At 40.1% G+C, this 246,818-nt stretch overlaps 3 protein-coding genes across 6 annotated transcripts; 1 reads left to right on the top strand and 2 right to left on the bottom strand.

Annotated features, from left to right (window-relative positions):
* Positions 1–55,987: 55,987 nt before the first annotated feature.
* Positions 55,988–91,701, top strand: LOC132817519 (nuclear envelope integral membrane protein 2-like). 2 transcript variants are annotated; one of them, XM_060828004.1, is made up of 9 exons: positions 55,988–56,158; positions 57,669–57,772; positions 65,787–66,024; positions 72,203–72,275; positions 72,820–72,910; positions 77,233–77,335; positions 78,284–78,509; positions 85,589–85,759; positions 89,943–91,701. In XM_060828004.1, the coding sequence occupies exons 1-9, from the start codon at positions 56,071–56,073 to the stop codon at positions 90,133–90,135; spliced, it is 1,287 nt and encodes a 428-aa protein (XP_060683987.1). In that variant the 5' UTR covers positions 55,988–56,070; the 3' UTR covers positions 90,136–91,701. The 2 variants fall into 2 exon arrangements, with proteins under 2 accessions (XP_060683987.1, XP_060683988.1); XM_060828005.1 differs by lacking the exon at positions 57,669–57,772 and having other exon boundaries at positions 56,073–56,158.
* An 874-nt stretch (positions 91,702–92,575) lies between these two features.
* On the bottom strand, positions 92,576–144,250 carry mfsd6b (major facilitator superfamily domain containing 6b). Of its 3 annotated transcripts, none has more exons than XM_060827375.1 (7): positions 144,183–144,250; positions 105,214–106,775; positions 100,516–100,613; positions 99,726–99,887; positions 98,017–98,115; positions 95,493–95,773; positions 92,576–94,842 (listed from the first exon to the last, which is right to left on the bottom strand). In XM_060827375.1, the coding sequence occupies exons 2-7, from the start codon at positions 106,737–106,739 to the stop codon at positions 94,555–94,557; spliced, it is 2,454 nt and encodes an 817-aa protein (XP_060683358.1). In that variant the 5' UTR covers positions 106,740–106,775; positions 144,183–144,250; the 3' UTR covers positions 92,576–94,554. The 3 variants fall into 3 exon arrangements, with proteins under 3 accessions (XP_060683358.1, XP_060683357.1, XP_060683356.1); XM_060827374.1 differs by lacking the exon at positions 144,183–144,250 and adding an exon at positions 143,982–144,175; XM_060827373.1 differs by lacking the exon at positions 144,183–144,250 and adding an exon at positions 144,045–144,175.
* A 15,639-nt stretch (positions 144,251–159,889) lies between these two features.
* Positions 159,890–236,450, bottom strand: LOC132817157 (inositol polyphosphate 1-phosphatase-like). The gene is made up of 6 exons (XM_060827372.1): positions 236,097–236,450; positions 206,853–207,088; positions 205,304–205,364; positions 192,741–192,941; positions 171,771–171,945; positions 159,890–164,098 (listed from the first exon to the last, which is right to left on the bottom strand). The coding sequence occupies exons 2-6, from the start codon at positions 207,054–207,056 to the stop codon at positions 163,549–163,551; spliced, it is 1,191 nt and encodes a 396-aa protein (XP_060683355.1). The 5' UTR covers positions 207,057–207,088; positions 236,097–236,450; the 3' UTR covers positions 159,890–163,548.
* Between the last annotated feature and the right edge of the window lie 10,368 nt (positions 236,451–246,818).

The following is a 246,818-nucleotide window of genomic DNA, read 5'->3' as shown; positions in this document are numbered from 1 at the left end:
TATTTGAATGGCAGAGCAGGCTTGAGGGGCCAAAAGGCCTACTCCTGTTCCTGTTTCTTAAGGTCTTATGGATTGATAGTGGTCTAAAGGTTAAAATAAAGTGTTATACTTGAAATTAATCTTTTTTTTAATCTGACCTGTTGATTGCAGTAAGGAATTACAAATCTTTTAAATACATACCATAATCACTAACCACACTCTTGGATGATAGATGAGGGTATACCACATGAGTAAGCATATATAAAAATGCTATGGCGTTGCATGGAAATTTTACAATGGAGTGATTACACCTCTGGACAAATCTAAGATTGTGTAGTGATTGGAAAAGGGCCAGATGGATTGCATTGAGTATGAGATCCCTGCTTAGAACTGTTCACCTGGGGCCAATCAGGAAGCCCTGGCTGACAGATATAAACAGGAGTGTCGGGGGTGGAGGGGGGGGGAAGAAATTAAAAAAAACATGAGTGTCAGAGATTCCACTCACTCTAGGGACTAACTCTGAGCTGGTTGGTCAGAGTCTATGTTCCGTGTATGTGTAAATAAAGGGTGACTTGCTGACGGGACAGGCCTCCATGAAGTTATTTCAGGTTGAATTCAGTGTTATGTTTTATCTTCTGCAGGCAGTAAAATCGGTTTCTTACAGATTTCCTTGAAATTTTAGTTTCAGTTGTAGAAAAAATTATTCCTATTAAAGATCTGAAAAAAATGATACCATTAGGTGCTTCATCTATCAATCCAGTAGAAATTCTGTCAAATTCTTGCAATACATTTACATCCTTCCTTAAATGAGATGACTATTACTTATACTGTACTACAGATGTGATCTTAACAATCAGATACATAATCCCCCTACTTTTGTTTCAATTCCCCTTAAATTAAACAAAAGCTTTCTATTAATTTTCTTATTACTTGATGTATCTGCATACTAGTCTTTTGTTATTCATTGACAGGAGCACACAGATCCCTCTGCAGCTCAGAGATCTGCAATTATACGTATTTTAGATAAAATGCTTTCTCATTTTTCCTGCCAAAATGGACAATTTCACATTTTGCCACATTTTTCTACATACTGATCTTTGGCCATTCAACTGACCTATCTATATCCTTTCGTAGGTCCTCTGTGTCTTCTTCAAAACTTACTTTTCTACCCATCTTTAGGTCATCAGCAAATTTAACAATTATACCATTGGCCACTTCATCCAAGTTATTTACTTAAATTGGAAAAGATTGAAGCCTCAGCACGATCCCTGTAGCACACTAGTCATTATGTCTTGCCAACCAGAAAATTAGCCTTTTATGCCTAATCCCTGTTTCCTGCAAGTTAAACAATCTTTCATGTACACCAATTTGCTACCTAAACACCATTAGCTTTTATTTTCTACAATAACCTTTGATGTGACATTTTATCAAATGCCTTCTGAAAATCTAAACAGTACATTTATCAGGACAAAGTGAGGACTTGCAGATCAGTGCCGAAGAGTGTGGTGCTAGATAAGCACAGCTGGTCAGGCAGCATCCAAGGAGCAGGAGAATTGACGTTTCAAGCATAAGCCTTTCAACTATTAAGATAAAGGGTTTATGCTTGAAACAACGAATGATTTGATGCAAGCATAAGAGGTACAGTTAGTAAGTTTGCAGATGACAATAAAATTGGAGGTGTAGTGGACAGCAAAGAAGGTTACCTCAGATTAGAATGGGATCTTGATCAGATGGGCCAATGGATCGAGAAGTGGCAGATGGAGTTTAATTCAGATAAATGCGAGGTGCTGCATTTTGGGAAAGCAAATCTTAGCAGGACTTAAACACGTAATGATAAGGTCCTAGGGAGTGTTGCTGAACAAAGAGACCATGGAGTGCAAGTTCATAGCTCCTTGAAAGTGGAGTCGCAGGTAGATAGGATAGTGAAAAAGGTGTTTGGCATGCTTTCTTTTATTGGTCAGAGTATTGAGTACAGGAGTTGGCACGTCATATTGTGGCTGTACAGGACATTGGTTAGGCCACTGTTGGAATATTGCATGCAATTCTGATCTCCTTCCTATCAGAAAGATGTTGTGAAACTTGAAAGGGTTCAGAAACGATTTACAAGGATGTTGCCAGGGTTGAAGGATTTCAGCTGTAGGGAGAGACTGAACAGGCTGGGGTTGTTTTGCCTGGAGCGTCGGAGGTTGAGGGATGACCTTATAGAAGTTTACAAAATTATGAGGGGCATGGATAGGGTAAATAGACAAAGTCTTTTCCCTGGAGTGGGGGTGTCCAGAACTAGAGGGCATAGGTTTAGGGTGAGAGGGGAAAGATATAAAAGGGACCTAAGGGGCAACGTTTTCACGCAGAGAGTGGTACGCATATGAAATGAGTTGCTAGAGGAAGTGATGGAGCCTGGTACAATTGCAGCATTTGAAAGGCATTTGGATGGGTAAATGAATAGGAAAGGTTTGGAGGGATATGGGTCAGATTCTGGCAGGTGAGACTAGATTGGGTTGGGATATCTGGTCAGCATGGATGGGTTGGACTGAAGAGTCTATTTCCATGCTGTACATCTCTATGACTCTATGACTCTTGCTACTCGGATGCTGCCTCACCGGCTGTGCGTTGCTCGCACCACACTATTCAACATAGTGCATCTATCCATTGCTTTTACTCACAGCATATGGTAATTCCTCAAAGAATTGGTTATATGTGATATTCCTTCCCAAAATCAATGTTCTAAAACTATGATTATTGCCATACCATTCTGATAAATTACTGTCATGCTGATCATCCAACTCTGTATCCTGTTCCTGCTTTTTCCCATAATCTTTTGCCCTAAGGACTCTATCTCCTTGTTAAAGAGATGTTGACAGATTAATGAATGGGCAAACTGTGGAAAATTGTTTTCAGTGTAGGCAAATGAAAGGAAATATACTTTGGACCTAAAATTGGGATAACAAAACACTTTGTAAATGCTAAAAAAATAAAGAAAGTAAAAGTCCAAAAAGACTTAGGGGATCTAAATGCATATCAAATTCAAATGCCTTGAAAATCATCTAAAAGCTATTAGGATAATGGCTTTTTTATCTAGAGGACAGGAATACTGATAAGTGTTATGCTTCAAATATTCAAATCCCCATGAATTGACCACAAATGATCTGTACTTGACACCACTCACTAGGAAGGGTATGTTGAGTACAGTGTAGATTCACCAGAGTAATACTTGAACTCGAATGGTTAAATTTCAAGAACAGATTATCTCAAATAGTATTGTATTCCTTGGGATTTAGAAGATTCAAAGCCAATTTGATGAACGTCTTCAAGATATTAAACAGATAGATAGAAATAAACTATTTCTGTGAGTTGTGGGGTCTAGACTGATGGGGCATAAAAATAAAGTCTAAAAATTAGGATTTTTTCTGGTGTGAAATTCAGAAATATTTCAATGAGCAAAGGATTAAAAGAACTTAGTAATTCTCTTCCACAAACCACAAATATAGTTTGCTCAAATTTTAACTGCATATTATACTTTTTTTATACTGAAATCAAAAATGATATAGATCAAAGACTCCATATATGAGTTAGATGCTGATTTCATTGTACAGTAGGAGGAGCAGGCCTGAAAGTTGAAATGACCTGTTCCTGTGTAATCATGCACTAATTTTGCTTCACCTAATTATAACCGTCCTGGAGGCATTCTGGACGTTATTGGATTTAAAATATTGAATCTGATTGGTTATCTGAGAAGACCTATTTATCATAGCAATATATCATAGTTCACTCAGGGAGTCCAAATTGTTATGGGAACTATACTTTTTCAATGTAAGTTGTAGCTTGCAGCTATGGATAATGAGGGTAGAGGCTCTAATGGCCTTTCCATCACAGGTTTGACCAAGAATCTCTCACTCTTATAAAGGACAAAGAACAAAGTACATTACAGCACAGGAACAGGCCCTTTGACTTTCTAAGTCTGCACTGATACATATCCTCTATCTAAATTTGCCATCTATTTTCTAAGGGTCTGTATCCCTTTGCTCCCTGCCCATTCATGTATATGTCTCGATACATCTTAAATGATGCTATCATTCCCACCCCTAACACCTCCGCTGGCAACGCATTCCAGGCACCCACCACCTGCTGCGTAAAGAACTTTCCATGTATATCTCCTTTAAACTTTTCCTCTCTCACTTGGTACTTCTGACATCTCGTAATTGAGTCCTCCACTCTGGGAAAAAGTTTCTTGCTATCCATCCTGTTTACACCTCTCATGATTTTGTAGGCCTCAATCAGGTCTGTCCTCAATTGCCTTCTTTCCTGTGAAAATAATCCTAATCTACTGAACCTCTCCCCATAGCTTTCACCTTCCATACCAGGCAACATTCTGTTGAACCTCCTTTGCACCCTCTCCAAAACATCCACAACCTTTTGGTAATGTGGTGATGAGAACTGTACACAGTATTCCAAATGTGGCCAAACCAAAATCTTATACAATTGCAATATGACCTGCCAACTCCTGTACTCAATACCCCATTCGATGAAGGAAAGCATGCCATATGCGTTCTTGACCACTCTACTGACCTGCATTGCTACTTTCAAGGAACAATGGACCTGAACCTCCAAATCTCTCTCGAAATCAATTTTCCCCAGGACTTTTTCATTTACTGTATAGTTTGCTCTGGAATTGCATCTTCCAAAATGCATCACCTTGCAGTTGTCTGGATTGAGCTCCATCTGCCATTTCTCAGCCCAACTCTCCAATCTATCTATATTCTGCTGTATTCTCTGACAGTCCCCTTCACTATCTGCTACTCCACCAATCTTAATGTCATCAGTAAACTTGCTAATCAGATTACCTATACCTTCCTCCAGATCATTTATGTATAACACAAACAACAATGATCCCAGCACAGTTCCCTGTGGAATACCACGGGTCATAAGTCTCCATTTTCAGAAGCTCCTTTCCACAACTACTCTCTGTCTCCTGTTGCCCAACCAGTTCTCTATACATTTAGCTAGAACACCCTGGTCCCCATGTAACTTCATCTTCTTCATTAGCGGAGCCTTAACAAACACCTTGCTAAAATCCATGTATATGACATCTACATTCCTTCCCTCATCAATCAACTTTGTCACCTCTTCAAAAATTCTATTAGGTTTGTAAGACATGACCTTCCCTGCACAAAACCATGCTGTCTATCACTGATGAGCCCATTTCCTTTCAAATGGGTATATATCCTATCCCTTAGTATCTTCTCCAGTAGCTTCCCTACCACTGATGTCAGGCTCACTGATCTGTAATTACCTGAATTATCCCTGCTACCCTTCTTAAACAAAGGGACAACATTAACAATTTTCAGTCCTCTGGGATCTCCTTTATTTTCAAGGATGCTGCAAAGTTATCTGTTAAGGCCCCAATTATTTCCTCTCTTGCTTCCCTCAGTAAACTTGGAATGGCTCCCACCTGGTCTGGGGACTTGTCCACTTTAATGCCTTTTAGAATACATGACACTTCCTCCCTCCTTATGCCGACTTGACCTAGAGTAATCAAAAATCTATCCTTAATCTCAACATCCACAATTTCCCTCTCCTCAGTGAACACCAATGCAAAGTATTAATTAAGAACCTCTGACTCCACACATATGTTTCCTCCTTTGTCCTTGAGTGGGCCAACCATTTCCCTCATTACCCTCTTGCTCCTTGTATTTGAATAAAAGGCTTTGCGGTTTTCCTTAACCCTCCTCACTAAGGAAATCTCATGATCCCTTTTAGCCCTTTTAATTTCTCAATTCAGATTTGTCCTACATTCCTGATATTCTTTTAAAGCTTCAACTGACTTCAGTCACTTAGACTTCATGTACACATCCTTTTTTCTGCACAACCACCTGATGAATGAGTGATGCTCTGAAAGCTAGTGTGCTTCCAATTAAACCTGTTGAACTACAACCTGGTGTTGTGTGATTTTTAACTTTGTACACCACAGTCCAACACCAGCATCTCCAAACCATGATCCTTTCTCCTCTCAGCTAATCTCACATATCCATGGTTCCCTAATCATGACATTACTATCACTCATTTTTACAGGAACATATCTCTCCTGTACTCTAATCAACCTCTCTTTAAAAGACTTCCACATATCAAATATGGATTTCCCTTCAAATAGCTGCTCTAAAACTACATTCCCCAGCTCCTGATGAAGTTTGGTAGAGTTGGTCTTCCCCCAATTTAGTACTCTTCCTTTAGGACCACTCTAGTCTTTCTCCATCAGTATCCTAATACCTAAGGAATTGTGATCACTATTCCCAAAGTAATCCCCCATTGAAACTTTAACCATCTGGCCAGGCTCATTTCCTAACACTAGAACTGGTCCACAATTCTTAAAGGGGAGGCTGTTATCTGATGCTGGAAATCATTGAAAAATTAGGCATAAGATTTTCCAATGCTGCTTTGGAGGCCTTGGAGCAGGTGGGGAGCAGGGGCTATGTCATCTATCACTGTGGGCTTGTCAGTCCTATGAGATGCTTTCAAAAGATAATGGAACCAGATTGCCAAGGAGGTCAGTATAAAAGTCTAGCTCCAAAGACTTGGATCTAGAGCCAGAAGAAGATCAATGAACTCATACAATATCAGTGAATGCACCTTCAATACATAATCTGCCAAATGTACCTCTAGGCTCATATTGTTCCAAACACCAGACCCATTTCATTCATCAATCAACAATCTCTACAAAGCACGACTCATACTTCTAGCATTAATAGCTTCAACTCAATGTCAAACAGCAATACCGCTGAAAACTTCACAACTGTATATCCCAACACACATGCATACATAGCAAGCTGTTCAAACTCATCATCTAAACTCATTGTACCAAACTCATTTACATTCCCTATCTGTGCAGGACAAAGTGGGACTGAACTAGAAGCATTTAAGCACAGGGAATAGGCATGTATTTACCTTCTTCATGATGTTCTGCTATCATTGCTGCAGCTTTGATTGAAGCTGTGATCAGCAGTCAGGCTGAAATCAACAACCATGACTGTATGCTGATATCTAATCCTCCTTTTCACCTCCCACTTCTTCCTCATTCCACATTCTCTTCTAACTTAGAAGCTACAGATGGTGTAAACATACACATCTTGCTTTTCTTTATTCCTGCAACTACAATCCCTTCAAATACCAAAGAACGGCAACCTGGTCAGGCAATGAAGGAAGAAGCCAATGATGAAGTAGAAGCACTATCACTAGCATTCAAATCAGATACCAGCTCAGATCATGACAATACTTGTACTTTCAGGCTAACTAAAGATAGGATCTGAATGTGTGAAGCATTGCACATAGATGGGTTGCAGTCAGAGGAGGGTCAAGGGAAGTACATATACTAGCTTGCAGAGGATTCAGATGATAATTTTGGCAACTGACTAACAAGTATGAGTGTACACACTGAAATTATTGGAGCATTTGTAGCACCACACGTGAGACACCAAGGATACATTTGGAGATGAGGAAAGAGACAGCTGAATTTTGTGACCAAACAGTTAACCATATGAAGATCAGCATTACTTATGGACAGTTTCCTTTCTCAATAAAAATAGCAAACCATTTGCACTTTCCCACAGTGTGCAGCATCATTCTCAGCAGATATTTTTGTTCATGCTGCTCCTCTTCCCATTTTGTTCCTTGTTTTCTTACATTTCTGTTGCTCAAATCTATAGTTTCTCACATACTACACAGGATTACAATCACCAAGAAATTAACATTATTGCAAATTGTCAGAATAATTCATTCCAATTCTACAACTTGCTTCAGTGTGATTTAAACTCAACATCTTTGTGCTTCCAGTTAATGCCATAACTATGACACAGCTGTAACCACATGTATCATGAAGGTGCCCGTCAATGGTCTTTTTATGGTGCAGAGGATTTCAAATCAGATACTAATTTCGGTGTACAGGTATGTGTAGAAACTGATGTCATGTTTTTAGATGGAGTCATCAAAGCTCACTATATTGATAAGAGGTAGGACATTGCAAAGAATAAATGTTTCGGTGTGGAAAGGGTAATAGCATCCTATTTCTGACTCCAAATCCTGGGTTTCACTTGTTGTTCATTTTCATATACCCTAATGATTGACATACTACTTGTCCCACATTGCAAATGTTGTAGGAATAATGAAACACTGACACATCCTTGTTTTGATAATATAATTGGTTTGCTACTCATCAACTATAATAGATTTTCAGTAAACTAGTCAAAAGCTGGATTTAGATTCCAATCATCGAAGGTAAATAACAATGTTATTCTTAGAAGAAGCCAAACTCATATGGGTACCATGGATGATAGATTTCAGTTATGTGAAGCAATTAGAGATGTAATCATAAGAAAAGAGAAGAGTAAGGAAAGGTTGCTTAAAGGCATCCATAATCATGAAAATATTTGATTGAATAAATATGGAGAAGCCATTTTGAATAGCCAGAGCTATGTGTCAATTTAATTGGAAAAAGTGCAACAAGTGAAACCCAGGACTTGGGGTCAGAAATAGGATGTGAGGAAGAAAGCTTGCACAGTGAGGTGGTGAGGTCTGTCTAAAAGGGAAGTGGAAGCAGATTAAGAAATAAGTTTGAAAATAAGTTGTTCATATACATGAAGTTGAAAATTTGCAGTGCTTTGGAAAAATAAGACAGTGACCTCAGTGGATAATCTTTTTGAAAGGTTAGCAGAGGCAAGACAGGTTGATTCGCTTCCCTTTATCTCACTAAAGCATCCAACTCTTTGTGCTTCTATTGATTTGAGTAATAGATTTATTGTTTTAGTTGTGCAATTACTGCTTAGAGCTCACGTGGATGAAGTGTGCTGATCTCATGACTATACATGGAGCAGTGGATTATGACCTCATTTTAATACAAACCTAATCACATAGGCTGCATTTTATTCTGAATGATCTTTGCATGAGAGCTAAGCAAGTTATTACATTTATAAAACATTTTTAATTGAAGGAAATTCATATTGTTCTTTTTGTAAAGTAATTCACTAATAATTTATGTTTGATTCAAACATGAAACCTATGCCACACATAAAGCTACATTTGTGATTGTGTATGTAACTCAAGTATGAGTCCAAATTAAATATTCTTCAAAAAATAAATGCATGTGAAGCATAGAAAAATAATTAACAGGTAGTAGTGTTTTAATTAGTGACTGCTTGGTCATGATGGAGCATGACTCACCCAATGCAACCAAAGCTTTTAACTCCCTCCTGCCTACCCGTTATTCTAATATACCCATATTAAAGTGATATAATATTAAGGAAATATTAATGAAATATTGCTAATTCTGAAGTGAAGTCAACAAAGCATAAATGAAATTTACCAAAATGAGCATGTGTTTATAGTAATCCTTCCTACCTTTTAGTTAGACAATCAAATGCAGTTATCACTTGAAATGTTTACAATCATACTTGAAGCTAAAACTTGAAGTTTCATAATATTTGCATGATACGTTATAGTTAAGTCCCACTATTAACTAGACCTTGCAATTTGCCTACTATCACATGCTATCTCCCTGGACCTTTACTCATCTCTGGAACATCTGGATAACAAATATACCAATATCAGGCTCCTACTTATTGACTACAGCCACACCTTCAAGACCATAATTCCAAACAAACTAATCTCCAAATTCCAAGACCTAGGTCTCTACCGTGTGGCCAAATTTTGTCCGACTCGCTGATGAAATCACCATTGAAGGCTGTATCCCAAACAATGACAAGACAGAATACAGGAAAGAGATTGTGCGCCTCATGGCAAGCTGTAAAGATAAAAATCTCTCCCTCGACATTAGCAAAATGAAAGAACTAGACATTGACCTCAGGAAGCAAGGCGTAGAGCACACCCCTGTCTACAACAATGATGCCGAGATGGAGAGGATAGAGAGTGTCAAGTTCCGAGGAGTGATGATCACCAACAATCTGTCCTGGTCCACCCATGTTGACTTTGACTCTCTGGTCAAAAAAGCACAGGAGGCTTCTCAGGAAGCTAAGGAAATTCAGCATGCCCATAAAGACTCTTACCAAATTTTATAGATGCATTATAGTAAACATTCTATCCAGATGCATCACAACTTGATATGACACCTGGTCTGCCCAGGACCATTAGAAACTACAAAGAGTTGTGAACACAGTATAGTGCATTACACAAGCCAACATTCTATCCATTGATACCATCTATACTTCCTGATGCCTTGAGAAGGCAGCTAGCATAATGAAAAACTCCTCTCATTCCAGTTATAATCTCTTCCAACTTCTTTGCAGTCATAACTCTGTTCTCATACTCTAATGCACTTCAAAAACTTAAACACAACTACCTACAGATTCAAGAACAGCTACTTTCTCGCTGTTATTTGGCTTCTGAATGGATCTCATATTTTTAATTTAATGTTGATCTTGCTCTTTGTGCACCTTCTTTGCAATTGTAACTCTGTTCTCACACCCTAATGCACTTCATATGGTCTGATCTGCCTGTAGTGCACACAAAAGGAGCGGCATGGTGGCACAGTGGTTAGCACTGCTGCCTCACAGCGCCTGAGACCCGGGTTCAATTCCCGACTCACTGACTGTGTGGAGTTTGCATGTTCTCCCCGTGTCTGCGTGGGTTTCTTCCCACAGTCCAAAGATGTGCGGGTCAGGTGAATTGGCCATGCTAAATTGCCTGTAGTGTTAGGTTAGGGGTAAATGTAGGGGTATGGGTGAGTGGCGGTTCGGTGTGGACTTGTTGGGCCGAAGGGCCTGTTTCCACACTGTAAGTAATCTAACCTAAAAAAAACAAAACTTTACCCAGTACCTACATTCATCCGACAATGATAAAATCAAATCAAATCTTAATATTTCTCATTGGTTTTAATTTCTGTTCAGTCTTACTATGACTGACAAGGACCAATTTCTGTTGAAGTGGGTTTTTTCCCTCTGCCACTGTTAAATTGCAATTGCTGTATAACCTAGGACAAATATTATGAAATTATGCAAACTTTCCAGTGTAAGATTAGTTAGGATGACAGACATCACTATCTTCCAAGCTACATCTAGTTCACACAAATGTGTCCTTTCTTTATCAAGTGTCATGCAAACTATGGTACTAATTGACGATAATAGACGTGTGACAGTATTATGTCATGGTTGGCTCAGGACAGGTCATAGAAGATTTAGAAATGAGTAATGAGTCACACTTAGTTAACCTAAGCAGTGATCTAAATATGATTGAATTCAATGTCAATGTTGAACAGGAGTAATGTAAGACAGTTACTAAGAGCTGAATTTTACCACAGGCTTCAGGAACTCCACTGTAGGGCCATATGCGGATCCCAAACCCACGCTTGGCAGCATTGGGACCAGCTCAACAATATTCCTGTGCTTGGTGTCAAATTAACGATAAGCCTGCTTGAAATTGAGATACTATTGGTGGGGGTAATTAATTTTAATAATTTTGAAGATCTAGTGGGAAGCCTTCATGGGAAGGTTGGAAACTCATAAGCATACAGTATTGGAGCCATGCTGTATTCTATCCTCCTCACTGACCCTCCATGGGATATGAAGTCTCAGACTCTGATGGCCTCCAGTGCTGGTGACCTCCCCATCTGGCAAGAGTTCACTATCACAGTGATATTGTCCCTTAATAGGAGACAGTAATTTAAATTGGCTACCTGTCTGTATGTGCAGACATATATTTGGCCTCTGAGCCCATAATTGGGTGAAGGTGGGAAGTATGTAGGGATTTCACCCTCTACACGAAATTCTAACTGGACAGTAAGGCTAATGGCAATAGATTAAAATTCAAAGGAAATGACCAGTAGTGTCTTTTAAAGATAACTGCTGGTTCTCAAGTACTTATTACATTAATTAATGACTTAGATGCTGATTGAGAGTAAATTGATGTGCCCGTAATTTGTTGGGTTCATTTGTCCTGTTATTTTGTGAACAGATTATATCTGGAAATTTTCACATTGTCGGTTGATGCCAGTGGGATAGCTGTACTGGAACAGCTTGTCTAGGGGTTGCAGCTAATTGTGGAGCACAAGCCTTCTATTGACCAAAAGCTGACAGGATCCATAACCTCTACAGTATCCAGTTCCTTCAACTGATTCTTGATATTACATGGAATGGTTCAAATTGAATGAGGGGCCGGCATCCACTTGGTGCCTGTGGCTGAAGATGCTTGTAAGTGTTTTGGCCTTGTCTTTGCATTGATGAGCTGGGTACCTCTGTTGTTGGGATGGGGATTAATTGTGAAGCCATCTTTTCCAGTAAGTTGTTTAACTGTCTAATATCATTCATGATTGGATGTGACAGAACTGTAGAGGTTAGATCTGACCTATTGATTGTGGGATTGCAAAGCTCTGTTAATTATGCGTTGCTTATGTTGATTAGCACGCACGTAATCCTGTGTTTTCACTTCACTAGGTAGACTTATTTTTTAGGCATGCCCTGATTTTGCACTAGACATGCCCTCCTCTAGTCTTTATTGAACTAGAGTTGATCCCATGACTTAGGAGTAATGGTATACTGAGGAGATATGATGTGCCAAGAAGTTACAAACAGTGGTTCTGCTGCTGTGGATGACCCACAATGCCTTACAGATAACCTGTCCTGAGTCACTACATCTGTTTAACATCTATCACATTCAGCATGGTGGTTTATCAGTCCTCGCAGCACATAGATACATCTGAATAGCTCCCATTTCAGAGTGCAGTTAAAAAGGCAACCTCAGTATTGCAATAAAGAAAACTGAAAATGTAATGTTCTCCCTGCCAGTAAATGGCCTCTTCATTTACAAACCCCATTCTCTCCAGGAGATTTACATAAACTAGGTATCCCCAGGTAGTATAAGTGGGATTCAGAGGAGGCCAGGTCTTGTGGTCTGCAGACCAACTGAGATGTGATTATAATCTGACACCCAAGGATCAAACCCTAACAAGGGTAGATGGATTCACAGTCTGCGACTGTCTTGGAAGAGAAGAGCACTAAAGAAAATCCCTGACAGGAAGTCCAGAGATGGTCCTGTAAGTAATTACTTGGTAATTATCAGACAATGACAGCAACAGAGACAGCACCAAGTAGTACTGGTTTTATCCTTTGTACAACACTAGCAGTGTTGGGTCCTGATGCCTGGGCAATTCAGGGCCTTCATGCCGTGGAAAGTACACTCCAATTTCATGGCTACACCTTCCTTCATGAGAAGCATCAATTACAGGTTAGGTCCAGCTTGATTGACATAGAGTGTGAATACTGGAGTTTAATTCTGATGGCGGGCAAGATCATATCATTTCATTGGATCACTACTCTCCTTCTTAAATTGGAAAACCCCCCAGTCAGCTAAGAAGTCTTCCTTATTTCAATGGATCCTTGGAGCTTAGAAAGTCATTTCTCAATAGACAGTTTGATCATCTATGAACCAAACAAACAAACCAAACTCTTCAAAGAAGGACTTTTCAAATTTCCAGCTGGATCATAAGGATCATATGTTCTAGTCTTACTCACAACCTTCTGCAAGTTAATGTTGAACACAAGACAGTTCTAACCAACAAAGAACAGGTGAGATTTAATGTAATATTACTTCACTGCTAAAATTAGGCTCACTCGAAGTGGATCTCTTAAAAAGAAATATTACATTTTATTCAAGCAGTGGAAAGCCCAAAATGCAACACATGAGCGTGGAGTTGAATTCACAGTATAATAAAAATAATTGAACCCTTCATTGATGCTCAACATTCTGGCTATTTCTTTCAACAAGCTTATGACCTGTAAATCTTATGTGCAACTGCAGCCAACACTCATCTCCACCCCAGATATCAAGGATCACACTATAAGATACTTGACAATATCAGCAACAGAATTGCTAGCAATGCAAGGGATGGTCCTAACTGCACAGCTGGGTCAGTATGCAAAGGGCAATAAGGAACTGACAAGGTGAATGAAAGTGAACAGAGGTTTCTGGAATTATGCAACCATAGACTTTATGGTGAACAGTTAATTCCAAGCTGTTGGCATGAGATAGAGCTTATCATCACCAGATATACCATCTTTGACAGTGTCCCCAACATTTCAGCTATCACAACACTGATCACTTTTTTGTGTGTAGCAAAGTGCCTTGATGCCAAAACTTTTTCCCATATTCTTCTCCATGGTGCTATTAGACAATTTGGTGCTATTTAGTGGGCGGAACGGTGGCACAGTGGTTAGCACTGCTGTCTCACAGCTCCTGAGACCTGGGTTCAATTCCTGACTCAGGCAACTGACTGTGTGGAGTTTGCACGTTCTCCCAGTGTCTGCGTGGGTTTCCTCCGGGTGCTCCGGTTTCCTCCCACAGTCCAAAGATGTGCGGGTCAGGTGAATTGGCCATGCTAAATTGCCCGTAGTGTTAGGTAAGGGGTAAATGTAGGGGTATGGGTGGGTTGCGCTTCGGCGGGTCGGTGTGGACTGGTTGGGCCGAAGGGCCTGTTTCCACACTGTAAGTAATCTAATCTAATCTAATTTTGGTGATTTACAAAGAGATGTCAGTTTGCATATCAAATCTACCAGCAAACTCATCAACTTGCAGGACTGTTTGCTAAACTTCATGCTGAAACCAATTGCATGAAGACCTAATCCATGAATTGCTGTACACTGATGACACTATGTTAACATCTCAGACTGAAATTTATTTGCAGCAAGCTGTGGGTCAATTCCCCTGGGCTTGCAAGGTGTTCAGATTAAATATCAATGTCAGCAAGACCATGTTTAGGCTAGGGCATAGAGACTCCACCTTCCATTTCAGCTGGTAGATAAGAGAGCATGGCAGAAGAGGTAAAAAATAACCAGTCAACCTAGAGCCATTGTTATTCATCTATGCTGATGTGGAAAAATTTGTAACTCATGAGTTGGCCTCTGTAGCCACAATGATGTTTAATCCAGAGGTGCCAGACACTCCAGGTTAATTCTGTTATCTCCTGAGATGGAAGGATCCTTTTTATTAAATTTATGTATGTCTGTGCCTCCTCAAAACTCAATGCAGTTGTATTCAACTTCAGGTAAAGATGATAACCCTTTTCTAAATTCCTATTTATTCACTTCAAAAATCTTAAAAAAAATGTTTGTACCATTTCTAATTGTGAAGTAATTTATCAGCCTCAGAACTGCAGTAGTATATCATTTATTCCAGTTTAAAGAAATGTGCTACCTCAGTAGGACTTTGCATTCAATCAGTTTCAAAAATCTTTATATTTACACTTCAAGTGCTGTCAAAAAACTTAAAAATCACACATCACTAGGTTATAGTCCAACAGGTATATTTGGAAGCACTGGCTTTTGATACACTGTTCCTTCTTCAGGTGGTCGAAAAACTTGCATTGGATCCAAACACATGCAAAAGTATTTCAAATTGTATTCTGCTATAGTCTGATATTATTATTGAACAAGTCAGATCTCAGACTGAGATCTGTTTTAATAGAATTCTAAAAAATTATTGTTGTAGTCTTTCACTTAAATATGAGCACACAATGCTCCAGATGTGTTTTAGCAATAAAATTAAATTTATTGTGCAAAGGAAATGAAGATAAAATAGGTAAAACAAGTTATTGACACACAATACAATATTTCATCAATTCCAACAGCACCCCTTTATAGTACTCAAACACAGATCATTTTCAACCCATTCACATCTGTAGTGTTTGACTTAATTGCGGCTTTGTGTTCCTGGTCTTGAGAATTTAATAAGCACTTCCTTGAGTATTTACACAAATGAGTTTAGACTGTCTGAGCTTTAAATAAACCTCTTCAGGGTTCTACCCAAACACTTTTGATGAGGAGATTTCAAATTAATATATCGGAGCAATCTATTTTCTATCATTTCTAAACTATCTCTTTTCTTTGCGAGAAACTGACTTACATATTTAACTTCCATCAGGATTTCTGTGAACTAAACCCAAAGGTTTTCCAAGCTATGAGTGTACACCCTAAGCAAACAAAAATGATTCTAAATCCTTCTGACTGGAAGTCTGATGCGCTTCACTCTTTCCTCATTAAAAAAAAATCTCCAAACGTTAACAAAATCCCAATAGTATTCCAAGATCTATACCTCACACACTGTCTTTTAAAAACATCCAAGGGCCCAGAAAGCCTTACAAGTTGATCATTAAACTATTTAATACACAGATCAAAATCGACATTCCAGTGGTTCAAAATCCAAACTTTAAAAAAATGTATATTAAAAACCTTACATCACAATTATCAAATTGAAGTTAGCCTTTCTTCAGAAATATAGACCTTTAGGCAAATATTCTTCAACCATCATGGTACATTAATTTCACTGAAACTGGAAGTGAAATGATAAATATTCATTCCCCTGTAGTAACCCCAGTGACACTTTTATTCTCTGTTTAATTATTTACACAATAATTTTGGTGAAAAATAATTTAGAATGTGTAAAAGTAAAGAGGCCAGGACAGTTCAAAAGCCACAAATTCATTCAAGAATAAAAATCTCATGTTCAACAAATTATGTAACACATATTCTGTGAATTATTTAATTACTGTGTAGCTACAATGTGCCTGAAATAAATGAAGTAGTGCCACACAAATGAATCAAACATCTTTCAAAATAAGTTAAACTGTTTTGCCTTCAAACGTATTAATCTTATGTGTATAGCTAAATTTGCTGAGGGTTTTTCCCATTGGTAGCAATATTGATTGGTTAAGTTGATCCTACTTACCCAGGAAAATAGTATGATTTGTTTTGGCAGCAATTTGAATTATGTTTGTAAGTTACAGTTTACTTAATATTATATCAGAATGATACAGAAATTGTGTCAGTGAATGACATTGAAATTATTCATAAGTACTGAGTCAGTACCTGAAAATTACTCTCTTTCGTTGACTTCAATAGGAAATGGATTAGTGGTGCTGGAAGAGCACATCAGTTCAGGCAACATCCAAGGAGCAGCGAAATCGACATTTCGGGCAAAAGCCCTTCATCAGGAATAAAGGTAGAGAGCCTGAAGCGTGGAGAGACTCCCTTAGCTTGTCTCTCCACACTTCAGGTTCTCTGTCTTTATTCCTGATAAAGGTCTTTTGCCCGAAACGTCGATTTCACTGCTCCTTGGATGCTGCCTGAACTGCTGTGCTCTTCCAGCACCACTAATCCAGAATCTGGTTTCCAGCATCTGCAGTCATTGTTTTTACCTTCAATAGGAAATATCAACTCAACTCCACCCAACCCCACCCACTCCCTCTAGCTGGTGACTATGTTACTGAGTTTGTAGTTCAAAGGAAGGAATGTGACAACACCCCATAAAATAGCTAACAGTTGTCGTTCAGTTTTTATTAGTTAAGTTTATTTAAAAGAAACATTGTGAATTATTCAATTTTTCTTGAATATCCAAGATTAAATTGATTTATTGCAAAGTGGAAATCATTAAAATTGTGTCAAAAATGAAAACTGGTACTTTCCAAACTATAATTGGAATCAAAATGATGTTTACGTACAACAGGCAGACTGATCAATCTGAGAAACATTTCATCTGCATCTTAGACTATTGTAATATAAAACTGTAATTAAAGTAAGCTAGCTGACAGAAAAAAAATACCTGCCATAAAATCTGCATCTGGTTAAATGTTCATTGCAGCAATGACTAATAGCTTACACCATGGATTAATTTAATACCTTAAGAGGCAATTTCTTCAAGGCCATCATATGATTTTAAAATTCCTTAGCTCCTTATCCAAAATGTGAATCACCTCATTATCTGTCATTCTTTTCATGCAATGAATTAGTAGGGTGTTACTGAGTGACAAAAATAGTGAAGAGAATTTTTGTTTGCTAACTATACAGAAATTGTCCATTGGCTCTTTCGAAATTGATTTAGGATTTTGCAACAACTGCCATAGGAAAAATGTTCTTAATGTATTTTAAAGTCAATATGATTGTACTCATTTAAAAAAAAAATTCTCAAGATGTAGGTAAAAGGAAGGCTGGAAAATGGGAAGCCTTCAAAAATGAGATAACGAGAGTCCAGAGACAGTATGCTCCTGTTGGGATGAAAGGCAAGGCTGGTAGGTGTGGGGAATGCTGGATGACTAGAGAAATTGAGGTTTTGGTCAAGAAAAAGAAGGAAGCATATGTCAGGTATAGATGGCAGAGATCAAGTGAATCCTTAGAAGAGTATAAAGGCAGTTGGAGTATACTTAAGAGGGAAATCCGGAGGGTAAAAAGGGGACATGAGATAGCTTTGGAAAATAGGGCTAAGGAGAATCCAAAGGGATTTTGTAAATACATTAAGGACAAAAGGGTAACTAAGGAGAGAAGAGGACCCCTCAAAGATCAGCAAGGTAGCTATGTGTGGAACCACAGGAGATGGCGGAGATATTAAATGAGTATTTTGCATCAGTGTTTACTGTGGAAAAGAACATGGAAGATATACAATGTGGAGAAACAGATGGTGACATCTAGAAAAATGTCCATATTACAGTGGGGGAGGTGTTGGACGTCTTAAAATGCTTAAAGGTGGATAAAGCCCCAGGATCTGATCAGGTGTACCCTAGAACTCTGTGGGAAGCCAGGGGAGTGATTGCTGGGACCCTTGGTGAGATATTTGTATCATCGATAGTCATGGGTGTGATGCTGGAAGACTGGAGTTTGGCTAACCTGGTGCTACTATTTAAGAAAGGTGGTAAGGACAAACCAGGAGACTATAGACTGATGAGGCTGATATCAGTGGGGGCAAGGTGTTGGAGGGAATCCTGAGAGACAGGATTTACATGCATTTGAATAAGCAAGGACTGATTAGGGATAGTCAACATGGCTTTGTGCATGGGAAATCATGTCTCATGAACTTAAGTTTTTTGAAGAAGTAATGAAGAGGATTGATGAGGACAGAGTGGTGGACATGATCTATATGGACTTGAGTAAGGCTTTTGACAAAGTCCCTTGTGGTAGACTGGTAAGCAAAGTTAGATCACATGGAATTCAGGGAGAACTAGCCGTTTGGTTACAGAACTGGCTCGATGATAGAAGACAAAGGGTGGTGGTGGAGGTTTGTTTTTCAGATTGGAGGCCTGTGACCAATGGAGTGCCACAGGTTTGGTGCTGGTCATCATTTTTGTCATTTATATAAATGATTTGGATGTGAGCTTAAGAAGTATAGTTAGTAAGTTTTCAGATGACACCAACATTGGACGTGTTGTGGACAACGAAAAAGGTTACCTGAGAGTACAATGGGATCTTGATCAGATGGGCCAATGGGCCTAGGAGTAGCAGTTGGAGTTTAATTTAGATAAATGTGAGATGCTGCATTTTGGTGAGGCAAATCAGGGCAAGATTTATACACTTCATGATTAGATCCTGGGGAGTGTTGTTGAACAAAGAGACCTTGGAGTACAGATTCATAATTCCTTGAAAGTGGAGTCTCAGGTAGATAGAATAGTGAAGAAGGCATTTAGTATGCTTTCCTTTATTGGTCAGAGCATTGAGTATAGGAGTTGGGAGGACATGTTACGGCTGTACAGGACATTGGTTAGGCAACTTTTGGAATACTGCGTGCAATTCTGGTCTCCCTCCTATAGGCAGGACGTTGGGGAACTTGAAAGGGTTCAGAAAAGATTTACATGGATGTTGCCAGGGATGGAGGGTTTCAGCTATAGGGAGAGGCTGAATAAACTGGGATGGTTTTCCCTGGAGCATCAGAGGCTGAAGGGTGACCTTATAGAGGTTTTTAAATCATGAGGAGCATGGATAGAGTAAATAGACAGAGTCTTTTCCCTGGGATGAGGACGTCCAGAACTAAAGGGCATAGGTTTAGGGTGAGAGGGGAAAGATTTAAAAGTCACCTAAGGGGCAACCTTTTCACACAAAGGGTGGTACATATATGGAATGAGCTGCCAGAGGAAGTGGTGGAGGATTTTACAATTACAATATTTAAAGTGCATCTGGATGGGTACCTGAATAGGAAGAGTTTAGAGGTATTTGGACCAAGTGCTGGCAAATGGAACTAGATTAATTTAATATATCTGGTCGGCATGAATGAGTTGGACCAAATAGTCTGTTTCCATGTTGTACATTTCTATGACTCTGTGTGGGCAGCATTGATAAAAGTTAACATATAATGAAAGCTGATAGTTGGTCTTCTATTAAACTGCTATTGTGGTTTGATAAAACTTGAGTTTTGTGTTTCAGATGGCAACAAAAATTCAAACTGTGGAGTCTGTTTCCATCAAATCAAAGACTGACAAACGGTTTCTTCCACTAAAACACATTTGTGCATCAGCTGGGTTTTTTGACAATCTGATGGCTTCATAATTATTTTTATTGAAGTTAGCTCTCTTCCCAGATATCTTTTAAAATTTAATGTAATTTCTCAAATATCATGGTGAGTTAGAATGTATTTATTTACTGGATTATCTGTCAATTTCTTTGGATTACTAGTTCTGAAGCATAAGGACTACATTGTACTCAGCTGTTTAATTAAATAGAGTGCCCATTTGTTGTCTCAAAGAAAAGCACATTTGTTTTAAATTACATTAATAAAATAAACCTGATGGCATAAAGTGAAGTGGCAATATAAAAACTCAACAATACATCTGAGCCTGCAATGTACCACTAATACATGTATTTTTAAACATAGCTAGAAGTGTATAGTAAGTACATGAACTTAAGTTTGTACAAGGCCATTAATGTAGTTAAATGTCCCAAGGGTACTTCACCAGAGTATTATCAAACAAAATTAGTCATCTAGTCACATAAGGAAACATTGTGCTGACGACCGAAAGTTTGATCAAAGAAGTAAGTTTTAACAGATATCTTAAAAGAGGAACAAGTAGTGGATAAGCAGAGAGATTTTGTGGGGAATTCCAGGATCTACACAAATGAAGGATTGACTGATAGTGGAGCCAGTATTATCAGGATGTGTAAGAACCCTTTGATTGGAAGAGAAAATATTAGTAAAATATATTGATTCTGTAAGAAGAGGTGGGATGGTAAAGTTCAGGTCATCAGATATGCTGATTATTTTCACAGTACAAGAAAAACATTGACAGCTTACTTCTAGTTTTATAAAATTGAGATGATGTAAATTACTATATAATTCAAAATTAATCTGTTGAATTAATTTGCATCGGAAAGACGAGTGACACGTTAGATATGGCTCTGAAATGAAAACATTGAATATGATAGAAGAATTTGCCTAAACTTTGAGGAGACAACTAATGTATGAACTTCTTGGATGATTTTCAGATCAAAAGGCTGAAGAATTGTTAGATATTTTTTGACCTTGGCTTAAACTTAAGTTACGAGTATGTCATTTTATATTTTAAAAGAAGAAAACAAAAGAACTACAAATTCTGCAAAACAGAAACAAATACACAAATTGCTGTAGAAGCTCAGCAAGTCTGCCAGCATCTGTGGACAGAGATCAGAGTTAACGTTTCAGGTCGAGTGGCCCTTCCTCAGAACTGTTTTTTGTGTGTGTATGTTATGTTTTAAACTATCTGTTTTAATTTGAGGTAAAATTGGGAATGAGATCTCCTAATAAACAAAAACAAAAATTGCTGGGAAAACTCAACAGATCTGGCAGCATCTGTGAAGACAATACAGTATTAATGTTTTGAGTCCAGTGGCACCTTTTCAGAATTGTGATCTTCTACTGGTTTTGCCTGATGACAAGTCTATGTGGCCTTATTCCTATGGGAAAGCACTCCACATCAATTCCTATTGAAATCCAGTTTTCATACATAAACATCACAAAGAAAGAACCAGCTGGCTTTGCTTTATAGAGACTGAAAGACTTGAAAGCAATCTGATTCAGGGATGCTAGAGAGACTGAGGGTTCTAACAAGAGAGAGAAAGAGACAGAGAAACAGTAGCTGCTGTGAGCAGTAAAGAGAAAGGGTCGTCTTTGTTAGCTATCGGGCAGAATGCAAGTGGAAACTCATTCAATGATTGATAAAACAGGATCTGAGAAGATTTAGGGACACTGGAAGATTCACCCTGGTGTGGCCAGGACAGGGAATGACTGGAGTGGACTTGACAGCCAGGGGTTTATAGATTCTCAAAATAGAGGTGGAAATGATACTGGGTGTTAAGAGAAGAAGGAAGCCTGTTGGAAGCTGATTATTGTAATGACTATAATTCAGTGAATAGAGAGAGATAAACTACAAATACGAAAGTAACTGAGTTGGGGTATATTTTCTGCAGTGCCTGATTGGGGAAGCTCATGGAAATCAAGCACCTGCTATTCCTGGAATTAACACAGAAGTTAAATCTTTTACCAAAGTACACATAAGTTCCCCAGTTTTCCATTCTGTTTAGACCCAGACAATCAGAAAACACAAACCAGGCTGCTGTACTTAAGAAGATTTACTATTTATTATTAATAAATTCCAGCAATAGATAAAGAACTATGAATAGCGACATATAGCTACTAATAAAAACTCTTACTCTATTTTTTAAAATTCCCTGTACACATGTACACACAAACACACACACAGATAGATAAGAAGAAAGTAGTGTTTGGGTGGAGGTGAAAATGCTGAGGAAGCATTTCAATGGCCTTGTCCACAGGGATCACTGAGATAATCATTTTGCTTGCCAGAACTTGCTCTCTTCCAATTCATCTTCTCCTAATTCCTTTCACCTCCTCACAGAAGGCACAGGTGATTGGCTCACAAATTATAAAGACTCTGACTTATTTGTTGAAACTATCATCTTACATAAACTGATGAAAAAATAATTGGCTTTCTTCAGGCTTCAGATATTCGCTACTATAGAGAGACGCACGTGTCCCCTTCAAGATATCTCTGAAGATTTCTGTCAGTATCATTCCCATCCACAAGCTGTTCAGCTATCCAGGAACTAATCCTATAATTGTTGGCAGATTGTTTTGTGGAATGGTGATCAGACAAACAATCAGCTACATGTTGCTGGCCAACTCTCACTTTGTACACATCCCTGGTACAAGCCAGTCTGTAGCCAGTTTCTCCACTGGTTGATCAAAGCAGCAACATAAACACCACTTACAAGTGTAGCAATCATTTCCACATATTTAGTTTTAAAGTCATCCTTTTCCTATTTAAGTCCACAGTCGAAAATAACAAAAAATAAAAGTATTCTGTCCTTACATGATATATAAGATATCTATGACTTAATGTTTAGTCAATGCTTATTTGAAGTTTATTGTTATAGTAAAAACATGAACTCTTTTCCTGTGATCCTTTTGATCAGTAACTGGGAATTCAAATTTATTTTTAAAAAGCTATTGGTTCTACTAGGATCATAACACTTGCTATTCAGCCATGATCTTAAGTGGTAGTGTAAGCTCTATTGGCTGAATGGACTATTCCAGTTCCTATTCCACTGCTTTACAATTGTGTTCATGTCAGACAGAAAACCATTGTTTTTCATGAATTTTGAAATGAGATAATCTCACACAGCTTTGCCCCAATATATTTTCAGTAGATAATCATGAAAGTGACACCAAGATTTTGGAATTTTCATCACAGCTGACTTCTTTTAATTTTATTTTTACTAATAAGTCCAATTAAAGAATGGAAGCACAAACATACACTTTAAATTTGTGTTAGCAACAAGCAGAAGCCAATTTTCCCCATTGTAATCTTAGGCCAGTGGCTTCTCAGAATTAAATTGAAGAGATTCCAATGAGGACAGTTAGAATCAGAGGAGATTTTATTCCTTCAGTCTGGGAATATTGGACCATAGGTCCAGGAGAGAAATATCAAAGACAAATCCAATACACCATTCAGTTCCTGTACAAATTTATTTTTATTTATTTTTCTGAGAGTTTGAAAACAATTATTTTAATAAGACCATAACATCTGAAGACATAGGAACAGAAATTAAACCATTCAGCCCATCGAGCCTGCTCTACCATTCAATCATGGCTGATAGCTTTTTCAACACCATTTTCCTGCTTTTTCCTGTAACCTTTAATCATTTTGGCAATCTAGAAATCATTGATCTCTGTTTGAAACATACTCAATGACCTGATCTCCACAGCCTTCCACGGCAATGAATTCCACAGATTCACCACTCTCTGGTTAAAGAGGTTTCTCTTTACCTATGTTCTAAAGGGTCCTCCCTTTACTCAAATGTTGTGCCCTCAGACCCTCATCACTCCTGTCAATGGAAACATTTTCCTAATGTTGACTCTGTTCAGTATTCTGTAAGTTGCAATCAGATCCCTATGTATTTTTCCAATAAGAAAGGGAAAATGAAACAAAATAAATAACAATTTGTCAAAGAATTATACGATTTTTCAGTTTTAGTTGGTTATACCTACCAAAAAGAAATTATTTGATTGTTGTATGGTGATGTCCAAAATGCTTGGAATAAAACTATGTTCATTTCACAAAATATAATAATCAGACCAATTTTGCTGCTGAGCTGCTTTAAGTAAACTTGAGGAATCCCATCAAGCTTGCTTGATTTAATATGATCATGGCTGATCAAACATTTCTGTACCTTTTATCTAACTATCCCATTAACCTGTTACATCATTGATAATCCAAAATGTATCAATCTCTAACTGTACTCGAAGACTGAGCTCCCACAATCCTCTGTGGTATAAAATTTCAAAGACTCAGCATTCTCTTCATAAAAACAACTCTCATCATCTTGATCCTAATTGACTCCCTTACTTTTAAATTTTGCCTCTCCTTCTATAATCCCCATTGATGCTAAATACTTTACCTGCATCTACTTAAATAAAACAAAATATCATGGATGTTGGAAATCGAAAATAAAAAAGTCTGGAGTTTTCTTCCTTAGAACAGAGAAGGCTGAGGTGGGATTTGATTGAAGTGTATAGAGTTACGAGGGGCATAAATAGGGAAGCTTAGGAGAAATATTTCCCTTTTGTAGAGGGATAATAAACCAGGGGTATAGTTTTAAATTAAGGAACAGGAAGTTTAAAGGGGATTTGAGGAAAATGTTTTCACCCAGAAGACTGTAAATATTTGGAACTATGGCTTAATAGGTGTATTTTCTCCTTTTTTTATGAAGTGAGGTTGAAACTGAGGTATTGAGCGATATGCCTCAAGTCAATGAAGTAAACAGCTTATGAGGTCTTGGGTTTTTATTTTAAGTTGGAACAATAAAAGCAGCCTGAATGGGTGTGGTCAAACTCCCAAAGAACCAGGATTATAGGTTCACTGCCAGTAGCTACTGGGGTTTGGAAGCTCTAATATATCTCTCCTTGTTACAACAAACACTTAAGTTCTCTCTCTCTCTCTTTTTCTTTTGATATTCTTTTCTCCTGGACTAGAGAATTGCATATGAGAAAATCAATTTTACTTAATTTACTTTTGGCAAGGGTGTATTTATATGATATTATTATTTTGGGGCAGTTGCTGTTTAGATTAGATTAGATTACTTACAGTGTGGAAACAGGCCCTTCGGCCCAACAGGTCCACACCGACCCGCCGAAGTGCAACCCACCCATACCCCTACATTTAGCCCCTTATCTAATACTACGGGCAATTTAGCATGGCCAATTCACCTGACCTGCACATCTTTGGACTGTGGGAGGAAACCGGAGCACCCGGAGGAAACCCACGCTGACACGGGGAGAACGTGCAAACTCCACACAGTTGGTCGCTTGAGGCGGGAATTGAACCCGGGTCTCTGGTGCTGTGAGGCAGCAGTGCTAGCCACTGTGCCACCGTGCCGCCCACAACATAATCTATAATTCTGTTGGGTTCTCCAAATGAATTAAATTTTTCCAATGCCTCTTTATTTTGTTTGTATTTTAGTGATATTGTTTTGCTTCAAGCCTGGTAGCTTGACCAATGGAATTGCATCCAGAACACAATGCCTGGCATTAGTGTTTAAAATTTAAAAAGCTAGAGTCTAGGCTATTTCCTTGCTATGTTTTGAGAGGGTTTGGTTTGGTCTATAACAGAACTTACAGCCTAAATGGGAAGTAGAGGCAGGAACCACCAAGACATTTAAGAAGTATTTAGATAAAGACTTAAAATTTCATGGCATTCAAGGCTATTAGGATTAGAACAAATAAATGCTTAATGACCAACACAGAGATGATGAGTTGAAGGGCCATTTTCCATGCTGTTAAAAACTCTATGACTCCAGAAAGAGAAAGTGCTCAAGGAACTTCAGCTTCTAAGACTCCTTTTCACACCTTCATGTACACCCATTTTGGATATTTGTCTCTCTTTTATCATAATTATCACTGCCTTGCTCTGGCACCCACACAATCTACTTGCACCCCTCCCACTCTGTCAACAACATAAAACCTATCATTTTTCAGTTCTTTCAGTACTGAAGATGACTCATACCAGACTCAAAATGTAAACTCTGTGTTTCTCTCTCTCCTGATGTTGCCAGACCTGTTGAGTTTCTCCAGTGCTTTCCGTTTTAATTGCCTGCAGTTAACCTGTCTATCCCTTTAAGTATTTTGTAGGTTTCAATGAGTTCACTTCTTATTCTTCTAAACTCTAAAGAGAATGTGTTGCCAGTGGTGGTGGTGGAAGTAGAATCAATAGGGATATGTAAATGACTACTGGACATGCATATGGACAGCAGTGAATTGAGGGGTGCATAGGCTAGTTTATTTTATTTTAGATTAGGAAAAATCCTCGGCACAACATTGTGGGCCGAAGGTCCTGTCTGTGCTGTGTTCTATGTTCTAATACAGGCCCCAGGTTGCCCATTTTCTATTGATAGCACTGTGCTGCCATCTTGGGAACAAGTCTGCTGAACCTTCCTTACACTCACTCTACGACAGTAACATCTTTCTTTAGATAAGGAAACCAAAGCGGCACACACTACTCCAGGTGCAGTATATCACACATTAAGCTTTCATTCTGTAAAAAAAATCATTTGTTTAGTGACATTTTTTGGATCGTTTGGATCCACCTGGTCCACCCAAACTGCAAACCATTTGCAGCTGAGAATGCAATGAAGTATCATTCTCTCAATACTCTATGAATAGCCACTAGTCGGCATGGAGGTTTCACTTTCCTTCATGTATGAAGGCTCAGTACCTTGATACAAGTTGGCTGGCACCAGGAACTGTGCAATGTAGAATGTCAGAACTGCACCAACTACATCAAGTCACAGTATTGTTCAAAGAAATTTCACTATATTCATGGGGGCTTTTCTACTGCAGGATATACTCAAATGCACACGCCTGCTGTTATGGTGTCAAATGAGATTTAAAATTCAGAAAACAAACAATCCAATCCTCCTCAGTATCAATTTTGTTCAGATCTGGAAAATAAATGATGAAAACTAAAGACAACATTGATACTTCAACTGTTACTGAAAAAATCTTTGGATTGGCAGATGATGTGCAGTACATAGAATTATTTCCTGGGAAACTGCAACCCTCTTGATGGGCAATTTAAACTGCAACTACTGAAAAGTTCAGATTAATCATTGGGCTAAGAACTATATAAACACGTTTGTCTTCCTTCCCCAGTAAAAGATTCAGAATCTCAGAAGTTTGCTGAAGAATCAGTTGTCACCTCCTAACCTCTTTTCTTACAACCTCTTGAACAGGTCAAATAATGGCAGATTGGAGTACAGAAGTTGACAAGCACCTTACATTGACACTGAATCCAATTGCCACATGTATTCCCTGTAAGGAGCACACAGTCATGCAGCCTGGAAACAGACCTTTTGATGTAGCTTGTTCTAAACTGACCTAGTCCTATTTACCAGCCTTTGGTCCATATCCCTCTAAATCCTTCCTATTCATGTACCCATCTAGATGCCTTTTAAATGTTGTAATTGTACCTGCCTTCACCATCTCGCAGCTCATTCCATACAGACACCACCCTCTGCCTGAAATATTTATCCCTCAGGTCCATTTTAACTACTCTCCCTTTCATCGACGCCCTCTAGTTTTGGACTCCTTGACCCTGAGGAAATGACCTTGGCTATTCATCCTATCCATGCCCCTAATGATTTTATAAACCTCTATAAGGTCAGCCCTCAGCCTCCTAAGCTCCAAGGGAAAAAGCCCCAGCCTATTCAGCCCCTTTCTGTAACTCAACCCTCCAGTACCGGCACATTTATTAACTCCATCTTTTGAATAGACAGCGGCAGTTTTGTCTGTTACTGGATCACAGTAAATGTTGCCAAACACACGTGGTGCAATACTGCATTAGTAATCTGTTCAGAACCAGTTTCCCCAGACAGGTGCAGGAAGCTGCGGGGGTGGGTGGGTGTGCTGAGAGGGCATGATCCGCCTCTGAGTTTCTTGAGTGTGTTTGATGAGGAAAGAGAGCCACCTCCACAATTTGATGGTTACACAACTCCGCGCCCGAAATTTTCAAGGTTACAGGTGTTTCAATCCAATCAGTTGCCACAACAAAGGGACCAGCCAAATAATACAATGCAATACAAAGGGATTTTAGGTCGAGGTCAACATTTAGTTTGGATCCTATGTTAATTTTTTTTGTTCAAAATAAGTATTTAGTTAGTGGTAATTTGCAGCGCTAACGAAAATAACTTGGTTGAAGAGATGCACACTTCACTTTTGCTTTGGGAATTTCTTTACCACTCAGGTTAGCATGTAGTAAATTGATCAAATTACCGATCAGAGTAAATAGATCGCTTAGAGATCAGAGATTAAATTAGGTGTAGTGAGTTTGAGGGTCGCAGTGCTGAACTCAATAAAAGCTCGATGAGTAATTATTCAGAATAAACTAGATGTGGAGGCTGCTTCACTTTATCTACAACACCCTCTGAATGAAAACAGCTCGAGGGTAATCCCAATCAATTGACTTGTCAAGGTCTAACAACAGCATTAGAATTCATATGGCGCCTGGATTGTTGTACAACGTCCTAAGGTGCCTTGCAGAGGTATTTTAGAACATTACATTAGGGCATAAAGGCAGATTTTAGGACAAATGAAAAGCTTTGTCAAAAATTTCGATTTTAAGCGATATCCTGAGGCTGATAAGCGATAGAGATTGGAGCGGTATTGCAATCAAAAAACAGAGTTCAGGACGCCCCCCGTCATTATACATTAGTAATAAAGTATTAGCCTTCCAGATTTTTAATTTCCACTTAGAGGGGGAGAGGGGAAACTCGAAACGAGCCACCAGCTGAGAGACTTCTGTCGGCGCTATTATTGTGTGTGGTACCTTATGAACTCAACAAGTCGAGATCCTTGACATAACCATAATCCTTCCAGTCCGATGACGTGAAGTGCTGGAAACTCATGTTTAATCAGAATTCAGAACAAGTCTTAGCCAATACTTGTTTGTAGTTAGACATCAAAGATCTTTGGGTCAAAATCCCGTCACTCCCTCTACTACAGCATTATATGTGTACCTTCACCAGATGGACTGTAGCGGTTCAAGAAGGCAACTCACCCACCACCTTCTCAAGGACAATTAGGGGCGGGAATCACTGCCGGCCCAGCCAATGACGCCCACATCCCTTGAATGAGTTAAAAGGCAGCGAAGCCCTATTTTTAAAGAATGATTAGTTCTGATTAATTTACGGTCAGTTTGATGTTGTTTACATATGATACAATAGTCATTAGATTTCTGTTAGAATTTGCCACTATGTAACTGTCAAAGTAGAGAGAAATAGGTACATTATTTATTCAATAACGTTGATTTTAACTTGGAACTTCTTGTAGCTTTGACATTTATCTCAAATACCAAGGGCGCAAGTGGAGATTTATCATTTCAGAGGGATAAGGGGAAGTTAAGCTGAACGGCACAGCAGACTCGAGAGGCCGAACGGCCTCCTTCTGTTTTAATTAAACTTCCTTGCGCGTGTGTGTACTTAAGGGAGGTGGAAGTTTTCAGCGACCGCGCCCAGATGCTTTATCATTCATTATTGATCATAACTCGACCTTGTTAGATCACGTTCACTTTGTGTCTGACAAGTATTGTACGGAACAGGAAAGGTCTTGGCATGTTTTGAAAAAAAAACGCTGGGTTATAGCATCGCTTAGAAAATAAATATACATTAACATATTTATAGGCAAAGATCGTGTAAGTTTAGTAACAACGTTTGGCTCTGTAAAACTGAAACATTAAAAATACGCTTGAAGGACAATCTCCCGGATTCTGCAGATGCAGTAGCAGCTTTCGGCAGGACCTGGAGTTGTATTACTGTCCAACGCGAACATGTTCATAACCATGATGGCACTGACATAATTGATAGCACATCTCAGATTGTTCCTATCCTTCAGACTTGATGCACGCGATCTATCCAATGCTACAAACATAAAGAACATTAATCATTAATTAATGACTAATCTGGTTGATTATACAATCCTTCAAATATTAGAATAATTCTTTGCCATATCCGTCTAAGGAATTCTGATATTAAAAAAGTCAGTTGCTGCAGCGATTCCTTCCAGTTTCCCGTTTTGCGTTCTGGTTTGAGGCCCAAAAATTTTAAACCTGACTTTCAAAAGCAAACGGGATATCTCCTGGCCGGTCCGACTTCCTTTGACGTTATACGCCAGCCGCAAATGCCTCGGAATCCAACGCTTGCCCGTTTCAGTCAGCTCTATAGTACAGCAGAGAGAGAAAGAGACAGCATTAGGCGCAGCCAGAAAGCTCACTACCAGCTCAGCGACACATTGTGGACTGCTGTGTAGCCAGACACCTCCACTCCCTTTCCAATGTGTACCTTCGGTTAGTGAATTCAGGAAACCCAGGATAGTGTTCCGGCTAACTCGCCCGATAAGTTTTCCAGCTGTTTTCTTCGGGCTTTGTCCAAGTTCTCAGCAATTCTACAGGGGACTGGAATCTCACTCATGCATGTGGAGGTGAGTGTGTATCATGGGGCACTTTCCCACACAGACACCCACACAGCGCCGCCCACATAGCAAAATAGAAGAAGATAACTGTAATAAAATGATCACTTTATGCTCATCCTGGCATTTTCCTTTGTGCACTCGCTTATGTAATGGGTCACAGTGGACTGCTCAGCCGTGCGACGTACAGATGTTGAAATACAAATGAATGTTATTTATCATATCTGCAAAGATTTTTAAATTCACTTGTACGCTCTGTAGTTATTCAACTTTGCAGGTAGCTGGGAGCCCTTAAGTAAGAATAATGTACACTCGAAGGATGCATCCATGCTTCAAACCTATGGGACCCCTGAATAAAGTGGGAGGTTTGTATGTATGAATTTGTAAGCACATAGCCTGATAGCATGATGTTGGAAGAAGGTCAATCCTGTAAATGCCTCGTTTAAAGCTGAGACGGTTGAATATTGTATCTCATCGAAATCAAAACAGTTGTTCCATTTTCCCAATATGTTATAGTTTTTATATTCAATAGTCAGCCATACAAATTAGAACCAGACCCTTTGTCCAACTAAGCCAAGTGGACCATGTTCCCAAACTAAATCAGTCCCACCTGCCTGCACTTGATCCATAACCCTCGAAATCTTTCTTATTCACGAACTTATCGAATCGTCTTTTAAACGTTGTAGCTATAACTGCATCCACCACTTTCTCTGGCAGGTCATTTCACACATGATCCACTCTGTGTAAAACGTTGCCCTCTTGTCCTTTACCTTAAAAATCTGTCCAGTTACTTTGCATTCCTCTACCTAGTTAAAGGACCCATGTCATTCACTTTATTTATGGCCCTCATGATTTTATAAACATCAACAAGGTCATCCCTCAACCTCCTACACTCCCAGTCCAGTCTTTCAAGTCCATTTTAATATCACAAAGCTTCCACTTCCAGCAACATGCTGGGAAACCCTTTCTGAACCATCTCCCCTGTGGTCATCTCCCTCCAAAACAGGTTTACCATTTTGGATGCTGTTGGGGAGGGCACCAGTTGTCAAGATCATGGCTCCGTGGTGGGCATTGCTGCTCAGAATGGAAAAAAGACTTGTAGGGCCATAGTCATAGGGCGTTCTACTGTGAGGAGAGTAGATAGGCAGTTCTGTGGCCAAACATGGGACTCTGGATGGTATGTTGCCTCCCAGCTGCTTGGATCAGGATGGTATGTTGCCTCCCAGCTGCTTGGATCAGGTATGTCACGATCGGCTGCAGAGCATTCTAAAGGGGGAGGGTGAACAGCCAGTTGTCTTACTACATATAGGAACAATGACATAAGTGGAAAACAAGATGAGGTCCTGAAAGAAGAATTCAGGGAGTGAGGAGAGAAGTTAAAGAGGAGGACCTCAAAGGTAGTGATCTTGGGATTACTGCCAGTGCCATGTGCTAGCCAGCGTAGAAATGGAAAAATAGGCAGGATGAACACATGCCTTGAGAGATGGTGTAGGAGGGAGGGGTTCAGATTTATTGGACATTGAGACCGGTTCTGGGGAAGGTGGGACTACTACAAAATGGATAGTCTACACCTGAACCAGACTGGAACCAATGTCCTTGGGGGAGGTTTTAAACTAATGTGGCAGGGGACTGGGAACCAGAAGAGAAAACAAGTAGGCAGTGAGATGGAGACTGGAGACTGTAAGAATTATGAAGATAGCATTAATAAAGGGAAGAGTGGGAAGAGAGCAGATGAGCGCAAAAAAAACTGGTGGCCTGAAATGCATCTACTTTAATGCAAGGAGTATAGTGTGTAAGGCAGATGAACTTAGGGCTTGGATTGGTGCCTAGGAGTATGATGTTATTGCAATCATAGAGACTTGTTTGCAGGAAGGGCATGATGATTGGCGACTAAATGTTCCAGGATATAGACACTTCAGACAGGACAGGGAGGGAAGTAAAAGGGGGGGGCAGAGTTGCATTGCTGGTCAGGGATGATATCACAGCTGTGCTAAAGGAGCAGACTATGGAGGTCTTGGGTAGTGAGGCATTACAGGTGGAGCTGAAAAATCAGAAGGGTGCAGTTACATTGTTGGGGAAGTATTTCAGGCCTCCCAACAGTGAGCATGAAGTAGAAGAACAAATAAGTAAACAGATTATGGAAAGAAGAGTTTAAAGAGTTTAAGGGTTACTACGGATTATATCTACCATAAATGCAATTGGTTGCCAATCTTATCAAATCGAGTGGATCGGTTGGAGAAACAGTTAGAAGCAATGAGGAACTTGCAACAGTAACAGTATGTGATGGATGGCAGTTGTAGGAAGGGGGGGGAGGAGTCTCAGATACAGTCACATAGATGGGTTAACTCCAGGAACGTTAAGAGAGGTAGGCAGCTAATACAGGAGTCTTTTGTGGCTATAATAAAAAGTGAGGTCTGCAGATGCTGGAGATCACAGCTGAAAATGTGTTGCTGGTTAAAGCACAGCAGGTTAGGCAGCATCCAAGGAACAGGAAATTCGACGTTTCGGGCCAGAGCCCTTCATCAGGAATGAGGGGAGGAAGAGAGCTTCTTCAAGGAAGGCATCCTTGCAAGAGGATTCGCAGTAGGTTAAAATCTTCGAGTAAAAAGTGAGGTCTGCAGATGCTGGAGATCACAGCTGAAAATGTGTTGCTGGTTAAAGCACAGCAGGTTAGGCAGCATCCAAGGAACAGGAAATTCGACGTTTCGGGCCAGAGCCCTTCATCAGGAATGAGGGGAGGAAGAGAGCTTCTTCAAGGAAGGCATCCTTGCAAGAGGATTCGCAGTAGGTTAAAATCTTCGAGTAAAAAGTGAGGTCTGCAGATGCTGGAGATCACAGCTGAAAATGTGTTGCTGGTTAAAGCACAGCAGGTTAGGCAGCATCCAAGGAACAGGAAATTCGACGTTTCAGGCCAGAGCCCTTCTTCAGTAATGAGGCCTCTTTTGTGGCTATACCCATTTCAAACAGGTATGCTGTTTTGGAAAATATAGGGGGTGATGGATTCTCAGGGAACTTGGAACAGCCATGTTTCTGGTGTTGAGACCGGTTCTAATGCAACGAGGGGTATGTTGGGTTCCAAGAGATCAATTGTCTTAGGGGATCCTCTAGTCTGAGGTACAGGCAGACGTTTCTGTGGCCAGCAGCGAAAAAACAGAATGGTATGTTGCTTCCCTGGTGCCAGGATCAAGGATGTCTCAGACAGGGTGCAGAATGTTCTCACGGAGGAGAGGGGCCAGCAGGAGGTCATTGGTTCCAATGTGGACAATGCCCGATGAAGGGCTTATGCTCGAAACGTTGAATTCTCTATTCCTGAGATGCTGCCTAACCTGCTGTGCTTTGACCAGCAACACATTTGCAGCTGTGATCTCCAGCATCTGCAGACCTCATTTTTTACTTAATGAAAAGGAAGGGAAAAGATTGAGATTCTGAAGGGAAAATACAGAAAGTTAGGCAGGAACTTAAAAAGGAGGTCCTCGAGAGTAGTAATATCTGGATTATTCTCGGTGCTACGAGCTAGTGAGGGCAGGAATAGGAGGATAGAGCAGATGAATGCATGGCTGAGGAGCTGATGTATGGGAGAAGGATTCACATTTTTGGATCTTTGGAATCTCTTTTGGGGTAGAAGTGACCTGTACAAGAAGGACGGATTGCACTAAATTGGTATTAGGCAAGAACTTTCAAAAGCTGACTGGGGCAAATGTTCGCAGGTAAAAGGATGGCTGGAAAATGGGAAGCCTTCAGAAATGAGATAACAAGAATCCAGAGAAAGCATATTCCTGTTAGGGTGAAAGGAAAGGCTGGTAGATATAGGGAATGCTGGATGACTAAAGAAATTGAGGGTTTGGTTAAGAAAAAGAAGGGAGCATATGTAAGGTATAGACAGGATAGATCGAGTGAATCCTTAGAGTATAAAGGAAGTAGGAGTATACTTAAGAGGAAAATCAGGAGCGCAAAAAGGCGACATGAGATAGCTTTGGCAAATAGGGTTAAGGAGAATCCAAAGGGTTTTTACAAATACATTAAGGACAAAAGGGTAATTAGGGAGAGAATAGGGCCCCTCAAAGATCAGCAACGCGGCCTTTGTGTGGAGCCACAGAAAATGGGAGAGATACTGAATGAGTATTTTGCACCAGTCTTTACTGTGGAAAAGGATATGGAAGATATAGACTGTAGGGAAATACATGGTGACACCTTGCAAAATGTCCATATTACAGAGGAGGAAGTGTTGGATGTCTTGGAACGCATGAGGGTGGATAAATCCCCAGGAGCTGATCAGGTGTACTGTAGAACTCTGTGGGAAGCTAGAAAAGTGATCACTGGCAAATGGAGTTTAATTCAGATAAATGCAAGGTGCTGCATTTTGGGAAAGCAAATCTTAGCAGGACTTCTACACTTAATGGTAAGGTCCTAGGGAGTGTTGCTGAACAAAGAGACCTTGGAGTGCAGGTTCATAGCTCCTGGAAAGTGGAGTCGCAGGCAGCTAGGATAGTGAAGAAGGCATTTGGTATGCTTTCTTTTATTGGTCAGAGTATTGAGTACAGGAATTGGGAGGTCATGTTGTGGCTTACAGGACATTGGTTAGGCCACTGTTGGAATATTGCATGCAATTCTGGTCTCCTTCCTGTCAGAAAGATGTTTGCCGGGGTTGGAGGATTTGAGCTATAGGGAGAGGTTGAACAGGCTGGGGCTGTTTTCCCTGGAGCATCAGAGGCTGAGGGGTAACCTTATAGAGGTTTACAAAATGATGAGGGGCATGGATAGGGTAAATAGACAAAGTCTTTTCCCTGGGATGGGGGGAGTCCAGAACTAGAGAGCATAGGTTTAGGGTGAGGGGGGAAAAGATATAAAAGGGACCTACGGGGCAACTTTTTTATACAGAGGGTGGTACGTGTATGGAATGAGCTGCCCAGAGGAAATGGTGGAGGCTGTATAATTGCAACATTTAAGAGGCATTTGGATGGGTATATGAATAGGAACAGTTTAGAGGGATATGGGCTAGGTGCTGGCAGGTGGGACTAGATTGTGTTCGGATATGTGGTTGGCATGGATGGGTTGGACCAAAGAATCTGTTTCCATGCTGTACATCTCTAGGACTCTGGAGGCAATAGGGTAATGGTGATGGGAGATTTTAATTTTCTAAACATTGACTGGGATACACTTAGCACCAGAGATCTGGATGGGGTAGAATTTGTAAGAAGCATCCAGGAGAGTTTTCTAGAGCAGTATGTCAATAGTCCGCCGAGGGAAGGGGCCATATTAGACCTGGTTCTGGGAACGAGCCAGGACAGGTGGTAGAAGTTGCAGTGGGGGTTTCTTTGGAAGAGTGACCACAATTCTGTAAGTTTTACAATACTCGTAGATAAAGAAGAGAGTGATCCTAAGGGAAGAGTGCTAAACTGGGCCAAGGCCAATTAGATCAAAATTAGGCAGGAGCTCAGAAATGTGGATTGGACACAGCTATTTGAAGGGAAGTCCGCATTTTATATGTGGGAGGCTTTCAAACATCGGTTAAAGATGGTGCAGGATAGGTATGTCCCGTTGAAGGCAAAGGATAAGAAGGGCAAGAATCGTGAACTGTGGATGACAGGAGAAATTGTAAGACTAGCCAAGAAGAAAAGGGAAGCATACGTAAGGTCTAGGCAGCTAAGAACAGAATGGGCCCTGGAGGAATATCGGTAGAATAGGACAAATCTTAAACAGGGAATCAAGCGTGCTAAAAGGGGTCATTAAATAGCTTTAGCGAGCAGAATTAAGGAGAATCCCAAAGCATTTTATTCTTACATAAGAAGCAAGTGGGTAACTAGAGAAAGGATTGGTCCACTAAAAGATAACGAAGGAAGGCTATGTGTCAAACCTGAACGAATGGATGAGATTCTGAATGATTACTTTGCATCAGTGTTCACTGAGGAGAGAAACATGATGAATCTTGAGATTAGAGATAGAAGTTTGATTAGTCTGGATCGCATTGACATAAATAGAGAAGTGTTGTGTGGACAAGAGGTTAAGGTGGACAAATCCCCAGGACCAGATAGGATCTATCCCAGGTTGCTGAGGGAGGTGAGAGAGGAAATAGTTGGGGCCCTGACAGATATCTTTGAGACAACCATAAATACAGGTGAGGTGCCGGAGGACTGGTTGGATGTTCATGTTGCCCCCCTGTACAAGAGTATGGATATTCTGGGTAACTACAGACCAGTGAGCCTGATGTAAGTGGTGGGAAAGTTGCTGGAGAAGGTACTGAGGGATAGGATCTATTTATATTTAGAAAAGAATGGGCTTATCATTGATAGGCAACAAGGTTTTGTGTGGGGGAGATCGTGCTTTACCAAGTTAATAGAGTTCTTCGAGGAAGTGACCAAGTTGATAGATGAAGGAAGGGCTGTTGATGTCATATACATGGATTTTAGTAAGGCATTTGATAAGGTTCCCCATGGTAGACTAATGGAGAAAGTGAAATCACTTGGTGTCCAGGATATTCTAGATAGGTGGATAAAGAACTGGTTGAGCAACAGGAGACGGAGTAGTAGTAGTTGAAGGGAGTTTCTCGAAATGGAGATAGGTGACCAGTGGTGTTCCATAGGGGTCAGTGTTGGGGCCACTGTTGTTTGTAATATACATAAATGATCTGGAAGAGGGCACTGTTGTTATGATCAGCAAGTTTGCAGATGACATGAAGATTGGTGGAGTAGCAGAAAGTATAAGGAACTATCAGAGAATACAGGAGAATATAGATAGACTGGAGAGTTGGGCGGCAAAGTGGCAGATGGATTTCAGTCCAGACAAATGTGAGGTGATGCATTTAGGCAAGACTAATTCTAGAGCGAATTATACAATGAACAGAAGAGCCTTGGAAAAAGTTGCTGGGCAGATAGATCTGGGAGTGCAGGTCCATTGTACCCTGAAGTTTGCTGCACAGGTGGATAGGGTGGTAAAGAAGGTATATAGTATGTTTGCCTTCATTGGAGGGGGTATTGAGTATAAGAGCTGGCAAGTCATGTTAAAATTGTACAAGACATTGGTGCGGCTGCATTTAGAATACTGTGTACAGTTCTGGTCGCCATATTATCAAAAGGATGTGGACGCTTTGGAGAGGATGCAGAGAAGGTTTACTAGGATGTTGCCTGGTATAGAAGGTGCTAGCTATGAAGAGAGGTTGAGTAGGTTAGGTTTGTTTTCATTAGGAAAAAGGAGATTGAGGGGACACCTGATTGAGGTTTACAAAATCATGAAGGATATAGACAGGATGGATAGAAACAAGCTTTTTCCCAAGGTGAAGGATTCAACAACGAGAGGTCACACTTTCAAGGTGAGAGGTGGAAAGTTTAAGGGGAATACACACGGCAACTACTTCACACAACGGGTGTTGGGCATTTGGAAGGCATTGCCAGCAGAGGTGGTGGAGGCAGGCACGGTAGATTCATTTAAGATGCGTCTGGACAGATGCATGAGTAGGTGGGGAGCAGAGGGATATAGATGCTTAGGAATTGACCGACAGGTTTAGACAGTAGATTTGGATCGGCTCAGGCTTGGAGGGTGGAAGGGCCTGTTCCTGGGCTGTAAATTTTTTCTTGCTCTTTATAATATCCTTTCTATAGCAAGGCAACCACTGCTGTTCTCCAGAAGGGGTCTCACCAACATCCTATACAACCTCAGCCTGACATCCCAACTCCTGTATTCAAAGTTTTGAGCAATGATGGAACCATGCTAATTGCCTTTTTAATTACCATGCCTACACGTGATGCGTATTTCAAAGAATTATGTACCTGAATCCCAAAGTCTTTCTGTTCTACAACACTATCCAAGGCCCTAATATTAATTGTAAAAGTCCTGTCATTATTTGTCATTACTAAAATGCTGTCCCTCACATTTATCCAAATTAAACTCCTCAGCCCATTGACCCAACTGATCAAGATTTCTTTGTAATCTTTGATAACCTGTTCACTGTCTAATATACCACCAATTTTGCTGTAATCTGCAAACTTACTCATCATGCGTCCAATACAATCATCCAAATCATTTATGTAAATGACAAAAGTGGACCCAGTACCAATCCCTGTGGAACACCCCTGGTCAGAGGCCTCCAATCTGAAAAACAATCCTTCACTACCACCACCCTCTATCTCACACCAAAAAGACAATTTTGTATCCCACTGGCACACTCACCCTGAATGCCATGTGAGCTAACTTTACTAATTAGTCTACCATGTGGAACCTTGTCAAAGGCTTTACTAAACTCCAAGTTAACATCTACTGCTCTGCCCTCATTTATCCTTTTGGTTATTTCATTTAAAAAGTTTTTGAGACACAATTTTCCTCACACAAAACCATACTGACTATCTCTAATCAATCCTTCTCCAAATGCATGTAAGTCCTATCTTTCAGAATCACCTCCAACAACTTACCCATTACCAATGTCAGACTCACAGGTTGATAGTTCCTAGGCTTCTCCTTGCAACCTTTCTTAAATAAAAGACATAATGTTAGCCACCCTCCAGTACTTGACCTGTGATGATATAGATGATACAAATATTTGTGCTAGAGCCCCTGCAATTTCCTCACGAACTTACCACAATGTCCTGGGATACACTTAGAATCATAGAATCTCCAGTGTGGGGAACCAGGCCATTTGGCCCATCAAGTCCACATCAACCCTCCTAAAAGCATCCTACCCAGACCCATCAACCTATCCTATCCCTGTAACCCTGCAATTACCATGGATAATCCACCTCGTCTACACATCCCTGAACACTGAGGCAATTTAACATGGCCAATCCACGTAACCTGCACATCTTTGGACTGCTGGAGGAAACTGGACACCCGCAGGAAACCTGAAAACCAATACAGACTTGGGAAGAAGATGCAAACTCCACACAGACAGTTGCCTGAGGGTGGATCGCCTGAGGGTGGATCGCCTGAGGGTTGCCCTTAGCATTGTAAGGCAGCAACACTAACCACTGAGCTGCAATTTTGCAGTACCTGGTCAGGCCTGAAGGTTTATCTACCTTATGTTTACTAAGACATCCAGCACTTCCTCTTCTGTAACTTGAATTGTTTTCAGAACTGCACACAGTACTCCAGAAGATGCCTCATCAATGTCCTGTACAAACTTAACATGATATCCCAACTCCTGTACTCAAAGATCTGAGCAATAAAGACAAGTGTCCTAAATGCCTTTTTAACCATCATGCCTACATATGATGCAAATTTCAAAGAATTATGTACCAGAACACCAAAATTCTCTCTATTCTCCAACATTATCTACTACCATTAATTGTATACGACCTGTCCTTATTTGTGATTACCAAAATGCCATACCTCACATTAGTATTTATTTAAGTTGTCTAGCCTCCATCTCTCTCTCAACAATTAAAACCAAACATTAATGTTACAGACAAATCTGGAGGATGAATACATTCCTCCCTTTTCACTCCTGAGGTGGGTATAACAGTAATAATGATATGAATTATTGGGATGTCTAAAAATGTGAATCTTTTCAATTCTATATTAAAGCTATGTAGAAATAGTCAAACCATGTGTAAGTCTACGAAGCAACAAATCGGAGAGATTGAATTAGCAGGTGAAAAGTTTGTTACCATTAGAAACTCACTTAGTTAAAAGTATAAACATTATTTAAAAAGGTAAGTCTCATCCTGAATTTTGTAATAGAGTGCAAGAAAACAGAATAAGTTTTATGGTGGGAGAGGTGGAATTTCAAAAAGAAAGTTAAAGACCATACGAAAATGTAATTCTTTTTTCTTATGTTGGTCTTGAAGTTCCAGTGGGGTTAGGACATAAGACATAGAAAAATACAGCGCAGTACAGGCCCTTCGGCCGTCGATGTTGCGCAGACCAAAGCCTGCCTACCTAACCTACACTAGCTCAATAACCTCCATATGCTTATCCAATGCCCGCTTAAATGACCATAAAGAGGGAGAGTCCACCACTGCTACTGGCAGGGCATTCCATGAACACTCAACCCGCTGAGTAAAGAATCTACCCCTAACATCTGTCCTATACCTACCACCCCTTAATTTAAAGCTGTGTCCCCTAGTAACAGCTGACTCCATTAGCGGAAAAAGGTTCTCACTGTCAACCCTATCTAAACCCCTAATCATCTTGTACACCTCTATCAAATCTCCCCTAAACCTTCTTTTCTCCAATGAGAACAGCCCCAAGTGCCTCAGCCTTTCCTCATACGATCTTCCTACCATGCCAGGCAACATCCTGGTAAACCTCCTCTGCACTCGTTCCAATGCCTCCACATCCTTCCTATAGTTTGGCGACCAAAACTGCACACAATACTCCAGATGAGGCTGCACCAGAGTCTTATACAACTGCAACATGACCTCAGGACTCCGGAATTCAATTCCTCTACCAATAAAGCCCAGTACACCATATGCCTTCTTCACAGCACTATTTATCTGGGTGGCAACTTTCAGAGATCTGTGTATATGGACACCAAGATCCCTCTGCTCATCTACACTACCAAGTAGCCTACCATTAGGGTTGTGGTGAAGAGTCTCTTCAAATTACAATCGGTGCTTTTCCAATATGGGTGCTGTGGCACTTGAAAGTTTCTTCTAAAATTCTCTATCTCTGATGCACCCCAACTTTTCGAAGCTTGAAAAAAAATGTGTTGAGAAAGAGCTGCTGTATTATTATTCCATCCTACATGCCTTTTTGAAGTTACTGCACTTCGGTAACAAACAGCTGATAGATCTTCAAGGTACAGATTCAGTTACGACTGTGGGCAATTGGTACTTGATATGGAGGCAATCCATGTTGAAGAAGAAGTTTTAATCTCCCACCATCAGAATGCTACTTAAATAGATTAGGAATTCCTTAGTGGCCTCTTTGCATAATTAGTTTGTTACATATCCTTTGTCTCTGGTCAATTCTTCAAATGAGAGGTCTGTTCTTATAGTCAGTTTCAAATATATTAATGCAAACTAATTCCTTGGCAATATTTTTTATGTATTTATTTTTGTAATTCCTTGTTGAATTTTGAAGGTCATTTTCTTTCAAACAGAAGTCCCAAATATGAATCAACAGTATTAAATGTTAACAGTCCATACATAACTTCATGACAATAACCAACTTAGTATACTATATAGTACAATTTTTATATACACACACACATAGATACATACACTGGCATCTTTCACCATGCACAATTAATTGGACATTTTTCTTTACCCTTCAAATCATGTTATTTTTGTGGCATATTGCTGGAAATGCAAGTTGCTATTGATGTCAATGGAGGAGCTGGAACCACCTGAACATGGCGTCAAATTGTTTATCTCATTCCATATTAAGCCATGTGAACCACTGTCATCTGCAATTTTCCTCCAGCCCACAATCTCTTTCCCACATTTCCATTAACACTGCAACCTCCCCAATCACTTCCCACCTTACACTGAATCCTGACACCAGTCAGTGATGCTTCCTTCCAAAACCCCATAGATACTCCTTGGTTGATGTGCATTGATTATCATGTCCTTGTTACATGTGTGCATTGCCTTTAAGAGAGTTCACCTGTATTGTGATACCTGTTTAAATAAGTGACTCAGAGGTAATCAATCCCTACTGAGGCAACTAATTATTAGATCATTACCACTAATTTGTCAGTAGAGTAAAAAGTGAGGTCTGCAGATGCTGGAGATCAGAGCTGAAAATGTGTTGCTGGTTAAAGCACAGCAGGTCAGGCAGCATCCAAGGAACAGGAAATTCGGGCCAGAGCCCTTCATCAGGAATTTCAGTCAACTTACTTCCTTTTCCCACAATCCCCTTTAATGACTTCAGCAATTGACATCACATTTTCTTCTGTGATCTGTTCAGCGTAGTCAGTAGGTGTCTGCAACTCCCTGGACCATTGATGATGAGGCCCAAGACCCAGTTTTACAAGTGCCTCAGACCCAACCATTCAGCTACAGGGACAGTTCTCCTTTGTGACCCAATCAAACTTTTAAACACTGATGATTGAAAGTTTAGAATTAACCAACACACTGGCTTCCTTAAATTATTACTAAGCACTAGTACTAAACAGTATGGAAAGAATTTTATAATATGCCACATTAGAAAAGTAGCTAGGATTATGGAGCATGGAACTATGCTCCATAATCCTAGCTGTCTGAATAGCAACATTTTTAGAGGGCTATTTTCACAACAATTTGTCATCTATCCCACAATTCCAATACTTATTAGAAAAGCTGGAGACACAGAACCAATGTAAAATCAGATTACTTCATATTCTACCAATTTGCTTTCCAAAGATGAAAGCATGAATTCTGCCAGATTTCACATTCCAAATTTGTTCTGTTAAATCTTTATCTCATCCAAAAAAATGTATCCCCTCTATTTTTTTTTCACCTAACTATGAAATTTGGCTTTTTGTTATTTTCTTCAATATTGTTCGGCACCAATCCCTAGGAAGTTATTCAGAATATCACCATTTTCTTTTCTTATCCTTGCAAAAGAAGGATAGTCACAGTTGAAGTTGCATCGTCAGCATTTCTTTTGTTCTGTGTTGACTCACCAGCTCTCAAGCAGTTCGGTTGTTCCCACCTACATAAATTCAAGTTAGCTGCTTTCAACATGTCTTCCCAGTATAGTTCATGCACCACAGATAAAAAGCACACTTGAATGAATACTAAAATGTCTTTGACTAAGTATTTTAATTCATTCCAGGTAAGATATGCTGGACGTCAAGTATTAGGCAAAATTAAAGAGCATAAAAGGTATGTTCGAACCAATGCTGGTAAACCTTTCATTGAGGACATGTTTCAAACACAATGTCCATGTGACAATTCCTAAACACATACATCATAAACTGAATTTCTATGAATGCTCATACAATCACATAGGGGTTAGTAGTAATAATTTTAAAAAATGTACATTGCATTTTCTTCTCTCAATCTCAGTACTATTGAGCAATGCATAGCCAATGAAGCAAGACAGTCAATCTGTACCCAAACATCTAAATGTTATTCATTTTTCCACATTTCCTGTGGGATTTTCCTAAGAGGAAGGAAAGTTAGTCACACTCTGAAATCATGGAGAAAAACAACACAGAAGGAGTGCATTCAGCCATTTGAGTTCATGCCAGCTCTCTATAGAGTAATTCTGTCAGTCCCATTATTTACTCTATTCCCATAGCCCAACAAGTTTATTCACTTAAGTGCTCTCCAATTTCCTTTAAAACCATTGACCAAATTTGTGTCTGTTACCCTGTTACGCAGAGAGTTCCAAGTAACTTCAACTCCCTGTGTAAACAATTTCTTCATCATACCTCCCTTGTAAAAATACCATCTCATTTCATTTTTCTGTATTTTTGATTGTCAACTAAATTGGGAAATGGATTGTTTTAAAACCCAAGGATTATGCAAAAAAACTGCATTTTTTTAAAAAGTAGATCATTGATATTCATTGTAAGTACTAATTACACTGCTGTTTTTAATCAAGCAGTGGAACAAGGTTACTTCAGACAAACAAACTAGACACTGCTTAGAAAAAGAAATAGATTCAGACAGCAACAAGTAGCTTCTTTAAAAAATTAGATTCCCTACAGTCGGCCCAACAAGTCACACCGACCTGCCAAAGAGTAACCCACCTAAACTCATTTTCCTTTGACTAATGCACCTCACACTATGGGCAATTTAGCACGGCCAATTCACCTGATCCGCACATCTTTGGATGGTGGAAGGAAGCTGGATCACCCAGAGGAAACCCACACAGACTCAGGGAGAATGTGCAAACTCCACACAGACAGTCACCAGAGGCTAGAATCAAACCTGGGTCCCTGGCACTGTAAGGCTGCAATGCTAACTACTGAGCCACCATGCTGCCCTAGCCAATTTGTCATCCTTGCACATATGATTGACTAAGGCCTTTTGCAACACTATATGATTGATTCCAGGTATCTGATCAGCTTGTGGAGGGTGAGTAAGATAGTCTGAAACCTTCAGGCCTTCAGAAAGGAAGCTGTCCCTGGAGTGAAAAAACACATACAGCACAAAAATAGCCAGTTTATTTTCCAATATCAGTTGCTGCTTTTCACTAATAAGTCAGAGACCTTATAAGTTGTGAACCAATTGCTCTATGCCTCCTGCAAGAAGTAAAAGTACTTGGAAAAGAGAGAGGCCACTAAATAGCAAGCTTTGACAAGCCAAAAGGATCATTTCACTGAACACCATTTAACTGCTTCCCAGTTCTTCCCAAACCCAAAATTACAATAAAGAGAATTGCTAACAGCTCTAGAGTTGTGGTTTAACCAGAACTTTGTAAAACAAACCAAAGCTCTTGGAAAACTCTGCCATTCAGATGAAAATTAACACAACTATCTTTAAGTATCAATTTTTCTGCCAGTATTGGATATCCTTAAACAGGGTTCCCTTTCTGCTAGGCTACTTGAATAATTTCAAAGAACAATGTTAAAGATATAGAACAGCAGCATTTTTTGGGGTGGGTGAGGGAACTTCAAATCCACCACAGGATCACCCTATCAGATGTCTAACCCTAGCAAATACGCTGAAGGAAGTGAAAATATTTTACAATTGATATGTCTATAGTCATTAGTTGACTATAGAACCAGAAAGTGGTGGTATAAAGAAATGGGATACTTACCAATTAGAGTCGAGGTTAGAACCCTTCAGGAAGGGCTTTTGCCTGAAACATCGATGATCCTGTTCCTCGGATGCTGCCTGACCTGCTGTGCCTTTCCAGCACCACTCTAATTTTGACTCTAATTTCCAGCATCTGCAGTACTCACTTCTGCCTACTTACCAATTAGTCCAAATGTGGTTTGCTTGTATCCTTTGTTATTTAATGCCTTCATAAATAATCTGTATACAGGAGTCAAGTACGTGGCTACATTTTCAGGCAAGAAAAGAATTAAGATTTAGAGCTGGAAAGATCATTTAGAACCTTGTGTCTGCTTTGTCATTTAATAAGATCATGACTGATCTTCCAGCTCAGCAACACCTCACTGCACAAATGCCCATATCCCATGATTCCTTTAATATTCAAACATTTGTTGAATTGTGACTAAAATATATCCAATCACTGAGCATTCACAGCTCTTGGTAGTAGAAAATTACTAGTGTTCAAAACTCTGAGTGAAGAAATTCTCATTGCAACTCTAAGATGGCCATTCCCCAATACTGAGCCTGTGACCTCTAGTTAAAAATCCCCACTGAGGGGAAACATTCTTCTGGTATTTACATAGTGTCAATCCCCGTTAAGAATATTTTATGTTTCAATGAGATCGTATTTTATTCTTAAAATTCTAGGAAATAAGAGCCAAATTTACTTGATCATCATGAGATAATTTCCCCATCCAATTACCCTATGTTAAAGGACCCTGCATTCTTTTTAAGACGGGTACATTTTTCCTTCAGAAAAGAGGCCAAAACTGTACCCATTTTTCCAGGTGTGATCTCACAAAGGCCTTACACAATTACAGTAAGAGTGCTTTAATCTTAAACTCAAATTCTTTTATTACAACAGTTGGCATACCATTTGCTTTCCTAATTGTTTGTAGTGCTGAAAATGTGTTGCAGGAAAAGCGCAGCAGGTCAGGCAGCATCCAAGGAACAGGAGATTCGATGTTTCGGGCATGAGCCCTTCTTCAGGAATTGTTTGTAGTACCTACAAATCTTCTTTTTCTGTTATTTTTATACAATGACATTCAGGTCCCTTTGAATACCAACATTTCTTAGTCTTGCACCATTTAAAAATATTCTTATTTTCTATTTTTTTCCTACCAAAGCGAACAATTCACATCATATTCCATGTACAACATGTTTGTCCACTCTTAACCCATGGAAATCCTCACAGTTTTTTTCCACCTGTGCAGTAAAGTTGGATGCAAAACACTGTCCTCCTTCAGCTATCTTACTAACTTAAATAGCTGATGCTCAAGCATTAATCTTTATAGTACCTCAAGTTACAGCCTGCTAACCTGAAAATTATCTATTGATTCTTACTGTGTTTTATGTCTATTAATTAATTGTAGCCCATACGAACAGTCCTACTTCCATCAGCCCTACTTTTGAGTAAATTATACAAAACAGGAAATCGTGGCTTTGAAAGCTGTATAGGATAAGCTACAAAAATTTTTATACTATTCTTGGGAAGTATAAAGTGCTAGGGACAAAAGAAAATCAATAAAGAACCGCTACTTAAGTGGTTACAAAATGTGCATGGAAAATAAAATAAATCTGGGACTCTGACAATAAATTGATGCTATTATAAGAATGGCTCAGTGACAGCAAGAAAAGCAAACCAGATTTTAGAAATTCATTTTAAAAGTTCAATATTGAGACAAGATGGAAAATTATCCTGTCACTTTATAAATCATTGGTATGACCATATTTAGAAATTTTTGCACTATTCCTATTGCCTCATTATAAAAAGGATATTGCAGCAACTAAATGATAAGAGAAGAGAGAAATCAGACTGATTCAGGGGTCAAAAAGGTTGGATATGTGGAACAATTCTGTAAACTGAACATGATTTCATTGGAAATGAGGAGATTAAGTAGTTATCCAGTTGAAATGTTTAAGATTCTAAAAGATTCCAGATGATTTTGACCACAAAATGTTATTTTAAATTTGTGGACGTGTGCATTGAGGTTAAGTTCAAAGCAAATCTATGGAATGCTTGGCCTTGATATTGACTCTTCAGGATGGGTACAAGATAATTGAAAACAGAATGCTAGTTAATGTGACAGACTGAAAACTAAAAATTGTGTAATATGCCACCAACCTACCGCATTTGCTCCTGTTATGACATTGGATTATATGTCATGCATATATGCCATATTGATGGGGCAAACTGCTTTGTTACAATATATAAATTTGGTTCCCAATGTGCAATAGGTTCTCAAGGCTTTCCAACAGTGACACCTTTTTTTTGTCTAGGATTGTTATCAACCAACTGATACAACCTAATTTTTATAATTGAATACGAATTTCATTATTCTTATATCACGTGATTATATGGATAATAGAAAGCAAAATGTATTGCTCTTTCTCCATATGCTACTTGTCCTTGTGTGAGACGCACAGATCATGGAAAATCTTGAAGGTTTTTAAACCAGCAAAAAACTGTTCTTTTAAAACAATCATACAAGTTCAAAATAGGTTCATCTTGTACAGGGGGAGTATATGCAGTAAAATCTACTCCCACTGGATTTGCTTTTTCCTTTAAGTTAAAACACCCACACCAGCCTGCACAGTAAGTCAATAATGAGGCCACACAATTTTAAATACCATATCCGTGGTTGAGTCACAGATGAATTAAACTATACCAATTCTTCACATCAGATGTAAAATGTGCTTCATTTGAAAGTTAAGTTGTTTGGCCTTAATTTAGTCCTTATTACAGTACATCCACAACAATTTGACTGTATTGACCTTCTACACCAGAGTGCACAATAATCAGTAGCCTTTCATCATGACTAATCCTCCTTACCTGTGGAGAAATTAGAATTGAATAAATATTTGCTGGGGGAAATGCAGGGTTTTGTGGAAGAGCAGAGAGAAGAAACTAATTGGATAGATCTGGCTTCCTTCTGTGCTGCATCATTGAATGATGCTGTGTCCAAAATGTGAGTAGGCCACATCAGTTTGGTCTACTGCCATTTCTCTCAATCCAAATTCTTTACCACTGGAAAAAAAATGAGAAATGTTTTCTTTTCTGTGCAACACCCAAGATGGAGATAATAAACTAAAGAACTGCGGATACTGGAGACCTGAAACAACAATAAAAAAATTCTGGAGATTAGAAGAAGAATGAAGAATCTTTACCGAACTGTGCAGGGCTGCATTTACTGGAAACAACAGGAATCTCAGTGATTGGCTGGAGACCCAGTAAAAGCCCCATGTCAGAAATATATTAACTGTTTATTTAACAGCCCTGACTGGCATTGGGACAAGATGATTGCCTATAAGCCTTGTCATCACAGACTTAATTGGGGTGGAGGTTGGGATTCACCCACCACCCTCCCGTGTAATTAAATGTACTCCCTGCTACCAACTCCCCACAGGGAATGGCATTTCATTCCATTCAATGTCTAAATCAGGAGGTGTAAGTTAGAGTATCTAATTCAATGTAAAATCACCTTTAGAAAGCAAAACAAACCATAGGAAAAATGATAGTTAAGAGAGACAGTTAGATAAAAGAGTCAGAAGAAAAAATAAAGAATCTCCAATAATAAAATACAAATAAATGGGATTGCACATTTATAAAATTATTTTCCTTCAGGACAGAAAGATTGTTCATTAGTAACTAAAACCTACCATACTTGGAACTCCTCCTGAACTGAGCACTCTTGACACACAATGTGGATAGTAATAGTGTAAGAAGGTGCCTCACCATTATCTTCACAAGACAATTTGGAGGGATCTACATATACTGATCTTGCCAATAATTTTCACATTACATGCATGAGTAAAAAAGCACAAAATTTCCTTGAAATTAAACGGGCAATCCCTTTTTCTCTGCCTGTTTCGTGACTTCCATAAATTCATGCCATTGTATGAGTATGAATGTAGATACTGGTTTCACAAAACCTGTGGAGGTAAAGCACAACTCAGACAGCAACACGCCACATTTAACTGCACAGGTATATGTTGTATATTCAGACTCTGATTAAGCTCCATACTATTTGACAACACCATAAGGACTTGGATGGTTGAAGGCAGATAGAGTCATAGAGTCATAGAGATGTACAGTATGGAAACAGACCCTTCAGTCCAACCCGTCCATGCTGACCAGATATCCCAACTTAATCTAGTTCCACCTGCCAGCACCCGGCCCCTATCCCTCCAAACCCTTCCGAATCATATATCCATCCAAATGCCTTTTGAATGTTGCAATTGTACCAGCCTCCACCACTTCCTCTGGCAGCTCATTCCATACACATACCACCCTTTGCATGAAAAAGTTGCCCCTTTGGTCTCTTTTATATCTTTCTCCTCTCACCCTAAACCTATGCCCTCTAATTCTGCACTCCCCCATCCCAGGGAAAAGACTGTCTATTTACCCTATCCATGCCCCTCATAATTTTGTAAACCTCTATAAGGTCACCCCTCAACCTCCAACACTCCTGGGAAAACAGCCGCAGCCTGTTCAGCCTCTCCCCATCGCTCAAATTCTCAAACCCTGGCAACATCCTTGTAAATCTTTTCTGAACATTTTCAAATTTCACAACATCTTTCCGAAAGGAAGGAGACCAGAATTGTACGCAATATTCCAACAGTGGACTAACCAATGTCCTGTACAGCTGCAACATGACCTCTCAACTCCTGTACTCAATACTCTGAAAAATAAAAGAAAGCATACCAAACGCCTTCCTCACTATCCTACCTACCTGCGACTCCACTTTCAAGAAGCTATGAATCTGCACTCCAAGGTCTCTTTGTTCATTAAGTGTATAAATCCTGCATTTTGGGAAAGGAAATCTTAGCAGCACTTCGCATTTATCTGAGTTAAACTGCATCTGCCACTTTTCGGCCCATTGGCCCATCTGATCAAGATCCTGTTGTAATCTGAGGTAACCTTCTTTGCTGTCCACTCCACCTCCAATTTTGGTGTCATCTGCAAACTTACTAACTGTACCTCTTCTGCTCGCATCTAAATCACTTATGTATATAACAAAAAGTAGAGGACCCAGCACCGATCCTTGTGGCACTCCACTGATCAGAGGCCTCCAGTTTGAAAAGCAACCCTCCACCACCACCCTCTGTCTTCTAGCTTTGAGCCAGTTCTGTATCCAAATGGATAGTTCTCCCTTTATTCCGTGACATCTAACCTTGCTAACCAGTCTCCCATGGGGAACCTTGTTGAATGCCTTACTGAAGTCCATGTAGATCACATTTACTGCTCTGACCTGATCAATCCTCTTTGTTACTTCTTCAAAAAAACTCAATCAAATTTGTGAGACATGATTTCCCACACATAAAGCCATGTTGACTATCCCTAATCAGTCCTTGCCTTTCCAAATACATGTACATCCTATCTCTTAGGATTCCCTCCAACAACTTGCCCAACGCTGAGGTCAGGCTCACCGGTCTATAGTTCCCTGGCTTGTCCTTACCACCCTTCTTAAACAGTGGCACTTTAGCCAACTTCCAGTCTTCCGGCACCTCACCTGTGACTATCGATGAAAGAAATATCTCAGCAAGAGGCCCAGCAATCATTTTGCTAGCTTCCCACAGAGTTCTACGGTACACCTGATCAGCTCCTGTGGATTGATCCACCTTTATGTGTTTGAAGACATCCAGCACTTCCTCCTCTATAATATGGACATTTCGCAAGTATCACCAATAATTTTGTTACTTTCTATACCTTCCATGTCCTTTTCCACAGTAAATACTGATGCAAAATACGCGTTTGGTATTCCTCCCATTTTCTGCGGATCTGCACAAAGGCAGCCTTGCTGATCTTTGAGTGGCCCTATTCTCTCCCTAGTTTTCCTTTTGTCCTTAATGTATTTGTAAAAACCCTTTGGATTCTCCTTAACTCTATTTGCTAAAGCTATTTCATGTCCTCTTTTTGCCCTCCTGATTTCCCTCTTAAGTATACTCCTACTGCTTTTATACTCTTCTCAGGATTCACTCGATCTATCCTGTCTATACCTTACATATGCTTCCTTCTTTATCTTAACCAAATCCTCAATTTCTTTAGTCATCCAGCATTCCCTATACCGACCAGCCTTTCCTTTCACCCTAACAGGAATATAATTTCTCTGGATTCTCGTTATCTCATTTCTAAAGGCTTCCCATTTCCAGCTGTCCCTTTATCTTAGGATCTTGAAGAAGTAAAAAATAAAAATCTACATTTGGAGGTCTCCCAATAGTCTCACCTAAACTTGTACCTGATTGCCATCATCCAATAAACTACACCTTGTTTAAGCGAGAAACACTTCTTATTAAGATTCGCTGATAGTTTTCTCCTACTATTGTAAACCAATGCCCTTAGATCCAATCAAGTAAAGGCAATGGTTGCAGCAGACTACTGTGCAGACACTGCAAATTACTGTCTTGCAACTTAGTAATGGTGAACATCTGTTATTCATAATATTGAATCTGGGCTATTATATGTTCAGATATTGACATAGGAATCAATAAGGAGAAAAAGATGACACAAATAGTGTGACAACACATATTGACTGAAAGTGGAGTGGCACACATGTGGTTCAGAAAGCTTTTTAATATAATTATATCTTTATAAAAGGTTCATTTATCTTATTTATGTTTTTATCTTCATACATTTCCATAAAAGGTTTTGAGTCAGCGTAGTTAAAGCTAGGAGACAGCAATCTCCAATTGTTTTGCTGCGTCAGTGAATTATAGAGACATAGGCATGTTGATGATGTGGAGATGAACTTTAATCAGGTGGGCTGAACAAGCTGATTGAAAACATTGTGAAGTGGTTACTATTCCATGACTGTCTGTCTGTCCGGCCTTGCACCGAAAATCAAATCTACAATTCTATGGACTCAAAGGAGAGATTTCAAAGTCATGGAAGGTTTAGAAATATTGGTACTAAACTGAGTTTAGGATGTGCTTTTTCAACTTCTTTGATTAACTTCTGTGACCTGCATAGCCAGTTTTGAAGCTTGAAATCCATATAAAAACTTGCTTTTACTAAAGGTCCCAGTACAGAGCTGACAGTTTTGCAAAGAATACATATGATTCGATTAGATTCCCTACAGTGTGGAAACAGGCCCTTCGGCCCAACCTGTCCACACCAACCCTCCGAAGAGTAACCCACCCAGACCCATTTCCCTCTCACTAATGCTCCTAACACTACGGGCAATTTAACATGGCCAATTCACCTGGCCTGCACATCTTTGGACTGTGGGAGGAAACTGGAGCACCCTGAGGAAACCCACGCAGACACGGGGAGAATGTGCAAACTCCACACAGACAGTCACCTGAGGCTGGAATTGAACCTGGGATACTGGTGCTGTGAGGCAGCAGTGCTAACCACTGTGCAACCCTATGTGTCCAAGGGAATATGAAGAGCAATGTAATGACATTTTCAGTTATTACATGACAGGTGCCGCGTAAGCAGACATTGTATGATTAAATGTCACATAATTAAATCTTGGGGAATGTCTCCAACCAGAATTGACAACACTATTAACAACAAAATAAACATCTCACCTCTGCACTGTTTGGGCTGAAGGCAGCAACTTCATTTTGAATAGGCCAAAGTTTCCAACTGGGCCAAATTAAAAACAAATTGCTGCAAATAATGTGAATATGAATGTAAGAAACCTACAGATTAGTGTCTGTGCAAATAACATTTGGTACACATTAGGGTTGTTCTCTACTTCAGCACACCAGAAATGTTTCAGTATGGAAATGCAGAAGGGTTGTCCAACAAATGAGCTAATAATGGTAAACAACCGTACAAACATAACAAATAAACCATTTGACTCCTTGAGCCTGCCCTTCCATTCAATACGATTGTGCCTTAACTTTTCTGCCTGGCTAAATAATAATTAATTTCCTTGAGAATCGAACATTTGTCTAACTCAGCCCTGAACATATTCAATGACCCAACATGCTGGGGCTTCTCATGATGTTATATTAGTGTCACTACCTCTGAGCCAGGAGATTTGGATTCAATTTTCACCTGCTGCAGTGATTGTCATAACATATCTGAACAGATTATCTGATGAAAAGTAACCAGTGCACGCTGGAGAAGATGATGATATAGACTAAAGACCTTCTGAGATAAGATATTCCTTGTCGGTTTTAAATGTTTTTAAAAATTGTGCTCCCTCGTTCTAGAATCCCCATGACCAGAAACATTGACTTTGCCCTATGTAGGCACAGTTTCTCAGTAGTTTGTCTGGTACAGTAAGACCACCTTTTGTATTCCAATGGTTAAATGCCAAACCTGCTCAATTTTCGTGCAAGGCAACTCCCCTGTCTCTGAATTTACTCTGGAAAAATTCTCACTGCTTGCAAAGCAAATATATTCCTCCTTAAGGAAAGTGACGAAAATTCTCCATATTACTCTGAGTCTGGTCTCACCAGTGTCCAGTACAGTTGTAGCAAGAGTTCTTCAGCTGTAAAGGAGGGTCACTGGACTTGAAACATTACCTGAGGAGGTGATAGCCTAATGGTATTATCACTAGACTATTAATCCAGAAACACAACTAATGTTCCTGGGACCCAGGTTTGAATCCAATCACAGCAGATGGTGGAACTGGAATTCCATTAAAAAAGGTCTGGAATTAAAAAATTTACTGATGACTATGAAATCATTGTCAAAATTTAAAAAAATCTAGGTCACTAATGTCCTTCAGGGAAGGAAACCTGTTATCTTCACCTGGTCAAGTCTACATGTGACTACATATCCACAGCAAGGTGATGGACTTTCACATGCCCTCCTTACTAACATCTGGGGGCTAGTGCCAAAGTTGGGACAGCTGTCTCACAGACTAGTCGAGCAACAGCCTAACACTGACTGTAAGGTAGATTCTGTGAGTTTGGCAATGTCCCAGATATCACTATCACCATTCCTGGATGTGTTCCATCCAACTGACAGGTCAGGCTCAGCAGTGGTGGAGGAACAGTGGCACACAGATGGAAGGGAATTGCCTTAGGAATCCTCAACTTTGATCTTGGACTCCAGGAAGTCCCATGGCATCAGGTTAAACACAGGCAAAGAAACCTCTTTGATGATCAGGTATCGTCCTTCTGCAGCTAATGTATCAGCACTCCTCCAAGTTGGCTAGGCAAAAGTGAGGACTGCAGATGCTGGGAATCAGAGTCTAGAATAGAGTGGTGCTGGAAAAGCACAGCAGGTCAGGTAATATTTATCTTTCTTCTTAAATAAAAGGCAGTATCCGAGGAATAGGAAAATTGACGTTTCGGGCAAAAGCCCTTCGATAAAATATTATGGACTGCAGCAGTTCAAGAGGCAGCTCACCACCATTTTCTCAAGGTCACTTCCTCATTTCCCCTTTCCCCACCCAGCTCCAACTTTCCAGCTCAGCACCACCCTCATGACCTGTCCTACCTGCCTATCTTCCTTCTCACCTATCCACTCCACCCTCCTCTCTGACCTATCACCTCCATCTCCACCCCCACTCACCTATTGTACTCTATGCTACTTTCCCCCCACCCCCACCCCCCTCCCCCTCTCATTTATCTCTCCACTCAGCAGGCACTCTGCCTCTATTCCTGATGAAGGACTTTTGCCAGAAACGTCGATTTTCCTACTCCTCGGATGCTGCCTGACCTGCTATGCTTTTCCAGCACCACTCTAAATCTAGACATACAGTAAATACTGGCCAGCCACTCGGATTTCATGAATGAATGAAAAATAAACTTTTCTCTCCACAGATACTGCCAGACCTTCTGAGTCTCAGGCCACTCTGTTTTTTGTTTATAGCAGGAGTTCCCTACTTTTATACTCCAAAACTTTTGTAATAAACTCCAATATTATGTTTGCCTTTCTAAATATTTGCTATATCTACTTGCCAACCTTTAATGATAAATATACAATGACACTAGGTGCTTCTGTACTGCAGAATTATATGGCCAATCCCCATTCAAATACAATTCTGCTTCACTTCAAATTGGAATAGCCACTCCATTTCCCATATTGTACACCGTCTGCCTTTGAATTTACCCACTCACTTAGCCTCAGACGTAGACGCTTTATAGCCTTCTCTCCACACCATTAATCCCTTTACCCATCTCGTTAATGCAGCTATGAATAGTTGATGCCTCAGCACTAGTCTTGTGACATTTCACTAGTTTGTCAATCAAAATGATAAAATAATTACACCTTCGAGTGATTGCCCTGCTTTTCAATGACCAATGGAAAGTTCAACTGCACCCCGCAACCAACAACAACTCGTCCTAACAAGTTAGCGACTGAACTTTCGGGGTGCCAATTTAGTTTTATATTCCGGAAGGTTTGATGACATGAGTGCAAGTTGCCGCTCACTCTGTGCGGACAAACTTTCCTTTCCAAATCTTCAGTCATTTTAATGATTAATAAAGATGATAAGACTTCTTAAAAAAAAAACTTCGAATGATTTATCTCAGCAAACTAATCCTGAACTTCAAAATTCTCCTGCAATGTTGGTAATTCCAACCAAACTGAAGCAGATCTCAACGCAGCACTTCGCTGCTGGGGATCACTGGGGCAGGTTTTTCCAACACACAAGGCGCATGCGGTTCCTGGCAGGCGGCGAGAAAACGAAAGTGAAGGGATTGTGCGAGCGGGAAGTGAGACGAAGAAAGAGGAGCGCTACTGTGGCCGACATTTCTGGGTGTAGCGGGGGGGGGGGGGGTCGGAATGTGGCAGTGGCAGCCCGGCAGCGCCCTGGCCATCTGGCTCTATCCGGCAGTCGCTCTGGTGATCGGGACACCGTCACTGCCCAGAGGTATCTTAGCGCGCCTTCAACTTAATCCCAAAATGCATTCTTCAAAATCCAAGGAAGCGAATCCTGGCCAAATTGTAGCATTCTGACACCAGGTGAAGCTGCAGACTTGGCGACAGGGGACAGCCGACAGCCACCCTTATTGTGGACTCGGCTATTCCCTGCTACACAGGTTTGAGAAGTGCAACAATTTGTATCCTCACCACACGCCGTCCCCTCTTCATAAGTAATGTTTATTTCATGGCCATGGAAATTCATTTGGCCACGACAGGAAGTGTTTTGATATGTCAGTGTGGCCGCGTTCAGTTTTGGTCTTCAGATAATTAAAAACCAATTAGCGAATCATATAGCTGCAGTGAAATGGAAAGTGGTCAGCTGTATGCACCCACCCACCCCCCAGTCTGGCAGCCTCCACTGACTAGCTATAAGGTATTTTTCAATCCACCCCGATCCCTAGGGTAATTTACACCCTAGATACTTTTCATTGTCTTGAGGATGGAGTGCAGAAGTACGTTTCAATATACCTTAACGTGGACATGTGGGAGACGAGTGAATTGCTTGAGTGAAAATTAGAGCTGAAAGCACCGTTTAGGATATTCAGCAACATTTTCCCTCTAAACCGTGTGGTTGTGCAGTATTTTGAAATGTATGATATAGTACAAGAAAGCTGTCTATAGCAAAGGTAAATTAGTGGCATCATTATTTAACATGCAATATTTCTAGGATGTAATCCAGAGTCAAAGAAGTAGGTTAATTGCAGACTGTAGAAGAGTATATCAGGAAAGGTGCAAAGTACATCTGAACAGTGAAATGCCATTCACATGAAAATAAAACTTTGGGTTCTGAGCATGCCAAACAGTGGAAGCAGAAAACTACAGTGAGAGTTCAACAATGCCAATAGAAACAAAACCAATGGTTCAGATCAAACCTCTCAGCATTCCCTCAGCACTACATTGGAGCATTGTTGTGCTTTTATCTTAGATGTGAACAGATAATCTTGTCACTCCTAGGGGAGAGCTATCAACTGAGCCATGACCGAACAACCAAACTGTTCCTAATTTCAAATGTGCAGAAAACCAGATCTTTGTTTTTCAGTGAACATTTATTAAGCTTAAGGAATGAAAAGATAACATGTTATATATTGCAAGAGTGTTCTGATTAATTTGTGTAATTGTCCTACAACTGGAAAATAATGTAAATAGGCCTACAAGATATAATATTAAACACTAGAGCAATAATTGTGAGACACTATTAAATGGTAGTATATTAGAAATCTGTTAGAGTTTACAATTTTTAAAACTTTATATATTAAATACAGAGTAAGTGATCTGGTCTGCTCCAAATTTGATCAGGGAAATTGTCTTCATGACTTTATTCTTTAGTATTATAGGCATTTTATTTTAGAAGAAAGATAAATATTGTGTTGCAGTACTTCAATCTTAAATTTTCAAAAAGGAATGATAAAATAATGTGAAGCTTCAAGTTATTGTACTATTTGTATTTTTTATTGTAGAAATGATATATGACGATGAAGTATACTACAAAAATGGAAAGAAGCTTTTTTGTTATGCATTTTCTCAAAAGCTTAACTTCGTGGATTATTGGTCAACAGTTGAGGTAATATACAAGTATATGGTTTTCATAAGCCTTGAATGACAAAATAACTTGGAACCCTTATAAATCCAGAGTCCAGTTCTCTGGATTATTCATTTAGTACCATAACCATTAGCCATTATTCCGCAATAATGGATAATTATACAGCAGCTCACAATTGTTCTTTGTAAGAATTTGTTTGCTGCAAATATTTTCATCTTTTATGTTTTCAAATACTTAAATTACATATTACATGATTTGTTTCTTATTAATGGCTGGTAAAACTTTCCAAATTGAAATAACCCATTTAAAATCTCCAAGGTCCTTCATTCTTTCATTAATAATCCTTCCCCTTTCCCCTTTGTTATTAACTTATCAAATAGTAGAGTTCTTCACAGTTTACTCAAAATCTTTGATAATTTTGTGGCACTCACAAATTAATCAAGGGGTTTCCCTTTGCTGAATGACCCTGGAGAGCCCATATTTTTGACTATGACAAGTTATAACAATTGTTGGATTCATTAATACAAATATTTCATTTATAGCATTATTATTTCTGAGGCAATTGCAATGCTCAGCATGCCGAGTTTTCACCATCCCCCCCAGACCTCCCCCTCCCCCTCAGCAAAGGACTCACCTTCATCCCCCTCCGTCCACGCATCAATGAATTTAATACACACCGTGACGTCGAACAATTCTTCCGTTGGCTCTGCCTCCGAGCTTACTTTCACAATCAGGACTCCCGCCCACCTTCCGAGGACCTCTTCATCCACCTCCAACACACTGCATCCACCTGGACACCCCGCGCTGGCCTGTTACCTGCCCTCGACCTCTTCATTTCCAACTGCCGCCGGGACATTAACCGCCTCAACCTGTCTACCCCCCTCCCCCACTCTAACCTCTCACCCTCACAACGCGCAGCCCTCCAATCCCTTTACTCCAATCCCAACCTCACCATTAAGCCAGCGGATAAAGGGGGCGCAGTGGTAGTCTGGCGCACTGACCTCTACATCACTGAAGCCAAACGCCACCTCGAGGACACCTCTTCCTACTGCCCCCTTGACCATGACCCCACTCCCCATCACCAAATCATCATCTCCCAGACCATACAGAACCTCATCACCTTAGGAGATCTCCCACCCACATCTTCCAACCTCATAGTCCGGGAACCCCGCACTGCCCAGTTCTACCTCCTTCCCAAGATCCACAAGCCTGACCACCCTGGCTAACCCATTGTCTCAGCATGCTCCTGCCCCACTGAACTCATCTCTACCTACCTTGACACTGTCCTATCCCCCCTAGTCCAGGAACTCCCCACATACGTTCGAGACACCACTCACGACCTTCACCTCCTCCAAGACTTCCGTTTCCCCGGCCCCCAACGCCTCATCTTCACCATGGATATCCAATCCCTCTACACCTCCATCCGCCATGACCAGGGCCTCCAAGCCCTCCATTTATTCCTCTCCAGACGTCCCCAACAGTACCCTTCCACCAACACTCTCGTTCGTTTGCCCGAACTGGTCCTCAGTTTCTCCTTAACAATTTCTCCTTTGAATCCTCCCACTTCCTCCAGACCAAAGGGGTAGCCATGGACACAGATATGGGCCCCAGCTATGCCTGTCTCTTTGTTGGCTACGTAGAACAGTTGATCTTCCGTAATTACACCGGCACCACTCCCCACCTCTTCCTCCGCTACATTGGCGCCACCTCGTGCTCCCGCGAGGAGGTTGAGCAATTCACCAACTTCACCAACATATTCCACCCTGACCTTAAATTTACGTGGACCATCTCTGACAACTCCCTCCCCTTTCTGGACCTCTCCATTTCCATTAATGACGACCGACTTGACACTGACATTTTTTTACAAACCCACCGACTCCAACAGCTACCTGGATTACACCTCTTCCAACCCTATCTCTTGCAAAAATGCCATCCCGTGTTCCCAATTCCTCCGCCTCTGCCGTATCTGCTCCCAGGAATACCAGTTCCACCATAGAACACACCAGATGGCCTCCTTCTTTAGAGACCACAATTTCCCTTCCCACGTGGTTAAAGATGCCCTCCAATGCATCTCATCCACATCCCACACCTCTGCCCTCAGACCCCACCCCTCCAACCGTAACAAGGACAGAACGCCCCTGGTGCTCACCTTCCACCCTACAAACCTTTGCATAAATCAAATCATCCGTCGACATTTCGGCCACCTCCAAAAAGACCCCACCACCAGGGATATATTTCCCTCCCCACCCCTTTCCGCCTTCCGCAAAGACCGTTCCCTCCGTGACTACCTGGTCAGGTCCACGCCCCCCTACGACCCACCCTCCCATCCTGGCACTTTCCCCTGCCACCGCAGGAATTGTAAAACCTGTGCCCACACCACCTCCCTCATCTCTATCCAAGGCCCTAAAGGAGCCTTCCACATCGATCAAAGTTTTACCTGCACATCCACTAATATCATTTATTGTATCCGTTGCTCCCGATGCGGTCTCCTCTACATTGGGGAGACTGGACGCCTCCTAGCAGAGCGCTTTAGGGGACATCTCCGTGACACCCGCACCAATCAACCACACCGCCACGTGGCCCAACATTTCAACTGCCCCTCCCACTCTGCATCCTTCACCGTCGCTCCCTCACCACCAGACGCCTGGAGGAAGAACGCCTCATCTTTCACCTCGGAACACTTCAACCCCAGGGCATCAATGTGGACTTCAACAACTTCAACATTTCCCTTCCCCCACCTCATCCTAGTTTCAAACTTCCAGCTCAGCACTGTCCCCATGACTTGTCCGGACTTGTCCGACCTGCCTAGCTCCTTTTCCACTTACCCACTCCACCCTCTGCTCCCTGACCTATCACCTTCATCCCCTCCCCCACTCACCCATTGTACTCTATGCTACTCTCTCCCCACCCCCACCCTCCCCAAGCTTATCTCTCCACGCTTCAGTCTCTCTGCCTTTATTCCTGATGAAGGGCTTTTGCCCGAAACGTTGATTTCGCTGCTCGTTGGATGCTGCCTGAACTGCTGTGCTCTTTCAGCACCACTGATCCAGAATCTGGTTTCCAGCATCTGCAGTCATTGTTTTTACCATATCATTCCTGAGTGTGATTGATTTACAGTTAGTCTTGTAACAAGACCTGAATGCTTCAAAACCCTTTAAGGTGTCTCATCAATCAAAAGAGCTTTGACTCAGCTTTTGTTTTTACAGTTTATAATGGAAAGGCAATGGCCTAGTGGCATTATCACTGGAGATAATCTGGAGACCCAGGTAATGTTCTGGCTTCAAATCCCTCCATGGTAGATGCTGGGATTTGAATCCAATAAAAATCTGGAAGTAAGAGTCTAAGGATGACCATGAATCCATTGCGAATCGTTGGAAACTTAAGAAAGGAAACTTCCATCCTTACGTGGTTTGGCCTACATGTGCCACCTGACCCACAGTACAATGTATTTGACTTTAACTGCCCTCTGGACAATAAATGCGGACCTAGCCAGCAGCAGTCTCATCCCATCAATGAATAAAAAGAAAAAACAAAGTGTTTAGAGCTATGGTATGTGTAGTCATAGAAAATAGAGTCAAGAAGATCAATTGTGTTTGAAAGGTACCTTTTTTTTCAGTCAAATAACTATGAATTTAGCATCATTTCTTTCCTTTCCTATGTGCTAACTTAGGGCAGCAAATTATTTGAGTAACTATGTACTCTGATTGCTGTGGTTCATGTATTTGTGTATAAAAGATTCTGATCCCCTTGAGATTGAGGGTAATTAGTTTCTACTCCAATTCGATAGATTTATCAGTTGTCTCAGAATCTAATGCCCAATCTGCAGATTCTGCCATGTGCATGGAAGTTGGTGCTTGAATGGTCAGGCCCATGACTTTTTGGAGGTTTGTGTGACTGCTCCAGCACCTCAACTTCACCTCTGTATGTTCTTGATGAGAACTCTTGATATGTTTGCTACATTCTCTATTTTGGTTGGTCATCCACCCATTAATTGGTAGATATTTTGATCCTACAAGAATACTTAAAGGTTCAGAAGTTTCTACAGATGATTTTTCCCTCAATAAGTGGTTATGATTTGAGTTGCAATGTCTAAGAGGGTGATGGGGGCAAGTTCAATCAATGCATTCAAAAGGGAGTTTAATTATTATTTTTAAGTCATGAATTTTCAAGGCTGTGGGGAGAAGAAGGGAGAATGGATTGAGGTGAATTGTTTATCCAGTGAGCCAGCACATACATAACAGGTTGACTGCACCTCTTTTGTTATAACCATTCTGTGCAATGACGTGTTTAATAATGTTCTCCTGGAACATTGGCTTAGCCTGATATTGTTATAATTGCTTAAATAATCATATGTATAGAATCCCTACAGCAAGGAAGCAGGCCATTTGACCACTGAGTCCACACCCTCCCTCAGAAGATCTTCCAACCTAATGAAGTTATGATTTGATTAGATTAGATTATTTAGAGTGTGGAAACAGGCCCTTTGGCCCAACAAGTCCACACTGACCTGACGAAGCGCAACACACCCAGACCTATTCCCCTACATTTACCCCTTCACAAAACACTATGGGCAATTTAACATGGCCAATTCACCTAACCTGCACATTTTTGGACTGTGGGAGGAAACCAGAGCACCCGGAGGAAACCCACGCAGACTCAGGGAGAATATGCAAATTCCACACAGTCAGTCGCCTGAGGCGGGAACCTAGACCCACCTTATTACTGTAACCCTGCATTCCACATGGCTAACCCATCTAGCCTGCTTATCCCTGGACATTGTGAGCAATTTAGCATGGCCAATTCACCCCATCTGCAGAAATTTGGATTGTGGGAGGAAACCCACACACATACAGAGAGAACATTCAAACTCCACACAGATATTCACCCGAGGGTGGAATCAAACCCAGAAACCTGGCACTGTTTGTGGAATGTAGCAACATTTCTTTTTCACCTTTTATTTGTTACTTATTGAGTCATAGAGATATACAGCATGGAAACAGACCCTTCGGTCCAAACCGTCCATGCTGACCAGATATCCCAACCCAATCTAGTCCCACCTGCCAGCACCCGGCCCATATCCCTCCAAACTCTTCCTATTCATATACACATCCAAATGCCTTTTAAATGTTGCAATTGTACTAGGCTCCACCACTTCCTCTGGCAGCTCATTCCATACATGTACCACCCTCTTTGTGAAAAAGTTTCCCCGTAGGTCTCTTATATCTTTCCCCTCTCACCCTAAACCTGTGCCATCTAGTTCTGGACTCGCCCTCCCCAGGGAAAAGACTTTGCCTATTTATCCTGTCCATGCCCCTCATAATTTTGAAAACCTCTATCAGGTCACCCCTCAGCCTCCGACGTTCCAGGGAAAACAGCCCCAGCCTGTTCATCCTCTTCCTATATGTCAAATCCTCCAACCCTGGCAACATCCTAGTAAATCTTTTGTGAACCCTTTCAATTTTCACAACATCTTTCCGATAGGAAGGAGACCAGAATTGCACGCAATATTCCAACAGTGGCCTAACCAATGTCCTGTACAGCTGCAACATGACGTCCCAACTCCTGTACTCAATACTCTGAACAATAAAAAAAAGCACACCAAACGCCTTCTTCACCTCCTATCTACCTGCGACTCCACTTTCAAAGAGCTATGAACCTGCACTCCAAGTTTTCTTTGTTCAGCATACATTAGCCACAGTAACTGATGAAATAATATCAAATCCATAAAAATAAGTACACTTAAAAGTATTCTTCAGAGTTGTTGATTGTGTCACATTGTGAGCTATACCACTTATGCACTAAGTAACAAATCTCGAAACTCCATAATGTCTTCAGTACTCCAGATATTATGATAAATTGTGGCAGTGATTGGGTCTCTATTGTCTATGGACAATCTACAACCAACAAACTACTCCGAAATAAAACAAAGAAATGTGATGCTGGTGATCTAAAACAAACACAAAAACTACTTGAGAATCCCAGGAGATCTGGCAGCATCTGTTGAAAGACAAACAAATTAATGTTTTAAGTCCAGGGACCCTTTGTCAGAACTGCCAATCTCCCTGATTCCCATTGATTCCAGTTTTACTAAGGCTGTTTGATGCCACACTCAGTGAAATGCAGCCTCGATGTCAAGGGTAATTACTCTTACCTCATCTCTGGAATTCAGCTTGCTTGTCATATTTTAACCAAGGCTACAATGAGGTCAGGACCTGAGAGGCCCTGGCAGAACAGTCAGTAAGGTTATTGCTAAGCAAGTGCTGCTTGATAGAACAATGCTATCACTTTATTGATGATTGAAGTAGACTGATGGGGCAGTAATTGCCTTGGTTGGATTTGAAACAAAAAAAACTGCAGATGCTGGAATCCAAAGTAAACAGGCATACACCCAAAACGTCACTTCTCTACCACCTGATGCTGCCTGGCTTGCTGTGTTCTTCCAGCCTGTTCCATGTTGTTCTGGTAAGGTACACCAATAACCATTAAACATTTACCCACCATGTGGAAAATTACCCAGAAACTTCCTATACAGAAAAAGCAGGACAAACCTAACCTAAGTAGACAAGCAGGAGGCTGAAATACACCCAAAACATCAACTCCTCCACCTCCTGATGCTGCCTGGCTTGCTATGTTTTTTGAGCCTCCTGCCTGTCTACTTAATTAGATTTGTCCTGCTTTTTCTGAATAGGAAATTCCTGGGAAATTTTCCACATGGTGGGTAGATATTTAATGGTGTAGCTTACCAGAACAACTTGGCTAGGGACATGGCAATTTCTGGAGCACAAGTCTTCAATACTATTACTGGAATGATGTCAGGGCCCCGCAGCCTTTGCAGTAAGAAGTGCCTGCAACCATTTCTTGAAATGATGTGGAGTGAATCAAACTGACTGAAGACTGGTATCTGAGATGCTGGGAACCTCTGGAGGAGGCCAGCATTGATCATTCACTGGGCATTTCTGGCTGAAGATTGTTGTGAATGCTTCAGCTTTATCTTTGTATAATATCTTTGTATGGAACAGTAAGTAATTAAGAGAACTAATGGAATATAAGCATTTATTTCAAGAGGAATTGAATACAAAAGTATGGAGGTTATGCATGATTTATACAGGGCACTGATAATACCATATCAAGAGTACTGTGTACAGTATTAGTCATCTTATTTAAGGAAGAATATAAATGCATTGGAGGTCGTTCAGAGATGTTTACTAGACTAATACCTGGAATGGATGGATTATCTTATGCAAAAAGTTAGACAGGCTAGGCTTGTATCCATTGGAGTTTAAAAGAGTAAGAGTTGACTTGATCAAAACATATAAAATCCTGAAGAGTCTTGATAGTGTAGATGTGGAGAGGATGTTTCCTGTTACGGTATAATTTGGAAATAGTAATCATTGTTTAGAAATCAGGGTTTGTCCATTTAAAACAGAAATGAGGCGAAAATGTTTTCCTCAGTGTCATGAGTCTTTGTAACTCTATTCTTGAAAAGGCTGGGGAAGCAGATTTCTTGAATATTGTTAAGGCAGAGGTAGATGGATTCTTGTTAAGTAAGAGGTTGAAAGGTTATCAGGGTAAGCAGGTATGTGGATTTGAGATTCCAATCAGATCAGGAATGATCTGATCAAATGACCGAAGAGAATTGAGGGGCTGAATGGCCTACTCCTGTTCCTGGTGCGTATGTTTGTACGTAATTAATGAAAACTGAAATCATGGCTGGAAGTAGCTAATCACTGGGTATTTTGTTTGTCCATCTTGGAAAACACAAATTACCCTTTATTTGATTATTTTAGATTAGACTTACAGTGTGGAAACAGGCCCTTCGGCCCAACAAGTCCACACCGACCCACCGAAGCGCAACCCACCCATACCCCTACATTAACCCCTTACCTAACACTATGGGCAATTTAGCATAGCCAATTCACCTCAATTTACTTCTGCACTATATTACAAGCACTAATTTGGAGAGTTTGTTCAGCCTATTGATGAAGTTTCAACAAAAGCATGGTCTAATTTTAAAGCTAATATCTTTTCTTCACAGGTGAATATAAAGAGTTCTGAGTTAATGGAACTTACCTACCCTGCAGAAGAAAGTAGTTTTCATGAACCAGAAACACTCAGAGACTTTATTAAATATTTTTACTATCAAGTTGTATCATCTTCAAATTCATCAGCTACTGAATTCATCATAAATATCGAACGCTGTAATTGTAAAACCTGTTTCAAAGTAGAACCAAAGGTGCTTCCTGCAAGATACACCATTACTGTAAAAAGGCAACGTAAGTTTTAAGGTTATTTGAGATTTAATCATTCTATTTTGATGTTGCAATATATGAGTTCCGAAATGTAATTTTGATTGAAGCTATATCCATAATTTAAGATTTCTTTAGTTTATCATCTTGCTCAACTGTCTTATTGAGTTTGATTGTGGCAACAACTCTGAACATGTTTTACTATTAACTCTACTTTTGTCCCTACCCCAGGGACAAAAGTCTTGTCTCCACGCTCCTTGTATCAACTATGAAAACATGTGAATTGGAAAAGGTGATTCCCATACAAGACAAAATAGTGCATATGTTTTCTACTATTTTTTAAATTCTCTCACAATACTGCCATGGCTCTTTTAATAAAACATACAAAAATATAGAGCTGAGCACATGTTCAAATGAGTTACATTATTTAAGATAGCACTGCACATATCATGCAAAATAGAGCAAAGACTAGCTGTGTTAGTATATTATGTTTAATGAAGTAAAGCATTCCAAGATGCTCCAAATGAGCTTTCTGTGACAAAATATGGCACTCAGCCGTATGAGATGTTAGGTTAGTTGATTAAATCTTTGTCAATCTTTCAATTCTAGTGGGAACAGGAGTAATATCAGAGGGGCGAAGGGTTGCTGCCATTATTATAAATAGTAGAGACAGCAAAACTCAGGGAACATAAAGTGAATCAGCCTAGTATCAATTTTGGGGAATTTATTTGAAAAATTTATGAGACCGAATTAGCTTCCAATTTGAAAAGTGAGGTTTAGTCAAGGTGCATGAGCAAGGGCTTACTAAAGGTAAGTTATGCTTGACAATGTTGATTGTATTATTTAAATTATTTGAGCTACTAAATGTTGTATATGTGAACGTTTGAAAGATATTTGCCGAAGTGCCACACAAGATGCTTATTAAGAAGCATGGAACCCTTGGAATGAAGCTCAAGAAGTTGTATAAATACAGAATTGACTCAGTGACAAAAAGTAGACACTGGTGAGGGGTGAATGTTTTTGAGACTGAGAAATGTTTTGCAGTCATGTTGTCGGAGGGTTATTTGTGGTTATGTTATAATTTTCAACGTATATGAACAACCTGGACCTGGGTGCAGTATTATAAAGTTTGCAGATGATACAAAACTTGACAAAGTCAATGATCATGATGAGTTTAGTTATATGTTTCTGGATAAAAGAAATCGGTTAGCAGATGATGTGAAGTGAAATACTTGGTGAGTAACTAATATAAATAGCATAATATTGAAAGTGTGGATGAGCAGAGACACCTGGCATTCACAAATCTTTAAAGATAGCATTTGATAAGGTGATTTGTTAATGCGTTAGTCACTTGGGTTTATAAACAGAGGAATATAAAATAAAACAAGATCATGGTAAACTTTATAAATCATTATTTGGGCATCAACTACCATGTTATAAATCATTCACACTTCAAGAAATATGCAATGGCCTCAGGAAAGGCTTATAGGATGTTTAACCAGAATCATTTCAAGGATAAGGAACAACAGGTATGAGAAGAAATGGGAAGAATTGGCTAAGAGGTGATGTTGTCAAGATGATGAGGTGTTTTCATAAGGAACATGGGGGATAAAAGTTTTTTCTTGAGTGAGCATTGATCCAAAGTTATGTATTCAAAATGCCTGGGTAAAGGTCTGGGGGAGAAGAAAAGGATATTTTTTTCCACAGTTACCAGTATCTGGATCAGTCTATATGGGATGATTTCAAAAGTAATTTTAAAAATGATTTAGATAGGTATTTGTGGAAATCACAGGGTTTAAAACAAAAAGACAATATGAGGTTAAGCATATCTGCTCTTTCCAACTACTCATTCTTCTTTGATCTCTTCCTGGTAAGCCTCCTCCAAACAATTCCTAGATTATTTGCATCTTTCCTGAGGTGTAAATTGCCCACAACACTCTAAACTTTGATTGATATAATCCTGGAATCGTTTTTGTTTTTACTTTATACTCCTTTACAAGCACTGTCACTAATATTCATTTCAAAGCCCACCTTGTCAACTCAGTATAGATGTGAGAGGCCAAATAGCTTCCTTCTATGCGCTCAGTTCATATGCCTGTATGCATAGTGTCAAAACTGCAAATTCACACTGAGAATATCTGCGAATTAATAAACACATCTGTGAGAATTTCAGGAAACTGTGAGGAAATATATTTTTAAACAGGCAAATTTACTGAATAGCAGCAATGCTGGATTTAAACTATGACCACACACCAACCAGTGTATCATGTGGAAGAAGAAGAGAATGCAAGTAACATTCAGTAGGTTAGGCCAAATCTCTGAGGAATGAAACAACTGATGAAAGGTCATTGATTTAAAATATTAGCTGTCATTTTCTCTTTGCAGAGGCTATCTGACCTGCATTTGTTCCAGTGCTTTGAGGGCTTTCTTTTTCAGATTTTCAGCATCTACAATACTCTATTTTGGTATACTTTACGGACTGGTTCCCAAAAGACAAATTGGGCTAAGTTTTACGGTTCCCTGCTGGTGTGTTAGAAAGTTAATGACAAAAAAAAACGACAGATGCTGGAATCCAAGGTAGACAAGCAGGAGGCTGGAAGAATACAGGAAGCCAGGCAGCATCAATAAAACATCAATAGACAATAGGTGCAGAAGTAGGCCATTCTGCCCTTCGAGCCAGCACCACCATTCATTATTATCATGGCTGATCATCCTCAATCAGTATCCTGTACCTGCCTTATCCCCATAACCCTTGATTCCACTATCTTTAAGAGCTCTATCCAACTCTTTCTTGAAAGTATCCAGAGACTTGGCCTCCACAGCCTTCTGGGTCAGAGCATTCCATAAACCCACCACTCTCTGGGTAAAGAAGTTTCTCCTCAACTCTGTTCTAAATGACCTACCCCTTATTTTTAAACTGTGTCCTCTGGTTCGGGACTCACCCATCAGCAGGAACATGCTTCCTGCCTCCAGAGTGTCCAATCCTTTCATAATCTTATACGTCTCAATCAGCTCCCCTCTCAGCCTTCTAAACTCAAGGGTATACAAGCCCAGTCGCTCCAGTCTTTCGACGTAAGACAGTCCCGCCATTCCGGGAATTGACCTTGTGATCATACGCTGCACTCCCTCAATAGCTAGAATGTCTTTCCTCAAATTTGGAGACCAAAACTGCACACAATATTCCAGGTGTGGTCTCACCAGGGCCCTGTACAGCTGCAGAAGAACCTCTTTGCTTTTATACTCAATTCCTCTTGTTATGAAGACCAGCATGAATTAGTTTTCTATTAACTTCTCCACCTCCTGACACTACCTAGGCTTGCACTGCTCTTCCTGTGTTTTACAAGGCATCTGCCTCTAAAATGCAGTGTTTGTTCTTCCTATCAGTTTCCCATCTACTCAAACATATGGGGCGGCACGGTGGCACAGTGGTTAGCACTGCTGCCTCACAGCGCCTGTAGACCCGGGTTCAATTCCCGACTCAGGCGACTGACTGTGTGGAGTTTGCACGTTCTCCCCGTGTCTGCGTGGGTTTCCTCCGGGTGCTCCGGTTTCCTCCCACAGTCACAAAGATGTGCAGGTCAGGTGAATTGGCCAAGCTAAATTGCCCGTAGTGTTAGGTAAGGGGTAAATGTAGGGGTATGGGTGGGTTGCGCTTCGGCGGGTCGGTGTGGACTTGTTGGGCCGAAGGGCCTGTTTCCACACTGTAAGTCTAATCTAATATCTCCCATTTTACTGAGGTTGGGGTGATATGAGCAGCCATTAAGCCCAATTAATGGCCTTTTGTATTCCTCATTCTGCTATTTTGCTTAGGATTGGTAAAGCACTCCCTAGGTCAGTAGCCCAACATCTTTTATTGTGCAATCTAATATCAGTCAAGCTCGGGGCTCATGTAGAGAGCAAATTTTTTTGGGTCCTCTTTGGCTATCAGAAACATCTCCATAGTGTCTTCACTGCAATGTCTGGCTTCTTTTTAATTGTCTCCCTGCAACCAATCCAATCACCCCTCATTGGGGTTTGCCAGTGTGGTCCACCAGTACCCTAAAATTTAGCTTTAAGTCAGACTGGATAATGTCTGCTTTGTGAATAGCCTGACGTCCCACAAAAGCGGCCCCCACCACTCAAACCTGGCACTGCAGGGGCAAAGCAGAGCTGCCAGACAATCAGATTGACCAGCAGTTCTCTAACACGGAACTTCCCTGAAGGGGGTGAAAATTCCCTTTTCTTTCAATTTCAAAAATGTATTTGTAAAAATATCTTTATATACATAGTTACTAAAGCAGTTAGTTCTGTACATGGCGTATGAAGAAACAAACAAATATTGGAGTTTGACTATCCAAACAAATAAACCCAAAGACATTTCTTTCTTATACACGACTATGTTTACATATTTCTGAGGCATCGGGAGGGTCCACATTTAACTTCAGCAAGAAAAGCTCACAGTGGTCTTTCCCACTGCATTTTGGCAGCAGCTGTCTCAAGCTTTCGTGTGCAGCACGTAGACCTGAACCTTGGAATGTGCTCATCTGCAACATTTAGTTGAGGTAAACCCCTTAGCCTGGATGACCAACAGGTTTTTGGCAGTCCAAAGACCGTCCTTCACTGAGCTGATGGTCCTCCAGGGATAGTTGATGTTTGTCTTGATGTGCGTCCCATCCCATAGAGTCCTGCATCATGGAGAATCTCAACTAGTACCGTCACATCTCTCTCCAGACTTCCTTTGCAAAGGCACATTCCAACAGGAGATGTGTGACAGTCTCCCTTCCCCCTCCCCCTTTTCGAGTGTGGTGGTGCAGAGAGTCTGGTCGTACCTGAAGGATTTGAAAAGTAGTCAGATAGTGCCCTTTTTACCACCAGCCAAGTGATGTTTTGGTACATGTCAGAAAATCTCATCACCAGAATTTCTGCCGAATGACTTTGTCAGTCTGCTCAGGGAACAACCCAACAGAATCCACCGTCGCCTTTTCTCGCAGGGTCTTGAGGATGCTTTGTGTTGACCACTTCCTGATGGACATGTTTCTCGTTGCAAATTTTTTCACGAAGGACAGACGATATAGAACTGTCAAACTACTTGGAGCGTTCCATGGCGATGAGGCCAGTCCCATCTTTCGCAACACTGGGGACAGATAGAACCTCAGTCATTGTGTCACTAAGTGACTATGTACCAAGTGTCTATGCAGCCACACACAAAGGTGACCATCAGGATGAGGGCAGCTTTGGGTACATTCTTCCCCTCAATCCGAGTTTTGTACATGGTGTCCCTGTGGACGTGGTCCATCTTACACCTCCAGCGGCATAGGTTTTGGGAATGGACTGTGTCTGTGCCATGTACACTAACTGAGAGAGTACCTTACACCTGATGACCAGGATTTTACTTCTAATGGAGAGGTAGCGGTACTCCCAAAAGCCCAGTTTCTGTCTCACCTTGACTTCTCCCAAGATTTTGTACGCACCCTGACCTCTCCAAACCATACTCCTAGCAGCTTTAGTTAATCTGTCCTGACAGGGAATTGAATAGAGCATCAGTTTGCTCAGTTCCCAAAGAATATGTTGTCTTGGTTTATCTTGGCTCTCAAGACTAGTTCACACTGGCCGTAGATGCTCAAGAGTCTAATGATCCAAGCAGAAAATGGTGACATCATCCATGTGCAGGGAGGCTTTGACCTACAGGCCTCCCCTGCCTGGAATAGTTCCCCCTCTCAGGCTCGCATCTTTCCTGATGAACACAGCAAAAGGCTACAAGACAGGAGCGAGAGAAAGGTGTGGAATTCCCACCCCGGACAGTTATCAGTGCTCCCAGTGTATAATGACTCCAGAACAGGCAGCTTGGGTAGGGTCGTGGAAAGATGAGAATGTGGCGACCTGTATAATCTAGTTTATAGTTTTCTTTCAATTCTTTCCATTTATATTTTGGCGTGCATTTTACAAATAACACCTCTGTGCTGCTGGTTCATCTGCAGTGTCCGATGTGTTTGTTCATTTGGCTCATTCGTCAATTCCCACCCAGCCATTTCAATTTTTTCTCATGCATTTCTGCAAAGAATTCAGACATTCCTCTTCAGGAAGAACAGCACAGTGCCGACTTTAAAGAAAACAACACTGTGTCTCCACAGAAGAAAGAGTGCTGGAGGAAGATGCGCTTATGTTTAAATAATCAAGTGTGAAAACCTAAACAATTGAGATTTAATATAATCTGTATTTCTTGCAGAATTTGAACTGAAGCTGATTTCTCTGTTTGTGGCTGGAATTATCCTGTTCGTTTATGCAAAATCCATTAGCAGGTACTTGCATCTAATCTTCTTGTAATACTAAAGTGTCCACAGTGTAATGGATTCATTAGCTTTAGTTACTGTAATGCAAGTGCTATCCTTATTATCAAACATCTAACACTAAACAAAAAAAGTAATTGATTTCCAATGTTCTTACTCTTTTGTAAATCATTAAAAAGAAGGAAACAGTAATTGGGAAGAAAGATATATTTTGGTGAAGTATTAAATTTGCCACATTGCTCACTATCTGCATCATATTAAATGGCGTGCATTTCCATGGCTGAAAATATTTAGTTATTTAGTGTTCTGAAATACTGAAGTAAATGCTTATGTGGTAGGGTGGGGCTAAATCAAAGAGTTTCCTGTGATAGATGTTTTTGATTGAGCTGTTCAGACATGTTGTGACACACTTCTGAAGCAGGTGAGACCTCCGGCCTAGAGGTAGGGACACTAACACTGTGTCACAGGGGCCCTAGTTTCCTGTAACATGGGTTATTTCACAAATTATTGCAACCGTAAATTATTATTTGTAAGTAATCTTTCTTTCCTCTTGCAGGAATGAATTATTTCATTATTGTGTAGGGTTTACTCTGGGAATCTTTGTGCCATTAGTTCTCCTTCTCCTCATGTGTAAAAGAATAATACAAGTAAGGAATTTTTAAACTCATATCATCTGTTTAATCTGTTGTTCTTTCACATACACTGTTTTCTCAGCAGCACGGATGATCTGGTCCAAATGAACATATGTAATAGAAGTAGGAATGATACATTTTTCCCTAAAGCCTATGCAGCCATTCAATAAGATCATAGCTAATCTCTTTGTATTTTGAATTCCACATTCCCATTTACCTCAAATAACCCTTGGTTTCTCTGCATAACAAGAATTTATCAACCTCTGTCTTAAAAATATTCAATGACCCTACCTCACTACCCTCTGAGGCAGAGAGTTTGATAGCTGCGCACACCCTTTGAGAGAAAATAATTCTTTGCATTTTTGCCCTGAAAGGGCAACCTCTAATTTTAAAATCGTGCTCCCTTGTTTTCACCTGATTCAGAAAAGGAAGCATCCTTTCTGTATCCACCTTGCCATGACTATTCAACATCTCCTATGCTTCAATCAAGTCACCCTTCACTCTTCTAAACTCCAACGGAAACAGATACAGCCAGTAGATAACCCGTTCATTCCAGGTATCAATCTGATAGGCTTCCTAACCATGACCAATGCATTTCTGTCCTTCCTTTAATGAAGAAAACAAAGCTCCACACAGTATTCAAGATGCGGCCTCACCAATGCCCTGTACAACTGAAGCATAACATCCTCACTCTTCTGTTCAATTCCTCTTGTTAATATCTCATTACACTTCATGATTACTTGCTGTACCTGCAGAGTAACTTTCATGATTAGTGTACTAGAATATCTAGATCCCTTCACATTATGGGATTCTTCAAACATTCTCCCTTTAAATAATACCCTGCTTTTGTGTTCTTACCATTAAAGTGTATAACTTCACATTTTCTCACATTCTAGTTCATCTACTGGATTTTTGCCCACTCACTCAACCTAGCTATATTTCACTTCAACAATTTCATCTTCACAAAGGACTTTCCTATTTATCTTAGTGATGTCTATTAATTTAGCGACCATGCCTTTGCTCCACTCACCTAAGTCCTTGATACCCAAGGTCAGACCCCTACCTCCTGTTTTCTGCTCCCCAGCCAATCATATATCTGTGCTAATATGTGCCTCCATGCCATGACCTTTTGTTTTCTACAATAACCATTGATGTGGCACCTTATCAAATGCTTCTAGATTTTGTACAGTATAATTACAGTTTAATTATCAATTCTGACAATTTCTCCATGACAAGCATGAAGCTAACCAGCCTAATGTTTCCTGCATTTTGCCTCCCTTCCATCTTGAATGGAGGAGTTATATTTGTTACTTTCCGTTCTGATGGAACCTTTCCTGAATTGAGAGAGTTTTAGAAAATTAACACCAATGCATCTATTAGTTCGTTAACTACCTCTTTTAAGAGCCCTGGATGAAGTTCTTCAACATATGGAGATGTATCAGCCAGAAGTTCCAACAGTTTGCAAGTACCATGTCCCATCGTGATTGTAACTTCACTAAGTTCTTTTCTCTCTCGCACCTGCTAATTAATGGCTATTACTGGAATGTTTTTGTATGTTTTTATGGTGAAGACTGAGGCAAAGTATTTGTTCATCCGTCATTTATTAGGTCACACTGCAAAGAGTCATAGAGCTGTACAGCATGGAAACAGACCCTTCGGTCCAACTTGTCCATGCTGACCATAGTATCGTATATTAATCTAATCCCATTTGCCCCTATCACTCTAACCCCTTCCTATTCATATATCCATCCAGATGCCTTTTGAATGTTGTAATTGTACTAGCCTCCATCACTTCCTCTGGCGGCTCATTCCATACACACATCACCCTCTGTGTGAAAAGTTTGCCCCTTAGGTCCCTTTTAAATTTTTCCTCTCTCACCTTAAGAAAAATCCTCTAGTTTTGGACTCCTTACCCTAGGGAAAAGACATGGGCCAGTCACCTATCTGTGCCCGCCATGATTTTATAGACATCTATAAAGCCATCCCTCAGCCTCTGATGCTCTAGGGAAAATAGTCCCAGCCAATTCCGCCTCTCCCTATAGCTCAAATTCTCCAATCCTGGCAATATCCTTGTAAATCTTCTCTGAATCCTCTCAGGTTTCACAACATCCTTCCTATAGGCAGGACACCAGAACTGCACACTGTCTTCCAAAATGACCTAACCAGTGTCCTGTAGCTGCAACATGACTTCCCAAGTCTAATACTCAAGCACAACAAATGCTGCCTTCAGGGTCCTGTCTCCCTACAACTCTACTGCACATTGTGGCCCTGGTTGAAGGGTGTGGTGATTCAGGAGAAACATGGACAATTCAGTCCCTTGAGACTGTTTGGTATTTAATTAGATCACAGGTGATATTTACCCACCTGTGTTCCAGAACTTGACTGCCAAAAATCTATCAATTGTTTTTATATTTTGCAATTGACCTATCATTAACAGCCTTTTGATTGAAAAGTGTCAATTTTTACTAGCCTCTTATGTAGAGAGCTGACCCAGATGTGAAAGTCCAAGTGGCCTCCTTTTGTTCAATAACTGTTCTATAATTCTATGAAGACGTGCTTACTGACACCACCCTTAACTTTAAAATCAGAAAGAGTCAATTTATGTCTCTAGTGAATACATATGCTATTTATTTTAAATTTAATAAAAGGAAGTATGATTATCAGAACCTTAAAGTGAGGTATATATTGTATGGCAGTGAGCTATGATGCATGTCCTCATGTGTGGAACTAAAACACATGCTATATAACTGCTACCAAAACACATGCATCTTAAGTGATCATAAAAATGACTATTTTCAGAGCATGTAGGAGGTGGAAACAAAAGATGTTTCTTATCCAGTTTTGTAACACGATGACATTTTCAGTGGATTAGAATGTTCCCTAAACTGCCCAATTTTATTGTTTCTGTAATTAGCTATGATCTAATGTTCGAATAAGTTAGAACTAATATTTTCCTCTTCAGATTTTAACTTAACTTTTACCTGAATTGTTCCTGACTTCAGTCTTCATTTTGTCTGTCTCAAATGGAGGGTTTGAGCTATAGGAGATTCTGAATAGGCTGGGGCTTTTTTCCAGGCATCGTCTGAGGCTGAGGGATGACTTTATAGAGGATTGTATAATCATGAGGGGTATGGTAAGAGTGAGTAGCTAAGGTATTTTTCCCTGGGTATGGAAGTCCAAAACTATGGGACATAGGTTTATGATGAGAGAGGAAAGGTTTAAAAGGGACCTGAGGGGTAATTTCTTCACACACAGGGTGGTGCATGTATGCCAGATGAGATAGTGAAGGTTGGTACAATCTGCATGGGTACATGAATATGAAGGGTTTAGAGGGATACGGGGCAAATGGGACTAGATCAATTTGGGATATCTGGTCAGTGCAGATGAATTGGACTGAAGGATCTGTTCCATGCTGTATAACTCTAGGACTGTTTCATAGTAGTGACTCCACCTGAAACCAGGAAAAGCAAGTTCAAGTGAATTAAAACCAACTTAAGTCAAAAGGGAACATACTGTGCAGTGCACCAATTAGTTTTGTCAGTCATCTGGAAAGCATCTTCATCTTGGGGTTTTGACTTTGAATATTTTGTATGCAAATATTTTCTTGTTAATCGTAATAACATTGGTGTTATTTTTTTGAAATGTTTTCTGCTTGATCAATCTGCAATTAAAATGTCATCAAGCTGTGTGGAGGGAAGAAGTAGTCTCACAGCTGGTTGAAGGAGATCAGCCACAGATTTCACCTGTACTTGGTTAATTTTACAAATAGGAGCGGATAGTCTTTAAGAAAAGTAATGGTATATTCAAGCAGGATGTACTTAATACATAACAGACATTAAATGTACACTCAAAGTACAGAACAACCTTAGTTATCCAAATGTCAATTATCCGAACAAGATTTCAAAGTCCCATAAGAACGTTATCCGAACAATTGATTATCAGAACAAAGTACTCCCCGCCTGTCTCATTAGGACAATCAAGGTTGTTCTGTAATCTGTAGTTCAGAATTGGATTGCAGTAACTCTGTTTTATGCAGCTTTAATATACATAAGTTTCTCCTGTTGTTTTCTATTTGTACCATATGTTTGTTTTTAATTTAAAATATTTACTAGTTTATTATTTTTCTTATAGGGATCTTGTAGTTAAGTTTTCTGGGACTCTGAGGAATGGTATTAAGCTTAAAGTGTATTGTTTAATTTTTCCAGAAATTGATTTGTTCTTTGTTATATATTGATAGTGGAGGGGAATGTATGTGATGGAAAAATACATAAATGGACCTAATGTTAATTCAGTTATTCTTTTCCATTTAATACTATTTATACAATTTTGTTTTATAGAGAAGAACTTTCTTGTTGCTGATGATTGCAAGTTTTCCAACCTCAGCGTTTCTGATTTATTCATGTGTTATAAATCAATCTCAATACAGGAAATATTTATATGGTAAGTAGAGTGATAATATTATTGGTTAATTAGTAAGACAGAATTTGAGTATTACTGAAAAAGCACTTTGTCAAACGTTTTGTTTTGCATTCGTCAGGGCAATTTTCGAGAACATCAATAAAGGGGAAAACCAGCAATTATACTATGAGAGTGCTGGTTGATTGGTAAGGTGGACTCTGGTAGAGATGTTGCCATGAGAATGCAGCAGTTAATGGTGATTGACAGGTAACTGCCAGGCTTTGTTTAGCTTTCAAACCTGGCAGGATGAGTCTGGTCAGGGCTTTGCCTTGAAATTTGAACCAGCAGGTGGCTACTGCCAATGATATTGTTTAAAAACAAGTGCAGCAAGTGTACATATTCTTTCTGTTCATGATAAACAAATCCCTGTGCATTAATGTATGCAACTTCCAGTGCTGGCAGCAGCATCCCATTAGTGGTGAACACCACTCATGTTGCTTCTGCATAGTAGCAGTGTGAAGCAGGTAGCTTCACCTGTAAGTTTTGCATTTATACTTAAAAGAAAGTTGATAATGAAATATGTTGCATTACTTAGTTCTGTAGAAATTAATAATTGCTGGTTTAAAAAACAGCATAGGGACCTGTCTTGCAAGACAAAGGGCTGTATTCTGTCTTTGTGCCTTTTTTGAATTTAAAGTAGGCCAATATTTATTTGGTTGAAATCTTGTCATGAAGAACGTACCAGTCAGTATCCTTTTCTTATGCAGAATAAATTATTGCTAACTTTGAAATTTGATATTCTCTCTCTGTCTTGATGACTGCAAGATGAAAATCATCAATAATATGCCATTTTTTTCAGCAAGATCTTCTAATAATTCCTTTGTTATGCTAACTTCTTAATGGGACTGTGTCAGTTAATCAGTCTAAAATTGATCAGATGGTCATCTAGTTCTAATCTTTTTTCTGTTTCTTCTACCTTGCCCTTAACAGGTTATCTTTTTGTGGTTAGTTGTCTTAGTTATGTTATTTTCAAAAGGCGTAAGCCGTTGTCAGATGAACATAGTATAACTCTGCTCACCTGGACCCTACAGTTGGTTGCATCGGTATTGATATACTGTGGTGTTACATGCAGTCAGTGTGCTTATACTGTCATTGTAATTCTCTTGTGTGGAAGCAACCTTCACCACCCAATTAATTTGATCCGCTACATTTACAGGTTAGTGTTTATTTTAATGTCTTGCTTTCAGTTGTTTGATATGATGCATGTGAAAATGTGTAAATAAATTCATTCAATGGGTAGAAGTGTCAACTGATTTCTACTGAGTATTGTAGTTTGAACATACATGCAGGAATAATTATATTTGTGTTAATTCTATGTATTGGTTGAATTCAAGAGATGCTTTCATGTAATTCACTTAATGTAAAATAAATAATTATTCCTTTTTTATGATGCATTTCCATCTGTATTGCCTGGAGGCATTGACACACTCAATAATGAATGATCTCACAGGTGTGGGTTCCATTCAGTATCTTGTGTAAGTGTGCACCTCACACTGTGTGTTAACTTGCAATTTGATCAAGCCTAAGGCTATCCTCACTAAGGATTGTTTGTCAGTTACTTTTGTTGCAATACTCTTTGTTCATATATTCATACAAACATCAAATGCATCTGTCAATAAAATGAACTTCATGGGATTTTTAACGCATGCACAAAGCTTCATAAAGTCACAGTTGAGTACATATAGATAAGTCTTCCAGTAGATGGTGCTCTGATACAAGTAAAACTGAAGTGAACAAAGTAAAACTAGTATCAATAAAACAATATTTTATTGCAAATAACCAGCTCTGAGGCATCCAAAAAAAATCATGAAGCACAATCTGCTTATTGAGATTTAAATTGATATTATCGTTACGGATTGGCATGTTGAAAAAAGGGAGTGTACCTATGACTCATGCAGTATAAACTGGATGTAATAGGCACTGCAGGCAGGCGCATTATATGCTTTCTGTGTTGAATTAGCTTTTTCATTTATTTGCCGTAATTATTTGACTTTATTGCTGTTTCAAACCCACCCACTAGGTCTACATTTCCGCCCATTGTCCTGCTACATTAAGAAAGTTTATTAATTGACACATTCTCCAGCTAATTGGATTAAATGTGTACGTTTTCAGCCCATTCCCCCTCCCCCCAGCAGGGATATTTGCCCCTCCCTGATTTGAAACAGAAAAAAGGTGTTCATTCCAAATTTCTGTCGAAGTTCTATACCGCATAGCCATGCAGCAATTTAAAAACTTATCATGCACTGAAATAAACAAGTTACTCTCAGCTCTGTGAAAGGTCAAACCACCAACCCCACCCTCAGCCCAAAGACCATTTGCAGGGAACATTGGTTCCATCACGATAGCAAATTCAAATGTTTTGTCAGGAAACGTTAAAAACAAAGCTCAGAACAAAAAATAAATTTGCTTTTCTCATATAGATGGCATATTTGCTGAAACCCAAGTTGTAAATATGCTGGTGATTTTACCGTTTTTCCTCATCTCACCAATACAGTCCATTTGTTTGACCCCCCTTGTGACCAATTGTATATTATAACTACAGTTATAACTATTTTTTACTCTTACGACCAAGAAGTGATTCTGTGATCTGAAGACAAATGGGGAAAATGGAAAAATTGATAGTTTTCCTGTCTCAATGTGCAAAACAACATTGTTGAAAAGTGTTTAACACAGAAATGAGGCTGGGAGTAGTCCTTGGTATCAGGCATAAGTGCCCAGTTGGGAAGATGGCATTGTTGCCAGTGTGCTGATCTGGTTGAACTTCCTACCTGTATACTTTTCAATACAATATATGAACACACAAATGCTGGAAATATTCAGCGGGTCAGGCAACATCTGTGGAGAGAGGTGCAGTTAGTTTCTCAGGTTGCTTAAAATTCTAACAACACAACTGAGATCTTCTTGGAAGAGAGCAGAGGATGCTGCAAAGTATTTTGGGAAAGGTCAAGTGTTAATCAGGAAGATTAAAGATCACTGAAAGGAGGGCACTGATCATCAAGTGAGGTTATGGATGAGATTGGGCAAGACCAAGGTCATTGGACGTGGGTGAGTGGAAGTGGGCTTGGTAGTCCTGGATCTTAATGACTGTCGAAGAACCCATTCACCCATAAGGCACAAGGTTTTTTTTTAGTTTCAAGATCAGATCATCATGAGAGGGTGCTTCTTTTCTGGGGTCATGGCCTCTGTTGCAGTTTTGAGTGTGCTGTACCATTGCTCCTGAAGCCTTGGTTGGAGAAGCAATAGTAAAGAGGACGGATAGGGCCAGCTAACTTAAACAGTGGGACCAGATTCTGACTATGGTCAGAAGAGAGCAGGCAAGGGACCAGTCTTGCACAGATTAGTGGCATTTCCCAGAGTCTGCTCCTGCCTTAAATGTCTGAAGATGTCAGAAAGGAAGAATCAGTGATTGCTGAGAATATCTACAGAGACAGTAGCTAGCATGTGTGTATGTCAATTTTTATTTAGTCTTACATGGGATATGAGATCTTCTGATTCAGTATGTGGATGTACCTACTAGAGAAGGTGCAAAACTTGACTATCTCTTGGGAAATAAGCCAGGGCAGGTGACTGAGGCGTCATTGGGGGAGCACTTTAGGGCCAGTGACCATAATTCCATTTGATTTAAAATAGTGATGGAAAAGGATAGACCAGATCTAAAAGTTGGAGTTCTAAATTGGCGAAAGGCCAATTTTGCAGGTATTAGGCAAGAACTTTCAAAAGCTGATTGGGGGAAGATGTTCGCAAGTAAAGGGACAGCTGGAAAATGGGAAGCCTTCAGAAATGACATATCCAGAGAAAGTATATTCCTGTTAGGGTGAAAGGAAAGGCTGGTAGGTATAGGGAATGCTGGATGACTAAAGAAATTGAGGGTTTGGTTAAGAAAAAAAAGGAAGCATATGTCAGGTATAGACAGGATAGATCGCGTGAATCCTTAGAAAAGTATAAAGGCAGTAGGAGTATACTTAAGAGGGAAATCAGAAGGGCAAAAAGAGGATATGAGATAGCTTTGACAAATAGAGTTAAGGAGAATCCAAAGGTTTTTTACAAATACATTAAGGACAAAAGGATAACTAGGGGGAGAATAGGGCACCTCAAAGATCAGCAAAACGGCCTTTGTGTGGAGCCGCAGAAAATGGGGGAGGTACTAAACGAGTATTTTACATTAGTATTTACTGCAGAAAAAGACATGGACGATATAGAATGTAGGGAAATAGATGGGGACATCTTGAAAAATGTCCATATCACAGATGAGGAAGTGCTGGATGTCTTGAAATGCATAAAGGTGGATAAATCCCCAGGGAATCCTGAGGGACAGGATATATGTGTATTTGGAAAGGCAAAGACAGATTATGGGTAGTCAACATGGCTTTGTGAGTGGGAAATCATGTCTCACAAACTTGAGTTTTTTGAAGAAGTAACAAAGAGGATTGGTGAGGGCAGAGCCGTAGGTGTGATCTACATGGACTTCAGTTAGGTGGTCGACAGGGTTCCCCATGGGAGACTGGTTAGCAAGGTTAGATCTCACTACAGGGAAAACTAGCCATTTGGATACAGAACTGGCTCGAAGGTAGAAGCGGTGGTGGAGGGTTGTTTTTCAGACTGGAGGCCAGTGACCAGTGGAGTGCCACAAGGATCGGTGCTGAGTCCTCTACTTTTCGTCATTTACATAAATGATTTGGATGCAAGTATAAAAGGTATAGTTAGTAAATTTGCAGATGACACCAAAATTGGAGGTGTCGTGGACAGGGAAGAAGGCTATCTCGGATTACAACAGGATCTTGATCAGATGGGCCAATGGGCTGAGAAGTGGCAGATGGAGTTTAATTCAGATAAATGCGAGGTGCTGCATTTTGGGAAAGCAAATCTTAACAGAACTTATGCACTTAATGATAAGATCCAAGAGAGTGTTTTTAACAAAGACACCTTGGAGTGCAGGTTCATAGCTCCTTGAAAGTGGAGTTGTAGATATGTAGGATAGTGAAGAAGACGTTTGGTATGCTTTCCTTTATTGGTCAGAGTATTGAGTACAGGAGTTGGGAGGTCACGTTGCGGCTGTACAGGTCATTGGTTAGGCCACTGTTGGAATATTGCATGCAATTCTGGTCTCTTTCCTAACGGAAAGATGTTGTGAAACTTGAAAGGGTTCAGAAAAGATTTACAAGGATGTTGCCAGGGTTGAAGAATTTGAGCTATGGGGAGAAGTTGAACAGGCTGGGCTGTTTTCCCTGGAGCTTCGGAGGTTGAGGGGTGACCTTATAGAGGTTTACAAAATTATGAGGGGCATGGATAGGGTAAATAGGCAAAGTCTTTTCCCTGGGGTCGGGTAGTCCAGAACTAGAGGGCTTAGGTTTAAGGTGAGAGGGGAAAAATATAAAGAGACCTAAGGGTCAACTTTTTCATGCAGAGGGTGGTACGTGTATGGAATGAGCTGCCAGAGGAAGTGGTGGAGGCTGGTACAATGCAACATTTAAAAGGGTGAGTATAGAGGGATATGGACCGGGTGCTGGCAGGTGGGACTAGATTGGGTAGGGATATCTGGCATGGACGTGTTGGACCAAAGAGTCTATTTCCATGCTGTACATCTCTATATCTCTATTTGTTGCCCAATTGCCCGTGATCTGAGTTGCTTCCAGGCCATAACAGTTCAGTGTCAACCATTTGCCTTGACATTTGAAGTTATATGTAGGCCAGAGCAGGTGAGAATGGCAGACATCCTTCCTGAAAGGACATCAGTGAACTAGATGGGTTCTTACAGCAAGCAACAATGGTTTCATTTTTTGCCATTGCTGAGACTAGCTTTCATTCCAGATTTACTAATTTAATTTTAAAACTTCCCAGTTGCCATGGTGGAATTCGAACCTAAGATCTCACAAGATAAGCCTGGCTTTTGCTAACATAATTGAGCTAATCCCAATATGCCACCACTTCCCCCAGGAAGACTTGAAGTCCTTTGGAATAGGGGTGGGCTGGAGAAGAGTGTTCAGTATCAATGGCTTTAAAAATCACTACAACCTTAAACTTCTCCATCAATTTCTCTTTCCAAGGCTCCAGTGTGAAATTCATAGACAGCCACACATCACTGCAACAAAGCTGTGAGAAATGTCCTCGTTAAGGGCTAGAGAGTTTGTAAAATTCAGAATGGATACAGAAAGCCAGGCCCAAAGGCATGTGCTGGGGAAGTTGTATTAGACAAATTAATGGGGCTAAAGGCAGATAAGTTTCCTGGCTCTCGGAGCTTGTATCCTAGGATCCTAAAAGAAGTCGCTACACAAATAGTGGATGCATTGGTTTTAATTTTCCAAAAATCGTTGGATTCTGCAGAAGCACCAGAGAGAGGGTTAGAAAACTGCTAATGTGACACTCTTATTCTAAAAGGGAGGGAGGCAAAAGTGGGTAACTATAGGCAGATTTGCCTAACATCTATTCTTGGAAAAGTATTGGAATCAGTTTATAAGGAAATAATAAAATATTTGGAAAATCAATCTAATCAAGTTAAAGTCAACATGCCTTCTAGAAAGGGACTAATGTGTCTGCCTAAAGCACAGCAGGTTAGGCAGCAACCAAGGAACAGGAAATTCGATGTTTCGGGCCAGAGCCCTTCATCAGGAAGGGCTCTGGCCCGAAACGTCGAATTTCCTGTTCCTTGGATGCTGCCTAACCCGCTGTGCTTTAACCAGCAACACATTTTCAGCTCTGATCTCCAGTATCTGCAGACCTCACTTTCTCCTAATGTGTCTGCCTAATCTATTACAGATTTTTGAGGAAGTTTCAACCAGAATGGATAGAGGGGAACTAGTAGATGAGTTATATTTGGACTTCCAGAAGGTGTTTGATAAGGTATTTCACAAAAGGTTAAGTCATAATATAGGACTCCATGATGTTGGAGGTAGTGTACTGTTATGGATAGAGAATTGGCTTATAAACAGGAAACTGAACGTGGATGTAAAGAAACCTCTTTTCCAGGTTGGTGACCCATGACCACTGGGTGCCATAAGGATCAGTGTTGGGACCACAACTGTTTACAGTATATATTAATGACTTGGAGGAAGGGAATGTAGTGCAGCCAAATTTTCAGATGACAGAAAAATAAGTAGACTGTGAGAGGGATGCACATTTGTTTACAGAGAGATATTGATAGGTTAAATTAGTGGGCAAAAAAAATTGGCAAATGGGATGTAATGTGGGAAAATGTGAACTTGTTCTTCCTTCCTGAATAAATAAAAGAACAGTATTACTGCAGAAAAATTGCAGAACGCTGCAACATAAAAAGGGATTGGGGGCACTGTGCATAAAACAAAGAAAGCTAGCACAAAAATACAGCAATTAATCAGGCTAATGGAATGTTAACCCTTATTTCAGGGGATTGGAATAAAAGAATAGAGAATTCTTACTGCAACTGTACAAGGTGCTGGTGGACAATGAGCAGCTTAAGTCCACTTATTTAAGGGAAGATATAATTTCATTGGAGGCAATTCAGAGTTGGCTCTCTAGGATGATCCCTGGTATGGAGGGATTGTCTTATAAGTAAAGGTTAAACAAATTGGGATTCTGCTCACCGGAGTTTAGAAGAACGAGAGCTGATCTCATTGAAACATACAGGACCCTAAGGGGCTTGAAGAGTAATTGCTGAGATCATGTTTCCCCTCATGGGAGAGTAGGATCAGAGGGCATGTCTCAGAATAAAGGGGTGCCAATTTAAAACTGAAATGAGGAAGAATTTCTTCTGTCACAATTGAGAGGAAAGTGGGCATGAGGAATGTCGAATCAGCCATGATCCTATTAGCTGACAGAGTAAGCTTGAGGGCTGTTTGGACTAATCCTGTTCCTTTTTTTTATTTGTGTTTTGTGGGCATTGTGAGCTTCCCATATATATTGTGATCCAAGCTTCAACCTTTATACATTGTAAAGGGTTGCAATTTATTGAGGTGAATTTTTTGTTTGAACACAGGAGACATAAGCTCCAGATGTGGATTTCTCTCTCTAATGGAGGTGTCCATAGTGCATAAGTTATTCAGCACTCCCAGGAGCCTACCCCCACTCCCCTTCCACTGTCATGGACCCTCAAAACATTTCAATAAAGTAGTCCAGACCCTAACTCTGTTAGTTGTTTTAAGCAGGTGTGATGCGGATTAACTTGCATCTTTCATGTTGCACTATGTAGCACAACAGAAGGGTTGCTAACCATGTTTAGTTGCAGCAGAAAGACAGCTTCTCAATTGTTCTTTGTAATTGCAGAAAAATGAAACAATTATTTAAAAAACAAGAAGTTCGCTTCCTCACTGAGGAAGAGTACAAGGAACAAAGTGAAGTGGCAACTATAAAGGCTCTTGAGGAACTCCGTAGACACTGCAAGAATCAGGATTTTCCGACATGGGAAGTCATATCTAAAGTCAGTTCTCCAAAAAGGTAAGTGGTATCATATCATTGTCCCTCTAAAAGAAGTTATTTGTCTTAATCATGGATTTTTATGTACAGCCAGGTGGGCATTCACTCGCACATAAGAAATACGAGCAGAAGTAGGGCATTCCTCCCTTTAAGCCTGCCTTCCCAACTGTTTTTGTATTGTCAACAATGTGACCCCTTCCAAATCATTAATGTTGGAGCACTGTATTAGTTACGTCTTTCCAACCTGAAAAAGACCAGCTAATTCTGACATTGTCATCTATGTGTTAAACAATGCTCAATGTGTTAAACCTTATCAAATGTCTTCTGGAAATCCAAACAGACTGTATCTACTAGTTTCCTTTGTCAACTCTGCTTATTATTTCCTCAAAGGACTCTAGACAACTGTCCATCAGTGATAAAATGCCTATTGACCTTTGCTTCCTGCCACTGAACTAATTTTTGATCTAATTTGCAATTTTCTCTGTATCCCATCAGTTTGTAATGTTGGGCCTTCTCAAAAACCTTGATAAAGCCCATGCACAATGCATCATGTCGCAGTTTTCAGCCCAATCTGCTGAATCATCTTTCAGCTGAGTAAAATTGGCCATTTTCCAATTTAGAACTTGTATTCAGTCAATCTTTTATTCCTTCCGATAACGACACTATCTAATTGAATTGTGATCACCACCAGTTTGAAAAAAGACCTTTCCCACTGAAACCACTTCCACCTATCTCCATCATTCCCTAAAAGTCTCGAACTGGCCGTTTTCTTGTTGAACTTGTTAAATTCAAACTACATTAGTTCTGTTGTTGCACTTTAAGAATTCTGTATTTCTGTACTTTTACACTGAATTACCAATTCAAGTTAAGGTATTTGAAGTTCCCTGCTATGACTGCACTTTTATCTGTATGCTTCTCAGCAATCTGTTGACATGTTTGCTCTTTTAAACTCACGTGTTTTTTTTAGAATCTACTGTCCAATGCCTAAGTGTGAATACCCTTCTTATTTTGCAGTTCAACTCATTTGGCTTCATTGGATGCTCCTTAGAGTCATAGAGGTGTACAGCATGGAAACAGACCCTTCGGTCCAACCCGTCCATGCCGACCAGATATCCCAACCCAATCTAGTCCCACCTTCCAGCACCTGGCCCATATCCCTCAAAACCCTTCCTATTCTTATACCCATCCAAATGCCTCTTAAATGTTGCAATTAAGCATATTATCCCTCAAGATTTTTAAAATCAATAACTTGACCTTATCTTTAATATTTTCTTTGGACCTATCAGAAGATCTTGTAACCAGGAATGTTCAGCTGCCATTCCTTCAGCCACATTTTAGACATTCATGGCATTGTTATCTAACTTCCAACCATCATATTTGTGTTCTTACCTCATCTGCCTCATTCATTGGGTTCTGCAGTGCACCATTGCACCATATACACCACTAAATGTCCTTTGATGTCTATTTCCAGCCTTTGGCTCCTTGATCATACATGTTCGGTTAATTTTCAGCTCACTGTTTCCCAGTTCTGTTTCTCTTTTTTTCTGAAACCATGTTCAGGTTCCCACCCCTCTGCCAAGCTAGTCTAAATCCTCACAAACAAATTGATCCCAGCCTTGTTAAGATGCTGCAAGAGTGGCTGTACAGATCCCACCTCTCCCAAAATTGGTCTGAATGCCTTGTACTTTCTGTCTAGCGATGCATTCAGCTAGACTTTCTTCCTACTTCTGTACTGAATTGAGTGTGAAGTTGGAAGTTACACAGATTATTATATTTGTTGTATCTATTGAGGACAGAGTTGAGCCTAATTGTAATGCCCCATGCCTTTCATTGGGCTGTCAGCTTTAATTGAGAGTCGCATACATGGAACATGGCTGAGTCACAGAAGGGTGTGTGGTGCGATTGAAATAGTCAACACTGCTGTCTCTCAGCGCCAGGAACCTGGATTCAGTTCTACCCTTGGGTGGCTGTGTGAAATTTGCACATTCTCCCGGTACCTACACTGGTTTCCTCCGTGTACTCTGGTTTCCTCTCACTATCCAAAGCTGTGCAGGTTAGATGAATTGGCCGTGCTAAAATACCCATGGTGTCTAGGGATGCATAAGTTAGGTGGATTAGCCATGGGAAATGCGGGGTTACAGGGATAGGGTGGGAGGGGGGGATATGGCGCGTCTGGATGGGATGTTCATCGGAAGGGTTGGTGTAGACTCAATGGGCCAAGTGGCCTGTTTCCACACTGTAGGGATTCTATGGGAATTGAACTCATCATGGCATCATATAGCAAAAGGGGGGACAAAATTAGCAAGATCAAAAATAATGTGGTATTCATGGGAGCGAGTGCCTTTGTGTCTTTTTTACTTTTGGATGTTTATTAAATTGAAATCCTGTCTGCTCAATCAAATGTTAAAAATCCCATATGTAAACAGAAATTGCTGTAGAAACTCAACAGGTCTGGTAGCACCAGAGAGAGACAGGCAGACAGACAGAGTTAACATTTTGAGGCCTGTGATCATTTGTCAGACATGCTGAATCCCTCAAGCGTTTTTTGTTTTTATTTCAGTTTGCCAGCATCCACAGTTGTTTGTTTTATTTTGGTGTTAAAAATCCCACAGTATTTTATTCAACGGAAACATTGCATTCTCCTATTTAGCATTTATTCCTCAATCAAAATGCAAAACCTGGCCAGTCATGTAACTGCAAATAATATTGCCACATTTATTTGGAAAACAATGTCCACGTTTCAAAACTAATTGTTGATCTGTGAAGTACTTTGGATTTACATTGACAAAAGGGTGAATTATCATACTTATTCATTATTTATTTTAATTTTGGTTCTGAGACAAAGATTATAAACTTAGAAATGTAATTTTCCGCAACTGGTTCTTCTAGTCCAGTAAGCATTACTCTTCAGATTACTTATTGTTAATTCTGCTGTATCAATAGTAATATTTGCAAAGTATTAACAAGCAGATGTTTGCTAAGGTATGCATGTTTACTCTGCCTTCCCCAACTCACTGACATCAGAGTCATTATGTCATAAATTTGAACGCAAGTCACAGTACATTCTACTACAGATCCATTTATTGGAAACTTATGAAGACAATTATCTGGCATGCCTTGCTATTTCTGGGTGAATAGAACATGTTTCCTATGACAAACATTTTAAAAATGCAAAACTATTTTGTGGATGATTCCAAAATTGGTACTAACAGCTACTAATATATAGCGTGCACAATACTGCATACCGTTTTTGTTCATGTAATTTCAAACTACCTTTTTCTTGCCTCCCACTTGCAAAATCAACAGTTTGGAGATTCCAATTCTGTCAAAAGTTCACCAGAGCAATCACTGTATAATTTATCAGGGATGTGGAAGAACAGGCTGGCAGTTACCTTTGCTAACTTTTCTTCAAAAAAAAAGTATAATTTACTGTTTCACTATATAGTAAATGCGAAGTTGAAATTCAGTTGTCTGATTCAAAAGTGGAGCAATCTGCTGTTACATCTGATCAATGAAGTTTGCGTCACATATAGACAGGGTGATTAAGAAGGCATTTAGCACACTCTCTGTCATTGTTCAGACCCTTGATTATAGAAGTTGGGGCATCATATTGAAGCTGTACAGGACATTGGTGAGGACTCTTCTGGAGTGAGTTCTTGTCCTGTTCCAGAAAGGATATTATTAAATTGGAGAGGGTTCAGAAAGATTTACCAAGATATTACCAGGAGTGGAGGCTTTGAGTTATAAGGAGAATCTAGATAGGATAGGACTTTTTTTCACTGGAGTGTAGGAGGTTGAGGGGTGACCTTAACGAGATTTATAAAATCACAAAGGGAATAAATAAGGTGAATGACAGGTGTTTTTTTTCCCTTGGGTGTGGGATTTCAAGACTAAGGGCCTTATTTTTAAGGTGAGAGGAGAAAGCATTAAAGACTGAGGGGCAATTTGTTTTACAGAGAGAATAGTTCATGTGTGGAAAGAATGTCTAGAGGAAGTGGTGGATGTGGATGCAGTTACAACATCTAAAAGACGTTTAGATAAGTACATGGATAGGAAGTATTTACAAAGATTTGGGTCAAGTGCAGGCAGGTGGGATTAGTTCAGTTTGGGATTGCGGTTGGCATGGACTGGTTAGACAGAGTATCTGTTTCTGTTCTGTATGACTCTATGCACATCCCTGTTCAGCTTTTCATTTAATTTGCAGACTTGCAGAATTCATCCTAGGATCTTATCATGTCACACCAGAGGAAATGCAGAACCATGAGCAACACTACGGAATTGGTGGTTCATTTTTGGAAGACCAACTCTTTGTCAAGGAAGAAAATAATCATCCAGTCTCAGAGAATAGGGAAATGGCAGCTGCAAATGGAAATGAAGCTGCTGTGATAACGAATTAATCTTGCTTCATTCACATTTAATTAATAACTTGAACTGTTGTTATGACTAGAAATTGACCAATATCAAAAGATTGATAGCTTGAAATTTGAGAGTACTATCATCACTGATTGATCACTTCGACAATTGAATGCGCAGACACTAAGAAACTTGTGAGTTGTGCTGATTAGTGCATACATAGAGCACATTATATTTATACTTCTTACAGGAAGGTTTACACGAAATGGGTATAGTTCGGTTTGAGGAATCTTTGACTACACCAACCAGTAGATCCTATCATTATTGAAAGGCTTTCAGTTGAAGCCGAGACAATGGGGCCCATCTATACCACAAACACCAAGAAGACATTATTTGAACTGGATGGCTCCGGCAGAATCTCCAGTGATTATGGTTTTTCTACAGTGACTATTGGGTTCTTTCCTCTTAATGAGAATTTCTGTCTTTGAAAATGGAAGACAAGGACATTTAGGCACCTCAGGGTCTTATTACTGACAGTCAGTCAGTTAATTGTAGGGTTTCATTGATGGTTTGGTTATAATCAGTACTTCAAACCATCTTGTCCTTAGTTTTTATAACAATCAGCTAGCTTGACTTGATAAATAAAGAAAACAGGTTGTGTGGAACTGATCTGCAAACTGGAGGTTAGGTTCATTGTGATATATGTTGTGTTCCCCTTAAATCATTGTAATATAAATATTGTTTCCTTGTCCAGGAATGGAAGTAGAGGCCATTAGATCAATATAAGATAATTATTGTATTCAAACAACAATATTAATCGTGCAACCGGCTTCGCTATTCACATTTTAATGAAACGGATTTCTGTTGAGCTGTACCATGTAATTTTGTTTAATTTTACATCCAACTCAGGTTTAAACAAAGGGCTGTTTTGTCTGAAGTTTATATGAAAATTGATTTGAGATGGGATTTGTTCTAAGTCACAATGATCTTGTAGCCATTTTATTCAGAGCAAAGTAACAAATCATATTGAATGACCTGTGAAAATTAAATTAGGATTATATTCTGTAAATGTACTTACTTCTGTGTCGGCCAGCAGAATTTGCTTTCCAAGTTTTATTCGTTGCCAGTGGACAAGCACTTTGCCTCATGATGACTGGAAGCCTGTAGTGGAGAATCGTGGATACAAAGCCATTTTGTAATAATGCAGATTTAAGCATGTTTAATTTTGTTTTGGTGTGAGACACAGAATAACAAAAAAAAATTAGAATTTTTTTTTCAATAAGGAATTCTTCATTCAAAAGAATGAAGATGTATGGAGAAAAAAGACTGGAATTTCAAGTATTCTTGAGACAATAATGCTGAAAATATCTACTTAACTCAATTATGAAGTTGTCTCTGAAACTACCGTCAGTTTGGCATAGGTTTTTTCTGCTGATAATTTGCCCAAACTTTCCTCTTTGGGAAGTTCAGCAGCTTTCACTTCAGAATTTTCATCCTGTAAAATAATAGCTTAAGATCCTGTTCCTGAATATTTTATACAAATATTAATTTTTAAATGACGTAATTCTTTTTGTGAGAGTTTATTTTTCTGGAAAATATTTTTTCTTATTGTTGAGCTCATTCAAACATATTTTAAGTTTAAATGTTCATCTACAAGTATCTGTCTTTCCTACAGTTTTTGTTAGAAGTGATATCTAAGTTAGAATTTAACTCTCAGTTGATAGTTTATTTATAAGTAAATAGGACTATGTTTCATCTGGCAAGTAAACTGAACAGAAAGCATTTTGTGCAGTACTCTTCATTAGTGTCTGACTTTGACAAATGTGGAGGAATGATTATTTGGGTTTAATCTATGCGAAGGTGTTGAGAATGATATTTGTTTAGAAGGAAAAAAAATTAATGATAAATCTGGCCCTCAAGGTTAATATCCTCTGGATTCCATGTATAAATTTATTATTGCTCTTCATTAAAATATTACATATTGATGAATATTGTTCTAAGATGTATCTCATGGTAAATGAAATGGTAGTTTTTGTTCGTCCAAACTAGCTAAACTGTCAGAGAGCACAAGAATGGCCACTCTTCTAAAAGAAGTTTGAGGTAAGAGCTCCCTCCTATGGAGGCACTCAAAATAGACACCTGTACTATTATTACAGCATTTTCCAATTATTTCAATAGTCTGGACAACTCGAGGGTTTTATTAATGCAGTCTTAGTACTTTCATTTTGAGTTAATACCAATCTTCTTGTGTGTCTTGGTTTAATTGTTTATAGCAGGATGAATCCAGTCTAAAATAATTGCATGATTGGACTAGGTTTTCACTTTTCATCAAGACTCTGGTGCTTTAACAGTCGAACATATGTTAGAGAAGTTTGTTTTCTAATTTTTTACATATGTATTATTTTATTAAACATTGCAATTTAAATAGCTTTGTAAAATGTGATCACAAAGTTGGTTTCGTATAGCATTTTATTAATAAAACAATGAATTTAATATATAAGCAGTTCTTTGAGCACTGGGATAATCAATGTATAATTCAACAACATAATTTATCTTGCCACATTGTTTAAAGACAATCTAAAAATTTCACCAGTCAAGAGCCCACAACAAAATCGATATATCTTATACATAGTGCTATTTGTAATACATTGAAGGCACTAACAATTGTACAGACAACACAATGAAGCACCCTACTTCGAGCAAAAATAGGTCAATCCTCAATATTGAAAATTAGTAATGACAATTTGCTATGCTTTTAGGTCTTTAATACCTAGGAGCAATTCAGAAGGGACCTGAATAAAATAGTAAAGTTTAAAAATAAACCTTATTTCTTTTTAAATGCCTGTGGCTTTCCCACAACTCTCTCAAATCGCACGCTGAAACATTCACTGGATCTCTTCTTGCCAATTGACAGAAAAAGAATAAGAGAAGCTGCAGTTCCCTTGTAGTCCATTGCCCCCCCCCCTCTCCTTTTTTTTCAATTTTGACCTGAATTCAGGATTCCTACCCCTGCCAAAACCATACTGTTTGTTTGGCCTTGATTTGTTGCTCAATTTAATAGTGGGCCTCTAATCTTTCATTTTTAAAACAAGGTGTAATTGTGTATTTCATTCTTGGATGAGTCATTTATTTCAAAGTAGAAACCTTCAAGAGAGCTCCTGCATTTCAAATTCTGTATTTCATTTACTCAGGCTGACTCAGCAATGTAACACTGTGAATAGCTGTCTTTTTAACTGATTCAAGAGTTTTGTATCCATAGATACATCTGAATTGGGTTTTTGCAGATTTACACAAAATAACGTGATCTTCAGTTGAGTTTTACTGTAAAGGTGTACATCAAGACGTTTGGTGACCAATTTAAAGTTGAAATTTAAGCAAATATTTGGAAGCATGGATTTGTGTGAGAATAGATAACCTGTAAACATTTTACAACCAGTTTTTTTTTCTTTTTCCTTGTCGAAACATAAGTGAGTCAGAAGTGCTAGATAACTTGTTAATTGCTCTATTTTGAGTTCTGGGGTGAGAATAGGAGTTGAGGTTTCATAGTTTAAAATCAGCCAGCTTGCTAAAATAAATTAAATTAAAAATATTCTACATTTCATGTACTCTACTGATAAAGTTAAAAAATAGAAATATCTCCATTAAAATACAGTGCAAGCTTTAATTGCCTGTGCAATGTTCATAGAGGAATTTGGAGCTGAAACTTAGATATACTAAATTACAAATTTTAAACGAAAACTAGGCTAGTTCTTGAATCCTGGTATAAATAGTGGCTACATGTCGAATTTAAAAAACTATTAACTCAAAGGTGAGCTTTATTATTCAGTTATTTCCTCCTTCGAAGCATCTATCCTACCAAAACATCATAGTGTAAGAAGATGGCTTCCTGCATGGAGACCGCTGGTGATTTCTTACTCAAAAGATGCTGCAAGCCAATTTTAACACACTCACTGTGACAGATGTCAGTAGTTATTTGACATGATAATCCTAATTCAACATAACAATTCATATAGATTCTAGAAATTCAGATCCTGAACTGACTACATTGCAATAAAATCACTTACACTCCGGCATTTGACTTTTTCTTAGTTGCAGTGTAATGCATTGTAACTTTACCTCTGTTTGATAGTTTAACCCCAATTGTTCAGCAATTTAGCTATATTTTTAATGCATGGTTTTAAGAATTCATGTGAATGTTTTGGGTGAAGAATGTTATGTCCTTCATACAGGCACTTAAATTCTGCAATAGATGCTCTAAATTCACTGAAATGTGCTGTAGAACCTTATAATTTCTGAAATTTACACTATTAGCTGTCAGTGTCTTACTGATAATCTGGGAATATTGTGGAGCTATTCTTCAGTAACTTTCCTGTGTTTGTTTTTAAAAAAACATTCATCACGGAAGATTATGAATTCATTTCTCTCAACGCTTTCAAGTGCTTTGTAATCTTTAAATTTGATCATCACGAGACATCTTTTTGACTTGGTTGGATAGTGCTTGTTTGCTGAGGCAATTCTGGATCAATGTTCTGGTTCTCATTTCCTGGCAGTGGCATTAAATTCCTAGGCAAATCTGACTGGTGTAATCCATTCTCAGTGCCTTGTGTGGAGCTGATGCTGATCTCATCAGGTTCAGAGGCAGTTACTGGGACTGCTACCTTTTCTTCCTTCTTGGAAGTGGGTGATGGTTTAAGATTTGGAGGGCTCCCAACTGGCCAAGTGTCTGCAGCTATTGGACAATCATTTTCCTCCTAAAGTGAACATAAAAATGAATTCAAAGTATAACTGATGATTGCTAGATCCAGATAAATTATGAGGCTTTAGCTGGAAGGATTACTTCCAAAATTAAAATTACTAGTTATTATCACTTTAAAAATACTGGAATCAGAGTAAGTGGAGCTGAGGGACAACAGTTTTCAGAGCCCAACACTAAGAAGTGTTAAGGGAGAGATCACAGTATGCAAGTCTTGAGAACACTAGAGGACACTCACAGGTTAAATTGAAGGGTAGAAGTCAACAGGAGTTAGCAAGATAGTCAGCCTGAGAACAATGCAGAAACCTCATGGTAAAATGTGATAGACAAATGAAATCAACAGGAATCAGCTTGTGAGCGAGCCCAAGAATACTGCCAGAGTTCCATAGTTAAAAGCAGCAGGATAAAAGTCAGAGGAGGTACAGAGGATGTAGCTTATGATGGCTTTGGCATTATATTTGAGGACAGGCACAATTAAAGTATTACTTACTACTACTAAATCTCAAAATGTTTTCTGACTAAAACTTTTAGTTTTGCAGAATATTTATTCATTTTTAATACAACTCTGCTTCGTACAACAGTAAACCAAAAATTGTAACATTAAAGTATAGGCAGGGTGAGATCAGAAATATGAAATTGTCAATTAACCTGTAGCACTTGATGCTCAATAGTTGCATTGGTCTTCGCTAATTTCACCATCTCCATAACCTGATAAAAAGCGAATGCAATAGTGACCCATGGTGATGAGCTGATGGCCCAGGCGGGTTTTGTAACATCTTCTTGTTCCTCTTGATATTTTGTCTTTTTTAGAGGACGCTTGGTTTCAAGATGGGGCATCATACTATCGGAGTGGTGTTGGATGAGATCAATGGTTGCTATGGGAACGGGACTAGATGGAACTGGAATCCGTTCTGCAAGCATCTTCTTTTCTAAATAGTCAAAATGAGACAAAATAAAAACGCTCCATTTGAACTTCCATTCAATAAATTACAAGATGCTACAGAAACTTAAATTTTCCACTTTTAAGCAACATAGTACTGGAGTAAGTACAATTAATGGAAAGGTTCAGGGTGTGTTGTTGAACGAAGAGACCTTGGAGTGCAGGTTCATAGTTCCTTGAATGTAGAATTGCAGGTAGAGAGGATAGTGAAGAAGGCATTAGGTATGCTTTCCTTTATTGGTCAGAGTATTGAGTATAGGAATTTGGAGGTCATGTTGCAGCTGTACAGGATATTAGTTAGACCACTTTTGGAATATTGTGTGCAATTCAGGTCTCCCTCCTATCAGAATTTGAAAGGGTGGAGAAAGAATTTACAAGGATGTTGCCAAAGTTTGAACTATAGGAAGAGGCTGAATAGGCTGGTGTTGTTTTCCCTGGAACGTCAGAGGCTGAGGGCTGATCTTAAACAGGTTTATAAAATCATGAGGGGCATGGATAGGGTAAACAAATAAAGTCTTTTCCCTAGAATGGGTGAGTCCAGAACTAGATGGCATAGATTTAAGGTGAGGCGGGAAAGTGGTGCGATGCATGTATGGAATGAGCTGCCAGAGAAAGTGGTGGAGGCAGGTATAATTACAACATTTAAAAGGCATCTGGATGGCTATATGAATAGGAAGGATTTAGAGGGATATGGTAAATGGGACTAGATTAAGATTTCTGGTTGGCAGTGACTAGATGGGCCGAAAGGTCTGTTTCCATGCTGTACATCTCTATGACTCTAAGTACATCAACTGTGAAGCACAATCATTCAATTTAAAACATTTATTACTTTAATTATTTTAATAAAACAAGATAAAACAATAACAGAACAAATTGAGAATTTGGGAGGAATTTTGTTAACATCGAGAATGATTAGAGCAGGTCCAAATTATGGGAAGATTTTATATGATTGCGAGGGAGAAGGAAGTGGAAGAACACATGGGCAGAGGGGTAAGAATTAATTCAAGTGGGAGAAGCATAAATAAATATTCAAGTTAGTTAAACATAAAGATTGGACCAAAGAGTCTGTCGTTTGCTATAGATTCTACATAATTTGCAATAGTTGAACTCTGCTTAAAAATCCTTACGCCTTGTCATATATTCAGGTTGACTGCTCTGGTTAAGTGGATGACCTTTTAAAACTAAGAATGAACCTGCTGGGTGATGTGCAGAAGAACACACTGTTAGTCGTTTGCAACCTAGCACACATTCAGCAGTAGGTTAACCACAGTTACACTTCTGCAAATATCATTGGCTAACTGTTGCCTTAATGAAAACAGAAAATGCTAGAAATAGCAAAAGCAGCAGCCATGAAGAGAGAAATAGTAAATGTTTCAGGTTGGTGTTAACTCTGCTTCTCTCCACCACAGATGTTCCCCAAACTGCTGCTGAACATTTCAATCATTTCTGTTTTTATTTCAAACTTACAGTATTTTGCTTTTCCCACAATAAGTTCACTGTAATGCTTCCCTTCAAATCTTTGACTTCTAAGTAATGTAAATGTACTACCGAACATGAAATAGACCTTCATACTATTGGACAGCATTTTTCATAGTTGGATGCTGTATGATCCAGCTATAGTTGATCTTGATACATTCTTCTTTTTCAGGACACCTGTCAGAATTTCCTGAAAAATTCCTTCCATTACACACCATAACACCTCAGTTCAGTGAAGTTCTCCAGAGTGCGAATATGAGTCCCTTTAAGACCATCTTCTGGACTCAAACATTTACTCGTTAAGGTGATTCATGCCAGTGAAGTTACTTATTTTATTCTAAATTTTTTTACAACTCATTTGTACATCTGCCTTACAAGGATGGTTTGGCTCAATGTATCTTTACAGGTATTGGCACTTCCATTCGAAGGGACTATTGTCTTGGCCTGAGATAGTAAAATGGATTATACTCCACTGCACACATGCTACAAGTTTGGAGCTTAGGAATTTGCAGGTCATTTCTTCTACCTCTACAAGGTGGAGGATTGGGAAGGATAGAAAAAGTGAGTAAACTATTTCCTGTAGCAACTGTCACCTGGCTGTTGCCAGAGGTCAAGAGAGAAGCCACTTATTCCACGGTTTTACTGTGGAAGGGAATTAAAGACTGTATATGCTTTGAACATATTATTAAGTAGCATTTCAATTAAATGCTAATCAGGATTGTCACGCTTCCTGTAACACACAATGTTAATAAATACCTTCATCTTCATCAGGCACTGCTAGCCATTGGATCAAGGCAAAAAGTAGGAGAATTACGAGAGAGGCCATACCAATTCCACGGAATGTTTCGGGAGCACCTGAAATCCACATCAAATGATATTGCTGTAGTTATATACAAATTACTGATGAATGTCTTTCATTTGTATTAGCAACTTGTGAGGTTATGAAAGGCTGCCCCAGCTAAAGACAATATCATTCTCCCTTGACATTTGTGTACATGCATGTTCCTGTTGGGGTTGTCTCATGACCTGAAATACACTATCTGAAATGGTAGTGGAAGCAGAGTTAATGTAACTTTCAAAAAGGAATCAGAGGTACACTAGACAACAAAAGAAATACAGGGCTATAGGGGAACAAAAAATGGAAGTCGATCTAAATGATAGGAATAATTAGTCCCTCAATACTGTTCTGCTTTTCAAAGAAATCATGGCTAAACTGTAACCAAACTTCACAAACCTGCCTTTGTTCTATATCACTTAATGCCTGTAGCTAATAGAATTTTCCATTTGATAACTCTGGTATGGGTAAGTAGCTTTCTATCCCAGTGTCTACATTGCTAATGAGTACTGAGTGGCTGAGGCCCCAGTTTGATTCCTTGCTGGATGGCATTGGTCACATCCTGTCAGTGAAGGTACCTATTCTCTACCCTCACACTCTGTCTCCTGCCAGCCAGCCAAATTCCCATCAAAGGAATTGTGTTTGATTCTACAAGCATCTGTTTTAGTTAGGGGTATCTTATAAAGGACTTTATCAAATATCTTCTGGGAGACTAAGTGAATTTCTATCTCCCTGAGCAATACTTTAATTACCTTTTCAAAACATTCAAATCAGATTCAAAATGAACGACCTACTCTTTGAAAATCTACCAATGAGCCACCACAATGTGATGGAACAAATAATTCTCTGAAACAATCTTCCCCAGTCCAGTGGGAATCATCACACCTTAAAAACTAATCAGACTGATATTTACCCATTGAGCACCAATTGGATACGTACAATGCCTGAGACTTTGCTTGTGCGTCTGTTCATTAATCAGTTCATTTACCCAGTGATCTTGACCACTTTTACTTCCCTTTTTAAAAAAGTAGATTCTGGTCCAGCAGTACGGAATATTCATAGTTTAGCAGCCTCATACTGGCTTTTAATCTCTCTGATCAGCTGAATAACTGTTAATGTGGTCCACTAATGTAGTCATGAAGAGGAACTGAAAAGGTGCATTCCTTTAACCACTGAAACATTAATAATCTACACAAATTGTTCTGCTAGCAATTTTTTTCTACAACATCCACATTTACATTCTCCAAAAGGCAAACCAACTTCATTTAGAAAACAGAAGAGAATTCTGAAAGATCAGGACAGACAGTTTAGCAGCACTTAATGGTCATACACTGCAATGAAGCATAATGTAAATAAAAAACTTTTTTTTCCAAGGTGACTCGATTGTCGTAAACACATTGAATACTATATTTATTAACTGTTCTATTTATGAATGTAACATTTTTATTAAAATAAATGACATGCCTACCTCTAAATTAGCTGAAGCACATCAAATGCTTCAACACAGCTTGAAGCAAGATAATGAGGATAAAAAGCTGCTGCTGATACATAAATAATAAGCTACTTACACCCAATTACTGATATACCAAGTCAGGAGATAGGGGAAAAAATTAATCACATCAGTACTTACCAAAGGCATTTACCATTACTCCCCCTACCATAGCACCACAGCCTCGGCCCAAACCCAGATGAAGCCCTTGTAAAATTCCTTGGGTAGAAGTCCTTAATGCAGGAGGTACAGCTGCACTGAGACAGGAGATGCATGCAGCCCATACAGATGCATGGGTAACACCTACATAAGAGAAAAATCTTATCAACATTTAATATATTTACATAATGACATACATAGTTTTAATGATCAGACATGGATTGCTTTACACAGTTGAAAGAAAATGCACGCTTTTATAAGGCAACAAGAAAACCAAAACAGAGGAAAAAAAGGTGTTTGGTTTTAACTGAATGAACTGCATCTCTCTTTTTTATGATGCGTGCAACTTGTATCCTTGACAAGATACAGCAGAGAAGGCAGCCCGCCACTTGTGCCTTTGGCAGCTCTTTGAAAGAACTACTTAGATAGCCTTAAGCTCCATAGCCACATACTATTTTCCCTTTGAAGCACTTTGTGGACATTATCACTTAATCTACTTCTGCCACCCTTTCTGGCAGTGAATTTAAGATCATAACAATGTGATGTGTCAACATCAGATAATCAGTCCATAACAGAAAAGAAAGGAGGATTTCTTCCCCACCAGAAGTGAAAATGATGGTTCAATTTACGTAATTCTGCTCATCTAATGGGTAGCAGGCAGAGGAACCATTTTACTTGATAGCTTTAGTACTGATATTTCAGGGAAAAACATAATAAATATTTTCTTTTTGCCATATGTTAAGGTTTCGAAAAGTTCTTACGTCGGCCTTACCTTGCAACACCTCCATGGGGAGCACATACCATGCATTTTCCAAATAGGATATATACAAAAAACGAGCTGTGTTACAGGCCAAGCCAATGTACAATACCCTGGGACACAAACAGAAGCATAGTTAAAGCAATAACCCCTATGGAAATAATCCAAGTATGTTAATCCCAGTTTCAGTGAAATCTAAAACACGAATGAGAGAGATGTAATGTGTCTTTGAGACCTGTGTTTTCCCTTCATGTATCTATCCTCTGAAAGCTGGTGGTGACAAGGTAAACAACAGCTACTAGCAGACAGATTTTGTCCACCAAACTGAGTCTGGTCACAAGTGGATTGATCTTTTCGCTGGCCTGTCCATATACCAATGGCATGATAAATAATTGATGCAAGAGAAAGTGTCTCATGTAGTAATAGACTACACAAAGGGATCACGTGCAGTAGTGGTATAAGCATTGCTTTTAGGTTTATTTCAAGCATCTAGTGTAAATTACTTTGGCCAATCCAATTTCAGTTACTAGTTGAAATAGGCCTAAAGCACAATACTGTCTGCAAACATGGCACAAATTGGAAATGCCAATCACAGAGAATACAAGGTAGTAGGTGTGGGAAAAGAGCTGTTACACTAGTACAGTAGAGATATGCTACTGATGTTGGAGCTCAGTGGAGGAAACTTTCTTCAGGATACAGCTGTACTTGATGGCTGACACTGAGCACTCCACTCCCCAGTATTAACATTCTTGATGAGTTGAGAACTATGGAGCAGAATGGGACATGGCTTAAAATGGACAGGATAAAATCAGCTGCCATTAAATGCAACAGCTGATACTGAATTCTACTGACTCGAATAGAATGAATATCAGGTGCTGTGTGTATCTATGAAAACTGTGTTAAGTCAGATGCAATAGAGGAATTTTGACGTAGAAAAATGGGCAGTTTTGTGTTACATGGGAGAGTTAAAGTCTAAAAAATAAATTTCCCAATGCAAATCTATCTTCAACCCATTAATCTGTCTGTCTTTATTTGAGGCTAACGCCCAAACGGGGGCCCAAACCACCCCAAAGAAAATTTTAAGTATGATAATGAAGCTGCTAACCTTTTTGTCATTTATATAGTTGATAATAATTGCAGTTTGCTCTGTTTTCCAACCCTTGGCCGAAAGCTTCCTCTGGCAAGCATGAGGTGATGGAAGTCAGGAGATAAATACCTTTTCACCTATCTCCTGGAAGAAAATGCTTACTTGAGGCATCTTCAAAAGCAGCCACCAAACCAATGCTCTCTGTAGCCTTCACCCACAGGTCTATTGTCCTGACAGATAGCATTTGACCTCTCTCCACCATAGGTTTCCAACATATAACACCCACCCCACCGCCGCCCCCCACGCCAACCCACACCTCCATGTAGACTTCTGATTCTTCTCCAAAGCAATTAATGATCCGCACGACTCCTAAAGGAAATGTGATCTTTGTCTGACACTTGCAATGCCTCAATCACACAGCCTCTGGCTTTACCACCTTCAGCACCTCCAGAATCAAGAGCCCACATGTTGAATGCCTCCTCCCCCACAATCAAACATCACTCACCCTGACTGAGGTCCCAGATAAAATCCTCCAATCTGACAGTGTCCCCCTTCCTCCAATGGAGTCTCCCCTCTTGGGCCCTTCCTTCAACTAGTAACTCATTTTCCTCAGGTAACTAGTAATTAGTGGCCTGAGGAAAACACTCCTGCTTCTCTTGGACAAGACAATAAAGGTCTTTGACTAATGCACACAGGATGAGAGTCTCTAGGGACCTCGAGAGCCTTCTGTCATCATTCATCAGCTGGAATTCCTCAGACCAGGGAAATCCGGCTGACTGTGGTTAGAATTAGACTTATTCTTAAAATGAGACCACACTATTTCATACATATACTTAAATGACCAATCAGCTCCTGACTAAAGGTTATTTACCAACCTTGTCCTGATTTCATCAAAACAGGATGCAAGCAATTCACATGTTTAGCTTTTTAATGACCTCTCTCCCCACCCAATGCAAACCAAACCGACCCATTTTGGCCATCAAAATATCCCCTACAATATTTTAAGAGAATATTAAAGGATCACGCAAATCAATCAGCAAAATGCATTTCAGAGCAGGCTACTGCAAGCTGAACAAAAACAAACTACAAGCCAATTGTTCTCTGTGATGTAAATTTTATAAGAAACAGAATGGCCAAGGGAAGCAGGCCATTCAGCCCATTGAGTTGACACTGACTTTCCAGAGTATCCCACCAAGACTCACCCCCCTACCCTAACCCTGTAGCCCTGCATTTCTCATGGTTAATCCACCTAGCCTGCACATCCCTGGACACTATCGGACAATTTAGCATGGCCAAATCACCTAACCTCAATATTTTTGGACTGTGGAAGGAAACCCACGCAGACACGGGGAGAATGTGCAAACTTCACACAGACGGTCGGCTGAGGGTGGAATCCAACCCAGGTCCCTAGTGCTGCGAGGCAACAGTGCTAACCACTGAGCCACTGTGCCACCCCTGTTCATTCTGATAAATCAAATGTTAACAACATTCAGATGCTTTCAATGTAGATAAACAAACATTGGCCTAGATTTTGATGTAGTTGTGAAGACTTCATAGCTTCTCCAAAATGGAGCTGGAAACCCAGATCACCAGAAGGTGAAGGGCTGTAGATGGTGGGAACTCTACCACCTTTAAACCACACACCATCCTGACTTCAAGCTATATTGCCATTCCTCGCTGTTGCTGGATAAAAATCCTGAAACGCTAATGCTAACAGCGCTGTTGGTGTCTCTACACCAAGGGATCTGCAGCAGTTCAAGAAGGCATCTCACCATCATCATCTCTATGGCAATTAGAAATGGATAATAAACTCTAGTTTAGCTAGCAATTCCTACATTCCATGAACAATTTGTTAAAAAAAGTATTTCCACCAGTAGAGATAAAAAAGCAAGACATTGCTGATACATAAGGGAAATTAATAAACACCATTACTGAGTTCAAGCAGACCTCATTTTTGCTGGACTGAAGATCCTACTAGGTAGAATCTTTTTGAATAGATATAAATGTTCGAATAGGGTGGAGAAGGTCTGTGGAGCTGTCAAGTTGAGAAGTTATTTAAATCCCTGTCCTTTAACTTCCTGGGAGAAGAAAACAACATGTGTCTACAAATTGAAAATATCTATCCTTGTCATTTCAATAGACATTTACGACTGCACCTTAAATACCATCCTAGTAGCATTATTTCTGCTTGACTTCTTTCCACAATCTAGCATTGTCACAATGGTTAGACTGTTAGGTCACAGTTTGAATAATAGCTCCAAGAATATTTTAAAGGATTAGTTGGCTTTTATGTGAATACACGTGGATGATAAGACATTTTTGTTTTTAGAAAGTATTAAGTATTTGAAAAGTTTCAAATGTATTTAGCTTTTACGAATGAGATTGGTTTTATATGGTGCAGACTAGAGTCATACAGCAGAGAAACAGCCCTTTCGGTCCAACCGGTCCGTGCCAAACATAATCCCAAACTAAACTAGTCCCACCTGCCTGCTCCTCACCCATATCCTTCCATCCTAGGGAAAAGATACCTACCGTTAACCCTATCTATTCCCCTCATGATTTTATAAACCTCCCTAAGGTCAATTCTCCATCTCCTGCACTCCAATAAAAAGGTGCCAGCCTATCCAGCCCTTCTATATAACTCAAACTTTCCATACACAGCAACATCCTGGTAAATTTTTTTTGAACCCTCTCCAGCTTAATAATATCCTTCCTATAGCAGAACTGCACACAGTACTCCAGAAGACGCCTCTTCATGACATCCCAACTCTTATATTCAATGGACAGAAAAATGAAGGCAAGCATGCTAATTGCCTTTTAACCACCCTGTCTGTATGTGATGCAAACTTCAAAGAATTATGTACCTGAACTCCTAGGTTCCTCTGTTCTACAACATCACCCAGGGCCCTACCATTAATTGTGCAAGTCCTGCACCATTGTAATAATGCTTAGTGTTTCACTTTGTCTCATTTTAGCCAGGGTGGATATTGGGTGAAATGGCATTGAAGATGTCAGAGCAAAGGATAGTGAGTAAGGCATGGTTTGGCATGAGTTAGCACTAACTTGGCACTGGTCCTACAAGAAGCTATAGGGATGAGTAGAGGGCATGGTTAAGTATGTTGGCATGAATTAAGCATGAATGAGTTTGAGAGGTGAGGGCTAATATTGAACAGACACAACTGGGACCAAGTTCTAGGTAACTGAGGCAGACCAGTTAACCACCCTGCCTTGTCTCTTGACAGTCCCTGTGGTTGCCTCCAATCTGCATCCAGCAGTGAGTCCAACTGTATCTGACATCTGTCCGCTCCCTAGAACAAAGATGTAACCGCTTGTGAAACTTTTCCTAAGATGGGTGCAGCAAGCCAGAAAAATTCCCTCCACTGCACATTACCTCAGGAGTGAAAATCCAGGACACGTTAATATTCTGTTAATGAAATTTGTTTATAATTATTATTTTGATTGAAAATCCATGCTGTTTCTGGGTTTCAGTTTTGCCTCAAACAAATGAATTTACTTGCCCTGAGCATAAATTTCCTTCCATACAAAACTACTGTCTTTAAGTCTCATTTGTAAGTCTTTTTTTAATTGTGTGCTGTACCAGACAACAAGTGAATATAACAGCTTACCTGATGTGACCGACCAGTTCAATCAATTTATGGCTGAAGAAGTAAGCAGTCAGTTCTGATACATGACTTAGGACTGAGCAGATTCCAAAAAGTGTAGTTGTCCCATTCAAGTCTTCCAGATGCCAGTAGAGGAATGTAAACACAAAGCCGTAACCAAAGCCCATGAACCAGGCCACAAATAGCACAGAACCATATTGCACACTGCAAATTATTCTCAGAAGCTGTCTAAATTCAAATTTTTTTGTTCCCGTACTCTTAGACTCTTCAGCATTACTTGTGACTCCAGAATCTTCTGCTGAAGGATTCTGAGCCACTCGCTGAATTTCAATAAATTCATCGCTTTTATTCTCCTCAGGTTTTAAATGACTGTAGTCAAATCTGAATTGGGTTGATACAATTAGTGCTATAGACATTAAAACTCCAAAAACAATAAAGGTTATCCTGTAATTCTTGTAATCAGGTATTTGACAGCCCTGACCCTGAACAGGAACCTCAATGTGCGTGTGGTCAATTGAGATGCCAACTGCCAGCATGGTAATACCCCATCCTAAGGACCCCCACATTCGCTGCAATCCATAGCGATCTCTGTGTTTGCCGAGGTACTGTAGGGTAACAGTGTCTACGATAGTGACCGCTGGTGCACTGAAAAACTCTCCGACGATAACAACCAACAATATTAGCAAGAAAATATTTTCAACTTCTGCCAAGTTGTAAGTGATCAATTTGTCGGGTTGCTCAATTGCGGCAGATGTACTGCTGACTGTGGTGGAATGTAATGTCCTACTGGAATTTATGGTTGCTGTTGAATTCTTAGCACTTGGAACAGCTCTTTCCTGTAAAGCATGACCTCCTTCTGTATTGACCAAGGAAAACGAAAAGCTAAGATTACCCATGTATCCAAAAGGTTGACTTGTGAAAATGTCCCTCTGCATCCGACTTTTATTTGACTCGGTTGAGAGAAAGTGGTTTGTGGATGCAGTAGTGGGTAATGCTGAGAGAGTAGAGTAATTTGAAGCTGATGTGGTAGGCATGGGATTCTTTGACTCACATTTCATGGAGGCAGGTTTCACGAAACCAATTCCCAAGTTGAAGACAATCCAACACATAACTGAAAAGAGAAGGACAATCTTGCCTTTTCTAAAACGATCTGCTATGACTCCCCAGAATGGTGCACTGCAGAATTCAATAAAATACCTTATTCCCACCAGAAGTCCACCTTGGCTGGCCAACATACCAAGTTGTTTATAGTATACAGGTAGCAATGGGTACAATGATCCATACCCAGAGTAAAAGAAGAAGTAGAACACTTTGGAAATAAGGAGATCATTACTAATTTTTATACAACGTCTCTCTAGCCAATCCTGTTCCTCTGTTTCTGTAGCTTCTGTTTCTGAATGGATAGGATTAGAAGGTGGTTCATTCCTTGCTTCTCTTGACATAGTGTTGAAAGATTCAGAGAGAATATATTTTCTTTTCTGTTCCTCTTCATCATCAGAAAGGATAGCAACTTTGTCATCACTCGCCATAGTTAACTGAAGTGGTGTTCAGATTCCTTCACTGACCTACAAAGGAGAAGAAAACATTTAGAAAAACCTTTACATGAATTTAAAACTAAAGTCTTAAATTCCATAGAATATTGCTAACAGGTTTCAGGAAAAACTGCCTTATTTGTAATTGTCAGGATCGCATTGGATAGCTATTCCATTTATTGAACGGAAGTCATTTATCTGTGTCTTTAATTTCTAAATCAAAAACACGTTTTAAATGTACTTAGACCAAGCTGAGAATCAAACATGGTATCTGTCTGGCAATGCATACCCTAGCTTCCCACTATTCCAGGCAGTTAAAAATCTCATTTTATACATTAAGTTCCCCAATTAAAGTTGACATTCCTCCTTTAATTATATCAGTACACATAAACAAAATCACAAACTTTTCCATTGGTTTTAGAGTTCAAACACAGTGCTTATAAACAATGTACTCTTTTGTTGTTATCTGCCACCCATTCATCTCAGTACACAGAATCTTTAAAAATGCCATGTGATAAAGCTGATTTGTGGTTGGGCAGTGCAGGAAGTTTGGGATTGCTCTGCAGCTTTGAGAGAATATTTCTTGCAGTCAGTCATCAGAACCAGAAAAATCAAATAATTCACCTTCAGACAGAGGGCTCGATGAAAATCCAATTTTTAAAATAAAGAGGACATTATCTGTTTCTCAATAATTAATGATAGACTCACAAAATTGCAGAATAAAACCTTCCAGTGAAAATAAAGATTGATTTGTGCCCTTGCGCTATTGATTATGGAGAAACCAGAATTCTCCTTTATTATCTTAAAGTTGCAATTTCAACCATGGTTGGGAAATTGAAAAATAATAAATGAATTTAATGCTATGGTTTAGCTTTTAAATGCAGTGAGTGGCTGTGTCATATAGTCAGTAAGGTCTTAGGCCATACCACCAGTCTGCCTGAGTGAACAGAACTTGTCAGTGAAGTTACAAATGGCCTTGGTCACTTGGGATAAGGCCAGGGAATTAAGATTTTCGATCTTGAAAAATATTCACCAATTCACATATATAGGACGTGAGGTTGAAATCAGAGTTGGACCTGTTTCCCACGGTGAAAGACCCAGCTGAAATCATCAAATGAATGACAGACGATGAATAACTACTGTGTTAAGCATTGAGTGTGCAGTGTCCACTTAGTTTTACATTGGCACAGGGTCATGTAAGGTGAAGAGGATGAGAGATGTTGGAGGAAGATGTCTATAAAAATAATCAATTCTAAGTGAACAGTCATAACCTGCTTCAACCAGGCAACAAGCAGCATCCATTGTTGGTTAGATTTGGCTTTGCCCTTTTCTCAGAATGATCTTGAGTACTTCAAGTTTGAGATGATAATGTAATTGCCAGGGAAGAGAACATCTGAATCCAATCAATAACGCAAATAACAGTATGCTCCAAAATCAATCAGATTGAATGACTGCAAAATTAAACAGTGCAGGAGGAGAAGGATGTATATGTTACAGTGGGTGAATATTATACTGCATCAGGTACATAAAAAGCAATGGGGGGGGTGCAAAATTGACATAAGGAAGAGAGAAAATGAAATTGAAAATTAAAACTGAACACTTTTGAAATCTCTAACAAAAATTCAAATCTGAAGAAAGATAATTCCATATTAGTCATTCTAAGTATCAAAGAGGTTTTTCCTTAAAATTCATTGATGGGATGAGGGCATCACTGGTAGCCAGCATTTATTACCCAGCTCAAATTGTCCAGAGGGCAATTTAAGAGTCAACTACATTACTGTGGGTTTGGAGACACATGTAACCCCGACAAGGTAAGGTTGGCAGTTTCCTTCTCAAAAGAAAATTAGTGAACCGGATGGGTTTTTCTGACAATGAACAATGGATCATGGTCACCATTAGACTCTTAACTACATTTTCTTTTGTTCAGTTATTTATATGAAGTGTAGGAAACAAAGTTGGTGTGCTGCAGGTGCAGATGGCCAAAGTGGAGGATGATGTTTTGACAACATAGGAGGCTTGGCTCAAAGAAAAAGTTGGACAGAGAACAAATATTCCCTGATACAGAAAAGATCGTGAAGCAAAGAAAGAAGGAGGCATATTATAGTACTGAGGAAGATAAGACAAAGCTGGAGAGATTGGATGTTCTGGAGAAGTCAAGGACAGAATCTGTTTGATTACTATTAATAAACAATAGAAGTAAATCACTCGACAGGCCAACAAATTGTGGAACAAATATAAAGCAGTAAGTTTGCTAGGAAATTAGGGAGATGTGGTAACTGTACACTAGTGATAATAGAGTACTTAATTGATCCAAATAGCCTAGCAGAATAATTCAAAAAGGAAGAGAGAAAGGGAGTTTCTGAAAAAAGGTACAGGATAATTTTCCTGAGCCAAATAAGAGCATGAGAAGTATCTGACAGTTAATATAAAAGCCTTTAAAGGCATATAATTAGTAAAAATATATCAAGGGGAAGACTAAGTCCATTATATATCAATAAAAGGGAATATACAAATGAAAGCAAAGGGTATACCTGAGGGATTAAATGTGTATTGCCTTTACCCGGAAGGGATCTTGCCATGCTGAAAGAGGAGGTAGTTGAAGTGCTGATGCTAAAAATTGATGAAGAGAAGCTAAGAGAAAGGTTGGTTATACTTGAAGTGGCTAAGTCACCAGAACCTAACAGAATGCAGTGTAAGGGCAAAGACTTAAGAGAGTAAGGGTTGACAGTAGAGATGTACTAACCATAATCTTTCAATACTGCTTAGATAATGAGAATTGGCAGAGGACCACAGAATGTGCAAATATTACATTCTTATTCAAAATAGATGTGTGCGTAAACATAGAAATTAACTTCAGCGCTAGAAACATTTAGAAACAATAATCCAGAACAAAATTAACAGTGTGGATAAGTGTGGATTAATTAAGAAAAGCTAACATGGATTTGCTAAAAGAAATTCATATTTAATTTATTTGAACTTTTTTTTAAGATGACAGATAACATTAAAGAGGGTAAGGTAGTTGATATGGTGTACATAGGCTGCCAAAAGACATTTTACAGATTTGCGAGTAAAAAGTTGGCTTAGTGACAGGAACCAGGATAGTGGTGGATAATTATAACTTGGTCTTGGATAATGTATGCAGAGGTGTACTCCGAATGTCGCTTCTAGGTCCACTACTTTTCTAGAAATATAAACTTATATGTGTTATGAACTGAAGGATTTCTGAAGGACCTACACTGATGGACTGGATGGACATATTGCAGATGACATTTAATGTAGCAAACTGCTAAGTGATACATTTCTGGTAAGAATGAGGAGGGGCAATATAAATTGAATGGAGAAACCTAGTGTATTTGTACACAATTCACTGAAGTCAGAAGGACAGATCGTGAAGGTGCTTGAAGAGGGATGTGGGATCCTGAGAATTATAAATCGAGACATACAGTACAAAAACAAACAAGTTTTTCAATGGATATTTGTTAATCTTTGGAACTCCCTTCTCTAGAAGGTTGTGGATGGTCCAACATTGAGTATATTCAATACTTGGATTGATAGATTTATAGAGTCATAGAGTCATAGAGGTGTACAGCATGGAAACAGACCCTTCGGTCCAACCCGTCCATGCCGACCAGATATCCCAACCCAATCTAGTCCCATCTGCCAGCACACGGCCCATATCCCTCCAAGCCCTTCCTATTCATATACCCATCCAAATGCCTCTTAAATGTTGCCATTGTACCAGCCTCCACCATATCCTCTGGCAGCTCATTCCATACACGTACCACCCTCTGCGTGAAAACATTGTCCCTTAGGTCTCTTTTATATCTTTCCCCCTCACCCTAAACCTATTCCCTCTAGTTCAGGACTCCCCGACCCCAGGGAAAAGACTTTGTCTACTTATCCTATCCATGCCCCTCATAATTTTGTAAACCTCTATAAGGTCACCCCTCAGCCTCCGACGCTCCAGGGAAAACAGCCCCAGCCTGTTCAGCATCTCCCTATAGCTCAAATCCTCCAACCCTGGCAACATCCTTGTAAATCTTTTGTGAACTCTTTCAACTTTCACAACATCTTCCGATAGGAAGGAGACCAGAATTGTACACAATATTCCAACAGCGGCCTAATCAATGTCCTGTACAGCCGCAACATGACCTCCCAACTCCTGTACTCAATACACTGACCAATAAAGGAAAGCATACCAAACGCCTTCTTCACTATCCTATCTACCTGCGACTCCACTTTCAAGGAGCTATGAACCTGCACTCCCAGGTCTCTTTGTTCAGCAACACTCCCGAGGACCTTACCATTAAGTGTTTAAGTCCTGCTAAGATTTGCTTTCCCAAAATGCAGCACCTCGCATTTATCTGAATTAAACTCCATCTGCCACTTCTTTGCCCATTGGCCCATCTGATCCAGATCCTGTTGTAATCTGAGGTAACCCTCTTCGCTGTCCATTTCTTTGGTCTCTCTCAGGAAATCAAGGAATGTAATGAACAGGGAAGGAGGGACAACTGGGATAGAAGATCAATCATGAATGCACTGAATAGCAGAGTAGGCTTTAAGGCTGAATAATTTGTTGCAGCTCCTATTGTCTTTGTTTTCGTTTCCAAAGAATGCTCAACCTTTATAAAATACTGGTTTGACCTCAGCTACGCTACTGTGTTCAATTCTGGACGCTACATTTAAGAAGGATGTGAAGGCGTTAGAGAAGCTACAAAAAACAATTTCACAACAGTTCCCAGGATGAAGACTTTAGATATATGGATGCATTGCAAAAACTGGGGTTGTTTTTCTTAGATGAAAAGATGAAGGGTAGTTTTGATAGAAATGTTCAATATCATGAAGCGTCTAAGCAGAGTAAATCACAAGAAACTGGTATCATTGGGTCAAGAACAAATAGATTTGCTTTAAGGAATTGCAAAAAAAAGTGTGATGAAATGAGGAAGGACCTTTAACATAGTGAGTTCTGAGGATCTAGAGTGAAAGGTTGTGTGGAAGGAGGTGCAACTGAACTTTCAAAAGTAAACTGGGCAAACACCTGAAGAGAAAAAAATTGGTGTTATGTTCAGCACAATATCATGGGCCAAAGGGCCCATTCCTGTGCTGTACTGTCCTATATTCTACCTTCTATTTCCAGGCTTATGAAGCAAAAATAAAGCAACAAACAGGACTACACAGCAATGGATTTCAGTCAGACTGAATTGAAGAAAGTAAAATCAGCCAGAGATCATGATTTCATCTGCAAAGTGAAGATGTGTGGGGAAAGAATCAGCTTTGGCTTTGATGGCTGCATGTTTATCAATACACTGATGTTCACCGTCTAGCCTCAAGCATTAAGGATTGCCAGTTGGATGAATTAGCTGTGAGCTGCTGACTCCCATGTAACTTTGGTCTAATATCAGTTGTCAGCATAAAATGAGGTGAGATAACTAGGGAAAATTCTTGACAATCAGATTAGAAAATCCTCATAACTGAATCAAAGCCCCTCTTTCGAAACCATCATTCTGTACTGCCTTCCCAAGTACAGTGAACCTGTCATTACCAAAGCATCTTCAAGGCTTCCCTCATTCAGCCTCCGCACCCAATGACTTCCCATTCTCAGTGACTGTAATATCCATTTCAGCTCATGTTCTCACTCTTCTGAGTTCACAATCACCCTCTATGTTAACATCACCACCACTATTCATAGCCACCCCCTTGACCTTGACATCTTATGTGATCTTACAAGTTCTTGTGTATCAATTACAAATAAGGCCATCACTGATCACTTCCTTTTGTCACTTTCCACCCACACCCCCCTTTCATGCTCCAAACCAATCTTCCATACCCATTCCTGGGGAAAACAAAAACCTAATTCAGTATCAAAATCCCCTCCATGCACCACAACATTTCTGTGGCTAATGGTTTCCTCAGCTGCACTTTCACCTTCTCCTTTGATGTATTAGTTTCTCACCCATCTCACTCTCAAGTCCAGTGGATACAGACTTGAAAGGACATGGTAGACAACTGACTTAGCTATTCAAAGGTAGCTTGTCTGTACCATTGAAAACCTGTTCTCATCTGGTAAACCTACTCACTATTCTGGAAACATTGTGAAGTACAAACGAAGTCCCGTCCCTTTGCTTTCTCCTAAATGTAAACCAACTTCTTAAACCTTCCTCCTATTCACTTTTGCTTCCAACAAGAGGCAAGGAGATAATGGACTTCTTTGTCATGAACACTGAGACAATCCAATCAGTTGCTTCTGCCACATCCCTCTTTTCCACAAGATGCATGGCCATATGACCAAAATAACATAAGGCATTACAAGACACGTTCTCCCCGTGTCTGCGTGGGTTTCCTCCGGGTGCTCCGGTTTCCTCCCACAGTCCAAAGATGTGCGGGTCAGGTGAATTGGCCGTGCTAAATTGCCCGTAGTGTTAGGTAAGGGGTAAATGTAGGGGTATGGGTGGGTTGCGCTTCGGCGGGTCGGTGTGGACTTGTTGGGCCGAAGGGCCTGTTTCCACACTGTAAGTCTAATCTAATCTAAGACATAGAACTGAATCTGGCCATTCAGCCCAATCTTCTCTGCCATTCGATCATGGCTATATGTTCCTCAACCCCATTCTCCTTCCTTTTCCCATTACCAATCAAGAACCTTTACATCTCTATCTTAATTAAACTCAATGACTTGGCCTCCAAAGCCCTCTGTGGCAATGAGTTCCAAAGATTCAATACCTTCTATTTGAAGTAATTCCCCTTATCACAGTTCTAAAGTTTCCTTCACTCATAGGCTGTCTCCTCAAGTCTGTCATACTGGTGAAAACATCTTCTCCATGTCCACTGTATTCACGCCTCTCCTTATTCTGTAAGTTTCAATCAAATTCTATCACCATCCTTCTAAATTCCATCGAGTTCAGACCCAAAGTCTTCAAGCGCTCCTCACATGACAGGTCCTTCATCCCTAGGATCATTCTGGTCACTGTCCTCTTATCCCTGTCCAATGTCAGCACATCCTTCCTTGGATACAGGGACCAAAGCTGCTCATAATATTCCAAATTTTGTCTGCGCAGTACATTTCTGCTCTTATATTCTAACTTTCTTGAAATTAATGCTAACATTGCATTTGCCTTCCTAACTGCCAACTGAACTTGCATGTTAACCTTCAGAGAACCATGAACTAGGACTGTCAAGTCCCATCAAAGTGTATAGCCTCACACTTTCCCACATTGTATTCTATCTCCACTTCTTTGCTCACTCTCCTAGCCTGTCTAAGGCCTTCTGTGGCCGGCCCACTTGCTCAACACCATCTATGTCTCCACATATATTTTTGTCATCTGCAAACCTAGCAACAATTCCCTCAGGTCCTTTGTCCAGATTAGTTGTGGTCCCAACAATAACCCCAGTGGAACTCCACTAGTCACTGACTGCCAACCTGATAAAGACACCTTTATCCCCACACTCTGACTTCTGCCAGGCAGCCAATCCTCTACCCATGCCAGTACCTTGCCCCTAAGACCATGGACTCTTATCTTATTTAGCAGCCTCCTTTGACAAGTGCGGCATCTGTCAAAGGTCTTTTGAAAATCCAAATAAACCATGTTCCTTGGTTCTCCTTTGTCTAACTTGCTTGTTACCTCTTCAAATGACTAAACTTTCTTAAATGATCCCCATTATCCTAGCCCTCGACTCAGCTCATTTTCTAGTTTTTCTCCGATCTTCCTTCATGCTCTCTGAGTTCATGACATCATGGTCACATCTCTGGTTCACTCAATTCTATTAAACCATAACCATAAAATATAGGAGCGGAGTATGCCAAATTAAGATATTGAGTATCCAACTTCCCTTCATGACCTCCATGTTAGTAAGTATTATGAATGGTTCTCTCTTCAGATGCTCTCCCTTTTCACCTTTAAAACTGCCATTGTCATCCTTCTCCTCAAAAAAACAACATTGACCCCCATCATCCTTACACTGTATCCGCCCATCTCCAAACTCCCTTTTCTCTCTGAAATCTTTGAACGCCTTCTTGCCTCACAAATCCATTCTTTTCTTCCTCCAACTTCATGCATAAATCCCTGCATTCAGGGGTCTGCCCATGCATTGGTAATAAATTAGGTATTTTCAAAGTCACAAATATGAGTGTGAGAAAATAAACTTATCCTCCATAATCTTCTTCACCTTTCTGAAAACTTTGGCATAGTTGGCCATATCATCTTCTGCCAACAACCAACCACTGTCATCTAGGATTGGTCTCAATTAGTTCTATTCTTATCTAATGTAGCCAGAGAATAACTTGGAATTACCATTCTACCCTTGCACACAGCATAACCCATGTGTTTCCCCTGGTTCATTCCATGGTGACTTCCAATTTTGCACTAACATGCTGTCCCTTAGAGATATCATCCAAAGGCACAGCATTAGTTTTCATGCTGATGATATCCAACTCCATTTCATACCTCACTATTTGAATTCTCTGTTGTAGCAAAATTGTCGCATTGCTCATCTAACTTCCAGTCATGGATGAGCAGAAATTCCATCCAATTCATTACTGGAAAGACTGAAGCCATTGTTTTCACAGCCAACTCCAAATCTGCTCCCTCGCTACCAATGCCAAAACTCTCCCTATCAATAATCTGAGAATTAACTAATCTTTTCCCTACTTTGATGCTATGTTTAAGCCCAAGATTAGTTTCTGTCTTCATATGCAGTCACTAAAATGTCTATTTTCACCTCCCTAACATTGCCTGTCTTTGCCTCTGGTCTCAACTTATCTGCTGCCAAGACCCTCATACATGCTTTTGTTATCTCTAAACTCAACTATTCCAATGCTATCTTGCTACTCACTCACATTTTATTCTCCATAAATTTGAGGTCATCCACCATACAGCAGTCCATGCCTTAACTTAGCAATAAGTCACATTAGTGGCCAAAACAGCTCAGTTGGGAGAACTTCAGACTGAAGATGAAAGGGTCCCAGACTCAATCCTGGGTTTCAGCACGATGAACAAGCCCCTTTCATTTCGGTGTTTATGGGGAGATGATGGCCTAGTTGTATTAATGCATCGCTATTAATGCAGCGACCCAGGCAATGCTCTGATGACCATGGCAGATGGTGCAATTCAGTTAACGTCTGGAAATAAAACCTAATAACGACGATGAAACCAATTTTGGAAAAACCCAATTGGTTCATTAATGTCCTTTTGGAAAGGAAACTGCTGTCCTTGCCTGGTCTGACCTACATGTGACTCCGGACCAACGTGCAATGTGGTTGACTCTTTACCGCCCTCTAAGTAATTAGGTATGGGTAATAAATTCTAGACTAGCCAGTGATACTCACCTCCCGTGAAAGGACTGAAAAGAATCTATGACTCTATAAAAGGGGCTCACTCATGGCCTTGCCCCTCTAGATCTCTATAATCTCCTACATCTCTACTACCAACTGCAAGAGAATCACTGACATTGAACATTTTTAGAAAAATAGCACAGGGGCACTATAGATGTTGGTTTCAGAAGCTAAAGTTAAGGCATGCTGTTGGAGTACAGTAGAAAGATAGTTTAACTTCTGAATCAATACTAGCTTCCAATGTGCTGGGATATTTCATTCTCAACATAAGCAAAATCCATTCTTATAAACACAAAAAAAATCAACAATAAACAATTTTTTAAAATCCTGGGAATGTGGGCTTCACTGGCAGAGCAAGCATTTATTGCCCATCACTATTTAGCCTTGTGAAGGTTGTGGTGAGCTGCCTTCTTGAACCACTACAGTCCATTTGATACAGGCTTGGCTGCAGTAAAGTTAGGGACAGAGTGCCAGGACCTTGATCAAGTAAACACAAGGAACAGTGATATTTTCATCTCCATCTTCATTAATGCACCCCCCTCTCCTTCCTGGACCTCTCCATCTCTATTAATGACAACCGACTTGACACTGACATTTTTTACAAACCCACCAACTCCCACAGCTATCTGAATGACATCTCTTCCCATCCTACCTCCTGCAAAAATGCCATCCCGCATTCCAAATTCCTCCGCTTCTGCCGTATCTGCTCTCAGGAGGACTAGTTCCACCACAGAGCACATCAGATGGCCTCCTTCTGAAGAGACCACAATTTCCCTCTCCACGTGGTTGAAGATGCCCTCCAACACATCTCATCCACATCCCGCACCTCCGCCCTCAGACCCCGCCCCTCCAACCGTAACAAGGACAGAACACCCCTGGACCTCACTTTCCACCCCGCCAACCTTCACATAAGCCGCATCATCTGCCGACATTTCCGCCACCTCCAAATGGACTCCACCACCAGAGATATATTTCTCTCCCCACCCCTTTCCACAAAGACCATTCCCTCCATGACTACCTGGTCAGGTCCACGCCCCCAAACAACCCACTCTCCCGTCCTGGCACCTTCCCCTGCAACCACAGGAATTGCAAAATCTGCGCCCACACTTCCTCCCTCACCACCATCCAAGGCCCCAAAAGAGCCTTCCACATCCATCAAAGTTTCACCTGCACACCCACCAATGTCATTTATTGTATCTCTTGCTCCCGATGCAGTCTCCTCTACATTGGGGAGATAGGACACCTTCTCACAGAGCGCTTTAAGGAACATCTCCGGGACACCCGTACTAATCAAGCCCATTGCCCTGTGACACAACATTTTAACTCCCCCTCCCACTCAGCCAAGGACATGCAGGTCATGTGCCTCCTCCACCGCCTCTCCCTCACCACTCGACGCCTGGAGGAAGAACGTCTCATCTTCCGCCTCGGAACACTTCAACTCTAGGGCATCAATGTGGACTTCACCAGTTTCCTCATTTCCCCTCCCCCCATCTTACCCTAGTTCCAACCTTCCAGCTCAGCACCTCCCTCAAGACCGGTCCTACCGTCAATCTCCCTTCCCACCTATCTGCTTCACCCTCCCCTCTGACCTATCACCTCCATATCCACCCCCATTCACCTATTGTACTCTTTGCTACCTTCACCCCAGCCCCACTTCTGCCGCCACCTCCACCCCCTCCTCAACTTATCTCTCCACCCTACAGGCTCACTGCCTCCATTCCTGAAAGAACTGTCCAAAACATTGATTTTCCTGCTCCTCAGATGCTGCCTGATCTGCTGTGCTTTTCCAGCATCACTCTGATCTAAACAGCGATATTTTACCAAGTCAGGATGCTGAATGGCTTGGAGAGGAACATGCACAAGGTGCAGTTCCCACATTTCTGCTAGATAGAAGTAGCAATGAATTTGGAAAGTGCTGTCAGAGAGTCTTGGCAAATTTTTGCAGTGCCTTTTGTAGATGTTACACCTACTGCAAGTGAGCGCCATTGGTGGAGAGGGTGAATGTTTGTGGATATGGTGTCAAATCAAGTGGGCTACTTTCTCCTGGATAGGTCAAGCTTTTGAATGCTGTTGAAGCTGAACCAACCTAAACAAGTGGGGAGTATTTCATCACACTCCTGACTTGTGCTTTGTAGATAGTGAACAGGGGGGAGAGGAGCTGAGTCACTTGCTGCAGGACTCCTAGCCTCTGACTTGCTCTTGCAACAACAATACCTAAATGGCAAGTCCAATTCAGTTTCTGATTAATAGTATTGACCAAGATGTTGGCAGTGAATAAGTCAGCAATGGTAGTACAGTCAAAATGTCCAAGGGGTGATGGTTTGGTTCTCTCTTGCTTTTGTCTGACACTTTTGATGGCGCAAATACTAATTGCCACTTGTCAGCCTAAGTCTAAATATGGTCCACGTTTTGCTCCATTCAGATATGGATTCCTTCAGTTTCCCAGGAGTCCCAAATGATGCTAAATATTATGTAAGCATCAGTGAACATCCTCCACTGCTGACTAGTTGAAGGAAGGAAGATCAGTAATTAATCAGCTGAAGAGGATTGGGCTAAGGATATTTCATGGAGAAACTCCTGCAGGAATGTTCTGGAGCTGAGATGACCGATGTCCAAAACCTTTGTGTGCCTCCAATCAGTGTTGAGTTGTCTGCACGATTTCTATTGATGATAGCTTTGCTAAAGCTCCTCTATTTCACGTTCAGTTAAATGCAACATTAACCTTAGGGACAGCTGCTCTCACCTCCTTTGTTCATATTTGAAATAAGACTGTAATGAGGTCAGACGCTAAGTAACCTGGTGGAACCCAAATTGAGGGTCAGTGAGCAGGTTATTGCTGAGCAAGTGCTGCTTGATAGCATTGGTAATAACCCGTTGCTTTATTGAAGATTATGAGTACATTGATGGGGGTGGTAATTGACCAGGTTGGGTTTGCCCTGTCTTGTTACACACAGGACTGATAATTTTCCACACTGTCGGGTAGATATCCGTTTTGTAGCAATAATAGAACAGTTCAATTAACAATGTGGCAAGTTCTAAAGCACGAGTATGAACATTTCCAAATGCTCCACAAACGTTAAAAATTCCTAAACTAAAGCATTAAAATAGCAATATTTTGATGCCCTCCTAATGTCATTGCTTGACTGTTAGCATGAATAATTAATTGCACATTCCCACGAGTCTGCCCTCATTTCCAAAGTAGATTTTGGCAGTTAACATTAAAAAAAAACTTGGTGCCTCTTAATTTGATACATATCAAAACTTTTTCTCTCTAGACAAAACGGCTGTAGATAAGGTACCATAATAAGCTTTGAAGTCATAATCTAGGCTAATAGTCCTGTAAACTGTTGAAGATTTCATATTAAACAAAGATCACATTTGTCTATTGTTATGAATATAGGACATTACAGGAGAATTATGTTTTAGAATGTCTCATTTAACTTAAGGTAAAATAAAATGTCCTGGATAGGGGGATGGCAATCACATTAACTCTGTCCCAGAGGCAGGTCCATGTGAATCATACCTTTTGAAAATTATGTATCAGGTTGTATACTTTGACATAGAAAAAGAAACACTTTTTTATATAGAGAAAGAGAGGGACAAAGTTTTTAATACTGTGGGGGAGAAGCAACAACTTCACTTGTGAAAGGTGCGGTAAACCTTTTTTGTGTTAGCAACAAGGCAAATTCCTTGTAAAAGGTTATTTTATACTTGAAAGGAAGGAACTGGACTAACAGGATTTTTCAAAGTTTCAAAACAGAGAGTTGCCAGGATGCATCTTCTTGGTGGAATTCTGTTTCAGAATGTTCAGTCTCAGTTAATTTTTTTTTAAATTAAGAGAAAAGGTTTGGCCTGTTGTGGTAGAAAGAAGTGGGCCTGCTTGAAAGTTGGGTTTATTTTGAGACTTCTCCTTGCTTTGCTACATATCTGCCATGTCTTGTACTGCAAATCTTGGTTGCATTAGTTACATAATATATATAAATCTCTTCTTTAGTTTGGAGTGTCCTTTTATTCATTAGTAAAAGTTTAATCTATGTTGATTTTAGTTTGCCATGGTAAAATGGTTAAAAAAAAACTTGTCCTGCAATTCTCTCAATCGCCAAGAATTCCATCCTCATTTAAAACTTATCAATCTGTATAGGGATTGTACTACTATGGTGTTAACAATCCATAACTCTATTCAAAGCAGAGGAATGGAAAACTCAGCAATTGGCTTAGTTAAAATTCAACCCTCTTTAATTGATCATTCATCTCATGGCTGTTTGTATAATGGTTGTGCAATTTATTGATATAAATGTAGTTAATGTATTTTAAAATTGATTATTTCAACATGACATGGTACAATATGAAGATAAGGTTTTTCTTGTAATTCTACTGATGGTAGCAATGTGGTAATGCCTTTTTTTAAAACAGTAAGTTAACATACAGTACTTCTGCTGTATGCCAAACATTTAAATTAAGGACACCATGCTCCTTGGACAACACCAGTGCCACTTTAACTACAGTCATTGCTGACTTCATGTGGGTGCAGAAGGTAATATCAAAGTTTATGCTTACCAAGGTGATCTAATAAAGTTTGAACACTTGTTATTATCAAGGTATGTCATTTGTTCATTTAACTATCTTTGCATTTCCACAGAGCCTTATTATTTACATATATCTTTATAGGTTGTGATGTCATTTCTAAGCAACAAGGGACATCCATTAATGCCCAAAATAACAATCTCAAATTGTTACAATAACGTTGTGTTACAATGAAACTTAACTTAGATTTGCAACATCTGTAAACAATTAAAACTCAAGAATAAATCTATTTTGTAGTAGAAATGCTATTAAACAACATGAAATAATAATTAGAGTGTAAAACGTATTCAATCTTCAGTTTACTGGCTGACTAAAAACACGATATACAAACTGAGAGTTATAACTGGAAATGCCACTATGGACTTTCTATTAATGAATGTGCTCTTTTATGAAAGCTGTTTTCTAATCAACTTGTTCAGGGATATTAATATACACCTCCGGAACTGGTGGGACTTGAATCCAGACTTCCTAGCTCAGAGATAGGAACATTACCACTACACCACTTTGGACTTTCTCAGATGATATGACCAGCTCTTCTCAACCAGCCTTTACCAGTAGTTCAATAGCTTGATAATTGCCAGGGGTCCATACAGCTGGATTTGCTTTGTCGAATATACAACTAATAATAATAATTTTCCTTCAAATAATTACTAGTTTTAAAATTGTTCAGGCTTTGGCCATGTCATGCTGTTTCCAGTTTCACTATTGAATAAAGAATAAGGGAATGAAGCTGCAAAGGAACTGTCAAACATTGCAAGTCATTATGTGGATAAAATGACATAATTATAAAATAAATAAAATTATAAAAATGTCTTCTACCAAGTAGTTACTTATCTTCCAAAGTGAAAGCTCTGATGTTCAGTACTTATTAACAGTATGATATGTTTTGATAAGCCATGAAACAGGAACAGATATATTTACATAAATCATGACCTCACTGTGGCAGTCACTGTCAGTTCACATCAAACTTGTTTGTTCATTAACACTGCCTGCATTACTAGTCATGACAACTAATGCCAGCTGCTATCCAGTTGCTCACTTGCAATAAAAATGACATCTGCCGCATCAGTACATTTACTAAGCATTGGATAGACATCAAAGTCAATTTTGTGTCATGTATATCAGGTCCTTCTGATACTGTGGCTGTCTCGTGACAAAGTGCTTATGCCCCAAAAAACAAAGAACATCTGTTACAAAGGTGACTTTCCAATATGTTTACAATAAATTATACAGAAACTAATAACTATTTTCAAAATGAAAGATTGTTTTCTGATTAATAGCATTATGAAATTGGGATTTAAGTATTTCAAGACAGATTAGAATCTCTTAAAGTTATTGGGCAGTGTTATCTCAATTGTCTCATCATCCTAAATGTAATGATTGAAAACATCATACTTACCGGTATTTCTAACAAACTATCAGTTTATGTGCTTTAAAGGTTGTGAAACTGGTTGCTCACAGACATCCTGAAAAAAGATACTTGTTTTAGAATGCTCCAGCCCCTTCACTGACATCATGGGATTCAACTCCAGTGACATCATGAATAGGCAGCGTAGGCCATAATTCTACTTCTAGAAGGAGTGATAACAGTATTTATATTTAAAGGGTAAGTCATAAAAGAAATCCCCACCCGCAAGTAAAATATGCACATTAGTTGCAAAATAATACCACAGAAGATTTTGATATAAAGGTTTGGACTAAAATCCCAAAAATAAAGATTAAGTCTTTTTTTCTCAATTTTCAGAAATTGTACTTGTCATAAGTAATGGATACCATGGTACAACAGCAAAGTATAGTTATTTCCACTGGACTGATGATCGCACCCTATACATGTCTTGGCCAACATGACATGGGGTTTTGCCAGAAGTTACTGCTGTAGATGTACATGCTAAGGGGTCTTTTTAAAATATGGTCACTCTCACCCATGATGTAGCCACACAAAAATAGCATGCCAATGTTCACTGCCAAAGGCTCATCAAGGGAATAAAAGTAGGTAGGACACTACAATTTTCTTTACCATTACAGTCTACTCTTGAGTTTCAAATCCATTCATGATGCAATAGAGTGTCAAATAATTTGAAACCAAAAGAGAAAATGCTGGAAAATCTCAGCAGGTCTGGCACCATCTGTAAGCAGAGAAAAGAGCTGATGTTTCGAGTCTAACTGACCCTTTGTCAAAGCTAAAAAAAAGGGAGAAATAGGGAGGTATTTATACTAGGCTGAAAGTAGGTGAGTCATGGCTGCAGAAGCAAAGGTGATAATGACGGTGCATAGAGAGGTTATAGGGAGATTAGGAGCTGTGAATGACCAAGGCTGAAGCTAGTGTTATGTGACAAAATATGTGGGGGATGGGGGGAATGGGTGAAGCAGAGGCAAAATGGAAAACAGGGGAGAAGGGTAGCAAAGGGGGAAGAGGAGAGGAAAAAAGTGATGAGAGAGTGAGGAGTGAGAGAAAGAGAGACAATTAAGAAATAAGAGGTACAGAACAGTGAAAAAAATATAAGAAAGGTAAATAAAATAAATGAAATATAATTATGGAGCAGAATGAAAACAGAGGGGTCGAGATGGGATAATCATCTGAAGTTGTTGAATTCAATGTTGAGACTGGCAGGCTGTAATGTGCCTAGTCGGAAGAGGAGATGTTGTTCCTCCAGTTTGCGTTGAGCTTCGCTGGAACATTGCAGCAGGCCAGGTAAGTTTGCAGATGACTCAAAGGTTGGTGGAGTGGCGGCTAGTGTGGAGGGCTGTTGTACATTGCAATGGAACATGACAGGATGCAGAAATGGGCCAATAGGTGGCAGATGGTGTTCAACCTGGAAAAGTGTGAAAAAATTCATTTTGGAAGGTCGAATTTGAATGCAGATTACAGGATTAAAGGCAGTATTCGTGACAGTGTGGAGGTACAGACGGATCTTGTTCCATGTCCAGAGATCCCTTAAAGTTGCCACCCAAGTTGATAGAGTTGTTAAGAAGGCAAATGGTGTGATGGCTTTCATTAGCGGGGGATTGTGTTTAAGAGCCGTGAGGTTATCCTGCAGCTCTGTAGAGCCCTGGTTAGACCACATTTGGAATATTATGTTCAGTTCTGGTCGCCTCATTATAGGAAGGATGTGGAAGCTTTAGAGAGGGTGCAGAGGAGATTTACCAGGATGCTGCCTGGGCTAGAGGGCATACCTTATGAAGAAAGGTTGAGAGAGCTAGGGCTTTTCTCATTGGAGTGAAGAAGAATGAGAGGTGACGATAGAGGTGTACAAGATGATGAGAACATAGACAGAGTGAATAGCCAGAGACATTTTCCCAGAGTGAAAATGGCTATTACAAGGGGGCATAATTTTAAGATGATTGGAGCAAGGTTTAGGGGAGATGTCAGAGAGTGGAGGATTATGGGAATTCACTGCCAGCGGTGGTAATAGAGTCAGATATATTAGGGACTCTTGGATAGGCACATGAAAGGCGGTACAATGAAGGGAATGTAAGTTAGTTTGACTTTAGAGGACGATAAGAGGTCAGCACAACATTGAGGCCTGATTCGCCTGTACTGTGTTGTACTCTTTTACGTTCTATGTTCTGTTAAAGAAGACTGCATTGGTCCCTTGGTGGATTCGTTTACTAAGGCAACGAATAGTCTGAACTATACTGGTAACATGGATCCCAGGTTAGATCCCTGGTTTGTGCTGTTAAGAAATCACAACCAGAAGTTATATAATTGACCACAGTCCTCCAAGTTAAGAAGAACTGAAGTAGCCAAAACTATTGCCAGCAATCTCCTGCTCAAAAGGTCCTTATGCGGGCAACAAGTGAGAATTAAATTTGTGGTTGTGACGCTATCAAGGTAGAAGAGCCTGCTGAAGCCAAACACCTGGATTGACTGATAAAGACTGGTTAATTGAATAATATATTAGGTGGAGTCTGAAGCCCATGTTATATTAATCAACCTGTTTAGGCAAGTTATGATACATTTCTGAGGCAGGTCGGACTTAAACTTGAACCTAGAGGCCCAGAGTTAGAGACATTACCACTGCATCACAAGAGCCCTTATCTTCTTTTGCATGCTCAATAATACTTCTTTTGTTTCTATGCCAGCTCTGTGTAGTTTGAGATATGGGGTTATTATCTTGTGACTGAAAATAGCTTTGTCCTTCACTATCTTTAAATAAACCTAATATGTCTATTTCATACTGCAGAAAAATGACAACAACATGGAAAATAAGAGTCATTGGAAATTTCTTCAGCTAATGGCACAGGAACGAGGTTAAAATTGAATGCAGCAAGTATACTGTTCAAACTAGAGCACATGCTGACTCCAAACACATTTTTCACCGACTCTTCACATTAATTAAAGTGAAAAATATGAGGAACATATTCATATTGTAAGTATATACTTATAGACCATAGAAATAAGAATTGCCTTTTTAAAAGAGATTTCCATTGCTTTATAGCGACTGGGGCTATCCTGACAGACCATTCACTGATATGTGCCAGTGCATGTTTACTAAATTATTTGGATATGCATGTTTATTGGATAAGATTCTTGTCACTAGGACTTTGCATTCATTGGTAGTCACAAAATTGAACAGAAACTTCAGAATCATTCTCATCAAACTAATGACCAGTACAAGATAGAGAATGACAGTGGCTTCTCCTAGTGTTTCCATAGCAACAAAGATATAGCCAATCACAAGGATAACACATCACTCATAACTATCCCTCTGGTTTTCTGGTGTTTACTATAGAGTCCTCTCCTGATAAATAAATCGCACCAATAGCAAGCATTGTCTTCAACAGAGAAGCTGCATTGTTCATGTGGCTAGCAAGTATTTAACAGCTTGATTATTTAAAAAAAGCTAAAATTCTAGAACAAAATCATTAATCTTTATGACCATCGCTGGTTATGCTCACAAAATAAACACTGGCAGGAATTTTTTTGATCAAATTCACTAAAGACACCATAGCCCCTCCACCCGCCTCCATTTCATCCATGCTTTTTCTCTGGTAGACTCACCCTCAAGAGTTAGTCTTTGTTTTTTGTTTGTTGTTAATTAGAGTTGTTAATTACACACCTCTGGAGCTGCTGGGACTTGAACCCAGATCTCCTGGCTCAGTGATAGGGGCACTACTACTGTTCATTATTACTATTATAAGCTACTAAATGCCAATGTTGCTAAATTATTTGCCTCATTTTAAATTCCTCAACTACTGTGGTAGGATTGCAAACTCAAATCTCCCAATCATTGGTCCATTGGGAAGTGATGGCCTCATGGCATTACTGCTAGACTATTAATCCAGAAATTCAACTAATGTTCTGTGGACCTGGGTTTGAATCTCACTCTGGCAGATCGTGAAATCGGAATTCAATTTTTAAAAGCTGGCATTAAGAATCTACTGTAATCGACTATGAAATCATTACTGATTGTCAGAAATACCCATCTGGTTCACTAATGTCTTACAGGGAAGGAAATCCACCATACTCACCTGGTCCAACCTACAGTTGGTTGGTTCTCAATTGCCCTCTGAAATGGCCTAGCAAGCCATTCAGTTGTACCAGTCACTACAAAATCTTAAAGAAATGGAACCAGACGGATCACCTAGCATCGACCAAGGAACTGAGAAAGATAATGACAGAAACAGCCCTGCCGACCCTGCAAAGTCCTCCTTACTGACATCTGGGGGCTAGAGGCAAGATTAGGAGAGCTGTCTGACAGACTAGTCAAGCAACAGCCTGACATAGTGATACTTATGGAACCATAACTTACTGTGTTCCAGACCCACCATCACTATCCTTGAATGTATCTTCTCCCATTGGCAGGATAGATCTGGAAGAGGAGGCAGCACAGTGGTATACAGTTGGGAGGCAGTTGCCTTGGGATTCCTCAACATTGACTCTGGACCCCATTTAGTCTCATGGCTTCTGCTTAAACATGGTCAAGGAAGCCTCCTGCTGATTACCACATACCGTCCTCCCTCAGTTGATGAATCAGTACTCCTCCATGTTGAACAGCACTTGGAGGAAGCAGTGAGGATGGGAAGGGCACAAAATGTACTCTGGATGGGGGATTTCAATTCCACCACTAAGAGTGGCTCAGTAACAGTACTACTGATCGAGTTCATTGGCCCTAAAGAACAAAGCTGCTAGACTGGGTCTGTGGCAGGTGGTGAGAGAACCAACAAGGGAGAAAAATATGTCTGACCTCATCCTTACCAATTTGCCAGATGCATTTGTCCATAACAGAAACTGACATCTCCCTGACAATATGGAAAATTCCCCAGATACGTCCTGTGCATAAGAAACACAACAAATCCAATTCCACAGTCCTTGTGGACTTGAAGTCCTACCTTCACCCTGAGAATAAGTCCATCATTCTGTGTGGCACTAGCACTGTGCTAAATGTGGCAGCTTTTGAACAAACCCAATAACTTAACAACTCAAAACTCAGCATCCATGAGGTACTATGGGACATTGATAGCAGCAGAATTGTATTCCAGCACAATCTGTAACCTCATGTCCAGCATTACAGATACCAGTCTTCAACCAATCGGATTTCCTCTACGTGATATCAAGAAACGGCTGGAGACAATAGATATTGCAAAGGCTATGGGCTCTGACAACATTCTGGCAATAGTACTGAAGACTTCTGCTCCAGAACTTGCCACTCCCCAAGCCATGCTGTTCCCGTACAGTTACAACACCGGATCTACCCGACAATGTGGTAAATTGACCAGATATATACTGTGCATAAAAAACAGGACAAATCCAACCCAGCCAATTCCTGCCCAATAACAGATTCTCAAACATCAGTCAAGTGATGGAAGGTGTCATCAACAGTGCTTTCAAGCAGTAACCTGCTCAGCAATAACCTGCTAAGTTATGCCCAGTTTGGATTCTACCAGGGTCACTCAGCTCCTGACCTCATTACAGCCTTGGTTCAAACATGGACAAAAAAGGTGAGAGTGACAGCCCTTGATATCAAAGCTGCATTCAACCTGAGTATGGTATCAAGGAGCCCTAGCAAAACTGGAATCAATGGGAATCTGAGGGCGAACTCTCCAGTGGTTAGAATAATACCTGATACATAGGCAGCTGGTCATGAATGTTGGAGGTCAATCATCTTAGGTCCAGGATATCTCTGCAGGAGTTTCTCAGGGTAGTGTCCTAGGCCCAACCATTTTCAGCTACTCCTTCAATGACCTTACCTTCATTATAAAGTCAGAATGATCGCACAAGGTTCAGCATTATTTCCGACTCCTCTGATACTGAAGCAGGCCATGTTCAAATGCAATAAGATCTGGACAATATCCAGGCTTGGGCTGACAAGTGGCAAGTAACATTTGCACTACACAAGTGCCAGGTTTTGACCATCACCAACAAGAGACAATTTAACCACCACATCTTGGCAATCAACAGTGTTACCATCACTGAAACCCCCACTATCAACACCCTGGGGTTATCATTGACCAGAAACTCAACTGGACTCACCACGTAAACACAGCGGCAGGTCAGAGGCAAGGAATACTGCTGCAAGTAACTCACCTCCTGACTCCCAAAAACCTGTTCGCTATCTACAGGGCACAAGTCAGGAGTGTGATGGAATACTCCCCACTTGCTTGGATGAGTGCAGCTCCAATAACACTCAAGAAACCTGACAGCATTCAGAACAAAGCAGCCCACTTGATTGGCACTACATACATAAACATCCACTCCCTCCACCACTGATGCTCGGTTGTGGCAGTGTATACTACCTACAAGATGCACTGCAGAAATTCATCAAAGATCCTCAGACAGGACCTTCCAAACCCACAACCACTTCCAACTAGAAAGACAAGGGCAGCAGATACATGGGAACAGCCCCACGTTCAGGTTCCCCTCCAAGCCACTCACCATCCTGACTTGGAAAAATATCATGATTCCTTCACTGTCACTGGGTCAAAATCGTGGAATTCCTTCCCTAATGGCATTGTGGATGAACTGCAGCGGTTCAAGAATGCAGCTCACTACCACCTTCTTAAGGGCAACTAGGGACAGGCAATAAATTCTTGGCAGCCAGCCATGCCCACATCCCAGAAATGATTTTAAAAGTCCCAATTGCTGGATCATTAACTAATCGCACTCTTATAGTCGTCAAATAACCTCTTGAAGAGTCATCTACCAATGAACAAACCAGCACTGAAATTAAAAGGGATTCATTCTTTAGGAGTTTTGACAAAAAATGTCTACAGATCATATTTTAATATTAAAAAACCTTTCACTAGTTTCTGTGGAGACTGCAGCTTGTTTGTGACTAATATTTATCACACTGGATCTCAGATATAATCAGACATTAAAATGCAGTTGACATATGGCACTGAAACAGGATATCCAAGTACAGTTTATTTCTACCCTAAAGCTTAAAATAAGAGTCTGCAATGTAAAAGGGAAATCATGTGATTTCCTCACTTGCGACTTCACCCAAATATCTCCAATTAAAAGAGATATAGTCTATTAAATAGAGGCATGTTCTCATAAGTCTAAACTAAAGGACAAATGTACTATTCTTTATCAAAAATCTACTTGTTTGTTTTTTTATAATGATGCTGTTAATTTTAGGTACCTCGCCAGACTAAGATATATGATTTTTCCCTCATATTAAAGCAATTTTACAAAGAAACCACTTACTACAGGAAACAGGCGTATAGGTTGACCAAGTGGCATGTTAAATATGTATAAACTATGCAAAGCCTCATTAATTTTTAGGAAACAAAATTAGGCTGTAATATTTTATAAAAGAAACATAAAAGGAGTTCACATGTTTGGATGAATTAAAGTTGCCTTGAACCTTTTCAGATCTGGATAAGAGTCTGAATTTCTGTTATAATTCTACGTTTAGTAACAGTAATCACTCGTGATGTCAGATCAATCATTTTATTACTGGAAGCAGGACTTGCAGCTAAAAGGACTTTATGCAAATTAAGAAAGAAAAGAGAATTCAAATGAATAAACAAAGATATGCGGAGCTAAAACATAAAGCGAAAGCCTACAGAAATGATTTTCAATTTTATATTTTGAAACTTGGAGAGTGAGGTACTACGTAATATGTAATTTTCAATCTCAGGAAGGTTGTTTGTCAGTAATTAACACCTATCCGTTCTGGCTCCAATGCAAAGTCTAAATGGCTTCCAGGCGAAAGTGAGGACTGCAGATGCTGGAGATTAGAGTCGAGAGTGTGGTGCTGGAAAAGCATGGCAGGTCAGGCAGCATCCGAGTAGCAGGAGAATTGACATTTCGAGCAAAAGCCCTTCATTCCCGATTAGGGGCTTTTGCCTGAAACGTCGATTCTCCTGCTCCTTGGATGCTGCCTGACCTGCTGTGCTTTTCCAGCACCACACTCTCGACTCTAAATGGCTTTCAGACAGTTGTATTAACTTTAGAAATTAAAAAGAAACAAAATGTAAATGTGATAGATCTGAAATAAAATGCTGAAAGTAAACAGTTGAAAAGGTTTGGTGAAACAAAATGTTCAGGCAACAACTGTGGGCACCCCCTTTAGTTTGCTGCTGCCATCCCCTTTAGCTTGGGATCTACTTTATCTAGTGTGGAAGAGAAAAACCTTGAAAAAAAACTTTTGTTAAACAAGATGTTGCTTATTATATGATGATCATCAGATATAAACTACACTGGTATGTCAGACATTGTTACAGAGACTCAAATGAGGCCTGGATGATAGGTTCTCTCCCTCAAAATCCAAAGGTGTCCTTTCTCCTCCCCAAAGAAGTCCTCAATGAGTAATTTGATTGGATGCAGCTTAATACAGTCTTCAGCATTCACCTTTTCAGAACCATTACCTTATACAACACACAGCGCTAGTAAGCAATTAGCTCAATGCTTCAGGCAATGTGCTTTATCAGAACACTACCTTTCACCCACGGTTACTCAATATAAAGTTCTTGACGTTTTAGAAACGGCACAGTTCAAGTTTCAAACATGCACACTCACTGGCAAATCAACATTTTCTAGCACTGCACCTTTTAATGCAACCTGTGAAACTGGATTTGGTGAAAAAAACCATGACACCATCCAAGCAAAGTGAAAAGATCAAAACTGACACACACTAATATCAAGTAAATTAATAAAAATTACCAGTGTTGAATGAAAACACATTAATTCTTTCAGTTTTCTGAAGCCATTGGACAGTTAACAAAGTGAGGATAATCAAACCTTTCAATGGGGGTTCAGAAACTGCAGCAGCCCATGTCCATATGCAATAAGACCTGGAAGCTTGGCTGATAGGGAAAAAAAAACTTACACCACACAAACATCAGTGACTAACCATCTTTATCATTAGGGAAAAAAAACATTTCACCTCATCCCTGACACTACAATTGTAATGGCCTGGTTACGAATTTGAAAACGAATAACTGTCCCTATTTCCCACTCTCTCTCTCTTTGTGGACTCTGACCTGTAAAGGCTGAATCAACACTGTTATAAAGTTAAACAGCAGTATGGCTTATTTCTCACACTGTTAGATATGGGGTGGGGCGGGCGATGATAATGTGCAAAACAGACATACTCAGGAACACACATAAGAAGAGATCAATTTGGAAAAGTTGAAAAGACTATTCAATTAGCAACAACTGAAGTACAAAATCCAGGATACCAGGTGATCCAAAAATCCAAACTGCAGTGAGCAGTCTGCAATTCTTTTGTAGGGAAGGGCATAATCCCCAAGTTTTAAGGACATGAAATAGTTAACTTCAACAGAGGGGTGAGTTAATTCAAGTTCTGGCTCATTATAGATTGAGGGAACAATTACACTGACAAGACAAAGTGTGAATAACTCCTTCCAGGAAATGAAGGAGTATTTGCACCCCAATCTGCTTTGAGCCAAGTGTCCCTCACTATGGGGAAATGATCATATTGTCATTTTGTTGTATAGACAAGTAGGAAAATTGTCTATGACCTTGCAGTGGCCAAAACACTGACAAGCCCAAGGTAAAGAGGTATAAAAAACCAGACAATCCAATGGAATGTTTACCAAATTTGCGCCTGAAACAGTGTCGAACAATAAGACTGAAATACTTTAATAAAGGCACAACATTGAAGCACGGTTTTTATAGTAAGGGCAAGGAGGATGGAGACCAGTTATCGCCAGGTCCAGGGCGACAATAAATCCTGGTGAAGACTAACAACATATCGACTCTTAAGTTTCAATTAATTGTGAAGAGGTTTGTACTAGGACTTTTTTGTGTGTTCAATAAACAAATAAGTCTAAGGTTGATCCAAAACCTGTTATTGAATGCAATTTGTTCTCTTAGTTCTGAGGCCCCAAAAAACATTTTATGAAGAAAGGGAATAGAATTTCTTTACAGTGATGGTTGGTTAAATGGCTAGCCAGCACTTTAGAAGCTGTAAACATTTTCTTCTCTATAATATTCCTTTGAAGGTCACCTGGGGAACACTGCTGAAAGTGTAATTTCTGCCTTACTGTTTTGACGAATGAAGGTTGATTATTTGCAAACAGCTCAAATAAAAGTTGTTGCCTGCTTTTCACAAGCCAGAGTCTTTTCCTTTATAGGGGTAAAAACAATGACTGCAGATGCTGGAAACCAGATTCTGGATTAGTGGTGCTGAAAGAGCACAGCAGTTCAGGCAGCATCCAAAGTGCAGTGAAATTGACGTTTCGGGCAAAAGCCCCGATGTAGGGCTTTTGCCCGAAACGTTGATTTCGCTGCACTTTGGATGCTGCCTGAACTGCTGTGCTCTTCCAGCACCACTGATCCAGAATCTTTTCCTTTATAGTCCAATATTAGGGGTTTTGAAATCATCAGGTGTTGTACGAAGCAGCGGTGACCCTTTAACTACTTGCTCTTTCAAAGTTGGATTGTTAAAAGGTAGTTGTGTTCAGCACTGTGGGAGTCATGCCATTAAATGTCCTTCAGAGGGATGGGGGTTCAGTTACCATTGAGACTAACACTTGCATCGTACATAAACAGCTGCCTATAGTCAACATCGGATTTTGAAGTAGAAATTCACTTATGTCAGACAAGGGTAACTTCCAATTCTTTTGTGTTGAGGCAGGTTATAATGCATTGCAGTCCCATAGAAAGTTCATTAGGTGCTGATGATCCAACTGTGACTTCTGCACATCTTCTGGAAGGACATGGCTATGCTCAGTCACATGATATTTGAATTCTTCATGAAATTCGCATAATTGACCTCGTGGGCATTACATTGGAGGCAACCAGTAGAATTGATGTTAATAACTGAACAGTAAATGTTACAATCCTTGGTTTCACTGATTGGTTGAGAATTTTTAATTCAGATTCCTTTCAACTGCAATGAAATTCCAGTGTTCTGGGTGTAATAACCCAGGAATCCTAACTGGAATGGAACATCATTTATTGTTGAACACCAAATCAGAGCCACTACACAGGCTAGACCCAGCCTCAGAAGAAAATTATTAGGTGAAGATATGGTCCATATAAAGAACATCAGTGTCAGCTTTCTAGGGATGCCAGGAGTTATTCTTAAAAAAATGGGACCTGTATTGTAAATGGCCAAAACCAGGGAGAAGAGTGCAAAAAAGAAAAGCAGCAGGAACCTTCCAAAGGGATGAGTGTTTCAAGAAACATGACATCACTAACAAAGCTTCTGCAGTGACTCTTTGATGGTCTTCACTTATCCCTGCGTCTGTTGTATGGATATTTTCTAATCAATCTGCACAGAGATATTATTACATGCCTCTGCAGCAGGTGGGACCTGAACATGGGGCTCCTGGTTCAAAGGTAGGGACACTACCACTGCACCACATGGGCCCTCTCTGCGTCTGCTTTACTTATTCATTTATTTTACATCAACTTGTTCAGGGATGTTTTACACATCTCTGGAACAAGTGGGACATTACCACAATGGCGCTCTAGGAGTGATCCAGCTGAGCAGCCTGTTGCCAAGGGAACTCATACTCAAAGAGCTCCACAAGGAGCTTAATTAGTGATTCCCCATGAACCTTGTCAGGGTTTGTTTGTTATTTCTTGTCCTTTTGTCTGGCTGCTAGCTAGCTGACTTCTAACATGGAGAGCATGGTCTTTACTTGCAAGACAAGGCAATAATGTGCAATTAAGATCATAGTCCAAGAACTAATGTTTGAATCTCAGGACACATAACAATATTCGGTCCCGCTGGCACACTCTAGTAGAGTTGAAACTGTCTTTTTAACTCGTGTCCTTGAGTACTCCTCAAAAAGAAAAACACAAATTGTGTGTGCAGTTTTAGACATAATCACCAGCTTGCCGTTGAGCAGCAGCCTGTCAGCCTCTGGTTATCTTTGTAGTCATATGAGAATACAGTTCAGTCTGTTTTGACTCACTTAGAACATAGAGAACATAGAACAGTACAGCACAGAACAGGCCCTTTAGCCCATGATGTTGTGCCGACCACTGATCCTCATGTAAGGTAAACCTAATGTACGAACCCTCAAATTTCTGTGACCATATGCATGTCCAGCAGTCTCTTAAATATCCCCAATGACCTCGCTTCCACAACTGCTGCTGGCAACGCATTCCACGCTCTCACAACTCTCTGCTTAAAGAACCCGCCTTTGACATCCCCTCTATACTTTCCGCCAAGCTGCTTAAAACTATGACCCCTCGTGTTAACAAATTCTGCTCTGGGAAAAAGTCTCTAGCTATCAACTCTATCTATGCCTCTCAGTATTAGATCCCCTCTCTTCCTTCATTTTTCCAATGAAAAAAATCTGAACTCAGTCAATCTCCCTTTGTAAGATAAGCCCTCCATTCCAGGCAGCATCCTGGTAAACCTCCTCTGAACCCTCTCCAAAGCATCCACATCTTTCGTATAATAGGGCAACCAGAACTGGACATAGTATTCCAAGTGCAGTCTAACCAAAGTTTTTTAGAGCTGCAAAAAGATCTCATGACTCTTAAACTCAATCCCCCTGTTAATGAAAGTCAAACCACCATATACTTTCTTAACAACCCTGTCCACTTGGGTGGCAATTTTAAGGGATCTATGTACCTGCACACCAAGATCCCGCTGTTCCTCCACACTGCCAAGAATCCTTTCTTTAATCCTGTACTCAACTTTCATGTTTGACCTTCCAAAATGCATCACTTTGCATTTATCTAGGTTGAACTCCATCTGCCACCTCTCAGCCCATCTCTGCATCCTGTCAATGTCACGCTGCAGCCTACAACAGTCCTCTATACTGTCAACGACACCTCCAACTTTTGTGTCGTCTGCAGACTTTCTAATCCATCCTTCAATCTCCTCAACCAAGTCATTAATAAAAATTACAAAGAGTAGAGGCCCAAGAATAGAGCCCTGTGGAACACCACTCACCACTGACTTCCAGGCAGAATACTTTCCTTCCACTATCACTTCTTGTCTCCCTTTGAATGTCTGTTGTTTGAAGTACCCTTTCCACCCATAGGTGTGACATTCCATGGGGGTCTCTTTCTCTCTCTCTCCTGACAGCCGCTTAATCTTTGGCTGTATGAATTCTCTTAAAATCACAACTGCAAGATCAACTATCTGCTTTCAACAAACAATTCAGAGACAGATCCATGTTTCTTTTTTAAACATTTACTAATTTGAGCTTACCTCATTTCTACACTGTGTGCTTGCATCTTGGGATACAAATTGTTCTCACATTTAGTGAAGAATAAACTAACCCTTTTTGTTAATTAAAGTTAAACTCTGTTAAATTGGCTCCTTTTCAAGCATCTGTTCATCTAGATCTTAGGAAAAGATGTCCACAAGGGAAGCGATCCATTTTTAAATTAATTTGTCAATGACTAACAGAGAAATAGATGAAAAAGAAGAGGAGCCAGTTCATTCCTCTTTGCCTGTGAGCTTTTAATGATTCATGGTATCCAAGCTGAAACCATAACAAATTGGGGAACCTCACCCAGGATCTGGAGATAACAGTATTAACATTGGCTTTTAATCCATTTGCAATATTTTCAACATCCTGAGAACTACCACAGACCAGAAACAAACTGGACCAGCCATGTAAATTCTGTAATTACAAGATATTCAAACAGGTACACGAATAGGAAAGGTTTGGAGGGATTTGGGCCTAATGCAGGCAAATGGGACAAGTTTAGTTCGGGAAACCTGTTTAGCTTGGACAAGTTGGATCAAAAGGTCTGTTTCTGAGGTGTATGACTCTATGACAGCAGTTTAAAGACTAGCAATATTGAGGCAAGTAACTTACCTTCTCATCCCCAAAACCTTCCACTATCTCCAAAGCAGAAGTTAGGAATGTGCAAAAATATTCTGCTTGTCTAGATAAAGGTGACAGCAATAACAGTCAAGAAGCTTGAAACAATAAACTTGCCCAATTGGTACCCCATCCTCCGACATAAACATTCACTTCCTCCATTACCAAGATACTTCTTTAAGGTGAGAGGGGAAAGATTTAGGAAGGGGCTGGCAGGCAACTTCTTCACTCAGACAGCAGTGCAAATATGAAATAGGCAGCCAAAGAAAGTAGTTGAGCATGTAAAACAGCATCATTTAAAAAAACATTTGGACGGGTATATAGGTAGCAAGGGTTTAAGGAATACGGACCAAATGCAGAACAATTGGAACTGGCTGAGTCGGCACCAGTTTGGGCCAAAGGGCCTGTTTCCATGCTGTATTACTCGAGGAGTCTATGATTCTATGACACAGTGGCAGCATATACAAAATGCAATGCACTGTAACTCACCAAATGTCCATCACAAGCACCTTCCAAACGCAAATCTCTACCAGCTAGAAGGACTAGGGCAACAGATAGGGACAGTACCACCTGGAATGTCACCACCATCTCTAAGTCACACCATCCTAACATGGAACTACATCACTGTTCTTTTGTTGTCACTGATTAAAAATTCTGGAACTTCCCTCCTCATTGTATAGTGGTTGCATCTGCGCTAGATGGGCTACAGCAATTCAAGAAAGCAGCTCACCTTTGTAAAGGCCAATTAGGAATGTGCAATAAATACTGCCATCCCCAACAATGCCCATATCTCATGATGGAAATAAAACATCGGCTTCTACTCCATAAGCTAGGGTGGGAACTGTTGTCCACTACTTCTTCTGCAAAGTCAAGCAAGCACAATATTTTTAATGTTATGCTTCCTCTCAGTTTTTCAAAATATAACTCTGACTTCCTGAATATTTTTCAGTTGAGTTCACCTCACAGATCAACTCTAACGTGATGAGACTTAACGAATCAGCCATTTTAATGTGACAACAGATGAAATGCTCTTCAATACAGTTGCATTCTGATAGCTAAAAGAATGTCATTATGTAAGTGGAAAGATTTTGGATGGTCACTGAGCAATTTAATATTTGTGGGTGTAAAAATGGCAAAGTGTAGACAAATGTCACCAAGGTGATGACTCATTTGGATGAGATGTACAATTTGGCTTTTTTTTCCATCATCTTTACTCACTTTAGGTTTGATAATGATTTTCAAGATGTTATGAATAAACATTTGTCTTGCAGTTCCCTTCTGTGCATGTGTTAGCACAGTCCAACATGAGAAAATCTGTATTATACAAAATTACTTGTTAATAGATATGCCGCGTGCCTTTATTTTGTCCTTTTATATCAAAAGCCAGAGAATGCACATTGTCAGATTGCTACAACAAGTTAAATCTATATCTACATTTACTTACAGATAAAGACATAAATAGAAAGGTTATTAATATTCTATGTGGTATAATTATTAAATTTGAAACACAAGTTTAATTCACAATGTTAAAAACAGACACTGAACTACTTCCATGTTTTAACTAAGCTATTTAATTTTGATGTAGAATTTTCACAAAAGTATTTTGTACAATTCCTTTTCTGTTGAACTTAAGAATGTTATGTAGTGAATGATGGATAGTAACTTGTAACATACCACTCTATGCTCCTCTCACTTTAGAAACATTCTAAATAAACCTGACCCTGTTCCTAACTGACACCTTTGTCTGGATTTCGCAGTAGATTGATGATAAGATTGGCAGCATTTCTTGTCATTGCACCTTTGAAACTGACAGCAACTTCTGGAGTTCACACATATGTAGTTAAATGCTGAAATCCATAAGTTGCTGTCAGTGGTTCTATGTTTCTTCATTTGGTACACTGTTGAAATCTCCACAAACTAAGTTACTGAACTGATCAGAACTTGCTCTTTTAGGCTACTGGTCTTCTTTTAAAATCCTTGAAAATATTGGACCTTGTTTAATATGCGATAGCTGCATTTTTAACCATGGATTAGATTCATAATTATTGCAACTGCTTCAATAGCCTACAAACAAATTTTATATTTGTGAAATGTCAAAGTTTTCCATTGTGCTAAAACAAATTCACAACATTTTTAAATGATAAATGCTACTTCCAGTTTTATTCCCAATAATTAAGATTTTATCTTAATCCCACATGAATATGCCAATATTTTATTTTGCTCTCTGTAGAAGGGTTTAGAGGGCGGCACGGTGGCACAGTGGTTAGCACTGCAGCCTCACAGCGCCTGAGACCCGGGTTCAGTTCCCGACTCAGGCGACTGACTGTGTGGAGTTTGCACGTTCTCCCCGTGTCAGCGTGGGTTTCCTCCGGGTGCTCCGGTTTCCTCCCACAGTCCAAAGATGTGCGGGTTAGGTGAATTGGCCATGCTAAATTGCCCGTAGTGTTAGGTAAGGGGTAAATGTAGGGGTATGGGTGGGTTTCGCTTCGGCGGGTCGGTGTGGACTTGTTGGGCCGAAGGGCCTGTTTCCACACTGTAAGTCTAATCTAATCTAAAGTGAAGGATAATCAGTGCATGTCACTTCATGGTTTGCGATCTATGAGAATACTTCAATGTGAACAATACTTCACCCCTTAGATGACGTCACTATTGCTCGATGCCAGATATCCCCTTTTCTAGTTGGTTTAAGCTGATGGTAGGGAAGTACTGCACAGAGGGTTTTGAATCTTTGTGAAAAATTTTCTTTAAAACTAGCAACAAATACTGCCACTTCATTGCTGACTGCAAAATCTGGCCCATATTTCCATTCAAGAATCCCTAAACAAATATTTCTGCATATGACAAACCCTTTGACCCTCTCAGCCTTAACTCAAACTACCACAAAAGCTGCAAAAGACAGTATGGAACCTAGAATTGTCATTTTATTAACAATCCAAATTATATTCAACTTGTAAACACACATACATAATATACTTTGGTTGATGTTACCACAACCTCGGAATTATTTCTACTCCACACAACTTGAACTGTACGCTTAAACTTCTGGATGCATGCACACACATTTGTGTGCAATGTATTTCATAGGATGCAATGGAGTGAACAAAAGGAGCCACAGATAGCCTGTCCATAGATGAATGAATCATCACGGCACATAAACTGGTCTAACAAGCACTGCAGTTCCACCAGCTGTGTTCTTATTTCATTTACTGTACTGTGGAAGCATCATGCTAAATGACTATGACATGGACTCAGCCTTACATTTGTTAAGAATGACAGAAACCATTAGCACTGAATCAAACAAAATGATCTTTAGAAATCTGGAAGTATAAGCAGAAATTATGAGCCAAGTCAAAATCAAAGCATATTATATATATATATATATATATATATATATGTATATGTATATTTAAAAGGTTATTCAGACCATAAACATCATTTTCTGTTGTCATTTAAAACTCAGGAAACAATTTTCTGCATACTTTCAGATCACAGGTAGCAGTAAAATGTTGAAGTGTCATATATAGATAGAAGAGAATGTGTACCCAATACTGGGAGACCAAGTAGCCATTACTTTGGAACAGAGACTATTCAATTTCTAAACCCACATCTCAGCACTAAACCTGCTTGGATCTTCAATATCACAAGGCTTTACAGCAACATTGTTTTAAATGTTTTTGTAACTTGGCAAAATTGGTTATATAGCCACACCATTCTACCACTTCAGAGAGGCCATTATTGGTAAACCAATTGGTAATTGGTTCAGTTTTGGCAACTTGCAATGCTACATTCATCTGGGGTTACTTTACTTGCCAAAGTAGATAACAAAGAGTCTCAGGATATCTTAACGTGAAATATACACCTCTGATCACCACCTGCCCAATGCAGACAGCAACTTACCCCCTCATCTTTCAAAAATGTTTTGCATACAATTGTGTCCTTAGCTATTGACTTTAGGAGGTACATATTTAAATGATTAATAATTTCATGGTGTGCATAAAGGTTCCACAGTATTTACTGCTTAGCTCTGTTCACATGACAAATGTTTAAGAAATCTTGCATATTTAAAGCACTTATCATGATCTTTTGATGTGCCAGGGCAGAGCCAATTACATTTTTTAAACTGTAGTTGCTCTTGTAAACTAATTAAGCAGTCAGTCTGGTACCATCATGAGATTAATTTAATTATAACAGGTTGAATGATAAATATTGTGCAGGACATCTGATCCGTGCTTCCTCAAATAATGCTGTTGCATCTTTTTAATTCATTCATGTGACAAGGGCATCACTGGCTAAGCCAGCAATTATTGCCCATCCCTAAATGCCGAAAGGATTGCCGGGAGTCAACCACATTACTGTGAGTCTGGAGTCACATGTAGGCCAGTCCAGGTAGGGATGGCAGTTTCCTTCTTTAAAGGATGTTAGGAAACCAGATGGATTTTTCCAACAATCAACAACAGATTCATGGTCATCACGAAGGGGAAATCATGCTTGACTAATCTTCTGGAATTTTTTGAGGATGTAACTCTGAAGATGGACGAGGGAGATCCAGTAGATGTAGTGTACCTGAACTTTCAGAAAGCTTTTGATAAAGTCCAACATAGGAGGTTAGTGAGCAAAATTAGGGCGCATGGTATTGGGGGCTAAGTACTAACTTGGATTGAAAGTTGGTTGGCTGACAGGAAACAAACAGTAGTGATAAACGGCTCCATTTCAGAATGGCAGGCAGTGACCAGTGGGGTACTGCAGGGCTCAGTGCTGGACCGCAGCTTTTCACAATATATGTTGATGATATTGAAGATGGTATTAGGAATAACATTAGCAAATTTGCTAACGATACTAAGCTGGGTGGCAGGGTGAAATATAAGGAGGATGTTAGGAGAATACAGGGTGACCTGGACAGGTTAGGTGAGTGGTCAGATGCATGGCAGATGCAGTTTAATGTGGATAAATGTGTGGTTATCCACTTTGGTGGCAAGAACAGGAAGGCAGATTACTACCTAAATGGAATCAATTTAGGTAAAGGGGCAGTACAAAGAGATCTGGGTGTTCTTGTACACCAGTCAATGAAGGTAAACATGCAGGTACAGCAGGTAGTGAAGAAGGCTAATAGCATGCTGGCCTTCATAACAAGACGGATTGAGTATAGAAGTATAAGTTCTTCTGCAGCTGTAAAGGGCCCTGGTAAGACTACACCTGGAGTATTGTGTGCAATTCTGGTCTCCAGACTTGAGGAAATACATTCTGGCTATTGAAGGAGTGCAGCGTAGGTTCACGAGGTCAATTCCTGGAATGACGGGACTATCTTACGCTGAAAGACTGGATCGACTGGGCTTGTATACCCTTGATTTTAGAAGACTGAGAGGGGATCTGATTGAGACATATAAGATTCTTGAAGGATTGGACACTCTGGAGGCAGGAAGCATGTTTCCACTGATGGATGAGTGCCGAACCAGAGGACACAGCTTAAAAATATGGGGTAGACCATTTAGGACAGAGATGAGGAGAAACTTCTTCACCCAGAGAGTGGTGGGTGTGTGGAATGCTCTGGATTAATTGAAGAAAGAGTCGGATGGAGCTCTCAAGGATAGTGCAATCAAGGGTTATGGAGATAAGGCAGGAACAGGATACTGATTAAGGATGATCAGCCATGATCATATTGAATGGTGGTGCAGGCTCGAAGGGCAGAATGGCCGACTGCTGCACCTATTGTCTATTGTCTATTAGACTCTTTATTCCAGAATTTTATTGAATTTAAACTGACTCAAACGCAAGATCCCAGAACATTACCTGGGTCTTTGGACTGATAGTCTATTGATACTACCACTCAGCCATTGCCTCCCCTTATGTTCACCCAAGAGGAATGAGCTTTTTTTTTGTGACATTTCATCCAACTTCAAAAGTATTTCATTGCTTCTAAAGTCCTGTGCAATGTCTTGGGTGCAATATCCCAAACTTGAATACACTTAATGATGCAGCCTCACAGCCCTCAGCAGTAAAGAATTCCACAGATTCACTACTCTCAGAGAAGAAATTCCTCCAAGTCTCTGTGTTAAATGTGTGACTTTGTTCTGAGATTATGCCATCTAGTCCTACACTTTCCCACAAAGGCAAAGAACGTTATCACATCTTTCCTGTCAAATTTCCTAACAATCTTCTATATTTCAATTAGGTTACCTCTCATTCCTGGTAATTCATATACTCTGAAACACTGAATTCTTCTGGCATATCAAGTGCCCCACTGTATATAAATGTGTACATAAAGGTAAAGGTCAGTGAACACACTGCAACTTCTGCAGCAATCTAAGCTGTTGGATACCTTGACTAGTTGAGCTTTTTCCTCAAAATTAATATACATAAAGGGAACTTTCATGAGCCAACCTACTGTACCCACTCAAAAACAATTCAAAAGCCAAAATACTTAAAATATCCTTTGTAACTAGGTGCTTAGTGGAACTAAAAATGATGGGTAAAAAATGAGGTCTGCAGATGCTGGAGATCACAGCTGAAAATGTGTTGCTGGTCAAAGCACAGCAGGCCAGGCAGCATCTCAGGAATAGGGAATTCGCTGCCTGGCCTGCTGTGCTTTGACCAGCAACACATTTTCAGCTAAAAATGATGGGAAAAAGCATTAAATTTGCAAAACTTAGCCATAAAGCATTTTAACTGACATTTTAAATGCACAGCCAAATATAGCTTTTATGTCCATTTTATTTGGCTGGGTTTATGACTCAGCATTATGGAGGCATAAACTCCACAAAACTGTGCGGATATCCAAATTACATCACCCAGGCTGCATTTAAATGTTGCAAATAGCTAGCTGATGTTTACACCCAGCTCTCTTGGAAAATGTGAACTTCTGTATGAAGGCATTAAAATGGAGAAGCTTTAAAATTAAATGCCAATATTCCTCATCCATTATGCTCAATTTGGAGCCCTAAACTTTGCAGTAGCAATCAAACCATACAAACAAAAATCCCAAAAGTTATGGGAGACCGGCACAAACTAGTACAGTTTAGTAATTCAGGTGGCGGTGGTTTGAATTCTTTTTGTCCTAAGTTCACCACCAACTGTTCAAAGGCAACTGGGATGGGTAGTAAATGCTATCCTTGAATTTGATGTCCATACCCTGAGGATACTTATGAAAACATCCCTATGACATGGCTGTTGAGTCTTGTAAGTTTACTAGGAAATCATTAAATAACTGTGTAAAGCCTTCTGAGATGACCACAAGTAGAAGGGCTGTTTAAAATTCTAAACAGTTGCTAAATAATGTAGAACCGGTGTACTTCACATTGACAGATACAGTCTGCAAAAAGAGCAAGTGAGATCATTGGCAGTCTCTAAACGCTCCCCTTCCTTAAACATTGCAAAGACTGTTTATCTTTCTTTCATCTTGCTGCTCTTACGTTTGCGGAAGTCCGGATTGAGGTTTACATTATAGGCGTGTTGCTTAATCATAAACTCAACAAGACTCAAAGGGAAAAAAAAGTCATTTTTTTTAAACCCACCCAAATTTCTGACAGAATATTTCAAAACGTGCCCATTTCAAGGCAAATCTGCAGCGTTACATTTCTTTTTGTTCAAGGTTATGTTTCCCCCTGGTGTCTATTCATTTTCAACCTGCTGCTGTGCTGCTGGACCCGTTGTGGGAGATGAGAACCTGCTCCCATGTTCGGGACCATCACAAACATACAAAAGGTTTATCACTTTTTACAATGCACTGGAACAAAGCAGATCTTACTAAGGAAACAAAAGCAAGGTTTCCAATTAAAACACAAAATTAAGAATTTAATCTCTATAACGCAGAAGTCTTTAAAAGTATGTTTTAATTGAATAAACCTTATTAAAATAGTAAAACTCTCTTTTAAAAAGTACCATCCCCCAGCAGGCTCCAACTAAGTGATGGCTTCTAATTTCTACGCAGCTTTGCTCATAAATCATATTTAATTAGCTTGCGGCATTCATATTCTTAACTGAACAATGTCTGAACACACTGGAATTGTTTTAAATTGCAATCAGCATTCACCGCCCCAGATCCTTATGATATTTAACTAATTGGTCCAAATTCCCGGACTTCCCCTCCTCCGGCACAAACCAAGAGGTCTGAGACATCTCACCTTACAGGAAAGGTAAAAGAGGGCTGAATCGTCCCCCTGTAATATTCGGATAAATGCTCCTACCAGTCAGTCACTTTCAGGCTACCCGTTTACGATCTGACAGAAATACGCAACACTTAACGCATCCATAACAGCGAATCGGCCGCTTCAACAAGGAGTCGTCCTTTCTCCTTGTAATTATCAAGTCTCAGTGATGGGTACCTTGGGTGCGTCCTGAGTACCGAGACGTCAGAACCGGCGTTCCGGCCCACCTGTAACCCGGAGATTTCAGTCAGCCGCAGCGGCAGGAAAGGAGCACTGCATCCTGCGCACAGTGTCCGAGTAAAAAAAGCAGACTGCAATGCAAAACAATGCATCGCAAATCGCAACACCGTGAAACAGAACACAATGCAAATCTTGCCCTCCAGTCCAGGGCAGTTACACATTACTTGCAACTCAACATAGTCCAATGCACAAGGAGAGATTTAATAATTTTAAATAGCAATGTCACACTAGAGAGAGAGAGAAAGAAAACCCCAAATGTGCTGCACAACGCAATATTTCCCATGCACAAAGCCAAACATAAAACATTGCACCTCATATACTTCCTTACTCAACACTTCACAAACCATGTACTGTCCTCCATAGCATATTACAAACCATGTCTGGCCTAAACAATACATGAATCTTATGCATAAATATTACATAAAATCATTTTTGCAAATAGAATAAGAATATCGAATCTTGCCTACAGAATTTGCAACAAAATGTTTGCACCAATTTTCCAAAATTCCAAAATTTGCTGTCGAGCTTGTTTGCTTATGTCATATGTTAAAAAGTAGCATTAAACAATCTCAGATGTTTGGTACCAACAGGCAGGATATATTTGCTGCAGTCTTCAATGGTACCTCTCTTTCAGAACTGCTTGCACAGTATGGTCATCCTTTTCTTATGGCATGCAGGATGTTCCCCATTAGAAGGACATTATACTTGCTTGGGGAGGGGCGGTGGTGGAGGATTCCCAGTTATATTGTAATATCTGATGTCGTAACCGAAGCAGCCTGAAAGAGCCTTGGCTGATGAAATATTTTTCAACATATGATTAAACTTTTTCAGCAGTAAGTAGTTAAGCTTTGGAACCACTGTCAAAGAGATATAAAGCCATAGATGCATACAGCACAGAAGTGATTCTTCAACCCATCAAGTCTGCACTGACAAAAAACAATCACCTACCTTCACCTATCCCACTTTCCAGAACTTGGCCTATAGCCTTGAATATTATGATGTGGCGGACCTGATATTGAGTGATCTGTAACCTTGAATGTTATGACATTTCAAATGCCCATCTACAAACTTTTTAAAGGTTGTCAGGTTTCCAGAATCTACTGTTCTCCCAAACAATGCATTTCAGATTCCCACCATTCTCTGCATGGAAACAAGATTCTCAAATCCCCTCTAAACCTCCAGCCTTTCGCCTTGTTATTTACCCTTTAATTAAGGGAAAAGCTGCATCCTTTACACCCTGTCCATGCCCCTCATTATGTTATACACCTTCATCAGGTCCCCTCAACATTTTGTGCACTAATGAAAACAACCTGAGCCTATTCAGCCTCTTTTCATAGCAAAAATGTTCCATCTTAGGCAACATCCTGATGAATCTCAACTACATCCTTCCTATAACTTAGTAACCAGAACAGCACACAGTGGTCCAGCTTTGGCTTAACCAAAGTTTTGTCAGCTCCAACGTGACCTCCCCAGTCTTATGATCTATGCCACGACTGATAAAGGCAAGTGACCTCTATCCCTTCTTAACTATCCTATTAACCTGTCCTGCTGATTTGAGGGGTCTGTGGACAAGCACCCCAAGATCCTTCAATCCCTCTGAGCTTTGTAGTATCCTGCCATTCATTGTGTGCTCCTTTGTTTTGCTACTTCTTCCAAAGTGTTCTTCTTCCAATCACCTGATGAAGGAGCAGCACTCCGAAAGCTAGTGTGCTTCCAAATAAACCTGTTGAACTGTAACCTGGTGTTGTGTGATTTTTAACTTCTTCCAAAGAGGATCACCTCATAATTTTCAGGTTAAATTTAATCTGCCATTGATCTGTTAATCTGACCAACCCATCTATATTTGCTTGTGACCTAAGAGCTTCTTTCTCATTATTAACCATCCAGCCAATCTTTGTGTCATCCACTGGCTTACTTATCATCCCACATTCTCATCTGTATTGTCTCATTTCGTCTGAGAGTATAGTAAGAACAGGTTCAATTGATGCACTTCAAAGAGAAATAGGGAATTATTTGAAAGGGAACTATGTATGGGGTGAAGGCTGGAAATGGCATTTAGTGAAATGTTATTTGTAGATCTGGTGCAGGCATGATGGGCTGTGTGCTTCCCCTATGCTGTAATCATTCTGCGATCGTGTAACAAAGGGCTTCTGAATGTTGAGTGGAGGGTAGAAAGGGAGACTGAAAACTTTACATGCACCAAAACTGGTAGCCCTTTCATCTGGTTACTGGCCTCTGTATTTCTGGGCCCTCATCTAAGTCTTTCTGGAATCCTTATGGTAAATATATATTCACGCATGGGGCTATCTTGCAAAAAAACATAAAATGTTCCTTTGAGGAATAATAGCAGAATTTGCATGCTATTAATCCTCACAATATTAGAGTGTTAATTACTAATGAACATATATGAAAAATGACACTGAAATTATTATAACTGATTGCGAAGTCCCATCTTGTTTTATAATTTCCAATTATTCTTTTGCTGGAGGGTTTTACTGCACTCTACTTCAAATGTACTATTTTAAAGTTAACTGTGGGGCAAAAGGGCCAAATTCACATATCAGCAAAGTTGGAAGATGGAAATTAGGATTCAAATAAAGAGTTTAAATCATAATACTTCAGTCAATGAAAATCAGTATAGAAATACCCACAAAAATTCACACCTTCTAAAGTGGGGAGTTTCCATGCATTTTGGCATTGCAGAAAGTATCTGCTGACAATAAATTTATATCAGTCTAATACCTTATCTCTACCTTCTCTAGCCCCGACTCAATCACATCCCACCTCATACTGTCTCACCCTTCAAGTACATGCATACAGGTCTCCCTGTTTATTCACTTCTTTATCTCCCCAACTACCATGGACACTCGCTGTCATTCTGACACAATATCTTACCTCATAACGATAATTATCCTAATGCATGCATTCAATTGATTGGTTAAGACATTCCATTACACTTACTTTTCTTTCCCTAAATGCAGTAGAAGAGTACACAGGACATGAGTAAAGGCAGAAAACTAGAGATAACTCTAACCATTTGACAATTTGCAGAGGAGAGCACATTTGAGATCAATAAAATTTCAGCATGTTTAATCATTAGAGATGCTATGATACCTTAAAGTTACCTGGTGGCAGATTTCAATATCAAACAGGCATTAAGCATAGAATGCAAAATCAGCTTGAGTTGATGTTAGTGATAAAACATTATCATCCACATATTGGTCACTTAGAAGTCTCTAATCTTCATAAAGTTCTTTCTCAGCTTTAACCTCATACAGGACCTTCACGTTTCTGACAGGCAGTAGTTCAGGAAGACAATGGCAAAAACTCAGAGGTGATACCTTCCTTACTGAGGGTGCATCATCACAGAATTTATGCACCAACTCAAATGCTTAAACAAGTGAAACCAGTAAAACAAAGAAGAACTGGATATTCAACTGATGACTTATGCATCACACGAGAGCATTAAATAAAAGCAAAAGAAATAAGAGTTGCAATCTGTTCATTGGATACCATTCAACACAATCACATCTTGTCTTCTGCTACAACTGCACTTTCCATTTATTCTCATATCCCTTGATCTGCTGAGATGTCACAAATCTGAAATAAAAACAGAAAGTTCTGGATAAATTCAGCAGGTCTGACCGCATCTGTAGAGAAACAGAATTAATGTTCCAAATCCAATATGACTTGTTCAGAACTCACGTAATTCTGAGGAAGAGTCATATCAGACATAAAATGTTAACTCATTTGTCTCTCCACTGATGCTGCTAGACATCGTAATCCATCTGCCAGACCCTTGCCCAATCCCTTATCCTATCTATATTTCTCTACAGACTTTCCGTCTCCCCTCTTCCGACTTTGCTCTATCACTTATTTTAGTGACTGTAAACTTTGACATGCTAAGCATACTCCCCAACTCCAAACCATCTATTAAATTGTAAACAATTGCAGTTCCAACACTGCTTCCTGAGACAGACCAATAGCCACTGATTGTCAACAAATAAACACCCATTTATTCCCAATTATTGCTTTGTGTCAGTTAACCAATGCTAATACATTATCTATAATAGTTGTGACCTTTATTCATGCAGCAGCATTTTTTGGGCACCTTGTTGAATGCCTTTTGGAAATCCAGACACACCTCATCTATTGGGTCCTCATTGTCCCCCGCGCTCATAATGTCCTCAAAGAATTCCAGAAAATGAGTTAAACATGACCTGCCTTTCATGAACCCATACTGCATCTACCAAATTGGATAATTGCTATCTAAATATCTCCAAATAGATTAGATTAGATTACTTACGATGTGGAAACAGGCCCTTCAGCCCAACAATTCCACACCGACCCTCCGAAGAGCAACCTACCCAGACCCATTCCCCTATATTTACCCCTTCACCTAACACTATGGGCAATTTAGCATGGCCAATTCACCTAACCTACACATTTGTGGACTGTGGGAGGAAACCGGAGCACCCAGAGGAAACCCATGCAGGCACGGGGAGAATGTCATAGAACTGAGGTGGGAAGTGAACCCGGGTCTCTGGCAGTGTGAGGCAGCAGTGCTAACCACTGTGCCACCGTGCCGCCTATTCACGCATTTTCTCTATTACAGAAGATAAGCTAACCAGCGTATAGTTACCTGCTTTTTGTCTACTTTTTTTTATACATGGGCTTCATATTTTATGATTTCCAATCTGCTGGAACTGTCCCAGGGTCCAGCAAATTTAGGGAAATTATCAAGAGCACATTTGCTATTTCTCCCGGCAGGTTGAATTTCTCCAGCATTTTCTGATTTTATTTTACAGTTCCAGTATCTGCAATATTTTGCTTTTTGTAGGCCAGAGATTAGTTTATCTAAATAATAGAGTATTCATAACCCACCAGGGAAGAGAATTCCAAAGATTTATTTGCATTAGTATTCACTGAAGAGAGGGACATGGCGGACATTGAGGTTAGGGATAGATCTTTGATTACTCTGGGTCAAGTCGGCATATGGAGGGAGGAATTGTTATGTATTCTAGAAGGTGTTAAGGTGGACAGGTCCCCAGGTCCGGATTGGATCTATCCCAGGTTACTGGGGGGAGCGAGGGAATAAATAGTTGGGGCTTTAACAGATATTTTTGCAGCATCCTTGAAAATGTGGGAGATTCCAGAGGACTGAAGAATTGATAATGTTATCGCCTTGTTTAAGAAGGGTAGCAGAGATAATCCAGATAATAGTAGCCCTGTGAGCCAATGTCAGTGATACAGAAGCTACTGGAGACGATACTAAGGGATAGGATATACCCATTTGGAAGGAAATGGCCTGATCAGTAATAGGCAGCATGGTTTTGTGCAGGGAAGGTCATGTCTTACAAACCTAATAGAATTCTTTGAAGAGCCAACAAAGTTGATTGATGAGGGAAAGGATGTAGATATCATATGCATGGACTTTAGCAAGGTGTTTGATAAGGTTCCCCATAGTAGGCTGATGAAGAAGATGAAACCACCTGGGATCCAGGGTGTTCTAGCGAGATGGACAGGGAAATAGTCGGTCAACAGGAGACAGAGAGTAGTAGTGGAAGGGAGTTTCACTAAATGGAGATCTATGGCCAGTGGTGTCCCACAGGGATCATGCTGGGACCACTGTTGTTTGTGATCTACATTAATGATTTGGAGGAAGGTATAGATTGTTTCATTAGTAAGTTTGCAGATGACACTAAGATTGGTGGAGTAGCAGATAGTGAAGGGGACTGTCAGAGAATGCAGCAGAATATAGATAGATTTGAGAGTTGGGCATAGAAATGGCAGATGGAGTTCAATCCGGACAAGGTGATGCATTTTGGAATATGCAATTCCAGAACAAACTACACAGTAAATGGAAAGGTCCTGGGAAAATTGATGTACAGAGATATCTGGATGTTCAGGTCCACTGTTCCCTGAAGGTAGCGACGCAGGTCAGTACAGCGGTCAAGAAGGGATACAGCATGCTTTCCTTCATTGGACAGTGTATTGAGTCCTAGAGTTGGCAAATCATATTACAGTTGTAATATGTGATTTGGCCACATTTGGAATACTGCATACAGTTCTGGTTGCCACATTACCAAAACGTTGTGGATGCTTTGGAAAGGGTGCAGAGGAGGTTCACCAGGATGGGTTGCCTGGTATGGAGGGTGATAGCTATGAGGAGAGATTAATTAGATTAGGATTATTTTGATTGGGAAGAAGGAGATTGGGGGCAGTGGGGGTGGGTTGGGAGGTGGACCTGATTGAGGCCTACAAAATCATGAAAGGTGTAAACAGGGTGGATAGCAAGAAACTTTTTCCCAAAATGGAGGACTCACTTACTAGGGGTCACAAGTTCAAAGTGAGGGGAAAGTTTAGGGGAGATATACATGGAAAGTTCTTCATGCAGAGGATGGTGGTGCCTGGAATGCATTGCCAGCAGAGGTGGAAGGGGCAGGAACAATAGCATCATTTAAGATGTATCTAGATACATGAATGGACAGGAAGCAAAGGGATACAATCCTTAGACAATAGGCGGCAAATTTAGATAGAGGATATGGATCAGTACAGGCTTAGAGGGCCGAAGGGCCTGTTCCTGTGCTGTAATGTTCTTTGTTCTTTGTTCTATGACTCTTTGTATGGAAAGACTTTTCTCATCTCAGTGACTGAGCCTTTAATCTGATAATGTGTTTCATGTTCTCGATTGCTCAGCCCGGAGAAACAATCTGTCAACAGTTGATGGATCTGGGACAGAATTAGATAGTGGATCCTGTAATCATGCAATAGGATCACAAAATATGATTGTCTATGGTGCTTTTGGAATTGAGGCCATATGAGCAGAGGAAGAATGAGACAGATGTGTGGAGTCAGGTGACTTCTTTAACCAGAAGGAAACAATATGTAGCCTTGGCTTTATACTTACCAGGAAGTAGTAAAATTGTAAATAAAGTGTGTTCAGAACCAGATGTAACACTTTTACATACCAAGGATGGATAGGAGATCCTAATTCAATTTATGGACAGAGTTTACAAAAATGATGACTCGTTACAAGCCAATAAGGTGTGGTCAACATCTGATAAATTTAAGATGATGGACAAACAGTCCAAGGAGGAATATATCTGCAATCTGTGCTGATGCTTAACCTATTAGATTATACAGAAATTTCATCCAGAGAGAAACTTTGAATTTAGAAGGGTGTTCAATTTGCTGGTAATGACCCTCTTTTCGAACAATCTGTTGCTGCTCTACAAAGAATTTTTGGAAGACAATTGTTTCCAGCTAATTTCACAGTGTATGTTGGGAGTTCTTCGATGATACAGAGAATGGAACACCCTGACTCTCAAAGTCAAAGAGACCTTTGTTGCAGGTGATTTTAAGAGGACCTTTAATAAATTTTTAAGAGTTAAGAGAAAATTCAGAATTGGGTTGATAGCTAACAACAAATGAATCCCAGAAAATAGTTAACAGAAGTTTCCAATGTGACTCTAAATATCACTCTCTCAGGAATTGCCCAAGGATAAGGATCGTAGAACTTGAAACAACTTATGGAACATTGGTTCTGAAGGTAAGTACGATGAGGAGGAACAGGAATAAAACATTATGTTAGTGGGCCAGAGAGTCAGCATGTGAGTATCTTAATTGCTGATACATTCAATTGTGCCAGCCGACATAATGGACATACCTCCACTTTGTATGGCATTGATTGGCGAAATAGTTATTTGAAATCCTAGACAAAACAGACAAAAATTGTTCAAAGGATATGAAAGCTCTACCTGCTTTTGTTTCAAAGATAGTAATTCATTACCATTTTAAAAGGAATGGTTCTCTGCAGTAAAATTGCAGGGTTGTATAATTTCACAAGTACTGATGTCAACCAGAGAGACACACATTATCACAAAATCTTTGATTAAAAAAAATGTTTTTTGGAAATGGAGAATGATAAAAAAAATTGTATTCAGTAAAAAGGTAAACTTACAAAATGCAGTATTTGGACACTATAAAATTCCTTTGAGGGAATCTGAAGTTTCTCAACAAGAGATCCAAGAAGTGTTATTGATCTCTGCAGACAGGAGCCTCACTACTAAGCAAAGCAGTGTGTGGAAATTGCATATAAAATGTGCTCATTACTCCTCACAAAAATTAAAGCTATAATTAAAAAAAGCAGGAGCTGTGGATGTCGAATATGCATCCCCTGTAGAACAAATCGCATTACAATTACATGTGATGTATGTATTAAGTTTCATAAAACACTGCTATACCTGGGAGTAAGTGTTCCTTTAAACCTGAATTATGATGAAATAATAGCCATGTGTTTGAAAGGATGAGACAATTTCATTTATTCCATTTTGTACATATAGTGACCAGGTTTAACATTTCCACGGTAATAAACAATAAGGACAGATGGACTGTAATGAACCAATGGGTCAGCATAAGCCTGGGATCATCAATGAAAACTCTTAATGGAGATCAACTTATGAATGACATATTTTAAGACATGTGTGAGAGCTTAAATATTACAGCAATGCATGCTGCTGCAGAAGGTCCATTCAGCAATGGCTTATGCAAAAAACATTATGCAATAATTAATGAGACAGCACATCAGTGGTAAGTTACAAATGACACTGGCATGGCAGTACAGGGTGACTACTGTTTCCGCAGTTTCAGTAACCCGTGGCCGAACATATTACACGGAACATTCCAGAACCAGGGACTAAGGGGCTGCTGGGGAAGTAAGTTTCCCATTTAAATGAATGGGTTTGCTAATATGTGCGGTTTTGGGCTTTCACCAAAGGTCTTGGAATGTATCCCCCGCAGGTACGGGAGGACTGCTATACGTCCAAACAATTCCTTATAGATTATTAAGGGATATATCTGTGCAAATTATATACCCAGAAGCTAAAATTGTCTCCAATGCTGAATGGCAATGTTTGAAAACGAAGGCAAATGCTTCAGCATTGATTTTGCATTGGTGTGCCTGGCTTGCTGTTTGCAGTGGGGATATTTGAGGAGCCTCCACCTCCTGTTAATTGTTTAATTGTCAACGATCATTCACCAGCGATGTGATGGGACTATGAAATTTAGATCTGATTGTTGATTATGGGTTTGCTTAACTCTGTCTATTGAATGCTGCTTCTGCTGTTTGACATGCAAGTAGTCCCGTGTTTTAACTTCACCAGGTTGCCATCTCATTTACAAGTATGTCTGATTCTACTCCCTCCTGAGCTTTTCAACGAACTGGTGTTGATCTCCTAAATGGGTTGTCATGATACAGTAGAGGATACTGTCTGAGACATTCTAATTTTGGCACAAGTCCCCTGATGTTGATAAGAAGGGCTTTGGAGGATGGTTGTGTCTGCCATTTGTGTCTCCTGTGTGTCTGTCGGTGCAACAAGAACAACCCAATTTCATTCCCTTCTTTAGACTTTGTACCAGTTCAATACAACTGAGTGAATACAGGGACAAATTCAAGATGCTGGCAGAGTAGGGCTCCTCATCTGAGCTTATCCATTATCATTGCTTTTCTTTCTTCTTTTCTCGCTTTTCTCTTTCTTCCTGTTGGTTCTTTGGTCTTTGGAGCTCAGTATTGGATGCAGCAATGGCGGTGGCTGGGGGATTTTCATAGTCAGCCATGAGGCGGCTGGTCACAGTCAGCGGCATTGCTGCTGCATCAATGTCTGGAGCGGTGCCAGAGCGGGACTCTGTAGTGAGGTGGCTGATGTGGCAACAGAGCATGGCAGCAGGTGGAGCACGGTGTAAGCCTGGATGTAGGCAGCAGCGATCAGTGATGAGGCAGCAGTGGTTGGCAGCGAAACTTGGTAACAGCGGTGGCCAACGGGGCAAAGAATGGCAGCAGCAGCAGTCAGTAGCGAGGCGGTGGTCGTGGCTGAGGCCTTGCGAGAGGCGGCAAGGCCTGGCGTGCCTGATTAAGGTCGGCAAAGGCAGTTGGCAGTGAGGGTGGCTGGCAAACTCAGGCAGGTGGTAGCCCAGCACAGGAAAGCATGCCCACAGCGGGGGAAAGCGGGCCCTTTTAGGGATAAGCCAGCTTGGAACATCTGTAAACCCATGGCTTAAGAAAGGACTGTAATGTCTGACTGTTTAACTTCATTTCTTTATTTTCCACTTTTATACTAAGAAGACTGTAATGCTCAACTTTAATCTTATTTCTTGATTGTTCTATTTCTGTAACTAAGATTTTGTACCCAAGATGGTACCTTGTATGGCGATATTGTGCACTTTCAACTGTACTCAAGTACACGTAAAACCTAAACCTAAATCTAAATCAAAGACAGCAGTTAAGTATCAACCACGTTGCTATAGATCCAGAGTCACATGTAGGCCAGACCAAGTGAGAATGGCAAATTTCCTTCCCTAACAAATATTAGTGAGCAGATGGGCTTTTATTTCAACTGATAGTGGTTACATGGTGATTACTCAGCTAGCTTTTATTTCCAGATATTTTGTTGAATTAAAATGTTGACATCTACCATGATGGGATTTGAATCCAGCTCTCTGGAACATTAGCCTGGGGTTCTAGAATACTTGTCCAGTGAGATTGCCACTACAAGTGCAGAGGTTTGCTAAACTATTTCAGTGGGTAGTTAAGTGAGGAAACCTTAAAGAACAGTGGATGCGGTAAATCAGAAACAAAAACAGAAGCTACTGGTAAAGCTCAGCAGGTCTGGTAGCATCTATAAAGAGAAAGCAGAGTTAACACTTCAGGTCCAGTGACCCTTCCTCAGGACTGTTTTGAGGAAGGGTCCCAAACCCAAAATGTTAACTCTGATTTCTCTTTACAGATGCTGCCAGACCTGCTGAGCTTTTCCAGCAACTTCTGTTTTTTTGTATATTATTGAGGATCTGGAGTCACATATAGGTCACAGTGGGGAACTATCTTTTTTTATCTCTACAGGTGGAGCATATACACCTTGAAAATAATGCATAAGAAAAGTCACACATTTCTGGAAAATATTAGAGGAAACGTTGATCTAGAAACTCTGACAGCATTCAGTACGACTGCTGAATGGAGACACAGAAAGACTGGAGACAGAGGATGAAATATTACAATAGAGACAGATAGCAGACACGAGATGATACATCACAAGAGAGAAAACAAGAGCATGGACACTGGATAAAACACCACACAAGAGAGAGTGAGCAGATAAAACACTGTGTGAGAGACAGAGAGAAAGAGAGAGAGGACATTAGATGGAACACAATGAAAGCATGGTCACCACATAAAACTCTGTGAGACAGGAGAAAGAGCAAACAGCACTCTGCAAGAGAGAGCAAACACAAGATAAAACACTGCGAGGGACAGAAGGAGTACAAACACCAAATAAAATACACTGAGAGATGGACAGAAAAGGCAAGGATGAGATCGACTGCTATAACAGGGACAGAACAGATACCTGATAACATACTGCAAGAGAGAGAGAGCATGCAGACACCAGATAAAATACCATGAGAGTGAGAAAGTGGGCACCAATAGCTATAAGTCATGAATTGAGAAAGGAGGGTCTCAAGAAAATTAGAATTACTGGGGAAGTAGAACTGAGTAAATTATTGGAACTATGAGTTGAAAAGTACCCAGGTTGTGGTGGATTTCATCCTAGAGTCTTAAAAAAAGTAGCTAGAGAGGGAGTTGATGCACTGGTTTTAATTCACCAAAGCTCCTTAGATTTGGGTAAAGCTCCTTGAGTTTGGAAAATAGCTCATGTAACTCCTTTATTCAAATAGAGAGGGAGACAGAGAGCAGGAAACAACAGGGCGGTTTGATTAACATCTGTCATAGGGGAAATGTTAGAAGCTGTTTTTTAAAGATATAACAAGTGTAGCCATATGGTTAAGAATTAAAAAGCTGAAGAAATATGGACAATGGTGAATGGCTAACTCAAGTCTGGATATGTTTCTCTGTGACTGGCCCTGGCCTTAGAACTGTGGTGGCAATCTGCTGTTTAGATGATCAATGCCAGGAGAGGGCTCATTATTTAGCCAGACACTGTTGGTATCAAGATGCATCATTGAAAAGGAGGGACATTGTTCCATTGAAACCTGATTAATCTCAGCAAAGATCCCAAAAGGGCATCTGGGAAGGTGTCCCATTGTAAGGGAAAGATTTAACCTCAAGATCATAAGAAATAGGAACAGGCATATGCCATTCCTGTTGAGAACTATGGAGCCACAGTGGCTACAATGTAATGGGTCAGCCTGATAAAACACATGAAACTACTTAAAGACAGCTGAGGAAAACAAACAACAGGCAGTGGCTCTATGAATGATCAGGGGCACATTGAGTCACATGGTCATGGAATATCCTGGAAAACTGGAGCAAAACCATAGAAAAAGTGGGACTTGGAGCTCACTATAGCAAGCTCCAAGTGAGCTAGAGGACAACCATTGCAAGGAGGAAGTAGAAGCTCAGGTTAGGGACCTGAGTGTAGACAGAAGCTTCCTTGTGGTAGAGCCTGGCCAGTTTAGTTGTGAGTGGCTAATATCTAATGTCAATCAAAAAGTGTTCTGTAAAGTTTTGCATATGCTTTTGTAAAAAGCTTTATGTGCTCCAGTAAAGCATCAAGTTTTACTTGAGAGATACCGATTAAAGTGCCCTCCTTAATTGCTCCAATAAAGGTATTGAGTGTATTAAAGGGATCTTTAGGAATTCAACATTAAGAGCCATTCAGAAAGTGTGGAGTGTGCTCTTTGTAGTTACTGTTCACTTTTTCCAGACGTCTGTAAGATGAATACAGACAACACAGGACATGTCAATAAGTTCAAGATAGTCAGGTGGAGCTCACATAATTATTTCAAAAGGACACAGGAATCGAGGGCAAAAGGGAAAGGGTAAGAAACTGGAGGTGAAGAATATTGGATCAGTCATGATCTTATTGAAAGGGGGAGGAGGTTCAAGGGGTTGAATGGCCTATTCCAGTTCCCATTTCTTATGGTCTGATATCATATTTAACTCAGCTATTGAAATTCTTTGATGAAGGATGATAAAGGGGAACCAGTGGATGTGTTCCATTTAAATTTCCAGAAGGTGGCTAATAAGGTGCCACAGCAGAGTTTACTGCAGAAAGTGAAAGCTCATGGTGTTGGTGGTAACATTTTTCCATGGATAGAAGACTGGCTTGCCAATCGGGGGCGGTTCGGTAGCACAGTGGTTGGCACTGCTGCCTCACAGCGCCAGAGACCCGGGTTCAATTCCCGCCTCAGGCAACTGTATGTGTAGAGTTTGCATGTTCTCCCCATGTCTGTATGGGTTTCCTCTGGGAGGTCTGGTTTCCTCCCACAGTCCAAAGATGTGCAGGCTAGGTGAATTGGCCATGCTAAATTGCCTGTAGTGTTAGGTGAAGGGGTAAATGTAGGAGAATGGGTCTGGGTGGGTTGCTCTTCGGAGGGTCGGTGTGGACTTGTTCGGAGGGCTATTTCCACACTGTATGTAATCTAATCTGTATCAATCTGGTTGATGAATGCTCCAGGGTGACCTATGAGTGCCTTAACTGCCATGTGTGCAGTTGATACTACTCTGCAACTACAGAAAGCCAGCCAAAGTCAGGGCCACAAACATTTCTGACTTGAAGCATTGCAGTAGAATTGTATATATTTGCACCTACTTGGTGAATAAACCATGAATCAACCACTTTATGCATTTTGGGACCACAGACTTCAAGATCGTGCAAACATCTCTGATAAAGCCATGGAAGACAAAGATCTTGATGTCAATGTTCAATGGCTAGGTCTACTAACTGCATCTCTCTTTCGAGAGGGCTGCAATGTTTGCCACCACCTGACCCAAGACCCTGGACCTCCTCATGTACTGCTGCTCTGAGACATTAAGGAATCGTATCTTTTAACTCTAACCTTTGTGTTAAAGAGATAACCTCTTGTGAGCTGCTCCATTTTGTTTACGCCTGATTTTACAAAGTTGTAATTCTAAGTGTAGCAGGGTGTCACTGGTGTCGATCATCCTGGTCTTATCTGAGGTCCACAGTTACAGAGCATAACAGACACCCACTGATCTGATAAATCAGAACTCCAAATTATAGAATAAAATGTTCAAAGCTGTAAAGTGTAGATGGTACCTTGTGAATTGTGCGGGAAAGCTATGTTAGTAACACTGTAATTGAGTTATTAACACATTGCTTTTAGGGAGACAGCCACATAGCTGCAATGACAATGGGCTAGTAATCTAGAACCCGCATGTTCTGGGGAGATTGACAGATGGTGAAATTTGAATTCAATTAAAAATCTGGTTTAATTTAACCATTGTCGCCAAGACCCAAAACTTCACTAATGCCCTTTAGGGAAGGAAATCTGCTGTCCTTCCCTGGTCTGTCTTATTTTAATTTCAGGCCCCCAGCAATAAACAGGCAATGTCAAAAAGTGTGGTGCTGGAAAAGCACAGCAGGTCAGGCAACATCCAAGGAGCAGGAGAGTCCACATTCTGTCTGACCTGCTGTGTTTTTCAAGCAGCCACTCTTTTCAACTCTGAATCTGCGGCATTTGCAGTCCTTACTTTCTCTCAATGAACAGGCATTCCCCGGGTTCCATTATGGAGTTCATTCAGAAGTCAATTTGCATGCAAATCCGAAACGATACAGGTCAATGAAAAGTAGCCGTTTGTAAGAACGGAAAATGATTGTATGTCAGGTCTTTAAAATTACAACCATGTTAGGGCTCACATTTGTAAGTACAAGCATTGATAAATCAGACATTCATAAATCAGAAATCCCCTAAAGTTGATTTTAGTTATGCTTTTATGGATTGGCAATAAATGCTGATCTAGCCATTGATGCACACAGCCCGTGAATGATTAAAAGTAACCTGCTTGTCCTGAGGGAGTACTTGCATACAACCTAACGTGCTGAAGTTAACTACAGCAGCTGGCAGATTTGAGACAGCTTCCCAACATGCTTGTGTTGTCATTTCTCCAAGAATTAACCCCATTCCACGACTAACTGCATCCCGCACCTAAACCCATGTGCTGACCAGCAATAAAGCCTTCCCCTTAGGAATTAGTACAGGTCTTCACGATGGGAGTACAACTAGCTTTTCAGTCTCTGGCTATATGTAACCAAAACAAACTTGCTGAAGTTAATCCAGTTTCAAAATATGTAAAATGCTTTAAAAGTCTTATCACAGAATGCCTCAAGATCAGTCTGTGGTCATAATGAATTGAATTGTTTTGAGTAGCAGATGATCCTAATAGCAAATCGTAAACACAGCCAATCTTTTAGTTTCTTTTTACAATATGGAAAATTTTCAAGAAATGTACATCCTTGTATGTCAGGTAAAGTTGGTTCAAATTCAGATCTACAAGGGGAAAGTCTGCTTGGGAGGAACTACCTACAGAACAATAAACCAGCATAAGAAACCACGCCAGTTAAGAAAAACAGGGTTTGGAGAAATAAATTGTGGGAGAAGAATTGGCAAAATTAATGAATAAACAATGCTCAGAATAGGTTCAGTGTAAAATACATAAACTTCAGTTCTGAGGAAGTCTATAAATAATCACATGTCTATAATATCTAGGAATAAGCACACAGGAGATGGTGCAGAGAATGTACTGCCCTCTGCATCCTTGATTTAAGTCTGTAAGCCACAATTCACCTTTTCTCATGGACACTCAGTAAAAATTTATTTACATAGTCCAATGGTATTTTATACATATATTGCACATCAATATTGGTTACAGCACTATTTAATATATCATTATACATGAATGTATGTTCTGAGCAAAAAAGCTCATTTAAGGTACTGCAAACAATTTATAAGTTTTTCTTTATCCTTTGGCCCACAATATTCAGTAAAACAGCATTCACATTCAGTAATGATTGCAGTTTTTCTATACACCATAAATATGAGCTTACTTTACAACATGAAAGCATAAGAACTGTCAACTCAAGAATATAACCAAGATATAAGCAAACTACTGCTTTGAAAAGGTCAGTTAGACTCGAAACATCAGCTCTTTTTTCTGCTTACAGATGCTGCCAGACCTGCTGAGATTTTCCAGCATTATCTCTTTTGGTAACCGAGATATAGTTCCTTAACTATTTACTTATGAAAGTTAAAGTCCTTTTGGAGATTTGGTGGACAGTCAGATTAGTGAATTGACAGTATAGACGAAAATATGATCTCTTCAACTGGTTGCACCACATTAATAGCACCAATTAATAACTGTTGATTTAATTGAATTGATTGAGTCTATTGGCTGAATACACAGCATCTAATATGAGTAAGCCTTTTGTTTAGTATTACAGTTCCCACTTCTGAGCCTGAGATTTCTAGACACATGGAGATCTAAACTCTTGTTCTGAACACTGGTTTAATATCCAGGGGGAATGCTTGTGCCTGAAGCACATAGGTGGAACCCATTCATCACATCAGTTATGAGAGCTTTTAAAAATGTCTTGCCATAAAGGGTCAATCTAATGACTGGTATATAGATAATTAGACTGTGGTTGTGCTGTGGATCAGCTTGAACCCCTTCTACAGGTTAATGCTATTTTCCAAGAGAAAAAGATGAAGTCATAAAATAGTAACCATTGTATCATAACTTGGAAGCCAAATGTGAGATCAAAGTTTCAATCTTAAGGTTGTCCCAACACTACTATATAATCTCCATAAGGTATTACTTCAATATCTTTAGGTACAAGTGTAAATAATAATTAAAATAATTCCTTTAATTGTGTAGCACTGAGTACATAGAACAAGAAGATCCCAGATTCAACTTGGATCTGAGTTGGCTAATCTCTGTCAAGCCAGATATAAGAATCCTATATCTGGGCAGAATTTCAAAACTAAAGAGGGACAAAACTATGTCAGCCAGACCTCTGACTCCCAATTGCTGCTCACCTGTAGGAAACATGTTTCAACCTTCCCAGTTTGAGTGCTGCCCCAGGGTGGTAATTGTCTACAAATTTCAGAAGATAATTCTTCAGGTCAGCTGCCTTGAACTATTTTAAAATGGTCAGATTCCATATAAATCCAAGCTTTATTATAGTATATTTGAGATCCACTGGCACATTGTGGTACTGTCCTTATCTCTGGGCTGAAAGGGTTGTTTCAAGTTCCAAGGTACTGAATGAGTGCCATAACACCGATATAGATTCATTACAAGTAACTTAAATATTTTGAGCTTATATTAAAGTGAACTTGAAATGCATAAATTGATTAAAGTATAATATTATTTCAGTTTGAAGCACAACATATTTATAGCACAACACACAGATTTATGGGGAATACCTTAATCCATGTGTCAAGATATTCCAGACCGGAAATAAGGTAGGATCTGATTCAGACAGCTTTTAATTTGGACGGATGTTTGCAAACTTTGATTAATCTACTTAATTGGTACTTTTAAAATTTGGAATGAACTGGTGTAGTTTATGCATCTATGTAGTCTATAATGAGCTCACCGATCTGAGTATGACTTTGGAACCTAAATATTGGCAATATAGATTTTACGTTAAGTCATGAAATAGTCTAGTTTGCTACACTGCTAAGTTTCTACATCCAGTAGGGGAAATTTCATGAAACTTGCAAGAGCAGGAAATGTGATGGGTAAGGTGACTGAATTATGTAGAAGCTGAAATTTCAACTTCCTGGTGGTGGGCTGAGGTTAAGGGATTAAGTCAGAAGCCAGTTGTTTGGTTGTGGCATGCTGAGCCTCATCTCATCCTGTGGCAGGTTCATACTTGTAATAAAACTGTGTTCCATTAATACTCAATAGCAGAAAACTATGTTCAATTATTACCTTTAAGTTAAACTCAGCATTGCATGAAAACCTCTGAGCATCTGGTTCATATTTATTTATACACAAGAGTCAGTCTTGTGCAGTTGATTCTGACGTCAGTGATTTTATTTGTTGAACTCTGCATCATAAGGGAAAGGAGGAAGAAAGTGGGAGCTCGTGTGGAGACTTGGAACTGGCGAGAGTCAGTCGATAGGAAGGAGACTGGAATCAAGTGTCCGGAGCAATGGGGGAAATGGACAAGAGAAGGGTCTGGCATTTTGGTTGTGGTGGGGTGGGTGAAACAATCAGTCAAAATAAGAAAATAAGAGGCTTAAAAGGGGGATGTCAACACTGTCCACATTGGGTCTATCTCTAGTTGTTGGCTGGCAGAGATCTTATAGGGCATTGGATTCATCAAGAACATGTCAAATACCTCTGCTGAAAGTGATCTCAGGCAATATTCCTTACAGTGCATTGAAGGGAGAGCCAGCTGAAACCGGAGAATTCAAAACAGGACACGGGAACAATAAAGCACATCATTATCTCTTTGACAAGAATGAAATGTTTCTAATTGCACTGTAACCAGTGTGTGCCAACCATGAGATGTGCCAGTACATATAGTTCTCTGAGTAAGCTATTCTCCACAAATAACAATATGCCAATGTAAATAAAGTGAATTATAGTTGGGCAGGAAGGTTATGGCTCTAATGAGCTGTCTCCCTGCTTGTCCAGGTGACTCTTTTATAGCCCATCTGCTGCTGCAGTGGACTTAACTTCCCCACGAAATAGTGCCCACTTCCCTTTCTACCTCTGAAAATGTCATGCCACTGTTAAATTTATGCCCTGTATCTGAATTTAATCATGAATATAATCATGACACAGGGCCTTGCGAGACTGTGGGAGGTGACCCCCAGTGAGGTCGTGACACAAGATTTTGAGGTCACGAGTAATGCCTGCAATGGGACTCAGATTGTCCAGCTCTTTAAATCTTCGCTTTTTTTTGTTCTTGGTGGCCATGGGTTAATGGACTGCTCTCTCACGGCCTGGTTTGCTGAAGAGAACAAGCTTGTGAAATAGTAGGTGTTGCATTTCTTGTGGAACGGCTGGCTTTGCATCAACTCTGCCCACACTCAATTTACTTCGCCCACGGCTGATCAACAGCTGAAATCTCCCCCGCAACAAGTCTCAAAGCCCATACGTTTTCACTCTGGGGTAACACAATATCTGTGGCATTAAAATATGGTCACACTAGGAAGACATTTGGGAAATGCTGTGATAAAACATATATCTATTTATATTTATAGTGTTAGTGGCTGTAAGGTAATTAAATCTATCATCTTGCAATCTTCGAGTTTTGTCTCCATGCTAGAGATCATAATTCTTATTTAAACAAGCACTATATATTCTCCCTTTGAAGTTTGTTCTGTGAATTTGACCGTAAAATACGAGACTTCCTTTGGTTTTATTGTATTGCTAACCAAATCATGTGAAGTCCAAACCTGTATTATATTTGTAATACACTTTATCATATTATTAGCTGCCCTTTTAAATGGGAAGAAAATTTAAAAACAATTATGATCAGAGGTTTACTTTAGAAACGATGTTCATAATAGTGTCCAAATCCTTGGGACACCTGTAGGCTACTAAGCCCCCTTTATTGGCCCATCTGTCTACACCAGTGGCACCATTCACTGGTGTATTATAGATTAACTCCGGACGTTCATCCAAATTACCAGCTTTTATTCTTTTCAAGCATTCTCTAAAGTCTACCATACCTCCTCCCAAAGACCTCAGTATAGCATGAGGTGCACAGCAGTCCCATTTGAAAGTGGTGTCCTCAGACAAAAGATAGACACTGACAAAGCCTTGCACAGCACACAGGCTCTTATAGCCAGCCCCAGCTGCATAGTACAACCGCAACATGGACAATGCTGTCTTGATAGCTTCGTTTTCACTTGTACTAATGACAGCTGACAAATTATCGTTGCCAGATTGCAGGTCTTCACTCCCCCTTGGATCTTCACACTGATCATCAGTTGATTGAGAAGTAGCATTTACATCTTGATTTTGCAGTGAACATATGTTGATGCCTTTATAAGAAAGCCCCCAGAAATACTGTCCTCTCCATCTGAGAAGAAAAGCAATAATATTAAATGAAGATTGGTTACTTGGACCCAATTATGTAGAAAAAGTATATAATAGGAGGAAAGCATAATTTTTGAGCCTGTTCACTCATTCAATTCGATCATGACTGATCTGTATCTTAATTCAGCTTCCCTCCTTAGTTCTATATTCTTCATCACCCTTACCTAACAAAATTGGAAGTCCAGAATTATTAGAGGAAGTAGTTTTTTTCAATTTTTTTAAAATTTGTGTTTGCGACTACATAGATTATTACTATTAATTTTACAGGAGTATTTCAATGCAAATGAAGCAAGGGTGATGCGTGAAAAAGACATTTTCACACAGCAAGTTGTTAGTGTCTGGAATGCACTACCTGGAAATGTGGCACAAGAAGATTCAATTGTGATATTCAAGAGAGGATTGGATGGTTATTTGGACACTAATGTTGTGCAGGGCTACAGGGAAAAGATTAGCACTAGATAATAGAGTTGGTGCAGGCACAATGGGTCAAATAGTTTCCTTTTGCACCAAAATAATTCTGCGGTTCTATATGACATGTCAATTTTTCTGTGGGGAAAGAGATGAGACATGCAATGTTTCCACTATGACAACATTTATTTCGTAACATATTTTAATGAAATAATTTCACAAAAATTGCATCATCATTTGATATTTGCCAAACAAAGGTTTACCATTAGTACAGTAGAGTGTCATTGCTTACAACAATAACATCTAGCATTTATGTAACACTTTTAAGCTGGCCCAACATTCTTGGTTATCTCACAGAAATGCCATCTAAGAAATGATACACGGCATCAAGGAAATCAGAATGAATGTGAACAAAGAAACACGGGTCTTAAGGACGGCCTTAAAAGAGGAGAGAGGAAAACCAAAACTATTTGTCTCTCTAGATGTGGTCTGAGCTGCCAAGTATTTCCAGCAGTTTCTGTTTACATTTCAGATTTTCAACATCTGCATTGTCTTGAGTCTATTAGTCTCTGAACTGAACTGAACCCCATACCCACCAACACTCATAGGTTCCCTTTCTCGAGAATTCCAGAGATTCACAACCTTCCCAAATGAAGATGTCTCTCTACATTTCATGTCGAAATGGAAGACCCCTTATTCCAGAATTGTGGCCTTGTGGTTTTGATTCACAAACCATGAAAACATTTTTTTAAGGCAGTGTCAAGCCTTATGTTAAATCCTAGTTCTGCTCAGATCACAGATCTGAAATATTTACTCTTGTTTCTCTCTGCACGGATGGCACCAGACTGACTGAGCATTTTATTTCAGAAATTCAGAGATTGTTAGGCTAGTGCTAGAAGGTGGAGTTTAAGTAAAAGATCAGCCATTATCTTGGTTGATAGTGGACAGACCTGAGGGGCTAAGTGGCTTACTACTGCTCCAGCTTCCAATATTCTAGTAGGTTTAACAGAGTCTGCCTGGACCACATTACATGCCATCAAACCTCAGTTTGCTTTGATAAGAACTATCTAATAATTCTATGACATTCTGAAATGGAAAGTTGACTCCTGTCTCATTTGTCCACTGCCATTTAATAAATATTTTATTAATTCCCTGGATTTTGAATAAGTGAAGAAAGGGAGAGTCAGAATTTAAACATTTGACAAATTTCATGTGCTAAAATAGTATTGTCATTGCACAATGGCATTGACAAGAATCCAGACAGCAGTCCTCCACAATTCAACTCAAGTGGTTAGATTCCTTGGAGGGAGGGGGAGGGGAATCAAGAAAATTTAAAATATGTTATACTTCCTACTCAAAATTAAAGCACTCTACTAAATGGTAACATTGGTTTTACCACTGGGTTCGAAAACACACTTGAGTCTGTTACGAGTAACATATGGTGCACACAGGACAAAGAGAGGGTTTATACATAGGAGTGTAGACTAAGCATGTGCAGTGATTACATCTAATTGCACTTCTTATAGAGCTTAACATTTAGGGACAGCAATGGAGTCAGATGTCTAGCTAGCTAAAAATACAAACTGCAGCACTTAACAATTCCTGATAGAGATGCCACTGTTATTTTGACTGCTCAGTACATGTATAATGATGGATTATGCACCAGATGAAATTCACTTACTTTACAAGAGCTCCATCTACAGTCCTCGGATCCACAAAACAGGTGGGCATTACGTGTTGTACTTTGGATTTATGCCTGTCACAAACTTCTCTCGAGCAGCAAACATTTCCAATTGTGCTCGAAAATCCTTGTGAAAATGTAATTTCATTCTCTCTGCCACACAGCTTCTGAATATTGTAAAATGTCTCCATTTGCCTATTTTTAACTTTTTTTGTCTATTTCAAGTGAAGCTAACATAAGAAAGCTTTAAAGACAGAGAAGGAAACAGAAGAAAGAATTTAAGGACTTTGTAAAGTATAGGGCTGAGTCACTGAAAGGTTCTCCAATGAATGGTGGAGAGGAGTTTGCGCATTTTCCCCGTGTCTGCGTGGGTTTCCTCCGGGTGCTCCGGATTCCCCCCACAGTCCAAAGATGTGCAGGTCAGGTGAATCGGCCATGCTAAGTTGCCCATAGTGTTAGGTGCTTTAGTCAGAGGGAAATGGGTCTGGGTGGGTTTCTCTTCGGAGGGTCAGTGTGGACTTGTTGGGCCGAAGGGCCTGTTTCCATACTGTAGGTAATCTAATCTAAGGTAATCTAATCTAAAAAGGGAAGAGCAGATGCGTACAGGCTAGAATCAGGGTACTGGAAGGGGAAAAGAAGATGTAAAGCTGATGAAGAGGCATCAGAATAGAACGAGGTGGGAATAATATCTGGATAAGGATAAGAATCTTAAAATTGAACATGTTTAGTGATGATGAGGTGGGAAGTAGTGGGAGAGTATAATTTAGTGCAAACAGATAAAATGGGATTGTGGACAAGTTAGGAGTTGAGGAACAAAGAGTCTAGTGGGAGAGTGGACTTGAAAGAAGATAAGAACATAAGAACGAGGTGCAGGAATAGGCCGTCCGGCACTTCGAGCCTGCTCTGCCAATCAATAAGATCATGGCTGATCTTTTTGTGGACTCAGATCCATTTACCTGTGCTCTCACCATATAATAATTCCTTTATTGCTAAAAAAAAAGTATGTACCTTCGCTTTAAAATCATTTACTGAAGTGGCTTCAACTACTTCCCTGGGCAAGGAATTCCATAGAAGAACATACCTCCGAGTGAAGAAATTCCTTCTCAATTCAGTCCCATATCTGCTCCCTCTAATCTTGGAGCTATGTCCTTTTTTTCCTAGCTTCACCTGCCAGTGGAAATATCCTCTCCACTTCTACCCTATCTATTTCCTTCATTATCTTATATGTTTCTATAAGATCCTCCCTCATTCTCCTGAATTTCAATGAATATAATCCCAATCTGCTCATTGTCTCCTCATAAGCCAATCCCCTCAACTCCGGAATTAATGTAGTGAACCACTTCTGCACCCCCTCCAGTGCCAATACGTCCTTTCTCAAGTAAGGAGACTAAATCTGCACACAGTACTCCAGGTGTGGCCTCACCAGTACCTTGTACACCTGCAATATTATCTTCTGCTTTTAAACTCAACCCCTTTAGCAATGAAGGACAAAATTCCATTTGCCTTCTTAATTACTTGTGGTACCTGCACACCAACCTTATGTGATTCATGCACAAGGACATGCAGGTCCCTCTGCATAGCAGCAAGCTGCAACTTTTTACCATTCAAGTAATAGTTTTTTCTATTGTTATTCCTACCAAAATGTATGACTTCACATTTACTAACATTGTATCCCATCTCCCAGATCTTTGCCCACTCAATCAACGTACCAATGTTCCTCTGCAAAGTTTCACAGTCCTCTGCACATCCTTAGTATCATCTGCAAATTTTGACACCCTACACAGGGTGCCAAACTCCAAATTATCGATAAAAATTATGTATAATTGCGTTTTTTTTTAGATTACTTACAGTATGGAAACAGGCCCTTCAGCCCAACAAGTCCACAATGACCCTCCGAAGAGCAACCCACCAGACCCATTCCCCTATTCCGAACACTACGGGCAATTTAGCATGGCCAATTCACCTAACCTGCACATTTTTGGACTGTGGGAGGAAACTGGAGCACCCGGAGGAAACCCACACAGACACAGGGAGAATGTGCAAACTCCACACAGACGGGAATTGAACCCAGGTCTCTGGTGCTGTGAGGCAGAAGTGCTAACCACTGTGCCACCATGCTGCCCAGAAACACTAATCACTGAGGCACATGACTAGCCACTGATTGCCAGCCAGAATAGCACTCATATATCCCCACTCTTTGCTTCCTGTTAGTCAACCAATTCTCTAACCATGCTAATACTTTCCCCGTAACGCCATGCATCCTTATCTTATGCAGCAGCCTCTCGTGCAGCACCCTGTCGAAAGGCTTTTGGAAATCTAGGTACACCACATCCACTGGGTCCCTGTCGTCCACCGTGCTCGAAATGTCTTCGTAAAATTCCAAAAGAAAGCATGACCTGCCCTTCATGAACCTATGCTGCGTCTGTCTAAAAGGACAATTTCTTCCTTGATAATAGACTCAAGCACCTTCCCCATCTTAAGCTAACCGTGTATAATTCCCCATCTTATGGCTATCTGAAAGAAATCAGTTTTAGTAAGAAAGTGGTGCTGGGGAAACTAATGGGAGTTAAAGGCTGACAAAGCACCAGTGCCTGATAACCTAAATCCCAAAGCAAAAAAGGAAGTGGCCCTTGAAATATTAGAATACATTGGTGATCATCGTCCAAACTTCTATAGACTCCAGAACAATTTCTACAGATTGGAAGGTGGCAGATGTAATCCAATTATTTAAGAAGTGAGAGAAGAGACAGAGAATTACAGACCAGTTAGCCTAACGTCAGTAGTAAATGCTAGAATCTATTAAAAAAATGTGATAACATTTGGAAATCATTGACAGGATTGGAAAAGCTAGTTTTGGTTTATCAAAGACAAATCCTGCTAAACAAATCTATTGGAGGTTTTATGAGGATGTAACTAGTAGAATAGATAAGGGAGAACCTGTGGATGTAGAGTATTTGGATTTTCAAAAGACTTTTGATAAGGTCCTTCATAAGAGGTTGGTGGCTGTGCACATGGAATTGGGGATAATAGATTGGCATGGATAGAGAATTGGTTGACAGACAGGAAAGAGTAAGTCAGAATAAATCGGTCGTTTTTCCAAGTGGCAAATAGTGACGAGTGGGATACAGTAAGGATCAGTGGTTGGACTCAGCTTTCATGATATATGTAAATGACCTGGATGATGGAACCAAATGTAATAGTTCCAGGCTTTTTGACAACATAAAGCCGGTTGGAACTGTAAGAGATGAGAAGGATGCAAGGATGCTTCAAGCTGATTTAAGTAAGTTGATTGAATGGGCAATAAACATGGCAGATGCAGTAACATGTGGTTAAATGTGATGTTACACTCTTTAGTATGAGAAACAGAAATGAGAAGCATAACTTAAATGGTGATATACTGGGAAATATGGCTGTACAAAAGGATATGGGCTTTCTTGTACACCAGTCAATGAAAGTAGGCAGGCAGGTGGAGCAAGTAATCAGGAAGGCAAATGGATGATTTTGCTGGTTAGGATGTCTCAAACCAAGGGTCTCAGGATACGGGGAAGACCACTTAGGACTGAGATGAGGAAAGTCTTCTTCACTCAAAGGGCTATGAACCTGTGGAATTCTCCATCACAGAAGGCTGTGGAGGTCAAGTCACTGAATATATTCAAGAAAGAGATCAATACATATTCAGACTTTAAAGCCATTAAGGGGTCTGAGGAAAAAGCAGGATTATGGAATTAAGATAAGCGATCAGCCACGATCATATGGAATGATGGAGCAGGCCCGAAGAGCCAAATGGCCTACTCCTGCTCCTAGTTTCTATGTTCCCTTGAGTTTATGGAGCATGGAAGTGGGGCTGTTGGTGAGAAAAGCATCCAAGAAATTGATTGGTTTTCCATATCTTAAATTTGGGGAAATTCCATGACTTTGTCCAATTCAGGCTGCCCAGTGAGGTCATGAAATTGGAAAAATTATCAAGAATATAATCTGGGTTCTATCAGTTTGCATAGGAACTCTGGCAAACTCTGGCATATAAATATGGAAAAGGAGCAAGGAAGAATTGTATCATTGTGGAACATTGGGCGCGACTCTGCGTGGGTAGGAAGAGAAGTTATTTTTTGATGGTGCTCTGGATGTGGTAGAACATTGGAGTAAGAAGCATACTTTTGAGAAGTTAATTCATAATGGTGACTTTGAGAAAGAGAACAGGGCAAAAGCACATAATTTAACATTCAGCTAATTGAAAGGTCAAAAGTTGGTTATGGAATGAATTATTGGAGCAGGATTTGAGTTTCATCCAAGAGAAGGACTTAGACAAGTAGAGGCAAAGATGGCAGAAAAGTATTAGTATGGTAGAGGAAGAAGCTTAGTGTGAGCAAGGAGTTGGAGGGTTTCATCGGGATAAAGCAGATGCTGGTTATAGCTGAGAATTGATGGTCTCAACCTTTGTGATACAACGTATCTCCTCATGCTTGGTTGGTTTTGGAAGTACAAGCAAAGCAGGTGAAACAAGGGGGCCAGAGGAGCTCTTCCTTTCACAGTATCATACAGTTGTTACAGAGCAGAAGGAGGCTGTTCACCACATTTTGCTTGTGCAAATCTCCTGCCTTTTACCCCTCCTTGCACACTATTTCTTTCTAACTAATCATCCAATGCCCTCTTGAATACCTCAACTGAACCTGCCTCCATCACATCTCCAGGCAGTACATTCTAAACCCTAACTATTTGCTGTGTGAAAACCATTTTCACCTTACCCTTGCTTGTTTTGCACATCACTTTAAATCTATGCCCTCTCGTTCTTGTTCCTTTTATGAACATGAACAGCTTCTCTCCAACTAGATTAGATTCCCTCCAGTGTGGAAACAGGCCCTTTGACCCAAAAAGTCCACTCTGAAGAGTAACCCACCCAGACCCATTTCCCTCTGACTATTGCACCTAATACTATGGGTAATTTAGCATGGCCAATTCACCTGACCTGCACTGTGGGAGAAAACCCATGCAGATACAGGGAGAATGTACAAACTCCACACAGACAGTCGCCCAAGGCTAGAATTGAACCTGGGACTCTGGTGCTATGAGGCAGCAGTGCTAACCACTGAGCCACCATACCATCCCAACTACTCTAGCTGGACCATTCATCATTTTTACTACTCATCAAATTTCTCCCAAAACGTCCGCTCTGAAATGATCCCCAACTTAACTAGAGCGAGGAAAACAGGGTGATGATCGATGTGATCAAAATGTTTTAGTGATAAAGAGCAAAGTTAAATATCTTGTGCTTCAAGCTTCAGGTCTGAACGGGCCTCAGCAGGCAACAGAATCCTCTCCTAATTTAATGTTAATGGCAGTCAATCTATTCATGTCAGTTTTCTACTGAGATTAATTTAAAATAACGTCGAGTCTCTGATTAATCAGAACACAAGAAGAAACTTGTTTGTTCATGTTTTCTGTCATTATTTAATAGTAGGATTTTAAAAGCTTTACACTACACTAAACTGTACCACTAGTTTAGAATGCTAGAATGCTAATACCAGGCTGTTACACATAATTGTACATTCCATCTATTGTGTTATTTTACCTGAAACTATCTGGATCACGGGTTACAAAGGGCTGGTTGATGACCCCCATTATGGGGAGCCCAGAACTTCGGTTATATACACCAATCAGAATGGTCACACACTGGAGGCCTTTGGAGTAAATTCCATCTTTAGGCTTTTCATCAGCATATCCTTTTATGTATTGAAGTGTTGAGTCTAGAGAGATAAGAAACAAGAAATCTCCTCTGTTGTTACAAACACTGGAAAATAAAACTGACAATGAATGCCTGCTGCATACGAAAAATGAGATACTTAGCAATTAGTGTATGTTTCTTAAAATTGACTCTTTATTAGTAGCAGTCACCCTGAACTTTCCTTTGGCAAGATGACAGAAGTTGACAATACTTGGACTTAATGGCATTTTCTCATTTCATGCTTCCTGTGAATTTCCATGTCCTTTATTCTTGGTCAAGCGTTCATAATCATAAGGTTCATAATCATGATTCTCTACCTGGAAAGTTCCTTTTTGACAGAAGAGAAAGGCAACAGGAGATAATGCACTTTTCCCTGAAGGTCTAAGGTTGATTAACTTCCATTTGTTAATTGAAACCTGTAGTATTGTATCACTTAAGAGAATAATACATTTCATAAGAAGGCTGAAGAAGGATTGAGAGAACCACATATACCCCTGATGGTTGAAAACAAAGTTTGCAAAATGCATGCATTGCATTTGATTATTTGAACATTATTTTAAAGGATGGTACAGGCTTCAGAACCGGACAGTTTCTGATCAACTGACAGGAAGTGGGTACGCAGTGGAGAGGACGGTCAATGAGGCAAAGGAGACTCAGCTCTTTGAGACCAGATGTGTTTGGTCATGTGCAGGTAGCATGGACACGGACATGGTGTTTGGGCATCAAATGGGATCATCACCCTTACAGTTGAGCAATTGAGCAGGAGATAAGGCCCTCAATTACAATAGGATGGCCTCCTATCTAAAAGGCAGCCTGTAGTTTAGCAGTGCAGCACAAGTGTCAACTCCTGGGGCCAGTGGTGATGAGGTGCAAGATTCTCACCTGGAAAAGTGAAAGCCTGGATATTAGCAGGGCATGGGAAAGGAAACAGGGATTGACAACAGGCATGCCATCCCTAAGACAACAGGCCATTGGGATTCTGATTATGTAATTCTGGTGCCTGAATTGGATGCATCCTCCAATATCATTCAGCAAGGACTGTCACCATTGTGGTGTTATAGTGCGCTCTCTATTTCGTGACTCTCCAGAGAGGTGTAGAAGTTGATGACATTGAGAACCTACCAAGAAACAGTTCATCAGGGATGGAGGAGGAGGCAAGACAGGAGGAGGAAAAACAAGCAAAGGGAGATGGCATTGAACAGAGATGTGTTCTCTGCACGGAAAGCTGCGTCCTCCTGTTGCTGTCAGGAGAAGAACCTCCTTTTCACTTTCGCAATCTCCAACACTAGATTCAGATTGGTATCAATGAGAAAGATGGTAGTGTAGTGGTAATAACATTGGCTAGCAAACCAAAGCCCCATGCTCTAGTGTGCTCATAATGTTGGTTTAAATCCCACCAGGGCAATTGGTGAAATTTGAACTCAATAAAATCTGGAATTTCAACCTAGTCTAATGGAGAGCATGTATCAGTATCAGTAGGCATGACCACTATACAGTCACATTGACAACTTCCTCAATCTTGTTGTGCGGTACTACCACTGTGTTAAATGGGACAGACTGCTAATGTCTAGAAACTCAAAACTGGGCATTAATGAGTGGCTATGGGCCATCAGCAACAAAAGAATTGCATTCACCTATTGGAATAGGAGTAGGTCATTTGGCCCATTGAACCTGCCCTACTTTTCAATATGGCTGATCGAACACTTCAATGCCTTTTACTGACCCCATCTTAGTTGCATCTACCCTGTCTATCCCATTAAGGATCTTTTAGATATCAATGAGATCACTGCTCATTCTTTTAAATTCTAGACAATTCATGCCCTGTTAACCAAATCTTTCTTCAAAGGACATCCCAGGAATATCTAGTGAACCTCTATTGCACTCCCTCTATGACAATGCCTTTCATGAGAGATGGAGACTAAAACTGCATTCAGCACTCCCGGTATGGTCTAACCAAACTTTTATTCAATTGAAATCAATTCACTCCACCTGTACTCCAATTCTCTTGCAGTAAAGGCGAACATTTTATTAGCCTTCCAATTAGTTTTTTGCATCTATATATTAACCTTCTGTAACATATTGATGAGGACACACAAGTCCCTTTGTACATTGACATTTTACAACCTCTTACCAATTAAAAATGCTGTACACATCAGATTTTTTCGACATAGTCGTTAAACTTATATTTTTCCACATTATACTCGATCTGGCCTACGCTTACACATTCAATAAACCAGTCCAAATACTCCTGCACCCGCTTTTCATCTTCCTCACAACATACATGAACACTTAGCTTTGTATCATTTCCAATTAAAGGAAGGCAATGGCCTAGTGGTATTCTCCAGAGACTAGGAGAAAGTGAGGACTGCAGATGGAGATAAGACTCGAAAAGTGTGGTAATGGAAAAGCACAGCAGGTCAAGCAGCATCTGAGGTGCAGAAGAATCAGCATTTTGGGCATAAGCATTCCTGATGAAGGGCTTGTGCCAAAACATCGATTCTCCTGCTCTTTGGATGTTGCCTGACCTGCTGTTCGTTTCCAGGACCACACTTTTTGACTCTGTTAGTCCAGAGACCCAGACAATGTTCTGGGGATCCAGGTCTGAATCCTACCATGGCAGATGATGGAATTTCAATTCAATAAATATCTGGAATTAAGAGTCTAATGTTGACCATGAACTCATCTGTTTCACTAATATCCTTTAAGGAAGGAAACTTCCATCCTTACCTAGTCTAGCCTTCATGTGACTTCAGGTCCACAGCAATGTAGTTGACTTTTAACTGTCCTCTGTGGCAATTAGGGATGCCCTCATTCGATGAATGAACAGAAAAAAATTGGAAACATTACATATGGTGCTCACCTCCAAATCATTGATAACATACAGATTATATATATATAGTGAACATCTGGGGCTCAAGTACTGATCCTTGCAATGCCCTACTACCGCAGCTTGCCAACAGAAGAATAACCACCATTTATTCCTCCTCTTTGTTTTCTCTGTTAGTTAATCATTAATCCATGCCAGTACATTACCTCCTATGCCATATGCACAAATCTTTCTAATCAGTCTCCTGTTAGGATTTTGTTAAAAGCCCATCGTCTCTCTTTTAATGATCTTGTTAGTAACATCTTCAAAAAATTCCCAACTCATCAAACACTATTTCACCTTTGTAAATACATGCAGACTATGCCTAATCGGATCATTTTATCCAAGAGTCCATTTATCATATCCTTCATAACAGATTCTAACACTTTTGACACTACTGATGGAAGGCTAACAGATCAGTAGTTCCTTGTTTTTTATCTCGTTCTCTTCTTAAACCGTGGGGTGAGATTTTTACGCAAAATCATTCCAGAAGCTACAGAATTTTGGAAGATAATTATCAATGCATTGACTTTGTCTGTAGATACTGACTTCTTCAACAATTTAACTGCAATCTGTAACCTTATGGCCTGGAATATCCTCAACTACACCATAACCATCAAACCAGGTGATGATCCCTGGTTCAACATGGAAGAGGATATGCCAGGTGCAGCACCAGGCATACCAAGTGTTAACCCAGTGACACTATAACAAAGGACTGTTTGCATGCAAAACAGAAGAAGCAGCATGCAATAAACAGGGTTAAGTAATCCCATGACCAACAGATCTGATCTAATCGGTCCTGCTACATTCAGTTGTGAATAGTAGTGGACAACTAAACAACTAACAATAGGAGAAAGCTTCATAAATAGCCCCATCCTCAGCAATGGGAGAGTCTAGCATCAGTGCAAAAGACAAGGTTGAAGCATTTGCATCCATATTCAACCAGATGTGCTGAGTGAATGATCGATCTCAATTTCCTGAGGTTCCCAAAATTACGGGAGTGAATCTTCAGCCAACTGGATTCACTCTATGTGATGTCAAGAAACTGCTGAAAGCACAGCATTCTACAAAGGCTAGGGGCCCTGAAAACATAGTGCTGCAAAACTAGCTGTCACTAGCCAACTATTATAAGCATCTAGCCAACAATACAGGCATGTTCTGTTCACAAACAGTAAGACAAATCCAACCCAGCCAAAGCATTCCCTATTAGTTTACTTTTGATCATTGATAAAGTTGTGGAGGGGGTCATCCAAAGTGCTATCGAAGAGTACTTATAAAGGAATAACCTCTCACATAGTTGGGTTTTATCACTCACCTCCTGACTTCATTGCAGCCTTTGTCCAAACGTGGACAGAAGAGGTTAATTCCAGAGGTGAGGTGAGAAGGACTGCCCTTGACATCAAGGCCATATTTGACCAAGTGTAGCATCAAGGTGCCCTAGAAAAATTGGAGTCAGTGGAAGTGGGGGAATTGTCTCTGCTGGATGGAATCATATTTAGCACAAACAAAGATGGTTGTTGGTCATCTCAGTCCAAGGACATTGTTGCACAAGTTCCTCAAAGTAGTGTCTCAGACCAACCATCTTCACTTCCAAAGAAGAGTCATATTGGACTCAATATGTTAACTGTTTCTCATTCCACACATGCTACCAGACCTGCTGAGTATTCCAGCATTGTCTGTTTTGGTACAATTAAGAAATAAGTAACCGGCTGCCTTGCTGACTTCCAGACTTCTGGCTTCTTTGTGGCATCTCATTCTATTCTATTGCTGTGAAATTGTTCAGACAAAGTGCAGATCTTCCCCTCAGTACAACTAGACATATAAGAAGTGGGCTGCTATGGAGAGTTGAAGTGAGTTTCACACTTCATCTGACCCACTGCTCTCCCGGCCCTCATTGGCTGTAAGTGAACAAGAAGCCCATCTCCATACGAATTAAGTGCTGACCTCTGGGAAATCTGAACTTTAATCAATTTCCCAGCGGAGGTAGATTTTGAGCCCAAACACAGAACCAGCTCCTGTCTCCAGCCTTTGTGCCATAAACATAGACACTTATTCTGCTACATTCAGGTTTGAGTTCACCTCCTTTGGAGAAAAACAATGGGACCTTTCCATGATCAATATAATTAACACATCACCTAACCTGAGCACAACATGTTTCCTGTAGTGAATCTTTCTCTCTACAGGCAGGAGTGCTCTCATGCTGTTGTCCACTTGACAGCTTGGCTTAAGGATTCCAAAGATTAAATGTCAGCTGAGGTCAGAATTCAAACAGGCTCACAGACAAGGTTTAGCTATTTACCACATATATTCATTCACTGTCTAATTTCCATATGGAAATTTAGCTTCTCAAAGATATTAAAAAGCATAACATTTCTGATAATCAAAACAATCAATATTTCTACGAAACATTCACTGGTGGAAATCCACACTTAAGTTTGAACAATGTGCACCACAGAATGAATATACTGTTTCAAGTTGTATTTATTGGCTACAGTTAAAATTTTTAACAGCCATGTAAATAAAATACAAAGAAGCTAACATGACAGGAACTGAAGGAAAATTATACAATTATTGAGGATTTAGAAATATCTTAAAGTAATTACGGTAAGCTTAATGTTTAAATAGAACATCGAGAATCACTGACAGGTGAATTATGCTAGCAGCATGTTTCCGCCTGGTTTTATGGCTTTCTTCATTTGCAAACCAAAATTCCCCTTATTAGTCTTTCCTGTACCACACACAAGCTCCATCCAAACTTTGACCCATATTCAAACACTGAGCTGCCAAATCCCTTGTCCTCTGTTTCCTCCCAAACTTGCTGCTGTCAAACTGTTAGACATCTCACTAACCTCCACTTCTGTCCAGCAAAATCCTTACTCTCTCACACACTGGTTGTTCCCTTTGCTGTGGATCCTATTTCCATTTCTTCATTTAAAGCATTCAGACTTCAGAGCGTTCCTTGGTACAACTGGCTCAGCCCTCATAATCAAATCTGACAAGACCATATTAAATACAATTGGAGGAGAAAGTGAGGTCTGCAGATGCTGGAGATCAGAGCTGAAAATGTGTTGCTGGAAAAGCGCAGCAGGTCAGGCAGCATCCAAGGAACAGGAGATTCGATGTTTCGGGCATAAGCCCTTATGCCCAAAATGTCGAATTTCCTGCACCTTGGATGCTGCCTGACCTGCTGCGCTTTTCCAGCAACACATTTTCAGCTCTAAATACAATTGGACCCTTGAAAAACTCATTTAATGTGTTGGAGTCGAAAAGTGTGGTGCTAGAAAAGTACAGCAGGTCAGGCAGCATCTGAAGAGCAGGACGGTCGACGTTTCGGGCATTAGCCCTTCATCGGGAATCTATGTTGTCTTCCATTATCCAGCTCAGTAAGACTGCCCTCACTTAGTTCCACTCTTATTTATCTCATTGCATCCGGAATATCTTCAGGAATTACTTCATCCCCTAAAATGTTACCTTTGGCCCTTCCTTCTATCTCATCCATCTGCCAGCAATATGATTTGAAAATACAATGAAGGCTTCCACATGTATGTGGGCAAAATTTTTCTCCAACTTTCTGTATGCCTAACAACCCTACCATTATCCATGGTTAGGCTGTATGTTTGAGTTAGACCAGGGAAACCCAGTGGATGTGGTCTATCTAGACTTCCAAAAGGCCTTTGATAAGGTGCCACACGGGAGGCTGCTGAGTAAGGTGAGGGCCCATGGTGTTCAAGGTGAGCTACTGGCATGGATTGAGGATTGGCTGTCTGACAGAAGGCAGAGAGTTGGGATAAAAGGTTCTTTTTCGGAATGGCAGCCGGTGACAAGCGATGTCCCACAGGGTTCAGTGTTGGGGCCGCAGCTGTTCACGTTATATATTAATGATCTGGATGAAGGGACTGGGGGCATTCTAGCGAAGTTAGCCAACGATACGAAGTTAGGTACTCGGGCAGGTAGAACTGAGGAAGTGGGGAGGCTGCAGAAGGATCTAGACAGGTTGGGAGAGTGGTCCAGGAAATGGCTGATGAAATTCAACGTGAGCAAATGTGAGGTCTTGCACTTTGGAAAAAAGAATACAAGCATAGACAACTTTCTAAACGGTGAGAAAATTCATAAAACCAAAGTACAAAGGGATCTGGGAGTGCTTGTCAAGGATTCTCTAAAGATAAACATGCAGGTTGAATCCGTGATTAAGAAAGCGAATGCAATGTTGTCACTTATCTCAAGAGGGTTGGAATATAAAAGCAACGATGTGCTACTGAGCCTTTATAAAACTCTGGTTAGGCTCCATTTGGAGTACTGTGTCCAGTTTTGGGCCCCACACCTCAGGAGGGACATACTGGCACTGGAGCATGTCCAGTGGAGCTTCACACAGATGATCCCTGGAATGGCAGGTCTAGGAACGGTTGAGGATCCTGGGATTGTATTCATTGGAGTTTAGAAGATTAAGGGGAGATCTAACAGAAACTTACAAGATGATACATGGCTTGGAAAGGGTGGACGCTGAGAAATTGTTTCCGTTAGGTTAGATTAGGATCCGTGGGCACAGCCTTAGGATTAGAAGGGGTCAATTCAGAAGAGAAATGCGGAGACATTTCTTCAGCTAGAGAGTAGTGGGCCTGTAGAGTGCCGCAGAGTGCAGTGGAGGCCGGGACGCTAAATGGCTTCAAGGCAGAGATTGATAAATTCTTGATGTCACAAGGAATTAAGGGCCAAGGAGAGAATGCTGTTAAGTGGAGTTGAAATGCCCATCAGCCATGATTAAATGGCGGAGTGGACTCGATGGGCCGAATGGCCTTACTTCCACTCCTATGTCTTATGGTCTTATGAGTTACAAGTGTAGAAGACCACAATTCCCTTCAGTTAAACACTTGAAAGACTAAAGCCATCATCTATGCACGTGCCCCCTGACCCTCCCCAACATAAAGTAAATTTAATGGACTCAATATTGATTCCATCACCTTCTTTGACCACTGTTGCAACTGTTCACAATGCTCTAATTGAGCCAAATTTGAGGTCAGATCCCTTAACAGCACTTTCTAAACATGTGACCGAACCATGTAGAAGGACAAGGTAAACAAATCCTTGGGATTGCCAGCATCTACAAGTTTTCCTCAAGCCACACACCAACCTGACTTGGAACTATATAGTTGTTCCTTTGCTGGGTCAAAAACCTGGAACTCCCATCCTTGTAGCACTGTAGGTATACCTCCACCAGATAGACTACAACAGCTCACGAAGGCAGCTCACCACCACCTTCACAAGAGATGGCAGCAAGTATTGGTCTAGCCATCTACGCTTATAATCTATGAAAATTTAAGATAATCTATCAGTGACAAAGCATGTCTATCACCTCTGTTACATCTCACTGCTGCATATGCTTAAACTAAACTGTTGCTAAAACCCTGACAGTCCTTTGTAGAACCTGTTTGAATTAAAGGTTGTTGATAAGTGTTTTTTAAATTTGCTTGTGAGACATGGGCTTTGCAAGCTGGCCAGCATTTATTGCCCTTCCCAGTTGCCCTTGAGAAGGTGATGGTGAGCTGCTTTCTTGAACCCCTGCAGTCCATCTGCTGTAGGTAGACCCACAAAGACTTTAGGGAAAGAGTTCCAGGATTTTGGCTCAGAGACACTGAAAGAACAGCAGTTATTTCCAAGTATGGTGAATGGCTTGGCAAGGAACTTGCAAGTGGTCACGCCCCCATATATTACTGCCCTCATCTTTCTAGATGGAAGTGGTCCTAGGTTTTGAAGGTGCTGTCTAAGGATCTTTGGTAAATTTCTGCAGTGCATCTTGTAGATAATACACACTACTATTATCTGTAGTGTCGGTGGTGAAGGGAGTGGGTGCTTGTGGGGGTGGTGCTAATCAACTGGGCTGCTTTGCCCTGTATAGTGTCAAGTTATTGAGTGTTGTGGAGCTGCAATCATCCAGGCAAGTGGTGAGTATTTCATCACACTTGTGACTGTGCCTTATGGATAGGCTTTGAGGAGTCAGTTACTCGCTACAGTTTTCCCAGCCTTTGACCTGCTCTTGTAGCCGTTGTGTTTATATGGTGAATCCAGTTGAGTTCCTGGTTCATCATAACCCTTAGGCTGTTGAGAGTGAGGGATTCAGTGATGGCAACACCATTGAATGTCAATGGATGGTAGTGGGATTATTTCTAGTTGGAGATGGTCATTGTCTGGCATTTGTGTGGCATGAATGATAGAAGAGTTTCAAGGAGTTTTAGCATAATAAAAATCCCTAAGAAAGTAAAACTGAAACTGCAATGTCAATTCTCATAGTCTGAATTGAAGCCAGAGGTATAATTCACTACTGGAAACTGAATATTTTAATTTCTCAATAAGAATAGTAACAACAATCTGTGTCACTGCAGCTCAAAGTGAGGGAAAAAAGGCTGTACATTGCCTGACTATACATTAATAAACTAGATAGCTGGGCAGAAAAGTGACAACTGAAATTCAATCCACTGAAATGCAAGGTGATGCATTTGGGGAAGGCAAACAAGGAAAGGGAATACAAAATGATAAGCACAATATTAAAAAGTCTAAAGGAATAGAGGGGCCTTGGAGTTTGAAAATTTTGGAGTCGCAAAATAACTTTTTTCTAGGGCTCCTCCTCAGGGTTACAGTTTGATTTTCAAAGTCTACATGTAAGTTCTTAGGACTTCCTTTTCTGAGCAGACATTTGCATGGCCTCTGATGGACCAGTGACCTCAAAACGGATGCCCCCCTCTTTTCCAACAATAGGCTGAAGAATGTGACCTGGTCAGCTTCAAACATGGTTCCAGCCTCTGCAGGAAGAATTGTGCCAGGATGGGAGGAGGCCATAATGTGGCCACTAATGAGAATGATAAGAACTTACCTAGGTCTGCCTAGGGTTACCTACCATCCTAACATTTTCAGGAGCTGTTCTTTACTTTGACTGTTTGTGCCACATCTTTCAAGTGAGTGATTTGAGTGATTTGATCAGGACTGCAAGTCTTACAGACAGTTAGATGATATGATTCCACAAGACAAATTCTAAGTTTTAATTAATTTGATCTACCTGACCCTATCTGCTCTTATGCCCAACCAAAACCCCGATAATCCCTCACCTGTTCCAATGGTCACCGACAATCCTCCCCTCCCTGGTCCCACAGTTAAGTGTGATTTACCTTAACGTCTCCCTGATGTGCACACAATTACTGTTGCGAGCTGGGTGTGAACAGGTTGGCACTCAAAAAGCACCTAAAGTATTATGTCCGATTGCCTTATATTGCCAAGAAACTACCCGGTAAATGTTTAAGTAAAACATTACAATAACTAACAGACATTCTGAAATTAAACCAGTTTCCAGATTGAGATGATGGTTTAAAATGTTTTGAATTTTGATGGCAGGAATTACAATGTCGGGTCACAGAGTGAAAATGTTTCAATGGCATTTATTATTTCCTATATACAGGAGAGTATTCCATTATAAATTTGGAACTGTGTTTATCTGAGGTATCCAGTAGTGCCTATTTTCAACAGCATGCTTCAAGACAATGGAACAGCTGCACCACATGATAATCATTGCCAAACCAGTTTATATTGCCTGCATCAAAGCTATCTTAGTTTAAATCAAATGAGCAGGAAGAGAGAATCATTTTAAACTGCTGCAATGGGCTGCCAAAGCCATCATAATATTTATCACTCAAGCCATTCCAAGAATGAATACGCCAGAAAGTACTGACTAAACTATAATGATAAGAGCCAGATATCACATTGATGATGATCGTTCTTTAAAAAAGCAATAAAATAAGAACAAAATTAATATTTGCTTCAGAATATATTTAGAAAAGAATTAAAGTAATTGCCCTTAACTTTAGCATAACCTTTCCAAGCTTAATTACAATTAATTTTAGATAAAACAAAGTAATACTAGTATCATAGCATGTCATTCTTGTTTGTTCTTGTATTTAAACACTCAATTTACAAAATGAAGAAACATTACAATTCTCTAATTATTTTTGCAATCAGGTTCCAAGGCAGTCAGTTTTAAAGAAATACTTGAGAACTGGTAGGGAGCCAGCTTCTTGAAATGCTGTGGTCTTTTATTGTGAAAGAGTAGTTTGCTACTGCACTTCAGACAGCAATTAAGAGACAATCACATTGCAGTTATATTTAGGCCAGACTGGCAAACTTGCTTCCTTGATTGGCATTTATGAACCAAATGGAGATTTTATAATGGTTTTACGGTCACCATCAAGGCCACTGATACAATCTTTTTAATTCTGATTTATTTAATGAATCAAATTTAAATCACCCATCTGTCATACTTGGAATTTGAATGCACATTGCCAGATCATTAGTTCTTCATGAAAGCCACTATTGATGAAGATATCCAGAAAGCAAGTTCTACCTATAGCCAACTCCATGATCATGTCTTGATGCAGCATGGTATTAAGCTGAAGTCTAAAGTCAAACTCTGCCAGGCCATTGTCTTGACTACCTTGTCCAAAGGAATAGATCCTAGCTCTGGTATAGCCACCACATCAAAACTCTGGAACACTTCCATCAAACATTCCAGAGGTTCACTATAAGAAATCAATGGCAGCAAGACAAAGTCACGAACAACTACACCATGTAGAGCTCAACAGCACAGAGACCATGGTCCACAAAATTCAACTTGGATGGATTGGTGGTATCTCCCTTATGGGTGATTACACCCGATAAAAGCTATTACAAACTTCAGCATTGCAAACCACCTCCCTTGGGAAACACTGCCAACAGATCGCCCGCTTGGGAGTAAGCAACAAAATCTGATTTGACGTGTTTCGAGGACCATCTACACCAAATTCACAACATCCGACATGCGTAGAGGTAAGTGAGAGTTAGTGGAGCTTTTGAGGCTTCCCAAACACCAACACTGACTAATTGAACTCTCAGTTTTGTGGAAATCAATATTTTGGCAGCATGCTGGCTCAGTGGTTAGCACTCAGAGCCTCACAGTGTCAGGGACACGGATTCAATCCCAGCCTTGGGTGACTGTCTGTGTGGAGTTTGCACATTCTCCTTGTGTCTGCGTGGGTTTTGGCCAGATGATCTAGTTTCCTCCCATAGTCCAAAGATGTGCAGGTTAGGTGAACTGGCCATTCTAAATTGCCCCCTGGAGTCCAGGATGTGCAGGCTTCCTAGATTAGTCATGGTAAATGCAGGTTTATGAGGATAGGGTGGGATGCTCTTCAGAGGGTCAGTGCGGTCTTGATGGGCTGAAATGCCTCTTTTCGCACGGTAGGGATTCTGTAATCTCATATCATAATCCGGAGTCATAGAAAGACCCACAGAAAATGTGTGGCCTCTGGATTATTAGTCCAACAACATAACCAACATATTACAATTCAAAATGCTCAACCTAAGCATTGTCCTAATTCACAGAATGCTCATCAGAGGAGGCTTTTCAAACTAAAAGTCCTTGTTAAAAGTAGTGTCTTTGACCTAGATAAATAAATCATGTAAACATTTGTCTGATGAGATCTGCATCAAGGCGATCATTACCTGTGAGATATATTTCATTATCTGTTCAATATTATTTCTTTGGCATTAGGAAAAATTGCTTGTGCATCATCAAATTGAAAAACTCGTGAAAAACTTGAATGCAATTAATCATATTTTTTACACTCTAGTCATTTACTATTTTAAATATTTTGTTGGTCTTGAATAAATAATCCTCTGAAGGAATGCAGAAGAAGTATGCATCTTCTTTCACAGGGCAGGATTTTATTATATTTTATGGTGATTCTGAAGGCAAAGGGCTCATCATGTTTAGCATGGCCTACGTGCACATCCTCAACCTTTCAGAAAAGAGACGGTAGAGCATTGGTCAACTAATGACCACAAGGGCCTCCTCTATAAGGTGGGAGGGAGGTGTGGAAATCTTCCACCTATTAAGGGCTAATTGTCTATTAAATGACAACAGGGATGTTTGTCCCATTGAGTGACCTTTCTATTGACTTTTTAGATAGAAGAGGACAGGACCCACAAAACTCCATAAAATCGAACCTGATGATACCATGTACTCACACAGCTTTGAAATACAGATAAAGAAACTTGTCTGAGTACAGCTCATTTTTTCCAAGCACTAAATGGCCTCCGAAGAGGTGGTAGGAAATGCAAGCTCTTTATTAGTCAGGAGTGTGCAACCTGCTTTATTTGTAAAGGCATAAAGATTGGTGGCACAAGTCTTGTACAGGCATAAGAATATTTGCAGCTGCAAATAGAAGAATAATACTTGCAATGGGCTAAACAACAAGTTTGGTCTGCCATGAGACAAACATGTGGGCTGAACTCAGGAAAACCAGGCCTACTTTGGCCTGACTGCACATTGAAAGAACACAGGCTGCTTGCACTCCAGTTGCTGATTTCCTCCGAACAACCACCTCCGCCCAATGATTGCACTCACTGTTCCCTACAACAATCCTGGCTGGTAACACCATCCCAACCCCAAGTCCTACCTCTTTACTGAGACTTGCTGCTAGCATTGCTGTAGCAACAACTTCAAGTACACAACCAAGAAAAAGCTTCAATCAAAATGAAAATTGGAAAAGCTGTACAGTAGCCAGTTGAACAACTATTGTCTGTTTTACCATCATTCACAATTTCTGCTGTTCCAAAGACAAAAATGATGCCCATGATATCTCTCAGAAATAAACCTGCCTCTTCATGCACAGTAGGAATGATTAAAAGGCCCAATACATTGCATCACTAATATGTTTCAGGGTTAGTGGATTGTGTGGGCACTGTTGGTCTAACAACCTGCATCAATATAGAATCTTTAATGTTAAACAATGTGAGATGTTATGTGATAGAAACAAATGCTGAGTTAAAGAAAATATTAATAAAGGTAGGAGGAATAAATAGAATATCTAGAAGATACCTGCTATTTTTCAAAATTTAGCTGAGTTCCAAGTTGCAAAAGATAAGTTGCAGAGAAAAATAAAAATCAACCATGATGGTAAGAGTATGAGCAATACTATACCGCTCATGTTTGACATTTACTTGTACATACAGGTTCCTGTTGTGGTTAGAGAGGCGTAGAAGGTGTTATCAAGATTCTTTTGTAAATATGAAAATGAAAACCAACCAAACCAGTGAAAGGGGTGGAACTATATCAATCACTATGCACTGCAAGAAAATAATTTGCAGTTAGTTACTGAAAATATTCTACAGTTAGTATGCATGTACATTAAGTCATTATTATACATTTCTTTATGAATAATATAATCAGAGAATTTTACAGTCCTGAAGGAGGGCATTCAGCCCACCATGCCTGTACCGGCCCCTAAAAGAGCTGCCCAGCCTGTCCCATTCTCCAGCCCTATCTCATCACTGTCAAATATATATCCAGCTCTCTTTTGAAACCTCCTATGGAATCATCCTGTACCATTTTCCTGGGGAACACATTCCAAATTCTAACAACTCTCTGAATAAAGGGGTTTCTCCTCATTTCACTCTGAGCTCTCTTCCTGACAATCTTGAAATTGTAATTCATATTTACTGACATACCAACCAGTGGAAACAGAATATCCTTCCTTACCATTTCAACATTGTTCCCAATTTTGAATACCTCAGTAAATCTTAATCTTCTCTGCTCCAAGGAAAGTAAGCCCAATTTCTCCAATCTTTCCTCATATCTCAAATCCCTCATTCCTGGCATCATTCTCGTCAATGCCATTTGCATTTTATCCACTCTTTTGTGTCACTTAATACTTCAGCACACTATATCTCAAATGTTTCCCTTTGCGGATATTTTCTTTTTCCAAGTTTTCAACTTGGGATTCAGCTAAGCATTCAAAAAAATTAAACAAAAAAAAACAAAGAACTGTGGATGCTGGAAATCTGAAACAAAAACAAAAAATGCTAGAGAAACTCAGCAAGTCTGGCAGCATCTGTGGAGGGAAAAGAGAGTCAACAATTCAGGTCCAGTAACTCTTCTTCAGAAATGCTTTGTCTCCACAGATGCTGCAAGACCTGCTGGGTTTCTCCAGTCATTTCTGTTTTTGTATTGGAAGAACATAGATCCTTTCCATTTATTTGACATAATGTTATAAACATGACCACACTTCTTTGGCACGTTAATGGCTGTAAAACATCTTGGACATCAAAGACTCTGTATAAATGCAAGCTCTTTCTTGGTAAATAATGTCAGCCTGCGTCATGATTCCAACTTAAAATCCTTCAGCAGAAGGTTGTAGCTGAGTTCACTTTGTAATGAGATTTTGAAGCCACTGAGTGTTTTAACAGTGGAGTCTGTAGATGGAATCTTATAGGGGCCTGAACGATATGGCTATGGTGAGAAACGTGGCAGATTCACACAAGAAGTTCAATGAGGCTTAATTTGATTTCAGGAACAACTCACTGCATCTTTCAACTAAGTTCTGGGCATCAGGATGAGGTTCTCACTAAACAATGATGAGTTGCTTCCTCAATGGGATTATTGATTGTTAATAGCTTTACTAACTACAGATTTTACCTCACTGATATGTGATTTTCTATGGAACCACTGACTATGAGAAAACTGTACCAAGAAAACCCGACCTGAAAATCTGAAAGGTAACTTCAGCTCCATGCTTACTCCAAAGGGCCTCCACGTTGGATGCAAGGCACCAACATCCCACGATACCAGCTACACACACCCAACCTCCACGGACATTGGCATCTGGCGTCTAAGAAACATAATGGCAATCTCCAATTCACTTACAGCATGCTTCTGTACTTCAAAGTTGCACCTCAGCATGCAATGGCAACCGTCATTCTAATGCTGCAGGAAGCACATTGGTGCTAAGCTTATGGATAGGATCAGGCTACATCTCTGGGCTGTTCATATTCTCTCTTTGACCTTATTCCCTTTGGGATTAATGAATGCTCCGAGCATTCTTGCCTTGTCTTTTTTTAACCTTGCCTCCCCACCGCCTCTCATCTAGAGATACCAGGCTTAAAGCAATGCCTTGCCACAAATACAAAGCCAGGAAGCTTGTTGCCATTGTCAGTATTCCTCAGTCAAGTCAGAGAGACTCCCTTTGCTCAAGGGATCATGGCACAGTGAATCAAGAGCAAGATCTAATACTAAGCCAGTAGCTTGGAAATGCTCAGTTATTTGGCATGATCAGAATCAGGACCCTCTAGATATAAATATATAAAAATAAAGGATAGTAAAGGCTTTTTTAGGTATGTGAAACGAAAAAAAATGGTTAAGACTAAAATTAGGCCCTTGAAGACAGAAATTGATGAACTTATTACAGGGAACAAAGAAATGGCAGAAGAGTTGAATTGATACTTTAGATCTGTCTTCACTGGGGAAGACACGAGCAATCTCCCAGATGTAATAGTGGCTGAAGGACCTGAACTAAGGGAATTTATATTAGGCAGGAAATGGTGTTGGAGAGACTGTTAAGTCTGAAGGCTGATAAGTCCCCGGGACCTGATGGTCTGCATCCCAGGGTACTGAAGGAGGTGGCTCTAGAAATCGTGGATGCGTTGGTGATCATTTTCCAATGTTCTATAGATTCAGGATCAGTTCCTGCAGATTGGAGGTGGCTAATGTTTCCCTCTTTTTAAGAAAAGAGTGAGAGAGAAAACAGAGAATTATAGATCAGTTAGTCTGACCTCAGTGGTGGGAAAAGTGCTGGAGTCAATTATAAAGGATGAAATTATGACACATCTGGATAGCATTAACAGGATAGGTCAGAGTCAGCATGGATTTATGAAGGGAAAATCATGGTTGACTAATCTTCTGGAATTTTTTTGAGGATGTAACTCTGAAGATGGACAAGGGAGATCCAGTGGATGTAGTATACCTGGACTTTCAGAAAACCTTTGATAAAGTTTCACATAGGAGGTTAGTGAGCAAAATTAGGGCACATGCTATTAGGGGCAAAATACTGAAATGGATTGAAAATTGGTTGGCTGACAGGAAACAAAACGTAGTGATAAATGGCTCCCTCTCGGAATGGCAGGCGGTGACCAGTGATGTACCGCAGGGATCAGTGCTGGGACCGCAGCTTTTTACAATGTACATGAATGATACAGATGAAGGTATTAAAAGTAATATTAGCAAATTTGCTGATGACACAAAGCTAGGTGGCAGGGTGAAATGTGAGGAGGATGTTAGGAGAATACAGGGTGACCTGGACAGGTTAGGTGAATGGACGGATGCATGGCAGATGCAGTTTAATATAGATAAATGTGTGGTTATCCACTTTGGTGGCAAGAACAGGAAGGCAGATTACTACCTAAATGGAGTCAAGTTAGGTAAAGGGGCAATAAAATGAGATCTAGGTGTTCTTGTATATCAGTCAATGAAAGCAAGCATGTAGGTACAGCTGGCAGTGAAGAAAGCTAATAGCATGTGGCCTTCATAACAAGAGGAATTGAGTATAGAAACAAAGAGGTACTTCTGCAGCTGTACAAGGCCCTGGTGAGACCGCACCTGGAATATTGTGTGCAGTTTTTGTCTCCAAATTTGAGGAAAGACATTCTAGCTATTGAGGGAGTGCAGCGTAGGTTCACGAGGTCAATTCCCGGAATGGCGGGACTATCTTATACTGGAAGATTGGAGCGACTGGGCTTGTATACGCTTGAGTTTAGAAGGCTGAGAGGGGATCTGATTGAGACGTATAAGATTATTAAAGGATTGGACACTCTGGAGACTGGAAGCATGTTTCTGCTGATGGGTGAGTCCCGAACCAGAGGACACAGTTTAAAAATAAGGGGTAGGCCACTTAGAACAGAGTTGAGGAGAAACTGCTTCACCCAGAGAGTGGTGGGTGTATGGAATGCTCTGCCCCAGAAGGTTGTGAAGGCCAAGTCTCTGGATACTTTCAAGAAAGAGTTGGATAGAGCTCTTAAAGATAGTGGAATCAAGGCAGGAACAGGATACTGATTGAGGATGATCAGCCATGATCATAATGAATGGTAGTGCTGGCTCGAAAGGCTCGAAAGGAGAAAACCTCCATGAAACTGACATTTAGCCAGAACAATGTAAGATACAGCCCTGTGAAATACCCAGAGAGGTGGTGAAAATGTTGAGTCGTAAACGGTTATACTTTAATCTACCCATCTATTTTCAACATGAATGAAAGTTGGGCTCTCAATGATGGGCTAATTAACATGTCCATTTGTTATATGTGATACATTTTGCCACAGAGATGACTATGACAGCATAACATATAGGGTGGAATTAGGCCATTCAGCCCATCAGGTCTGCTTTACCATTCCATCATTTTCTGTTATGTTGCTCAATCCCACCCTGCTGCCTTCTCCTTGTAATATCTGATGCTCTTAACAATCAAGAACCTATCTATCTCTGACTTAAATATATTCAATGACTTGGCCTCCAAGCCCTCTACAGCAATGGTTTCCACATTCAGCAGCCTCTAGCTGAAGAAATTCCTCCTCATCTCAGTTCTCAAAAATCATCCCTTTGCTCTGAGGCTGAGAGTTCAAGTCTCTCCTGCTAATGGAAACATCTTCTCCATATCCATTCTATTCACATCTCTCAGTAATCTGTAAGTTTCAATTAGATCCCACTCCTTTCTTCTAAACTGTATCTTGCATGCACCCACGGTTATCAACTGCTCCTCATATGACAAGCCTTTCATCCCTGGGATCATTCTTGAAACCTCTTCTGACCTCAAATGCCAGGACATCCTTCCTTAGATGTAGGGCCCAAAACTGCCCACAATGTTCCAAATACAGTTTGACCAGAGACCTATACAGCCTTAGCAGTACATTTCTGCTCTCCTATCCTAGCCTTCTTAAAATGAATGCTAACATTGGTAGTTAGGAAGGCAAAAGAATCTGCATATTATCCTTAATAGAATTGTGAACTAGGACTCCTAAGTACCTTTGCGCTTCAGATTTCTAAAGGCTTTCTCTATTTCGAAAATGGTCTGCACTTCTATTCTTCCTATAAAGTGCATAACCTCACATTTTCTCACGTTGTATCCCATCTGCCACTTCTTTGCGCACTTTCCCAGTCTGTCCAAGTTCTTAGAGTCATAGATATGTAAAGCATGGAAACAGACCCTTTAATCCAACCCATCCATGCCGACCAGACATCCCAACCCAATCTAATCCCACCTGCCAGCACCCGGCCCATATCCCTCCAAACCCTTCCTATTCTAATACCCATCCAAATGCCTCTTAAATATTGCAACTGTACTAGCCTCCACCACTTCCTCTTGCAGCTCATTCCATACATGTACCACCCTCTGCGTGAAAATGTTATCACTTGGGTCTCTTTTATATCTTTCCCCTCTCAACCTAAAACTATACCCTCCAGTTCTGGACTCCCCGACCCCAGGGAAAAGACTTTGCCTATTTACCCCATCCATGCCCTCATAATTTTGTAAACCTCTATAAGATCACCCCTCAGCATCCAAAGCTCCAGAGAAAACAGCCCCAGCCTGTTCAGCCTCTCCCTACAGCTCAAACCCTCCAACCCTGGCAACGTCCTTGTAAATTGTTTCTGAGCCCTTTCAAGTTTCACAACATCTTTCTGATAGGAAGGAAACCAGAATTGCACGCAATATTCCAACAGTGGCCTAACCAATGTCCTGTACAGCTGCAACATGACCTCCCAACTCCTGTACTCAATACTCTGACCAATAAAGGAAAGCATACCAAATGCCTTCTTCACTATTCTATCTACCTGCGACTCCACTTTTAAGGAGCTATGAATCTGCACTCCAAGGTCTCCTCTGCGCTTCCTCAACATTCATCTCCCTCCACTTATCTTCGTGTCATCTGCAAACCTAGCAATGATACCCTCAGTTCATTTGTCCAGGTTATTATTGAGTAATGTGTATAATATAGTCCCAATAATAACCCGAGCAGAACTCCACTAGTCACCAGCTGCCATCCTTTATTTCCACTCTCTGTCTTCTGCCAGTCAGCCAATCCTCTATCCATGCCTTTACCAACATGGGCTCTTATCTTACTTAGCAACCTCCTGTGCACCTTGTTAAAGACATTCTAGCAGCCACTTCAAAGATCAGGCGACATGGAGTATCATTGAATAATTCAGAGATTTTTCTTTTTGGTCTGCTTGGAGTATTGCAGAATGGGAGTAGCTAGGGAAGCAAAAGATTTCTATGGTTTGCTGCAGAGAAATGCAATGGGAGGTCATTCTTGGATGATGAAGAACAAATTTGTGGAATGTTAAAATGGGGTTTGAAGAGTAACCTATATTGAGCTACAAGGAAAGTTTCCTGTGAAAGAAAACCTCACTGTGAAAGACAGTTCTAAGATTGCACGTCACCAGACAGAACAGCAAAACATAAAAACATAAGTAAACCCTCAGGTACTAAGAATGACTCTAAATTGATTTTGGAAAAATCAAATGTGTTCATATGGGACAATAAAATATACCTTTATTCAGTTGGCCTAAAAATAAGAAAGGGATTTTAAATATGCGTTTAAATATAAAACATGCTTGTCAGTCTGTTGTTACAGTAAATGGTTTAAAATGTGATATCCAGACTAGTCATTCTTTCAGCGATTAACTAGAAAATCATATATCATTTTAAAAGTTATTGGTCTTCATGAGAATGATTGAAGTATCATATACGCATTGCAGAAAAATGTTAATTCTTCTTCCTGCACACATGACGACATTCCCAGCCTCGGGATAGAGATAAAAAAACAGCTGGCTGGGAGACTCAATGTCGCTGTTGCTTGCGTGACTTGCATGTAGATTTGGAAGCTTCTCAGTGATTTTGTTGGCATGATGCTTTATCACAATCTTTAGTCAATTTAAATATTGATTTATTATTGCATAGATTCTAGTTAAAAAACACATTGCTTCATGTTAAATGAAAATAAATCTAATTCTAAAATGGCATTTAAGTAAATTAAATCAATTGTTTAATTTACGGCTTCTACATTTTAAAAAAATCTTCATTTTATTTGATTTGATTTAGCAAACATACCTATAGGATCTACCCACACTGCCATGGTATCCTGGGGAATATCTACTTTCACCTTCTCCAATGCAGGATCCTTAATGGAGACATTATGATGAACAATCTTCGCTAATAGTTTGGCTGCTGACATATTACCATCCAACACTTTGCTCAACAGCTCTGCGGTTTCTGTCTCTGTTGCACAGACTTCAACTTTGATCTTTTCTCCTTTAATAGAAATAAACCTACAGTTAGTGTTTAGCATGAGCTTTCAGCTCATTATTCTTTGATATTTTGAAGCTCTATTTGAGTTTAAATATACTAAAAATAGAAGACAATCAACGCAGTAAAAGAAACAGTCCTAAAGCAGAAATCGTTGTATCATGCAAATAAAGTTTAACCATGATAACCTGAATGACAAGTTGAAAATAAATTTGAAGGATCCTTAATTGAGAAAAGTGCTCAATGATGGAGAATCTAATTACCAAATAGAACAGCACATCAAAGCTTATCAATTCACAAGATGAAAAGCAATGGCAGTCACTCAGTGTAGAAGTAATTATATTAGCAACAAATCAAATGTGATAATACATCAACATTGAGTGCATGAGCAATGTCGATTTACATCAACTGGTGTAAATCACAAGATATTCTTTACTTCAGTGGTATAGCATATATTCACTTGGTTTGTGGTAACACTCTTGCTTCTAAGTCATAAAATATGGCTCCAGGCATCATTTCAGAACTGGGCACGCACTTCAGTGTGGAGATGACAGAGTACTGTGTTGTTAGCAGTACAGTCTTTTGGAAGAGGTGGTCCCGTTTGCTGATCCAGATAGCCATAAAACATCCCATGTTCAAGCACACAGGGGTATCAATGTAAACTGGTAAAAAAAAATTATAGTGGAATGTAAAAGCTTACAGTTATGTAAAAAATGGCTAAATGAATGTGGATCCAATATAGACAGAGTGAGGAAAGTCTATAATGGAGAATACAGGAAAGGCAGAGAAGCGAATTGATTACATTGTATCAGTCTTCACTAAGGAAGGTACAAGAAATCTTCAGTTAGAGATGTAAGAGATCAGAGAGAATGAGGAATTGAAGGAAATTAGTATTTGTAAGATGGCGACATTGAATAAATTACTTGGAATGAAAGTTGAAAATCCAAAGGATCTGATATTTTACTTTACAGACTGTTGAAACAGGTAGCTATGGAGATAATGAATGCATTGGTGATCATCTTTCAACATTCTGTAAGTTCTGGAAGTGTGCCAGCACATTAGCCAATGTTACACCACTATTTAAGAAGGGAGACTAAAAGAAAAAAAAAGGAACTACAGACCTGCTAGTCTTACATCAATAGTAGGGAAAATGCTGGAATCTATTACAAAAGATAAAATAAATGGACAAATACAGAGAAAGCAGGAAAAACTCAGGAGATCTCGTGGCATCTGTGGAGAGAGAAAAAAAGTTAATGTTCGGAGTCTGCTATGACTTCTTCAGAACTGAAAGGTGTTGGAAAGTAAGGTTTTTTAAATACATTTTTACAGAGAGACAGGGGGGAGCAGACAGCAGATGGTAAAGACACCCAGTGCAAAAGACAAAGGAGGGAAAAAGAGATTACCAGTCAAAATGGGGATAAATTATGGTGTGCAAGGGAAAGAATTTGAACTTGCTACTAAAAGCAAAACAAACGAGACACAATCATGACATGGCTTTGGTGGGGCTGGGGGAACAGTTTGAGACAATGTAAGAAAAATGGCGAACAAACATAAAGTGGTCAGTTTCTGAAGTTATTGAATTCAATATTGACACTTCGAGGCTGTAAACTTTCCAAGGAGAAAATGTTTCGAGCTTGTGTTGTCGTTCATTGGACATTGCAGCAAGTTTAGGATGGAAATGTTAGCATTACAGAGAGGTGATTTGTTAAAATGGAAAGCAACTGGAAGGTTGGAGACATTCCTATGGAGAGATAGAGGTGTTCTGCAAATCAGTCACCAAGTCTGCAATTGGTCTTATCAATGTAAAGGAAACTGCAACATGATTAGCAAAAGTAGACTAGACTGAGAGTACTAGATTGAAATGATAAGTAAAATGCTGCTTCAAATTTGGGGCTTTGGACAGTGAGGAGGGAGAAAGTGAATAGGCAAGTGTCAATCCTTTCATGATTACATGGGGAAGTAAGGAAACTTTAGGAGTGATGGAGGAGTGGACTAGGGTGTCACGAGGGGAACAGTCTATAGAATGCTGAAAGTGGAATGGAAGGTAAGATGTGTTTCATGGTGGCATCCTGCTAGTGGCGGAAGATGATGCTTTGAATCCAATTCCAGACAAGAGCAGGAGGTAGCACCAAAGTCATCGTTGACATATCAGACAAGGATTTGTGAGTGGGATTTGAGAAGGACAGAGACAAAAAAATGTTCCACATACTCAGAAATAGCTGGGACCCATGCATGTACCCATCACAGCACCTTTGATTTGGAGAAAGTGAGAGGAGTTTAATGAGAAGTGAGAAGGAGGCAAAGGAGGGTGGTGGTGGATGGAGGCTGTGTTTGCCTCCTTTCAAAGAAGTAGTCAGCCATCAGAGCATCCTAACGGGAAACTAGATATGTAGAGGAATTGCATAGTTACAGTAAAAAGAGATTGCTAGGACCAGGAAACTGGAAATTGTGGAACCATTAAGAAGAATAATGAATGTAAGTGGGAAGAGACTGGACAAAAGGGTAAGAAACAAAATTTAGATCGGAATAAATAAATTCAGTGGGACAGGAATGGACTAACATGATGGGTCTGCTAGGGCAGTCATGTTCATAAATTTTGAGAAGCAGGCAGGAGCGGATCATGCAGGGTTGAAGGACTATGAGGTGGAAAGCTGCAGAGGGAAGATCTCCAGAGGAGATGAGTTTCATGACAGTCCTGGCATCTGGACTTGTCACATAAATGCAGTGGCTACAATAGCAGGTCAGAGAGTAGGAATACTGCAGTGAAAAACTTATCTTCTGACTCCCCAGAGCCTGTCCACATCTTCAAGGCACAAGTCAAGAATATGATAGAATACACCTCACTTTCCTGGATGAGTGTAGCTCCAATAACAGTCAAGAAGCTTGACAGCATCCAGGACAAGCTTGATATGCACTACATGCACAAACATCCAGTCTCTCTACCCAGATGCCCATAGAAATACACCAAACATTCTTATACATCACCTTCCAAACCCACAAGCACTTCCATCTATGACAACAGCAGCAGAAATATGAGAACACCACCATCTGCAAGCTCTCCAAGTCAGACATCATCCTAGCTTGCCATTCCTTCAGTGTCGCTGGGTGAAAATCCTCCAATTCCCTCTCTAAAGGAATTATGCATCAACAGTATTTAGACTTCAATCTTTCAAGAAGAAAGCTCAGCATCACCTTCTCAAGGGCAACTAGGACAGGCAAGAAATGCTGGTTAGCCAGCAATGACTGTGCCCCACAAGAGAAGTTAAAAAAAAATGGAAAAATGTAAGGTTATCCACTTTGCTAGAAAAAAACAGGTGTGCAGAGTATTCCTTAAATGGTAAGGTGATTACAGAATATAACTACCCCTCCTTGACATTCACTGGCATTACTACTGCTGAAACCCTGTCTAACAACAACCCAGGGTTACCATTGAGCAGAAACTAAACAGGAGCAGCCTTATAGTGCTGTGGTTGCAAAAGCAAGTCAGAGGCTTGGAATTCTGCAGTTAATTCTTCACCCTCTGACTCCCCAAAGCCTGCCTACCATCTTCAAGGCACAAATCAAGGATTGTGATTTAATACTCCCATTCACCTATTTGCATGTATCTCCAAAACACTGAAGAAACTAGACACCAACTATTGCAAAGTAACCTGTGATTGGCAGCACATCCACAAAATGTTCAGCCCCTCAAGAACCAATGCACAATAGCAGCAGTGTACCATTTACGAAATGCACTACAGAAATTCATTAAGGCTCCTGAGGCAACACCTTCCAAACCTATGGCCGCTGACATTTAAAAGGACAAGGGCAGCAGATACATGGGAACACAACCATCTGCAGGTTCAGCTCCAAGCACACACCATACTGACTTGGAAACATCTTGTTGTCATATCAGTGCCACTGGATAAAAACCCTGGAACTTGCTTCCTAACAGCTTTGCAGATATCAGATATCACCAAATGAACTTCAGCAGTTCAAGAAGGCATTTGGTTACCACCTTCCTGAGGGCAATTAAAGCTGGCCCAGACAGTGACCCTACACCCATGAACAAATGTTTTAACATGTACAAAGGGACCCAGCTGAACTAATCAATAAATCACCAAAATTTAGTGATAAAAGTGGCACTTAGGATGGCCTTTTCAAGAGGATTTGTGTACAGGAGTAGGAAAGTTTTGCTTTGATTGTATAGATCATCAGTTAGACTTCAAATGGAGGGTACAGTTTTGGTTCCCTTACCTGAGAAAGGATAGACTCAGCATAGAGAGAGTGAGACAACGTTATTCCTGCAATGACAGGACTGTCCTATGAAGAACTTTCGGGTAAACTGGACCTGTGTGAACTAGAGTTTTGATAAATGATGACTCATTGAAACCACCAAAGGAATAGGAAGGGTAGGTGCAAGTAAGATATTTCTCTTGACTGAGGTCTCTAGAATCAGGAGATACCATTTCAAAATGAGATGAAGCACGTAGGACTGAAATGAGAGAAACTTTTGTATTCAGGTTGTGAATCTTTGGAATTTTCTACCCCAGCTGGATGTGGTGCTTGGTCAGTAAGCATGTTTAAGTTGAGACAAATTTGTTAGTTGACAAATTTTCTCTAAATCTGCTTTTCACCTTAAACTTATGCTCTCTTGTTATAGGTCCTTCAACTCAAGGGATCAGCTGCTTTCTATTCACCTTATTCATGTCCCTCAAACTTATACATCTCAATTAGGTCCCCTGAAAGCTTTTCCTGCTCTAAAGCAGCCTTTCTTCATAACTAAGCTGCTCCATCACAGGCAACATCCCCTGCAATCCCTCCAGTGCAATCACATCCTTCCTACAATGTGGTGACCAGAACTGAACACAGTATTCCAGCTGTGGCCTAACCAAAGTATTATCCAGCTCCAATATATCCTCAATAGGTCTGGAAGCATCTGTGAGACTCATTCCTTTGTTTGTTCTCAACTGCTGTTCTCTCTCTTTGGGTTCCATCTCCACCTGTCATCTCCCTTCTTCCACCCCACCTTCAGCATATATAGCAATCATTTCCGAGCTACAATCAGTTCTGAAGAAGGGTCTCTGGAGCTGATACATTAACTCTGCTTTCTCTCCACAGACACTGCCAGACCTGCTGAATCTCTACTGCAATTTATGTTTTCGTTTCTGATTTTCAGCAGCCGCAGTTCTTTGGGGTTGCTTTTCCAAACATAATCACCCTGCTCTTTTAATCTGACTGACAAAGACAACCGCTCTGCGTACCTTCTTAACTTTCCTTTAACCTGTCCTGCTGCCTTGAAGATTCCTCCATTCCTTTGAGATTCCTATGTCTTGCCATTCATTGAATACTCCCTCCTCTTGTTATGTATTCCAAAGTGCTTCAACTCATACTTACCAGGGTTAAATTCCATCTACAACTGATCTGCCCACTGCATCTATACCCTCCGATAAACTCACTTCCTCACTGTCAATAACCAACTATTCTTTATTATACCTGCAAACTTACTTATCACTCCCTCCAGTTTCTTCTCCATTGTTTAATTATATCATGAATGATAAGTGACCCAGCACTGATTCCCATGGTATGCCAGTAGATTCTGGCCTCCAGTCATGCAAACAGCCTTTTATCACCACCCTGTGTCTCTTATCATCATGCTAATTTGGATTCAACTTGCTAAGTTACCCTGGACACCATGTCCTTTTCCCTTCTTAATCAGTCTCCCATGTGGGACCTTGTGAAAGGCTTTGCTGAAATCCATATAAACCACATCAATGGAATGACCCTCATCTATACACCTGAATACCTTCTTGAAAAATTGAATCAAGTTTGTTTCATATGACCTCTCTTTCACCTCCCTTGTGGCCTGAGAGGTATGAAAAATTTGTATCAGAGCTCCTGTAACTTCCTCTCTGATCTCCCACATCAGCCTAGGATGTAACTCACCGGACAGGGATTTGTCCACTTTTAAGTCCACCAAACTTTCCAGTATCTCCTCATTCCTTACATCAAGCTGCTCAAGAATTTCACAGCCCTTCTTTCAGTATTCTGGACCGACTTCTTCTTTTCCAAAGTGAAGACAGATTGAATAGTCATTTGACACCCTGTCAATGTCTTCCAGCTCCAGGCACAGATTGCCTGCTTGGTCCTTAATGGACCCTACACTTTCCCTAGTTATCTTCTTCCCTACTATATTCCCTGGTATATATACTTCTGGAATACCTTGGTTTTCTCCAAAGTCTTACTGACAGTGGTTTATCATGCCTTCTCTTTATTCTCCTAATTGCTTTCTCAGTTTCCTCTTACCCTGTTTTTATACTCCACACAAGGGCCTCTGTTGATTTGTTCACTTGGTACCTGTTAAAAGCCTCTCTTTTCCGTCTTATTCACTCCCAAATATTCCTAGAGATCCAGGATTCTCTGGGGTTGTAGCTCCTACATTTCACCCTAAAGTGAACATGTTGGACCTGTGCTCGTGCCAATTCCATTTTATATGATTGCTGTTGTTCTGCTGTAGATTTAACCAGAACTAGTTGTTCCCAGACCACTCATGACCAGATCTTACCTGATCTTAATGATATCTGCACTCTCCCAATCCAGCAACTTTTTTTGCACACCATCCTTTTCCTTTTCCATAACAAACTTAAAACGTATGGTGTTGTGACCTTTTTCACTGAAGTGCTCTCCATTGGCACTGTGAATACCTGTTAGCTTCAATCTCCAGATTTAGGTCCAGTCCTGCAAGGTCCCTTATTGGACCTTTTAAATATTGATATGTAAAGCTGTCCGGTTTACATTTCAAAATATCTACCCTCTCTAAACTCTTCACATGATGACTATCCCAATTAATGTTGGAGAAGTTGACATCCCCTCATATAACTACTCTATTATTGCTTTTGTACACCTCAGTGAATTGTCTACACATTTGCTCTTCTATTGCCTGTTGACTATTTGTGGTCTATAATACATTCACAGCAATGTGACTATCCTCTTTTCATCTCTAAGCTCTCCCCACAGAGCCATATTTGACAACCCTTCCAAATATTATCTTTTACTGTGTTAACTGACTCCTTAATTAATATTGTAACATCACCTTCTCTTTTATACCCTCCCTGTGCTGCCTGAAGATCCTACATTCTGAAATGTTGAGATGCCGTTCCGCTCCTCCCTCAACCACATCGCTGCAATAGCAATAGCATCACATGTCAATCCACACACTTCAGTCATCTAACTCACCTATAATACATCCAGCATTAAAGTAGAGGCCATCCATCCTCACCCTACTCCCTTGAAACTCAACATGGCTTTACTTCCTCTGCCTTGGTTCCTTTATTAAAGAATGCTATGTCCTTAATTACTAACCCTCTGTGGTCTCCTTCCCTCCTCGCCTCCTCCTGCCTGGTAAACATTCCTCTCAACAGCACTAGGAAATCCAGCCACAAGGATGTTGGTCCTATTCTATTTCATGTCATAATGTCTAACTTGCACAACTTCGCCATAAAATGTCCCAGTGCTCTAGGAATCTAAAACCATGCCCCCTGCACCAACTCTTGTGAGACAAATTCATCCTCTCCTATTTCTATACTTGCTAGCATGTGGCACAGGAGTTACAATTTTTCAGTTTCTGCTGTTTAGCCTACTGCATTGCTCTCTAAATTCTTGATGCAAGACCTCATCCTTCATTCTACCTATCGTTGGGACTAACATGTACTATGACTCTCCAATGGTGATAATATGCTGAAAGCAGTCTTAATTGACTCAGACTGGAGCCTTTGCTTCATCTGAGAGAAAGTTGCAGCCTGGAGAGCATCCAGTCAATCTGATGGGCCAACAACATGGCCCTTCAGTGGCCATTGCTGGGATTAAATTCAGTATCCAAGGAAGGGGTGTCATTGAGGCCAGTTTCAGGTAACCTCTGGGATTTTTGTTAAACCTGAATTACATATTTCAGCCAAGGGGTTGGTGGTGGGATGGGTGAAGTGCATTCAATGGAGACACCCCACCTTCCTGTCCAACAGCTTGAAGTGTGAATGCTTTCACTCTGCCTGCCTTGCCTCCACTTGACCCTGCCCCAAAAGTGGTTGTGTTGCCTGATGCATTCTCCTTCCACTATGGCATGGAAGATAGGTCGGGGTAGGAGGAAAAGTGCTAGGAAGGGTACAACCCTCTCACCACCCTCAAATACACCAGAAGGCGATGTTAAAATTCAACCCCTAGAGTATAAAAGCTAGGAACCTATGATGAACCTTTTGAAAAACCTAGTGGGGGCTCAACAAAGCGTTATGATTAATTCTCAGCACTGTACATTGGAAAAGATATGAAGGCTTTATAAAAGGTGCTATGAAGATTTATGAGAATGGTTCAAGGAAGAAGAGACTTTGATAACATAGGCTGAGAAACCAGAGTTGGTTTCCTTCAAGAAAAGGAGATTTGATAAAATGTTAAAAATCATGAGAAATGTAAACATAACTGATGAGGAGAAACAGTTGTCAGTGGAGCAAATGTCGAGAGCCAGAAAGTACAGACTTAAAATAATTGACAAAAGAGCTTAAAATGACATGAGGAAGAACTTTTTTACATGAGTTGTATTTATCAGGAACACACTTGAGAGAGAATAGTCAATGCAGATTCAATTGTGAGGTTGAAAAGGAAATTGGATAATTCACTATAAAGAGAAAAAAAAATTGAATGACCACAGAGTATGGGACTAGCTTAAAATTGCTAGTTGACAAATTGTTGATGGTTTGAATGGCCTGTTTCAATGCTATAACTATTCTATGATTTGATGAACAAATCTTTTAGTAGAAAATGTTGGTACTATATCTGTTGTTGACATCATCTTCCATGTTTTAGGAAAGCTAATGAGTGCAATGAGTTTCTCAATACACTTGCACATTCATTAGAAATTGTTATCAAAATTTTCCATGCCTTGTGCCTTGTAAATGTCAAATTCTTGAAGATTTTGCAATCGCCACACCTTATTCTAATCCTAGACTTTTTCTCATCAACGACTTTAGATTAAATTCAAGAAGACATCTGTTAAACAACCTCTATGATTTGCCAATTTCCCCAACAGTCTGCAAAAACAACATTTGAGATAAAGTGTCACATTATTCAATTTAACTTCAGGTTGTTCACCAATGTTGCTGGAGTCATTTCCTGCTGATTTTGACCACAGTATTCCAGGAAACAAGATGCGTACAAGAAATAAAGCCAGCCCCTTCATGACATTATCTACCCTATCTCCATACAGTGTTCTTCCTTCCTCCCCTCTTCTCATTGGATCAGAGTGCCAGGCACCAGTCACTCTCTGCTAACTAAACTGAATGATCACTAGCCAAGCTTAAGCATTGAATGTCAGCATTAAGATGTTATTCAACTGCAGGCGCTTTCAATCCATTCCCAGACCAGATATTGCCCTACAGTTACCTAGTTACAGGTAAGCATTCAGGAGCGGGAATCCTGGATGCAAAGACCAATTCTGGTGGCGTTATGCTCTCCTGGCTATGAATCAATTAATGTCAATACAGTAATATGGTCAAACGAAAAACTGAAGAACTGCGAATGCTGGAAATCAGAAACAAAAACAAAAATTGCTAGAATAACTTAGCAGGTCTATTGGGATCTGTGGAAACAAAGCTGACTTAAGGTTTTGGGTCCAGTGATTCTTCTTCAGAACGGATTGTAGGTAGGAATTTTTTTGTATATATGCTAAATTTGGAATGGGGAGGGGAGATGGGGGGAGTAAATGATAGAGCCCAGAGAGAGAGAACAGTGATTGGACAGACAAAGGAATGGGTAAAGGTCAGCCTGGGAGAATGAAAGAATAGTGGACCATTTGCGACTGACAATGGATTGTTGGTGGCAGCAACAAATATGCTGGCAAGATCTGGTATGTGGGAGTTGGGGTAAGAACAAGATAGAAGATGCTCAAATTTTAAAATTTTTCAACTCAAAATTGAGTCCAGAAGGCTGCAGGGTTCCCAGCTGGAAAATGAGATTCTGTTCATCCAGCTTAAGCTGTGTACTGGAGCACTGTAGCCAGCCTGAGGTAGAGATGTTGGCCGGGGAACATGGTGATGTGTTGAAATGGCAGGCAACCAGAAGCTCAGGTTCATTTTTGCGGACAGAGCATAGGTATTCTGTCATTGGATAGTCTTTTGAGCTACCAGACAAATGTAGAATAGCAAATCTGCACCAGTGTTGTCTTGGATCTGTAGCTAAACTCTGATAAAATACCTGAGCCACAGCCAATGGAGAGTGTTGCTAAAGAACCTGTTGAGACTTTAAAACATTATGGACAGTGGTACCAGACAGTGCTCAAAACACATGATTAAAAAATCTGGAATATAAAAGCTTAAGTTTAGATTCCCTACAGTGCAGAAACAGGCCCTTCGGCCCAATAAGTCCACACCTACCCTCCAAAGGATAACCCACCCAGACACATTCACCTACTCCCTACTATTGCACCTATCACTATGGGCAATTTAGCATGGCCAATTCACCTAACCCGCACATCTTTGGACAGTGGGAGGAAACTGGAGCATCCAGAGGAAACCCATGCAGACACAGGGAGAATGTGCAAACTCCACGCAGACAGTCACCCGAAGCTGGAATCAAACCCGGGTCCCTGGCGCTGCAAGGCAGCAATGCTAACCATTGAGCCATTGTGCTGCCTCAGCACCAATGGTCATTAAAAACTCATCTGTTCATTTTGTCTTTTCGGGGAGAAAATCTGCCATTCTTACTTTATCCTTCAAGTGACACCAGACTCACAGCAACATGATTGATTCTTACCTGCACTGTGAAATAGCCTAGCCAGCCACTCAGTCCAAGGCAATTAGGAGTGGGCAACAAATGCTGGCTTTGCTAGAGATGATCAACTCTCATGAATGAATTTTAAAAAAGTAAAAGTCTTGACTTGATATTTAAATATAATCAATTAATTAGCAACCTCATAAGACCACACATCCCTTTGTCTGAATTTATGCACATTATATTATTTAAACATTCTAATTTAAAAATTCTTGCTTTCAGTTCCAAAAACACAAATATTTTAACTATGTGGTAGTGAAAAAAAATCACTAGCAAAGAATGTATAATTTCTCAGTTAGATTTTATCCTTTGTATTACAGTGATGCTGTGACCCCAATGGTAATATTATAAAGACAAATCCACAGAGGTCATAAGGCTTACAGCCTTCCATTGTCCACACAACTGAATCTTGGGGTTAAGTTACAATATGCTCCATGAGCACTTCTCAATTATTAAGTACTGTTGATGGAGAACTTGGCACCCTTGCAGACTGAAAAAAAAACCCTTTGTGATTGAATGTTTTTGTGAGTAAATTTTAGTTTCAGATTTATTGATTGCACTAGTTGAATTAAGTTACAATATAAAATGCTTCTCTATTGAACTTATGAAAGTAAACGTGTATGGGCTTTAATTGGATGTATAAATTAATTGAGTAGAAAACAAAGACCTTTAGGTTTGTCCCTTTTCACATTTTAAAGCAATGTGAAATGCCTTGGCTCAAACTTTGCAGAAAGTGGCATCTCACGGCATGTCTTATTATTAGATTTGTTCTTTCACCGTCCACCACATAAGATATCTTTGCCAGAAATTATGTCTGGAAAAGCAAGCTGATGGTCAGCGAAGACAGCATAGTATTTCAGATCTCATGGAACAACAGAACATTGTATCTCCATAAATAATGAGTTTTAGCAATTGAGCAATAACAGAGGAGGATCTGGGATGACAGGGAAATTCAATGTCAAAATAAGTGGAAGGAGAAATAAACGGAAGAAACAAATGATTGGATCAAGATAGGGACAAAATAGGGAAAAAATAAAATGCTGGCGTTCTTAAGATAATTAACAGCAATTTATTATGTGAATGAAAGAAAGTTCATGCTTTGAATTATTGCTTTCTTTTCAAGGAAGGTTGATCATGATTAATAATGATCACCTTGATATAGAGTATTTAAGCTATTATTTATTGGATTTAACCTTTTATGCCAAAAGTAGTGGACAACCAACGTGCTAGTACAACAACCTTAACGGTGAGATGCTACTTTTGTGAAGTCAATAGAAGATGGGTGAAAATTGGCAAGCAACTTGTGGCAATCTGCAAATAATGGACCTCTTTTCTTTGCCACAGTTTGTTGGCTGATTTACACATTAACATTCACTTGGTGTTATTCTAGCAGCAAAGTCTATCTAGTTAATTTTTCAATTTTAAATCATAGATGGTGTAAAACTGGTGACGAACATACATATTAGTCACACTGAATATTGCCAAATTCGACAAACTGATGGAGCATTTCACCTAGTTTGATAATGTTAAGAAACATTCAGATTTTTTTGTCTTCAAGCTTGGCTTCTACTTACCCAGACTGTTAGTGAATTGATTTGATTCTTCACCAAAGACATAATCTTCCAGCCCTGGAAACTGAATAATAGATTGTTAAAGGTAAAACAAAGGACTGTGGATGCTGAAGATCTGAAACAAAGACAGAAATTGCTGGAGAATCTCAGCAAGTCTGGCAAGGTCTGCAGAAAGACAGCAAAGGCAATGTTTTGTGTCTCCTGACCATTCCATAGAACTGTTCTTCAGAGAAGCACTGGGAGTGAGAGTCAGGGTTTCCTAATGTTGAATTTCCAATGACCTTGAAAACTAGAAAGACCTCACGAACACATGGTCAGTATAGATATACGGTACTTGGCAAAACTGGAAGGCCAGTGGTAGTTTTCAGGTCAGATGGCAGACTTTCAGACAGGACTGAGGCCTGGATTGCTGAACAGAATGTAAATGTAATTTTCCCTTCTTTAAAAGAGCTGTTGAATGCAAAAGCAGGAAATTTTAGAAGGAGCAGAGAGGCCCTTCACTCTCAACACAAGCAAGAACACTGCAATGGAGAGCCTTCACTAATGATGGATATTCTGCATGTCGGGGTCTATCCCCCAACTTCAACCCCTGACAGTCTTGCCAGCAGCAGCATTCACTTTCATTTATATTTGTGGCATAGATTCTAGGGCCACTAGGCTACAGGTTTCTCATGACATTGTCTTTATAGATCTGGACCTTCCTCAAACTATTTCATTTCATTTTGAAAAAGTACATAAACACTTATTTAAATTGACAGGTTACATTTATTGATATTCTAATACTTGTCCATGTTTGCTTGTAAAAATGGTTGTTGAGATGACAAGTTGTGATACTTTATCCAGCATAATCTTTAGGCTGTTTTCTGGAATTCAATGATAATGCCTTCAGGTCATTGTTCAAACATATTCAAACATATCAACTGTTCACTGTTCACAGAATTTGGCTGCTGGCATATACTCACAACACACTGAGCTACTAATGCTCCACGTTGTTGAATAGTGGGATGCAATTCATACCACACATTTCCACAACTAACCTTTTGATCATACCACCATGGAGAGGTCATATCCATAATAAAAGGAGAAAAGATATCAAATCACTCCACTTTATTTCTTTTGCCTGCCTATCCCTTTAAATAGTACTTCTGCTATTGGCACAGTGGTAATGGGGATGGAAGGATTTAAAACTTAGCACCATCCAAAAGAGAAAGTCTAGAAGGTAGTCCATTGTTCTTATGTCAAATAGTATGAAGAAAATTAGTCTCAGTTAATCCCAACAGTTCAGAGCTAATCACCATGGCTGCAAGTATCTGGTGCACTTACTCTTAATGCTATTATGTTCTTACTATCCTGGTGCAATTAATGATTACAAAAGGCTTCTTATGCAAACTTTTATGAATTTTCTTTTAAAAAGAAAGGTACTAACTGAGTACCAGAGTGATACGTATATCATTACTGTCCAAATTCAGAGTAATTATTTCCAGATACGTCAGACAGACAAACACTGTGAACAAATATCTCTTAATTAGCTTTGTAAATTCCTGGTACTCACTTTCTTTCCAATATCATGTTTGATTACTTCTTGGACTAATACATCTGCCAGTGTTTTGAAATCACTAACAAATTTCTTATTTTTCTCATTCCCTTTTTTCTCTTGGACCAACAGCTGAAAGAGCGTTTCCTCTTGCTTGCAGGCGCGAGCGATGTTTGCAGACTTTTCTGAGGCATAGACGAGTGCGGTCAAAAATTCAGTCATTGTGAAAATCAGATGTGTCTCTATGTGATCACCTGAAATGCAAAGAAGAGCAGTCTGCTAAACCATTTACAGACAAATATCAAAGCCTGCTAATCTTTGGATCCAGTGGCAACAACAATATAACATACACTTCAAAACGTATATTATACAACAGATGATTATGAGGATAATTAATCCAAAGCACTTGCACTTACTTGCTGCATGGATGCTAATTCCACATCCATGGATGATGAAGCAGAAATGGGGAATTCTCTTAGGTCAACACTACAGTTGGGAAAGAGTTGCTTAACTATCAAAATAAATTTTGCTCAAAAGCTAAAATGATAATCATGGAACTGTTCTCAGCGCAGAGAAGACCCTTCCATTTAATTTGCTGTGTTTGCCTTCTCCTCATAACCAAAAGCATTCTTCTTTTCCAATAATAATCCTATTTCCTCTTGAATGACTCGATTGAATCTGTCTCCATCACACAGTAGCGCATTCCAAATTTCAACCTTTCACTACATCAGATTTCTCCTCATGTTTCCATTACCTCTTTTGCTAATTACCTTAAATCTGTGCCCTCCTGTTCATCAATGTGAATTGTTTTCCTATTTACTCTGTTCAGACCCCTCACAAATTTGAAAAGCTCTTTAAAATGTCCTCTCAAACTTTCCTTCTGCAAGGAAAACAGTCTCAATGTCTCCATTCTGTGTAACTGAAGTTCCTCATTCTTGGAATCCTTCTCACAGTTCCTCAGCACACAGTTCCTGAGCATCTTTACAAAGTGTGACGTGCAGAAGTGAGCACAATACTCCAGTTGAGTGGAAACCATTCATTGTTTTATAGATTAGATTACCTACAGTATGGAAACAGACCCTTCGGCCCAACAAGTCCACACCGACCCTCTGAAGAGTAACCCGCCCAGACCCATTCCCCTACCCTACATTTACCCCTAACTAATGCACCTAACACTATGGAAAATTTAGCATGGCCAATTCACCTGACCTGCACATCTTTGGATTGTGGGAAGAAACTGGAGTACCCAGAGAAAACCCACGCAGACAATGTGCAAACTTCACACAGACAGTTGCCTGAGGCTGGAATCGAACCCAGGTCCTGTGAGGCAGCAGTGCTAACCACTGAGCCACCATGCTGCTACAGGTTTAACAGTTATTGTGACTATAATAAACCAATCAATAAATCAACAATATATATCAAGTAGTGCAAGGATCCCACCACAAACTCTGGGAAACTTCAGGACTAACCATCCTTTATCCTTTCATCCTTCCCAAACTAGCATCCGTGAACCATTACTCTCTGTTTCCTGTCACGCAGCCAATTTTGAATCCATGTTGCTACAGTGAATTTCACTGAACATTTGAACAAAGAACGGAAGTAGACCATTCAGCCCTATGAGCCTGTTTTGCCATTCAGTCAGACCGTGGCTGATCTAATTTTAACCTCAACTCTACTTCATTGCATATCCTCAATAATCTTTCATCCTCTTGATAATAAAAAATCTATCTACTTCTGCCTGTAAAATATTGAAAATTTCTGCCTTTTGAAGAAGGGAATTCCAAAGACTCACAATCCTCTCAGAGAGAAAACAAAAATTTCCTCATCTGTCTTAAATGAGTGACTCCTAATTTTTAAGCTATGACCCTTAATTCTAGATTCTCCCACGGCAGGAAATGTCCTTTTGACATTCGCTTGGTCAAATCCCCTCAAGATCGTATCTGTTTAATCTAAGTTGCGTCTGAATTTTCTAAACTCCAAAGGATACAGCCTGGTCTGTCCAACACTCCATCATTGGCCTGACTAGCCTTGCCTGTCTTGCCAGATACTCATTCTAGGTAATAGTCGAGTAAACCTTCTCTGAATTGCTCCCAAAGCATTAACATCCTTCCAAGTATGGTGACCACAGTACTCCAGATGCGGTTTCACCAATGCCTTGTATAACAGATGCATGATCTATTATTGAAATCAACTCCCCTCGCAATACAGAGAGTTGTGAACACAGCCCAGTCCATCATGCAAGCTGCCCTTCCATCCATCGACTCCATCTATACTTCTTAATGCCTTGGAAAGGCAGCCAACATAATCAAAGACCCCTCCCATCACAGTGATAATGTCTTCCAACCTCTACTGTCAGCCAGAAGATACAAATGCTTAAACACACGCACCAACAAGTTCAAAAACAGCTTTTTATTAGATTGCTGAATGAACTTTCCAAATTTCAAATCTAACGTTAATCTTGCTTTCTGTGTCCCTTCTTTGCAGCCATAACTTTTGCATTCTTCGCTCTGTTCAATTACCCTGTGATGTTTGCATGTTATGATCTGCCTCTACTGCACAAAAATCAAAACTTTTCACTGTACCTAGGTACATGTAACAATAATAAATCAAATCAAATAAAACATAATATTCTATTAACTGTTTACTTACTTTACCTGCATACTACCCTTCCATAATTCAGAAAGTAGAAAACCCAGATCTTTCTGCATGTCAGAGTTCTCATCTTTTGCTACTTCTTTATTCTTTCTGCCAAAATAGATAATTTCCCACTTTATTACATTGCACTCCATATGTCAGAATCTTTCCCACTCATTTGAATGCATAGTGGCTCAGCGGTTAGCACTACTGCCTCAGAGTGCCAGGGATCTGGGTTTGATTCCAACCCTTCAGATGACTGTTTGTGTGTGGAGTTTGTACATTCTCCCCTTGTCTTGTGTGGGTTTCCTCCGGGTGCTCCGGTTTCCTCCCACAGTCCAAAGATGTGCAAGTCAGGTGAATTGGCCCTGGTAAATTGCCCATAGTGTTAGATGCATTAGTCAGAGGGGAAATGGTTCTGGGTGGGTTACTCTTCAGAGGGTCGGTGTGGACTGGTTGGGCCGAAGGGCCTGTTTCCACACTGTAGGGAATCTAATCTAATCAAAAAAAAATGTGCAGGTTAAGTGAACTAGCCATGCTAAATTGCCCATAGTGTTCAGGGATGTGTAGGTTAGGTGCATTAGTCAGGGGCAAATATAGGGTATGGGTCTGGGTGGGTTACTCTTCGGAGGGTTGGTGTGGACTTGTTGGGCTGAAGGGACTGCTTCCACACTATAGGGATTCTAATTCATTTAACCATCTATATATCTTTGTAGGTTCTTTCTGTCTTCTTCTCAAATTACTTTCTTGCCTACCTTTGTGTGATCAGCAAAATTAGCTACCATACCTTTGATCTTTTCACCTAAATTATTTTTATGCACTGTGAAGAGTCGAGATCCCAGCACTGACCTCCATGGCACATCACTCATGACATCCTGCCAGCCTGAAAAAGACCTGTTCCTCCTCTCTGCTGCCTACCAGCCAGTCAATCTTCTATATATGCCAATTTACCATAAATTATTCCACAATAAGCTTTGATGTAACACCTTCTTGAAATCTAAGTGCAATACACTTACCGGTTCCTTTTATCTACTTCACCAAAGGACTCTCATAAATTAATTAAAAATCATACAACACCAGGTTTATTTGGAAGCACTAACTTTCGGAGCACTGCACCTTTATCAGGTGGACAACCAGCTGATGAAGGAGCAGTGCTCCAAAAGCTAGTGGTTCCAAATAAACTTGTTGAACTATAACCTGGTGTGTGATTTTTAACTTTGTACACCCAGGTCCAACACCAGCTTCTCCATATCATGAATCCCTTAAATTAGATAAACATGATTTTCCTTTGAAAAAACTATGTTCCTAACCAGGCTGGCTCTGCTACCTTTAACTTATCCAATCACCCTAATATAAGGGCTTTAATAATAGCTTTTGACATTTTCTCTATGACAGATATTAAGCTAAATGGCCTGTAGTTTTGTGCTTGAGCTATAACTTTGCTCACTAGTCTGTTGTGCAGCTATTATCAATTGCCTTTTGTAGATGTATGTACACCACAGCAATAGAATTAACCTCATAACTTTCACTGTTATTGCTTTAAATAATCCAGCAGCTTAGTCAAACACAATTTGCTCCTAACAAATCTATCCTGGTCTTCTGTAATTTATCCAAATGACTGTTAATTTTATCATTTTTTTGTTTCTAAAAACTTTATCACATCTGAAATAAAATTGAACTAGCCTAATATTTACATAAACATTATTATATTATTACTACCTACTGTGCAATACTTAAACATTTTATATATTTTTTTATCTCAGTCACACTTTTATTTGAATCTCTGAAATGGATTAAAAGTGCATTTTGGAAGCCCTCAGCTCAGTCACAAAGAATTTGCTAAACACAAATGTTGCTGCTCTGTATAATGAGATCTTAATGGTTGCTTACAAGTAAACTTGTTATATTTTACATTTGAATCTACTTAGATTGATTATAATCTGAATTCTGGTTGAATGGTAAAGGCCTCCCTAAATATAATTGCTTATGTAACAATCTTGGTGATACTTGAATATACATGCTATCCTTTTCCTAAGCATACAAACTCATGAATCAACAAGGAAGGAGATTTTCTAAAAATATCAGGGCAAAGTCCTTAAAGATTTGAACTGCTGATGTATAATAAGGAAACTATGATCTATTTTATTCATTTGTAAACCATAGTAAACCTATGAAATTTTTATGAATGCTTTTATTACATTATTATCTGACAGTGCGCTTTCATAGTTGCCAAGTGCAGAATATACATAGTAAAAGTGCAGAGAAGATAAAATTTTATTGTGGTTGTTAATTGTTTTAAACATATTTTAATCTTGCTTGCACAGAAATATGGTGCTTTCCTTAATTTAGAAATAGATTGTACTCTGTATATTACTTTCTGTCATACCTGATGTTAATGCATAGACTGAGGTTAACTAATCAAAGTGTATTTTTCTCTCCAAATGTGTAAAGTAAATGTACTTTGATCAAAACAAAGATAGTGAGAGGTGAAATATTGTTGATAAGCTATTTACACAAAGAGAAATATATCTAAAGTCCCAGCATACTACCTGAAGCAATGTGCCTAGTTTAAAAGAATGACTCTTTTCATGTCTCTTCTATTTCATGTTTCTAAAATTTGTGACAAAAAAAACAATTAATTGCTTTGTCAAAAATTCTACTTACAAGATATAAACAACAGCTGTCACCAAAACATAATTCAATTAATCTCACCATGTGAAAGTAATTCAGCAAAAGCAAAGTGAGCCTGACATTACCTGACATTCCCAAAAGGACAAGGGAACAATCGTATAGTGGTCATGTTATCAGGCAAATAACCCAAAGGTTCGTATCTGGAGGACTGCTATAAGAAAGACAAGGGATCATTTGAGAAAAAAAATCCTAATTTACATTTTAAATGGGGACCCCTTATTTGTAAATTATGTCTCCAAGAGGGGCAAACATACTTTCAGCCTGTACAGACCCCTCAGGATCTTCTGTTTCGATAAGATTACCTTGCATTCTTTTAAACTGCACTAGATGCAGACACAATCTGTTTAAAATTTCTTTTCATATTTTCTTCATTCATTCATGGGATGTGGGCATCACTACCTGGCAACTCAAGTTGTCCTTCAGAATATGGTGGTAACTTGTCTTCTTGAACTGCTGCAGATCATTACAATGCTGTGAGTGAGAGAATTCCAGGGTTTTGATTAACCAACAGTGAAGGAAAAGTTAAATATTTTCAAGTTAGGATGATGAGTGGCTTGGAGGGGAACTTGAGTGGTATTCTTATGCATCTGCTTCTCTTGTCCTTCTAGACATAAGTTGTGGATTTGGAAGGTGTTGTCTTAAGGATCTTTGGTGAATCTCTGCAGTGCATCTTGTAGATAGTACACACCATTGCTATGGAGCCTTGGTGCTGGAGGGAGTGAATATTGTTGGTATGGTAAAAACACCTTCATCTCCTCCCCCACTCACCCATTGTACTCTATGCTACTCTTTCCCCACCCCCACCCTTCCCTAGCTTATCTCTCCATGCTTCAGACTCTCTGCCTTTATTCCTGATGAAGGGCTTTTGCCCGAAACGTCGATTTCGCTGCTCGTTGGATGCTGCCTGAACTGCTGTGCTCTTCCAGCACCACTGATCCAGAATATTGTTGGTATGGTGTCAATCAAGCGGGCCACTTTGTCCTGGAAGGTGTCAGGTTTCGAATGTTTTTGGAGCTGCACTCATCCAGACAAGTGGGGAGTATTCTGTCACATTCCTGGCTTGTGCCTTCTTTTCCCAGTGGGCAGATTTTGGGAAATCAGGTGATGAATTACTCGCCACAATATTCCTTGCCCTGACCTGCTTTGTAGCCACTGTATTTATATAAATTCATAATATGGAAGCAGGTCATTTGTTCCATTGAATACATACCCATCCCCAAAAGTGCATCCCACCCAGTACGACCCCCCACTCTATCCCTGGAACCCTGCATTTCCCATGGCTAATCCACCTAGCCAGCACCTAGCCTTGGGCCGAAGGGCCTGTTTCCACACTGTAAGTAATCTAAAATCTAATCACATCCCTGGACACTATGGGCAGTTTAGCATGGCCAATGCACCAAATCTGCACATTGTTGGATTGGTGGGACCAGTTGTCTTTCTGGTAATGGCAACCCTCGTAGAACATAGAACAGTACAGCACAGTACAGGCCATTCGGCCCTTGATGTTGTGCCGGTCTTTTATCCTACTCTACGATCTTGAAGTATTTTTTAAAGAGAGTGCTGTGTATATTTAAGGGTTCAAAATTAATTATCAATTTAATACAGATAGTTAATAACTTTGTCTTTTCAGTGTCCCGATAGAGGAAAAATTGGATATCACAGTTTTCTTATTGTGACTCACTAATACACAAATCTTACTGATTGTACAAAGACCAATAGAGATCAGGAACCTCACAGGATTTTGAGAATGGGGGAGTTCAGTGATGGTAACAACACTGAATGTTAAGCAACAGTTGCTTAGTTTGTTTCTATTGGAGATGCTCATTACCTGGCAATGTGTGATGCAAATTTTACTTCCACTTGTCACCCCAAGCCTGCTATAGTCCAGCTCTTGAACATGGATTACTTCACTATCTGAGGAAACATGAATGGTGCTGAACATTGTGTGTTCATTGGCAAACCTTATGTTGGAGGGAAGGTCATTGATGAAGCAGCTGAAGATGGTTGGGCTTAGGACAGTACCCTGAGGAACTCCTGTGGAGATATCCTGGAGCTGAGATGACTAACCTCTCACAATCCTATCTGACCTGCTTTGTAGTCACTGTATTTATATGAATTCATAATGTGGATGCAGGCCATTTGGCTCACTAAAGTCATTCTCCAAAGAGCATCCCACCGAGAGTGACCCCCATATCCTATCCCTAGAATGCTGCATTTCCCATGGCTAATCTACCTAGGATTCCTATCGGAAGGGTGTTGTGAAACTTGAAAGGGTTCAGAATTAGGATGTTGCTCGGACTGGAGGATTTGAGCTCTAGGGAGAGGCTGAATAGGCTGGGGCTGTTTTCCCTGGAAAGTCTAAGGCTGAGGGGTGACATCATAGAGATTTATAAAATCATGAGGGGCATGGATAGGAGAAATAGACAAAGTATTTTCCCTGGGCTGGGGGAGTCCAGAACTACAGGGCATAGGTTTAGGGTGAGAGGGGAAAGATATAAAAGGGACCTAAGGGGCAACTTTTCATGCAGAGGGTGGTGCATGTATGGAATGAGCTGCCAGAGGAAGTGGTGGAGGCTGGTAAAATTACAACATTTTAAAGACATCTGGATGGGTTTATGATGCTTATACCCATCATATTAAAACTAGGAAAGGTTTAGAGCGCTTCGGTGCGGGTGATGGCAAAAGGGATTAGATTAGATTGGTAAATCTGGTCAGCATGGACGAGTTGGACCAAATGGTCTGTTTCTGTGCTGTACATCTCCATGACTCTAATCCCAACAATCTTCCTATGGGCCAGGTATGACTCCAAACAGTGGAGAGTTTGCCCCTGATCCCAATTGATTCCAGGTTTACCTGGGCTCCTTGATGTTACATTCTGTAAAATATAACCTTGATGTCAAGAGTTGCCAGTCTCACCTCACCTCTGGGATTCAGATCTTTTGCCCATGTTTGAATCAAGGCTTGTAGTGAGGTCAAGAGCTGGGTGGCCCTAGTGGAAACCAAACTGGGTGTCACTAAGCAGGTTATTACTGAGATAGTGCTATTTGACAGCACTATTGATGCCACCTTCCATCACTTTTCAGATGATCGAAAGTATATTGATGGGGCAGTAATTTGCTGGTTGGAATTGACCTGCATTTTGTTTACAAAACATAAGCTGAGCAATTTTCCATACTATCAGGTAGATGTCAGTACTATAGCTTTACTGGAACAGATAACTAAGGGCATTGCAAGTTCTGGAAGACTGGTCTTCTGTGCTATTGACAGAATGTTGTCAGGACCCATATCCTTTGCAGTGTCGAGCGTCTCCAGACATTTCTTAATGTCATATGGAGTGAATCAACAGCTCTCTGTAACATCTCTCCACCAGTGCAGTCGTAGAAAGAAGAACAAAAAATGAATTTCATTCAAAAGTCAAATGAAGAAAAGTAATACAGTTAGTCATGCAATACAGCGTGAATGGGGCAGGAGCTTGAGCACCTCCTCCTCTGCCACTTCTGCCATCTTGGAAGTGATGGCAGGCATCATCATCAATGCATCAAGTAGCACCTGCTCAGCAATAACCTGCTTAGTGATGCCCAGTTTGTGTTGTGCCAGGTCCATTCAGTCCTGACCTCATTATAGCCTTAGTTCAAGCATGGCCAAAAGAGCTGAGTTCCAGAAGTGAGATGAAAGTGGCTGTCCTTAACATCAAGGCTGCATTTGACTGAGCGTAGCATCAAGGAACCCTAGCAAAACTGGAATCAGTGGGAATCGAGGAAAAATTCTCCACTGGTTGGAATAATAATTGGCACAAAGGACGATGGTTGTAGTTGTCAGAAGTCAGTCATCACAACTCTAGGATATCTCTGCAGGAGTTTGTCAGGTTTGTATCCTTTGTCCAATTATCTTAAGTTCCTTCATCAATGACTTTCTTTCCATCATAAGATGAGAGAGGTTACTGATGACTGTATAATCTTCAGTACCATTTGTGGGTTCCTAGAATGCTAAAACAGTCCATGATAAAATGCAGTAAAACTGGACAATACCTAGGTTTGGGCTGACAGGTGGAAATCATTATTCATGCCACATAATTGCCAGGCAATTATGATCTCCTAAAAGAGAATATGTAACCATTGCCTTTGACATTCAATGACATCATCACCACTGAATCCCTTGCAATCAACACCTTGGTTGGTACCATTGACCAGAAACTGAACTAAGTACTGTGGCAACAAGAGCAGGTCACAGGCAAAGGATCTTGCAGTGGGTAACATGCCTCCCGACTTCTCAAAACTGTCCGGCATTTACAAGGCACAATTCAAGAATGGGATGGGATGGATGAGTGTAGCTCCAACAACACTCAAGAAGTTTGTTACCATCCATGTCAAAGTAGCCGTTTTGATTGGCACTACATACACAAACATCCATTCCCTCCTCCACATATGTTCAGTAGCAGCAGTGTGTATATGTAAAAGATGTACTGCAAATATTCACAAAAGCTCCTTAGGTAGAGCCTTCTAAGCCCACAACCACAAGGAAAAGAGCCACAGCTATATGGGAACAACAACACCACCTGCAAGTTTCCCTAATACCATTGATATGATTACAAAAACAGCTGGCAGCAGGTCAAGAAGGCAGCTCATCAACACCTTCTCAAGCACATATGGGGATGGGCAATAAATGTTGGCCTCGCAAGTGATGTCAAAGTTTCATGAATGAACTTTTTTAAATCTGTGGCTCAAATTATTCATTAACAAAAGGGGACTTGAAATAGACATCAAATTGCTTCATTTTAAATGCAAAATGCTGATTTCTTATTTCAAGAACAGACTTCAGACACCTAAGCAAGGGGACTTTACCAAAAATATTCTTGCAGCTCCTCTAGTTTCACGCTGAATGTTAAGTCTTCCATTTTTACACCTGTAGCTCTTTTTTTTAATTCATTCATGGGATGGGGGTGTCACAGGCTATGCCAGCATTTATTACCCATCCCTAATTGCCCAGGGGCAGTTAAGTGTCAACCACATTGCTGTGGGTCTAGAGTCACATGTAGGCCAGACCAGGTAAGGATGGCAGTTAGCTTTCCTAAAGGACATTGTTGGAAAAACCCATTTGGTTCGCTAATCGGCAATGGATTCATGGTTATCATTAGATTCTTAATTCCAGATACTTATTGAATTCAAATTCCACAATATGCCGTAGCAGGATTCAAATCTGGGTCACCAAAACTTTATCTGGGTCACTGAATTAATAATCCAGCAATAATACCACTAGGCCATTGCCTCCCCGCCTGATACATCAGGCCAAAAGAACACTAGACCTATTCTTTTAATCCTCACTTTTCATTTCTCTTTAAGACAAGTATTTAATCAGAAATAGAATTACTTCAATAAATAACCTTAATCCCAAGTGAATTCAGGGGAAACCACTGGACGACACAGAGCAATTTCACAAAATGATATGTTTATAGAATTAATAAGCAAACATTATAATGAAGACAATTAAAGGCAATACTTTTTCAGCTTTGAGGTTTTTGAGAATGACGTTTTATATTCATGTTGTATTCACAATGTTCATAAAGCTTGGTCCTCATTATTTTGAGCTTCTTCTGAATCAAATGTCTGTACTCTTTCACACTACAGCCCTGACTGAATTATTTGGAACAACACTTTGTCATGCCCTAGAAAATAACATTGCATAATTTTCAGTGCTTTCCAATATCTGAGGAAAGATTACACGTATTCCCAATTTAGATTAGCATTTAAGATAAAGTAACAAGCTGTTAGCAAGTTCAAATAGCTGCAGTGCAGTACTGTAACTAAAACAAAACTCATGATCTTGATCACAAGATGAATGTCCGTCAACAGTCACTCTTGCAAATTAAACTGTAACTTTAGACATTTGTTTTGAACAAGGTGCCGCAACTGAATGACCTGTCCTGTCTTTACAATCCAATCAACTTTTAGAATACCAAAACCTTCAAAGTCCATAAAAGATCTTTCCTTTCTCCTTCAATTATTCACTAACATAACATAACACAGAGCTTTTGTGACATAAAGGTTGACATGAAATTGTCACTGAAAGTTTTTAAGGAGAAGCTAGGTAGAGTTTTCAAATGCTGGAGGGTTGAAGGCTAGGATAAGGTGCCATGGAAAAGGGATTAGGGGCTGGGACAGATCAACCTTGATCATGTTGTTGGCAAGGCAGGTTTGAGGGGCCAAATAACTATTTCTTATGTTCTTAAAGCTGAAAGCCATCTTATTCATTGCAGCAAAGCCCCAGATTTACTAAGGAAGTGTTGATTCATTAAATTGTAATCTTGATATGGCTGTGAAATCCTGCAATCTTTGTTTAATTAAATAAGCGTTGATATCACAACAAACATTTTGACCACGTTGTATTTAAGATAAAAAGCAAGAAGAGCTGCATCATTTGTGTCATGTTATCAAATTACATCTGACATATTTGGGCATCATGTAAATATTGCATTTGTGGAAAATGAAATAAGGTCTTATAATAACTTATTTAAATAAAATCAATTCCCCTTTCGCACAGTGAGAGTTATGCAAAAAAGGCATAATACTGTCATAATACATAATCTTTAACTAACCTCAGTAATAAAAGATTGACAGCACAATGACTTTCAACAGTGCTTAGCCTTGATAGCTATCAGTCTATTCGACTGTGGTCTGATATGCACTACAACACACGACAGCTAATCAACACAAGCTCTTGAGAACAGTATTTAATAAAATGATGTTTTCTCAATATACTATGCATGACAGATTCTCAATTAAGTGCAGATGCTTAATTTGTCAATAAATGTTGAATGCTTTGCTTGTGTTCAGTCAGTTATTCTCATGTGTGCCAACTAAAAATGCATCTGAGCCCCTTAAAGGGCACAATTTTCCATTATCCCAATTTCAGTGATTTGTATTTGAGCGTAACTGTTCACTTTAAATCAGCCAATTCCATTTAAAGATGTTGCCAGTCTTTAAATGTAACATACAACGGCTCCAAATGAAAACAGCCATTTTACCCTATCGTCTGTTATAGTGAAAATGTCAAATGTGATGCTAAGATCACCACCAGAATTGTGCTTCATATTACTGTTTTAGACCTCTTGTGATGGGAAAATTGGAGAAAACACTTCTTTGGACCTTTTGACCAGAATGTCACTCTATAGTTCACTCAACAGGAGATATATTTATAATCTACAGACAGTGTTGCACTATTTCCTTAAAAGGTAATATGTAGAAATTTGCTGTGGAATTACTGAAGCTCTCATATGTTAGCAAGTGGCCATCACTTGCACTGAACACTATTTTCAGCTGCTTAATTGAAGTACCTTCATTTTGATATTACCACAACCGTTGCAACGGTGTTGTCAGCTGATTGGGTTTTTTTTGAGCGTCCTCAATTCCAGACCAGCCAAAACAAAACATTTTGCACAAATCAGCAAACCATTTTCTTCAGCGGTTTGCACAAGAAATTTTGATTACTTTGAAGTAATTACTTAGAAGTGCCTTAATTCACATTGCATGCAATAACTATTTGGTGGTTAATTATATCTCATCTGTCTGTTTTGCCTCAAATGTTTCTGTTCCTTCTAGTGTCTGAAATACACAGGAAAACATTAATAATAATCTAACACATCAGTCAATTCATAGCAGCTCGTGAAATTGCATTGCATAAAAAAAGACCATTTCTGAAAAATATGTAGATGCAGAATCTGAAAAAAAAACAAATAAAGCAAGACAGCAATAGCACACAGTGTTTTCTCAATCATGGCAAATTTTGTGAGAGAGACAGAGGGAAAAAAGTCAGAAAAACTTGACAATTATCATGCTTTACTCTGAATCAAGTGATGCAAAAAGGAGGAAGTCAGATCCTATTAAAATGTTTTATAAGTCGTAAGCATGCTCTTATGGAATTCTTGGCAATATTCAAAATTCCTAGGCCAAAGAAAAGTTTGTATTTTACCTTGACATATTGACTCAGATCTCTTTTAGCAAATAACAATACATTTTGTTTACATTCATGATGTCTTGTACTATTAGCAAGTCCTGCATTTATTGTCCACCTCTAATTATCCTTTCGAGAATGAGGCAATGCATCTTGAACTTCTGCAGACCAAAGTCTGTGCAACTGAAAATCAGATTGATGTTTCCAGGTTATCAGTACTATCAACTTCAAAATAATTCTACATTGCAATGGAATAAATACCAATTAAACCATATAGATAAAGTACAGTTTAAGTGAACTGGGTGATTTTTTTTGTTTAGTATGAAAGTTGATTTTGATTGACCACTGAACCATACATTGTGTTCCAAAATGGATATGGCAGAGGTGTACTTCCTTACCTGTATAAATAGTTTTAATGTTAAAATATTTGAAACTATGTTATCCATGTGATCTATTCTAAAAGGACTGTTCATGCATCATGTACTCTGTGTATCTGTGCATGCGTAGGTTTTTATATACAGTCACGTGGAGCTATCCTTAGATTGTCCTAATTACTTTAACAGAATTCCTTGCAATGTCTGTCAAACCTGTGTACGAATCACTGATTTAAAACCCAACATATATCCAGTACAAAGCAAGTTGCCTCAATTTCTTATTTAGTTTAAAAGCATTGTGGTAGGAGCCCTCCCCACCACAAATCTTGTCACCACTCCCTCCCCACACCCAGCAGATTTCTGCTAATTGTACCTGATATCAGGCTTTTAAGGCCGTTATTGAAATTTTCCTTCTGGTGCAAGGGCACTATCTGGTATATTTACAAATTTTTGATTTCTTTTAGCATTTACTATGGTGTTAACTACTGTACACCAATATAATTAACATATGATTCAGTATAGTCTTATAAAATAATTTTCAAATTATTTAAAACTGAGTTATTCAGGTGATGGACCTTTTGATTAAAAGTGCTTGTTTTAGCTATTAGAAATTAGTATTAATGATTTACTTGGAAATTTAACTGGATTGAGGGTCGAATAAGTCCCCTGGCTTACATAAGCTTCATTCCAGTGTTGAAGGGGTGGTACTGGAGATAGTGGTTGTACTAATGATTATTTAAAATTCTATAGATTCTGGAAAGGTTTCCTGCAAACCAGAAACTTAATAGTAACTTTACTATTTAAGACGAGAAAATAGACTACCACATACTTGTCAGTTTGGCATTAGTGGTAGTGAAAATATCGGAAGTGATTATAAAGGATGTGATAACTCAATATTTAGAAGAGTGATGAGATTGGGCAGGGTCAATGTGGATTTATGAAAGGTACAACATATTTGACAAACCTGGTAAAAACAATGACTGCAGATGCTGGAAACCAGATTCTGGATCAGTGGTGCTGGAAGAGCACAGCAGTTCAGGCAGCATCCAAAGTGCAGCAAAATCGATGTTTCGGGCAAAAGCCCTTCATCAGAAATAAAGGCAGTGAGCCTGAAGCGTGGAGACCTGTCAGAGCTTTTCGAGAATGTTATGTCAAGCATATATAAAGGCGAACCAGTGAATGTATTGTCTTTGGATTTTCGGAAGGCTTTTGCTCAGGTTCTGCAGTGACGAGCAAATAAATTTAGAGTAGGTGGAATTAGGAAAAATATACTAGTCTGGATTTAGAATTGGTCAAACATAAAAAAATCAGAGAGTAGGCATAAATAGATCATCTTCAGATGACAGGCTGTTATTGGTCAGGCATTGCAAGGATCAGTGTCCACAAATGTTCACAATCTACATAAAATAATTTAATTTGGCACCAATTGTCATATTTCCAAACTGCTGTGAGTAGGAATGTAAGGTATGAGAAGAATGCAAGGAGGCTTCAAGAAGACTTCGTCAGGCTAAGTGAATGGGGTAGAACATGGTGGCTGGAAATATAATGTGAATAAGTGTGAAATTTGAAACTACATTTTCAGTGAGAGATTGGAAAGTATAAGTGTCTAAAGGGACTGAAAACAACAAATGCTGGAGATCACAGCAGGTCAGATAGCATCCATGGAGAGAGAGCAAGCTATTGTTTTCAATCTAGATGACTCTTCATCAGAGCTGAACTGAAGTATAGCGGGGGCAGCATTTATGCTATAGTTTTTTTGGGGGGGAAGAGGGGTGGCAGTGGGGGTGGTGGAGTATAGAGTACTGGTGAAGAAAAGCTATTAACAGTTCAGATTAAGTAATCGGAGTGTCTAAAGGGACCTGTGTTTCCTTGTTCATGAGTCACTAAAAGTTAGCATGCAAGTACAGCCAGCCATTAGGAAGATAAGTAGTATTTTCACTTGCATTGCAAGGGAATTTGACTATGAGAGTAAAGATGTCTTGTTACAGTTGTATAAAGCCTTGGTGAGACCTCATTTGGAGCATTGTGTGTTCTTTTGGTCCTCTTACTGAAGAATGAATATAATGTTTTGGCATTGGAAGTTCACTGGATGAATCCCTGAGGTGGCAGAATTGTTTTATGAGGAGAGATTGAGGAAGCCGGGTCTGTATTCCATAGGAGTTTTGACAAACGAGGGGTGACCTCATTGAAACTTGTAAAATTCTTACATGGTATTTTAGGTGGATGTAGATGTTTCCTCTGGATGATGAGTTTAAAGCCAGGGACATGATCTCAGGATAAGGGGTATATCATTTAAGGCGAGGATAAAGAGAAATTTCTTCACTCAGAAGGTAATGAATCTTTGTAATTTTCTACCCCAGAAGGCTGTTGAGGCTCAATCATTGAACAGAAATCTGAAGATTCTGGAAACTAATTACATTAACGGATAAAGAGATAATGCAAGAAAATGGTTTTGATGGAGTTGATCAATCATGATCTAACTGAATGACAGAGCAGACTCACTGGACTCAAGTCCTACTTCTGTTCCTATTTTCCTATGACAAACCCATTGTCAGCTATACAAAGCCAGCTGCATTAAGTTATAGCTCTTAAATATATCAAAGAATGTATCTTAAAGCAAATCTATTCTAAGACATGGCCAGGTTACATTGGTTCACTGTATCCTTTACATTTGATGTTAACTAAATTAAAAACTAGCACAACCTTTGAGTGCAATTTGTGCCTTGGTCTTCAATTGCACCCAAAGCAGAAATGCCAATGCAATGGACTGAATTTACCAGGCACTGAATGACATGGCAAGGAGGTTGGGAAATGTGCAAGATCAGCAGTGAGAAGCATGTGTTGAACAGTAAGATGAGATTCTCACTAGTGTATGGCGCTTAGCCTATTTGTTCCAGGCCTCTGATAAACCTCTATTGATTTTTAAAGGACAGACCCCTGAGACTAATCATGACCCTTCACTTCAGTAACTTTGATGGACAACCCCAAATGATGAGCGACCAGACCCCGACTGATCTTTGTGCAACTCCCCAATTGACTTAGAATTCATCTCCTGACTGGTTGCATATACTCCCATGCCCCCTCATACTCCCATTCCCATTTATCTTCAACAGCCAATCACACTGGTCCATAATGGAACACCCTCAGGACAACAATCTAATATTCATCTCTGTGCAATTCCCCAACTGACTTAGAATTCATCTCCTGACTGGTTGCACTAGCTCTACACGGATAACTGTGGCCCACTCACAGGAGTGTAGATGTATGGACCGCCAAATCCTGATGCCTCAAACAGCAGACCAACTGTCCTCAACCCTCTGGGCTAATATGGGAGCCTGTCCTTGATTTAGTGTGCCACAACCCGCTGAGAGCATCTCCCTTGATTTGACTGATGATTGATCCCCTTAGACAATAAGGCATGGCAATTCAATTGTTACACATGCAGTGTTGTTTGCTATTGTACATACATGACACATTGTGCAGGTGAGAGATTGATATGGCACAGTGGCATACAATAACATATCCACCAGTTGGCCGATCACAAGTTGCCTCGACCTGCAACTGTGCTAAAAGGAGAAGCAACATAAAAGCAATGTAAGTCTTTAACCTCTAGTTGAGGGGGCAAAGTGCAAATAGGCAAGACGAGACAGAGATACTGTGAGCATGAAAGTAGGCACAATATGAATGAATGCAAGGGAGAATACAAAGATCACTGGAGTGCAACCTGGTCCAATCCATGAGATGGATGCCTGTCCCTGTACACAAAGTATCTTTGCAGCAGCCATTCACAGAAAGTGCCAGGTGCACTCCAAAGTGCAGTTTGAGGTGCAGAATCATATTGTAAGTGGATTGGAGATGTGCCATGAGGCTGTGGTGAGGCTAGGATACATCAGATCCCAAGGTCCATAGATGGATTGGCATGTGTGGATTCAGTGCCAATAGAATGTGCTCTGAGTTGTTGGTCGCTGATGGAGAATTGGAGCAAGTAACTGTTCTGAATTGTATGTCAATAATTATTCGTGTTAGTTTTCATCCAATGAGTGGGAGAATGAGACATTGCACATCAATGAGATGAGTTTAGCTAATAATGAAATGTTCATGTATGGTGATGCATGCAGATAGACCTCACACCGCTCACTCAGTGAGAATCCCGTCTCACCATTTAACACTTAGTTGGAAAATACAATTTTTTGCTCCCAAGGTTGAGAGGCTCCTCATTGCATATTTCAGGTGATTTTCTCAACTTTATCACATGGTCCGCAACATTCAGGGGCTAGGGAGAGGAAAACTTGGGATAGGCACTTTGGTGGCAGCTTGTTATGTGCCTGCTTTTATGCTGACAGGAAATTAAAATCAGGTTCACACCTATCAACTCCAACTCAGAAAAAATGTTCTAAATGTTCTCGCCTATGTTAATTTGTTTTCTTGCCTGTGCTAATTTACATTGTAAATTAAAATTCAAACTCTAATGCCAATCAGCTAAAAACTGTTGCAATGCCTTGGGAATGATCTCACTGCAGACAACAATTTAAAACTGTTACTATGGCAAGCCCATTATTTTTTGAAATCAGGAAGAAATTTGAATGTGAATACATTGATATAATACACAAGAAAAAAAAATGCCACCAAGGCATGGAATACAATTAATTTGTTCTTAGTTTGGATTCAAAATGATTCATCCTAATAAGGGCTCTTGACGAGTCTAGTGGAATTTACACATCCGGTTTATGTTAACAATCAAAAATAGCACAATCACCACAAATGACCAGTGTTGTAAATCGTTTGTTTGATTTTTGGCAAACATGACAGACAAATCTCTTTTATATGCTGGCCAACTGCTCAGCAGGACTGTGTCAATATTTATTTTTAAGCAATGTTTGGGATGTGGAGATCTCTGGCATAGCCAACACAAATTGCTTGTCCTGTTGTTGGCCTTGGGTTGGCAGTGATGGATCTGCTTATTGAGCCATGGCAGATTAGAAGGGAAGGTGCTCAAACAAAGCGGGAGTTTTAAGACTTTGATAAAACAATGATGAAGGATATTGATTGCAAGCTAGATTTTTGTGTTGGGCTCAGAAAATATGAGTCAGCATATTTTCCATGTTCAGATAGCCGAAACTGTCATTTCTGCTCATATCCACCATTTTAATCTCTCTTGGAGACATGTGGTGGGATGTTTTCCAAAGTGCTCAGTAGTGCTGGAGAAGTTCAGATGCACAGATGAGTTGTTTAGAAGAGCCTCTTCGATTTGCTGAGATATTGCAGTTCTCCAACCTAGTTCTTATCCTCCATCTCTAAATCCTCATCCACGTTCAAGCCCTCTAATATTTCCATGCACCCGTCATTTCCACTCCTCATTCTGCTGCAAACCCCCTTACCTAAAAAGTAATCCTCATACTCCCCATGTCCTTCAATACCTTCTCTTATTCCCCTCAATTCCCCTCTTCCACCCCAAGTCCCCATATACCACCTTCATGCTCTCTCACATTCCTCATGCCCGCACATATTTCCATGCCCCTTCATAGTCTCATTCCCCATTTATCTTCAACAGCCAATCACACTGGTCCACTATTGGAAGCCCTCAGAATAACAATCTAATAGAGCTGTCATACTAAAAGACATGTTTATTCCTAGATTTGTTGCTATTGTACAAATCAGGCTGTAGACTGAAATCTGGATTAATACATCATGGTTTGTTTTGCTTTGGTTTTAACAAGGTGGTCATTCATTGACATATAAGCTCACAATATTGCAGATATGTTTAAATAATTTTTTTAGCCACACTATACGAATTCTATGATTCTAAGAAAATGAAGATAAAATAGAAGAAACTAAACGATTTACTTACAATGCAAAATCAAAGAGTTTTAAACACAGTGAAGAAGTAGAATCACTTTAATCCCAAAACATTCTTTCACAAATTCCAAAAAAAAACCCTTGTACAGCACCCGTAAACTTTGGTTTTATTATACTCAGACAAGAGAAGAAATCTTTTCCTAACACCTCATATGCTGAAGGCAAACATGATGGGAAATATTGAAAGCTTCTTCCTGGAGGAATCATACATGCTCAGCCTTCAAGTTATCTCCCTAGCATTTTAACCCAACACTTCTGGTTTGGTACTCTGACTAACTTCTTCCTCTAAGGTAGTCTATTTTCACCATATTCTCCCATTCTCAGCAGCACTGTTCCATACAATCATCTTTATTCAAAGGTTTCACAGAACTGCGGAGTTGAAAATTGTGGTGCTAGAACAGCAGGTCAGGCAGCATCCAAGGAGCAGGAGAGTCGACATTTCACACATAAGCCCTTCATCAGGAGTGCAGTCTTCACTTTCACAGAACTGCCCAAAACAAAGTAAAATTGAAAGAAATTCTCTTTCTCTCTCGGCTATGGGGATTTCCCCTAAGTTAAAAAAACCCTATATCTTAAGGTGAACAAAATCCCATTAGTGCGACTAAAGCACCTCTTAAAATCTGTTTTAAAATAAGTCACCATGGCTGCAGAAATACTTACGAGTTATTAACTTCAGACTCACAAAAGACCAACATATCACTAACTCAAAAGCCAAAACACAAACTTAAAGTAATATACATCATTAAAATATATTCAGTGGTTCATACCGTAGACATGTTATACTTTAAAAACTCACATTGTTAGAACAAAAATTCCAAAAATTAAAGCTCCGCAAGTGGGCATCCTGCCGTCAAAGACAACTGTTTATTTATTTATAACATCAAAGAAAATTAATGCCTTAATAAGTTATTAGAACTGCAAAAAAAAATTGTGAAGCAGGCTGACTTATAAGAACTAGGAGTAGGCAATTCTGCCAAAAAAGCTAAATAATGGCAGATGCTGGAAATGCTGAAAATCAGAAACAAAATCAGAAACTGCTGGAAACTCAGCAGGTCTGGAAACATCTGTGGAGAGAAAGCAGAGTTAATTTTTCAGGTCCTATGACCCTTCCTCAGAACTATTCAGAACCGTTCAGAAGGAAGGTCACTGGACCAAAAAAAAATTAACTGTGGTTTCTCTCCATAGATGTTGCCACACCTGCAAAGGTAATTCAGCCCTTTGAGCCCACTCCACCATTTAATATGATCATGACTGATCTCATCTTGGCCTCATCTCCAATTTCCTGCATCTCTTCATAACCCATCAACTAAATACTAATTAAAATTTGCCTACCTCCTCCATAAATGTACTCAATATTCCAGCATTTACTGCTTTCTGGGTAGTGAATTCTGCAGATTCATAACCCATGAGAAAAGTAATTTCTTCTCATATCTGTTTTAAATTTGTTATCCCTTATTCTAAAACTATGACCTCTTGATATAAGACCAAAGCATTTAAGAGGCATTTGGATGGGTATATGAATAGGAAGGGTTTGGAGGGATATGGGCCGGGTGCTGGCAGGTGGGACTAGATTGGGTTGGAATATCTGGTTGGCATGGAATTAGGCTACTCACCCAATGGGTCTGCTCCACCATTCAATCATGGCTGACAGGTTTCAAAACCCCCATGTTCCTGCTTTCTTCCCTTAACCCTTGGTTCCCTTGACAATCAAGAACCTATCTATCTTCGCCTTAAATGTACGGAATGACCCTGCCTCCATAGCCTTCTGTGGCAGTGAATTCTATAGATACACCACTCTCTGGCTAAAAATAATTTCTCCTTATCACTCTTCTAAAAGATCTTCCCTTTATTCTAAGGCTGTGCTCTTGGGCAAAAGTTATTCCTGCTGTATTCCTGATGAAGAGCTTTTGGCTGAAACGTCGATTTTACTGCTCTCAGATGCTGCCTGAACTGCTGTCCTTTTCCAGCACCACTCTAATCTGTGCTCTTGGGTCCTAGTCTCTCTGACCAGAGCCTGAAAGAGCCTCAGAAGTATATCTCTGCTTTTATATTCAAGTCCTCTCAAAACAAATGCCATCCTTGCATTTGCCTTCCTATAGATTATATTGATTAACCAATATGAGGCAGATTCTATAATCCTGGACTTTTCAAAATACAATCAGGCATTCATAATAGCCACAGGTACAACAGCAAATCTGAGAATGTCAACAATGGAACAACTGAAACTAAGCTATCAATATGCCCCCATTGGTCTCAAACTTTCAGGCCCAATAGTTTTTGTTTAACCAAATTCCAGAATCCATTGCAGCATACAAAAATAATGCGAGGAAAGAAATGCAAATTTCCTGTGGTCCTTATAAAGGCAAATCTGACCTCAGGAGAGGTGTGTGAGCATTTAAGCTCAATGCCTGTCGACCTGACAAAAAAATCACACAAAGATAACGTGGGGTCAGAAAGAAACATCAAATAGGAATTTGCAGTCAAAAATCTTAATTCCTTTTATATTCTCAATCTAATTTCTGTTTCCACTGAAAATTGAAGATCCAACATGTATGTTTAGTTCATGACAGCTTGTTTCCAGTCACATTACAGTTGATAACGTGCATATGTACTCGCAATCCTCGAAAAAAACAAACACTTTAAAAAACAAGGTTCAGATTTATGAACAGCCCTAATTACTGCATCCTGTGTCCTGACACCAACTGTCTCTATTACCTAATGCATTAATCATATTGAACTTTTCCCTGTCTCTCTATATTTGAACCAAAACCTTTGCAAGCACAAAGGCACCTGGCTTTGATTCAATTTCATTGGACAACATCACTTGATTGATAAAGGATCTTGGCCAACAATCTTCCCATCACACATCTGACCAGAAATCTCTCAGCTTTGGCATGTGTTGTGAGGATTTGCAGGTTGACACTCAACCTGTTTGGCCAAATCATTAATGCACTTCCCTTGGTCATCAAATCATAGACGGACACTCAAACTAGAATTTTTGGCTCAAAGGCATGAATTGTGCTTCAAGACTTACACAGATCAAAAGTAAGGGTCAAAGATATTAGACAATCACCACGAAATCCAATGGTGAATTCATTAGGAACTGCACTACCAAGAAAGTAGTTAGAATCTTTTGCTGCAAAGAATATTTAAGATGAGTGCTATAATTAGATTGATGGGGAAGCTTGATAACCACATGAAGCTGAATGCCTGCTCCTTGCTGTAAATTCCATACAATTTAAGATAAAATCTAGAAACTACAGATGGAAAGAATGTTTGAACCTCTGTCTGTAGCTCCAAATTACAGCACGCATGCAAAATAAATATGATGTGACAGCAACTTGGATATCTTGGGTTGATTTAATTTTTTTTTTGTTTAAATGGGAGTTGTTTTGCAATGTTTCTCATTGCAAGGCCTAGCAATATTATTCACAGTATCTAGGCCCAAGACTCTAGCATACCTTTCATAAATGTCTCCACCTTTGCATTTCACTTTTATCCTTTAAGATACCTCAATGAGTTCGCCTCTGATCAACTTTTGACCATCTGAACTAATTTTTCTTGAGACTTGGTATGGTAGCTTTGTTTTATAATGCTCCTGTAGAGAGTCATGTTATGTTAAAGGTGTCATATTAGTATAATTTTTTTGTCTACTGTATCAAGCTTTTTCATAATTATCAGATTATCATAATGATCTATCAGACCATCGCATTGTCTATTTTTGGAGAAACCATTCAGTCTATTCAATTTCTCTTGATCATGATAATTTTCAGTCTGGTATCATTCTTCACAGTCCTTTTTAGTTTGGCACTTCTCCATTCCCTCCATATCCTTTCTGTGGCATGGAGACTAGAAAAGTGTACAAATTCAATAAATTGACCCCCAACTAACTTTGTGCAATTACCCTGACTGCTTTAGCAACTAACTTTCCAGCCTGAGACAATGGGCACAATATACACAGGTAATGGAAAGGAATCATTTGTAAAATGATTTATGAAATAGTTTCACTTAGGACGCTATCCTGTTACCAAATCCCTCTTTATTTACACGTGCATGTACTTGACACTAGTCTGGCTTCTTCAGAGTCAGCTGTCAGAGTGAACAGAACCTCTGACACTCCTCTTTATATCTGTCAGCTAGGGCTTCCTGATTGGACCTGGTTAATAGCCCTAATCAGGGAACTCATATTCCATAAGGTCCACCTGGTTGATGTCATTACAGTCACTACATCCTGCCCCATCTAAGTCCAGGGATGTAGGCTTGTTCCTTTTCTTGCAAACTCTCCTGGAACGTGTCCAGTGGAGATTCACACGGATGATCTCTGGAATGGTTGGTCTAACATACGAGGAACGGCTGAGGATCTTGGAATTGTATTGATTGGAGTTTAGAAGATTTAATTAGATTAGATTAGATTAGATTACTTACAGTGTGGAAACAGGCCCTTCGGCCCAACAAGTCCACACCGACCTGCCGAAGCGCAACCCACCCATTCCCCTACATTTACCTTTTTACCTAACACTACGGGCAATTTAGCATGGCCAATTCACCTGACCTGCTCATCTTTTGGACCGCGGGAGGAAACCGGAGCACCCGGAGAAAACCCACGCAGACACTGGGAGAATGTGCAAACTCCACACAGTCTGTCGCCTGAGTCGGGAATTGAACTCGGGTCTCTGGCGCTGTGAGGCACCGTGCCGCCCACAAAGGGGAGACTTAATAGAAACTTACAAGATAATACATGGCTTGGAAAGGGTGGACACTAGGAAATTTTTTCTGTTAGGCGAGGAGACTAGGACCCGTGGACACAGCCTTAAAATTCGAGGGGGGTCAATTCAGAACAGAAATGCGGAGACATTTCTTCAGCCAGAGAGTGGTGGGCCTGTGGAATTCATTGCTGCAGAGTGCAGTGGAGGCCGGGACACTAAATGTCTTCAAGGCAGAGATTGATAGATTCTTGATGTCTCGAGGAATTAAGGGCTACGGGGAGAATGCGGGTAAGTGGAATTGAAATGCCCATCAGAGGAGAAAGTGAGGTCTGCAGATGCTGGAGTATCAGAGCTGAAAATGTGTTGCTGGAAAAGTTCAGGAATGAAGGGCTTATGCCCAAAACGTCAAATTTCCAGTTCCTTGGATGCTGCCTGACCTGCTGCGCTTTTCCAGCAACACATTTTCAGCTTTGAAATGCCCATCAGCCATGATTGAATGGCGGAGTGGACTCGATGGGCCAAATGGCCTTACTTCCACTCCTATGTCTTATGGTCTTATGGTCATTTTCATACTGGGTCTGGTTCCTCTGAATCAGCCTCAGATATGGGTGGCATGTACCTGATTGTAGCCTGCCTCTTCCTCCCGGAGTGTCTCTGAAGAAATTCAACCTCTTCTTCAGGTGGTAAAGGCACCAAGGTGGTGACATCCACCATGTTCATCTCAGGCTCAGAGGTTTCTTTGACACTAGACAAAGGGGACAAGCAATAGGTTCTGACAGCCTTTCCAGCTACTCTGTCAGAAGTATGTTTTGTTCCTGACCTGTTTGTGAGTTTGCAGCTTTCATGCAATCCAAGTGCTTGTTCAGGACTGCCTCACCTACCCAAACTTTGTGCATCACGAGAGCTGGCTTCATGTCAACCAAGCCTCTTACCCATGTCGGGCTACTTCCTTGGTTTCAGCACCAAACTTCATCCCCTGAAATAAACAGGCTCCCTCGCTTCGAGGATCTTGTGTCCAGCATTGGTATTCCTGATGCCATTTCACCCACCCCTCCCCAATGTCTCGGAAGATCAGATTTAACCTGACGTGCCATTTTTTCCCCATTAGTTGCTCTGCTGGAGCTTTTTCTGTCATTGTATGAGAGGTGTTCCAATAATCAAGTAGGAACTGGGTTAGTTTGAAATCAAGTGAAGCTGTATGCTGTTTATTTAAGTCTCCCTTCAAATTTTAGACTGCTCCTTCCACCAGACCATTGGTCAGTGGATGATATGGAGCTTTCCTTATATGCCACATGCCATTCGACTTTAGGAAATATTTGAATTCCCTGTTGGTAAATGATGGCTTGCACTTCTGGGAGCCAGCGTAGTGTAAAAGATGCTCACAGCTTTTCTAACATTGTCACGTGTATGAGAAATGGATTCAATGCATGTCTAACCACTCTGAGTGAGCATCTATAATGACTAAGAATATTGAGCCCATGAAAGGGCTGGCATGGTCGATGTGCAAATGCATCCAGGATTTACCGACTATTCCCAATGATGGTAATTTGTGTCCTTGTTGGCACTTTGGGCACTGCCCCACCAACACAGCTATGTCTGCAATCACACCTGGCCAGCAGACATATCTTCTCAACAACATCTTCATTTTGGAAACCCATGGACTACCCTGGTAGAGTTCAGCCACTGTCTGGCAGTGACCTTTGCTCAGGACAATCACCTTTACGCCCCATAATAAAATGCTATCCTCTATGATGACCTGGTCTTACCGGGTCCAGAAATATGTCATTTCTGGTTGTGATGGCCCATTTGTTTCTCCCATCACCACCTGCTGTTTTAGTGTTGCCAGGACAGGATCTTATTGCACAATCTGATGTTATCAGCAGTGACTGGATAGATGTCCCAAACATTTAAAACCAGAATGGACTTTTCCAATGGCAGCACCATTGGTGGTGTATCTGCCAGCGGGAGGCAGCTCGAGACACCTGCATTTGCTATTTTGCCTCCCACACAATGTTCCAACTTGTAATTATACACACTCAGAATGAGAGACACTGCTGAAATTGACCTGAAGCTATAGGCAACACAGCCTTATCCTCTTTGAACAGCCCTGCAAGGGTTTGCAGTCCGATATATTACAAATTTACATCTGTAAAGGTATTTAGATTAGATTAGATTAGATTACCGACACCCCCGAAGAGCAACCCACCCAGACCCATTCCCCTACTTTATCCCTGACTAATCCACCTAATGCTACGGACAATGTAACATAGCCATTTCACCTAACCTGCACATCTTTGGACTGTGGGAGGAAACTGGAGTATTAATGGAACTTTCTCATACCAAAGATAACCGCTAAACCTTCCATCTCTACCTGGATGTATTTGTGCTCTGCGTCAGCCAAAATCCAGGAAGCATACACTATTGGGAATTCCTCTCCTTTGGGCCATCTGTGAGCCACCACTCTGATATCTTTCTGGGAGACATCGCACATCAGCACCATTACTTGAGATCATAGTGTGCCCAACAATGATAGTTGTTTCTTCACTTCCCTAAAGACTAGGTCTTGGCTATGAGACAAACTTGACTATAATACATTCACTTGTCTCATTGTTAATGTATTGTGTAATTAAGTCATTAATATATACTGTAAATAATTGTGGTCCCAGTACTGATCTCTACTGCAATCCACTAGTTACCATCTGCCATCCTGAAAATGCCACCTTTCCCAACTCTCTGACTTCAATAGTTAGTCAATCTGCTATCCATGTTAATAGAATATCTGCAACACTATGAGTTCTTGTCTTATTAAGTAGCGTAACATGTGCTTCTGGAAATCCAAATATATTACATTCTGTACTTCCTTTTATCAATCCTGCTTGCCACCTACTCAAAGAATTGCAATAAAGTTGTCAGGAATGATTTCCCCTTCATGATGCCATGCTGACTCTGCTTGATCATATTAAATGCACTGCTACTGTATTACATCCTTTAGAATAGACACTGACATTTTCCGAATACTGTAAGTGATGTTAAACTAATTGGCCTACAGTTACCTGCATTTTGCCTCTTTTTCTTTATAAATAAAGGTGTTATATTGACAATTTTCCAATCCTCTGGGACTGTTCCAGAACCTAAGGTTCTTGGGAGATTATCACTACCTTTGTAGCTACTGCCTCTCTCTCTTAGGGTGCATCCAATCAGGTCCAGTTGACTTATTGGTCTTTAGCTCCATTGGTTTGCCAAGCACTTTTATACTCCTGATAGTTATCATATTTATTTCCTTTCCTCCTTTTGCCTTTTGGTTGTTTAGTAATTTTGGAATGCTAGTAGTGTGAAGACTGATGCAAAGTATTACTTCAGTTCCTCTGCCATTTCCTGGTTCTCCATTGTTATTTCCTCAGCCTCATTCATAAGGGGCCTCTGTTTGCCTTGACTTCTATTTCTTTTTATATGTTCACAAAAGTTCTTGCTGTCTGTACTAATATTACTTACAAGTTTACTTTCAAAGTTTAATTTCTTCCTCGTTTGTTTTGGGTTGCATTTATTGGTTTTTAAAAATTTCCCAATGCCCTGGGTTACCTCTAATCTTTGCCACATTGCGTTTTTTTTTTCAATTTCATGCTATCCTTAACTTCTCTGGTTAACCCACAGCTGGCTTATCCTTTCCTAGAGTCCTTCTTCCTCTCTAGAATATGTCTTTGCTGTGGAGCCATGAACTATTTTCTCAACTGCCTTTATTGCTAAACTCCTCCTCTACCCATCTGACTATCCCAATCTGCATGAAGGTTAAAGTCACCCATGATTAAGGTAATGTCTTCCTTACATGCTTTCATTATCTCCCAATTTATTTACTGTCCCACGGTATAGCTACTGTTGGGGAGCCAATAAACTACTCTTACCCAAATCTTCTTTCCATTTTTATTTTTTATCGCCACCCATATGGATTTGATCTCTTTCTTGCTATCATGCTTATTCCATCCCATACCAAAAATGCTATCCCACCAACCTTTCCTTCCTGCCTGTCCATTCAGAAAGTCACATACTCTTGAATATTTAGTTCTTGGTTTTGATTTTTAACTATATTGTTGTAATGCCGTCAACCTGGACTTGTGGCATTTACTTTGTTCATGCTGCCTTAATTTGTGCAGGAAATGTACTGGGCAAGCAGCAGGAGTGGGCCTACTTGTGATTAACATTCAAGTTGAATGTCCGGCTAGCACTGACTGTAAAGGCCACACACAAATGATTGTCATTTCGGCAAAGGTAATTATTGTGCCACGTTCCTATCCCCTACCCCCACCCCCACAAAAGTACCCGCAGCGTCAACGTCTATTGGAGAGACGGGCTGCAGAGAAAATGAGGGTGTTGTGTTAATTGATGTTCTTGCTAACATGACATATGTCATTTCTAGCCACTCTCCTACATCAGCGAAGGAAAATACTTCTAACATATGTATCACATAAAATTATAATTTGAGGGTACATGAAGCACATTCTAATCACACAACGTGAATGGCACGACTCTGCGGCGTCTGTTGTGTAGGCGGTCACTAAACTGGCTCACACTGCAGCGACGGTGGTGGAGTGGGGAGGGAGGTGGGATAGAGAGTCTGTGCTGGGCTACACTGAGCAGTAGGCAGCCCCATGAGTTAGCAGCTAAAGTGACTGGGAGCATATTCTCCATTGCAGGGGGCAAGAAATTCCGACGAAACGGAAACAGCCCTGGTGAGAATCTGCGTCCTCCAGGTTATTTTCCTCGCTGATGCGACTTTTTGAGGTTTTCTGTCCGCTATTCGGACCCCGCCCTCAATAATCCGCCACCCGAAAGAACCCCAAAATGCACCCGAGAGGGGAAGCATAAGCTGGCGAAAAGAGAAAGACCGCCTGTCGCACTGGTACTTTTTCTCTAAGCTAAGTCCCGTAGCTCTGGATCTCCAAGGTTGCCCATTCGAGCATGTTAGGCCAAAAACGTTCACCCCTCACTTCCTGCCCATATTTTCGGGTCTCCCAGCGAACAACGCCAGTGGCCACAGACAAGCTGCTGGATCAGATTACCTTGAATGGTCCGGCACTCAGATGCCCGCACAGACAGCAGCTCAGGAGGTCATTCTCTGAACAGTGGGTGCGGTGATTGCACAGTCAGCGGCAACAGCGTGCACAACACCAGCAGCTGAAATGACCCGATCCGCGGAAAGGGAGCACAGATGAAGCGATAGGTCTCGCTGACAGTAACACAGTCACAACTCAGCGTCTGTGGCTCCTTGTGATGGATGAGCGATGTCGCTTTGCAAAAACCACCGGCTGTTCGCATGCAATTCTCGAGTGTTCAGCGCAACGAAACTGCCACCCAGAGGGTGAGGTGTGAACACCATCCTCGCCCCGTAAATTGCGGTAAAGAATCCACCAATACAGGTAGTCCCCATTAAAAGTCGGGAGTGTGATGCTGGAAAAGCACAGCAGGAGTGGGAGGTCAGGCAGCATCAAGGGCTTATGCCCGAGCTTCGATTCTCCGGCTCCTCGAATGCTGGATGTGGTGCTGAAAAAGCACAGCAGGTCAGGCAGCATCCGAGGAGCAGGAGAATCGAAGCTCGGGCATCAGCCCTTGATGCTGCCTGACCTCCCACTCCTGCTGTGCTGTTCTAACACCATACTCCCGAGTCTGATCTCCAGCATCTGCAATCCTCACTTTCTCCCATTAAAAGTTGCACCTTTCAGGTTTTGTTTTTTCTGTTTTGCTCATTACTTTTAAAGTGTTCTCAATAACATTAACAGCAAAGTACTGAGAGACAGGCGAGTTAACATCTGTTATTAAGGAAATATTATAACCTATTATAAAGGATGTAATAGTAGAGCTTTTAGAATACATTATGTGATCAAACGAAAGTTAGCATGGTTTCATGAAGGGGAAATCAGAATTGACAAATTTACTAGAAGTCTTTGAATGGGTACGAGCAGGATAGGTAAAGGGGAAGAAGAGCATGTAATAATATATTTAGATTTCTAGAAGGCATTTGATAAAGTATCACACATTAGGCTACTTAAGAAGTGCCCTTTTGTTGTGGTAGCATATTGGCATGGATAGTGGATTGGCTAACTAACAGAACACAGATAGTTGGGATAAGGGAGCTCATCTCTTCCTACCTCGACACTGTCCTGTCCCCCTTAGTCCAGGAATTCCCCACCTACGTTCGTGACACCACCCATGCGCTTCACCTCCTCCAAGATTTTTGTTTCCCTGGCCGCCAATGCCTCATCATCACCATGGACATCGAGTCTCTGTACACATCGATCTGCCACGGCGAAGGTCTCCAAGCCCTCCGTTTCTTCCTCTCATGCCGTCCCAACCAGTACCCTTCCACTGAACTCTCATCCGCCCGGCTGAACTAGTCCTCACCCTCAACAACCTCTCCTTCCAATCCTCCCACTTCCTCCAAACCAAAGGAAGCAGCTATGGGCACCCACATGGGATCCAGCTAAGCTTGCCTGTTTGTCAGATATGTGGAACAGTCCATCTTCCGCAATTAAACTGGCACCACCACCTACCTGTTTCCCTGCTACATCAATGATTGTATTGGCGTTGCCTCGTGCTCCCACAAGGAGGTTTAACCATTCATCAACTTTATAAACACCGTCCACCACGACCTCAAATTTGCCTGGACCATGTCGGACACCTCCCTCCCCTTCCTGCGCCTCTCCATCACTGTCTCTGGCAACCAACTAACCACAGACATATACTACAAGCCCACCGACTTCCACAGCTACCTAGACTACAACTCCTTCCATCCTACCTCCTGTAAAAATGCCATCCCTTATTCCCAATTCCTCTGCCTCCACCACATTTGTTCCCAGGATGCCTAATTGCACCTCAGTAAGTCCCAGATGGCCTCCTTCTTCCATGATCACAACTTCCCTTCCCATGTGGTTGAGGACACCCTGAAGAGCATCTGCTCCACTTCATGCACCACCACCCCTGAATCCCACCCCTCCCAATGCAACAAGGACAGAACCCCCATGGTCCTCATCTTCCACCCCACTAACCTCCGCATACAACGCATCATCCTCTGCCACTTCCATCACCTCCAAACGGACCCCATCTCCAGAAATATATTTCCCTCCTGTTGGGGAGAATAGCCCCTAGATTGCCTAAGAGTGGGGCTAGGGAGGGTAGCACTATTACTACACCAGACATTACCAGCTCCAGCCCCTAAACAGTTAATCGCAGCCATGGGGGAGAACCTGGCAACTGCAGGGCTACCTGTCTGAAGTAACATTCCTCGCTGATTAGATCATGTCAGCCAGTATCAGACTGCCCCATTGAGAACTCATGACTAATAAAGGAACCGGTAACTGTCGAACGGTGTGAATTGCACTGTCGGAGTACATGATTACTAAAGCACCTGTTAATGTACACATCAGAATAGATTCCCATCGAAACCCATGATAAATGATAATGTTTGTTCATTCGCTTGCGGAAGACCATTGACTCTGTCAGACGCATAGTAATGAGATCGATACTCGGAACAATGGACCATTGATTACAGGATCGGAACTGCCGACCCCAGGATGGCTGTACCATTGTCCGGCACAGCAGGAGCTGGACAGGCACCTCGATACGGCCAATGGAGGCGCAGACCCCCTCACTCTCAGGTGTACCAACCAATGAGGGGGACGAATGAGGGAGAACTGACCGGGAACTCCAGGCGGCGCGAAGTATAATTGAGCCAGGTCCGAAGGGGAAGATAGAACGCCTTCTCCAACGAATTGCATGCGGTAGAATTCGTTGTATAGTTTGCCAGTCGTGATTCTGTAAAATAAACGGTGTTCTGCTCCTAACTAAAGAAGCTGGTGCGGTCTCTCCTTCCAAAGAACTCGCGAAGACCGGAATCCCGAGATTCCGGCCTAACACCCTCCCCACTCCTATCAGCGTTCTGAAAAGACAATTCCCTCCGCAACTCCCTCATCAGGTCCACACTGCCCTCCTGGCACCTTTCCCTGCCAATGCAGGAAGTGCAAAACCTGCGCCCACACCACTCCCGTCACCTCTGTCCAATGCCCCAAGAAATCCGTCTACATCCATCAGAAATTTACCTGTACCTCTACCAATGTCATGTACTGCATCCATTGTGCCTGGTGTGGTCTCCTTTACACTGGGGAGACAGGACACCTTCTTGCGGATTGTTTCAGAGAATATCTCTGAATCCTGATAAAGGTCTTTTGCCTGAAATATCGATTCTCCTCCTCCACCTGCTATGCTTTTCCAGCACCACACTCTTGACTCTGAGCTCCAGCATCTGCAGTTCTCTCTTCCTCCCATACGGGAGGCATTTTCAGGAATGGCAACCTGTAACTACTGGAGTGCTGCAGGGATCAGTGCTGGGGCCACAATATATGTTAATATCTTGGATGTGAATGTATTATTGCTAATGACAATTTGCAGATGACACAAAAATAAATGGGAAGGGAAGTGCTGAGGATGACACAAAGAGTCTGCAGCAGTTTATAGAGAGGTTAAGCAAGTGGTCACAAACATGGCAGATGGAATATAATGTGGGAAAATGTGAGATTATGCACTTTGGCTGGGCGAGTTGAGGAGCTGAATATTATTTAAGTGGATCAAGACTGACAAGCTGTAGAAAACATGGATATGAGTCTCTATGTGTAAATCATAAAGAAAACTAGCATCTAATTTCAACAGGCTATAGGGAAGGCAAATGAAATGTTGGTCTTTATTTCAAAGGTATGGAGTATAAAAATGGGGAAGCCTTGATAAAACAATACAAGGCAGTATTCAGACCATAGCTGAAATACTGCTTTGGTTCTCTTGAATTGATATACTTTAACTGGAAGCAGTCCAGAGATGGTTCACTGGGTTGATCCTGGGTATGGAGGGATTATCTAAGTTGAGTAGTTTGACCATAAGTCCGTAAGAAATAGGAAATGGGAACTGCAGTGGGCCATTCGGCCCCTCAAGCCTAGTCTTCCATTTAACAGAATAATTGCTGATCAAACACTCTTATAGAGATGTACAGCACGGAAACAGACCCTTCAGTCCAACTTGTCCATGCTGACCAAATATCCTAACCTAATCTAGTCCCACTTTCCAGCACTTGACCCACATTCCTCTAAACCCTTCCTATCCATATACGCTTCCAGATGCCTTTTAAATGCTGTAATTGTACTAGCCTCCACTGTACCTACTTCCGCTGGCAATTCATTCCATACACGTACTACCTCTATGTGAAAAGGTTGCCCCATAGATCCCTTTTATATCTTTTCCCTCTCACCCTAAACCTATGCCCTCTAGTTCTGTACTTCCTCACCCCAGGGAAAAGACCTTGTTTATTTATGCTATCCATGCTTCTCATGATTTTACAAATATCTATAAGGTCAGCCCTCAGCCTTTGCAGTCCAGGGAAAACAGCTACAGCCTATTCAGCATCTCCCTATTGCTCAAATCCTCCAACCCTGGCAAAATCCTTGTCAACCTTTTCCGAACTCTTTCAAGTTTTGTAACATCCTTCTGATAGGAAGGAGACCAGAATTGCAAGCAATATTCCAAAAGTGGCCTAACCAATGTCCTGTACAACCGCAACATGACCTTCCAACTCCTGTACTTAATGCTCTGACAAATAAAAGAAAGGATACCAAACGCCTTCTTCACTATCCTATCTATTTATAACTCTACTTTCAAGGAGCTATGAACCTGCACTCCAAGGCCTCTTTGTTACGTGCCTGCCTCTTCCTCATAACCATTGATCCCTCTACCAATCAAGACTGCTATTTATCTCAGCCTTAAATATATGTAATGACTTTGCCCCCACAGCTTTTTGTGTTATGGAGTTCTAAAGATTCACAACCTTCTGAGGGAAGAAATTCTTCCACGTCTCAGTCTGAAATTGGTACTCTTTTGTTTTGAGACTAAACTCTCTGACCCTAACTCCCCCATGAGAGGAACCATTTTCTCAGCATTTACCCTAACAAGCCAATCAAGACAAAATCATTTTGTATTACAAGACCTCTTTATTCTTGCACTCTAAACCCCTAGCAGTAAAATCCAACATGCCATTTATCTTCCATATTGCTTGTTTTACTTGCATGCTAACATTCTGTGTTCCTAGAATAAGTACACTCATATCTCTTTGAATATCAATAGTTATAAGTTTCACACATTTAAAAAAAGCAGAAGTAATCATATGTGTTGTTTAAGGATACAATGTCCTGAAAGAAATGACAAATTCTAACAATTTTATCGTACAAATCAAAAGTCTCTATTCTGGATATCCATTCATACAATTTAACATCTATAATGCAGCTGTTCCTTCCATTATTAAGGGGGTCTATTAACCTCCTTTATGGCTAGCAAGAGAAGTGCTGTTTTAATGGTTCAAAATCAATTTTCATCACACAGCACTTAATATATTTTATTTAGGTTTCTTGTTCATTTAGTTCTTAAGAAGAGGCGTCACCTTTTTAGTTGGATAAAAAAAGCATCATGTAAAAACTTAAGATTGAAACATAACCATCCTATGTAGTAATTCTGATTTTTTGGGGACCTGTCTCAATGAATATAGCTACGCATATGTAGATTTCTAACATAAATATGTGAAATAAAGGGACAATACAGTTTCTTCATGCATATGAAAAGAAAGAAATTCTCAAATTTGTGACTTTGTTTATTCTAAATTTTATATTCTTGTATTCCTCCTTTCATAAACCATGAAACAGCATTTCTCAATGAATTTCTACAACGAATCTTAATAAGCCTTCACGAGCCTCAGGTAAGTCAACAAATTGCAGAAACTATGAACAGAGTTTTCCACTGTCTTGAGTGGCGTGGGTAATAATAAGAAACTTGGGAAAATTTGGCAAGATGTTAGAAAATTTAAAATCGTGATGTTGAGAAAATATTTTCAATTTTCTACTTAAGATTTAAATGGTGACTTCAGAATTTCACTATTAAATGGCACCTTTCTTATTCTTATGCATCAGCATCTCATTATTAGCCAAAACCATCTTATTATGTGTCACTTCCAATCCTCCTCTCTTTCCCCAAGAAAGACAATGCCATTTCCTGACATAATGTCAATGCAGCAGCCTGCTTGCAGCATTTTGCTGCTTGTTTTCTGGGCGTTCAGCCAACTCTGTCTTCACCACATATCCCTGCCTTCTCCATAAACACTATCCTCCTCCAAGCAAGTTGGCACAGGTAAACCACCTGCCTCACCTACATTATTATGCCTTCTCTAGAACCAACTCTCTGATTACTTCAGCGCTTCAGGACTTCACTGTGGAGTTCATGGATAGCCATGACTTGTAGGCTTCTATTAGATCGCTTTGCGCACGGAGCCACACAAGCATCTACACAGTCTGTTTTGTGTGGCTGTTCATTTCTTAGTGTTCATTCACTCAGTGCTGGCTGTTGCCAGCCTCTATGGCTTGCATTGCATTTTAGCACAGAGAAGAGGTAGCCAGCTTGTTACAATTTGGAACACTGAATCATCATCGTCGTAGACATGTTGCTGCATGGCACTATCCTACGTCAGTGTCATATCTATAGCATGTGTCAGCAGCTTAAATGGCAAACACATGTGCACCAACCAAATGGCCAAGTGAAAAGACAAAGGCAACCCATTCTCAGTGGAGTCAAAGCAGAATACAGTCAGACAGGATATACCACTACAATCCATCAAGGAGCTGGTCTGATTCCATGGGTTGGACCATGGTGAGTCAGGTGCTTGATCTTACCAGAGTCCAGGCACTCTGTCTTTCAGCCTTTGTTTAAGTCCTGCAGATAAAATGCAACCAGTCCAGGATTTATAGGCACTTCTGTCAGGGTACTGTGGAGACTTCATTTTAGGGACTGGCTGTTCTCAGTCAGGGCTGTGCTCACAAGTTATTCCAGACGATGGACCATTATTGGAGTGGGTTGCTAAGGAAATTATTACACTTGAAGGGAGCCATGCATAAGACAAGTGAGAAAATTATATGTGTAAGAGGGATGTGTACATTGAAATTAGGAATGAATTAATGTCAGTGTTAATGGAAAAGCATGCAGCATAGTAGAATGAAAATTACTAGGTTGATTATCCATGGAAGTCTCTCTATCTGTACATGAGTGAACATGCTGTTCTCTGGGCCAACCTAATATTCTTTCCTCATGTGACATGAGGACTTAGTCAGCTCCGCACCACCCACCCCCCAAAAAATAAAGCCAATCTTGGCCCTCTTGGCCTGGTTGTGAATACATTTTACCTGCAATAAGACAAAATGTGAGATTGATTATGATGGAAGAAAGTGGAAGAGCAGTTGGTAGTGAAGCAGGATCAGGAGAGATGGTGACATCTCCCCAGCTAAGAATAGGAAATGCAGAAGGTAGGAATCATTAGTAATTTAGAATAACAAGGTGGTGAGAATGCACATGATATTTGTAATTGTATGGGTTGTAGTCCAAAAGCCCTGATGAGATATCTGTGCAGTGCGAGAGTGAGTAGTTGTCCTATGACAGAGCAAAGATGGTGTCACTTATCCTTATGGAGCACAGAAGATCATTAACTTACTTTCTATACTGCTGCATATTGCACTTCACCCGAGACACTGCATTGAGTTATGTTGATGTCTCTGTACCGGTTGGCTGAGTTTGGTGGTGTGGCCTCCTTTGCTAGTCACTACAACACACTACAACACCTTTCTCTTGACCACCCTATCCACCAGCACTTATAGGACCCTGCCAATCAACCAAGGAAATATTTTTCCTTTCTGGGCCATGGTTTGAATATAGATGCTTTAAGCACCACAGGGAGAAGGGCAGTTTATGATTTTTAGTCTCTTAAGTGTTTCCCTGGAGCATCAGAGGCTGAGCAATGACCTTGTAGAGCTTTATAAAATCATGAGGGGCACGGATAGGGTGAATAGCCAGGGTCTTTTTCTGAGGCTGGAGAAGTCCAAAATTGGAGGGCATAGGTTTAAGGTGAGAGGGGAAAGATTTAAAAATGACCTGGGAGGTAACATTTTCACACAGAGGGTTGTGTTTGAATGGAATGAGTTGCCAAAGAAAGTGGTTGGAGGTGGGTGCATTTGCAACATTTAAAAGACACCTGGATAGGTTAATGAATGGGAAGGTTTAAATAGGTACGAGCCAAATGTTGACATTTGGGACTACGTCATATTGGGATGTGTTTCCATTCTGTCTGACTCTGTGACTGTTAAGTGGTGTGTTGCTGAGCTGTAAATGTAGAATCATTGGCGTGAACAGTGAACATTTCGCTTCTCCCACGGTGAAATTCCATAAGATGGAGGCCGTGGAGCCAGGATGTATAATTAACAATATTGAAAAGTGGAAGATTGTACAGGAAAAATCGCATGAGCCATGGTGGACCTGACTCTATGCATCTCACTCAAGAAAACATTTTGCCTGACATTGTGAAAATTCAGCCCTATGTTATATGTCAATGATGATTTGGTATTACAGTAATTCAAAATATTTGATCAATATAAATGATTCATCATCAACAGTATTGAGGTCAGTTTAGAATTCAGTTTTAAAAGGTACTATTTTTATGTCTGTGATCCTACTCTAATACTTGGCAAAAAAAAGGTTATTGAAGTAAAAGTTGTATTTCCCATATTTAACACATCACAGTACAATCGGAGCACCACCAATTAACTTGCTTTGCATTTCCAACTTCAACAACCAAACAGAAATTAAAATCGTTGTAAATGATTATATTTTAGTGAAACAATTAATTGGCATGTGTGATATGATTTGAATTAATATTTGTGAAGAAATTTCCTTTGGGAATGATGTCATATTGTGTAGATCCTCATGAAGTTGCCATTAAAACTTCATTAAAGGCATTAAAGCATATTTTGTTAAAAACCTGTAACACATTAAACTATATTGCTAGCTTAAGTAATTATAAATGAACGGCAATTAATATAAATTCCATTTGACTATTGAACTTTACAAGTTAACAAATTCTTGTGACTTTTGAAATCTCAGATGACATTATTGCTGTTAGTCACTTCTGTTTTCACTCTTACATGGGATGTAAGTAAGGGCAGCACGTATTGCCCATGCCTAATTACTCTTGAGGAGATGATAATGGAGAGCTGCCTCTTTGAAGTGCTGCACTCTATTTGGTTGTTGGCATAATGTATAGAATTGACTGAAAAGCTAAAGTTGTTGATGATATTCAACAGTTGCATGTCCTTGAATGAGTCCTGTGAACATTCCTGTATATACCAAAGATGGTATAGGCAAAGTAGCTTTATTGTACTTTTCAGATTGTTTTCTGTACTGGCTGTTAGAGTTTTGTTCTAAGTTGTCAGAATTCATCTTATACCTGGATTCCAAACTGTTCCAGGAGTAAACCTAAGCCTCCACACCAGCTGTTGATTGAGGGGTCCCCGATGAGCAGGAGGGTGTGAGGTTCATTGCTTTGTTTTCTTTCCTTTTTCATCTTTTTTTTATTACTTAATAGAAGGTCATATTTAAGTCTTTTTCTCCTTTCTTTTCCATTTTATATTATTAATTAATAAATGTTCATATTTAAGCAAATTGCTATTGTTACGTCTACTCTTAAATGCATTTAACCAAATATGAAATTAATGGTTTGGATGCAGCCTGTCATCCATGACACATAATGAATAGAGACATCTTCATCAGAAGATTAAAATGGTATTTAATCATGACAAATTTACTAAAATGAAGTGTGCAACTGATTGCAAATGGATTAAAAATAGTATTAATTCCCATTTAACTATTACTGCTATACTTGTTGGCCTACATTGATTTTAATCAAGCAAAATTTAATTTCAAAATTCTCACCCTCATTTTCAAATACTTCCATTGCCTCACTTCTCCCTATTGTTTGCAATTTATTCCAGCCCTCAACCCTCTGAGACACTGCACTCCTTTAATTCTAGCCTTTTGCAAATCATTGATTTTAATTACTGCTCTATTGGCAGCTAGGTGTTGGTTATCTCACTTGGCTGGACAGCTGGTTGGCAACACAGTGTAATATTAAGAACATGTCTTCAATTCCAACTCCAGCTGATGTCACCATGAAGGATTGTCCTTGGCAACATCTCCCTTCACCTGAGGTTTGGTGACCCTCAGATTAAACCAACCCCACCATCACTAATCATCTCTCTCTAATGAAACAGCAGCCTATGGTCTAGTAAAACAATGGATCACTTTTATTAGGTGGCTGGTCCTTCAGTTGTCCAGGCCCCAAGTTTGGAATACTAGTTTGGCATCTCTCAGCTTCTCTACTTCAGGTCCTTCTTAGACACTCTTTAAACCTATCATGTTGCCCAAATATTTGATCATCTGACCATATTTCTCCCTATTTAGCGCAGTCATATTTAGTTTTATAAAGCTCTTGTTAAATGGCTTTGGTATATTTAATAATGTGAAAGGTGACAAAAAAAGAACTTGGTTTTGTCAACCAAGTTGGTGTTGACAGTATTTTTAATTGTAATAATCACATGCAGATTATCATTCAATATACCTGGCTTTAATCCATAAAAGTGAAATTTATGATGCTTCATCTGTATTTAGTGCACAGGATGCTGACGATTTCCCGATGACAGCTACAATTGGATAAAAAAAGACTGAGGACAAAACAAACCAGCACCATACCTTGCTGGGTATATGCGTACTTGAGAGTTGTAATGCAAATAGTTAAGCACTGGCATTATATTTGTAGCTTTGGAAATAAATGTTTTATTAGGTTGCCTGTATATATTTCAGTATATTTTTCTAACTATATCACT

Source organism: Hemiscyllium ocellatum, chromosome 7, assembly GCF_020745735.1.
Source record: "Hemiscyllium ocellatum isolate sHemOce1 chromosome 7, sHemOce1.pat.X.cur, whole genome shotgun sequence".
In the NCBI taxonomy this organism is placed as follows: Eukaryota; Metazoa; Chordata; class Chondrichthyes; order Orectolobiformes; family Hemiscylliidae; genus Hemiscyllium; species Hemiscyllium ocellatum.
The sequence above is the reverse complement of the archived record's forward strand: the minus strand, read 5'-3'. Positions and strand labels throughout refer to the sequence as shown.

What these genes read in the sequence shown, in the direction of transcription:
- mfsd6b (XM_060827375.1), bottom strand. Translation starts at nt 106,739, where the DNA reads ATGGCGAGTGATGACAAAGTTGCTATCCTTTCTGATGATGAAGAGGAA. An exon ending in AGTAATGGTAAATGCCTTTG is followed by an intron (nt 98,116 to 99,725) that starts GTAAGTACTGAT and finishes TGTGGATTTCAG; the next exon opens with GTGCTCCCGAAACATTCCGT. An exon ending in AGTGCCTGATGAAGATGAAG is followed by an intron (nt 95,774 to 98,016) that starts GTATTTATTAAC and finishes TTGACTATTTAG; the next exon opens with AAAAGAAGATGCTTGCAGAA.
- LOC132817157 (XM_060827372.1), bottom strand. Translation starts at nt 207,056, where the DNA reads ATGACTGAATTTTTGACCGCACTCGTCTATGCCTCAGAAAAGTCTGCA. An exon ending in AGTGTGGGTAGATCCTATAG is followed by an intron (nt 171,946 to 192,740) that starts GTATGTTTGCTA and finishes TTATCTCTCTAG; the next exon opens with ACTCAACACTTCAATACATA. An exon ending in CGTGATCCAGATAGTTTCAG is followed by an intron (nt 164,099 to 171,770) that starts GTAAAATAACAC and finishes TTTTCTTCTCAG; the next exon opens with ATGGAGAGGACAGTATTTCT.
- LOC132817519 (XM_060828004.1), top strand. Translation starts at nt 56,071, where the DNA reads ATGTGGCAGTGGCAGCCCGGCAGCGCCCTGGCCATCTGGCTCTATCCG. An exon ending in GACACCGTCACTGCCCAGAG is followed by an intron (nt 56,159 to 57,668) that starts GTATCTTAGCGC and finishes TTTTTATTGTAG; the next exon opens with AAATGATATATGACGATGAA. An exon ending in ATACAGGAAATATTTATATG is followed by an intron (nt 77,336 to 78,283) that starts GTAAGTAGAGTG and finishes TGCCCTTAACAG; the next exon opens with GTTATCTTTTTGTGGTTAGT.